Source organism: Pleurodeles waltl, chromosome 12, assembly GCF_031143425.1.
Source record: "Pleurodeles waltl isolate 20211129_DDA chromosome 12, aPleWal1.hap1.20221129, whole genome shotgun sequence".
NCBI lineage: Eukaryota > Metazoa > Chordata > Amphibia > Caudata > Salamandridae > Pleurodeles > Pleurodeles waltl.
The window spans coordinates 56185367-56467150 of NC_090451.1; the positions used below are offsets into that span (position 1 = coordinate 56185367).

General features: G+C 43.4%; 1 protein-coding gene across 2 annotated transcripts; it reads left to right on the forward strand.

Moving 5' to 3' along the window:
- The first annotated feature begins 36498 nt into the window (after positions 1-36498).
- On the forward strand, positions 36499-229831 carry CRTC1 (CREB regulated transcription coactivator 1). 2 transcript variants are annotated; one of them, XM_069215548.1, is made up of 14 exons: positions 36499-36675; positions 98419-98535; positions 106964-107101; positions 110698-110759; positions 143769-143863; positions 146103-146188; positions 150511-150554; positions 160083-160303; positions 175229-175362; positions 175711-175959; positions 188039-188140; positions 208998-209084; positions 225218-225398; positions 227453-229831. In XM_069215548.1, the coding sequence occupies exons 1-14, from the start codon at positions 36550-36552 to the stop codon at positions 227662-227664; spliced, it is 1854 nt and encodes a 617-aa protein (XP_069071649.1). In that variant the 5' UTR covers positions 36499-36549; the 3' UTR covers positions 227665-229831. The 2 variants fall into 2 exon arrangements, with proteins under 2 accessions (XP_069071649.1, XP_069071650.1); XM_069215549.1 differs by lacking the exon at positions 188039-188140 and having other exon boundaries at positions 175711-175950.
- Positions 229832-281784: the final 51953 nt, after the last annotated feature.

Here is a 281784-nt window from a genome sequence, read left to right on the forward strand (position 1 = left end):
ACGCTGCTGTCCCTCTGAATACTGCTGTTAATGGATATCACTCATGCCAGTACCCTGCGTCTTCAGGCCATCATGCACAATGTCGCCATCCACTGGTGATCCAGCTGTCAGTCCTTCTGCTGCTGCATGACCCCAGGCTTGGTTGCAGCAGGCAAATCCCACAATGTTTGAAGCATAAAGCCTTTGAGAGCAGGTCAACTTCAAGGGTAAGGGACGAGGGATTTCCTTCAGCAGCCTCGGGCTCCGAGCACGGTTCCCTCAGCAGACAAAAGATCTAAACACTCCCCTAGGTTGCTAGCTGTTCCTTCCATCTTTTTGCGAGAGATCATCAGCATCTGTTCGGGTGGAGGAACATGAGCTCATCACTGGCTGGTGGTGCAGTTGCTGTCCACCAGGTGGAGCTAAAGGATCCTAGTGTGAGGAGGCAGCAGGCTGGGCGTGCTCACACCTTCCCACATACAGGGTCTTTGCCCAGGTCTCTGTGTTGTTAAACTCATATCTCTGTCTCACCCGCAGCAGTATCTTGTGCCGCAAACGCTCACCATACCAAGATGTCATCTCATTTTTGCACGGCTTCAGCCCCTTCACCAACATGTCTGACAACATTATCTACCACAATTAATTTCTGGTGCAGCATTGACAAATTTACATTTTAGCACCTTTAGCCAACCCTCTTTAATTCGGAGAACAAGGCATGTGGCCCAGGCATGTGTCTGTGGTTTTACAAATATATTTAACTTGAGGCTCTCAAACAGAAACTGTCTTTATAGTTGTAATTTGCAATATTGGCACTTTCCTGTCACAGCAGAGTTTAGCCATTTCAAGAATAGATTGAAAGGACAGACTGAAAGAAAATATTAATCAACCCCTTGTATAGTATTTTAAATGATAGAAAATACCACAGTAAAAAAGAGATGTACTCCTCACCTGGACCACAATATCTGTTCCACCCTAATGGGTGCACTGAACATACCTCACTATTAATAAATAATTACATTGTCGAGAAATACGTACATGTTTATGTTACACTTTAACCCATAGTGCATATGCTCCTAGAAAAACCTGAACCTTAAACAACAGACAGTGCAATTAAGGTGTAACCCGTGTATAATACCATCATCCCCTGTATCTTTCCTACATGCCACAGTACTTTGCACTGGGTCTGCTCACTAGGCAGCACGGGGACGACAGATAATGCCTATGGAAAAATATCAAAAGATCATGAGTGTCCACAAGGATTGATGAAGGTGAACATTTGGAGTTTTTTCAACTCAACCTTTGCTAAATGTTTTATTACATCAACAAAGGAAGAAGATATGGTTAGTGACGAAGTCAACCTGGGGGCCTGACTTCGATTCTAGCTCAGAACTTGACTGAAAACTGTGCAGTTCTGAGCAAATCACTTAGGGGGTCATTATGACCCCTGCAATCAGTGATAATGTGGCAGTAGTACCGCCAACAGGCTGGCGGTACATACCGCCACATTATGACATTGGCGGGTTGGCTGAAGCTAACCCACCAATATACCACACCGACTGCCATGGCGGTAGCAGCCGCTGAGCCGGAGATAACAATCTCCAAACCGGTGGCCGCTACTGTACCACCGGCGGCATTTTGGCCTTGCCTACCACCATGGTTTTCGTGGCGTTCGTAACGCCGCCAAAACCATGGCAGTAGGCCCTATCAGTGACAGGGAATTCCTTCCCTGTCACTGGTATGAGGCCCAGAAACCTAAATCTACATTTCACAGTTGACTTTAAAAGACAGAAGATCCCACAAACTCTCTGGGCGGCCCATCACAGAATGTCTCTACTTGTTATCAGATATTATGAAATAGGAACACTGAGGTGGTTACCCCTTCAGCGTCTACCCTTCTGAGCCCTTGTATCTCCCCTAGGAAAACACAGATCTTCTGCAACCATTTAGAAATGTAACTAATCTGTTCACTGGTCTCCACTGCCCCTGCTACATACCACCAGCTCTACAGTGGTCTGTTAACTGGACACTGACATTTTGTCTTAGTGACAAGTTTTTTACCACCCTGAAATCACTGTTCTGTCAATTGAAATTCAAAGCTCACTTTTGTCTGTTGAAAGTTTGGGTTGCAAGATTTTCTCAGTTACCCCATTGAGCCCCTGACCTGCTCTGTCTTGCTAGCAGGGCTTCTGAGAAACTAGGCTCAAAATCCCACAGCACATTTATTGTGTTTATAAAGTTCTTTCTGGTGGCTGTACTCATTCAGTAATATTGTTTGTAGAGCAGGACTAAAACACCAAGGTCTACAGAGATTGCTGAAGACTTCTAATCACAGATTAATCTGATGGCATTGTCCCTAGGCTCCTTACATGTTGCGTGCTTTGGTCCTACACGGTGCTAAGAACTTCTGGGAGTTCATGCTGTCCAAATTTGTTTATGCTTTGTTTCTCCAGGCCATTTTTTGTTTGAGAGTGTCTCACGTAACAAACAGTATCTGAGTTCCAAACTTACTTCCACCTTCTGAAGTAATCCTTGAATGGTTGCACTATATTCTCTGCACAGTCAAGGATGCCTCAGTAGTAGCCAACTAGAGTGCAAAAGTACCAGAGGCCACGAGGCACCAATGGTGAACACAAACCATTAATCACAAAGTGTTCCTGAACCATCAAGCCGTCCTCGTCTCCTGTCACCCCTTCAAAGTTCATGCCAGAAAACAAAAAACGTTATGTAAAGAGAAGTCCTGCAAATGTTACTTACTTTCTCTCCATCTCGCTCTAGGATTGGTGGGTCTTTCCTGGCTCCTGCATCTGGAACGGATACTCACCACAGAAGTTTGCAAGCCGTGCTGTCTCCTGAAGGGCAACTCAGTTATCCCAACATTAAAACCAGGGGTGAAAACCCAGCCTCACAGTGTGCTTCATTGTCCCAGTTGGATTATTGTGGCATATGATGGCAAATAACATGATTACAGTGACTTGCAGCAGATCATTCACCCATATGTTGGCACTGACTGTTTCCAGGTCAAACAATGAATGCTCTCCAACTGCATCCTTCTACAGCAGTGGTCTTCAAACGTTTTAATTCTGCCCATGTTAAAAAAATCACCAGCCCCCTCCAAATATTTCACAATTGCTCTATGAAGTTGCCAGTGTTTAAATATGTCTAAACTTATTTAAACATTGTAGTTAAGTGCTGTTACTGTAGAAAATGCAGTCAAGGACATGATCCAAACATACTTATTCTAGTGTGGCAGGCCTTACTAACATGTAAAGGTATGCACAATGGGGGTGAGGTGGGTGTTTTGAAAAGTATTCGGACCCCTTCCCTTTAGACACATACTCCCAACTTGGATATAAATGACAAAACATGTTAGCACAGCTACAGTGCTGCACAAGGTATAACCAACTACAGCCATCAGTAAAGCACACACAGCTACAGTGCTGCACAAGGTATAACCAACTACAGCCATCAGTAAAGCACACACAGCTACAGCGCTGCACAAGGTATAACCAACTACAGCCATCAGTAAAGCCTGCATAACTACAGTGATGCACAAAGTATAACCAACTACAGCCATCAGTAAAGCACACACAACTACAGTGATGCACAAAGTATAACCAGCTACAGCCATCAGTAAAGCACACACAGCTACAGTGCTGCACAAGGTATAACCAACTACAGCCATCAGTAAAGCCTGCATAACTACAGTGCTGCACACAGTATAAACAACTACAGCCATCAGTAAAGCACACACAACTACAGCGCTGCACAAAGTATAACCAACTACAGCCATCAGTAAAGCACACACAGCTACAGCGCTGCACAAAGTATAAACAACTACAGCCATCAGTAAAGCACACACAACTACAGCGCTGCACACAGTATAACCAACTACAGCCATCAGTAAAGCACACACAGCTACAGTGCTGCACAAAGTATAACCAACTACAGCCATCAGTAAAGCACACACAACTACAGCGCTGCACACAGTATAACCAACTACAGCCATCAGTAAAGCACACACAACTACAGCGCTGCACACAGTATAACCAACTACGGCCATCAGTAAAGCACACACAGCTACAGCGTTGCACAAAGTATAACCAGCTACAGCCATCAATACAGCACACACAGCTACAGTGCTGCACACAGTATAACCAACTGCAGCCATCAGTAAAGCACACACAACTACAGTGCTGCACAAAGTATAACCAACTACAGCCATCAGTAAAGTACACACAGCCACAGAACTGCACAAAGCATAACCAACTACAGCCATCAGTAAAGCACACACAACTACAGCGCTGCACAAAGTATAACCAACTACAGCCATAAGTAAAGCACACACAACTACAGCGCTGCACAGTATAACCAACTGCAGCCATCAGTAAAGCACACACAACTACAGTGCTGCACACAGTATAACCAACTACAGCCATCAGTAAAGCACACACAGCTACAGCACTGCACAAAGTATAACCAGCTACAGCCATCAATACAGCACACACAGAGACAGTGCTGCACACAGTATAACCAACTACAGCCATCAGTAAAGCACACACAACTACAGTGCTGCACAAAGTATAACCAACTACAGCCATCAGTAAAGCACACACAACTACAGCGCTGCACAAAGCATAACCAACTACAGCCATCAGTAAAGCACACACAACTACAGCGCTGCACACAGTATAACCAACTGCAGCCATCAGTAAAGCACACACAACTACAGTGCTGCACACAGTATAACCAACTACAGCCATCAGTAAAGCACACACAGCTACAGCACTGCACAAAGTATAACCAGCTACAGCCATCAATACAGCACACACAGTTACAGTGCTGCACACAGTATAACCAACTACAGCCATCAGTAAAGCACACACAACTACAGTGCTGCACAAAGTATAACCAACTACAGCCATCAGTAAAGCACACACAACTACAGCGCTGCACAAAGCATAACCAACTACAGCCATCAGTAAAGCACACACAACTACAGCGCTGCACACAGTATAATCAACTACAGCCATCAGTAAAGCACGCACAGCTACAGTGCTGCACAAAGTATAACCAACACAGTCATCAGTAAAGCACACACAACTACAGCGCTGCATAAGGTATAACCTACTACAGCCATCAGTAAAGCACACACAACTACAGTGCTGCACACAGTATAACCAACTACAGCCATCAGTAAAGCACACACAGCTCAAGCGCTGCACAAAGTATAACTAGCTAGAGCCATCAATACAGCACACACAGCTACAGTGCTGCACACAGTATAACCAACTACAGCCATCAGTAAAGCACACACAACTACAGTGCTGCACAAAGTATAACCAACTACAGCCACCAGTAAAGCACACACAACTACAGCGCTGCACACAGTATAACCAACTATAGCTATCAGTAAAGCACACACAACTACAGCGCTGCACACAGTACAACCAACTACAGCCATCAGTAAAGCACGCACAGCTACAGTGCTGCACAAAGTATAACCAACACAGTCATCAGTAAAGCTCACACAACTACAGTGCTACACAAGGTATAACCAACTACAGCCATCAGTAAAGCACACACAACTACAGCGCTGCACACAGTATAACCAACTGCAGTCATCAGTAAAGCACACACAGCTACAGAGCTGCACAAAGTATAACCAGCTACAGCCATCAATACAGCACACACAGCTACAGTGCTGCACACAGAATAACCAACTACAGCCATCAGTAAAGCACACACAACTATAGTGCTGCACAAAGTATAACCAACTACAGCCATCAGTAAAGCACACACAACTACAGTGCTGCACACAGTATAACAAACTACAGCCATCAGTAAAGCACACACAACTACAGCGCTGCACAAAGTATAACCAACTACAGCCATCAGTAAAGCACACACAGCTACAGTGCTGCACAAAGTATAACCAACTACAGCCATCAGTAAAGCACACACAGCTACAGCGCTGCACAAAGTATAACCAACTACAGCCACCAGTAAAGCACACACAACTACAGCGCTGCACACAGTATAACCAACTACAGCCATCAGTAAAGCACGCACAGCTACAGTGCTGCACAAAGTATAACCAACACAGTCATCAGTAAAGCACACACAACTACAGTGCTGCATAAGGTATAACCAACTACAGCCATCAGTAAAGCACACACAACTACAGTGCTGCACACAGTATAAACAACTACAGCCATCAGTAAAGCACACACAGCTACAGCGCTGCACAAAGTATAACCAGCTACAGCCATCAATACAGCACACACAGCTACAGTGCTGCACACAGTATAACCAACTACAGCCATCAGTAAAACACACACAACTACAGTGCTGCACAAAGTATAACCAACTACAGCCACCAGTAAAGCACACACAACTACAGCGCTGCACACAGTATAACCAACTATAGCCATCAGTAAAGCACACACAACTACAGCGCTGCACACAGTATAACCAACTACAGCCATCAGTAAAGCACGCACAGCTACAGTGCTGCACAAAGTATAACCAACACAGTCATCAGTAAAGCACACACAACTACAGTGCTGCACAAGGTATAACCAACTACAGCCATCAGTAAAGCACACACAACTACAGCACTGCACACAGTATAACCAACAACAGCCATCAGTAAAGCACACACAGCTACAGCGCTGCACAAAGTATAACCAGCTACAGCCATCCATACAGCACACACAGCTACAGTGCTGCACACAGTATAACCAACTACAGCCATCAGTAAAGCACACACAACTACAGTGCTGCACAAAGTATAACCAGCTACAGCCATCAATACAGCACACACAGCTACAGTGCTGCACACAGTATAACCAACTACAGCCATCAGTAAAGCACACACAACTACAGCGCTGCACAAAGTATAACCAGCTACAGCCATCAAAACAGCACACACATCTACAGTGCTGCACACAGTATAACCAACTACAGCCATCAGTAAAGCACACACAACTACAGTGCTGCACAAAGTATATTCAACTACAGCCATCAGTAAAGCACACACAGCTACAGTGCTGCACAAAGTATAACCAACTACAGCCATCAGTAAAGCACACACAGCTACAGCGCTGCACAAAGTATAACCAACTACAGCCACCAGTAAAGCACACACAACTACAGCGCTGCACACAGTATAACCAACTACAGCCATCAGTAAAGCACGCACAACTACAGCGCTGCACACAGTATAACCAACTACAGCCATCAGTAAAGCATGCACAACTACAGTGTGGCACAAAGTATAACCAACTACAGCCATCAGTAAAGCACACACAACTACAGTGTTGCACAAAGTATAACCGACTACTGCCATCAGTAAAGCATGCACAACTAGAGTGCGGCACACAGTATAACCAACTACAGCCATCAGTAAAGCACACACAGCTACAGCGCTGCAGAAAGTATAACCAACCACAGCCATTAGTAAAGCACACACAACTGGAGTGTTGCACAAAGTATAACCAACTATAACCATCAGTAAAGCATGCACAACTACAGTGCAGCACACAGTATAACCAACTACAGCCATCAGTAAAGCACACACAACTACAGTGCTGCACAAAGTATAACCAACTACAGCCACCAGTAAAGCACACACAACTACAGCGCTGCACACAGTATAACCAACTATAGCTATCAGTAAAGCACACACAACTACAGCGCTGCACACAGTACAACCAACTACAGCCATCAGTAAAGCACGCACAGCTACAGTGCTGCACAAAGTATAACCAACACAGTCATCAGTAAAGCTCACACAACTACAGTGCTACACAAGGTATAACCAACTACAGCCATCAGTAAAGCACACACAACTACAGCGCTGCACACAGTATAACCAACTGCAGTCATCAGTAAAGCACACACAGCTACAGAGCTGCACAAAGTATAACCAGCTACAGCCATCAATACAGCACACACAGCTACAGTGCTGCACACAGAATAACCAACTACAGCCATCAGTAAAGCACACACAACTATAGTGCTGCACAAAGTATAACCAACTACAGCCATCAGTAAAGCACACACAACTACAGTGCTGCACACAGTATAACAAACTACAGCCATCAGTAAAGCACACACAACTACAGCGCTGCACAAAGTATAACCAACTACAGCCATCAGTAAAGCACACACAGCTACAGTGCTGCACAAAGTATAACCAACTACAGCCATCAGTAAAGCACACACAGCTACAGCGCTGCACAAAGTATAACCAACTACAGCCACCAGTAAAGCACACACAACTACAGCGCTGCACACAGTATAACCAACTACAGCCATCAGTAAAGCACGCACAGCTACAGTGCTGCACAAAGTATAACCAACACAGTCATCAGTAAAGCACACACAACTACAGTGCTGCATAAGGTATAACCAACTACAGCCATCAGTAAAGCACACACAACTACAGTGCTGCACACAGTATAAACAACTACAGCCATCAGTAAAGCACACACAGCTACAGCGCTGCACAAAGTATAACCAGCTACAGCCATCAATACAGCACACACAGCTACAGTGCTGCACACAGTATAACCAACTACAGCCATCAGTAAAACACACACAACTACAGTGCTGCACAAAGTATAACCAACTACAGCCACCAGTAAAGCACACACAACTACAGCGCTGCACACAGTATAACCAACTATAGCCATCAGTAAAGCACACACAACTACAGCGCTGCACACAGTATAACCAACTACAGCCATCAGTAAAGCACGCACAGCTACAGTGCTGCACAAAGTATAACCAACACAGTCATCAGTAAAGCACACACAACTACAGTGCTGCACAAGGTATAACCAACTACAGCCATCAGTAAAGCACACACAACTACAGCACTGCACACAGTATAACCAACAACAGCCATCAGTAAAGCACACACAGCTACAGCGCTGCACAAAGTATAACCAGCTACAGCCATCCATACAGCACACACAGCTACAGTGCTGCACACAGTATAACCAACTACAGCCATCAGTAAAGCACACACAACTACAGTGCTGCACAAAGTATAACCAGCTACAGCCATCAATACAGCACACACAGCTACAGTGCTGCACACAGTATAACCAACTACAGCCATCAGTAAAGCACACACAACTACAGCGCTGCACAAAGTATAACCAGCTACAGCCATCAAAACAGCACACACATCTACAGTGCTGCACACAGTATAACCAACTACAGCCATCAGTAAAGCACACACAACTACAGTGCTGCACAAAGTATATTCAACTACAGCCATCAGTAAAGCACACACAGCTACAGTGCTGCACAAAGTATAACCAACTACAGCCATCAGTAAAGCACACACAGCTACAGCGCTGCACAAAGTATAACCAACTACAGCCACCAGTAAAGCACACACAACTACAGCGCTGCACACAGTATAACCAACTACAGCCATCAGTAAAGCACGCACAACTACAGCGCTGCACACAGTATAACCAACTACAGCCATCAGTAAAGCATGCACAACTACAGTGTGGCACAAAGTATAACCAACTACAGCCATCAGTAAAGCACACACAACTACAGTGTTGCACAAAGTATAACCGACTACTGCCATCAGTAAAGCATGCACAACTAGAGTGCGGCACACAGTATAACCAACTACAGCCATCAGTAAAGCACACACAGCTACAGCGCTGCAGAAAGTATAACCAACCACAGCCATTAGTAAAGCACACACAACTGGAGTGTTGCACAAAGTATAACCAACTATAACCATCAGTAAAGCATGCACAACTACAGTGCAGCACAAAGTATAACCAACTACAGCCATTAGTAAAGCACACACAACTAGAGTGTTGCACAAAGTATAACCAACTATAACCATCAGTAAAGCATGCACAACTAGAGTGCGGCACACAGTATAACCAACTACAGCCATCAGTAAAGCACACACAGCTACAGCGCTGCAGAAAGTATAACCAACCACAGCAATTAGTAAAGCACACACAACTAGAGTGTTGCACAAAGTATAACCAACTATAACCATCAGTAAAGCATGCACAACTACAGTGCGGCACAAAGTATAACCAACTACAGCCATTAGTAAAGCACACACAACTAGAGGGTTGCACAAAGTATAACCAACTATAACCATCAGTAAAGCATGCACAACTACAGTGCGGCACAAAGTATAACCAACTACAGCCATCAGTAAAGCACACACAACTACAGTGCTGCACAAAGTTTAACCAACTACAGCCATCAGCAAAGCACACACAACTACAGTGCTTTACAAAGTATAACCAACTACAGCCATCAGTAAAGCACACACAGCTACAGTGCTGCACAAAGTATAACCAACCACAGCCATTAGTAAAGCATGCAAAACTACAGTGCGGCACACAGTATAACCAACTACAGCCATCCGTAAAGCACACACAGCTACAGCGCTGCACAAAGTATAACCAACTACAGTCATTAGTAAAGTATGCACAAATACAGCGCTGCACAAAGTATAATCAACTACAGCCATCAGTAAAGCGCACACAACTACAGTGCTGCACAAAGTATAACCAATTGCAGCCATCAGTAAAGCATGCACAACTACAGTGTTGCACAAAGTATAACCAACTATAGCCATCAGTAAAGCATGCACAACTAGAGTGCTTCACAAAGTATAACCAGCTACTGCCATCAGTAAAGCATGCACAAATACTGTGCTGCACAAAGTATAACCAACTACAGCCATCAGTAAAGCATGCACAACTACTGTGCTGAACAAAGTATAACCAACTACAGACATCAGTAAAGCGTACACAACTACAGTGCTGCACAAAGTATAACCAATTACAGCCATCAGTAAAGCATGCAACCACGGTGCTGCACAAAGTATAACCAACCACAGCCATCAGTAAAGCACACACAACTACAGTGCTGCACAAAGTATAACCAACTACAGCAATCGGTAAAGCACGCACAGCTACAGTGCTTCACAAAGTATAACCAGCTACTGCCATCAGTAAAGCATGTACAACTACTGTGCTGCACAAAGTATAACCGACTACTGCCATCAGTAAAGCATGCACAACTACAGTGCTGCACAAAGTATAACCAACTGCTGCCATCAGTAAAGCACGCACAACTACAGTGCGGCACACAGTATAACCAACTACAGCCATCAGTAAAGCACACACAGCTACAGCGCTGCACAAAGCATAACCAACCACAGCCATTAGTAAAGCACACACAACTAGAGTGTTGCACAAAGTATAACCAACTATAACCATCAGTAAAGCATGCACAACTACAGTGCGGCACAAAGTATAACCAACTACAGCCATCAGGAAAGCACACACAACTACAGTGTTGCACAAAGTTTACCCGACTACAGCCATCAGTAAAGCACACACAACTACAGTGCTTCACAAAGTATAACCAACTACAGCCATCAGTAAAGCACACACAGCTACAGTGCTGCACAAAGTATAACCAACCACAGCCATTAGTAAAGTATGCAAAACTACAGTGCGGCACACAGTATAAGCAACTACAGCCATCCGTAAAGCACACACAGCTACAGTGCTGCACAAAGTAAAACCAATTGCAGCCATCAGTAAAGCATGCACAACTACAGCGCTGCACAAAGTATAACCAACTACAGCCATCAGTAAAGCACACACAGCTACAGCGCTGCACAAAGTATAACCAGCTACTGCCATCAGTAAAGCATGCACAACTACAGTGTTGCACAAAGTATAACCAACTATAGCCATCAGTAAAGCATGCACAACTAGAGTGCTTCACAAAGTATAACCAGCTACTGCCATCAGTAAAGCATGCACAACTACTGTGCTGCACAATGTATAACCAACTACAGCCATCAGTAAAGCATGCACAACTACTGTGCTGCACAAAGTATAACCAACTACAGACATCAGTAAAGCGTACACAACTACAGTGCTGCACAAAGTATAACCAACTACAGACATCAGTAAAGTGTACACAACTACAGTGCTGCACAAAGTATAACCAATTACAGCCATCAGTAAAGCATGCACAACTACGGTGCTGCACAAAGTATAACCAACCACAGCCATCAGTAAAGCACACACAACTACAGTGCTGCACAAAGTATAACCAACTACAGCAATCGGTAAAGCACGCACAGCTACAGTGCTTCACAAAGTATAACCAGCTACTGCCATCAGTAAAGCATGTACAACTACTGTGCTGTACAAAGTATACAAAGTATCACCAACTACAGCCATCAGTAAAGCATGCACAACTACAGTGCTGCACAAAGTATAACCAACCACAGCCATTAGTAAAGCACACACAACTACAGTGTTGTACAACGTATAACCAACTACAGCCATCAGTAAAGCACACACAACTACAGTGCTGCACAAAGCACAACCAACTACAGCCATCAGTAAAACACCCTCAACTACAGTGCTGCACATAGTATAACCAACACACTCATCAGTAAAGCACACACAGCTACAGTGCTGCACATAGTATAACCAACACAGTCATCAGTAAAGCACACACAACTACAGTGCTGCACAAAGTATAACCAGCTACAGCCATCACAAAATCACACACAACTACAGTGTTGCACAAAGTATAACCAACACAGTCATCAGTAAAGCACACACAACTACAGTGCTGCACAAAGTATAACCAACTACAGCCATCAATAAAGCACACACAACTGCAGTGCAGCACAAAGTATAACCAACTAAAGCCATCAGTAAAGCACACACAATTACAGTGCTGCACAAAGTATAACCAACCACAGCCATTAGTAAAGCACACACAACTACAGTGCTGCACAAAGCATAACCAATTACTGTCACTCACCTACATTATTTTTTCAGGATGTGCAGCTGCTGGCCTCTCTATAGGACGTGTAAGTATCCCATCTGTATATACTTAACTATAGTCATTTGCACAGTATATTCAAGTAAAGTAATCTGTGATTCGAACTCAGTTACTCCCATCCATACACCATAACCAACCAAAGCCATATTTTCAGCAGGTCAAGCTTCAACCATTCAACCAGCATGCTCAGCTACAGCCATCTCTAGAGTGTGCAATCTACATCTGTCTGTTGCACCGTGTTCAACATCAGCCATCCTGACATCCTGTGCAGTTGCAGCTACGCATCATCATCACCAAGGACAGCATGATCAACTGCAGGTACACATGAAGCATGTGCAACCAGGCTGGTGATAAAGTATTGCCATCTACAGCCATCCATGCAGTTTGTGCCACTGATCACACCTGAAAAGCATGATCAGCTACAGCCAACTGTTGAGTATGTCAAGTCACTACAGCTCACACAGCAGAAGCAACAACTGACATTCATCCAACATACCCAACTATGCCATCTACAGCCAACTAGAGCATCCCTTAGTACATCCATCTGTTGAGTATGTCAAGTCAGTACAACTCACACAGCAGAAGCAACGACTGATGTACATCCAACATGCTCAACCAACTACAGCCATCTACAGCCAACTGCAGCATTCCTAATGCAGCCATCTGTTGAGTATGTCAAGTCACTACAACTCACACAGCAGAAGCAATGACTGACGTACATCCAACATGCTCAACCAACTACAGCCATCTACAGCCAACTGCAGCATTCCTAATACAGCCATCTGTTGAGTATGTCAAGTCACTACAACTCACACAGCAGAAGCAACGACTGACGTACATCCAACAGGCTCAACCAACCACAGCCAGCTACAGCCAACTGCAGCATTCCTTAATACAGCCATCTGTTGAGTATGACAAGTCACTATAATTCACACAGCAGAAGCAACGACTGTCGTACATCCAACATACCCAACTACAGCCATCTACAGCCAACTACAGCATTCCTTAGTACAGCCATCTGATGAGTATGTCAAGTCACTATAATTCACACAGTAGAAGCAACGACTAACGTACATCCAACATGCCCAACTACAGCCATCTACAGCCAACTGCAGTACTCCTAATACAGCCATCTGTTGAGTATGTCAAGTCACAACAACTCACACAGCAGAAGCAATGACTGACGTACATCCAACATGCTCAACCAACTACAGCCATCTACAGCCTACCACAGCATTCATTACTACAACCATCTGTTGAGTATGTCAAGTCACTATAATTCACACAGCAGAAGCAACGACTGACGTACATCCAACATGCCCAACTACAGCCATCTACAGCCAACTACAGCATTCCTTAGTTCAGCCATCTGTTGAGTATGTCAAGTCACTATAATTCCATCAGCAGAAGCAACGACTAACGTACATCCAACATGCCCAACTACAGCCATCTGCAGTACTCCTAATACAGCCATCTGTTGAGTGTGTCAAGTCACTACAACTCACACAGCAGAAGCAATGACTGACGTACATCCAACATGCTCAACCAACTACAGCCATCTACAGCCAACTGCAGCATTCCTAATACAGCCATCTGTTGAGTATGTCAAGTCACTGCAACTCACACAGCAGAAGCAATGACTGATGCACATTCAACATGCTCAACCAACTACAGCCATCTACAGCCAACTTCAGCATTCCTTCGTATAACCATCTGTTGAGTATGTCGTCACTACAACTCACACAGCAGAAGCAACAACTGACATACATCCAACATACCCAACTATGCCATCCACAGCCAACTACAGCATTCCTTAGTACAGCCATCTGTTGAGTATGTCAAGTCACTACAATTCACACAGCAGAAGCAACGACTGACGTACATCCAACATGCAGAACTACAGCCATCTACAGCCAACTGCAGCATTCCTAATACAGCCATCTGTTGAGTATGTCAAGTCACTACAACTCACACAGCAGAAGCAACAGCTGATGTACATCCAACATGCTCAACCAACTACAGCCATCTACAGCTAACTGCAGCATTCCTAATACAGCCATCTGTTGAGTATGTCAAGTCACTACAACTCACACAGCAGAAGCAACAGCTGATGTACATCCAACATGCTCAACCAACTACAGCCATCTACAGCTAACTGCAGCATTCCTAATACAGCCGTCTGTAAGTATGTCAAGTAACAGTAATTCACATACCATAAACAATGAGTGACACATGTCCAGCATTCCCAGCTACAGCCGTCTACAGCTGACTACAGCCATCTGTACAGCAAACCTAGTACAGCCCTCTGTTGAGCGTCAACTTACAACAGCCATCTGTACCACATCACAACTAGAGGTACCAATACAGAACATTCAGCTTCAGCCCTCCATGCAGCATGCCCAAGTAAAGCCATACATACAGCATGTCCAACCAGTCATCCTTACAGCTTGTTCAATTTCTGGTATTCCAACAGCAAGCCCACATGCAGCCACTCATACAGCATGTACTGAAAATACATCTAAGGTTATTGTTTGTTCCAGTTATCTATACAGCAATCTAAAAATGACAAACTACAGTGATTAATAAAGTCCAACTAGACAGGTATAACAGCATGTCCAACTTGACATTTCATAAAGCATGTTCAGTTTCAGCCCAGTGCTCCATTTCCTTTCAGGCTGCCCCCGCCCCCTTCACTCCACTGGTTGTTGTGTGCTTTACCTGCTGGCAATGGCAGAAGCTGTGTAATCACTGCAGGCCTCTACTTGGAGATAAATGAATAAAGTCATGTTTTCTGTTGCTAAAAGAATAACAGCAGTTCTGCTTTCCTTGATGCTGCTTCATAAATAAGTCATGCTAAGGGTACTTCTCTGAAACTAATACATGGCACTCAATTTATTCCAGTCTCAAGAGCAGTCTCTTTTGTGGTGATTCTGTAAAAAACAAGTGTTTGTGGAAAGGGTCGTTCACAAGGGACATTGTTAGCAGAATTGTGTTTGAAAATATGTGCAAAGGAGATGAGCTGCTGCATGGCATCTCCCTCAACTTGAATCTTAACCAAGAAAACACACACAAAAAAACAAAGTTGTGAGAAGCACATATGTGGTGCCATTGCTTGCGATACATGGTGTTCTGAGAGGCTAATTTACCCCTTCCCCCCCTTCGTGGCTGGAAATGGTGTTATTTTTAATATCACTTGGCATTTGTGTAGCACACAATCGGCCATCAGAATGGCATCACAGGGCTTTTGAAAGATCAGGGGTTGACTTTTCCAGTGTGCTTCTGAGTTTTCCATCACAGCGCAGAGTCTGATGCAGACTGTGGGGATTTGTGGACAGTGGCATGTGAGAATGTTCCTCTGCCTGGTGGTTGTGTCACCACTGATGTTCTGTGAGTTTGATGGGTGAGGCCAGCACTGAATATCATGTGAGGACTTTCTTGGTTTGTTTACATATACGTAGATAGGTGGTGGGAGTAAGTGCGCTGGGTGCTTTAATTACCAGTTCATGGCATATTTGTGGCTTTGTTGGGTGTCTCTTCAGAGTTGTATATCATTGCCTTTGATCCTATGTGGGGCAGACCACCCTGCAGCCCTGTCTGTCCCCCTATAAATTAAGCCTGCCTACCCTATACTTGGGTTCCCGCAGCTCAGCACCGGACCAGTAAAGCGGCCACCTGTTTGGGCCATTTCAGGCCATGCGCGGTCTCAGGGCAGGACACTCTGCCCAGTCCAAAGTCCAGCAGGGGACACAAAGGCACAAGCTACGAACTCAGGAGGTAAACAATTAGGTCCTTCCTACAACCTGTCTGCTATTGACTGTAATATTTAAATAAGCAACATCATCCCACCCTTAAGAACCCACTAAACCACCTGCTCCACAACCCCATGACTGACTGCTACAGCCAGCAGTATCACCTACTCACAGGAGTCGCTACTTTTTATGTTGTGGTCTCTACTTAAAATGAAGGCAATAGCTCACTCTAGATATCTTCACAATAGTGCCTTCATTCCTATCTGCATTGCATTTTTGGCATAAAGAAAATGCTTAAATTAAACCTGTTTTATCCTTTGCATGGCTAAACCGCATCTACACTATGTAATTATTTTTTTACCACTGTCTCAACTGTGTCTCACTACCACATTTACCACCGTGTCATGTCCCATAATGTTTTCTCACCTTCTGCTGTGGCTTCCACTCCCCAAACCCCAGGCCTCCATGGCCTACCACACAACCCAGAGCCACATACCACATATCATCAACTCCCATAAAGCACATCCAGCCACACCCTTTGTCTACACACAGCAATGGGGGCATAAAGCAAACATAAATGGCTTTATCCACCCACAGATGCTAAACGAAAAACAAACCACTGAGCTATCACACGTAACCTCTAATGCTCTTTCTGTTTGACTCTGCAAGTGCTTGCTCAATTTGCAACAAAACTTCTTTCTTTACTGAACACTGTGACGTGCACAAACTTTTATAACACTTCACAACCTCCTCTCGCTGAAAGGTGGATTGATTTCAAGGAGCTACATGTGCAGCTCGCGAAACTGCTCTTGTTACCTTCTGACCTTCACTCCATACCAACTATAGACTAGAAGAAGTGGACCACCCTGCAACAATTCGCAGACAACTACCTCTCCACCAACCACCCTACCACATTCTTTTGGTTATCACTCCATATTGGTCACCAGCCCATTCACAGCAAACATAATCACCACCAACCACACCCTTGCTGTGGCTGGCCACCTCTTTGGAGAGCTCAGCACTATCTTAGATAAACTTGCACCCTTTGCTCCTACTGTACCTTCTTGTCCTAAATCAACCAGATGCACAAAACTTAACTTCAACACGCCCTGTGTTCACGACTTCTCTCCTTCAGTATTTAACCTACACACACTTCTCCCCAACACATCACCAACGGATGCCGCTTGATCTCATTTTTAATGCACTTTTGTCTGTGAGAATCCAACCCAGCCACTGTAAAGAGAAGTGACAATAGGATGTGTGACCTAGGTTGAGAGGTGGCCAATATTCTTCCCAATTATGTACTCAACCAGAAATTAGTGGCCTCTGTTTACATTATGGCCCATGGCCCTCTGGATGCACCCCAACTGCCTTTTCTTCATGCATCCTCATTCCATCCTCTTCCATCTCAGCATCCTCATTGCATCCTCTTCCATCTCATTACCTAAACCCTTCCAGAAACCGTCTCCAGATCTCCACATATATGCCTTTTTTCCTTCCCATCAGCCACCTCCCCAATTAACCCATCTTCAAGTTTGTCTTTCAGCCCCCTCCTTCCACTCAACTCCTCTACATGTCCAGTCTTCTGTATATGCCCCCTAATTCCTGTTCTCCCCATCTTCACTTCGTCGGCTCCCAACCTCCCTCCCTCCAAAAGGTTGGCACTACATCCAGTACCCATAATAAATAGAATAATATGAAGTTTTGAGGCTGCCTTATGTGTGACTTTGAAAACAATGGCTATTACTGATTTATTGCTGCTTTCAGACAAGCTGGCAAGATGATTTAGTAAGGTAAACACTCACCACTGCAAAGGTTTGAAAGCCAGCAAGGCTAAATAAGCCTTCAATCTTTCAGAGGTCGCTAGAATAAGTAGCATAAAATCGGTTATTTAAAGTACTTATAGACAGGAAACACTGGAATTAAGTGCTATCTTAAAAACAAATCATTGCTGTTTTAAAGCAGTGCTACCGTTTTTATAGATAAAGCCTAGAAAGTCAAAAATTAAAAAATGTTGAGAGTCAAATAATGTCAACATAATTCTGGTAAAATCACAAAGCAGACAATGAAGAACATCTGTAATCTTCAGAGACCTACTACTGCAAGACTGAACAAAGATCACATATATGCAGAAATTGGAGTTGCTGCAAAAAAGTCATGATGGAAATTCTCAAATCAGTCTTAGCTGCTGGTAATTCCTCCTGGAAGCCTCCTTATCTTTACCCTTTGAGTCTGCATGCTTCATTACAGGCATGAGCTAAACCTATACAAACCCTCTGAAAAGTGCTCTGTCCAGGCTGATCTGCAAAGATTCATCTGCTCTGACCTGGAAAACAAGGAACCCGATACATGTTTCGACCTTGTTGGACTTCTTCAGGGAGGTGCAGTTTTAATCGCTATGCACAAGCACGGCACTGGCACATTCTTCTCCATCAAAGACCTGTTCAGTTAGACATCAAGAATTGGATTAATGCAAAAACAATAAAAGGTTTGTACAACAGGGATTTCCCCTGGATAGGATGCCCCTACATTATTTTAGCCTGCCATTGCAGATGGAGGCCAACCATGTACAGCTCACTCTTGCCTTAAACAATAGTGTGTTTTGATTTGTTGGCTTCATCATTGAGGCGCAGCTTCAGTCCCTTCTCAGCCAAACATTTCAGAGGCCAAGGTGGGCCAGAGGCCAAAACGTTTGGGTGGGCTATCTTGTAATTAGGAAGATGCTTAATCTAAGGAAGTGAAACCGTAGTATTTGGTGCCACCTAACAGTTCTGTGGCATTAGCTGCAGTAAAGAACATTAGTAAAAACATCTTGTAATAGAGAGTGGGGCCCGAAAATAGGATCTGGGGCAAAGACCCTAGCTGTCCTCCCCTTGTATCGACCATGGGCCTAGCATGATTGAGACCCACAGCTTGGTAAACCCTTCCCACTTTGAGAGAAACTCCCAGGTTGCAAAACATTGATACATAGTGAAACTTCAATCACTGCTTTAACAAGCAGTGTGCAAAGTCATGAAGCCCGGCAGTTCTGAATTTCACATTTTTTAAGAATGTTTGGCAACTTCAATCTGTACAGAGTTTGCCTATTTCTTTTTGTTTAAAAAACATAGTGAAAAGCTGGGCGAAAGATGACCAGCACTGGTGTCATGCAGGGCCAAGAGCCCAGGCCACTTTTCTGGTTTTTTGATGGTGGCCATGCATCTGTCTCCTGGTTCCACTGCTGGAGGTCCCAGGGCAGAATTTCTAGGAGTCGAAAAGTGAGAAGATACGACCAAGCTTCACGCATTGGGACAGATTTACAAGAAAGTGGTGCATTATTCCCAATGCACCAATTTTCTTTCATGCCCATACTGCCACCTAACAACACCATGGTTGTGCCGAATTTACAATACGGTGCACCATGGCGCACGTTAGGACAATAGCATCAACATTTTTTATGCTATTGTGGCGCTTTGCTGCGCTAGCGTCAAAAATGTTGACGCTACTGCAGCAAAGTACAAGGAGGCCCATTAATTACAACCGGTGCGTCACTTTAATGCCTGCATTGAGCAGGAGGTAAATATTACGCCAAAAATGACACAGTGTCTGGCCTCCATACATTATGCCTGACGCAGGCATAAAGTGGCGTGAGGTGTCGCAAAGTGGCACAATGCATGCATTGCGCCACTTGTTAATATGGCGTGGTGAACATTGTCTCCTTGAGGCACATTAGCATAAAAAAAAATATGCTAATTTGGTGCAAGGAGGCGCTAAGGCCTTGTACATCGGGCCTGTTGTTTCCAGGCTGTCATTCAGATGACAGCAGAAAAGCACAAAGTCCTGCAGCCTGATTTTTCATACATGTTGGGCAGGACATCCACTGGTAGGGAACAAAAGAAGTTCAGCTGCACCAGCCTTGTGCAAATTCTGGAAATAGCATCATCTGCAAAGGCTGAAATACCTCAAAGATGCCCGATGATGCCCGAAGATGCCCCTTGGAATTCCACTTTGAGGCATTCCATTCCAGCAAATCTTTTTCGTCTCAACAATACTTGCATCCATGGATAACTGAGCACTTTAGACTTTATTGTGTTAAACGTAACATAATTCTGCACTTTTCCTCTACTCCCTGCTGCATGTTATTCAGACCAATTATTCATTTGGACAATTAACATATTTAGATTTTTTAATCCTATTTTTCCAGGAGGCACGTCTAATTACCTTGCACCTTATTACCATTTTGAAAACATTGCTGACAACAATTAGCTTTACTTCCCTTGAAATATCAAGAATTAAATAGACTTAATCGCTTTCTCGGTTCCAGCAGCTCCCAAGGGCCTATTAATTTAGAACAACTCAGTGACTGGAAAACCTTTTCTGAATTCCATTTTCTCATTCGAAAATATACACATTTATATTTTCACATGAGAAAATCATCAATGCAGGTGCAAAGGGACTTGCCATCCTATTTTTTCTCTAAATGGAAGATACTTCTCCATGTAGAGAAATCTCTTTTCATGTGCCACACCATTTTGGTAGTGATCTACTCCACCCCTACCCCTCATCCCCGTAAGCAATTTACTCCTGTTTTGATAGGAGTAAATAAAGGACCTTTCCCTAGATGTGGAAGGAATGGTTAAGGAGCTTGTAATAGATGTGCAGATGGAAAAGACCAGTTGCCTTTCTTACATTTTTTACACTTCTTCATCTCCTGTCTGGTGATTTCATGGCTGCTTCTCTGCCAAGGGAAACTGGAGACGTGAATGTTAGAAATGGGGTCTCTTGGCAGTGATTTGCACCCTGTCCAAGTAGGGACCAGCAGTCTAGTCAGGTTAAGTGAGTCACACAGCTATGATAACCCCTGCTCACCCCCTTGGTAGCTTGGCTCAAGCAGTCAGGCTAACCTCAGAGCCAATCTGTAAAGGATTTGTACACACACACCCACAGTAATACAGTGAAAACACCACAAAAGTACTCCACACCAGCTTAGAAAAATAGCCAATATTTATCTGAATAAAACAAGACCAAAACGCCAAACATCCAGCATACACAAGTAAAAATATCACGTTTAAACTTTTAAATGAGTCTTAATTCTTTGGAATCAAGGGTTGTATCCTTTTAAGACACAGTACCTGGGATGCGTAAAAAAACAATGACGATGCGAGCCACAAAGGAGGTGATGTGTCGGAAAAGCAAATGATGCATCAGCTCCTTACTGCGCAGAGGAGGCGATGTGTCAATTCTTTCCTCGCAGGTGAGGTGGTGTGTCAATTCATTCCGCGGAGGGAAGGCAATGCTTTGGTTCCTTACTGCGAGGTGGGTTGATCAGAAAATGATGCCCAGATACAATGTGTAGAAAATCCAGATGCGCTGTGTTGATGGATCCAAGCTGAAGCAGGCGTTGCGTAGTTTTTTCTGCCGCGAGACTGGCGCTGCATCGATTCTTCAGCCTCTGGTCAGACACTGCAATGATTTTTCTCCCATGGCGCCCCGATGCATAGATTTTCTTTTTCAGGTCACCAGCTTCCGCTTCCAAGGGCCCAGGGACTGGATTTGGCACCACTTGTCAAGTAACGAATCTTAGCAACAAAAAAACAGGCACTTGTAGATGAAGTCTTTGATGTTTCTGAGACTTCTTAACAGGAGGCAAGCTCAGTTCAAGCCCTTGGAGAAAAATGGAAAGCAGGATGTAGAAAGCAAAGTCTAGTCCTTTCAATCCCAGGAGAGAAGCAGCAAGCAGCAGGCCAGCACAGCAAAGCAACAGGCACAGTGGCAGTTTCCCCTACAACATCCAGCTCTTCTTCCTGGCAGAATGTCCTCAGTCCAGAAGGATTCTAAATTTGTGAGGTCAGAGGTCCAGGACTTATACCCCTTTCTGCCTTTGAAGTAAGCAAACTTCAAAGGGAAGTCTTTGTAGTGCACAAAATTGCACAAGACCCTGCCTTTACCCCCCTGGACCAATGCTCACTCCAAGGGGTTGGGGACTGCTTTGTGTAAGGACAGGCACAGCCCCATTCAGGTGCAAGTGTCAGCTCCACCCACCACTTTAGCCCAGGAAGACCCATCAGGATATGCAGGGCACACCTCAGCTCCATTTGTGTGACTGTCTAGAGTGCATTCCCAAATAGCCCAACTGTCATCCTGACCCAGACGTGTATTCCACAGTCAGGCAGAGGCACAAAATGGTTAAGCAAGAAAATGCCCACTTTCTAAAAGTGGCATTTTCAAATACCAATTTCACCAAATTATATATTTTTAAATTGTGAATTCAGAGACCCCAAACTCCATATCTCTATCTGCCCCCAATGGGAAATTATACTTTAAAGATATTTCAAGGCAATCCCCATATTACCTATGGGAGAGATATTCCTTGCAATAGTGAAAACTGAATTTAGCAATATTTCACTATCAGGACATGTAAAACACACTAGTACATATCCTACCTTTTTAATACACTGCACCCTGCCCATGGGGCTGCCTTGGGCCTACCTTCGGAGTGACTTACATGTTATAAAAGGGAAGGTTTGGGCCTAGCAAGTGGGTGCACTTGCCAGGTCGAAATGGCAGTTTAAGACTGCAGACACTGCAGTGGAAGGTCTGAGACATATTTACAAGGCTACTCATGTAGGTAGCACAATCAGCACTGCAGGCCCACTAGTAGCATTCGATTTATAGGCTTTGGGCACATATAATGCACTTTACTAGGGACATACTAGTAAATCAAATATCCAATCATGGGGAAACTAATCACCAGTACAATTTAGACAGAGAGCACTTACACTTTAGCACTGGTCGGCAGTGATAAAGTGCCCAGAGTCCTAAAACCAGCAAAAACAAAATGCAGCACACAGTCAAAAGCAGGAGGTCAGAGGGAAAAATTCGAGGATAACCCTGCAAACAAGGTCATTTCCAACAGTGACCTCGTCAGCCCGGAAGGCAGGGGTGCCGTGGTGATGGCTTTGTAGATACAGTTGGTTTTGAACACGTTGTGGGCTAGAAAGGGGAACCCTTGGATTCACCCTGTTGACATTGCTGTCCCGTAGACTCTAGCTGGTGAGTTGCATTAGGAATGCAGTATTTCCAACTTTACAAACATAGCTAGATTGTTCACGCCTCTAAATTAGAATTCTATAATGTCTATTGATTTCTGCATGTTGGACGCAGCTCAGAACATCAGTCGTTCCAAAGTTTCTTCCTCCCCATTCCCTTCGTCCCTATTTCCACAGGGCCTTATTCCAAGGGGTTTTGTTGTTAATATAAGTATAAGATCCTAGGCTTCAGGGGTGACTTGGACGTATCTGCTAGGACTTCAATTCTATTTTAGGTTGTCACATCAATAAATGATTAGGACCCCTTTGCCTCATTTGATATGCTTCTGCGGTGTTTTCAAGTTATGAGTTTTACTCTAACACTTTTGTGATGTTCAAAGGTCAGGTGATGTCATTTCCTCTGATCTCCGTCGGCGGCCTAAGGCCATGTGAGGACACTTGCACTTCCTCTTTAAGTCATGGCATGTTTGTTTGTGTTAAAATTGTTAGGGTACATCACGGTCAGGTTTGACTGTGGAGCAACGTTAATTACAAACTTCAGGAACCTTGGTTAGGGGGGCACTGGGAGATTTCAGTTTAGCATAAATGGTTCCCAACAGGGTACAAGATATTCAATTGGGTTACAAGCTGAAAACAATTGCTCATTGTCCTTCCAGTACTCAAAGAGCTTCACCGGTTACCGGTACCACAAATAAAGTCCAAGCAATTGTATTCAGTCCCGAAAATGTGAAATGGATTTGGACCAAATTGCTTACAGAAACAAACACCCCATTAATTCCTAATCAAAATTTTTGATTATTCGGAGCAAATTTGATCATATGAAGAAAATTCAATCCAAAAACTCACACCTGCTGAAAGATTCTTAGGTCATGGGTGCACAACTGTGGGAGTTACAATACCCAGACCTGCCGAACCAGCCAACCAACCTGACCTCCTGAAAAAACCTGAAGTCAACACTTTTCATAGAGGCATTCTCCTCACTCCCAGATGCCAACAAGACCACTGCTGGCCCATTGTACAAAGGGCAGTCCAATCACCATGAGGCCCAGCTTTGAAAAAACAAAAACCTCCTCTCTTCTTTTGTTCTTTTCTACAGCTGCCAACATCCCAGAGAAGTATGGGCAAGACAATCTAGATTTCTTGAAGCACACTAGGGCTGTGTAGCCAGGTGCCAAAACACCCGACTATTGACTATGGCGGCCTCCGGGCCGCCCGGTACCCCGGGGGCACCGCAGGACCGGAACAAGAGGACACTTCTTTCGGGAATCTGGATTTCCGGATTCCCGTAACGAAAAATGCAGCAGGATGTCCGCAGCAGGAGGAGAGGGATGCGGAAGCAGAGGAGCCGAGAGGAGAGGACGATGCGATGCGTTAGTGGGGAAAGAGGAGAGAGAGAGAAGGAGGAAGGGGCTGGAGGAGGGAGAAAGCGGAAGAGAAGGGACTCAGTAAAAAATAATTGGCAGGTTTTGCCCTAGAAGTACTCATATATATATATTTTTTTCCTTTTCTTTGCTATTCTTTTGGTTTATTTGAAGGATAAGAAATTGTTTGCTAGTGTTTTTTTTTTCTATCTTCCTCCCACGGGAACTCACACTTACCTTTATGGCACGGATGATGTATCTTTAACGTGTCCGTTAGAGAGATTTTGTTCACTAAGGTGGTTGTGCTATCGGGACTAAAACACCCCTTTCTCCCCAATTCCTTACTAGTTCACCACTCCTCTTCCTATCCTCACACCATACTAAAACAGTCCTAGAGACAAAGTACAGAGTTACGACTTACCTTACGTTCTTTCCTTTCCCGGCTTCCCTGACGACGCCATTCCACTGCGAGATCGCCGGCAAACCTCCAGAAGACCTGAAATAGAGAAGAGGAAGAAAGAGTGACTTCATAGAGAGAGAGAGAGTGAGCGAGAGAAAGAGAGACTCAAGGACTGATGTAAATTGTGAAACATCAATAAAATATACATCTTTTCCAAACCTACAACACCTAGTTGACTCGTATGTCCTTACCGCTACGCCCACCGCCACAGGCTGCAATGTAGCTTCTGGTCACAAACCAGCACTTATAGGAAAAGGAATAAAAGAAATATCTTAGAAGTAGTTAATAAAACCATCTACATGCCCTATGTGCCTAACTTTGCTTTAGGGATGCATGTCAGAATACCAATCACGAAAACATCATCTGACATATCTGGTCCTAAAGATTGTATATACAAATATAATCCTATTAGGTGTAGATTTTCTTTTATTAACTCTATATAAGTTTGATATGTTTTAGAACACTATAGTTACCGATATTCTAACTAAGATATCCTGGTACAAAATCCTGCATGAGTTTTTGTAATACACTTTAAAGTGCTATAATGCTATAGAAGAGGTTCTCAAAAGTACATTTGCACAGTAGGGAGTTTACTCCTTGCAGATGTGTAAGTTCATTGTTCCTACCTGCACGTTATGTTTCAAAAAGGTGTGTGATTGGGCAGGGCAAAGTCTGGTTCTGCACAGGAGTACAGCACAGCTAGCCTTCCTTGCATAAAAGAAGTACCCTCATAGCAAACCCTTTAGCTGCACTGGCCATCACTGAGCTAAGTGGGGGGCCGACGGAGCCCTTCTCACATCTGCCAGCCCCTGGACCTTCATCCTCAGGGTTGCTGGAGTACCTTTGTGTGCGCAGACCTCTAAGTGCCTGCCAAGGGTAATGCCACTGCTTCTGTTGCCTCTTCTAATGAAGTGCTTTGCATTGAGTGGCATGCGCCTGCTCTCATGTCCCGCATGAGTGCTTGTGGGTGGGGTCCACCACGCAAGAAGGAGACGTGTTGGTCTACCTTGTGCATCACAACTACTCCTCTTGCACTCCAGCTCCTTTCTTGCTCTAGGGAAGGCAGCTCCTAGACAGAGGGGACACTAAACCTAAACCAAAGAAATGGTTTATGCTATTGTCCCAATTAGTTTCAGGCAGAAACTAATAGCAAAGTGTTTATTATTCATTTCACATGTTATCTTCAGTCTTCAAAGGTGAGAGTGAGTAGTTTTGTTCAGTAGAGCTCTCAGGGTCACTCTTGTGTGTGCTACCTTTGTTTGTTTCTTTGAGGGTGAGTTTGTGAGGACTATCACTGGGGCAGCATATTCCAATCTATAATGGCCATAACTCAAGGGACCTTACTCGTTTGCGGTAACCCTGGGCCTGATTTAGATTTTGGCAGATGGATTACTTTGTCACAATGGTGACGCATAGCCTGTCTGCCAATATATAAATCCCATAGGATAAAATGGGATTTATATTTCGGCGGACGGGCTATTTATCACCATTGTGATGAAGTAACCCATCCACCAAAATCTAAATCAGGCCCTTTGTCTGAAAGAGAATAAGCAAGAACTGTAACTACATGGTGTGGGAAAGCACCCTTTTTGGCATGGTTGTCCCCACACTTTTGTTTGGTTTCTGAGGTGGCATCGATGGTTAGTGCACTGGGTCCCTGCTAACCAGGTCCCCAGTGCCGGATCTCTTCCCCCAAAACTGCACAGTTGTACTGCACAATTGGCACACACTTTACACCGAGTGTAAGTCCCTAGTAAATGGTACCCCTGGTACCTAGGGCTTGGGGTACTAAGGAAGGTCCCTGAGGGCTGCAGCACCAGTTGTGCCACCCCGAGGGACCCCTCACCAAACCCACACAGTGCTGCCATCACAGACTGTGTGTGATGGTGCAGGCTAAAGGGAAAACACGGCCTCTCACACACCCTTGTACGGCTGGACCCCTATCACTGCATGTACCAGGTGTACATCAACCTTAAAGCAGGGTGCATCAGGGCACATGTGAGGGCATAAATGCACAAACTGATATGCCCCTGCTATGTCTCTTTTGACTCTGAGACATAGTAAGCGAACAGGGAAGCCATTTTAAATGCATGTGCTGGACACTTGTCATTACGAGTTCCCCAGCTACATGGTGGCTTCTCTGAACCCTGGGATGTTTGGTATCAAACATCTCAGAATAATAAACCCTCACTAAATCCAGTAAGGGATTTATTAATAAATGCACACAGAGGGCACCTTAGAGGTGTCCCCTGAAAACCTACCAGCTACCAGATGGTGGAGATGACCGACCCACTTGTCCCGACCCCACTTTTGGCGGCAGCACAAGTCAGACAATTAGTTAAATTAGGAGGAGTGCCCACTTCATGCCAGTCCCACCCCTAAGGTGGAAGAGCTGAAGTGGACACTACTTTTTAAATTCCTCATCTTGTTTGGAAGGAATTTGGCCACTAGGGTTAGGATTATGGGCACTTCCCGGCTGAAGTGGTCATAGAAAGGATATATTCTCCCTAAAGGTCAGCACTCCATTGGCTACCGCCTGGCACTTCCAGTAACGCTACTAAATTGAGTATTTAGGTGGCACCCCTAAAATCTAGAACTCAGATCCTGACAACCTTAGAAGACGAAGACAAAGAAGAGTTACACCCGCGGAAAAGGAAAAGAAAACGCAGCTGACTACTCTGTACTGCCTGATGACCTCAAAGAACTCTTTAAAAGAAGCCAACTCGTCCTACCTTCAACAAAGACTCATATCTCCTGTGAGCAGCGGACCTACTCTGCAAAAAGAAACTTCAGGGAAAAGACTCTGCAGCTGCTGGAACCCCAAAGACCCGACACCTGAAGTGACCACTGCACCCGACGTCCTTGCAGCCTGTTTGTCACGAGGTCCAACTCCCTTAGAGAACCATTGGGCACCAGATGCCTTGCTGCACCCCTGTATCCGGCCGCCCCAGTACTGCCCGGTGTGATCTGTTGGTGTGGTTCTGATCAGTGGCCAGTACTTACTTTTTCTTCCTGAGTTCAACCTTGTAAGTCGCTATTAACCCTGTGTTTGTCGAATATTGTTTTCCTCCATAGGATAACATTGACAGAACTCTGAAAATTGCACGCAGTGTTGATTTATGAAAATACATGTTGTTAATGCTTAAAAGTCTACTTACCTGATTACAAGGTTCTTGGGTTTGAAACATATATAAAAATATTTTTTATTTTTCAAAATTGGTCTCGGATTTATTCCTTGAATGCGTGTTTTATTTATTGCCTCTGTGAGTACAACAAATGCTTAGCACTTCCCTCTGATAAGCCTATCTGCTTGCACACGCTACCACAAAATAGAACATTACTCATATCTACTTTTGCCTCTGCAAACCAATTGGGAATCCGCTGGACTCTCTGCACAGTGTACTTCATTTTAGTGCACCATATAGAGAGCCCGCTTCCTACACAGGATGTGCTAATAAGTACGTAAAATATTGCCTACAATTGCAAGTTAAGCAGAGGTGGAGAATATAGTTGTGATCAATGGAAATTCAGTTTCCAGCACGATTCGTAATAACTACATAGCGTTGTAATTTCAGTAAAATCCGCTTAGCCAGCATGCATTAAAACAAATGTGTCCGATCAATACACCATTTAGCTTTGAACTCTATAAACATCACTGAGAAAATGAAATGCAATCCAAAACGTGCTGTGCTAGCAATGAATGAGCAGGCAACCTTGCAAGCCAGAAAGAATACCCAGATTATTTTGAGGACAAAAAACCTTTATGGAAATTGAGGTGCCTTAAAAGAAGTGTAGAAGCTCTGCTTTGTAAGAAGCTAAAACACAAGAGGCCAAAGCTATAAGTGGAAGCCTCAAATTATTGGACATGTTAATAGCTTTTAAGAATTTGTTTTGTTAAACACAACAAATTATTAAGAACTTGAATGTGAACAAAGTAACTTAATTATCTGTAGCAACGCTGTGCTTACACTATGTTTTACTTAAAGGACATCAAAGTGCTTTACAATAGGAGCATAAAGCAGTAAAGCATCTAGAAGGGAAATGTAGCAAATATTCTAGAAATACAAGAGAGCGAGCGTGCAGGACATGCTCAAGGATACTAGGAACTGTAGCAAAAATTCAAGAGCAAGGCATTAAAGGAACTGTAGCAAGTAGTCAAGAGCAAGGCATTCAAGGAACTGTGGCAAATAGTCAAGAATAAGGCATTCAAGGAACTGAAGCAAAAATTCAAGAGAAAGCATTAAAGGAATTATAGCAAATAGTAAAGTGCAAGGCATTCAATGAACTGTAGCTAGTAGTCAAGAGCAAGACATTAAAGGAACTGTAGCACAAATTCAAGAGCAAGGCATTAAATTAACTGTAGCTAGTAGTCAAGAGCAAGGCATTCAAGGAACTGTAGCAAGTAGTCAAGAGCAAGGCATTCAAGGAACTGTAGCACATATTCAGGAGCAAGGCAATCAAGGAACTGTAGCAAGTAGTCAAGGGCAAGGCATTCAAGGAACTGTAGCAAATATTCAGGAGCAAGGCATTCAATGAACTGTAGCAAATAGTCAAGAGCAGTTAATTCAAGGAACTGTAGCAAATATTCAGGAGCAATCCATTCAAGGAATGGTAGCAAATAGTCAAGAGCAAGGCATTCAAGGAACTGTAGCAAATAATCAGGAGCAAGGCATTCAAGGAACTGTAGCAAATATTCAGGAGCAAGGCATTCAAGGAACTGTAGCAAATAGTCAAGAGCAAGACATTCAAGAAACTGTAGCAAAAATTCAAGAGAAGCTGTTAAAGGAATTGTAGCAAATAGTAAAGTGCAAGGCATTCAATGAACTGTAGCAAGTAGTCAAGAGCGAGGCATTCAATTAACTGTAGTAAATAGTCAGGAGCAAGGTATTCAAGAAACTGTCGTAAATAGTCAAGAACAAGGCATTCAAGGAATTGTAGCAAATATTCAGGAGCAAGGCATTCAAGGAACTGTAGCAAGTAGTCAAGAGCAAGACATTAAAGGAACTGTTGCAAATAGTCAAGAGCAAGGCATTCAAGAAACTGTAGTAAATAGTCAAGAACAAAGCATTGAAGGAATTGTAGCAAATATTCAGGAGCAAGGCATTTAAGGAACTGTAGCAAATATTCAAGACTTAGCCATTCAAGTAAATATAGCAGATATTCAGGAGCAAGACAGTCAATGAAATGTGGCATATATTCAAGAGCAAGGCAGTCAAAGAAACTCAATGCTGCAAGAAGAAACACAGAGAAAGGCAACGTAAACAAGGAAAAAATGCGAAGAGACTGGGAAGCAAGTAAACAAGCTATGACAGAAAGAAAATGAATATGCAAGGGAAACAAATTTAAAAGACACCAGCCCTGGGTTGCACCTGACAGTAGAAAAAATGCGGATGTGTGAGAAACGCAAAAGCAGTGCAGAGCTGGGATAATTCTGCATCAAGCTGCACTGGAACAGGAAACAGGCCCTGCGGAAGGGAGCCGGGAACTGGTCAAGAAAACAGGCAACAAGAGATCCCGTACATCAAAGTTCTATCTTCAATGCACATGGAAGGGTCTCCAGGCAATGGGAGTGGCAGTTCCAGGTAGCAGAAAGCCCAGGGCAGTGTCACATGTCTGAGCTGCACAAGACTAGTCACAAGTGTGTACAATATCCCGCCTCTCACAAGTCCTGGAGGAGAGGATCCAGTGCTGAGGCACAATAGGGCTACTTCCATTGAAAGTACTGCACAGCTGATGCAGTGCATTTTGGGATCAGTAGTCCATGGAAGCAAATATATGTTTTCCAATGCGTTCAAGACTGAAATGCGAAGCTTGCAGGAGTCATTCAGGGTCTTTGGATGAGTTTTAGAGGTGATTTCAAGTCTGCAGTTTGTCCATGTACAGCACCCCCTAGAAGTGGCATGATTAAATCGTAATAGGTATCTCTTGTAATCTACATGGAGCTGATCTGATGAACCTAGCAGAGCTGGTTTGAAATCAGTCAAATGCTGATGGTGCATTGCCTCAGTACTTACCTGCTGCCAGCCCTTAGACTGTTGTTACACAACTCCAGCATAACCTCGCGTATGCGAATCATGGTTGCAGATGCTCCATAAGACCAGGACAGCATATTTCGCAATCTTCAATTAACTTCTGAGCTTCCATCCATCACTTAGACAGAATACCCACACACAGCTCCCCTATCTTTTGCCATAGAATTCACCGAGTATGCTCCTCCAGTCCTATGTTACCGCGTGGACCATGCATCCAAGAACCATAGTGTGGTCCACAGATAATATAACTTCTAAGGTCTTCCCCTGGGCGCCACTTGCCTGTCCTAGATTTTCTCCTTAGCACATATGTATGTGTCCACACTCATGGCCGAGGCCACAACTCAAGCAAGTGTGCAGAGTATGTGGAGGCTTAAGGGACCCTGCCCCCTGGTATAATTCACTGCAGACCACTCAGAAAATAATGAAGGGCAGCTTGGCAGACACTCATTCTGGCTGCTGAGGACAAGTTTAGCTGGTTTATCAGACAGTGACCTCTTAAGGTCTGCAAGGAAATAACTACATTCCATGATTTGTATTCAGTTTTTGACCAATTACTCATGGCAAGGCTACATATTTTCCCTGGAGGAGGTGAGGGGGCAGAGAGCAGAAGCCAAGGCAATTAAGGGAAGGATGTGCCTTATAAAGGTTACCAGCTGATGCCTGGAGGCAACATCCCCTCATCCTGTGTCTGTGAGTCCAGCAAGGCTCCAGTGGGCATGCGCAAGCAAGCTGAGGCAACGTTACCATTTATTCCAATGTTCAAGCTAAATTGCTACTTTAACAGTCTTGTTCCAAACCGCATTGTGTAGCGAATTTGCACATCAAATATAGCAAAATAACTCCCTTTTTGTGCAAGTGGGCCCTGTTCAGTTTCCCCAACCAGCCCAAAGGACCGTAATTCAAGCCCTTATCTTATTGAAGTTAGACTATGACAATGTGCTTTATTTAGGTATAAGTATGGCTTCAATCCAACTCTACAGCTGGTTCAGAATTCAGCCGCTGGACTTCTGTATCGGCTGCCAAAATATGCTACGGTCTTCCAACATTTCCACGAGCTTCATTGGTTTACGGTTACAAAGAGCATCTAATTCAAAGCCATGTGCTACATGCGCAAAGCTGAAGCTGGGTTGGGCCCGTGGTAGATCCAGGACATGCTGCTGCCTTACCAGCCCACACGGATGCTGAGATCAGGCTTGTGAAGAAGGTACATCCAGGGGCCCAAGACCGTGCAACGCTCTCCCAGAGCCTCTAAGACATTGCACTTCCCTTGCATTCATTTGAAGGTCCGAAGGCCTGGCTCCTCCAGGCTGCTGCGTTACACCACCCTACCTTCGAGCTGTTAGCTCTTGAGCTTTACAAGATTATAAATAAATAAATACATAAATAAAAGAGAGAATTTCACACTTCCAAAAGCATGATCTCTCCAACGCTGAATGTAAGAAATAATACACTCAATTGATATTTCCTCCAAATATTTAATTTTAACTGAATCAGGAGAGCCCACGCTGGCGAACGCAGGATAAATAGCGCAGTTTCATGAAGATTTACTGGAATGTTCTGACAGATATCATTAGGCAGCAAATCGTAACATTTTGTGTCGCCCTGCTTGGTCCCTCATATTACTTGTAGTTTGCACTGCTTAGGGCCCGACCGATGGACAAGCATGGCCCAGTACGGGGTCCATCAAACAACGGCCTATGTAGAATCAGGCGGGCCATCATCTTTCTCTCTGCGTGACCTACCGACTCCGGTGTCAGAATGCTTACGTAACGAACCTGGAGGGGGGCCCCTGCACAGTACAGACAGCCTCCCCCCCCACAGTACAGACAGCCCCCCCCCCCCTCCGGACTCACGCAGGAGCTCTCAGGCCAGGGCACTGTGCTGAGGGCCCCCCTGGTGCTCGGGCCCCCTCCCGCACTACAAGGGTTGCGGGGGCCTTTGTTACGCCAGTGATGCTTACTCCATTGGGCCAGCAGAGTAGGGGCTAATGGATAAAGGACACTAGACTTCCCGCTCCATTTAAAGTGGAATACGATCTGCAGTCTTTGTTTTCTGACCTTCACCACCAGGATTAAGCTTGCTGTACCCAACAGAAAAACAACAAATAATAATATAAAGCTAATCATATACCCTAGAAGAAATCTCTCAGGGAGTGGGGGTCATTTTTTTTTTTCAATTACGAACTCCCACTTTGGGAGTTTGTTTTTGAAAACAAAAAAGTTTGGTGCATGGCGGCCTGGAAGACTGTGGCTGGCACCAACCTTGCAGTGTCTTCAGAGGAAGATCTGTGACAGCGGTTCCTCTGAAGGCGCAGAGACCACAGCATAGTTGGCATTGATCTCTAGACATGAGGGGTGATGGGCTGCGAGACTGCGGGCCACCTGTCCAACAATAACTCGGGGGTGTTTGTGTGTTCAGCCAATAGCACTTTGAATGCCCGGGTTTTGAGCCCATTCTCACCATGATAAAAGCAAAACTAACTTTCCTGGAATTAACATGACAGAAAACCAGGACTAACTGAAGGGGTCACAGAAGACCATGACATGCAGCCATGTGGCAGATAATGGGTGTTCTTGGCTACTACAAAACAGTAAACAACCGTCTTATTGGGGAAAACATTTCACTGGAGCTACCTAATGAGGCTCGTCCATTCAGGTTCTCTCATTGCCTGTCTTTTAATGTGAAATGTGCACTTGCAAATGTGCAGCAACTGAGCACAAGCTTAAAATAACATGATGCTCTTCAGAGGTACGACGGAAACCTAAAGATGCCCTTCTCAGAAATGAGGAATAGTGGGACTGGTTAATTTACATCAGAGGGTTGCAAAACTGTGTGCAGAGGTTGCAAGTGAACAGCTTACAAACAACAACATGCATAAGCATATAGGATTACTGGCCATACCGATTGTGATGATTTGGATGACGTCAGTTCTGGTGATGTCATGTTGATCAAATGTCACGCCTTATTGCTCTGTCCTTCTGGAAAATTTGGAAGTTGGCCTGCCTGGGCTCAAAGCCCATTTATTCTTCATTGCACTGATAGCACTCGGCTCCTTATGCAGATCAAAGTCCAGGGAGACGTGTAGGTGTAGAGACGCAGGCTTCTTGCCATCGTGCCACTAAACCAATAGTCCACAAATGAGCTTGGAGAACAGGCTGTGACCACTGTTTTAATCAAGTATCCTTTATTTAGCCATCACTTCACAAATTAGCTTATAATTAAAATGTGTGACATTTCAATCTGACCGTCAACAATATATTAAAGGCTCTTGTTCCCATTACCGAAAAGTTAGTGAAAAAGTCATAAGTCCATCCACAACCATGACAAATTTAGAAGCGCCAAATGGCCCATGATACAGTTCTTCATGGATCACTGAAAATCCTTGTGTTCTGCTTCAGAAAATGAAACAACGACCTGCTATATCTAAGCCAAAGTGAGATTCCGAGGTACTAATCACACCAAAGAAAGCAGCATGGCGTGTTGTAGTTTCAGTTTGAATATTCAAAGAAAGGTGTCAATTTTTGTGTTCTAATTGGACTGTAGATTTTATAAGTATTCTGGAACTTGCTGATCTGATTTTTTACAGCTTACTTCTGTACGTTTCCTTCAAATTCGAATATAATTGCACACTCAGACTGAAGCTCCTTTGCATTTATACTTCCCGTTTCCCCCACTATACTTTTAAAACAATATTGCTGTTCTTCTTAAAAGTACTGTTAAGGTATTATTGCCATGTTGACTAATGCAATTGTCACTGTTCAGTGGGTTGTAACAAGTGTATTTTATTACAAAGTCCATACCCACACTATATTCCAGAATATTGTAGGCAATATGGTCGGAAATTTAAGTGGGCAGTTTGCAACTTGTATTTGGAATTCAGACAGCTTTATTTAAACATGTTATTATTTTTTTCTGTTTTAATGTGTTTGATTTATTTTTTGATAGTATTTTAAAGCCAGATTTTCCAGTTTAGGTGGTCATTTTTAATTGTTGTACATAGTCACATTTTAATGGGGGTCTTGTTTTAGACTGTTTACATTTGTTACAGGATATTTGTAAGCTGCTTGCAGTATGGAAATGTGATTTATTTATTTTGAATGATTCCTATTATTTGAGAGCGATTAAGGCTAATTTATTGGCTAGCATAACTGCACATATGGAATTTAAGCCAATAGTAGTGTGACGCAATAATGTTTTAATAGTTTGAATCATTTTATTTGAAATATGTAAACTCTTTCTATATTATTTCTAAGGCATTTACATTGTGTTATTTGTATTGTGGCAGTGTGTTGCTAATACATTCCTACATGGCAGAAATTTACGAAACACATACTAAATATAATAAGCTTGTTAACGTTTATGTAAATTAACACATTGCAAAAGTGGTAAGTATTATAATTAAAATAAATATTAGCCAAACAGGCTGTAATGTGTTAAAGTATTTCTGTATTATTTCTAAGGCGTTTACATTGTGTAAATACCATTTGTGCAGTATATTGTTTATACGTTGTTACCTTGAAAAAGAAGTTACAAAACACAAACTGGATATTTACAACAATGTACTCAAAGCAAGATATTATGGAACAGAGAGACATACCATAATTAATATACATATTAAAAAAACACCTTCTATAATATGTAACAGTTAAAATCCAGATGAAAAAAGTAATATTGTACAAAATGTGTTATATGTTAACTTTGTTACATTCATTAATAAAAGTATGAAAGCATTCCAGGAAATCAGAAAAGAAAGGATCGAAATAATATAACAAACAGTAAAGAGAACAGAAGAAAAGGGATTGTGGAAATCCCCCAAATAAGTATATTTGTATGAAGTTCACGTCAATGAATCATTATCCTATTGGATTGCCATGTTGTAGCATTGGCTCATGGACCTGCCACGCCGCCCCCTAGCGGCAGAGCCGTGAACCCGCACTCTCCGATCAGCACCACACGGGTCGCGAGGCAGCTCGCAGCACGCCGTCCATTGACGCGCTGACGTCACCGCGCCGGAGGGAGGCGGCGGCGGAGGAGGAGGAGGAGGTGAAGCGGAGAAAGATGGCGACTTCAAACAACCCTCGCAAATTCAGCGAGAAGATTGCGCTGCACAATCAGAAGCAGGCGGAGGAGACGGCGGCCTTCGAGGAGGTGATGAAGGACCTGAGCATCACCCGGGCAGCGCGGGTAAGGCCTCCGCGCCGGGGGCGGGGCTCCAGGGAGGGCGGGGGTCCAGCCGGGAGGGGAGGGGATGCTGCAGCTGGCAGCCTCTGGTCCCCTGTCCCCTCAACCGGGGCATCAGAAGCAGCCCGGGGCTGCGCAGCTCGGCCGGGGCTAGGCCTCCTTGGTGAGAGAGCGGCCAGCCGTGGCTCAGCCACGCAGAGGAGCGTTAATGATGGAAATGGTGCCCCAAAATATTCTGACAGCCAGAGTCCAAGATGGGTGTGTGTGGTCAAAAGATGCACCCAGCACAAGAGCTGCGACCTCCGAATCACTGGTGTCCGGTGCCAGCTGGAGGCTGGGAATAAATGAAGACAGTCCCTTAAAAATTGGGACTGTGTAACTCCCCATCCCACTGGAAACAAAACTATATTCCGTGAAGTGCATTCAGGGGAGAAGGCGATGTGTGGTTAATGTGGATGGCAATACATTTTATTGCCACCCCTCTTGAACATTTCAGTTTAGTGTCTGCAAATAAATGAGGGCTTTTGTTGAAATCCTTAAATGTGGCTGCACCCTGGTGGCTTGTGTTGTGGTGGCCGCCACCCCCCTCTTGGAAGCAGTAAATGTTATGACACTGGCTCTTATGTCTCCAGTGTGATTGCTTCATCCTTCCACGATGCTGCCCCTGCACACAACTACTTGTGCAGTGGAAGGCAGGACTCACGACAAACATAGATGCCCACCAAAATAGTAAAATGATGTGCGATTTTTAGGAACATGCTATAATAGTGGACACCCTTTAATTATATAAAAATATCTCGAACTCCCTGAAAAGCAAGCAAAGTAAAATAATATTGATTAAATGGCACATACAACGCAGCCAGCCCGAGGAAAAGCAGCTCTAGTTTTTTTTCCGGGATCGTGTTTAGGGTCACATTTCTGCAGTTTCTCCGAAACATTGTGGTTTCGTTCTTGGAAATGTGAATTGATCCTCATTAAAATGAATGCAGAGCCCTGTTCAGTTGAGGGAAACTGTGGACTCTGTAACCCCAGGCGGTTTAGCCTGCTGGGCTGTCTTCCTCTTGTCCATAATTTTCTGTGAAAATTGTTTGCTTAGTATTGACAGCGCGGCTGTGTTTGAAATACTGCTCCCGACCCGTATGAATGGGGTTTTAGAAGCAGGCGCCCTGAAGTGCCCCCTGTGCCCAGAAGCGCCTCTGGAAGGGGCCGCGCGGCGCTTGGCAGGCAGAGCGCGGGTCTCCCGGCATTGGCAGTTCAATGTAAACAATAACACATGAATCAGCCGGTCCCTGCTGCAGCCGTAGTAGAGCCCGCGTGAGTGACGTGGCCCTCACGCAGGCTTCGGCGAGCAGGAGGGGTGACTTTTTTTACACAAGATTTCCACTACTGCTTACAGGTTTTCGGTTCGTAACCGCAATGCCGTCTCCCAAAATACCATTGGGGTTATCCTTAACAAGGAAAAACAAAAGACTTGGAAAGAATTAAGAGCTGAGACTTTTCTTTTTTTAGCAAGCCCACGTAAAATAAAAAATGCAAACATCCTGTGTGACGTGTAGGTCTCGTTAGAAAAGACACACGTGGTCCAGCAAGCCAATGTACACAGTTACGAACCGAAAACCGAACACCTGTAAGCAGTAGTGGAAAACTTCTGTGTTGTAACAAAATGCCCCTGTTGGTAATTTCATTAGCCATTCTTGATTTAACCCTGTCTGATTTTTTCCGTCCTCTCAAAATCTTCTTCAGCTGTGTAAATGTATGTATTTTTTATAATCACTAGAATGATGGTTACTTTTTTGCGCGTGACTCATGTTTTTTTTAAAAAGATCTATTTGTCTGTAGCCAGGTGGCTGTGAATTAGCAAACATCACTTATTTTGTGCCTCTTTATTCAGGTTTGGTCTAGCTCTGTATTATCCATTGGCTTGGACTCTAGGCGCTGTTGTTGACTGAAATTATTTGCAAGTGGTGACTTCGGCTCCATAATACAGTTATTCTTTAAGGAATAAACTTGCAACAGTACCTGTATGTTTTAACCTTAGGCAGTTAATGTTTGGACACCAGTTTTCTCTTTGGGGCAGTATGTTTTATGTAGATCCGGCGTTTGAAAGAACACAAGCCATGTTTCGTGTCCAGGTAACTCTGAACTTTTGAGATGGGTGTAGATTTAGGGAGTATGAAAGCTACTTCGCTTTTCTGAACCTGATATATTTTTCTGTGCCCAATGCCAACTATCACTTGCCCACAGAGCGCATCCACATACATTGAAATTCTGAGATATTTGCAATGGTAAATGGTCTTTTCCGGGGGGTGATGTGGACTTGAGTGATTTGTGGTCTATGGCCTACTGCCACCTTTGACACTTGACCTAGCAACGTTATGATTCTGACCATGTATTTTTCTTGTAGCGTTCATTGTAAATGAGTGTATCGTGCACATCATGTACCCGATTCTACCTGAGTTACCCTCGCCGTGTTCTCCTACCTCCGTCCAGTTATATCCCATCTCCAGTCTGTCAGTGGGACCCCTCAAACTCTCCACTTCTTATCCGAGAGGCTCCAGTAATAATTTTTTTTTGTTTGTTTGTAAAGCACTGTGCTGCTTCATGAAGCTGTGTCAGTAATAAGGGGGACTTTAAACCAAAAGGCATGCCCTTGGTTTCCTTTTCCTTATTTTGTATTTGTCAAATATGAGAACCAGAGATTGGACCTGTTCACCAGTAACATTTGGCCTTGTCTGTGCTCAAAATTTGAATATCTTTTTATGAGGGACAGGAAATATTAAGGACATACTTTTTAGGAAAACTTTCAGTCAAAATTGTAAGGTGTTGACGGACTCCCATCTGTCCTGAATCCACCCACCTCATATCTTCTCTAGATGGACCAGCTGGACGAAATATGCCAAATACCAGACAGACCAACAACTTCCTGTATGCTTGCGTTGCAGATCAGCTGTTTGTTTCCAGCATCCGCATGTCCCGAGGTACCACAATCAATCAATCATTTAACCATGGAACTGACACTTAGACAACTATACGATTCATTACAGATCTGTGGCCGCATATTCCTCAACCCCCTCAGATTTACCGAAGATGACACATAAAAAAATCCTAAAATAATACTAAAGTGACTCCTGGTGCTCTGCGAAAAGACCATTCAGCAGGTAATCACGCTAATGTTTTTCCAAAGTGGAGCTAAAGATTGGTGTGATTGTTTTTAGTGGCCTTAAGAGACAACAGTTTAGAGTTGATGCTGAGAAGGCACTGCTACAAATCTCCATTCTTTGTATATAATTCTGAAAAGTGTCTTTTATGATCGAAAAATGACAACATGGTTGCTCTGCTTGTCCCAAACCTGTTTCACCGACACTCATCAATGCCTTCTCCTTGCCTTTGATAAGCGTTTCATATACTTTTGCATTGGCATCTGGTGAACCATTTCAAAGCAAATGAAAGATGAGTCTTTAGACAACCTTGTTGCTAATGTTTGAAAATTGGTAAATCAGTTATTTTGGTTCATCCTTGCTTTATGGGTCAAAATGCAAGGGAATGCAGTAATGCGACTGGGAAAGTGTTAATACATGAAAAGACCAAGTCAGTGCTATTCAGTCTGCTGTTTACTGAGGAATTGTACTTTCTGTTCAGTCTGAGCTAAAAAATGATCACCGACTTTTCAAGTGAGTTGGGGCGCTTTGTTTTGTCCCTTTTGCCTTAGGGCCACAAGAAACCCATGTACACACCCATTTCAAAGCTCAGACGTGGATACTTCATGATTGGGATCAAATGGGTAAACTGGTAATGGAGCATAGGTGTGTGCCTTAGGTCATGGTGTGTTTTAGGGAGCTGGAATTCTGTGTGTGTGTGTGTACATTACAGATGTTTGGGTTTCCTGAAACCCAGTGGGCTTCCACATTTAGGCCCTCATTACGACAGGTCACGGTGGCGGTCTGACTGCCACATTACGACCGCGGCAGTAGACAGTGAAGTTTGTGACGTGCTGGTGCACCCTATGCACTGCAGCGTTGCTGCTGGCTCTTACGAGCCGGCAGCAGTGCTGTAGGGTGTTTCCCGCCGACCCAGTGGGAAATTCGTAATGGGGCATGCAGTAAGGTGGCTGCACTGGTGGCAACCTACCCTTCGGGATTTCAGCAAACAGACTTTTCCGTCTGTCAAAGTCATAATGACCCCCCTTAGTGTGTATTTTTTTTTTTTTTATATATATTAAGAAACTACAAATTTTTCATGGCAGTTTTCAATATGCAAAATGAGTGAATGTGTTTGTCTTAGAGGGATCTGATTTTTAATTAAAAAGCTGCCTTTCAAGGGTATAGTAGAGAAAAAAAGTGAATTGATTATTTTGATAATTCACTCTCTCTCATATCAGTCCTCTGACACACTCTCTCTCACTCACTCTCTTACCTTCTCTTTCACACTTTCATACACAATCGCAACTCTCCTCTAGACTTTGCTCTTGCTCCACCTCGTGTACCTCCCACTCTTACCCATGTTCACACTGGGGAAGATACCCTATTTTCCTGTCTCCTTTCATATGCCCCTCTGTTCTCATAGACCATATATCTACATCTAAGAATTCTGTAGATGCTTCGATTATATTCTGGAAAGCTACATCTTGAGAGGCGTAGCGTAGGGAAGGATTCGAGATCCCCTTAAGGCATTCCTTCAGTTGTAGACTCGGTGTGATGCATGTTTGGACTCCCATGGCAACCAGAAGTGCTGAAGCAGATTTCAACCAATGATCTGTTCAATGTAAAACGGATTGGTGCAGTTTTATATACCAGGATCACTACTGTAATTGTCAACGACAAGGAGCTAAAGATGCTCTCTACGCGTTATTCTACAGAGGAGCAAACCCGCTTTGTGCTGTGAAATGATATGTGATCATATTTGGCTCCCTTTTGTTCAGGTTTTACTATTAAGTGATTGTCCAGCAGTAATATATGTGGATTTTAGTGGGCAGTGTAAACTCAGGCCCTTAGATTCGCCTATCTAGACTCCATAATCTATAGACATGGCCACCTGAATTATGCAATTGAGCAGAAGAACTGGTTGCCGTGTAATTATAGGTTTGCCTCAGTTGTCATTTAATCCATCTGCTGCATCAAGTCCGGATTTTAACAAATGTTTTTTTAAGCTGGTGGATTGAAGTCACTAAAACCACTGCACAGTGAATGCAGCACATTGCTAGCCACTTTGGAAAAGGGCTTTATTCAGATCGTGATAATATCCCCAGTTGATGGATTGGTGAAGTCTGATGTTTGAAATGTTAGTGCCAGCTTGGGAGATGCTTAATAAATATCTAATGTACATTCCAATACTGTACTGCAGGGCTGCTTTGTAATGGAAAGAGGTGCTTTCAGGGGCTGTCTAGTGTGAACACCGAGTAAGCCCAAAATTGTACACCGGATTTACAACATACGTGGGTGTGCAGAGTAAAGGACGCATCTTTTATTACAAAAGTATATCTCTGGGTTTCCTAGTGAATGCATGGTTATGTTTTCAAATAAGGTGCTGTTCTTGAGGTAGAAAAGCCAGTAACAATATATGCAATCCTTTCCCTTCGCTTTCATGGAGCCCCGAAGTCGAGATCTGCCGAATGTGTTCTTTCTTTAAAGATCTTTGCATTTTCTAGAGAGCGTGGTCTCTATTTTTTTTATCAGCATGCATTTAAATGTCAAAGCACAAACATAATTCCTCAGAATCAGTTGTACAATTTTAATATCATAATATGCTGCAAAATTGTCCTTTTCTTGAGCATAATGTAGTGATCCCTGCCACAGAATCTCGCCCTCTTTAGCTGCTTAATTCCCCTAGCCCATCAAAAAGGCGTTGTTGTAGGTTTTTCTCCAGTGTGATGCTCAAGCAATGATGAACATTTTGTTTATATATGTATAGTTGTTTAAATGGTTATCCTTTTTGCAATTTGTGATAGTAGTAGAACAAGTCAATGTGAAGTCGAGCTTTTACAATAATAAACTGAGCTCTGCTGTAGTTGGTTACACAAAGAATGTCATACACACTGTAGTTTCCGTTTTCTACTTCAACCAGCGTCAACATGTCTAAAATGTGTTGATAGGAGATGCAAGTTCCTATTAAGGCCGGGTGGGCTTGCTCAAAGGCAGTATGGTCAGCGTTTAGATGCCTAGTTAATTGTACAACATATATTCCTTAGTATAGAGAGTCTGTGTAGAGTTAACACTAAGGGGGTCATTCTGACCCTGGCGGCCGGTGACCGCCAGGGTCACCGACCACGGGAGCACCGCCAACAGGCTGGCGGTGCTCCCGAGGGCATTCTGACCGCGGCGGTTCAGCCGCGGCCAGAAAGGGTAAACCGGCGGTCTCCCGCCGGTTTACCACTGCCCTTGTGAATCCTCCATGGCTGCGGAGCGTGCTCCGCAGCCATGGGGATTCTGACACCCCCTACTGCCATCCTGTTCCTGGCGGGTCTCCCGCCAGGAACAGGATGGCGGTAGGGGGTGCCGAGGGGCCCCCGTAAGAGGGCCCCGCAAAGTATTTCAGTGTCTGCTAAGCAGACACTGAAATACGCGACGGGTGCAACTGCACCCGTCGCACCCCTGCAACTACGCCGGCTCAATTCTGAGCCGGCGTCCTCGTTGCAGGGGCATTTCCTCTGGGCCGGCGGGTGCTCTTTTGGAGAGCGCCCGCCGGCCCAGAGGAAATGTCTGAATGGCCGCCGCGGTCTTTTGACCGCAGTGCGGTCATTCAGCGGCGGTACCTTGGCGGACGGCCTCCGCCGTCCGCCAAGGTCAAAATGACCCCCTAAATGCCTTTAGCTTGTCTGATATTTAAAGTCTGCATTGGCTTCACTTAGGTAGTGCGGAGACCATAGAGCCCTTGTGAGCCTTTTGCTGCAAGCAAAGTCAAATATTTGTGATGCATACTTTTTGTCCTCCCTTGAACCTTTCCACTGCTCACCTGTAGGCAGGTCGAGTTATCTTGTTTTGTGCTGACCTTGATACCAAAGGCAACCACATGGGCTTTCTGGGATAGGGGTGACTACTCCATGTGGAGCATATATAATGTGCTTCATACTCTTGATGAGGTGATGAAGCGCTCTGATTTTCATTAGGTTTCTTCTGGACGCCTTTCTGAGTGCTCTGTGAAATGGCTGTTTGTTGCTGTTTACCTCTCTGGCAGAGGTAGGTGGGATTTGAATATCCTGAAAATATTTAGTGGCCTTTGTCTCTAAGGATCAACATTAGGGATACCTGCATAAATTAATCTTGGTAGCTAACATTCTTGTTCTTGTGGTGCTAGATTTGTAACTCTAGATGCCAAGCAGAACATCCAAGATGGTATTCTTCCTTCAAAAAGTACCAAGCATTGATAATGCCAGTAGGTCTGGCTTTAAAGGCATATTGGATGGCAATGTCACGCACAGCAATGAAAATATATTTGTGTTGAATCAAATAACTGTAATATAATATAGGTGTTGGCTAAAAGGTCAGGTGGCATGTGCACTGACAGGCCAGACCTAAAAGTTCATGTAGGTTAAAGACCGCCCCCCCCTTCCACATATGCTACTAAAACAGCATAAACTATGTACTTACCAAAGACACTTTCAAAAGCATTATAATATCCAATGACCCCCTGATAGGACAGATAAAATGATCAGTCTCATTGGAGGACAAGCGCTTTTTTGGGGAAGCACTCAACTTCTGCCCAATCAAAACATGTACTCCTGGCTCCCTACGTGTGGGCGGAGCCAAAGTTCCACTCCTGGTGTATTCACTGTCAAAACCAATGCAAAATGCACCACTGAGTATTGAAAAGAAACTATTAACAGTGTTGTCAAAATCTGAGGACTCTGCAAAGGCCAAGAGCAATTTCCACAATGGGATGAGAGCAGTCACTGACTGGATGGAAGCCAGCTGCCTCAAACTCAACTCGGACAAGACAGATCCTCGTAATCGGCTCCACCCCTTCCACCTGGAACGATTCCTGGTGACCCACTGCACTGGCAAACGACCACGCACACAACCTGGGCATCATCCGGGACTCCTCTCTATCCCTGACCCACCAAGTCAATGACGTCTCATCATGCTTCTACGCCCTCCAACTCCTGCGGAAGATATTCAAGTTTCTTCCCTCCAACACGAGGAAGACAGTCACCCATGCACTAGTCACTAGCAAACTGGACTACGGCAACGCACTCTATGCTTGCATCACCAAGAAACTCCAGTCAAGACTACAAAGATTCTAGAATGCAGCAGCCAGACTAATCCTGGACATCCCCCGGCACAGTCACATCTCCTCCCACCTAAGAGACCTACACTGGCTGCCAGTCAACAAGCTCATCACATACAAACTCCTGATCCACACCAACAAGGCACTGCGCAACATAGGTCCGGCATACCTCAACCACCGCCTTGCTTTTTACGTACCCAACGGACATCTCCGTTCTTCCCAGCTCGCCCTTGCAGCCGTCCCCAGATCCAGAAAAGCACAGCCGGAGGATGATCCTTCTCTTATCTAGCAGCCCAGACATGGAACACGCTACCTCTGAAGCTCAGGCAGACCACATCACTGAAGCAGTTCAGAAAGCACCTCTAGACCTGGTTCTTCGACTGAGCAGCACGCCCACAAACGGCGCTTTGAGACCCTATGGGTGATGAGCCGCACTTTACATATCTCTGATTGATTGGGTGTACATTGTATGCAACAGTTGTCATAGAAGAGACTATTTCCTAATAATGCACTCATACTTCATACTGTGGTGACAACTTTTACATATAGCCCATCTTCTGAAGCAAAACAAGTACACTTATATAGGTTAGTACCTGGTGCACACACTCTTCCATGCGATGTACACATTTTCATGCTGACACAATTCTGTCTAATTATTCAAGGCTGTTTAGAAAAGTTAGTATCTACTGTGTAGAAACTTCGGTTGGAAACTTTTTCATTGGAGCCAAAATGTTGTGTGGAACATAATGAAAATAAGTGAACTTTGCAAATAGAGCTGCTCTTCAGTGCAAACATTCATAACATGTTCTATACTTCTACACAGCTATGTACAAAATTACATAGAATTTTATATGGTAGTTACTCACCACTATGTAAACTGTAAAGCACACTCTTTGGATGATGCCATCAGTGATGTCAGAGAACTTCTAGGTAATGTCATATGAGAGGTCATAAGCAGTGGATGGCAGGGGAGCACGATATAGCTAGTACTGCTAATTGTAACTGGTGAATTCCTATGGATTGTGTTTTTTATTTTAAAGTTCAAAACGTTAACGTTGTCATTGAAAAAGTCACTTAACTATAACGTTAATTCAACCTTTGTTTTTTTCAGTGTGTGTGTGTGTGTGTGTGTGTGTATGTATATGTGTATATATATATATATATATATATATATATATATATATATATATATATATATATATGCTTTTTTAAAAATAAAAAGGTAAATCACTACAAAACATCACCCATAGAGATGTTTATATAGATTACAAAGACAATCCGATCCCCATCATCAAAGAGCCATAGCATATTGTCCTTTTACAACCTCACAAAAACAATCCAGAATATCCACACTATTTGCCCCATATTTTCTCATGCTTCTTGGGACAGCCCCTGGCCATGTATATAGGGCTCCTGGTGCGCATACCAATCAACACATCTTTGCCATACCACCCGGTGGGTGGCGGGTGGTCTGGAAATTTCCAATTCCACGCAATATCGTGCTTAGCAACCAGTGAAGCTACTTATATAAAATTCTGCTCAGAGTGGGATTCCCCAACACCCTCCAGAAAGCCCAGGAGTGCCTCCCTGGGACCTAATTCAATCTGATGCCCCCAAACCGCCGACATTTCCCGACTTAATGGAGAGTGCTCCTTCTTATACAGAGAGCAAAATAGTGCCCTTTCTTTTAGTAGTTTTGAATGTTCTCAGCTTAAGCCTTTTAGTATATTTAAAAAAATGCTGACTTCATTCTTGGCTTCATAATCAATGGTTTATAGCTCAGGGAATGTTTGAAGTGTATCTTAGTATGTATGACAAGTGTGTGTGTATATATATATATACACACACACTGTTTATTTTTGCCGTTGGTATGCTTCATCTCCAGTATTAGTACATTTTTCTATCTGGATTGTAGGGCTGGGAGTTAGAATTTGAGATTTCACATTTGCTTGCTACTATCCAAGATGACTCTCGGTGCTGTGTATAATAAAACAGTCGTCACTGTTGAGTCCAATGCACAGCAATTCTCTTTGGTGTCGTGTAGTAGTTAACAAGATAAGAAAGGACGTTATTTCATTATGTTCTTGTAGCATAAATGACCTTTTCATAAAAAGACTCGCCAGATGTGCCATTCATTACACTGAACCCTATAGCACCGTGCAGGCACCCTGCTTCTCATTATATGTGTAATTTAAGGCTATTTTGAGTTGCATAGCACAGCAGAAATGAACACCTGCTTGTCCATTTTGTTTGGGCTATCAATTCACTCCCCATTCTTTGTCCTTGCCCAATACATTCTATTTAAATGGCCCTCTTCAATGAAATCATGGACTTTGTGTTCATTGGTCCAGCCCTCCATGACGGGAAGTGTGTTTTTGTATTACCTCGTCGGTTGGCAGTCTTCACATATACCACTTGCTGCACATTTTTTCTTTTTTTGCCCAGTTTTTATTCGAGACTTATGAATTTCATAGGACTAAACGTTGAGTGTCTCTCCTTTCAGAGAAGCGTAGCTGCATTGTTCAGTTTTACCATAAGCTGAAGTATTGTACAGTGCGTTCTTTTTAAAACGTCATTGGTGTATGGAATACAATGAAAAGGCATTGGCAAAGCCAGTAGTATGAGTTTTCATTTTGATCCAAGACTTAAATAAAAAAAAAAAACTCCAGTGGATTAAAGGATTAATCTCTGTACACAAAGCAACTAATGATTATATTTATATATATATATATATATATATATATTTTGATGGTTCACTGTACTTCTGAGATGAAAAATGTCCCCTGTGTATTCCAGTGCAAGCATTCCAAAAGATGTGGAGTAATGCAACAGCCGATAGTATGACATCCCAAGCGAGTTAAGATGGCCTGTGAAGGGAGGAGACCATCAAAGGAAAGATAAAGATGGTCCTGGAAAGTAAATAAGATTTATGCAGCTACAACAGGTGAGGAAGTATAGACAGCAAAGTACACAAAGAGATTGGATCCTCACATAAAGCAAACATGATGGTTCTTGTTCAATAGGTTGGCTTAAAGGTTGTAATGCGGGTAAAGAAATCTACAGACACTATTGGAAGGTGGATATAGTCTGTCATTTGAAGCTCCAGAGCACTGTATCTACTTTCAGTGGTTTTGTACGTATGTTAATCTTGTTACAGGTTGACACTGGTGTAGGTGAGTCACGCTTTTTTCTTCAGTTGGATATTGTTGCTGTAAGTTTATATTAGTGATTTGATGGCACATTTGATGGATGAAAATCTATAATTATAGGTTAGTCATTACCATGTATATTCCATTCAGTCAGTTTGCTGCAAGTGCTACCTATATCCGACTGGCCCTGGCCCTGCTCAAAAAGTAACAGTTCAGACCAAACTGCTTAGCTTTGTCTCTTCTAAATGGGAATACAGCTCCGCCACAAACATGTTTTGACCTTGTTGATCTTTGTCAGTAAATTGGAGGTCTAGACGCAGCCAAGGTTCATGGCCATGGCAGTGAGTATCCACTCTTTTCAAAGTGACTTAACTTCATCAGTACAAAACAGTTCACTGTAAATGCTTGAAGCTCTTGTACTCAAGAATTTTCACAAAGTTCCATGAACATTTTCTAAAATAGTTTTTTCTTCTTTTGTGAAATGTGGTTTTCCATAAACGCGTGATTTTTTTGTTTTTTGTTTTTTTAAAAATAAAACGTCTTGCAAGATAAAGCAGGAGACGAGACTGATTCAAGCAGGAACTGTCTCTCTGCAAGACATTTTCTGTCCAAATCCGTCTCCTGCTCATTTCTCTTGTGACTTTTTTTTTTTCTCCAGGAGAGTAAGATCTTGGATGGTAAAGTTTTATGTGAAACTCGGAGAAATTACATAAATTTATTGTAACACGAAATTTGTGAATGTTTTTAATCAGTTCAATTAATAGTTCACCCATGCTTAGTAATTGCTCTTGCTTTTATCTGTCTGTGCCATGGGTCAAGTTTAGTTTGGGGAATTTAAATCTGTTATTGCATTCTTTTCTTAATTTTTGCGTTGGATTTCTTTGCATGGGTTTAATGTCTAGTGCATTCCATCCAGTACAAAAATGTGAAACCTTAGAAGTTCTTTATTTTTTATTTTTGGCTCTTCTTGGAGATGGTGTAGGCAGCGTGGTGAAGGAAAGAAACAATCTAGTTTTTTTTTTTCTTAAAGTTGTTAGGATATTATAAATCATTATTTTATCAAGAAAAGGCCAAAAGGCCTTTGTTCAAGATTTTCCTCTATTTTTTGCCTATAAATGATCTCCACTAGAAGTATTGAGGTTCACTCCAGATATAAGCTCAGCTACTTCTTACAAAAAGAGGAGCCTCCAAGTCAACTTTATTTAGGGCTTTGTCCTTTATGGATAACGATATGGATTGTTTCATACTCAACCATCTTATGATTTTTTTTTTTTGGCTTTGAATTTTTTTACACTAGTTTAATTGTTTTTGACCAAACAAATGTTTTGTAATTAAATCAGTAATAGATTTATTGGCTGCTTTTAAACCACTCTTGGTTTCAGTTTGCTTCACCTATAGCCATAAATATACATATGAAAATAATTTACCCTATTCACATAACTTCTGCCTCCAGAGCCATATTTTGATGTCATGTTGGAAGAAATTGAAATTTAGTCATACTAGGGTTGGTGTTATGTAAAAAGATGCAGGGAAAACACATTCCGCTTAGTAGTAAAATGCAGGTATCACAACCAAGCACAATTGTACTCCTTACACACATGAGAGTTTGTGTTGCAGGGGATCTCTCTTTTAGGCAGCTCTTTTCAAACACAAATTGAGATGAACTCAAGAAATGAATAATTTCAGCATCTTTGACGTCCTGTGGTAATTTATTATATTTGGCCTTTTATAGCATTGCTAATGTATACTTGTGCAACCAGGGTGGGATAAGAAGGAACTTCAACACGTACAAATTGTAAACCCGTGCACGTACCAAAACTAGACAGGATGGTGTAGAGCATGCACACTGCTTGCAGCGTGTTATAGATGACTTGTCAACACAGCATATTAAGTCGACTGTCTGTATGTCATCGGATGATGGAAGCATGTAAGGGCTGTAGATCAGGGCTATATTGATTTTTGAACTCTCATCTCTGGTGGCTTCACTGGGATCACTGCTGTGTGATGTTTATCTTGAATTATGGTTTTAATACTTACCCTCTTCTGTTTTGGGCAGTGGTCGTGTGAGATGGTGTCCCTGTGTGACCTGGCCAGGGATATTTTTACTTAACGTAAGACCAGATTTCCTTTTCTGTATCACTCTGGTGTTGCAAGATGAATCCTGCCAACATTACCTTTTTTAATAAAAATAATTAGCCTGATGAAAAATAAACAAAAAAACTTGAAACTGTTTGCATTATCCGTGCACTTTCACTAAATGTGTAGATCCATAATTCCAAGTATTTTCTTGGATTTTGTTCTCCGTTTTGGTTTTAAATTGTTTGTGATTTAATTTATCTTCAAATTGTGTAGCAAACATGGTCATTTTGCTACTTTTTTGTGTTATTTTTAAAAGTAGTGTGAGACAAGCACCTCTTATCTTTTGTAGAATGTGAGACCAGGTGAATTGAGAGAGCCAACGTTTTCCCGCTATCTCCTATAATGTGTCAGATACTTGGGCTTAAGATGTTTAACCGTCCATCTGTTATACTCTTGCAAGCATTTTTGGGTCTGTTCTTCTGTAGTCCGCTGACTTACAATCAATAGTTGTAAAGTATTGTTATCACATTTGTATAGTGTTTTGTGCCTGGGCGAGGTGTGGAAGCGCATTAGCAGAGGGTCACTACCCCGCACAGTAGGGAAGTGCTTGGTTGAAAGAGTACTGGCCTTAAAATAAAGCGGATGTGGGAAGTGAGTGACCAGTGTGGTTCTTTGATCTTGTTTTGGTTCACTACAGCTAGCCATGTATTAGGAGGAAGGGAGAGTGCATGCTTTTGCCATTTGTTTATTCTTGATACTGCCTTATGTGGTCTCTTTAAACCCACTCATGAGCTATAGAGGAGTAGCCCACAGTATGCACTGAATGGAAGCAGTGATGTTAGGGTCGACAATATCCCTAAGAGGATCTGAGCGACCAGCAGGCTAAAGCTGAACACACTCATTCATGGTAGATGAGTTCAGATAGTGTATTACTTTCACTTGGTAAAGTTTGCTAGGGTATTTGTGTCTGTAAACTCCCTGGAGGAAGAGGCCAGAGGCCCAGCGGCGAGAGTTTTATTCACCAGCTGATCTCGGGAATCCACCCCCTTAGGACTGGATTATCCTGGAGGTGGATCCAGGAGAGAGGCTGCTGACAAAGTGCTCTGTTAAGATTACTCCTGATCGATAGAAGCATGCCATACAGGAGTGCACTTGGCCAGAGTAAACCTCTAACAGTTATACCAGTAAAACGCAGATTACGATATCGTTTTTTAATCAAGCCTCATTACTTCATGTTTTACAGCACAGAGTAGGAAGCAGTTTTTGAAAAGCACATTTGCTCTCTAGATGTCGGCCCTCGTAAGTCTGCAGCAGTTATTAAATCATTTGTTAAAAATGCAGCAGCTTCCTTCGAGTTCCGCCTTTATCACCGAAGGACCACTTCACAAGACTTGAATTGCTTTCAAACTCAGAAGTTCTTTGAGTGGAGTTAGCCTCTTGTAGCTAAGCCTTTCCATATAAACACAGTCTGGTGCTGGCTTTCACAGATTATCATAGCCATGCCTATGTCTTAAAGGTATTATAAACAAGATGCCAACTTGGGCACACCTTGTCTTCCAATTAATGTTGTCGCCCCATGTGGGACATTGGAAGTGAAACTATGAAACCCTTTTGAAGTCTTCAGCCTCCACAGTTTGCATGGGTCCTCACCCAAGATATTTGTAGTGCTTCATAATTCATGTGTGTAGCTTCGTAGTGCTGTAAATAATATGTATGATTATTTCCCAGTTCTGGTTACTGACCTGTGAGCAAGGGAAGGTGAAGCTGCCGTTGCCAGGATTTGAACTGCTGATCACTGCCGATGTCAATCAGCCATTAAATTTGTAAATCGTGGCTTATCACCCCCCAGGGAGGAGGAGGGGTGGGGCATCCAGGCACTGAGGGTTGTCTCTGTGAGGCAGTATGTTCTCCTCAAAGATCCATGTCTTGAACATTTTCCAGAAGTCGAGGAGGGTGTCTGAGGTGCATAGGTGGGTGGGTGGCGTTCCAGATCTTGGCATCGAGGTAGGAGAAGGAGTGCACGACGCTTCGTCGAACCCTTAGGACATGTGCAAGGGTGGGAGATTTTGAACGGAGTCCCCTGGTTGTCTGGTGGAAGGAGAGTCTGTGATTGATAAGATAGGGTCCCATGTTGTGGAGGGCTTTGCATGTGATAATGAGAACCTTGAATTTGCACCTCTTGTGCGCAGGAAACCAGTGGAGGCCTATGAGGTGGGGGGTGATGTGGGTTCTTCTGGGGAAGTCCATGACTAGGCTTGCTGCTGCAGTCTGGATAGTTTAAAGACGGTGGAGAAGCTGGGTGGGGAGTCCAACGTAGAGGGCATATTTCTGTAGTCTGCTGGTGATGATGGCTTGGGTGATCGTCTTTCAGGTTTCAATGGGGATCCAGCTGAAGCTGGAGGAGGCCACTGCGTTTATCTGCTGGTTGAAGGTGAGTTAGCTGTCTATGATGATGCTGAGATTGCGGGTGTGGTCATTTGGGGTTGAGGATTGTCTGAGCATGGCGGGGCCACCAGGAGTCGTCCCAAGGGGAAAGGGTTGCTTCTGAAGATGATCTCCTCGTTTTTTTCAGTGTTCATTTTTAAGCAATTGGATTTCATCCATTTGGCGACGTGTGTCATGGCATTGCTGAAGTTGTCTCTGGGGGTGGCATGGTCTTCAGAAAGTGAGAGTATGAATTGGATGTCGTCAGCGTATGAGATAAGTCAAGTCCATGGGAATGGACAGTCATGGCCAATCTTGGCCAACGACGTCACATAGATGTTGAAAAGGGTGGGGGTGTGAGAGGATCCCTGTGGGACGCCGCATATGTTGCTTTTTAGGTTATGAGGAGACAGGTGGAAGGCGGACCGTCTGGGTGCGGCCTGTGATGAAGGCATGGATCCATTTACGGGTGTTGCTTTGGATCCCGACGTGGTGGAGTCTGAAGGTGAGGGTGTAGTAGGAGATAGTGTTGAGCGTGGCAGAGAGGTCTTGGAGGATCACAGCCGCCTTCTTTCCATGGTCGAGGATGGACTTGATGTCTGTTGCGGCAATAAGTGCGGTCTCTGTGCTGTAGTTGGAGCGTAAACCGCATTGGGAGGAGTCTAGTAGGTTGTGTCTCTCCAGGTGTTCGAGAGCTGCTTGGTGATGTTTTTTTCTGGGACCTTGGCTGGGAGGGGGAATGGAGAGATTGGGGTGGTAATTTTTGAGTTTGCTGGGGTCAGCAGAAGGTTTCTTCAGGAGCGGCTTGAACTTTGCTTGTTTCAATGCCTCAGGGATGGTGGCAGTCCTGATGGATGTGTTGAGGGTGGGAGAGAGGATGCTGCTGATTTCCTTCTGGCCCAGGTTGAAGATGTAATGTAGGCATGGGTTGTGGGTGAGCTGGAGTGGGTCGAAGTCATGAGGGCGGCTATTTCCTGGATGGATAGCGGCTTCCAGTTGGTGATGAGGTGGCAGGGGGAGCTCTCAGACGGAGTCAGTAGGTTTTCTATGCTGTTAGGTTGAGGGTGATTTTTTTCTTTTTTTTTTCTTTCTGTAGTTGGCTGTGATTTTTGTGCTCAAAGTAGTCTGCTACTGAGTCACAAAGGGTCTGGGTGGGTTGGATTGTGTTTTCGGCTGCTGGGTAGGAAAATTCTTTAAATTTTTTTAGGGTGGTCGATGCTTTACTCGATGCGATTGAGTAGGGAGCGTTTTTTATTTTTTGTGTTTTTTTTTTGCTTTGAACGTCTTTGATGGCAGTGCTGTCTGCGAGGTCCCTGCTACTACACCAGTGTCTTTCTAGCTTTTTTCATTCTCTAGAGTGTGGGTAGTTTGGGTGTGAACCACCTTGCGGGCTTGCTGTATCTGCTGTCAGTGGATCTCCTGGTGGGGGCAACTTTGTTGGCGCTGTTGAGGATCCATTTAGATAGATTGCCGGCATCTTGTTCGAGGTTGCTGGAGAGGATTGGTTTGCTGGAATGCAGGACGGTGGTCCATTGGGTCTCTCCATGCCCCATCAGCGGAGAGGGGGAGGTGGGAGTGTGGTGGACCTCTCTGGTCTGCTGGTTATGGCGAAGTGTACCAGGTGGTGGTCAGTCCATGTGAGCTCCGTTGTGTGGGAGAACTTTTTTCTATGGCTGTGAAGATGGGTCCAGGGCATAACCCGAGGTGTATGTGGGGGTGGTGACCAGTTGTTTGATTCCGATGTTGCTTAGGTTGTCCAGGAGATTAATGTTGTGGTTGCTAGGGTCGTCTAGATAGAAATTCAGATCTAAGAATATGTAGTCTGTCAAGTTGATTGCTTTTAGGGGAGGGGGGCAATTAGATCAGCGATGACCTTGCAGAAGGTGGGGCGAGGCCCTGGTGGGTGGGGGTGGGGGGGGGGGGGTCAATACACAAGAGTTCCCCTGATTGTTGTTCTGGTGCCGATTTGGATTAGGAAGTTTAAATGGTCCATGAGGTGGGATGCCTGTTCTTTGAAGTTAGTGCACAAGAGGTTGTCCTTTTATTCATTATGGCCGTCTTTGTGGATCAGTTTGTATCCTTGCAGGGTGGTGCTGGTGATGTCTGGGGCAGAGGTTGGTGTGAGCATCAGGTCCGGTCTGAGAGTGGATACGGTGCCCCATATTTCTGTGGTGTGTTTGCAGAGGAATCTTGCATTTAGCAGTAGGCATCGAAGTTGTTTCTTGGGCTTTGGGGCAGAGGTGTGGGAATGGTGTGAGTCTCCGTGTTGCAGTTGAAGTGGCATTGAAGACAGGTGAAGGGTCTGACTGTGGTCGGGGGGGTGGGAGAGAGGGGGGTGCAGAGGGGTTTGAGAGATGCAGCAGTTGTTTTTCTGGTTCCTGGTGGCCAGGGCCCGGAGTTTGGTGGCAAAGTATCAGCGGATAGTGGGAGAGCCAGGGTTCCTGGTGCTGAGCGCAGTCCGGGCTGGACGAGGGCAGGTGGGGTTGCCTTCGACATGCCAGTGGCATGCCCACTGAACAGTCTCACAGCGACCACCATTAAGTAGTTCCTGAGGTGGGAGGAGCGTGGTGGGGGAGGGCTGATGGCAAAAAGGCGATGAGGGTGGCAGCAGGGGCCTGTTCGCGGCAGGAGCAGGTGAACAACAGGGGCCACACAGGAATGGGGGGAGGGGGTTTACGTCTGGGGAGAACTAGGTTTGTTCTGTTGTGAAGTGTTAAAGTAGGTAGTCTTTGTGCTAAAGAACAAAAATTGTTAGGTCGTAAAGTTTTGTTACAGACAATACCAAAACGTACAGTGGGCTCTGGGCATGCCCATTGGTTGGGCTTTCTTGTCCGTGTTGCTTGCTTGCTTCTTAGATGGCATTACTTCCTCTTCTTGTGTTTGTTCCTCACCTGGAGCATATCTTCTTTATCACCACTGTTTACATTCAGTGATCTACTCTTTTTTCTTTGTTCAACATTTGGTGCACATAAATGTTTTTCTTGCTCTCTCCCCTGTGTTCCTTCAACCCTGAAATTGCCCTCTGCCCATGCGCACTTTGTTGCTGTCCCCTAGCTCTTCTTTGACTTTTCCACCACTTCTCCATCCTGTGCACCCACGCTCTTTCCTTGTTGTCCTCCCATTCCATAGGATTTTTCTCACATTTGTCTTATTTCTTTTTTCACCAAGGTCCTTTACTCCCCCACCGCTACTGTGCCTCTGGGCTCCTGCACCGCTCACTCCTTCATCTGTCCACCCACTCATCTCCACACCCCTTTCTGTTTTTTTTTTTTTTTTTTTTTTCTTTCTCTTCCTTTAATTTCCTCGTTCAAGATGGGCGCCCGCCAAATTGGATGGTGAAGAAAGTGAGCCTTTGTGATGACAAAGGCTGCAGAGCTTTGTGGTTCTTGCATGCATATGCATCATAGTAATTTGTTTGTTTAGCATCAACAATAGATATATTTTTGCCGATACCGAACACCATTGGCAATGCCAAATAGGTTTGAAAGCGCAGGATCTGTTGGTTTTACCAGTGCTTGTTAAAACGTTTTCTCACATTGAAATGCGGGGGTCTAATGCATTGTTTTAACAAGAATCATGCCATGGTTTGTCCTATTGACCATACGTAAAAGGTTGGCTCTACGTGCACTGTGCGGTAAGCACGGCATACATATCCTGCGTTATGGCTTTCACCGCATGAAGCATCCTTTAGCTTTGCATTGGGTATACTCATCAAAGATGCGCACACATGGAAGCTGTTTTGTTTTCTCTGGTATTGAGGTGGCCCACAAATTGTAGAGTTGTGGACTACCGTTTGGTGTCAGTCCCAGAGACAGGAAGGGGGCATGGAAAATAACTTAATGACACGAAAAATCACTTCTTCTGCTGTTGTCTGTTGGAAGGTGTGTACTCCGTTGGTTCTTCCTTCAGTATTGGATGGAGTTGCACCTGGTGCCACTGAGGTATGGTCACCATGAGCTGGCTACTGTGCACAGCTCTTGATTATGACCACCCATCTTGAAAGGGTATCCAATGAAAGAGCTTTGCTCCCCTCATTGAGCCAGTGCTAGTTGGGCATCCCGAACTGGCTCGCATTAACTGCTTCACAGTTGCAAAAACAGCTTGTCGAGTTATATTTCGGGACTTCTAACTTAACAGAGAAACCCCTTCTGTTCCACTGCTTCATCCTCACTCTAGACCAGTGGTCTCCAAACTTCTTAATGCCGCGCCCCCCCAGTTGAAAAATAAAAATCATTGCCCCCCCCTCAGAATTTTTCACAATTATTTATTAAAGATAGCAATGTTTAAATATGTCTAGACCTATATAAACATTGCAGTTAAGTAATGTTACATTTTTAAAAATGCAATAACATGCTTCTGCTTAAAACAAAGGCCTGCTATCTGTATAATGCTGCTTTTGGCCATAGTCTGGCGCCAACCGGGATCTCTTGAGGCCCCCCAGTTTGAAGACCTCTGCTCTAGACCATACTGCCAACATCCTTACAGACCAAGGACTATTACAGGCAGCAAGATGTTTTGTCCTCCACCTTCCTGGTTTGCAGTTGAGTTCATGGGCTTTCCTCTGTTCTTCAACTGGGTGAGGGAAGCTTAAACTGCGGCATACTATATCTCCTCTGTGTGATTGAGGAAATCTTTCTGTGGTGGTCTGTGCTGTGTATATGTGTGACAAACATCACTGGTGTTGATGGCATCTTAACTCTCCGGTTAGTGAGGTAGCAAACTCTGTTCGTGAAGCAATAACAGATCTGTGACATGGGTGAGGGATGCTGGGATTGCTGAGCATGTGTGTCTGTGGGTCATTAAACTGATACTGCTTGCTGGGACTAGTCTCAGTGAATGAGTCTGGCATTGCTGCGTCCCATGCTGTACTGTTACCATGTGAGTAGTGAACCGAAAGGCACTATATGTATTCGACCTGTGCAGCTAGACAGGGAAGCTTTTGCTGTTGCAGGCCATTTTTTGCCAGGGTTTAATGACGATTAGCAAACAGGTTTCTCTATACAGACACCCAAACTGTAGGGTTGTCAAGTGTTTCTTTCACCTGGTTTGCCAGCAGGGTGGTTGATGCTTTTGAGAGAATATGAACAATAATTTTTTAGGTTGAGCATAGCGGCGCTGCTTTCTGACGTGTTGGTAGGTATCTGGGCTTTTAACAACACCCACATCACACCCATCACTATCACTCGTTCATGGGATTGCCCTTCAAAAATCCCTTATTTGTGTTGGTAAATGCTTTACATTTGTCCCCCCCCCCCTTGGGGCGGTCTAGTTACCGCCTTGGACATCGCCCCTGTTACATTGCTAATTGCACTTTTGAGGATACGTTTGTCTGTGAGCAAACTTCTTTTTCCTTTTGTGTGCTGCTTCACGCTGATGCCGTGGCGATTTGATTTGGCTTGCTTATGGTATGTAAAACTGTTTTGCTTCTCATTTTCAATTTATGTGGCAAGAAAAGTCCGAGTAATAGCTATAACTCGAACAAATACAAGACCCATTGTATTGCAAATGCTTGTTTGAGTTCTTCCTATTGAGTTTCATTGGAATTCCCTGATAAACGTATTTATCATTAACAAAAGTATTGGAATTCTCTGGTGAGCTCTAGGTTAATGGCATCCACTGGTAGCTTTTGATGCCCGCAGCTTCCTCTACTCTTAGCTTTCATAGACTTTGTCCCAGAATTTTCCTCCTGATAATCTCTATTATTTTATTTATTGTCATACCTTGGACTAAGATCAAGAAATGCTGCAGCTCATCAAAGTAAAAGCATGGCATGCTGGCTGAACATTGGGTACAGAGCAGCATTGACTATACACATTTGAGATAAAAAGGGGAGGCAGGTAGGGTGGGCGACGATACGCAAGCAGCTTACATTGGATGGGGGGCAGTATCCACATGCATTGGGGCTCATGTAGTAATGGATGTCTACCTCCAGGTTCACCTGGGGAAAATTATAGCAGGTTCATGCAGGCTTGAAAATGTTAGCCTTCCATAGACCCCTTGGGTTTGACACATGAAGTGACCCATTTCACTGAAGGATGCCTCGAAGTTTAGCATCCTTCCAAGTGTACCTTGAGCACTAAGTCTCCAAACCTGGACTCTGTAAATAATACTCTGACACATAAAAATGCACAGCTGAAGAAACGAAGCTTAGATTTTCCATTTCTTTTCAGGCAGGAATGATTGCCGACCAAGTTGTTCTTATTTCACAGCGCTCCATTGCCTTGGTTTATTGTTTCATGGTTTCATTTTTTTCTTTTGTGCAGTAAGTTGTACATTGCAAAGCAGGATATGCAGTGATTGCTTTCATGCTCACTCTTTTTATTGAAAGGAACATTGGAAAAGAAGTCTGCATAACCGTAAAATGCCCCGCTCCGTGGATGGATGAACTGAAGTTGTAGTTCATAATCACTAGTTCATGTTTGGTGAAGAATGAAACGAAAATTAAAAACATTAAAGTATTGCCCACCATCTCTGGCACTGAAGTATACATTTTAGATGATTGCCCACATGCGATCAGGCAAAATGCTGTCTTTCGCAGAGCCAGTGCGTGCAGTGGGCTGACTCATTGCCTCATGCCGTATGGTGTTGTGTGCAGAAGAAAAACGTGAATGACACCTGACAGATGAGTGGATGGAAAGGTCTGTCCAAATGTCTCTTAACTATGTATTTTTGTTAGAAGTTGTTTTGAAAAACCCGAGGTTTGACAACATCTTTTACTGCTCAAAACCCCAAACTATTGGTTTGATCAATGCTTCCGGCTTAGTTCTGGCCTAGAGACAGCTTTAGCCGAAATTGTTGGTTTGATCAATGCTCCAGGTTTAGTTCTGGCCTAGACAGCTTTTGCTAAAGTTGTAAATACTACGGTAAAGACACCAGTAAGAGCCAGCCTAATGTAACCGTGCAGAGATAAAGCATTAAAGAGTACTGTGCATGCACCGCTAGAAGGGCACATTTGTGTACCGTGTCCAGCTCTCAAGGGCTATTTTTCAAAATATCTGAATTTTGAGTCTTTGCGTAGACTACTGCGACTACCACCTCTGCATATTCTGTTTCATCAGGGTTCTTGTTGAGTGTTGTGACCAGTGCTGCATATCTTTTCAGGGGTCTGGGACGCTCAGTTGGGTTTGCGCTCTAGTTTCTTCGGCCGCTGCAGGGTCGGTGAAACAGAATTCCTGCACAGCATCCCTCAGGCAAAATCTGTGTTGTGGGGGCTTAAGAGGGCAACCCACCCCCGCAGCAACGTGCTGATATACTTATTTGCATCAGCTTTCGCTGAGATGCATTCCTAAGTTCACTATTTTTCCTTGGTTTAGGCAGAAGGCAGTACCTCGGTCTGTCTTTGCTAGCTGCCCTCTGATGCATTCTAATCTGTCTTCTTTTTTTTTTTTTTTTTTTTTTACCCTTTTGGTGCAGAGTGCCGTCCCTGCCAAAAGTAAGAGGACCTCTTCTGGACATTATAACACTACCATACGCAGCCTTTAACAGAGATGTTTTGGTGTGGTGGGGTAGGAATGTCTGAAGGCAGAGCAGGAACTATTGGAAAGCATTGCTCTTTCAATCACACGGAGAGATGTTCCCTTGAGAGATGCTGTTCTGTTCCTCTGAAATCTCACAGTATAGTAGATGCTTATACAAGAGGCGTTTGAACTGCAGCACACCTGCTTGGCACGGCTAAATTCAATTTATTATTTGATATTGCTCTGGGCAGCTTTGCCTTGAGTCCCAAACAGTGCTGTCTTTGTTACTAGCCACATAGCAGAGGCCGCATTGGATCCCTTTCTGACTTGACTTAAGATTTCAAATAATATAGTGGAAAGAGTAGACATTACCAAAAGCAAGGTTTTTAACCCTGTAATACCAAATTGTCCTTTTTTCTGCTCTCTGATCTCGCCTCCTTCGACCTCCGTCTCTTTGCTCTTCTTCTTGCTACGAATGTAATGCTCCACCAACCAAGAACCTTTGCCCTAAATTATAGCATCAAAAGCACAGAAGCAGGTTTTATTCATATAGGGCATATGGGTGATTTTTAAGCCCAAAATTCTGCACCAAAGGCTGGTATCATGTGATGTTTTTTTAGATACTTTTATAGTTTGGTGTATGTACACATTGTAGTCATGTCTGTTAGGACTAAAATTTATAAAAATATTTAACTTGAAATTAAAAACAGAATTTAGCTTAAGGGAGTGATGCTGAAGAAATAAATCAGTTTAGCTAGACCCGTTTGATACAGCAAATTGATTTATAAATGCAATAATAGTGTTGGGGAGGTATTTACTCACCTCCTGGGCTTGGTTGGTTATTAGTCTGTGATCATGATGGTCACTATAGTGACATTAGGTTTTTATGTATATAGATTAAAGTCTGTTGGCAAAGACCTATACAGAAATAAGTGATTTATATTGCAGGGTCATGTACCTCTTATCAGTGCTTCTCTAATTAATAAAAATGGAGGAAGGGGATTCTTGACAATTTACCTAAGGTGTACAGTTTGGTGCGGGAGGTGGGACAGTCAATTTAAGTGGCAGGAAAAAGGGTAAGCAGGAGTAATTTGGGGCAGCTATAATTACACTGGATAGTGGGTGGGGGAGTGAGTATTGAGGAGAGGACTGGAGATGGATAACTATGAGGGATTGACCCATCAGCTGTTACCAAGTAAGGCCGAAGATGATAAACCAGAGCGTGCCCAAGATATGGCAACCAACATTTGCTAGAGTGTGGTGTTGTGTATTTTAGGTTTACACTTCACAACATATTCCTTTTAAATGAAAAAGGTGTTACAGGGGAGCTGGTAGAAGGAAAAAAGAAATCTAATTTTGAACTCTTTTTGATGCTGGGTGTTGAGGAGGAAGGAGAATCACACTAGAGGCATTGTCTTTTATTTATGCAATACAACAATTCTGCATTCTAAAATTACAAATACAGTTGTAAATCATTTTTTCAATGTTGAGATATATATATATATTTTTTTATATATATATATATAAACATTTGGCAACTTGATTGTAGTTCCTTGTAATTAGCCTTGACATTTGATGATTTAGCTCTGATCCGTTGACATCATTTTGTGAAGAAATGTGGCGTTTTTTTTGACTGATACTACTCCAGATATGTAAATCTTTTAATATAGTGCAATATTGTATGTCGCAAACAGTAGGACAGATTTGTAACCATTCCTCATTAACCTCTGAACGTAACCACCCCGTCTACAATAATCATCCCTTACCATATTTGAGTGCCGCGAACATCACTTTTCATCGAAGGACTTACTTGCTGTCAAGACGGGTCAAGAGAAATTTGGAGTTTGAGCCTGGTGAGGGATGGAACAGCCAAGGCTAGGGCATATATAAATGTGGGTAGTTAGGGTTGGCACTGTGGCAGAAGGATTTTTCAGTAGGGGGGTTGAGGGAGAACACCAAGTTTTCTTCTCAGCTACAAGAAACGCACTGCTGCCAGGTGAGTAGTGATGTTGATTGGGGGGTGGGGAGTGGTGGTAATATGTGGGTCAAAGAGGAGGTCTAATGCTTACAGAAAAGAAGTTACATAAGGATAAAGAGTGAGGGGTATGTGAGCCATGCGAGTTGAACACAACCTGGAAAGTTGGTCAGCGTGAGAAGAAAGCAACAACAAGGCAGGTAAGTAGTGTATTAAAAGGAGTAATGACAAACGACTGAAGAATGATGGAGCTAATAAGGGAACGTGGTAGAGTACAGTGGATGTCTGTTAGAATCGGATTAGGAAATGAGTGAAAATGTGATGTTATCTGGGATTGATTAATATAGATAATAGCACCTCAGCCATCAGTGGTCTGGGAAGAGGTTGCTGAACGGTTGCTGCTGCAGGAAAGTGAGGTGGTATGGGTTCAGGCTGGTTTTGAAGAGTAGCAGAGAGCACTGGTAGGTTGGCACAGTGTCCTGTGTTGCATAGGCTCGAGGGCAGCTGCTTGACAAGGAGTGGAAGAGATTTGTAGAATTTGCTGCTTGTAGGCCCTTAGAGGATTTGATAGAATGGCTACCAGTGGGGCAGAGTTAAAGTGTGGTGCAGCATTGGGTGAGGGCAGTGTGCTCAGCACCCACAGTTCTACAGATGTTGGAGGAGAATGATATGAACAGCCAGCTTATACGTTCAATAAAAAGCACAGGCATTGCGGACTGCTCAGCACAGAGCGGATGTGGAAAAGTGCCTGAGTTCGGAAGAGCTGAATGTTCCTTGCTGGTGATGGAGACACGTGCAATAGGAAGGGAGCAGGCTCAAGGCCTGCAGTAAAGGATGCTGACCCTCTGGGACATAGGAAATTACCGAAGAGAAAAGGCAGGAGTAGAGAAGTAATTATGTATTGATTAGTACTGCCCTGGAGCAGCAGCTTTGTGGGGAACGCGGATTATGGAGAAAGCTCCATGGGAAGTAGGAGCATTTTGTGTTGTGGTCTCCCGTCTGGTTTGTTGTCCCTCATTCAGTGCTTCACACTATTACACCTTTCTTGCAGAAGTGGGCCACTGTCCCATTTGAAGGAGGATGCACAACAGATCTGGAGCGTGTGAGCGCATCAGTGGTGGGGGGTTGGGGTGGAATATGGCATAGAAGTGTGAGTGTTACATAGAGGCCTCTGTGACCCTCTAGAAACCTAGAAGAGCACACATGCTCTGGGTGTAATTGTCAGAGTGGGGGGTGATAGTGCATCATTTTGAGAAGACTGATTTCTTGTGGCCAAGACATAGTGAGGGGGTTGTGTTGCACTAAAACATAGACTCTGGAAACAACGTCAAGTTCTGTGTTGTGTAATAATAGATCATTTCTCCTCACAAGCACACCTATGTTTCAGTTACACGGCTTACACCGAAAAATAATCTTGATTTTTTTTTTTTTTTAAGTTCTTTATTGGGATCTGAACAAGCAAGGCAACATATAAAGCATATCTAAATGACACCCGGTATTATCCGCCTAGTCTGTATTCTTCTCTGTGCCCCAATAATAAACCCATAACATGCCAAGTAATAGGAAGTTAGTGGTCAACAGCTATCAGTAGCATAAGAGGTTATGTACAACTTGAGTAACAAAACCCTCTTCCGCACCCCCCCAAGCTTCCACCCGCTAGCTAACCCGTACCTTTAGGAGAAATGCCGCGTGCATCCGTAGATCACTGGTATATTAACTGAACATGGGGTAACCACCACCGCAGCCGCCTTGGGTAGCTTGATAGACATTTGAAGGATGGCCCTCCTGCGCACTTTGTCCATGTGTTTTTTCGAAAATGGGCAGCGTACAGAGCTGCATACCAGTGAAAGAAACAATCCAAATCCTGTGACCAGGTGTGTAGCCCTAGGGGTGACTTTTTAAAACCTTACAATTTAACGTGTGGTTTGTGCTGACATGTTGCACCAGAGAGCATTGGAATAGATTCAGTTCAATTTACTGAGTATTATAAAAGCAGAATCAAAGCGACCCCCAAATACAAGGACTTTGCTTTTCTTTTGAATGCAAAAAAACATGAAACGCATATTGCAAGCTTTCCAGTACTGGACGAACAATAGTTAACTACCAAAATAATAGACATCAGAGTAAATCAAAATAATGTAATGGTGAGAAAATCCAACTGCATGGAGGGGGGACTGCGCAATGTGAGTGCGACCCATGCCTGAGAAATGTTCAGCTTAATCAGTAGATCACGTTCACTAAAACATGAGCTTCCCTCAGTCCTGTAATGGTGATGACCATTTCAGTTGCGCTGCCATAAATGGTAATTGCTGCAAGAGCCAAAGGGTTAATTCCCGAAGGATGCAATGGTGTAGGTCCAGGGAAGTATGCCCCCCTCCCCCCCTTCCAAGCCCTTTAGCAGAAAACTTTGTCCTGCTCAAACAGCTTGCAGGTTTTATACCAGTGATTGGTATTTCTGCATATTCCCATCAGGATGTGTGTCCAAAACAGTAGTTGCTCACAGTGTAATCATCTCTTACTGTTGGCCAGATATCCCCAGCTGTTCCTTTTATTGATATGTCCCATGGTTCCTGTTACACTTATCATTAATTACTGCTAATAGTGGTGGTTGACATTTCTTTCTCGGTAAGTGAAATACTTTACAGTGTGGATGGTATGGTCATGGATGATTATTTTGCGTGAAAGACCCCCTTTTACCGTTTATTAGATATTTTTTAAACAATATTTTCTTTTTTTATGGCTACCACAGTTTCCATATAAGTTATTATACAACCTGATTAGGCATCCTGTCTTGTGGTCGGAATCTGTGAAGGTGGGTTTGAGTCAGTTCCAATGCAGACTGGAATAAGCGATTTCAACTCCAAGAAGTTTAACCCAAACCCTTCAGCATCATGCAGATTGGGTGGGTTACATTGTTGAAAAGATGGGTCCATCGGATTCAATTAATTCTTCATTTATTCGAAATTGAGTTCAATTTGAATTTGTCAAAATCAGGATAGCATTTACAGACCATTGGTCTAGCAATTGTACCCATAGGGAGGCTGCTTACTGACTACTGTATGTCCAGTGTTAGTTTTCTTCTTAAACCCTTTATTTGTACTATGTCTGGATACTTTAAACTGGCAAAAGGCACGTTTTGGCAAAAAAGATATGATGGCATTGTTGCGACTGGCAGATTGTTTGCAGCATGATGAGCTATTAATACAAAGCAAAATGCTAACCATAAAATCCATGTTCTCAGCAAGATCTGAAATGGTAGGGGAATGCAATGCTACCCGTGATTTATTTTTAAAAGTATAATTTTGGAAATCCAGTGGTATTTCAATGTGCTATCTAACACTGGGTACATCATGCATTTTTAAATGACTTAAAATCGTTCCCTCTTTTTATTACATACCAGAATGGAGGCGGCCAGTGCTACTGAACTGAGGGAAACCAAGAAACTGGATTATGGTTCCTTGGAAAAGGTTGAATGAGTTGAAGATGCTGGAGCATTGAGCTCTTGTTCAGAACTGAGCACAGACTAAAACCAACCTTAACAAACTGCTGCATGCACTATCGAGAGGCATTCTGATATGAAGCCCTCCGTTTACACCACAAATTGTGAAATGGTGTCTTTCCCTGCTGTATTTTTCCAGCAATTATTTTCTGATGCTGGAGGGTCTCTTTCTCTCAAGACTACATGTTGTGCAAGCATCATCCTTTTGCATGGCTGTTGCTAGTTACACAAGTGTTGAAATGTACCACTATATATTCAGTAGTACTGTTTTAATGATTCGACAAGCTGCTACTAAATTGGATTGTTATTATTAGAAATGGGGTTCCTTGTTGGCTGGGGTGTGCACCTCAGCCAAGCAGAACCCACCACTCTAGTCAGGGCAAGGGAGTTACACACCTAAGATAACCCCTGCTCACCCCATTGGTAGCTTGGCAATAGCAGTCAGGCCTATCCCAGAGACAATATGTAAAGCGTTTGTACAACATGCACAACCCAGTGACACAATAAATAAACCACAAAGAAAACTCTCTACAACAAGTTATATATTAAAAAAAAAAAATTTTGTAGTGCATAAAACATCATTAGACCGAAAACGACATAAACCAGTAATATCCTACTAAGCAAGTAGTTGTCAGATCATCATCATTATGAATACAAAAATCGGGGAAAAACATTTCCCTATTGCATGTGCACAATAAACAATATAGAAAAACCATTATTGCACATCTCATGTGGTTTCCTAAAACAGTATTTTGTACATACATCAATCTCAGAGCCCCAAAACAAAAATGCAGCAGATAATTAATAACATATCTTCAGTGATATCTGTATCATATGTTACCAGCACAGCCCCCTAGGCCTAGTGCATCGGCACCCCTATTGCGAGAGGCAGTAGCTAGAATGGCTCCCATCCACACAGTGGCTCCTGCGCAAGCCAGTACAGTACTCGTCAAATAATCCCAGCTGGATCGGGGACCTCTGTCGAGGGTCGCCACCCCGTCCTGCGGTTCATACCGTGAGGGCCCCGCCTAATAGCGAAAGCCGCCACACTGTGAGGGAGGATTCAAGCTCCTTTCTACTCCGGAGACCCAGAACAGTCCATGTGAACAATCCTTGCACAACAGTGGCCTGTACGGACAGAGAGGGACCTTGGGTCACTCATGCGTAGGAAAAGGCCCTAGACAACTGCCCGCGTCCTTGCAGTGCAGCTGTTACCTTAAGGGCGCCTTAATCCTGGGACTGGATGCATGCAGCACAGCTCTCGTGCTCAGAAGGCAAAGCCACGGACCTTCGCTGAGGCCGGGCTCGGGGGTGATTCTGTTCACCATAAAGCACAGCGAGGCCTCACTCCAGGGATCCTCAGTAGGAGTGAGTGCCTGCTTGTGCCTCGGGGGCACCCGAGGGAAGACTGCTGGTGGCCACTGCTGCGGTCTCTTGGTCCTCCTGACTGTTTCTCACCGAGGGGAAGGGGTTGCGGGGGGGGGGCTCATAAGCACGAGGAAGATCAGGTGCGCTACACTCGCGCTGGCGTTGACAAAGAAAGACTTTACACACAGCGCTCACTACGTTCTTGTGCTATGATGAGGGGAAGCGCTCTTCATGTGCTGACGCTGAGAATGGGGCTCGTCCCCCATGCTATCACAGGGAAAGCGGAGATAAGGTGGCACACCACCAAGCCCCCGGAGAGAACTGAGGAATGCCAGGTAGGGGCAAGCAGCAGGCCAGCACATCCGGGTCCCTGCAGCTGAAGTGGCAGTCCTTCTTGTGATTCAGTGGGGCACAGATCAGCCCAATGGCAGTTCCTTACAGCATAACAGCCCCCCTTCAGCAGCATCTGGTTCCTGTTCCTAGCAGTGTCTAAAAAATTAGGGGGCTACAGCTTCTCTACTTATACTCAGAAATGCCGTTGTTCAGGGGGTGACTTCATAAGAGTCCTTTCAAGTGAAGCACAGCAACCTTTCAACCCAGCCATGTCACCAGACATCAGTAGGGGGTGATTAGTCCATTGTGTGAAGGCAGGACATAGCCTATTAACATGTAAAGTGTGAACAACCCTCCCTCTCTCCTGCCCAGGAAGACTATCAGTAGGTGGATACCTCTTCTGTAACACCCAGCCCCTCCTGTGTGATGGCTGTCTGGAATGTATGCGCCAAGTGGAACTGTCATTATGCCCTAGATATGGATTAGAGTCTGACTGCAAAGTACTAGAGTTGTAAGTACAGAGAAATGCCCACTTTATAAAAGTGTAATTTCTACACTAGTAATAAAATATTCACCTACACCAATAAGGTACCATTCCAAACATACTAAACATGCCCACGCTGCTCCTCATAGATCAGAAATTACCACTTATGACATATGCAAGGGCATTTCCTAATGCAAACCTATGAGAGAGGCAACACTTGCTGCAGTGAGGAACTAAATAGGCTGTTTAATACTACTACGACATGCCATGCAATAAGTCACATGTCCAACCTCTTACTTACACAGCACCCAGCCCATAGGGCTACCTGGGGCCTACCTTAGGAGTGAACTATATGTAGTAAAAGGGCAGTTCCAGGCCTGGCAAGTGAATTTAGATGCCAAGCCAGTGTGGCAGTAAACTGCACAAACAGGCCCTGCAGTGGCAGGCCTGAGACAGGACTGAAATGCTACTTCTGTGGGTGGCACAAGGTGCAATGCTTGCCCACTAGTAGCATTTAATTTACAGGCCCTGGGTATAAGGGATACCACTGTACAAGGGACTTACAGGTAAATTAAATGTGCCAATCAGGTTTAAGCCAATCATACCAAGTTTAGAAGGGAGAGCACATGCACTTTAGCACTGGTCAGCAGTGATAAAGTACCCAGAGTCTCTAAGCCAACAAAAAGAGGTCAGTAAAACTGGAGGAGGAAGGCTAAAGGTTTGGTGATGACCCTGCAAAGAGGGCCAGGTCCAACAGTTAATTCTTCAGAATTCTTCCATTACAAACGAATGGCAGCCAGCGAACCTTTCCCACACATTTCAAATCATCCTCTCGATTAATGTCTCCTTGATACCATCTTGGTTTTTGTTGTTGTATTGAGAAGGCCCTTTGTTTTAACCAGAATACCCTCATTGACCGCTCAAAGAATTTTTTTAACACTCCTGCGAAATGTGTGGGTTAACTGAATTAATATCTTGGATTTTAGTAATAAATGGAGATTGTTGGCCAAAACACCTTCTGATGTGTAAGTACAGCATGTTTTAAAATTGGTAGTCTGGTCTATTCAGTTTATCTGACAGAATATTACAATTTTGGACTAATTGACTGTCGGGCAGAAAACATAATTATGAGAAAATGCTTTGGAATTTGTCCTTTAATTGCTTACAGCGTGAATCGTTAGGTGTTATTTATTCTATCCCTTACATGAAAAGTTGTAAAACTGAAAATCACTATTCAGGGGGCTTATGGAAAAGGAACAAACAGCTCTCATCGTGTTTCAAAGTTAAGTGATTTGGATAGTAGAAACTTCTTGGGAAAAGTATTCTTCTTTTTTTTTATTTTTTATTTTTAATTCCCATCTTAAACACTTTAAGGCTTTCCTAAAGTATCTTTTTAGGATTTGTATGAATAAATGTTAAGTTGATAAACTGGCATCAATCTGTAGAATTACCATAAGGTGGCAAGTGATCTATATGCGGTGAGCGCATGCTGAGCGGTGGTGGTATTAATCTCAGCCGGTTACTGAAGCAGAGGGTTCTGTAGGGATTTGTGTGTGAGCAGGAAACTGGTGCAAATTATAAGAGCAAATAAATCACCAAAGCTGGAGTGGATTTATGTTTGGCAATGTTTGCTTCTGTTCTTTAGTGATTGAGTGTAGTGGAGGTTAGATTCCAAGGTGTGCGTGCTGAAGGGTGAGATTTAACCTGGAGAGTGCTTAGCTTCTGCTCTTCTGTTTATTGGTCAAAACCTGGTGGTCGTGAATACAAGGTGTATTTTAATCGAATTAGTGTCGCCATTATTGAGCATGTGATTGAATATGAAGAAGAATTTTAGGGTTAGGAGAAAGCACCCAAAATACACACTCTATGTACATTCACATAGCTTTTTTTTAATGACTCCAGAATCTGTACCTGAGACCTACACAAGGTCTTCAATTGCTAAATTGTATAATAGGTTTTCCTGTGCGTTGACATTATGCATTTTCAAATTCTTTGTAGCAAAGATTCGGCCTTGCCTAGTTCATAGGCCACTGCTGATAATAGTTTTATCCTCTCAATGCATATTAAAAGCATAACTGAGCCTTGGGTGTGTACTTTCTCTCTGTAAACACAGGCCCTTCTCTTTTTCCCTTCCTTGCTTTAAGGTGATGGTATTACTTTTCACATGTTCCCAGACACCCCATGTAATGTTTGCTTCACCTAAGTCTTAGAGCTTTTTCGCCCAACCGGCTCTACGCGTTTCTTAAACACCTCTTTGAGCCACTGGAATCGGATCCACCTTTTAACTCCTATATTGTGACCGGAAATCACTGGCATGTCTACACTTAACTGTTTATAGGAGTCTTGTTTTTAAATTAAAAGCAAGTTACCCGGATGGCAGTCATACAGTATGAAAGCACAAGCAAGCCACTAATTGCTTGGTTTCCTCTTAATGTTAATAATATTAAGACTGCTTATTGTATTAACTATGCTGATGACTGCAGCCACCGAGCTGTTTTCTTTGCAGATGCATTTTACCACTCTGATATGCATGCATGGCCAGCAGTCTTGACACATGCTTTGGGCTGAGTGTGTTGTGACATGTGGCTCTACATGCATTATGACACCTGGCTGTTATTTTTATTTAACCTTTTTAACATGGTGGATGCCCATGTTGTAAGAATAAGCTAAATTATAAAAAAGTGAAAAACAATTGCCCTTAACTCAGTGTGAGAAAGTAGCCTCTTTCTAGCCTTGTTACCCCCACTTTTGGCCTGTTTGTGAGTGTATGTCAGGGTGTTTTCACTGTCTCACTGGGATCCTGCTAGCCAGGGCCCAGTGCTCATAGTGAAAACCCTATGTTTTCAGTATGTTTGTTATGTGTCACTGGGACCCTGCTAGTCAGGACCCCAGTGCTCATAAGTTTGTGGCCTATATGTATGTGTTCCCTGTGTGGTGCCTAACTGTCTCACTGAGGCTCTGCTAACCAGAACCTCAGTGGTTATGCTCTCTCATTTTCTCTCAAATTGTCACTAACAGGCTAGTGACCATATTTTACCAATTTACATTGGCTTACTGGAACACCCTTATAATTCCCTAGTATATGGTACTGAGGTACCCAGGGTATTGGAGTTCCAGGAGATCCCTATGGGCTGCAGCATTTCTTTTGCCACCCATAGGGAGCTCTGACAATTCTTACACAGGCCTGCCACTGCAGCCTGAGTGAAATAACGTCCACGTTATTTCACAGCCATTTTACACTGCACTTAAGTAACTTATAAGTCACCTATATGTCTAACCTTTACCTGGTAAAGGTTAGGTGCAAAGTTACTTAGTGTGAGGGCACCCTGGCACTAGACAAGGTGCCCCCACATTGTTCAGAGCCAATTCCCTGAACTTTGTGAGTGCGGGGACACCATTATACGCGTGCACTACATATAGGTCACTACCTATATGTAGCTTCACAATGGTAACTCCGAATATGGCCATGTAACATGTCTATGATCATGGAATTGCCCCCTCTATGCCATCCTGGCATAGTTGGCACAATCCCATGATCCCAGTGGTCTGTAGCACAGACCCTGGTACTGCCAAACTGCCCTTCCTGGGGTTTCACTGCAGCTGCTGCTGCTGCCAACCCCTCAGACAGGCATCTGCCCTCCTGGGGTCCAGCCAGGCCTGGCCCAGGATGGCAGAACAAAGAACTTCCTCTGAGAGAGGGTGTGACACCCTCTCCCTTTGGAAAATGGTGTGAAGGCAGGGGAGGAGTAGCCTCCCCCAGCCTCTGGAAATGCTTTGTTGGGCACAGATGTGCCCAATTCTGCATAAGCCAGTCTACACCGGTTCAGGGGACCCCTTAGCCCTGCTCTGGCGCGAAACTGGACAAAGGAAAGGGGAGTGACCTCTCCCCTGACCTGCACCTCCCCTGGGAGGTGTCCAGAGCTCCTCCAGTGTGCTCCAGACCTCTGCCATCTTGGAAACAGAGGTGCTGCTGGCACACTGGAGTGCTCTGAGTGGCCAGTGCCACCAGGTGACGTCAGAGACTCCTTCTGATAGGCTCCTTCAGGTGTTAGTAGCCTATCCTCTCTCCTAGGTAGCCAAACCCTCTTTTCTGGCTATTTAGGGTCTCTGTCTCTGGGGAAACTTTAGATAACGAATGCAAGAGCTCATCCGAGTTCCTCTGCATCTCTCTCTTCACCTTCTGCCAAGGAATCGACTGCTGACCGCGCTGGAAGCCTGCAAACCTGCAACATAGTAGCAAAGACGACTACTGCAACTCTGTAACGCTGATCCTGCCGCCTTCTCGACTGTTTTCCTGCTTGTGCATGCTGTGGGGGTAGTCTGCCTCCTCTCTGCACCAGAAGCTCTGAAGAAATCTCCTGTGGGTCGACGGAATCTTCCCCCTGCAACCGCAGGCACCAAAAAGCTGCATTACCGGTCCCTTGGGTCTCCTCTCAGCACGACGAGCGAGGTCCCTCGAATCCAGCGACTCTGTCCAAGTGACCCCCACAGTCCAGTGACTCTTCAGTCCAAGTTTGGTGGAGGTAAGTCCTTGCCTCACCTCGCTGGGCTGCATTGCTGGGAACCGCGACTTTTGCAGCTACTCCGGCCCCTGTGCACTTCCGGCGGAAATCCTTTGTGCACAGCCAAGCCTGGGTCCACGGCACTCTAACCTGCATTGCACGACTTTCTAAGTTGGTCTCCGGCGACGTGGGACTCCTTTGTGCTACTTCGGGTGAGCACCGTTTCACGCATCCTCGTAGTGCCTGTTTCTGGCACTTCTCCGGGTGCTACCTGCTGCTGAGAGGGCTCCTTGTCTTGCTCGACGTCCCCTCTCTCTCCTGGTCCAATTTGCGACCTCCTGGTCCCTCCAGGGCCACAGCAGCGTCCAAAAACGCTAACCGCACGATTTGCAGCTAGCAAGGCTTGTTGGCGTTCTTTCGGCGGGAAAACACTTCTGCACGACTCTCCACGGCGAGAGGGATCCGTCCACCAAAGGGGAAGTCTCTAGCCCTTTTCGTTCCTGCAGAAACCTCGGCTTCTTCTGTCCAGTAGAAGCTTCTTTGCACCCGCAGCTGGCATTTCCTGGGCATTTGCCCATCTCAGACTTGCTTGTGACTTTTGGACTTGGTCCCCTTGTTCCACAGGTACCCTAGATTGGAAATCCACAGTTGTTGGTTTGTGTCTTTCCTGCCTTATTCCTCTAACACGACTTCTTTGTCCTTAGGGGAACTTTAGTGCACTTTGCACTCACTTTTCAGGGTCTTGGGGAGGGTTATTTTTCTAACTCTCACTATTTTCTAATAGTCCCAGCGACCCTCTACAAGGTCACATAGGTTTGGGGTCCATTTGTGGTTCGCATTCCACTTTTGGAGTATATGGTTTGTGTTGCCCCTATCCCTATGTTTCCCCATTGCATCCTATTGTAACTATACATTGTTTGCACTGTTTTCTAAGACTATACTGCATATTTTTGCTATTGTGTATATATATCTTGTGTATATTTCCTATCCTCTCACTGAGGGTACACTCTAAGATACTTTGGCATATTGTCATAAAAATAAAGTACCTAGTATAACTGTGTATTGTGTTTTCTTATGATATTGTGCATATGACACTAAGTGGTACTGTAGTAGCTTCACACGTCTCCTAGTTCAGCCTAAGCTGCTCTGCTAAGCTACCATTATCTATCAGCCTAAGCTGCTAGACACCCTATACACTAATAAGGGATAACTGGGCCTGGTGCAAGGTGCAAGTACCCCTTGGTACTCACTACAAGCCAGTCCAGCCTCCTACACTCAGCAAAAAAAAAAAAAATATATATATATATATCTATATTAACGGAGCAAACAAGATAGGGAGCATCGTGGGTTTGTGCAAAGAGCACATGTATTGAAGGACAGAGGAAAAGACAGGGAGAACAAGGAGACTCATGCATTTTGATGAAATGCTGACTACAATATGTACAGGTTTGCAGTGGGAGGAGAAGACTTATGCACCCAGAATACGTTTTAAGGCAGAAATGCCCCCGGGCAAGGAAAAACACAATGTTACAGAGAATCTTTTGAAACAGTAGCAGACAACTGAGATGGACAACAGAGCCATCCAAGTATGAGCAAGGGGCTGACCCAAAGCCCGTTCTTAGTGTGTGTTTGATATTGGAAATAATAGGTCTTCCTACATCTGTCAGTACCTAAAAGCTATTAAATCAAAATAATGTAAAGCGTTGGGTGGAAGGGAAGCCTTTTTGTTAAATTTTTTTTAAAATTTGTGTTCTGGGGGATAGGGGGAATTGTGTATTTAATAAGGAGTTCGAACAAATACTGTACTTAGTTCCAGAATGTGGTTTAAGAGACTATGCACACAATGTTAAAAGGAGGGGGAGTGGAACAGGAGAGAGGCACACACCAGGACAAGATGTTGCAGTGCCCTCATAAAGGAATACATGTAATTTGGACACTTGTGGGTCTGTCTTTCGGTTCCCCCATTCTTCCATTATGGGTTAGTGCTTCCTGAAGGATGATTTATATATGTGCTAGGAATAAGCCCACCCTTAAATGATGGATGACTGTACAGAATTTGGGTGCCTAGAGAGAGTGTCTTGCTAATAATGAGGGCCAAGCCTCTGGCTTTGCCTAGGTTTGTTTGTAAAGCCTTGTTAAAAAAAAAACAAAAAAAAAAAAAAAAAATTGCAAATACTGGAAGAAAAGCAACCACGTATCTTAAATGTCTTGAATCGGAACATTTAATTCAGTATCCTCAATCTTTATACACTAAATGCTAGGTACTTCTAATGTGAGAAACTGAACAGGATTTAAAAAGTCTCTTGTATGTGATCCAGCCTAAAAATTGAACACAGCGGTAGATACTTAAAAGAACGGCTAAATAAGGAAATGTCAGAATTTAAAAGATAATGCGTGCCAAAGCATAATGTACTTTCTAAAGGATGTCATAAATGCTCTGGCCATCTGGTGCTCTGTAGCAACCTGGGGGCTCAGACTTGCAGCAACCATCCAAACCAACTTAATAAAGCCTCCTTTTTTCAAACACTGGCAAAATATGCCTGTTCTTGTGCTTTTGTGAGCAGCTTGGGTCGAGTTGGACAATAAGAATCAAGTAAAATAGATTGATAAGAAAGTCAAGCAGTGATGTGCAATATAGTGATTCCAAGCCCATGCTTAGTATTTGTATTGTACACTATAGGTCTTCAACAACAGACGGCCAATACCTGTCTGTAGTGCAGGTCTAAAAAAGAGGGAAACCATGATGGCCCTTGGGTGATCCGACACTGTTTGGTTTCAGAGTAAAGAATTGAAAAAGGTTATACTGAGATGCTTTGACCAGACGAATGGAAAGGATTTGGGCTCATGCGGCATTCTGTGATCCAGGCTTTTCTGATGGAACAGTTTGAGGCAATTATTTGAAGTTTGAAAATTATCAAGACTAGCCCCTTCAAACACTTTATCCACGGAATGAAGGTTATCTGGAAGATGGAAGACAGAGTAGAGGCTGTCTGTTACTGTAGTTTGTTTTCATGAGTGGTATTCATCATCGTCCTGGCCCAAGAGCTGCAGTGCTGAAAGCTCATGCCATTATTCTTTGAGTGGTAGCAGGCTGAAGTGGTGTTCAAGGGGCTGGTAATAAATTAAAAAGCATGGGTTCCTAGTGACATTAGGATGTATATATCTGTTTATGCTATTCATCAAGCAGCGCATGGCCATAGTGTGACCATTTGAATTGATATCCATTATCATTTACTCTAGGATATGGTTGAAGAAACTATAAAAGTAGTGAATTCTCTGGACGGGCAACTGCATGGAGCTCTTCGTCACCACCTGCAGGTTAAGATGTTGTTAAATCATAGGGATAACTTTGGCAAATTTCATGAAATATGGCAGCCAATCCACTAATGTATGTCAGTCCTAAATTGTGGAATAATTGAAGCACCCTTCCACCTGAGGCTTCCATATCCAAGTGATTTGAAAAGATGTAATGGAACATCTGCTTTCCGTCCCTGCTCTCTACTTCCTCTTTTAAGGCACGCTCGACCCTGCTGTAATCCCTTTGTGGGCTTTTAACCATGCCCACCGTATGCCCATCATTTTTGTTGGTTCATGGGCTTGCCTTTTAAAAATCGCTTGATTTTTATTTGTGAAAGGCATGCATACTTAATGCCTTTTCCAGTGTTTAGCCCTCCTCGAGCGCACCGGCAACTGCTGAACCATACAAGGCTCCATGTTTTCAGCATGGTTTCTGGACTTCTTTTTATTTTTATTTCTCAATCTGCACGATCTCACTGCTCATTTGCCAATATGTTTGACTGCGAGTGAACTTCTGTTTCATTTTGTGTGCTCCTTCACGCTCATGGCGTGGCACTTTAAAAGAGCTCACTTATGTAAAACTGTATTACTTTTCATTTGCCTTTTATGTGGCAATAAAAATCCAGTTAGGACTGTACAACGTTAATAGATGGAAGTCCAGCAAATGCGACATTGTAAATGCTAGTTGGACTATGGAGTGCAAGTGTCCCTTTCTTCCCTTTCATCTCCTGCTTTCCCCTCTCATTTGCTGTTGTCCTTGAGCGACTCCCACCCCCAATAGCAAGATAGCACACAAGTCAGTTGTGTCAAAAGTAAGTATAGGAAATTCCCTCCCTGTCTTTCTGCAACCACTACAGTTTTAAAAACGTTGTTTTATCACAATTTAAATGTACTGCCCCAATGTTTCACTTTCTGCCCTACAAGCCTGCCATTATGTCAAATCAACTGTGCTTTTGAACAATGATCTGTGTTCACTAAACTTACTATTTTCCTTCTGACTTTGTTTTTTTATCACCTTAGATTGTTATTTTATTTACATTAGCCTGATGGTTATGTGCAGTTGTATTGACACACCATTTACTGGTTTCCCTGTTCAGTCCATGCACCCCCCCCCCCCCCCCCACACACACACAATTTTCTTGCTTTTGTTAAGCTCTGAATTTCACTGAGAAAACGGTTAGATGTTTCATTTTCTACATATCCAAATCATGGTCTGCAAATAAAACCCCCATTGTTCCTTCTGCGTGCTTGTCACTCCGTTAAATCTCAGATGTGTACTTTTCTTTACGATAATGTATGTAAAAGCATACTGGCTTGTAAAAAGCCCTTTAGATGAATGTTTTGTGTGGGTTTCAGATAAACCTCATACGATGGAAAACACAATCACTTAGCCGGCTGATTTATTTTCTGCAGTTGTGTCTTGTCTAATGCTGTGACCATGGTAATTCAGTACTAAATTACCAGATTTTGGTAACGTATTTGTTTACAGGGACAGGTGTCTGTGAGGTTAGGTTACTCTTCTCCCTTAGTACTGGTTTGTACGAGGTGTCTCAATTTATTGCAAAAGAAGCACAGTTTTCTGAGATTTCACCTATGGATTGTGGTATTACCTTGCAATTTGCCTTTTCTCAAAGAGTTCCGTTTGTAATTCCTAAATTCTTGTCCTTTTTCCGGGGACATTTTCTGCCAAGTTAAACCTGGTGAATGTGCCCACGAAAACAGCTGAGGAGATTCTGCTTATATTGTGACTACATGTAAAATTACTGCACAAAATCATGATTCTGTCATGATCTCCGTTTTCTGCCCATATTGAGAATTACCAGTAGTTTGGAACGAGGGATTACTTAGCAAGTGTCTTCTTTTCCTCCTTTAAATCCACTCCATCTCTGAACAACTAAAATCGCATTTTGAGATTTCAATGTAATTGAATGTCCTTACAATTAATATTAGCGTCATAGTATATTTTTTTCATTCATTATTACTGTCGAGTCAAGATAATTCTACTTGTACTCCGTTGTAAATAAGTGAACGCTGAAGGTTCTGCGTTTAGGGCGCCCCCTTCGCTCATTCGGGGTGCATCAAAACCAGAAAAAACATATGTTAAGAAGAGAATACATTTTCATGACCTTCAAGTTGTCAGTCTTGTGATGATGTGATTGTCGCTCTTTTAGTAAAACATTGTTGGGTACCTTAATAAAATAACACTTGATTGAATGCTTGGATTTGTGAATCACCTTAGGGGGATGAGCTGCCATGAACCTTGCTTATGGTGACTGCTTTGAATTCTTGTAAACCCATTCTCCCTTATTTTCAAATTTAAATCCCGAGAATTCAGGAATGCCATCGAGGTGGTAATTTTATCGAACCAATAGCGTTTGACTGATATTGTACTTCAGCAGTTCTGTAGCAAGTCCTCCTACTGAAGAGGCCGCCCATCACCTCCAGGGGACAGGAGAGGTGACTCGGTTGTTTGTGGCTGGCAGAGTTCTGTTTATGGACTGCCCTGTGTGGGGAGGCTGCTGCTGTGAAGCATGCAGTTCACAGGGCTTCTAGAAAGGCCTTGTGATAAATGTGTAGCACTTCTTAAGCACATAGTTCAGGGAAGAGGAGTAAGAGATGCCATGGCGTTAACCGTGTGCTTACCAGAGACAGGGACTACTCCGCTCAGTGCGTGGGTGATCCCAGAGTGGCCTCTGTGGAAGGAGTTGGGTGGCGCACACATGGTATTGGGAGGTGCTCCAAACGGGTTGCTGTTCGTACGCATGGAGTGATGCAGGGAAAGGTGACAGCGATAGGTTTGTATTATCTGGTGTGACCTGTGTGTTCTACGGTTACCTACCTCTGTGGCAAACTAAGACCGCTCGCTGGTGATACGCCTGGACCTGGACCTTATGTGCACTGAACTATCGTGGCGCATTGTCACAGGGCTAATAACTGTGGCACATGTTTCAGAGCTGTGAAAATGTTTAAATGTTGCAGAAAAGGCAAAGTGTCTTACAAGCTCATTAATTATTATGCGAAGGCTGTATTTTACAATTTTCAGTGCCGTTACATTGATGGACGCTACATCTCTTCCTCTACAACGTGTGACTTTACTAGGCCTGGGCGAAATTTTAATTATGACTAAGTAATGGGGTAATTTTGGTAATTTCGCATTACCCTTGATGCTGAATTACAGAAATGTATGCAATTACCGCAGTTCACATAATTGAGTAATTTGGCACAACAATCCTACCGCATGTGCAAAGGAACAACTAAATTAGCCTGTGCGAATGGCTGCTATGAAGTGCTATTTTCTCAGTGCAGGATGCATTCTTGCATCCATTTGGGATGGAAGGGTGCATTTAGCACTAAGAAAATAACGCTAGTTGCTGGGTTGTGCTCCTCTCCTAATGCTGCGTAATATTGCTGTAATTTGCGTACTCTACAGCCAGTTACATGAGTTACATCCCCTCATTACTTTGTCAGGGGGTGGGAGTTGCTTTTTAAAAGAATTATCCATACCCTTTTTAAGTCAATCCTTACCAGTCTCTTTATTTTACTTCCCTTTGAAGACGTAATGTCCCACAACTTAGAGGAGGTGATGTAGTAGTGTCCAGCCATATAAGTAAAGCAGTGTTAACATAACCCCAGGCTGTCCTTTTGTAGATCGAATTAGAAGCAATTACTTTTACTAGTACTTAGATTGCAAGGAGCATCCATGTTAAAAAAAAAAAAAAAAAAATAGTCTGTTCTATAGAGGTAATTTTCAAAGTACATGTTTTAATTATCAAAGTGCCTGCTTTTCTGTGTGCCAGTTCTGCAAACGTTGCACTGTTCTTTTTTTTCAACTGGATTTTTGAAGAAGAAAAAAAATATTGTGTGTATATGTGTATATATCTCTATATATATATATATATATATATATATATATATATATATATGTATATATATATATAATTTTTTTTATTTTTTTTTGTGCCAGCAGCATCCCCATGTCTGTAAATGTGTTTTCTGAGATTATATGATAGTGCAGAAGTTGAAATCAGGAATTTGTCTCCAGCTAAAAGCTTACTACAGATGTTCATTGTGGACGTTTGACAAGCGGGTAGTGAGTGGTTAGGACCAATATGTTTGTCCATTCCTCACAAACTAAAGTTGGGAATGAAGGGCCAGATGGGAGCAAAGAGCAAGTTGATTGAAGGTGTTGGTTGAGTAGAGCCAAATGGGCTACAGCCTAGGGCATTGGTGCTTAACCTGTGGTCCATCTGCGACACCTGTTCATGGGGTCAGTGACTGTGTGAAAATGAAATATTAGCTGATTAATAATGTATATGTAAATTCTTTTTTAAATGTAAAATTTAAGACATTCTGTAAATGTAAAGGGATTTGAAATTGGAGGCTAAAAATTATGTTGGTGTCCTTTACTTGGTTCTTGGGAGCAGTGCAAGTACAGGCAACAGAATATAGTATGGGCACAAGGTGACAACTTGGAACATCGACATAAAGAAAGCATGCATTAAGAGCAAAAACAGTGATATTCTTAGTCTAGCATGTCACTGTGTCTTGTAGAAATAAAACCCGAATTTAGAAAAGCTTTGAACTTCCCATTAAAGTTTTGATTTTACAATGTGAGATTGTGAATTAAATAAGATCTATTGCCATTTCTGAATTTATTTGATGTGTTCTCGTTTGTGTGTGTGTGTGTTTTTTGTAGGTATTTGAGGTTCAAATAGTAGAAATTTCTTAAGCTGGGGATAGCCAGCTTCCAGTAATGACTCACTCAGGGTCCCTGGATTCCAGTCTTCATTCATTGCTGGCCTACAGAAGTAAAAAAGTTAAGAATCTCTGTCCTCTGGTATAAACCAAACATGGAGAATTTTTCTGTTTCTCCTCTAAAAACGCAATATTGCACTTTCCTTTTTTAAAATAAAATTTGCCATATTATTTGCTAAATTGAATGACTGCTGAAATTGACAAGATTTTTACAGTGAGAGAGTGGTGCAGAAAGTCCTTAATTTGTGCCATCCTACAATTGAAAATGTACTAGATCATCGTTCCTGCATATTAACTAGGGCCTGGATAATCCTGTTCTAGTGATGTACTGTGATGCTTACTTCGGGGCAGGTGACTCCACAAAATAGCAAATAAAATAAGTGACACTCCCCCTGAAGGCTCTAGTTCGGTAACCTCAAGCGTTTAGAATCGCAGACATGTAGAATGCAGTCTGGCATGAGGCATGTTGGGATAATGGCTGGAAGGGATTTCCTGTTTCCTTGGAAAGCAACCAGTGTGTTATTTTTAGCCTGTCAGTTCTAGGAAAGAAAAATCTAAATTCAGCAAGATAACCACGTATGGCAAGGTTCTTGTGAATGTACTGTTTAAAAAAAAAAAAAAAGTTCTTGCTCAGACGATTCTCTGAAACGTCTTAATTTTCTCAGTTTAAGCTGCCAGGATTTTTCGCAAACAAACTTGTCAATGTTGTTAATCAAAACCTTTTTCTGTAGACATATCACTTAACATGCTGCAATTGAAAACATCACTGGTGAAGTTGCTTGTCACATTTGCAAAGTAACAACTCTTCTGCATTACCACTTTCAGCCACCTGTTTTTAGCAGCTAAAAAATGAGCTGCAACTTAATCATAAATATTGATGCATTCTTTGATTAAGAGGCTCTATGTTGAAAAGGCTTTCGTTTGACATGGATAAGGCAATGGGTGGGGAGTCGTTGAGATTTGCTCTTTTCAAAACAAAAATCTAACCAGGTTTTCTTGCTATGTCCGCATCAAATAGAGCTTAAAGTCTACTTACTGGAAAAGGACTCCAGATCAATGCTACCCATTTTTAGGGTTGAGCCTGCGTTGCATGCGCTTGTGCATGCGTATGGCAGCGAGACGCTTTAGTTATTAGAAAAGGGCTGGGAGCCCTGTCGACATCACGTCAGTGTTAACCATTGGTTCGTGGGCTTGACTATTAAAATCCGCTTGCTTTCATTAGTCGAAGGCATGGTCACGTCATGCCTTTTCCGGTGGCTAGCCCTCCTCGAGCGCATCGACCAAGTACAGAAAACTTGCAAGGCTCTCTGTTTTCTGTCCAGCTCATGGACTACTTTTTTTCTCTATTTTACTAGCGCGATTTCGCTTGGCAGAAGTCGAGCGCTTTACACAGTTAATTTCACTTTTTCGGGTTAGGTACATAAAAGCACTTTTGCCAATAGATGAAAAGTCGGGTTAGGAGTTTACAACGCGATCAGCTCTTACATGAGCAAACGCGAGACCCGTTGCATTGCAAATGCTTGTTGTTTCTGTAATTTAAACACAAGCTTGGTCTCAGATTTGCATGTGCAATTTTATAAGTATATTTTATAAGAATGGTCCACCTTTCCAATCATATGTTTTTTTAACTAAACATCCTTCTCATGTCTGCCCTCTTTCCTCCCTGTTCCTTCTCTCTTCCCCCTCCTGCCTCACTCATATTCATATACTTCCTCCATTTTTCTTTCCTGGCTCATGTTTTAAAACCTCTTCTTTCTCTTCCTTTCTCCCACCCCCCATTATCCCATATCTCCTAATTTGCGTACTGTCCATCTCCCACCAAACCAAGAAGCCAAAGGTTCTGTGTTTAAATCTCTGAGTGGGTGACCTGTAATCTGCCAGCAGCAGCAGCAGCTGCTGCAGGGCAGGCTGCTCCCACCCCCAATAGTTCATAGCTCTGTCGCCTTGTCTCACTTAAAGGGCTTACCAATTCATAGCTAGAGCCATGGAGAGGAGTAGATCTCTTTCAAAAATGTATAACTTGAGTAGGAGAGTGTGCAATAACCTATGATAATATTTGTAGTTTCTTCTTATCAGGCTGTCAGTTTCTACACCCAAAGAATAAATAACGACTTGGCGAGATGTCCTTCTGAGGTCATTAGAAAGACAAGCATTTTTCTGCAGATTCGTGTCTTGTGCATGATTGAAATATGTTGTGTGGCACAGTTTTTGCTGTAGTTTGTAATGGTGCTACTTAGTTATTTTTGCGTTTCACAATCATCACTTATAATGATTCTAATAACTAGTGAAAGGCATGGCTTTCAAAGTAAGGTCATGCTTGAAAATGAGGAGACCAGTTATAAAATTACACAATATTGGTTTAGTTGTAGTACAAATTGAAAAAAGACTCTATTGTTATAATAGTGATAACTTTATTCAGGCAAATTCCTCGATATTGAGTTGAGTAGAGCCACACATCAAAGAAACATGGGAATTGCAGCATGATTTATGTCCATTTCCAATTTTAGGTTGCATGTCTACAGTTGTTCATCTGATTTGTTCCTTGTTTTCTAGTCTTGCCCCATTCTGTGAGCTTGAGTCAAAATGTGTAAAAGGCTGGTCCAGGTTGATCAACATTTTAGAAAAGGTAAACAGCAGTCAGACAAAATCAGAATCCTTTTTTGATAATAAACTACTGTTCTCAACAAAAAACAAATCTGTTGTTAATAGATTTACTTGCAGATAGTGCATTCTTTACCTACAAACAGTTGCTACATTCTATCCTGATCTTTTTTGAGGATGCAGTTCTTGTATGTAACTCAACACGCACAGCTCGTAACTGATATTACTTTGTCCCCTGGTTTGATCCCGTAACCTAACCATATGCACTCTTGGTCAGTGATTAGGGATTGTAAAAGTATTACATTTTGGCCTTCACTTTCTGCTGATCTTTGCATCAGTCGTATAAAAGGAAATAAACGTTGAGCAGATAGTTTCCTATAGCATTGAGGGCTGTACAGAAAGTACATGGTGTGCAGTAAATGATTGATGTGCCTAAAGACTACCACTGTGTTTGAGACTGATTTAAAAAACAAAAATCTAGTTACTTTACCTTAATAGGTGACTGCTCCCATGTGCCTATTTTGTAAGATCTGGATCTGCCTGAGGGAACCTCACATCACCTCCAGACGTTTTTGCATTTGGTAACATGGTTGTGACAATGTGCATCCGATGTAAAGATTTTGACTTTAAGGCTGGGTGACTGATGTATCATGTGCATTTGATGAGGGTTTGTCTTCTGATTCTTGAAGATGACTGACCTTCCACCGAGTTTATGTTTCTAGTTAATCTGGTGTTCACCAAAGCAAATTGAATTGGCAAAGCGTTGGGATGGGCAGCTGCACACACTATGCTTTGACTGTGTTCTAAGTTGTGTCCTAAATACAGAAAAGCAGTTACATGGGTGCTCTTATTTTAGGAGACAGGTTAATGCCCAATTTTATAACTTGAGTCTCTAAAGCATGTGCTGAACCCTAGTAAAACTGTTCGTTAAAGCAAATTAATCTAGTGTAAGAGGTTTGACTGAATGTGTACAGTTATATCATACTTTTCAGCATCTATAGCTGTTTTTACTTTTAAATTGCACCTTTTGCTGTAGGAAATGTATTGTTTTAAGTTTAAATATTATTCCATTTGCAGTTGGTTAACCTTATCTAGCATTTAATTCGGGGATTAAGGACTCAAGGTGTATGAGAGTATCACCTTGCTGCACTTACGATGTTGCTGTGCCATGAAGGAAAGCGTGAGGGCTCCAGCTTGTCTAAATTTGGGAGACAACAATGTGGCGCTCCGTCAGGTGGTACCAATGGGCTGCACCTTGCATTGGTCAGAGTCTTCTCTAATAACTAAGCTCGAAAATTGAACGTCAAAGGGGATTGTGGTAGAGTTCTCTTTCCAGATCGGAGGCATACTAATTAAATGTGCTATGCTCCTTGCCTTTCTAGAGCTTCTGCCTGTTCTTTTCGACTGACAACAATTCCAGGTGCATCTATTTCACTTCTTGTTTGCATTTGTTTTATTTATTCAGTGTGTTTTTGTTTGTCCATATTCATTTTGTGTAGTGAACGCGCTCTCTGTTCTCAATGTGAAGAGCACCGCCATAACTTCACCCTCATCCCTGAACCCTTGTTTGACAAAGCTCTCTTAAAAGTTGTGGTAGAGTGCCCACTCGAGCCCACCTTTGTTGACATAGGCAGCTTTTTGTTACCTTCTGACTGAGGTTCTGGATGCCTGCTTTCTCACCTGGGGGAGATTTCTCCGCACGCTCACCTTTTCAGTTCTTTCTTCTGCTACCCCATTGCACGTTGAATAGGTCGTGCCATTCATCTTTGTATAGAGTCCAACAGAGCCGCAAACACTGCCGAAGGACTCTTTCCTTGCTTTCTCTGTTTCTACAGACACTGACAAAATATATTCATTTTGTCTTTATTTCCCTGGGCGTGCCCTCTGGATTTCTTAGGACCATGGTTGCTACATTCTAAACGATAGACAGCCTTGGTTATTTGTTCATAGCTCTCAAACCTATATTTTATATAGATGATTACTCATGTTGCACCTCATCGTGTTTCTGTTGTACACATTCCTGCCCAGAAAAACTCTTCTCACAGTAGACATGTTATTATTGCTCTCATGCAAGACTCGAAAGTTGTCTGTAGTCTTGGGCATGATTTCAGATTTAAATTAAGGTCCTACATCTTCCAATGTAATAGTATTTCTTTATATGTGTGTTATTTCCAAACGTTACATCATTTCTTAGGCTTTTCTTCCTACTGTGTTCTCAGGCTATTGTAGTTTGGTTGCTGATGCCAAAGATTAGTGTGTGCATGTAAAGGTGTTAGGGTGTTTTTATATCGTTCTTGCAACAGTTTATGCTTCACTTCTATATGTGATGTGATTCATGACATTAATTTCTTTTTTTGTTGAGTGGCATCCGTGCCCTGAACTGAAAAGTGAGAGTCCTGGGAGAGGTTTCTAAGGATATAAATGTGTTTTAACTCCATTGCGGGTATGGATCATAGTTAGTTAGAATTTCAGCCCTTAAGAATAGCTGAGCATGTTTTCCAGCTTGGGGTGGATAGTCTGTTTCTCCTCCGTGTTGCCGAAAGGTAAAAACTATGCAGAAGTTTCGTGTTGAAACCTACTAGTCATTACCAGTTTTGTAAATATTGCTTTGCATAATCCAGCTTTTACTTGCCCCAGCCTGACTCCTCCTTCCACGGAAGGTCTTCGCCCTACCCATTTGTAATTCTGCCTTTTCTCTGTGCATATACTTCTGAAGTCCTCCTGGAAGTTTTTGTTCAATAACTTACCTTTTTTCCGGTCTACTGTTACACCTATGTTGTTAAACTTAAGCATAACTATATATATTTTTTTGTTACCACTATGCTATCACCGAGTAGTTCATCCTCCCCTTGTTAAGCATATTGCTAGTTTCCTGTTTTTTTTTTTTTTATTCGGTATTACCAACGTGGAGCGTGGTGACCTTCAACATGACTGTACAGACAATCCGAAGGAGGAGTCTGAGCTCAGACATCTCTAGCCTCTTGAACCTTTGTACAGGTGAATAGATTGTGGATGATGGAGCTCACTGCCCTCCATAGCAGTCACTGCCTCCTGTCCTGCAAGGTTTTGTTGTGTTCACTGACTTCCTGCTAAGTGTTGTCAATGTCGGAATGTACACCTGCCACAGTGATCTGTGCGTTGAGCCGAGACCACTTAACAAGGAATGTTGTCCTGCTCGTGGTGGAACGTTCTGGCACCTTATACCTCTTAACTAAAGGGAAACCACACTACATACATATCTAATCATGGAGAGTTCCTGTTAGAGGATTGCTCTATGATGTCCATTGAAACAAACCACATCCTTGCACTCAGTCACTGGCTGCCTTTCTCGCTAAGCTAGGGGTGTGCACTATCCTACAGGGCCCTGACAAAGAGAGGGTGATTCAAACCACTGTCTCCTTAGGGCCCCACAGGTGTGCAGTCTAACTCTTGTCTACGGATGAGTCTAAACACCTGTCTATTTGAATGCGGTACTGAGTCTGCAGATGCAGGTTTAAGACGCTGAACGGTGAGTCCATTCCACACTTCTCATCATGCCCGTCACAAGTGTAGAGATGCCTGAGAGTTTCAATCCTGCGCTGTATACTGAGATGCCTTTATTCCATGCAGGGCAGCTTTATCGTCATACAGCATCTGCAACATTGTGAGGACCAGAGTGGATTCTTTCATCTTTCCTTTTGATGTCTAGTTCGTTGTTTTTTGTGGTTCTTGTTAATTTGCCTCATCTTGTTACACCTCTGTTTATAGTTAATTTTCCTAAATTCGTGTTTAATTGGTTGTGCTCAATGATTCTACCAGTGGTGGCATTAGTTAGCATCACTGATGTCAACAGTGACCGTTTTTAGGTCGAGCGCGCAATTGCTTTGACCTGTTGTCAGTATTGTGGGCTTTTAACCAAGCCCATCTCACACCCTTCACTTTCATTCGTTCCTGGGCTTGACTTTCAAAAATCCCTCTTGTCATTGGTAAATGCTTTGTTTGCCCCGCCTTGAGGCTGTTTTTGTCACACCTTGCAGACTGCCTCAGTTATGTGGATTATTGTATTCCGCATGGGCAAACAATTTTTTTTTTTTTTTGTGTCCTTTTGTCTCTAACCTTCGTGCTTCATGACGACCATGGTGCTCACGGCGCAAACAGTCACAACAGCGCAAACTCGATTGGCGGTATTGGAGCACTGGTCACATTGTTCACAGTTACCTAATTGAAGCCATTTCTTGTGGCTCTACCCTAAAACACTTGAAATTGGTAAATGCTTTATGTAAAGCAGAAATCCTGAAAGCGAAAGTGGCTCTCCCGGCACAGTGGGAGAGCTGATACTACAATATTCATTGCACTCGGGAAAATTAGACCCATAATGCTTTGCAAGCATTCTTTTTCACAATATTTTTGCCCATAACTCAGCCTGTGGTGGTCCTAGGACAATAGGACCACCACCAAAATGTTCAGCATGACATGCACTTTCTGTTTAGGCCATCTCTGGGTCCCCCAAAATAATAACCCCTCCCAACATTCAATCCCGCTGTTTTACAGCTGGAACTTTTGTTTTACTGCTGGGAGTAGTTTGTGTTTTAAGGGGCTTAAAATCGCAGGAGGCCTGCTAGTCCTGAAAATATATAATGCACTATGCCCTCAAGGGGCTAGATATATGGTTGCATTGTATTACTTTCTGCTATTCTGTTTTCATGTGCTTAAGCCTTCTAGGGGCTAACTATATGTTTACATGACAATGTTTCTTACAAATGATATTTCTATTGTGATGTCCTCTGGGGGCTGTTCTGAGCATTACAGTCTACATACTACAATATTTGCTGTGCGCCGTCACTCCCATAGTGCTTTGCAGGGCATTCTTTTACAAAACATTTTTGCTCATAACCTGTGGTGGTCCTAGGACAATGGGACCACCCTCAAAACGTTCACCACAACCTGCTCTTTCTGTCTAGATCGACCCTGGGTCCCCACACTAGGTTAGTGTGTATCCCAAAATAATACCCCCTCCCACCATTCAGTGTCCTTTTAACCTCTCTCATGGCTGTAACACTTGTTTTACAGCTGAGAGTAATTTGCGTTTTAAGGGTCTTGTTTGTAATATCATTGCAGTAGGCATGCTAGCCCTGTAAATGTGCAATACACTATCCCCTCTAGGGGCTAAATATATGGTTACACTGCATTACTTTTGGTAATTTTCTTTTCATGTGGTTATGTCCTCTAGTGGCTAACTATATGGTTACATGACCATGTTTTTTTTTTCAAACGCTATTTTCATGTGGTGTCCTCTAGGGGCTGTTCTGAGCATTACAGTCTAAGACCAAATGTTTATTTCTGATAAAGGTTTTTATTGGGTGTATATGATAATTGTATATTTGTTATTATTCTCTCCTTATTGCACTTATAACCATGATTCAGGCCAACTTAACATCCTTATTACACTATGACTGTTTAAACACTCTTGATATATTTGGGTGACCCTTCTAGTTTATTTGTCTTGTTACTCTGTAGCTGTCTTGTGTCTTCTTTTTTGGGAATTGAGCTAGCCAGCCAGCAACTCTGATGGGGCGGTGGTGAAAGTGGTATTCTATTGGAATTAGCATGGCAGATTTAAATCAGGATGCTAAATGGCAACATTTAAATTTTTAGCTGCAGCTAGAGGAAAAAGGTAAATGGAAGTTCTTTAGTTACATGCAGGGCCACTGGAATTATTTGGCAGGAAAAGACCAAATTATGAGGCAGGGTTGACCAATTTATGTGGCAAGAAAAGTCCAGTTATTAATTTACAACGCCAGTAGCTCCAACTCAAGCATATGAGAAACTCATTGTATTACAAATGCATGTTTCAGAGGTATCCTTTTCTCCCACTAGTAAAATTAGCTGATCGTTCAGGAGTGGCTGTGATGTTGGACATTGACCTTTGTTTCATAGTTTTTGTTAGTTTCTGTGCTAGTCCAAACAACTTTTTTTTTTTTTCCTAAAGTGCATTAAGAATTTACTTTTATTCATTTTACACCCCCCTCACAGTGTTTGCAGTGCAGCTCTACTTCTACAACAAAAGAAAATCAAATCTTCTTTTGATAATCTGTCACTTTGGTTTCTCATATTGTTTGCTTACTGCCACCCTGAAAACTAGAATTCAAATGGGCAGAAGGTCAGAGTCACAGGTAGGATGGGTTTGAGGGAATGGAGAAGTTCGATTTTCAACACAAATTGGATTATTTACTTGAATTAGTCCCATTTTCTGATAGGCACTCTTTAGTTCCAAAACCACAAACTAGGAACTACAGCTTTTTGAAGAGGTGGTACGCCTACAGGTTAATTTGAATAGATCATTTTTGCTTAACTTAACACTCTCCTACTCCGACATGACTGCCCTAGTAAATACAGCTCCCTGCCAATGGGCAAAAAAAGAACTCCCTTATCTGTGCTTTAAAATCACCCCCAAAATGTCTTTGTTTCAGGCAAACTACCCTCCACTTTTACTCAATTTAAAAGAGGATCTTAAGCAATGGACCCCTTTATACATGTCATGGTTCGGTAGAATACATGTCATTAAGATGACGGTTTTACTGAAATTTCTCTTACCTTTTCCAGAGCCTCCCTATTGCTCAGGAATTCCTATCAGAGGTGCTTATTATACTCCCATGCTTTATATGGCAAAATAAACGGACGCAATTGCCTTAAAAAATACTACGACAGCTAAAAGGAAAGGGGGGCGTAGTTCTACCAGATCTACTATACTATAAATCAGCCCAGTTACGGGTTACTCGGAATAGTCGCAACGCCAATCAGATAAACACTGGCTCCACATGGACAGGGCAGTAGCGGGGAGAGTCACTTGGGATGTATTATGGAAACCGAAAGCAACCCATCCCCAGAATGCATACTTAAGCACTCCCACAAGAACAACTCTTAAGCTTTGGGATGAAGTGAACACATCAGCTAAATGGACAACCTTCCCATCACCTTTTATGTCGATCCATTTTAACACGGCGTTTACCCCCCACCCCACTCACCCGGTCCCTTTTGATGCCTGGAGGGAGTGAGGATGCCTTACCGTGTCTGACCTTATCCATAACCGGGATATACTGACCTTTGAACACTTAACAGGACTATCACCTCCCAAGTTCAGAGCACGTTCACTACTTACAGTTGAGACATTGGGTATTACAGCCAGAACTCCGCAAAGCAGCCACTAGGCAACTTACCCCAACAGAGAATTTTGCAAGGAGACAGCAGGGGCCTCTAGTGCGACATCTTCTTTCTATACTCCCGATATGTTGCCTTTTGGGAACATAATTTAGGACACGATACAACGGACGCACCATGGGAAACGTTATGGAGAGAGCTACTGAAACACAACCACGCCCTGGCATAAGAGAGGCGCATTACAAGATAGTATATGATTGGTATTTATACCCCACAAAGCTAAAAAAGATATTACTTAATACCTCAGATCTTTGTTTGTGGGGATGTGGACTTTTAGGAGATTTCCACCATATATGGTGGGATAGCCCTGTGATACGACCTTTTTGGTCTGAAATCTTGGCACACATTAAGTCCATATTGAGTTACCCAATCCCAGATGCCCCAAAATGTGTGCTTCTAGGTCTCAGGGATAAGTCTTTGAAATACCAATCTAAAAGTGACAATGATCTGTCAATATTTCTGGGGGCGGCCACAATAGCAATTGCTGCTGCCTGGAAGAAAAAAAGAGGCACCAGCCATGACGCAATGGCATGCAAGATTGTGGCGCGCACTGATAATGGAAAGGTTGGCCAACATTTTCCGGGATGGCTTCAAAAATGTTTAATACTCATGGGGCCCCGTTGGTGGCCTGTCTCTTCCGCCAATTCCCCCCTCCCGCCCCCCCCCCCCCAAAAAAATGCAGGCGATGCACTTGCTCCACATTAGAGATAAGGTAATACATTCACCGAATATGGATCAGAGAACTGACTTGTTACGTCACCTGCTTGATTGTTCATGAAATTCTTTTTTTTTTTTCTTAACTAGGTTTGTTTGAATGGATACGCAGGCCGGCGTTGTTATAGCTCTGTCAAGTACGCATTTTAGAGTATAGGAGATATGGGTTGTTTATGAAACTCTGAATAAGTTTATAGCACTCCATTGAAATACCATGTAACACCTGTATGAAGGCTGTACAATGGTTTGTAATTGGGGGAACAAAGAAAAAACTTATAAAAAAAACTTTGACCAAAAAAACCCCACAAACTAGTTAAGGGGCTTAGCTAAAGCCAGTGACGGTCTTGTTAAATCATTTACATTGTATTTGTAGCACCTAAGAGGATGGCATATCTGGAGCTTGTGTAAGAGTAGCAGACGTAATACGTTAATGCTGGGACTCTTGTATTCTCAGTGTTGTTTATTCTAGGCAGCCTTTCTGCCTCACCTGCTTGTTTACAGAGTGAGAGTTGCATGAATTAGGGCTCCTCTTTATTTATCTTTGGGTGTAGTTTTGGAGAGTGTTGCCATGCCAGCCAGAGCGGAAACACCTGTGATTGTTGGAATGAGCTAACGCTAAGTGAGGAGATAGTTAATTGAGAAGTGGGGCATCAGGCTGACACGATGGGAGCCAGGAGTTTAGCAGAGGGCATAAAAGGTAGGAAGCTGCAATTTTGTACAGGTAGTCTGATGGATTCTTGTCTTCAAGAAGGCTCAGGAACGATTCACATTTTGAGTGTCTTGGCCTTTTCTCAAGGTGTATCCTGAGAGAGATATTACATGCCTTGGACCACAATTGAGTTTCTGGGACCCATGCTCTCTTTCCTCAGGAGAAATGCTACTGGATAAGAGGTGGACGCTGGGGTAAATCATACCCCTGATGAAATTACATGTTATTGGAGAATGTCTAGTGGAAAAGCAGAGGGGAGGGGGGACTGATCACTTTACAATTGTCAGGCCCTTGAAATAAAATAAAAAAAAGTACAAAAACAAATAACATGGGGAAAGTGATGGGGAACATCAGGAAAATGAATGATTTAAAAGGGAGCATGATGTGGAGTAATACGTGGTGAAGGAGAGCAAGGAAACATATGTACTCTCAATGAGACACCGAATATATAATGCCCAGTGGAAGAATACAACTCGTCTAATACTGTCTCGTCCATGAGTATTTAGTTTCACAAAATCTAGAATAGCAAGGAAAGTTATCAAATCGATAGCAGTCAACTGGTATAGGCAACAAAGCCATCCAATCACCAACATCCACTGGTCTCGGCACCTGGTGTCCGGTAGAGGATTACCTGCACTGACTGAAATGTTACCATTTGGCAACAAAGTGAGACTTTAGTGTTGTGGCACCACTGGGTCAGGCCCCATCAATCCCGACCTTGGGACGTCAGATGGAGAAAGGGGTTCCTGAGGATACCACTGACAGACTCCAGGCTGCATTGTCTTTAACGTGTATCTGCATCTTCTGATGTGGATTAGGAGCAACGGTTGGAGGAAGAGAGCTAGAGGATCAGCACAGGATCCAACTAGGCAGAGCTGAGTCACGAAAGTCTGGGCCAAACTTGATGATGGGCATATCTCACGAGACGGGCTTCTTCTGGGAGTGTTAACCGAGGCAAAATCGGCATGCTCCATCTGAGGGTTGCAATCGTAATCACCCTTCAGCTTCTTTACTCTTGTGAGGCCAGAACTTTATAACTAATATGTCGCCCCAGATTCAAGAAACCCAGTGTGTCTGCACGGCTTGGTTACACTTGGCCATCTTTAAAGGAGCAGTTATCTAGTAGTGTTGGCGGTGAAGTTCATTTTCTCCATGTTTTTGGTAGGCTTCTATCTAAGAATCCTCTGGATGTGTTCTCTCCCTTTGTGTTTACACTTTTCTGCAGTGCTGTCTTCAGTTGCTCTGTAGAAAACTCGAAAGTACATAGGTAGAGCCCCCGTTTCGCCTGCAGCAGTTTTGATCAGAAAACATTTTCTTTTATTCCGGTTAGCTTCCTAGTTTTTCCGCTTGCCACAAGATAAGGGAGGTAATGAAGGAATCGACGCAGACCACTGAACTTATGATTTTATATTTGCTTTTAAAACAATGACCGACTGCTACATACAGCTACTGAATTAATTACCTTGATCTAAATGAAAAACAGTAAACGGAAAGCTTTGGGTAGTTTTTTCTTTATAAACAACTTTAATCTTAATAATTGAAGAATGTATTTAATCTAGGTGAACCTATTTACAGCACAATATCTGATCATTTCTGAGTGTACTTTTACTGTTATCTAAACATGCTTGAAATGCACTTTTAATGAAACATGCAAACATAATAATTGTAGGTTAAGGCAATTGAATGATTCCCTTTAGTGTACTTTGTTTAGGAGTGTGTTATGTGAACCAACAGAAGACCATTTCCACTTTGCAATGGGCAGTAACGCGTGGTGCCACTTCACATTACCTAACTCATTACCAGCGTGACTTGATATGACGACATAATATTAAAACTTTGCATCAACTTTGACCACTGGACAATCTACCACCATTACCCCCCAGATTCAGTTATGCCCAATAAGCAGCCATCCATAAAATACTCTCACCACCAACAATACACATTCCCATGGCCCCCTCGCTCTCCACCCCCATGAAGCATCTCATATGCTCTATTTTGCGTGTTCTCTATCAGTTAGTCAGATCTTTGAGGATTTCTTCACCTTACCAGGTTCACAACATCTGCAACTTTGCTTCGTTCTCGGGCTGTCTTCCAAAACACATCATTTTCTTTGTGACACCGAATCCTCTCCATCTGGATAAAAGATAAGACTGACTACTGTGCAGAACTGTTCGTGGATAATTCTTTTAAGAATTCACTCTTAAGGGCTTCGATTTTCTTAGAAAAATAGGTCTGTCCACTTTGTTTAAAATCAACCATCCCACAAAAGGAAACAGGTACATAGAACTTTAGCGGCCAGTAACCTCCATTTCAGTAAGTTTAAAAAATGTCCTATACGTCAGTGTGGGATTTCGCAATGCCACACGTAATTCTCCATATCATTTCCACGAATCTGAGGTTAGTCCAGCATGTACCTTCGTATGTGTCCGTTCAGGTGTAAGCACTTTCTAAATTGTATTTTAGACCACTATTGAGGGCGTGTACCTACTGAATTTTTATGGCTGATCTTTTTAAGCAATTGTTCTGCATTATTCAGCTCCCATTACAAACTATTAACAAACAGTCCTTACTTTCGTCAGGGAACAGCAGGGCGCAGTATTACATCTCTCTTTGTTTGAACATAGAGCGCTACTTACTCGCCTGTTTGTTTTATTCAGGTTTTGACATCATTGAACTTTTTCTTTCTATTTTCGGAGGTGGCTTAGTTAGGTGTGTCTGCTGTACATTGCAGAAGTTATTCATAGCTGCCCTTTGTTATTGGTGGCTGGGCAGTCTTAGTTTATGCTGCTGGTTGTTACACTTTCAGCTTCTTTTGCCAGTGTGTGGGCCGCGTCACTAACGCATTAAATTGATTTCCGCCTTTTGCCTTCATTTCTCTTTTTTTTTTTTTTTTTTTTTTAAACATGATGTCCATGGATTCCATAACCTATGTTCTTCATTTCTTATAAAGTTTTTTTACAATTGGCTTCTCTTTCAGAACAAAAAATCACCTAGCTGTACCCCACAATGTGCAACCCAAAAGGGGTTGAAATAGGGTTCTGAAAATAAAACACCAAACTTGGTACCTGCGCTCACTTTAGGAATATACTCTTCACAGCATAATCATAACTGAAGGACAAGACTGAGAAAAATAACAAATATGTTCAGAAATGCATACTGAGCCACAGATTAGGAAAACGATTACCCAAACATTACATCTGGTCACAAGAGGATGCACCCAGCGTTCAGCGCCACTTGGCTGAATGGGGAGCAGCTTGAAGTTTCTGATTCATCTTTGCCATCTGACCAACATTTGGCACTTGTTAGCGAGGGTAGGTCTCCAATACATCAACGTTCTCTATGGCTGAGCCTTGCTGTCTAGTTTGAATGCTAGTGCCGAGGTGAAATGGTGTAAAGGGGATGCGCTTTTTACCCTCTAGAAAAAGACTTTCTGGCCTCGTTTTTACTTTGCCCTTGCAGAGCACATGCAGCATGCTTGAGAAATATCCAAATGGAATATGCTGGTGCAAACAGAGGAGCCCTAGGCCTCGCCTACCAGACCGCGCACGATAACTGGTTGGAAACGGGCTTACTAAGGAGAGGCCTGGCTTTTACCATTGTGTTAGCTTTATTGTAACTGTCTTTTTACAGCTTTCCTTGTCCATCTTGTGTTCGTTCTTCTGCTGCGTTGCCTCTTTACTCTCCTCCTGATTTGTCTGACTAGTGTCCTTCCACTGCTCCCTTTTAGGGAAATACTTTTTTCTTTTTCATTAAGCGCTGCATGAGAGTGCATGTGTTTGCTAGCTCTGTCCCTGCTCGCAGTTTCTCTTGTGTGCGTCTCCCTGCTGCCCAGTGCTCCATGTTGTTGTCTTAAAAAAATAAACAGGCCATCTAGGCCAGAAAATACAGGATGAAAAAGATTTCTCAAGCAAACCTACATTAACAAACACTTTCCCTTCTTCATTTGTGTTTGTTTCCACAAAGCAAAGTTATTTAACCAAAAGCACACCAGTATAAGTATCGCAGTGGTGTTTATTTTAACACTGTCCCAGCAAATGATGAAAATGAAAGGACTGATGGAGATGGAAATGATGATTGAAGGGCTGTTAGTGGTGTCATAAGGACCCTACATGAAACATTACATTCATGGTATATTGACTTGTATAGATGACAATATTGATGACTGTCCCTTAATGTTTTGCGCAAGGTGTACTTTATGAGGGAACTCGTTTAGGTTTTCACAGCATCGGCTGTAGCAGGCACCTTGTGGGATGCTTTTATTAAAACGTTTCCTGTCTTGCTTGAAAGCCCTTAATCAATAGGAAATGAATAGAGCCATATAATTTCTTGGTAACTTTCATTTATCTGAATATGGAGCTCCTTGATGCTAACATTCCTCTCTTAGGAAGGCACTTGCTTCGGAGTGTAATCGACGTCTAAAGTGTGTGCTGCACTAAAATGAATCTTAATGGAGAAATCAAGTGTAAGATTTTAGTTGTGAAATTAGAATCGCATTTTTAGGGACCAGTTGTGTTGCAGTAATTCCACTTGATTTGAAACAATTCATGTCTAGTACTTAGGCTTTTTTTTTATGGCCTGTTTGGTAACCTGTGATTTGGTGAACATTGCCTGTGGTTTCCTAATTAGCAAAGGTAGTTCTGCCACCTCGAGTCACTGTTCCTGCACCTTCCTTAAGTGTGTGAAGCACTATCTTGACTGTAGCATTACCCAGATGAATATAAATGATCTTACTGGGTATGACTAGCCCATAGCTTTTCACCACTTTGTAGATCTTCACTAGACCATTTCTAGTATTCTTAAATGTAACTGATGGTACAGTTGTCCTGTTTCCACGCACACCTAGTAAAATACAATGGTGGACTGCTGGCTAATGGGGCGACTTGGTTGATACTCTAGGAGAGACAGGAGAAGATTCTGAAGAGAAGTGGTGAAGCGCTTTCCCAGAGAACGTAAACAGATTAGGCATTGCAGTGGATGTGAGAACATAGGTGTACCCTAGACTAAAGAAGAATGTAGTATGTTGTACTATGAGTAAGAGAAAGCCTTAAGTCTTATTATTTAATTACTCAGGGCAGGGTTTTCCATTGTGTGTCCTGAAGGGCCAGATCCATGCCAGATTTTTAAGATAACTACATTTATCTAAATGTGGATATGCAAAAAATCTGGCATGGATCCAGCCCTCAGGGAGTGACATTGGAGAACCCAGATTTAGAGCATTTTATAGGCCACTATTTCTCCTCATGGCCACTTCGATTTGGAGACTAACCTCTGATCAGTTCCATGGGTGACTTGTTTTCTCTTCTGAAATCACTTACTCCAATTGTGCCTGTGTGGTTTACCTTTTTCAGCCATTTCAGAGTGGCGGGGATCCAAATATTGGGTCTGGAGCCTTAGGTGGAGCGAGTGACCTCTATCACTTTTGTGTATTCCAGGTACAGGGTGGCTTCCAGGTGGTTCCATGAATTTGCAGTATTTTTTGTGGACTCAAAGAGAAGGCTTGTGTTTAGTTTGAGTCAGAAGGTGTTGGATCGTATAATGGAACGGTAAAATTAGAGGGGTGTCTTGGCAACATTACATGTTGACATTTGTATTTTGAATGAGATTTAAGAATGAGGTGTTTATCCTCGTTCGGGAATTCTGAAAATAGTTTAGTGCCCTCAGAACAAGTTAACAAAAAGCTGGACCCCGCAGAGCGTGTGAAAGAAAACCAGTACCTGGAGGTGGGAGTGGGGAGTGTGCGGGGAGGCATGAAGAGGTTGGGATCATTTGTTTTGTTGTCTACCAGACTGTTACTCCATGATCACGCTATGCCTCTGTGCTCTGAATACAACATAGTCAGTTAACCTTCTGAGAACACCTTTTGTGCATATATTTTTCTCCTCCTATCTAAAGATCGCTAATTGGTTGCACAATCCATGTGGAGAAATATGTTAAGTTGACAGCGCTGCTTGACGTTGAGCTTTTCTTGGTAGTACACTACGTGAGTCATCGGTTTCCTGATTTGTGTTTTGGCATGAGGACAGCGGGTGCCTATAGATGTATTTTCTTAGCTTTGGGTTAGAGTCTGATGAATACAAAGCAGTCTTGTGACTGCAAAGATGTATATGAACTGAAAATGACCCGAAATCTCCTAGGTAGATGAAAATATTGCACAGTTTGAGCAAGTTGATTCAATAAATCTCACGCCTGTTCCGCAAATACATGTTTCACTGTCAGACCTTTACCTTTTAAATAAATCAATTCCTTACTGGATACAGTAAGTTCACAGAGCACTTGAGAATGCTAAGGTAACTTACCAATTGATGATTTACTCATCACAAGGAGAAATTTATTAAATTAATTTTTGCATGTGAGTAAGGAAAGTAACTGGTGGATTTGCTTTAGAAAGGCAACTTTAAAGGGAAAGGACAAGTCTGTGTTCTTTAGAGTGAGAGGCTGTTTATACACTCCGCCTGATAGATCTTTAGACTAGCGGCCACTGGTTGTACACCTCCACATCAGAGTGTGTCACAAATACTAAAACGGGATAATTAGGTTTTTGGATTATAAATGTAATCATTAGCAATCACATTGGGTGAGAAATCAATCCATAAGGGATATGGTATAGCGCACTGCAGAAAAAAGGAAAGATAAGTATATTACACTATTCTGAATCATTTTAAACGTTTTGTACACTATTCTCATCACATTGTGCAAATAGCGGAGCTTACAGCATTCAAAGTGTGTTTGTATTAAAAAAAAAAAAAAATAGCATTGCCGATGCACAGGTAGCAGAGTATGTGCTTTATGTTTTGAATCGACAAATAATTGATCTCTGCAGACACACCTATCACAATTTTACATTTCAGCAGGTTAAAAAAAAAAATAGCTGCACAAATGTTGAGTTAATTGATGATGGTTGTTTATTCTTTTTCTGTTATTTTTGAGTGAGTGTGGAGCTCTTCAGTTTGTGATGGTAATTATTTTTCCTTCCTTTGTTGTAGTTACAGTTGCAGAAGACGCAGTATTTGCAGTTGGGACAGAGCCGTGGGCAGTACTATGGAGGTTCCCTGCCGAACGTCAATCAGATCGGGACCAGCACTATCGACCTCCCTTTCCAGGTACCTTTGTCTCGCTGTTACTTGTAGGTCAGATTACAAATTCAGTAGAGAGGATCATGGCCATTGTCTTATACAGCATTTTACTGATGCTTTGCAATAACAGTGAAAAAGTATCCATTCCTAGTCACCTTAATGTTGTACCTGGTCACCATCAAGATTTAAAATAGTTCACTAAGTGACCTCATTTCCACATCTGTTCTGTGTGTGTCTATATATACACTGAGAAAACAAAGGTTACAGGGTAGTTATAGTTAAGTTTCTGAATTTACTTGTACAAAACCATAGAAATGCAGCTGTTATAATAAGAGTTCTTTCAAGTAGCTATAACTTTTGTCTCGACCGCCACTAGGTAATATGTATCTATATCTGTCTTATATTGTTTCGGTATTGATAACATGGCAGAGCACGTCAGCCAACTACTACATACTTGGCAGAAGCTTTATAATGTCTATTTTGTTTTGGTGAGTTAGATAAAGTAGAAAAATGACCATGAGAAGTCATGTGATTTTGGGGGGGGGGGGGTGTAAATACCACAAATGAGGAATCGGCAAGATAGTGCCTTCATAGGTGCAAACCTGTATTGTGGTGGTAGGCAATCATTTCCATTCAAATTCATTAAATTATTTATTCTTTGCTGTGGGAGTGCAGAACACATTTTAAATCAGGCAGAGTGAAATACAAATTTACATTTATTTTTATTCCCCCCCTTCCCCAAAAAGAACTACGGTGAACAAGCCTTGTATCTTGTGTTTTTTAAAACATTCAACCTTATTAGCATAGCTATTAAATAACAAAGGAAAAGAACCGTTCATGACAGCTTAAAAACACATTTACAGCTATAATTAGTCAACTGTTAACAAAAGATTAAACTTGCGACTATTTAAAAATCGTTCCAGTAAGGAAAAACACGCTGCAAAGAGTAAAATAAGTACTTGCCACTAGAACAGGTTATTAAAATGCAATCTCATGGCAACGGTCAGTAACTTTTCCTTATAGTGTCCAATCAAAAAGGGGCTTTACAACCCATTATTCTTAATTTGAATCTTAATCTTTGGTAATGAGCCATACACTGAACGAGGTTGATAGCTTCAGGCATCTGGAGTTTGTCCAGGGTTATTTGCTAGAGTAATAGCAGTTTTGAAAATGTTGAAATTGTGCATATTGTCATAGTCTGCTTTGTTTACTGTTTTTCTTGCCCCCAAATCCCGCTAATGTTACGGGCATCCTGTATGGCATTGTTGGGTTTGGCCACCTTGCTCGACCTCTGGTTGGCTGCTCTTGCTCTCTGTTGCTTCCTCAGTTTGCTAGGACTACTCACTCACACCCCTTCACTTTGCTTAGACTGTTCACTTGTCACCTCCCGCCTTGCTTGGACTCGGTGCTCTGCTTCTTGGGATGTTCGCGCTGCCTCTATTTGTCATTGCCCCCCTGAGCAGCTCCCTATGGTCCACGTAACTTAGTTGCGCTTTTTTCACTCCCCTACTTAAATCCCCTGCCGCAAACTTCTTTAGCTCTTTTTGCTCTCCCCCTCTCCTGCTATGGCTTTGTCCTGTTCCCTCTCCCACCCCTTCAACTCCCCCGATCTCCCCACAGTTATTCCTTCTGTCCTTGCCCTTTCCTCTACCTCATCCACTGTTTGGAGTGCCCCCATCTTGTTGCTCCTTCCTTCCCCAAATCCTTGACAATTTTTTTGCCCTTGCCTTGAATTGTTCCTTTCCTACCCTTATATTGATTGCTTCTTTCTCCTTCTTCTGCTGCCATGGCAACTCAGTCATCCTCCCTCCGCACAGTCACAATCTCAGTATTTCGCTAGTCACCTTGAGCCACATGTACTATCGCTACATTTTGCGAGTTCCTAATTGCAACTTACGACTCGCAATTAGGAACTCGCAAAACGTGATGTACAACAGTGTCTCAGACACTGTTTGCGATTCCCAAGTGGGTCGTAAGGGACCTGCCTCATCAATTTTCTTGAGGCAGGTTGCAATTTGCGTCTCAATGGGAATAGCCTGCACTCACAGGGATGGTGGCATACTGGGGTCAACAGACCACCATGTTTGTGATTGCTTTTCAAATAAAGCAATTTTTTTAAGTGCAGGCTGGGACCACTGACTGCTATTAAAAAATGTTGGAGCCCACATTCTCTAAGGGGAAGGGGTCTCTTGGGGACACCTTCCACAAATGGGTTACTACCTCCTTCACGGAGTCGATAAAAGATGAATGTTTTCCGACCACATTCCGGTTGCAAAACATTCATACATGCTCCTACGACTGGCTGTTAGGAAGGGACACCCTTAACACACCACTTCCTAATACTGACTCGCACACCCTATTTTGCAATTCAGTAATTGGTTACCAAATCTCAAAATAGGGTTGGTACATGTCAAAAGGCTATTTAGCGGTCGCAACCGGCCCAATTTGCCATTTGTGACCACTTAACTTTGGTACATGTGGGCCCTTGTTTTCTCCTGCCACTCTCGTCTATTTACACCATCCTGCCGGAGCTATTGCTAGGACAACTGATTTTCCTCTATGGAGAGACAGAGAGAGTGAGCGAAGAAGAAAAAAAAAACAATTTCATTGCTCCCTTGCCTGGGCTGCCCCCTTGCTTCCTTACCTGTCTCTTAAAATACTCAGGAAGTGAGCCATGAAAGAGTTTCACCCACCCTGCTTAAGCCACTTTAGAATGACGAGTGGGCCTTCATATCAACAGTGCTGGAAAGGTCTAAAATGAGCAGGAGCGGTCTTTATGCTTCTGTCATGAGAGGACAACATCAAACACACAAAGGTTTTGGGTCTACGTCATGAGACTGTGTTTGAAGCATCCTTCTGATTTAGGTCCATAATACTACAGGAGTGGAGGTAATTCTGCAACCGTTTGCTCGGCGTCCACCTTTTCCAACCATTTTACTAACTGTTGGGAGCCCTGCAGAGAGGCACACACTATTGGAGTACCTTCAGATCCTAGTCTAGGCCATTCCTGATGTGAAGGGGGAATAATCGTTCTTATAATCATTTACGGGTGCCCGTAATGCTTGGTGTAGGGACTGCTGGGAATAGAGAAAGACTCAAGTCGGTGGTTCAGCTGTTAAGCAGTCCAGGTTTCCAGCTGTTGGAGATGCTCTACTTTCTCCGCAACAGTATGGAGTAAAAAGTACATAAAGATTTGTTATGATCAGTGTGGCCTTCCAAAGGATGGGGGAGTTAATAGGTTTTGAAGCTTTTGTAATGTGATTAATATTTTACTTATTTTGCAAACAGGTTATCAGTGTTCTGACCCCTGGCTAGTTCAAGCCAGGGTTTGCGTCTAGAAGATTTGAGAAGAGACAAAGCATTTAGCTCAGCATTTGCATATTTAAATTACCAGTTAAATACTACAAGCGAGTCCCAGGTATGCCACCTACCCAGTAATTGAGTTATGTGCCTAAGTGGCATGCATCATTTTGTGCGTTTAGAGTATCATTTTGATGTAGTGCTAGTATAAGAAAAGAGTAAATGAATTCCAGCAGTGCCAAAAAGCATAGGAGTCGAAGAAAGAAATGTTAGGCTACAGATGCCTACTTCTCTTCCTTCCTTATCGGTCTCTTCAGCCACCTGAGCCAATGTAAGGGGAGGGTTGAAGGCTAATGGGTGTCACTGGTAACTTGTACCCACCAACAGAAGAGGGACATGCCTGGAAGAAACCTACTATCTTGTTTATGATCAGTAGTGAGGTCGCAAATACATTGTTTATAGATAATCAGGAAATTTGCATTTGATTTAAAAATAAAAAAATATATGATACGATTTCTTGCTAGAAGGACTGCAGGGTTGATGTTTTGCTGTGACGACCTGTAAACAAAAACATTCCTTTTCATGCATTTCCTGAAAGAGTTGGTACCCCAGTTGCCTCTCGGCGACTGGTCGAATACCTCAAAAAATGTTTCTCTGTGTTCCTCTAGACTTATTACTTTGAAATCGCGCCAGCCTTTAATCACTGCAGAGCCTGTGATGCTTGTTTTATAAATATTAGATTGCAGTGAGGATAATCTTCTAGAGTCCCAGAGTGTCTTTGTGACATGAACTCATTTGACACCTATAGTAAGATCATGGTTATATTTTCTAAACATGAAGATTGCTTGTTCTAGAGTGTCGTATGAAGTGCCAGAGAGCCGGTTGACAAATCATGAAAGGCAAGTAGCTCTTGCATGAGTCGCTGTTGCTAGAGCACGTTCCCTCTTGAAGATAACAAGCAGTGCCTTGGGCTGAGTTGTCAGTGAAAATAAGAAAGAAACCTCTTTGATTCGATGCGCTAAGCAGGTGCAGCCAAGTGTGTGGAGAATTTGGCTGGTGTACTTGAAGTGCTGCCTGCTTTATCTTCTGGATGTGTGCCCTTTGGAGGTAATGCGTATCTGTGATTTAATAAAGAAAGGATTGTGTCGATTTCTCTCCTTTATTCTGTAACCTTTTTGTTCTGCAAACTGGTATAATGTATTCTACTGAAAAAGAGCCGCAATACTAAAATGTGTTCTGTACATTTTGCTTCTCTTTACTACTTGCATCATAATGCCAAGAACAGATGCTGTTTGTCATGTCGTCCTTGGTGCTACTGTGCCTGGCAGATATTTTATGCGCCTCCGAACTTTCAGTTGTATTTGGAATTACCAGTGTTAGAAGGTGAAGATATGAGAGGGGCAGCAGGGAAGTGTTTAGAGAGCACAGTAAACGTTTGCTCCCATGGTTTGCACTTCCAGTGCACTTTCGTATTACAGAAAGGGATCTAGAAGCTTTCTTGACTCATAATTGCGTTACAGTATGTTTTGCACCCCCACAGTTTAAAGTATGTTCCCTTGTTTGCACAACAGTGTGGCCCAGTCATGAAAATAAGAGAATGTGTCTTTGTGCCAGGCGATGAGTGATCTATAATCTGGTGCACACTTAGTTCATTCAGCTTTCTTTTGCAATAGCAAGAAAATACCCAGGGACTCTTCTGTATTTAATAGGGAGTGGGGGTTCCTAAACAGCCCTCATCCCTGGCTACATACAGAATTCTTTAAAAACACTTCAGCAAGAGCCTTACTGCTGGTGTCATTGCAGCCATTTTCTGCATCCCCGTTTCTGTGGGGGCATCAAGAGGTGAATAAACCCCTCAATGGTCTCTGTGACTTCCTGCTGAGATGAATGTACTGGTGGTTTGATCTCCTGTAGTTCCCTTTTTCACTTTAACATTCTCAAAAACACTGAGTGCAGAGGCCCATGGTCCCAGTTGGCGTCTTTCACCAAAATAGGATGTACACCACAGTACAGTGGGCTGCGTTCCAGTTGGTGATCATGGCCCCATTTATTAACATATTTAGATGGAACTTCTTCGAGTTTTCGTACAAAGATGCATGCATCCTTGCGTCATTCTCAGCTTTTTATATTAGATAGAACAATATGTGTGCCACCATTGGTGAATCAGAAAATAGCCTCAGCCTGGATTTCTTAATGCGAATTACATACCATTGGTTCATCTGCCCAGTTGTTGGACTTTGATGTTAGGCTTTCTTTTCAAGCTTCAATTCTTTGAGATCCTTCAACCTAATGGTTTGATTTCTGCGGCCAGCTTTCCAAACACAGTTATGTAATGTGGCTTGTATCTCGCTCCCCATCACTTGTTTTCTAGTGGGTGTATTTCTCCGGTAACAACTCCGGTGAGTCTCCATTAACCTGACTTGGCATTTGCTTCATTAATAAATGTTTCTCTGTGTACCTTGATTTTTTTTTAATCCATCTGATTATGAGCTGTTGTACAGTAACAAGCATCTTTTCACATTTATGCCTTACCGGTAAAGTATTGCATTTCTGTCCTGACAGTATCTCTATTTGAAATACTGATGGTAATTAGGACCTCCAATTTTAGCAGTGCTGACCTTTTTACTTTAAGATCTTTAATAATGAAATGGGTTGAAGGTAAGCGGACGAATATTCTTTCTGCAGACCCAAAGATAGAAAGTGTGAAGCTCTCTAGTCAATAGAAACATCAGCTTAAGCAGGTATGAGCTGTTCTTTGTTTTGCTTCACATTGATAGTATTCTATTCCTTTCTTCATGTCCTCTGTGTCTTCTCTGCTTTTCTTAGTATTGGGCACTGTACAAACTGCAGTGTCATTGAATGAACTTCTCCACCTGGTAACTTTTTTCAGGAGCCAACTCCACACATCTGAAGTTGAAACAGAAGTGATCCCCAAATAGTTTTCCATTTGGATAACCAAAAATGTTTCTGGTCAACTACTGTGAACCAAAGTATGTAAATGTAAGCTATAAACCAGGGGCTCATTTTAGAAACTCAAATGTAAGATTAACAACACACTAGATGCCAGCATGTACTAGCACCTCACTGCCTGAGCTAACACCAGAGCACGATGACCAGTGGTAAGGATCCACAGGTGTGCAAAATGGTTTAGTCGCCCACACTATTACCCTCAATCATTTCCAGACATACATAATTAAAAATACATTGCCCATCAGTCATTGTACCTTGACCAGACTGCAACAATTGAAGACTTGTGAACACACATCTTTGACTCGCGCCCTCTCCCCAGCAGTTGCGTTGTCTTTGAATCTGCTTCACTGTCTCCTGTTGCAGGTGAACAAGCATAACCTGAGGAGTGCATCATAATCCCTAAACTCCCACCTTATGCCCATGAAATGTCCATCTCCTATTGATTAGCTCCTACAAAAAATGAAGATCTATCCGTTGATTCCAAAGTACTAAAGAACGTTATTTCTGTCATAACTATATCTACTGTATAAATTATGTTTTCACTGCTTGGACAGCTTGAGTGTTTAGAACAGCTAGAACATCTCATGCATCACCAGATACATTTATATCTAGTGAATCGTGTTCTAACGTGGACTATTGTTTATTTCCCGTCTGTTAAATTGAAAGAAACACGTCTCAGCCATGCAGATATTCCTGCACCTTGTGGTGGTCTCTTGTTCCTTAATACCTCAGCCACCATTCAAACACCAGTACTAGATAAATCGCTGCTCTGCCCTCCTTTTGATCCTCTTATCAGAGTCTTATAAAGATAACAACTTAAAATGTTTCAATTAAAAGAGAGGGTTAAGTTGCATCTGGCCACTGCTTTAATCTCTAACGTTCCTAAAGCCTGGTCAGGTAAGCTGTGTACTTGTGTCTATCACGGACTGTGTCAATGTTATTTTAGCCGCGTAGCACTCCGTACTCAAGCTGTCTGTTGCTATATGCTCTCTTAGTGTCCACACACTGGACACTGTGATGCATAATAAGTCACTCTGCAATTTTCTGAACGTGCTTTAAGGGCTGTAAATCCTTCTTACAACAAAGCTCAGTCTCCCGCAATCTCAAAAGCCCCATAGATATAATTTTGCTTGGTTCAAGCACAACCATGCACTGTGGAATAAACTGGATTCTAAAGCCACTAGGACATGGTCGTCATTTTCCCACTCTGATTGCAGTGTGCAGCATTCTAGCTACAGACTTGTATCCATGTTCCTCCAGGCAACAGTGACTCCTGATCACCATTGAGAGGGCTGCACAAGAACTTAAAGGTCAGAAGTGAGTCTTCCTGATGTCCTTTCAAGTCCATTTGTGGGTGCTAAATGGACCTCCAGCTGACTTTCATAGCACCCTTGCCTGATACTGCCTGTTCAGTTGTTCAGGAATGTTTTATTTCCCTGAGGGTCAACTAAGGTCCTTGATACATGAATCTGCTGGTGTCGTATTATAGAAAGATGAAACGTCAAGTGTGCAGGAGAGCCAGCTTCCTCAATCAAACCTACTTCTGCACCATCAGTTAGTTTCATCAGCCTAAGTATGCTAAAGCACAGGCTGACCATCTTGCACATGTAGGCTCACAAAGTCTGGTATGTCTTAATTTTTTGTGAACTGCATTTGCGCTTTGCCTTTCATGGGGATCTTCCAGTTTTGTATTAGTTATTATGAGCTCATGTATCAATTTAGAGGTAAGAAAGGGAGCAGAAAAGTAAGGTCACATTCCAGGTTTTGGCCAGGCTTATCCAAACTTCTCCATTTTATTAAACATTTGTTGAAATGCCACAAATTCAATAATCTAAGTTGTAGCTCTGTTTTGGTGTTTTCTGATGTTTAAATAAATTCCATCATTCTAAAGTGAATTGTACAGTTCCACAGACTTCCTTTAAAGTGCTTTAGAAACCTGATTCAACATGTTTTAATCATTAAAATAGTCCATGTATACCTAGGTACACACAGTACTTATGACATGTGCCAAATGGTATCAGTTGTCTAGTTGCAATCGCTTATATGCATACGTACTCAATACTTCCCTTCAAGTATGTTCAGTTGACCATAGACTCTGCTGCAGTGGTCAGTTTTGTCATTTCTGTGTGGTTTGACATATAATGAGATGTTTGGTCCTACTTATATCGTATTTTGTCTGCTCTAGACTCCTTTTCAGTCATCAGGGCTGGATACGAGTCGAACTACCCGGCACCATGGACTCGTGGACCGAGTGTATCGAGATCGAAACCGCCTTGGCTCACCCCACAGACGCCCACTGTCCGTGGATAAGCATGGTCGACAGATATCCTTTTTTAGTTTTTGTAAAGGAGTATCATGAACATCTTAAATTAAAATCTACAAAATACTGTCATCAGATGCATATTTTCTCTTGTGTGAATAGATTGAATTACAGTGGGTTGCTATGCTACATTTAAAAAATGAAATTTATACAATAAGCTGCCAAAATTATGGCTGTTGGTGTTTTTTCCACTTGTCACTAGATTTCTTTGTGTACATTTTCTTACTTTCTGTCACACATTAGTGCACTAGGTCTAATTTGTAAAGACACTGAAATGATAAAAGTGCTGCTTTTTTAGGCCTGTGCTTTGGCTGTGCAGCTGTCTTTCATTTGTATTGCTGACAATGTACAGAGTGGGTTTTGGGTCCACCTTGTTCAGCAACTTGCTTGGGGCTTTTCCAGTCATGCTGTGGCTCTGTTCAATTGGGTATTTCTCTCTTCCCTAAATCTGTTGTTTGTTTCAGTGTATGTTTGTGCCGGCATTGAATTACATGAGGGGTTACTATACAGTTGTGTCCCCCTCTGTCTGCTTGCACCAGTTCTGTCTTGTGTCCCTTGCTTTTTATGTGCCAACACTGTCTGCATTTTCCTTGAGTTGTTGACTTTGCAATGCCTGCTTTTTCCTTCCAGCTTTAGTCCTCTTTGTGAGCGAGACCACCTTCTTTCTTCATTTTTATCAGCCCTGATCCATTTGATATATTTTTTCTGTTTAATAATTGAATGCAAGAAAGTGTTGCACTTCCATGGCACTTTGACTAGAAATAGTACTTCAGCATTGTTTTATCTCTTTTTGCAGTTTCAGTTCTAAGGCACTTAAATTGCTTGATACCTCTCTGGGGGAGGAAAGGGGTCACAAAAGTGAAAACTATTTTAGCTACGATAACTGTTTGTTTGTTCCTATACGGAAGAACCTAATGCAGATTCTGTATCTGTTTTTTCTAATTCACGCATAAAAACATTGCCCTGGTTGATGGATCCATGTAATGTCCGGTTTGCAAATGTATCCTATGCCTGATTTCACACCTGACAGTTTTAACAAGAACTATTTGCTCTGTTTATTTGGTGCATTTAATAAATGCTGTTGCAGTGTTGACTCAAGTTACTAAAGTAGACTAGTGTAAAGTCAACTCAAATAAAGTTGTTGGCCGTCCGGTCTTTTGAGAATTGAGTCAGCATACACAGAAAACATTCTATTTATAGAAAATGTTCTGAAAAGGTTCTGCCAGCCCTACTATCAGTTTGTATGCCCCTGACAATTGCTTTTTAACCACTTGTTTTTAATTTGGAGTAGACATAATGTGATTTTCTTTTCTTTTTTTTTTTCTTTTTTTTTTTTTTAACAATTGATCATTTAAAACTGTATGTATTAGTCTCAAACTTGTCAGACAATTTGCCCCTATCCCAAATTTAATTTTGGCTAAGAACAAATTTGGCAAGCAGAGAAGCAAGAGTTAATGCTTTGCTACAGTATTAATGAATTGCACTCTGTGGTGTGTGTGTGTGTGGGGGGGGAGGGGGTTATTCAGTTGGCACAGATTTCATGCTCTCTGCATGTGGGGTGGGGTGGACGTGACATGGCTAATCACTGTTCCAGAGAAAGAGGTAGGGGCTCCACCGTTTGGAATCCATAGTCCTGTAGTTGAGCAGCCTGATGTGTAACCCAGAGATATTTAGCCTAAGGTTGGTTCTAGAAATAAACTTCAAATCCCCAGTGTTGTTCTTTTTAGGCCTGGTGTTGTCTACAGACAGCTTCTAGTTGTCTGTTGTTGCAAGACACCTTCTAGACCTTACCAAAAACTCAGAGCTTTAGTGCCAGCCCATTGCTTATCATTGATTGTCTTTTTCGTCGCTTTCATTTGTTTGTTTTTTAATCAGTGGCTTTCTTTACTCTTCCTGTGTTTGTCCCTGCCCTGGAGCATAGCTTCTTAGCCATCCTTTTGATTGGATGACTTGTATCCTTCCACTACTCAGACTCTGGGAACTGCTTTTTTTTCTTTTTTCATTCAGCAGTCCATGAGTCCATATGTTTTCTTTATATAGTTCTCGTCTGATTCCCCACGTCCCAGGTTCCCATCCCCTGCTGTCAGTGTTGCTCCCCACCCTGGTGGCGTAACACAGCACCCCACAACCCCTGCGGTGCGGGGTGGGGGCCGAGGTCCGGGGGGTCCCTTCAGCACAGTAGCATGGCCTGAGAGCTACTTTCTTAGTCCAGGAGGGGGAGGTCCATCTATGTACTTTGCAGGGGGGAATCCCTCAGTTTTTGTTACGCCACTGCCCCACCCCTCCCAGCTTGTCTTTAAAAGTACAGCACCAAGTAAGTTTTTGCCCAGCTGTGACTCATGAGCAGACTTTAAGGATTTTTATTTTATCTCCTGTATTCCACATATTGCATAGAATCACAGGTTTTGACACATAGATGTTTTAATTGTTAAAAATATTTTAAAACAACATTTTTGTATAATTTTAAAAAGAATAATACACTAATTTCCCCTATACTTTCCCATAGGATCATCTCTGCCACCTATATTTGAAAAGTTTGCTCTTGTAAATTCAGTCTGATGTCTTCGCCTCACTCCTACTCCCCTATCAGGGGAAGAATTGGGATATGCAAGTCCACACTCGGGGTAAATCCGCATTCTGAAATGGTGAATAGCACAAAGATATAGATTTTTACGTAGGTGCAAGAGTAGTTATACTTAAGATTACATTTATACTTGTAAATTTACATTTGTCTGTAGACCTCCAAGAATTTGTGGTGCAGTCTTGTGTTTCCATTATTTGTTTCTATGAAGGCTATCTTTGATTGTCTCAGTAGCAGCAGAGACGGTCTGTACGAGATTTTCCGTACACCATGAAAAGTCTTTCTTCAAATTATACTTCTTGCTTTCCTGAGATCTGTCTTTGATATTCCTGATCATTGCCTCCAGCACGCTGAGAGAGCTTGGCATTATTGACAGGCATTGTTGTAATTTCTCATATTTGTTGGACTGTGGAATGAGCTACATAACATTGTCTTTGTCCCTGTCCATCAAAGAAGTCACAGGATTTGACAACACACATGTTCTGGTCCCTGAGATTGAAGAAGTGTTGTTCCCTCCTTGGCCCTGCAGTAGGCAGAGTCCCACTTAACACATCATTGTCTCCCATCTGTTCAGAGCAAATGAGAATGGGACGCCAATCAGCAGAAACTGGTTCCATAGAAGGAAGAATGAGTGGAAATTAATGCTCGTAACATTTAAACAATATGTAATGAAAATGTGATGCTGCAGCATGTTCGTGAACTGCAATTTATTGGAGAAACAAAGCATCACCTACTAAAACTAGTAAAAGTTAAAGGGTGACAACTTGTTGTTTTTTAATAACTGTTTAGATTTGTGGAATGACTGAAGTTGAAATAATCTGTAAGATTGTCAAGAGGCTACGTAATATTAGCAACCAGAATCCTGGTCTGTTGCTACAGTGTCCCTCAAGGCGAATATAAGCAATATTGTGTTCTTTTTTTAAGATGAATTTGATGTTTATGGTAAAATAAAATTTGCATCCGTTTGAGTATCCGGATCTTCAAGGATTCAGTTATTTTCCTTACATCAACATGTCACGTCGACAGCTGTCCCTATGGTACTGTGTACCTGTCTCCTCCGCCGGATACCAGCTGGAGAAGGTGAGTACAGGTAGCTTATTTTTTTTCTTTTTATGTGAATTTGCAATAGCTTTCTGCATAACATTTGTATGACCCTTTGTGAAAGGGCAGTTTTGCTTGTGAGTTCATACTTCCTTTAGAGCACTATTGATTGGAAAACACTTGTTAGGTGGTTCTTTTACAGTGGGATTGACCTGGCTTGTGTTGTGTTGTGTTGTGCAGTTTACCTAACTAAGCCTGTCTTTAGAAAGTATCCCTGTGAAATCTTCCTTGTTACGAACACCAATGTTGGGTACTCTTTATTTTACATCTGAAAAGGATGATCTCACAATTAAGCAACTCTTGCTGTTTGGCTCACTTTGATGTTTTAGTTATGTTAATGGGAATGCATGCAGTTCACTATACACTGAGATGCAGTCTCTAAATGCATGGACTTTATTTCTAGCATGGTTCCAGTGCACATGTCTGGGCATACCTGTCAATTTGAAGTATACAAAAAAGTGATGGATGGAATTGTCACAATACTCCTAGCCATTGGTAATTACTATGGTCCGTATCTCGACCACTGGTCTTTTGCACACCGTACCACCTCAGATTGGACTGAGCCATATGCAACTTAGTCTTGATCCTACACCCATAGTAACAGTCCAGCCTGTCTTGCTGATCCAGGTTCAACCTGAAACGGAGCACAAGCACTTCAAGAGAGGTTTTTCACCTTTTTATTAGGGTTCATCAGTCAGGTAAAGCTTGGTTCAAGTGGATCAGTGTGCACGGGGGCCCACATCTGGGCATACCTGTCCCACTAAGGGCATCAGATGGAAGTATTTTTTTTTAAAGTGATGGACTTGTGGCAGATGTGGAAACATTCAAGAGAAGAGTCCTGTAACCCCAGGTAGGCGGAAACGGCAAATCCTGTCTAACGGGTTTAGTATGGCAAATAACGCTCACATTGAGGAGGATGTGTGTTGCCTTCACAAGTAACTGATGTCGTATGTGAATCTTCATATTCAGCATAGACACTAGAAGGAAATGCATCCCAGCTCTCACTAGATTTCTCCAGCCTTCCCTCCTATGCCTCTGAAAGGTGCCTAGTCATGGGAGAAAAGGCTTGGGGAGTGATGGGTACCAATAGCCTTTTTTCGCTAGATAGAATATCCTCCTCAAGGCTTTAGCTTCACCAGTAACACAACCAGCAAACAAACTGTACTGCCTTCACAACACATTAGGAGACTGATGACAAATAAAGACCATCTACATAGCATCACACTTCTACATTTGGTGAATTAGAGGGCTGAAACTAGTCAGTGAAGATTTGATTGCTTCTCTGATTCTTTTTTTTTCTCCATCGTTTCTGGTCAACTCCATTCCAAGTTGTTAATTACCCATCAATGGAGGACCATGGTTCAAGGCTCTGTAGGGAACTTCTGAATATTTAATGACGTTTTCTTTAGTTTTTTTTGTTTTTTTTTCAGTGCATCCTCAACAAGTCAAGGCACAGTAGGTTGTCCTGATCACCCCATTGTGACAGACCAACCCTATTTTTCATATCACATCTTTCGGGACTGTGGACCATGATCCAGCCGGTAGCTCAGGAACGAAACCGGACTTAGTCCCCTTCACTCAATTGCTTTTGTTTAAAGCCTTAATTATGAGCAAGAAGCAAAAAGGCACAAAAACATGTATGAGGACAACAAAGCAGCCATGCAAGTGACCGGGGAACTTTCTACTAGACGGCAATGGAGAAGTTGGTGGTTTTATTTTTACTGCTCCCCACTTGATATACAAATAACTCCCCATCTTTTCTCTTTCATGTATTACCTTGCTGGTGCATGAACTCCAGTTGATTTTGGTAAAAACTGTTTGGAAATGTTTATGGCTTGCATCAACTTGTCTGAGAACATTTTAGATGTCCCCAAAAAAGCCTTAAGACAGCAAGAGAATCATATGCACTTTTCCCTTTCCTAGGTTTGTACCATGTGTTCAGTGGGATACTTTCAATAGGTAGATCTCTTAAGCCTCCGTTTCTATCTTAGAGACTTCTAGCTGCAGATTCCTTACCTTGGCATCTGCTTCAAATCCGTAATTTTTTTGCTGAACAGTACCCTGTGCGTGCTGTCCAGTGGCGTCGTTGGCATCGTTGGAGCGGTCTGTGACGTCACGGTCTTCTATATAGGCACCACCCCGGCTCCTGTACGTCAGTTCTTTTCCTTCCGCGCCGGTTAAGCTCAGATCCGGGAAGAGCTACCCTTTTTCTTCGACTTTGTCTTTTTTTTTGTTGGATTGTTTGAGATGTCTTCGAGAGACAGGATTCAAACCGTGTGGTGCATGTCATCGCACCATGTCGGTCACGGATCCACACCAAGTGTGTCTCTGGTGTCAGGCGACCCTCTGCCTAGCCCAGGTGGTGGCTACCCGAGGAACCCCCCCTGTGCCTGCCTGCATCGTTGAAGAGACCCCCGGGTCTCCCCATTGCCTTCTATACAAAACCCAATGCCTGTTTGCACTCTGCACCCGGCCGCCCCTGTGCCGCTGAGGGTGTACTGTCTGTGCCTGCTTGTGTCCCCCATCCCCCCAGGGCCCTACAAAACCCCCCTGGTCTGCCCCCCCGAGGACGCGGGTACTTACCTGCTGGCAGACTGGAACCGGGGCACTCCTGTTCTCCATTAAAGCCTATGTGTTTTGGGCACCTCTTTTGACCTCTGCACCTGACCGGTCCTGAGGTGCTGGTGTGGTAACTTTGGGGTTGCCTTGAACCCCCAACGGTGGGCTACCTTGGACCCAACTTTGAACCATGTAAGTGTTTTACTTACCTGTGAACTTAACTTTTACTTACCTCCCCCAGGAACTGTTGATTTTTGCACTGAGTCCACTTTTAAAATAGCTTATTGACATTTTTATCAAAACTGTACATGCTATTGTGATTATTCAAAGTTCCTAGAATACCTGAGTGAAATACCTTTCATTTGAAGTATTATTTGTAAATCTTGAACCTGTGGTTCTTAAAATAAACTAAGAAAATATATTTTTCTATATAAAAACCTATTGGCCTGGAATTGTCTTTGAGTGTGTGTTCCTCATTTATTGCCTGTGTGTGTACAACAAATGCTTAACTCCACCCTCTGATAAGCCTACTGCTTGACCACACTACCACAAAATAGAGCATTAGAATTATCTCTTTTTGCCACTATATTACCTCTAAGGGGAATCCTTGGACTCTGTGCACACTATTTCTTACTTTGAAATAGTATATACAGAGCCAACTTCCTACACCTAGTTTTCTGTAATTCATTTGTTGTAGATACACACCAATCACATTCAAATCAGTCCCTGCCTATGTAATATGTAGTCATTCCAGGAAACAGCCACTCTGCTCGACAACCTCTCCAACGTCGGCCTCAAACAACTCATCACGACACCAACCCTACTGCTCGACCAGACTACCACAAAATAGAGCATTAGAATTCTCTTTTTGCCGCTATCTTACCTCTAAGGGGAACCCTTGGACTCTGTGCACACTGCTTCTTACTTTGAAATAGTACATACAGAGCCAACTTCCTCCAGTCGCGAGTGGAGTTTAGGCCTTCTGTACGCCTTTCTGCCCATACCACTTCTGCCCAGAGTTACCAAGAACAACCGGGCCTAAGGAATTCTAGTGGCTCCGGATTGGGCACAAAGAATCTGGTATCCAGAGCTTCTCGAAATGAGCATCAGTCCTCCAGTCAGGTTGCCTCTTCGGGAGGATCTCCTGTCGCAGCAGCAGGGGAAGGTTCTTCACCCGAACCTGTTAACTATGCTGCTTCATGCTTTGAGATTAAGCCGCGACAGTTAATGGTGTATGACCTCCCTCCTGAGGTCTGTGATGTCATTCTGGCAGCCAGGCATCCCTCTAGTAAGTCGATTTACGCCTGCCGTTGGAAATGTTTTGTATCATATTGTTCAGAGAGGTCTATTGCTCCTCTTTCTTCTTCTCTTTCTGATATCCTTCTGTTCTCACACTTGCCCAACAGGGTTCCTCCTTAGGCACTCTTAAGGGCTATCTTTCTGCCTTATCAGCTTTTCTTCACTTACCCGATCTATAAGTCTCCCATTGTAGGGGCGTGACCGTCCTGCAAATGGCCACCACCTTGTGAGGCTCTGCCGGACAGGAGCCTATATTCGGCATTTATCCTACCAGGGCCAGCTGCCCGGTGCTGGCTGGGACTGCCTCCCTGTGCGGGGAGACGACTGGCTATGGCAGAGACTGGGGGGGTAGAGGGGGGGGGGGCTGATGGCTGCCTTGCGAGAGCGGTGGTCGGCGCGTGGAACATGGAGGCAGTGTTGGGTCTGGTGCCCGCCTCACTGGTTTTGCGCGGGAACCATCTTGGATTGTGGCGCTCCCACAGCTGGTGGTGCTGCGCGGTGCCCCCTCCCCTCCCCTCATTCCATAGCCTGGCTCTTGGCTCTGCGGCTTTCTGGCAGTGCCGCGTGAGCCCTGAATGGTGGATGCCCTACAGGGCCTAGTCTGCGGGTAAGTCGGCCTGCGGATACTGGTGTTGGTGTGCCTAGCTTCCTCTTGGGGTTAGGGAAGGCGGGGGGGGAACACGCTGGTTCTCCGAAGAGGCGCTTGAGTCCTGGTGCTGTGGGGTCGCGGTTGGATGGCAGCCCCCCCTGACTTCTTAGACGTGACCTGGTGGTCTTCTTTGGTGCCTTGGTAGTGGGATTACTGTTGAGGACTACTGGGGGGGGGGGGGGGGGGTTGAAGAGGAAAGCGGATCAGAAGCAACTCAAACTGACGTTTGAGGGCAAAAAGAAAAGTAGCCAAGTTGGCAGGTCGTCGGACGACCTGCCCCAAGAGGAGGACACTCAATCGCCCTCTGTGAAAGCTATTTTCGTAGACCTTAAACATTACCTGGCTAGCATAGATGGGGAAATTGGACCATCTGACTGAACGAATGGATCACCTAAGGGAGAGGGTGGATGGCCATGCCACCCGTCTTGAACATGTGGAGTCTCGCACAATGGATTTGGAAGATAGCCGCCACGATGATGGAGAAAAGCTACTGCAGATGGATTGCGTATTAGAGCTCATCTGTAATAAGAACAAGGATTTCGAGGCCCGGTCCCGCCGCAATACTGTTCACATTTTGGGTCTGCCGGAGTCGAGGGCTGTGGGACGACTGGAGGACTATGTGGAGACTATACTTGCAACACTTTTCTCTGGCGGGCGCTCTCGGGTGCTGGTGGTGGTGCGAGCCCACCGGTGGCTTGAAGCTATTTGCTGTTTGGGTTGTTGGTGCTATTCTTCTTTTCCCTTCTCTCTCTTTCCCCTTCCTTAGCAGCTGTTGCTTTATGTAGGGTGGCTTGGGACGGCATGCGTTTGGGTGGCTGTTGGGATGATAAATACAAGCGAGGCGGCTCTTAGGTGCCTCACCTGGAATGTCAGGGGGCTGAATGATGGACCATGCAGCGCAATGCGATTGATGTATGTATGCTGCAGAAGACTCACTTGGTTGAGGGGACGAAAGCGAGGTTGAAGACTGGCTGGATTGGTGAGAGTTACTTGGCGATGTACTCTGGCTATGTGCGAGGTGTGGTGATTTTGATTGGAAAGGGACAGCCATGGCGCAGAGGTAGGGTGCTAGTGGACCCGCGAGGTCGATATGTCATGCTGAGGGGCACTTTGTGTGTTAGGCCAATCTGCTTGATATCCATCTGTAGGGAAATGCCTTCCTTGGCCTGGTTACCCCCTAACTTTTTGCCTTTTGTTGATGCTAGTTATGATTGAAAGTGTGCTGGGATCCTGCTAACCAGGCCCCAGCACCAGTGTTCTTTCCCTAAACTTGACCTTTGTTCCCACAATTGGCACAGCCCTGGCACACAGATAAGTCCCTTGTAACTTGTACCCCGGGTACTAAGGGCCCTGTGGCCAGGGAAGGTCCCTAAGGGCTGCAGCATGTATTATGCCACCCTGGTGTATTTTGTGTGCCTGTGGCCCCCCTCCCCCAGTGCTCTACAAATCCTAGTCTGCTCCCTGAGGACGCAGGTACTTAACCTGCTAGCAGACTGGAACTGGAGCACCCCTGTTCTCCATAGGCGCCTATGATAATTGGGCCCTCCTTTGATCTCTGCACCTGACCGGCCCTGTGTTGCTGGTGCGGTGGCTTTGGGGTTGCTAGGGAAGCGCTGACCTGCTATGAGGAGGTCGTGGTTCGTGAGGTGTGCCTCCAGAGCAAAGAGGCTAAGGCGCGGCGCTATTGTGAAGGTGAGCGGGCTGGAAAGACATTAGCGGCCATGCTTTCTAAGCCGTGGACTGGGAATTATATCGTAGAACGGATTGACTCGGCGGGAAAGCTTTGGCAGAGGTTCAGCATGTCATGTCTGACTTTTACTCAGACCTATATGCTGAGCGACTGGGAGTGAGTGTATCAGATGATGTTAATTACTTTGAGGAGATTAGCTTGCTTTCGCTTGAACTCCCACAGACCGTATCTTGACGCTCCTTTCTCGGTGGAGGCTGTGGTTCAGGCTATACACAGTTTACCAAGTGATAAGGCCCTGGAACTGGATGGCTTGACGCCTGCCTTCTATGAGGAGTATGCAGCTATCCTAGATCTGCGCCTTCTTGAGGTTTACGCCGAAGCGCTTGAGGGTGCCATCCTTCCGGCTTCGTTGCGGGAGGCTCTCATAGTGACTGTTTTAAAACCCGGGACGGACCCCAGCAGTTGCGACTCTTATGAGCCACTTTCGCTTATCAATATAGACAAAAAGTTCTTGGCAAAACTCATTGCGGTACGTTTGCAGCCCCTGCTTCCATCCTTGGTACTACCGCACCAATATGGCTTTGTGCCGGGGTGTTCGACATTGTATAATTTTCGTACCTTTTTTGCGATTTCTCATATGATCGGGCCTGAGGATCGCGCAGCGGCGGTCTTTCTAGGGGCGTTCTACTCACTGGCTTGGTCATACATGTTCGCCCTACTAGCTAGAGTGGGGCTTAGCTCTAGATTTATTCAACTGATCCGTCTGCTGTACTCCAAGCAGACTGCTCGATTGAGAATCAACCGGATGTTGTTGAATTATTTTCCGATTGCTAGAGGCACTTGTCAGTCGCCCCCTCCCACCACTACTTTTTGTGGTGGCGATGGAACCCCTTGCAGTGTGCCTGCAACAGCACCATAATCATGGGGGGGTGGTGTTCCAACAGCACCCTTGTAAGGAAATGCCTCCTTGGCATGGTTTTAGCAACACAAAAGGATGATGGACGCAGTGTTGAACCTTTTCAAACACCCACCCCCAGTCACAGATCTGGGTTTAATGCATTTTTCTTTTGCTCACCATGCCACCCCAGTTTGGACCCAGCCATATGCAAATCAGTCTTGACCCTGTTCCCCATGGGAACAGTCCAGCCCGAACTGCCATGCCAGGTCCTCCCTGGACTGGAAACAAGCATCCTAAGACCGGTTTCAGGGTATCAACCTTCATCAGCTAGGCTAGCTTGAATCCAGTGGCACAGTGAGCAAGGGACCCACGTCTGGGCATATGACTGGGTCCAAACTGGAATGGCATGGTGAGCAAAAAAACTGATGGATTAAACCCAGATCTGTGACTTGGGACGAATATTTGATTTGTTCTACATTCCGTCCATCAACTGTTCTTTTTGCATTTGTTGCCCCAAGTGGGAAGGGTATGCCCAGACGTGGGTCCCGTGCTCACTATGCCACCAGATTCAAGCTAGCCTGGCTGAAGAGGGGTGATACCCCGAAACTGGTCCCAGGATGCTTGTTTCTGGCCCAGGGAGGACCTGGTCTGGCAGTTCGGGCTGGACTGTTCCCATGGGGAACAGGGTCAAGACTGATTTGCATATGACTGGGTCCAAACTGGAATGGCATGGTGAGCATAAAAAACTGATGGATTAAACCCAGATCTGTGACTGGGGGTGAATGTTTGATTTGTTCTACATTCCGTCCATCAACTGTTCTCTTTGCCTTGGCATGGTTACCCCCTGACTTTTTGCCTTTTGCTGATGCCAAGTTATGATTGAAAGTGTGCTGGGACCCAGTGTGCTGGGACCCTGCTAACCAGGCCCCAGCACCAGTGTTCTTTCCCTAAACTGTACCTTTGTTCCCACAATTGGCACAGTACTGGCACCCAGATAAGTCCCTTGTAAATTGTACCCCTGGTACCAAGGGCCCTGATGTCAGGGTAGGTCTCTGAGGGCTGCAGCATGTCTTATGCCACCCTGGGGGCCCCTCACTCAGCACATGCACACTGCCTCACAGGGAGAAAATGACTAAGTCGACATGGCATTCCCCTCAGAGTGCAATGCCTACCTCACACTGCCCGTGGCATAGGTAAGTTACTCCTCTAGCAGGCCTTACAGCCCTAAGGCAGGGTGCACTATCCCACAGGTGAGGGCATATGTGCATGAGCACTATGCCCCTACAGTGTCTAAGCAAAACCTTAGACGTTGTAAGTGCAGGTTAGCCATAAAGAGTATATGCTCTGGGAGTTTGTCAAACACAAACTCCACAGTTCCATAATGGCTACTCTGAAATCTGGGAAGTTTGGTATCAAACTTCTCAGCGCAATAAATGCACACTGATGCCAGTGTGGGATTTATTGTAAAATGCACCCAGAGGGCATCTTAGAGATGCCCCCTGAATACCACTCCGACTCCTAGTGCTAGGCTGACCAGTTTCTGCCAGCCTGCCACAACCAGACTAGTTTCTGGCCACATGGGGAGAGTGCTTTTGTCACTTTGTGGCCAGGAACAAAGCCTGTACTGGGTGGAGGTGCTTCTCACCTCCCCCTGCAGGAACTGTAACACCTGGCGGTGAGCCTCAAAGGCTCATGCCTTTTTGTTGCAGCACCCCAGGGCATCCCAGCTAGTGGAGATGCCCGCCCCTCCGGCCACTGCCCCCACTTTTGGCGGCAAGGCAGGATAGGATAATGAGAAAAACAAGGAGGAGTCACCCACCGGTCAGGACAGGCCCTAAGGTGTCCTGAGCTAAGGTGACCCCTGCCTTTAGAAATCCTCCATCTTGAGTTTGGAGGATTCCACCCAATAGGATTAGGGATGTGCCCGCCTCCCCTCAGGGAGGAGGCACAAAGAGGGTGTAGCCACCCTCAAGGGCAGTAGCCATTGGCTACTGCCCTCCTGACCTAAACACACCCCTGTATTTAGGGGTGACCCAAAACCCAGGAAATCAGATTCCTGCAACCTGCACAAAGAAGGACTGCTGACCTGAAAGCCCTGCAGCGACGACGGAGACGATAACTGATTTGGCCCCAGCCCTACCAGCCTGTCTACAGACTCAAAGAACCTGCACATCGACACATCTAACCGGGGCCAGCGACTCAGAGGTCTCAGAGGACTGCCCTGAACCGAAGGACCAAGAAACTCCAGAGAACAGTGGCACTGTTCACCAACAGCAACATTTTTGCAACTTTGAAACAACTTCTAAAGAACTCACTCTTCCAGCTGGAAGCGTGAGACTTCACACACTGCACCCGATGCCCCCGGCTCGAGCTTCAGAGAACCAACACTGCAGAGAGGACTCCCAGGCGACTGCGACCTCGTGAATAACCTGAGACAGCCCCCTCATCCCCCCCCGCAACCCCACAGCAATGCCTGCAGAGAGGATCCAGAGGCTCCCACTGACCGCGACTGCCTGGAACAAAGAATCTGACGCCTGGACCAAGCACTGCACAAGCAGCCCCCAGGCCCGAAAGGAACCCACCTCCAGTGCAGGAATGACCATCAGGCGGCCCTCTGCCTAGCCCAGTCGGTGGCTGGCCCAAGAAGCTCCCCTGTGCCCTGCCTGCATCGCCTAAGTGACCCCCGGGTCCCTTTATTGCTTTCTGTAGCAAACCCGATGCCAACTATGCACACTGCACCCTGCCGCCCATGTGCCGCTGAGGGTGTATTTTGTGTGCATGTTTGTGTCACCCCCCAGTGCTGTACAAACCCCCCTCCTAAACATGATAAAAGCCTGATTCTTTAGCTCTTGTTCTAACTCCTTTTTCCTACCTTTCTGTATATCCTGAAGAAGAAAGCAAGCTTTCTGTATCTTCATTTGTTTTAAATTGACATACAAATGCTGCTTTGTGGTTGCATCCAAGACACTCCAAGTGTGTTCCAGGAAATAAGAGCAGCTTTCAGACAGTCACTTCAAACTGAGTGTTGTGCATGAAGCAGATACCTGGAAGCACCCTTCTTCCCCTTCCCATGACTTGGTGTTGCACATGAAGCAGATGTAGGAAAGTACCATCTTGCCTGGCATGTTACCCCCATATTTCACTGTATATATGTTGTTTTAGTGTATGTGTCACTGGGACCCTGCCAGCCAGGGCCCCAGTGCTCATAAGTGTGCCCTGTATATGTTCCCTGTGTAATGACTAACTGTCTCACTGAGGCTCTGCTAACCAGAACCTCAGTGGTTATGCTCTCTCTGCTTTCCAAATTGTCACTAACAGGCTGGTGACCAATTTCACCAATTCACATTGGCATACTGGAACACCCTTATAATTCCCTAGTATATGGTACTGAGGTACCCAGGGTATTGGGGTTCCAGGAGGTCCCTATGGGCTGCAGCATTTCTTTTGCCACCCATAGGGAGATCTGACAATTCTTACACAGGCCTGCCAGTGCAGCCTGAGTGAAATGACGTCCACGTTATTTCACAGCCATTTACCACTGCACTTAAGTAACTTATAAGTCACCTATATGTCTAACCTTAACCTGGTGAAGGTTGGATGCAAAGTTACTTAGTGTGTGGGCACCCTGGCACTAGCCAAGGTGCCCCCACATTGTTCAGGGCAAATTCCCAGGACTTTGTGAGTGTAGGGACACCATTACATGTGTGCACTACATATAGGTCACTACCTATATGTCGCGTCACAATGGTAATTCCGAAAATGGCCATGTAACATGTCTAAGATCATGGAATTGTCACCCCAATGCCATTCTGGCATTGGGGAGACAATTCCATGATCCCCCGGATCTCTAGCACAGAACCCGGGTACTGCCAAACTGCCTTTGCGGGGTCTCCACTGCAGCTGCTGCTGCTGACAACCCCTCAGACAGGTTTCTGCCCTCCTGGGGTCCAGGCAGCCCTGGCCCAGGAAGGCAGAACAAAGGATTTCCTCTGAGAGAGGGTGTGACACCCTCTCCATTTGGAAATAGGTGTGATGGCTGGGGAGGAGTAGCCTCCCCCTGCCTCTGGAAATGCTTTGATGGGCACAGATGCTGCCCATCTCTGCATAAGCCAGTCTACACCGGTTTAGGGATCCCTCAGCCCTGCTCTGGCGCGAAACTGGACAAAGGAAAGGGGAGTGACCACTCCCCTGACCTGTGCCCCAGACCTCTGCCATCTTGGAAATAGAGGTGTTGCTGGCACACTGGACTGCTCTGAGTGGCCAGTGCCATCAGGTGACGTCAGAGACTCCTTCTGATAGGCTCTTACCTGTGTTGCTAGCCTATCCTCCTTCCTAGGTAGCCAAACCTCCTATTCTGGCTATTTAGGGTCTCTGCTTTGGGGAATTCTTCAGATACCAAATGCAAGAGCTCACCAGAGTTCCTCTGCATCTCCCTCTTCTCCTTCTGCCAAAGGATCGACCGCTGACTGCTCAGGACGCCTGCAAAACCGCAACAAAGTAGCAAAGACGACTACTGCAACCTTGTATCGCTTCATACTGCCGGCTTTCTCGCCTGTTTCCTGGTGGTGCATGCTCTGGGGGTAGCCTGCCTCCTTCTTGCACCAGGAGCTCTGAAGAAATCTCCCGTGGGTCGACGGAATCTTCCACCTGCAACCGCAGGCACCAAAAGACTGCATCACTGGTCCTCTGGGTCCCCTCTCAGCACGACGAGCGTGGTCCCTGGAACTCAGCAACTCTGTCCAAGTGACTCCCACAGTCCAGTGACTCTTCAGTCCAAGTTTGGTGGAGGTAAGTCCTTGCCTCCCCACGCTAGACTGCATTGCTTGGTACCGCGTGATTTGCAGCTGCTCTGGCTCCTTTGCACTCTTCCAGTATTTCCTTCGTGCACAGCCAAGCCTGGGTCCCCGACACTCTAACCTGCAGTGCACAACCTTCTGAGTTGTCCTCTGGCGTCGTGGGACTCCCTTTTGTGACTTTGGGTGGACTCCGGTTCACTCCTCTTCTAAGTGCCTGTCCCGGTACTTCTGCGGGTGCTGCCTGCTTCTGTGAGGGCTCCCTGACTTGCTGGGCGCCCCCTCTGTCTCCTCATCCAAGTGGCGACATCCTGGTCCCTCCTGGGCCACAGCAGCATCCAAAAACCCTAACCGCGACCCTTGCAGCTAGCAAGGCTTGTTTGCGGTCTTTCTGCATGGGAACACCTCTGCAAGCTTCTTCACGACGTGGGTCATCCATCCTCCAAAGGGGAAGTTCCTAGTCCTCTTCGTTCTTGCAAAACACCAAGCTTCTTCCATCCGGTGGCAGCTCCTTTGCACCCTCAGCTGGCATTTCCTGGGCATCTGCCCACTCTCGACACTGTCGCAACTCTTGGACTTGGTCCCCTTGTTTCACAGGTACTCAGGTCTGGAAATCCACCGTTGTTGCTTTGCTGGTGTTGGTTTTCCTTGCAGAATCCCCCTAGCACGACTTCTATGCTCTCTGGGGGTTGTAGGTGCACTTTACACCTACCATACAGGGTCTTGGGGTGGGCTATTTTTCTAACCCTCACTGTTTTCTTACAGTCCCAGCGACCCTCTACAAGCTCACATAGGTTTGGGGTCCATTCGTGGTTCGCATTCCACTTTTGGAGTATGTGGTTTGTGTTGCCCCTATACCTATGTGCTCCTATTGCAATCTATAGTAACTTTACACTGCTTGCATTACTTCCTTTTGCTATTACTGCATATTTTTGGTATTGTGTACATATATCTTGTGTATATTTCTCATCCTCATACTGAGGGTACTCACTGAGATACTTTTGGCATATTGTCATAAAAATAAAGTACCTTTATTTTTAGTATATCTGTGTGTTGTGTTTTCTTATGATATTGTGCATATGACACCAGTGGTATAGTAGGAGCTTTGCATGTCTTCTAGTTCAGCCTAAGCTGCTCTGCCATAGCTACCTTCTATCAGCCTAAGCTGTTAGAAACACCTCTTCTACACTAATAAGGGATAACTGGACCTGGTACAGAGTGTAAGTACCCCCTGGTACCCACTACAAGCCAGGCCAGCCTCCTACAGCAGATACGTGGTATCACCCTTCCTTCCATGACTGAGGGTTGCGCATGAAACAGATACCTGGAATCACCCTTCTTCCCCTTTCTATGACTGAGGGTTGTGCCTGAAGCTTCCATGACTGAGGATTGTGCCTGAAGCAAATACTTGGAAGCACCCTTCTTCCCTTTCCCATGACTGGGTGTTGTGCAAAAGGCAGATACGTGGTATCACCCTTCCTTCCATGAGTGAGGGTTGTGCATGAAACAGATACTTGGAATCACCCTTCTTCCCCTTTCCATGAGTGAGGGTTGTGCATGAAGCTTCCATGACTGATGGTTGTGCATGAAGCAGATACCTGGAAGCATCCTTCTTCCCCTTTTCGTGACTGAGGGTTGTGTACGAAGCTTCCTTGACTGAGGAATGTGCATGCAGCAGGTACTTGGAAGCACCCTTCTTTCCATGACTGATGGTTGTGCATGAAGCAGATACCTGGAATCACCCTTCTTACCCTTTCTATGGCCCTGAGTTCCAGCCAGGTCCCAGATTGTTGTAGGATGCCTTGCTTGGTAGGATTGTAGGGGACTGGGATCTCAGCCTGTTTGCCTCGGTCTGTGTTGCTCATCAGCTTTGTGTCTGCCTGTTCTTGTGTCTTTCTGCAATCATGTTTTTTTTTGTTGTTTTTTTTAACGGCTGTGATATGGAAACTGGCTCCTTCTGAGACCAGTGTCTAGCTCCATCACTCTTATATCTTCTTTTGTTACTTTCTCCTTCTGAGAGTGCAGCATTGTGATGCAAGAGTGCGTAGAGGATGAGAACTGACTCTGTTCTGTCAAAAGGATTTAGTACTTCGAGAGCATGACGTAGGAAGCAGGGCACCAGAGCTCTGGGACCTGCGGCCTAGTCGTACTCCCATCTGTCCATCCTTCAAGGGGGGGGGGGGAACTGCTGGGGGTCACTCCCTGAACCCCTGACACTACAGAGCTTCTGCCTACTGCCCAGCGGCAGAAGAGAAAGAGACGACCTTGCTCCCGCCGGCGAATGACACCGACAAAGCTTAGCCCACCCACAGCGGCGTAAGTGCAGGAGGAATGGCGGAGAGTGGTAGCGGTGGTTGCGTCGATGGGTGTTTCCTCACTGAGCAATGTGTCTCTGGCCCGAGAGGCGAGCAGGGAACAAACCGATTCAGATGGCGAGTCTACAGCATCGGCCCACTCAAGTGTGGTCTTACCGGTGGTCACCCTAGGCACTGCAGATTAATTTATCTAGAAGGGCACCCGCGTACCCCAGAAGAACTAATCTAATGATCAATAATACTCCTTCTGTGAATATATATCACCTGTCAATACGAAGACAGTCACACTTTATCCCCCCACCAGCTGCACGGGCCTACATCTAACCTTGCTGCATATGGATCCTAAGGTGCAGATACAAGAAGAGGAGGGCGAAATGAGCGCTAAGGGTCCCTGGAGCCCACCGTTGCATAGAAACGGACCCAACACCCCCTCATAAACCATAGCCGGAACAATAGACAGCATGAGCATTTTTATTTTTTGGTTCTTTAACAGTTTGGGCGAGAACATCACACCTCTTGCCCTGGGGTCTGAGAGTTGGGGGCAATGTTATTTGTTTAATGCAAATTCTATAATGGGTTGCCTAGCATTATCACACACGCATACAGCTGAGAGATGGGTTGCCTCCTGGACAGGTGACGGATTCCTGCACTTGATATCTTATCATACACCATTCCTCCAATGGCCACCTCACTGAAGATTAAGATCCTAACTTGGAATGTTAGAGAGATGCGTTCCATGACTAAGCTGCATAAAGTATTTTCACACCTTACCAGGCGGGGAATCCATATAGCTCTGTTACAGGAGACACATCTAGATGCCACGGAGGGGCGGGCTCTTCAGCGGCGGTGGAGAGGCCAGGTATACTATACTACTTATTTGGCATATGCCAGGGGAACCTTAGTGTGGGCTATGCCAGGGGTCCTTACCAGCACACTACATCCATCATAGACCCTCTGGGGCGCTATACCATAGCTGTAGACAGATTGGACACCGGTACCACCTCGGTTGGAAGATCAGGCTTTCACAGACACTATTGGCACTAACTTTGAGACAAACCAGGGCTCGACCAACTCAAAACTGACAGAATGGGATGCATTTAAAGTAGTGATCAGAGGACGATGCATCTCGGCAGCTAAAAGGGAGTGCCGAGAGCTGCTCCACGAAATAACACAAGCCGAACAAGAATTACGTTCACTTGAGCAGAGGTGCCCAGATAACCCAGACCTGCGGACAGCACTCCTCACCGCCCGGGAAAACACAGTAGTGGCAATCGAGAGACTCTGTTGTTATGATTTGAAAGCCTATATTACATGTACACACTCGGAAGGGGACCATGCCAGTTCCTTACTGGCATGGCTGGCGAACCGGGCACGCAGGGGCTCGATTATAGTGGAACTGACGAACCTCACAGGTTACAGCATAAATACCCAGATTGCTATCAACAGGGAATTCTATACTTATTATGCTGATCTTTACAGAAGAAGGTACAGCCAACTGAGTGGGACATTAAAAATTTCTTATCACATTTTGTCCTCCCAACTATCTCGGAACAGGAGGCGATAGAGCTGGGGGCGGCAATCATGCTCACAGAAGTGAAAGAAGCTGTGGCTAGCATGGCGCGAAATATAACCCCGGGACCAGATGGGCTTCTGGTGGAGTTCTATTCAACATATATAACCAAGCTCGGCCCGAGGTTGGATGAGATGTAGGAGGAGGCCAAGAGGTGTGGTACACTGCCTACATCGGCCCGAGAGGCCCTGATTATCCATCTGCTGAAACAGAGGAAACCGTCCATAGACGTCATGTCTTATAGACCCCTATCGATTTTGTCAGTAGACTATAAAATATTAAGTAAAATATTAGCTATGCGCTTCTTACGGCATATGCCACATTTATATCATATAGACCAAGCCGGTTTTATCCCTGGGCACCACACATCCACTAATATACTGCAGCTTTTTTCTATCCTAGATAGTGATGCTTATGATAAACAGGAGGCAATGATTTTTGCTATTGATTTGGAAAAAGCCTTTGATAGTCTGGCATGGCAATATCTGCATAAGGTGCTTTGTAAATTCGGCCTAGGTGACCAGTTTTTTTTTATTTTTATTTTTTAAATATTTTTTATTGATTTTATATTTCAAAATATAATACAAATTGTTCAGTTTGCAATCACAGGATAAACCAATACAATAACTAATATCTAGGTCATTTAACAATCACCCCCCCCCCCCCCCCCCATTATGCACTTCACGGAACACTTCTAGTTTTACAGTATCATTTCTGGCTGCACCCTCTATGGGTTTATCCTTTATTATTTATTTTATATAGGCATTCGCTCATGACCAGTGTGGGCCTTGTTTTCCATGCATGAATTCCCTGGCTGCCTGATGAGGGCGCCATCCGGATTAGTGTATGCAGATAGCACCCCTGATTTCCTGCTCCTCACGTGTCGCTGGTACTGTGGTGGTGAAGGTTTGATAGACAATTATTACTAGAAAGATGGAAAGAAGTGATATACATGCGCTGTGGTGCCTGTGTGCCCTATGGGTTTTGTTTCCGTAGCGGGGGATGCAGGGGGATTTATGTTGTGGTTCTCACGAGTATATGTACCCCAATTCAAGGAGGCATCTCATCGTTTTTGGCCTCCAATTTTGTTACCAAATCCTCCCAGGTGGAGCATCCTGAGTGTTGTCGCCCTTCACGCACCATTCTTTTTAGTACCTGGTATTCAGTGCGAGCCCAACGTGTTATTAGAGAGTACCAGGATTTCAGATCGGGAGCTTTGGGGGCTTTCCAATGCATTGCTATTAATCTTTTGTACATTAAAAAGGCCAAGTCTATAAATTTGTGCAGGTGTCTCTGTTTTTTGGGTCTCTTTCTCAGCCCCAGCAGGCAGGACCCAGGGTCTGCTAACAGTGCAAGACCCGTTAGCCCAGATACCTCCCCTACCACCTCCGCCCAGACCGTTTGTATATTAGGGCAATCCCATACCATATGGTAGAAGGGGGCTGACGGTGTTTTGCATCTGGGGCATATTGGTACTGAATCAGGCAACATGCGCTTTATTCTGGCTGGGGAAAGATATGTTTGATGCGTGTAATTGAATTGGGTATATCTAAATCTGGGATTCCTTGACACACCTCTAATGTGAGACAAGGCCTTAGGCCAGTCTTTCAGTGGGATCGGGGTGGGGAGGACTGCATTCCATCTACCCCATGCCTTCCCTGCCTGTACCTCAGGCGTCTTGTTGAGGATTCTATATAAATTGGATATTATTTTTGTTTGATCACTGTGTTGTAGTAGCTGGTGGAGCACTGGGGAGGTCTCTGGTTCCGAAGTGCCTATTCCCCATATTTTTCTGATTTCGTGACATACGGCATGATATGTCAGGAACTGACCCGGATTTATCTCCGTAAGGGCCTGGAGAGCCTCGAACGTCATTAATTTGCCGTCTTCAAAGCAATCTCCTACTGTCTGTATTCCTGCTTCACTCCACAGCTTTACAGCTTGCATTCCTGCTGCAGTCCCCGCAAATAGATAATTTAGCGGTATGTTTGGGGAGTAAGGAAGCTTATCCGCTCCTTTTTGCACATATTTAGCCCAACACGCATGCACGGCTGCGAGCAAAGGGTTGACCAGTACCACTTTGGGGGGCTTAGACGTCAGCCAGTTTATGAGGGGGGTCCCATTCCGCCGAGGCTCTAGACTCATGGGCTCCGCTTGCTCTGGTCTGTGGATCCAATATTGGACCCACTGAAGTTGTGCAGCTGCATAGTATCTTTAAAAATTCGGAGTTTCCAGGCCACCATTGTCTAGCGGGCATTGCAATGTGGTTAGCGCCACTCGTGCTCTGCCACCTCCCCAGATGAGCCGCAGCAGTGCTGTATTTAAATTGCCCAAAAAACTTTTGGGAATGGTTATCGGCAGGGCCGCAAAGTAATATAAGAGCCTAGGTAGAATCAACATATTGGCAATCGCCACCTTACCGGGTGGCGAGAGCGGGAGCTTGTTCCAGAATTGTAGGGAGCCTTTAATGGAAGTTAGTGCCTTCCCCAGGTTCCCGTCTCTTAAGTCTTCTGTGGCATGATATATGTTTATCCCAAGATACTTAAATGTTGTCGGGCACCACTTTAGGTGCCCTACCTCTGGGGGGTCCTGATTGTTGGAGGCCCTTTCTGCCAGGGGGAACACACAGGACTTCTCCCAGTTTACCACAAGGCCAGACAGGCCTCCAAATTCAGCCAATAAAGATATTACAGGTGGAATAGCTGCACAACCATTCCTGATATATATCAAAGCATCATCTGCGTATAGTGAAATCGTGTGATATAACCCATTCCTAATAATTCCCAATTCGCGTTCCATGAGGCGTATTTTTGCCGCTAACGGTTCCATTGCTATGGCAAACAGTAGCGGGGATAGGGGACATCCCTGCCGTGTCCCCCTGGAGATCGGGAAACTATCAGAAATCACCCCGCCTGACTTCACCCTCGCACTTGGATTAGAATACAATGTCTGGACCCAGCGTATGTAGTTAGGGCCTATTCCCATATGGGCCATCGTGGCCATCAGGAAGTCCCATTCCAGCGTATCAAAGGCCTTTTCTTTGTCTAGTGAGAACACCATTTCCTCCTGTGCATTCTTGGGGGTGTCTCCTATTATACTCAGCAATCTGCGGATATTTAGGAAGGTGTTACGCTTTGGGATGAAGCCATTTTGATCTACATGGATCAATAAGTGCATGAGGGGAGCCAACCTATTTGCTAATATTTTGCAGTCCGTATTTAACAGCGATAGTGGTCTATAGGATTTAACATCCGTATGGTCTCGACCCTGTTTTAGGGAGTACCACTATCATAGCTTCCCTTTGAGATATATGTAAGCTTTCTTTAGTCCCCGCCTCTTGGAACACTCCTAGCAGATGGGATTTCAGGCTGGGTAAATAGGCTTTATAATACTCCGAGGGGAGGCCATCTGCACCCGGCGCTTTGTTCCTGGGCAGCTGTGCAAGGGCTAGTTCTATTTCTTCTATTGTTATGGGGGTTTCAATTCCATCTCTATCTGTTTGTGGTAGTTGGGGTAGGAGGGAGTCCGCCAGAAAAGCCTCAAGTTGTGTAGCTGTGCACGAGGTACGTTTAGTGTATAAGTTTGATTAGTAATTCCTAAACGTCTCGTTTATTTCTACTTGTGTAGTAGCCATCTCACACGCGCCCACCCGGATAGCACCTATTGGAGCTTGCTGTCTGTCTTCACGGAGTAGCCATGCTAGCATTCTACTTGATCTATCTCCTTCCGTTTGCAACCTAGTTAAGTAGTAGTTGTAGTCGTGGCAGCAGAGCCTGCTATCTGCCTCATTGTATTTTGAGCGCTTTTCTTTGAGGACAGTGCTAGAGATTTCCCCCAACGCTACCGCTTTTTCCGCAATCCTTAGCTCCTTCTCTAGTTTGCTAATTTCCGCCTGTAAAGAGCGTCTCACACCCCACATAGTGGACATGCATACTCCGCGTGCTACTACCTTGTGGGCATCCCATTCTATCGCCCGAGTTGTTGCAGTCATAGCGTTTATTTCCCAGTATTGGCCTATAGATTTCCCCAATATTGCGGAGAATGCTTGATCTCGTAGAGCCTCCGCCTGGAGTCTCCAAGTGGGAATTGCCTGACGTGTCCTGCCCCAATTCAGTGTTACTCTCAGAGGCGCATGATCCGAGACTGTCTTTGCTAGGTATTCAGATTCAGTGACCAGCGCCCCTATTTCGCGGGTACCCCATACTATGTCTATTCTAGTGTGGGTGTTATGTGGGACCGAATAAAATGAATATTTTTTTGCTCTGGATGGCCTAATCGCCATACGTCATGAAGTCCCATAACATTTGCCCATTCTTGCAGGGAACTTACGGGCTTCCTACTAGTTGGTGCGCTCGGGTGGGCACTGGTTCTGTCCATTGCTGCTGATGGGGTACTATTAAAATCCCCACCCCAGATAGTTAGGGGCATGGGGTGGGACAGCAACGTTGGGGTGAGAGTGGTAAGAAAGCCCATGATGCCACTATTTGGGGTGTATACCCCGACCACCGCCATTTGTCTGCCGTCTAGTCTGCCCTCCACCACTACGTACCTCCCTCCCTGGTCTATCTTGTGTGATGACATGAGGAATGGAACTCCTGCCGCTATCCAGATCAACACCCCTCTTGCAAAGGCCGAGCATGTTGTGCCTATCAACTGGCCTCCCCACTTCGTGCGCAAGTCGCGTAGGTCCCCCTCTAGCATGTGTGTCTCTTGCAAAATAGCGATATGCACTCCTAGTCTTTTAAGTCGAGCGTAAACTCTAGCCCGTTTGCTCAGCGCCCCGAGGCCCCTGATATTCCATGTTAATATAATATACTGGTTTTTCATATTTTTTGGGAAGACATCATATGGGGTCCTGGGGATGTGTTGCTGTGTTGTGGGTCTGGGCTTTAGTGGTGGCCCGCCTGGTCTCTACCTTTTTGTAGCTGAAATTTAAATATAGAGGGTGCAGGTCTATTTTTTGTGTATTAAGTAGTTCCGGTCCTTGCATTTCTACTAAACTGTTAATCCCCTCCCCCCTAGTTAAACCCCCTATACTACTAACAACTACAGTGAAACTACAAAACTTCAAAGTGTGTGAAATAGTTCTTATCCGGTTGGATTTGCATAGTGGGGTTCTCATATCGTACAGATGTGGCTCTTGTAAGGGGCTCACATCATGCCGCAGACTTAGTCTGCCAATATCGTCAGGTGCCCCCCCTTGGCATAAATCTGTTCCCTCTGGCCCCGCCCATCCGCTATGTACCGCCTTCTTATGCCCCCAATCACTTAGCTTAGCATTTATATCAAAGATGCAAATTGTTGAAGGCTCTTTGTCCCCACGTCTCGGCAGTGCCGCAAAGTCTCTGCAGATCTTCAAGTTACAGGCATCATCCCTGGTAGTCTCAGTGGGCCTGTACGAATAGTTTAAAGTTCGTCAGCGGTTCTTGGAGTGACCTTCGGCCCGCCTAGTTCTCCTTTTACTGTGGATGCGGAGCTGGCCGTGTCTGAATCCGATCCCAGCTCTGGAAGATCACTCGCAATTGTACTGCGACTTTGCATGTGTATTGGCGTCTCTTTTAGCACTTTTGCTCTTTCCTCTGCTGCTTGCCAGTCGTTGGGCTGGCCTCTGGTGCGCCGTTTGGATCTCTTCCTTGCAGCAGGTTTTTGCCATTTCTCGTCCCCCTTGTCGTCCTCCCGGGGATGTGCAAAGCCCTTGGCGTGGAGCCATGTCCAGGCATCTTCGGGGTTGGTGAATATATGGGTACGGTCCTCCATCACTACCCTTAGCTTGGCTGGAAAGAGCAAGGCATATTTTATGTTCTGTTCCCGTAAGCGTTGCTTGATTTTAACAAAAGAATTGTGTTGGTTCTGCACCTCTTGCGTAAAGTCTGGGTAAGCGTTAATGTTCGAGTCTTCATACTTGAACGGGCCCTTACTGCGGAATTGTTGCAATATTGCGTCTCGGTCTCTGTAGTTCAAAAACCTGGCAATCAATGGCCTGGGGGACTGGCCGGGGGCCGGAGGTCTGCCCGGGATTCTGTAAGCCCTTTCAATTGAGAAAAACTTGGATGGAGCCCCATTTAACACCTCCTTGATTAGCCACTGCTCTAGGGAAATTTCTGATTCCGGTTGACGCATACTTTCCGGAAAGCCCAGAAACCTCACGTTGTTTCGGCGTGCCCTACTCTCCATTTCCTCCGATCTTCTCCAAAGTATCTTCAGCTCCTCCTCCATGCGCTGAATCTGTTTTTGGGTTCCCTTGCACTATTGGAGTTAGGTCGGCAATTTCAGCTTCAGTTGTTTTCACTTTTTCGGCTAGGCTACGATGATCCACTCGTAATAGATTCAAGTCTTGCGCAACTGCATCGATTCTGCCTTCCAGAGATGACTTAGTGTCCAGTATTGCCTGCAATACTTTCTCGAACTGAGCAGAGTGCGCAAGAAGTGTGCTTTCCAGTGACTGTAGGGATGGGCCAGATAGTTGGTCGGTGGATGTTATCACTTGCGTGATTCGGTCTGGATTCTTGGTTGATTTGGCTCTGCCGGCCATTTTGGCTGTTCTGAGATTACCTCCCAATCTGCAGTGATTACACACTTTGAATCTTCCTGATTCGTTGTTTTAAACTTTTACTGAGTGGCCTGGGCATGGAGTGCACATCCGGCATTAAGAGCGTGAGATTGGCCAGCAAAGCAAATGGACATTTAGTCTTATTCAGGCTTATTGTGGCCTGGATATTCAATGACAAATGCTGCAGTCATTAATAAATTCAATGTTCCAGCTTTGAGTTCTAGTGGGGCTGTTTTCCGGGCCCACTGGAGTATGCAAAGGGTGTAAAAGCTGGGGGGGTGGGGGGGGGATCACTCACTTCCTCCTTTGTGATGGGATGGCTTTGTGCCAGAGGCTTCCTCAGATAGAGGGGAGAAATACTTGACGGCCGGGAGAGGCGACGACACTCGGGAGAGATCACGGGTCAGAGCGATCGCAGGGTGCCGCAGATAGGCTTTGTGCAGCTAGGGACAGTCGCGGCAGGGACCCACTGCAGGGGAGTCCAGGGCGGGCCACACGTCCGCGGTCCAACCCAGCCGTCCATTCTGCGCTGGTTGATTAGTCCGAGCTCACAGGAGCACGCGGTCCACATCAATCTTGCCCTCTTGCGTTAATGGAGTGGCGAGGTGAGGGGGGGGGTTGCCCGACGTTCCAGGAGTCTTTCCCCACAGCTTAGTTTTGGTGTCTCCCCCCCCCCCCCCCTCGCGGGTGCCCTCCTCACCTCGTTCCTTTGGCACTGCACCTGAACCCCCGCAGCTTGCTGGGCCGCCGCCGCTGTGCGTCTTCTTTGCCGGGCTGGAGTGCCCCTTCTTTGTTCTTCTGCGGCTTACACACGCGGCTACTGCCGCGGCGAAATTCAAGATGGCGCCCCAGCTCCTCAGGCCGGTACCGGCATCACGCGCCCCGGGGCGCCCAGCGAAATCTGTTGTGCGGTCCACTTCTGGCCGCAGCTCTATAGCCCCCCCGGCCACGAGCAGGCTTGCGCCAGGCAAGAGCGCGAGCGGGGCCGTAGTCGCAGCTCCTCCCTCTCAGCGCCTCACCTGGCGCAGACTCGCGAGTCTCAACCCCGCTTCGCCAGTGCACCGAGGGGCGCTCGCGGCCCAAATTGGATGCCCCAGTCTCCCCCCGGTCGGGCCGCTGTCCCGGCCGTCGATACCAGGCCGCGGGGGGGCGCCTTCCAGGATGTTTCGAGGTAGCCGGGAACGGAGCGCTCAAATCAAGCGACCGTCCCGGCCGCCATTTTGGCTCCTCCCCCCTAGGTGACCAGTTTATTGCATGGACTTGACTGCTCTATACTGCTTTGACGGCCTGGGTTCGCACAGGTACCACCATATTAGAGCGCTATAAGGTAGAGAGGGGGACCCGGCAAGGTTCCCCACTCTCGCCTTGCTTTTTGCTCTGGCTATCGAGCCGTTAGCCTGCATGGCTAGGAAGGGAAACGTCTACAGAGGGCTCACAGTGGCGCGTCACACACATTACATTGCACTCTAAGCCGACCATCATCTTCTCTTTTTAGGAAACCCAGGGGATGCATTACGTAGGGCACGACGACTGTTGGAGACGTTTGGCAGTGTATCCGGGCTTAGAGTTAATGGCATAAATCTAGCTTATTTCCTGTGCTGGAAGGCAGAACAGCTTCCCAAGATTTAATGATCTGACATGGGAACCAAGATGCATGACCTATTTAGGAGTCTGCGTTTATCATAACCGGCTAGATCTGCTAGAAGGGAACATAGAGCGGGCGATACGAGGACTTCGCAGTACAGTGACTTTCTGGGCATCCCTGCCACTGGCGGTAGCAGGGCGGGTTGCGCTCCTGGAATTGATAGCCTTACTCCGCTTACTGTACTTCTTCTCCACCCTGCCGTTGTGGATCCGGAGGGCATTCTTCAAGGAACTAAACTCAGTGGTGGTGGGATTTCTGTGGGGGGACTGGTAGATGGCGACTGTCACTCGCTGTGCTACAAAGACCACTTGCAGAGGGAGGGCTGGCCTTCTCCAATTTCGAGTCCTACTGCTTAGGACAGTTGCAGTGGTTGACCTGCTGGATGGCTTGCCGTATGATGCCTGACAGGGAGATCACCCCTTTCACCCCGGACTTATCATCGTTGGCCAGGGTGGTGCTACGATTAGGCCCCCGACTGATCCTAGCACTAATGAACTGAAGGTAGTGCACAAATGCTGGCTGTGCTATCTTTGTTGCTCAAAGAGTGGTACACCTTATGCACCAGACATTCCGTTACAATGTCTGTTGGTGCTACCACATGGAGGGGATTGGTGGAGACTGTTGAACTGGGAAGCGACCGGGGCGACATCCATGGGTAGTTTGTACAGAGCTAATGCTCGCCTACCGTTGAAGACTTGTGTAGTCATTATAATCTCCCCTCCCTCCCCAGGCCACTTTCTCTTATACAGCGCAGTCATCGAGGTGATTGTAGTGCACTTGCAGGTCGGTCAAACAGAGCCCCTCCCCCTCCCTTCTCGGAAATGTGGCAGTATCTGATGAGTGCCACGGGCATCTACAAAGCAGTGACCTGCCTTTACAAGAAAATACGGAAAACGCTATGCACACCGCTCACAACTCTCAAACGGAAATGGGAAATAGATTAGGCACGTCAATTGCGGATGAAGATTGGGAGGAAATCTTAACCCAGACTCCAAAAGCTTCAAGAAATGCTCTGTTCAAGCTTATAAACATATATGTCCTACAAAGAACATATCTGAAGCCAGGGAGACTTCGGAGACGTTTTGGGGAGTTAGAAGTAAGATGTCCAAGATGTGGAGATACAGAGGCAGAATTCCTTCACATGTTTTGGTCTTGCCCGAACATGCGGGAGTTCTGGGATGCTGTTATTAGCTCCATTACTGATGTACTAGACTGAGAGGTTCCCAACTACCCCAGATTCGGCTTGCTCGGGGATATAAACACACGGCCTGTCACAGTCTGATTGGTTAATCAGTTCGGAGATTTGGCCCTGCTACTGGCTAAAAGAGAAATAGCAATGAATTGGAAGAAGGTTCGGGCCCCCGGGGGGATCATGGAGAAGGGAGGTGCTGAGATGGGCACAGGCAGAAGAGACAGTGAGGTAGAGGGAAGCCAGGCGAGGTCAGGGGCTGATGGAGAGAGCAAGGGCCTGGAGTACCCTGGCATATGATTGGGACAAACTGTGGGACTCACCCAGGGATAAGATACCATCCCCTTAAGAAATATGAGATGACACCTACTACGTGTTCAGATGACTAAGCCCCCCTCACCTAACACCTATGCGGCGGTAAGAGAAGGCGGTAGGGGCAAAGGAATCCGACTGGGGGACACCCATCACAGTAATAGTCATTAGGAATACTGAAAAAACCGGAAACAGTTAGGCACACAAGGGGGGCAGCTACCTGCATGGGAGAACCACCCTTTAGCGGAGATACGATAATAACGACACACACTAAGACTGGAAATATGGAATGATACACATGGAAGTTAATTATAATGTAGAATACAGTACTATGTTTCATGTGCACTATCTATAACTATATAATTGATATGAGCACTGTTGTTTATAAAGGCATAAACAATTGCTATGAAATCACAAGTAGGAAGGGTGGTTCACCCAAAATGTATGCACTGTTATGTTTAAATACCAATAAATAATGTAAAAAAAAAAGGATTTAGTACTTCCTTTGTCAGGAGGACTCTGTACATAGTCAGGCTATATGAAAAGTTCTATGCAAAGACAGATTTGTGTTGAGCAGTTGATTACATTCATTTCAGTTTTTTTTTAAAGATGTGTTTAAAGATGTGTCAAACTGCGCAATTAAAAAGCTACTTGTACCTATACGAAGTGCATTAGCTGAAAATACACTTGGATATTATTAACAACATATAAAATTAACATAAAAATGGAGGAGCAGCCAAGATGATAAACTGATGAGCAACATATTGTATAAAATATTAATAACATTTAACAGTTAAAACTTAGCGTATTGAGTAAAACAAATATTGAATGTGCAAATTACATCAGTTTCGTAAATGTGAATACCCAATAATGCATAATTAGTGCAGGTGGGATATTTTACACAGGCTCTAAAGCAGTGTAAATTTGGTACTAGCACAAATAACAATGCAATAGGTATGAGGGTTCATACTGGAGACTCACAGGGGACAGGTAAGGTGATGTAGAGGAGAAGCGTAAACACGTGATTCAGTAAGGTTTAGATAAAATACCAAAATCCCAGAGTTTAAGCTGTTCTTGATGCTGATGTGCATGTTGGACTGTTTCCATGCACCTTCAGCAGCAGAGATGTGAGTTCATGGACCGTGAGGCAGGAGGAGAGCTGACTGTAATCTGGAAGTGAATGAGTTCCAGACTCTTGGTGCACATATGTTTCAAGTTGAGCTAGATGGATTTCCATGTTAAAGAAGTGATCCAGCAATCCTCATTACATCACAGTTCAAGAGATTTACTACTTTAATTTGAAAGTTAGATTGCCTGTACTTCTCAGAATTTGTGCCATACGTTTAATCGGAAAGTACCAGCACTTCAATCTCAAACAAGTACTCTGTGATAGCGAGTACCTGCACTTCTGCATTACCATCGCATTAATTGCTTTTGATCTTTCTAATATTGAGCACCCTATATCAGCGCAACCCCCACTCAAGTGGGCTTTATGCTTCCTTCCACTGAATGAACGTATATCTAGCCTTACTGGAGTTATTAAACACTATAGGCTGTTATCACTTTTGTTCATGTTGTTGGCTTAAAACTTTTTTAATGACCGTTAACCCATATTTGGAAAACATTAAAGTGTTACTTTGAAATGTGTTTGTAGGCTGAAGTCTAGTAACTGGCCCACCTATCCCTTTGCATATGTGGGTCCTTTTTGTGATCGTATTCTCTGTTCGAAGGAGTTGCCTGGTTTTCACTTTTCAATTTCCATAATTCCATTTCCTTAAGCAACAGAATCCAATCCTCCCTTAAGCCATCAAAATAGCGGTGATCTTGTGCCCTGCTTCTCCAGCATGGTGTCCGCCCAGATGCACATTTGTTGGTTGTATTTTATTTCCATTACTGTCAAGCCAGACCTCTAAAAAAATTTATTTATTGTAAAACTTTCAATCTGAAGACCAAGTGAAAATATTTAAAGTTGTTTGGCTTTTGTTTGTCTGGGAGAATGTCTAAATATGGCTCTTCTTTGCCATTTTTCTCTTTGTCTGGAGATTTTGTCAGTGACTTTCTTTTGACCAGTAGTTATTTTGGTGTTTTTCACATTTTCTTTCTTTCAATGTTAATAGAAGGTGTTGTGCTCAAATCTTTTCTTGTAGGGTGGCCTTTTAGTTTCTGTTGGAATACCTGCTTTGCTTCTATGTCAGTCTGTGTTTTATAAATAAGATTCATGTTTACTGTAACAATGATATGGCTACAACCAAAATCGTCCATTAGAGGGCCATGCAGATTTTGAATTCCATCTCCCTAATAAAATAAATGGGGGTGAAGCCATCATCTATAGCCTTGTCCAACTCTTCAAGGACTTCTACCCTAGCAGATGGTCACCATTTTAGGCCACAGAAAATGGTGGCGAGTGTGCAACTCTGCTTCATTGTCGAAGATTTTAGATGTGGAGATGGTGCACAGCAACAAGGTATCGCTTGCCATACGGAGGATGGTTAACATCAACCCTGGGGACATTCTACATCTTCTGTAGTTTCCATTTGGGGAGGAGTTAGCATGGAACCAGGTGTGTTGAATGTTTTATATACACATTCAAGCTGAGTCCCAAGGAGTTTGTTCATCGTAGGAGGAATACAAACTGGAAATCCTATGAGTAGGTGATTTCCTTAATTCAGTCCCTTCTCTTTTTAATGAGTCGTCTTTTACCTATTGTTTTTGTACTTTTAAACTACAAATGAAAAAGTAGCATCTGTCTATCGCCATAAGATTGGTTTGTGGTTATTTTGGATCCTTCCTATTATAGTTATGGCCCAGGAAGAGAATATGGTGGATTCCATAATCAGTAGTGTAACAAAACTTGAGGGTGCCCCAGTAGGAAGCTGGCCTGGTGTGTGGTGAGCACCTGTGGAGCTATAACCTTATACCACATCCAGGTATCCCCTACTAGTGAAGTGTAAGCAGTGCCTAGAAGCCATGCTCTCTAGCGGTAGCGGTAGCTGTGGATGTGCAGCCATAACTTATCTAGGAGACATGCAAAGCTCATTCAATACTGCCACAGTCACACAGCATTTACACACATGAAAGAACCACACCGTGTTACAAAAATTAAGGTTCTTTATTATGGTAACACAAGTATCAGAATATTATTAGGCAGTCCCCCCAACTGGAGGTAAGTAAACATACTATTATATACATATTAGCAATCAGTAAAGAGCAATAAAAGCAACAAGCATTGGCAAAGCATTATAAACCAATGTAGGCTCTAGAGAGGGCTAAACCTTATACTAAATAAGTGGAATGCGAGATACAGTCCACCACCCAAGGATATGGAATCCGTAGAGGGGAGCTGGAGAAAATAGGAACCCCAAGAGGTGAGTACCAGAGTGACCCCCCAGCAACCAGGATAGCAAAGGTAAGTAAGTACCTGGTGTTCCCCAAACCCAATGGGAGGACTTTGGTAAAGGTTTGTGCAAGACCCAAAAAAGGCTGGAAGAACCCAAAGGTAGATTCTGGCAGAAGAGGACCTGCAAAGGGCGGGGACCAACTCCAGTACATGATGAAATGTCTGGTTGTGGCAGGAGCCACTAACTTTGGATGCAGGACCAGGTTGATGGGGGATAAGGAAGACCAGCTGTGCAGCACTGGAGCTGAACAGGAGTCCCTGAAGTGATGCAGTTGGTGTCCTATGTCGGCTGTCGGGTTGCAGTGGGTCAGTGACGCAGGAAGGCCACCAACAAGCCTTGGCAAATGCAACCTAGGAAAAAAGTGTTGCAAGGCTGAGGAGGACCAGCAAGGGGACTTGACCTAAGGAGTGGAGTCCGTGGTGACCCTCAGCAGTCAGGAGAGTCACTAGAAGAGAAGGCAACCCACTGGCAGCAGGCACAGCAGTCGCCTTGAGGCCTACTCAGCACACCTGAAGAGAAGTCCCATGTCGCTGGAGCAGCAGAGAAGAGACTGCTTTGCAGGAAGAAGTGCTGGGGGCCGGGGCTACACGAAGCCTGAAGATCCCTTGGAGGAGGAGCAAAAAAGCCTTGGTAGCTGCAAGAGTCGCAGTGCACAGGGGTACTGTCCTGCAAGGAGAGGGCAAGGGCTTACCGTCTCTGAAGTTGGACAGCTGGCAGAGAGGACCAAGGGGGACCACTCCAGACCACCACCTGTGATGCAGGATCCACGCAGTTCTGGTGGAGTGCAGAACCACACAGATGTTCGTCGTTGCATTTAATGCCTGCCGATGCAGGAGAGTGACTCCTTCAATCCAAGGGAGAGTCCCTCTTACTTCTTGGTGCAGGCTGGAGTCTCGGTGATCTCAGAGGATGCACAGTCGGGGAAATGTTGCAGTTGCTGGAAGGAGAAAGAGAAACAATGTTGCACAGGGGAGACCTCAAATAGCCCAGGAAGGGGGGGGTTGGTCACCTAGCAGGTTGACCACCTTTCAGGAGCGGACTGTGATATCACCTATCTGACCTGGCCACTCAGATGCTCCTAGGGATCTCTGCCCACCTTGGATTCAAGATGGCAGAATTAAGTTGCCACCTGGAGAAGCTCTGGGCATAACCTGGAGTGGTGATGGACAGGGGAGTGGTCACTTCCCTTTTCTTTGTCCAGTTTCGTGCCAGAGCAGGGACCGGGGGGTCCCTGGAATGGTGCAAACCAGTTTATGCAAGGAGTGCACCAAATATGCTCTTCAAAGCATACCGGTGGTTTGGGGAGGTTACCCCTCCCAAGCCATGTAACACCTATTTTCAAGGGAGGGGGTGTTATCTTCCTCTCCCACAGGAAATCCTTTCTTCTGCCTTCCTCTGCCTGAGCTGGTAAAGCAGCAGGAGTGTAGAAACCTGTTTGAGGGGTGGCAGCAGTGTGCGCTGCCCAGAAAATCCCACAAGACTGGTAGGAGCAATGCTGGAGGTCTTCTAAGGAGCCCCCAGAGTGCATGGAATCATACAGCCAATACTGTCAACAGTATTGGGGTATGATTCCGACATGTTTGATACCAAACATGCCCAGGTTCGGAGTTACCGTTATGTAGTTGGACACAGGACCAATGTCCTGTACCCAGTACAGGGCTAAAATGGCTTCCCTGCAATTACTAACTCCATTGTAATGGAGCTGGAGTTCGTAGGGGCGCCTCTGCTCATGCAGGGGTGCCATCACACACAGGTACCTGCGCTCTGCCCTCTGGGCTAGGAGGGCCTACCGTAGGTGTGACGTATAGTGACCTGTAGTGAAAGGCTGCAATGGCAGGCCTGCAGACACATTTTGCATGGGCTCCAATCAATGGTGCAATACATGCTGCAACCCATGGGGAACCCCTGGTGCCCTAATGTCCTGGGTACCATATACTAGGGACTTGTATGGGGGCACCAGTATGCCGATTGTGGATTGTGCAAGGTCCTAAACAACCAAATTTAGAGGGAGAGAGCACAATCATTGGGGTCCTGGTTAGCAGGATCCCACTGAAAACTGTCAAAGCATACTCACAGCAGGCAAAAAGTGGGGTAACCATGCCAAAAAGAGGGTACTTTCCTACAGCACCCCTTGCAATAGTGCAACAAATCTGAATCTGTAGTCTTAAAGCAGTTGAACAGTGGCTTGTAATGATGTGACATTCTGAATTAATGTCTGTGGGGCGATCTAAAACAAAGTGATCTTTGTGCCCAGTCTAGGGCGAAAGCCTGATTGCGAAGTTCTCAGAAAATCTTTGCTTTCAAAGTGATAGGGGAACCAGCACACCAGATATTATCTGCTGATCTTGGATATGGCTGGTAGCAGACAGATCATTCTGTTATTTGTGTCTAGGTCTGCTTCAGAAATTGGTTTCTGAACAAAAAGCTTAACTGCCGGCTTTCAACTTTCAGAAACTGCTCCAGACAAAAACAAGGTATCCAGTAGGTTAGGCGCAGCTTAGACACCGCAAGAGCCAGAAATGTACAGCCTGACATATGGCAAATGTTACCAGGGGACCAGGCTGTTGGTAGCCTCCAAGAGTATTTGCTTTCCTTTCTATAAAAGCAGGAAAGGCTTCAGGCCTGGCGACCTCAACAGAGTGAGGAAGTTCTCCCACTCATACCTTGTACGTCCTTATAGATCACCATTTTTCCCCCAATAAAATAGAGGCCAACTTGGCACAAAAATGTGTGAGAATGGCTTCGAATTGTCAGTACATTTGAGAGAAGTCAATTCTTCACAGCCCCAAATAAGACAATAGCAGAGTTGAAGGCTTGAGAGAGATCCTTTTAAAAGACACAGGGACAAATTATCAGAGTTTTACCTATTGTGTGTATCAGAAAATGTTTTAGTACTTTTGGCCCACTGATTCTGAAGTTTAGGAAGCAGATATTCATGCAGGCTCTGATAGCAGTCTGGAACAATGACTAGCTGAGTTCCATGCTCCTTCAAGATTCCTACGTCTGTGTCCCCATCTGGGTGGACACAGGGCAAGGTCTTTGTTTTATGCCACCCAATCAGTACTACCTGTACAAGATACTGAGATTCAGTCTTCATTGCACCTCTTGAATTTTCACCAACCCCGAAATTGCCCTGAATGCTGCCGTTCTGTCAGAGCAGATGGCATTGGCACCCATACCTATGTCGTTGACTCATAAGAGCAGTGCTAAAGAAGATAAGGAGCCCAGCATAGCCTCAGCACCTGGGCCCTATTCAAGTTGGGAATATTTAGTATTTTTCCCACAAATCACCTCGTTCTCTCAGAAAAGATTCAGTTGATAGTTGTGATTCTAGATTCTGATCTGGAGCATTTGCTGTTCGACAGAGGGAACAGCTTTTCCAAGGTTGCGGCTCACTTTGTGTCCAAAGATATCAAGACAACAAGGTGGTTCTAGAAACCTCTAGAAATAGTCATCCTGCTTTGGGGTTGTTCATCAAGCTAAGATCCACTGACATTCTCTGCAGTTCCACTGTGCAGACCATTGTGGTTTCTGCTTGTGGGACTTACAGGCACACATCCCTGTCCATCCATCCTTTGTTCCGAACCAGGAATGGTTGCCACATGGCTCCGTTCTCTTGATGGAATACCTTGTTTAGCCATTCGCCTTGTCCCACCCAGTGCTCTTGGTCACCATTGACTTGACAGACTGTGGGGGGAGGGGACATTTTGGGGAACTCTTATTGTCCCTATGGTATAATATATCATGCATTATTTGTTAACCACACATTTTTGAAGGAGGACTTTTAGGCCATTGTTTTTTCTCACAGAGATTAAATTATTTGAAATTATTGACCTTGAGTACACATAAGAATATCGAATGGTTTAGTAATGGAATTTATCCTTCCTAATAACTCCATATTAAAGGCGGCGATGGATAGAGTTTTAAATATTGTAAAATAATTTAAAGACTTCTTGTCTTTGTGTAATATTTCAGTTCCCGGTAAGAAGATACAAGGTTCCTGCTGTCTAATTGCGTTTGATGTTGGTGGTTTGCACTGCCTTGGAGCATATTGGTAACTTGTCATTGATGAATTTGTGGTGTTTGGAAATCTATAAGGAAAATGTTTGTTTTCCCATCAGAACGAACTCAGATTCTGCCTTGCATCAAAGTACGATGACTCCTGCTCAACAGGAAGCTTTTTCTGGCGGCTCACAAGACATGCAGCAGAAACGAGGTACACCTGTACACAAGAAACCGCATATAATCATTCAATTGTGTGGAAACAGTAGCTGCAATTTTGATTTTTGAAGTTCTCACTGAAAGTTTTCATCCCGTTTTGTGTAATAAATGAATTATTTAATTTGATGTTGTGCTACTGTTGGGTTCTGAGCCCATATTTTGTGCAGTAGAATGAGTAGGTTGTCTTGCAGTGTAGGATCTAGGACCCTATATTGACATAAGATTTGGTGTCCACTCATTCTATCATAACCTCACCAAAATACATTTTCCCTTTGGCCAGTATGATTAGAAATGAGCAAACATTTCTTTCTGTGCGGTGGGCAAGTATGCAAGAGATCACCTTTTTAGCCGCAAGGCAAGGACTGTATGCAACATTGAATTTTTTTAAATAACATTTATCTGCCCTTACTGACTTTCTAACTATACCAATTAGGCTAATCATCTATGGTGAAGAAAAGTCTAGGAAGAAGGCTACTGAAGAAGGAAATAAATTTGATTTATACCCTAAAGGCCTTGCTTTCGGTTATTTTTACTTGTGGATAAGGGGTATATGTTTTTTATTTTAAGCATACAGCTGCTGTCCATATTGTCAGGCCAGTAAAATTAAGAGCGTAGAGGAAATTAAGAGGTTTGATCGTTGACTACAACATGTTGATTGATGCATGTGCACACTGGTCTAACTTCAGACAGTAAAATCAAAGGCTTTCTTACCAGTGTCAGGAGGCAGTCTGTTTCAGTGTTGGGTTTCCCTTCAGTTTTTTTTATGTGAGAGTTTTTCCATGAGGGGTAGAAAGGAACATATTCAAAGAACTCACAGGGTTTGGCCTGCGTCCATCTGATCACAAAGGTAGGCAGCTACTTCTGCTTTAGTGGCAGGAGCGTGTATGTCGACAGTGTTGCACCTCCTATAAGCAGCATTGTGGTCATGTTTTCACAGAGAATCAGGTTCCCGAATACTGAAGGTATTCATTCAGAATTTGCATTGGGAGCGGCACAAAGTTGGATGCTTTTGTTGATTAATGCTGATGCAAACCTGGTGGGGCGGTGGCAGGGACAGTGTGTTCTCCTTACGCTGTTCTGCAGCACTGTCTTCTCTGCTAATAGGAAAGCCAGATCTAGCGGAAATTCCCAGCCTCCAACCATCACCTGTGTGTGCTCCAAGTATAGCCAGTGAGCAGTAGCATGGGCTCACCTCCGGTTTAGGGAACACAACATTGGAAAAAACAAAGAAAGGCATAAACGAAGTGCATAGAATACATGGCACGTGATTTGGAGAAAAACTGTAAAACGGAGTAAGACCACACCCTGAGTGGTTTTTCACAGGCTATACAGAAACATGTTCAAGGCGCCTGGGTATTCAGCTGAGTTTTCAAAAAGTAATTAAAACTATTGGAGATGGGTTTCCTTGTGTGGAATAAAATATATCAACTGTCGCCCATTAGATTATTGGTATTTGCGACCTTCTTAAAGAGCAAAAATAAGGTGGTTTACCAATAAAACTCCTAATTCTTGCAGTGGTAGGAGTGCCTTATGTAAGGTAACGTACGTGTGTGTGTCCTTCTCTTAGGAACCTCAATGACCCTTTGCACGCACCTGCATTTATTTTTCATAAACTGTATGTGTGAGTTGGCTTGAAGACAGTAAGAGCTTCACTGATACAAATGTTGTGTTTGTGCCAGAGCATCTGAACCATGGAGTACTGTACATATAACATCAGTGTGTAGTGGTCTGTGCTAGCTTTACAAGGGATGTTTCCCAGGATTTGAGGAAGAGTGAGTGAGTTGGGAACATCTTGTTGTGACATACTAGTTCCAATTCTTTATAGTTAGCCCTTTGTGTTACACATATTCCCAGTTGTAGACATAGAGATAAAATAATTTGCTTGGATTCAGCAATGTTTTTCCCAAAGCTGCACGTAAAACCCGGGAGGCCTGTTTTTAAATCAGCATCTTATTTGCTAGACCATGTTTCTCCTTTGGTTTCTTATTTGTTTTCTTGGTCAGCAACTTGATTTTGAATGCTTTACTATTTCATACAATTGAAGTAAAAGGCTGTCTGTGATATATATGTTCAAATCTCTTAATGTGGTACAATAATCGCCAGTGTACTTAGTTAATTTGTGATATGAACGTTAGAGGGCATTGCATGTTATGAGGAGATTTACAAACATTTTCCAATCAAATTCAGTCAATGTTTCAAACATAATGTATGTGAATCTTGATTTTCTTTTTTAGTTTTGTTACTGTCACTGCCAGGAATGGATGAGACCACATCTGAAGGAGACAAGACTCTGAATAAACAGGGATGGGACACTAAAAAGGTAGATTTTGGTGCTCTTTGTGCTCTAGCCTGCTGTAATCCCTCTTAGAGCTTTTAACCACACCCACCACATGCCCATCATTTTCATGGGCTTGCCTTTTAAAAATTGCTTGATTTTATTTGTGAAAGGCATGCAACCATCATGCCTTTTCTGGTGTTTAGCCCTCCTTGAGCACACCGGCAAACTACTGAAAACATTAAAAGCTCTGTGTTTTGAGCATGTTTTCTGGACTACTTTTTCTTTTTATTACGTACGCAGCGCGATCTTGCTGCACATTTACCGATACGTTTGACTGCGAGCGAACATCTGTTTCATTTTGTGTGCTCCTTCATGCTCAAGGCATGGCACTTTAAATCGGCTCGCTTATGTAAAACTGCATTACTTTTCATTTTCATTCTAGGACTTCACTCCGCTAATAGCTCTAAGTTGAGCAAATGCGAGACCCATTGCATTGCAAATGCATGTTTTTGTTTGCTTTCTTTGTTGTACCCAGCTTAATGAGATGTGTGTGTCTGTCTGTGCACGCACATTTGTGAATGTGTGCCTGCTTGGTATGCAGAACATATAACAATGTTGTATTGTCACATAATGCAAATATTAGTGACAGTTTCTTTCTCAACCCGCTTTTACTGTCATGGATTTTCTTTGGAAGAGAATCTAAATCAATTTCTAATAGTAGAACGTCCTCCTATGATGACTTCTTACTTTTGTCTTTTTTTTTGTTAGAAACCTCCAGCAGGTCTTAATGATTGACCAATAGTAATAAGTTATAGAATGAAATGGAAACACGCTTTAGCTTTAGTGAAGGATTCCATGATTAGTGGGAAAGTGTTACAGCATCTTGACATCAAATTTTCTTATGTTTATATGTTCATTTCTATACTCTAAGTACCGTTTTATCTGTTGTGACAGACACAAAATTTTATAGTATACAGTTTGCTTTTCTGTTTCTAGGGATGTAAAGGCAGCAGAATGTTGGCCACACACTGACATTCATTTAAGGAACTGTACTTGTGAATTAAACCTCTAATTTATATTTTACCTCTGGCTATTGTCTTGTGATCTTGGTCTTATTGTTTGAGGTTTGGTTTTGGCCAGGACTTTTTGATTTAACTAAAGTTATAAATCTAATATACTTAAAGTAGAATTCTGTCAGCCCTCTTTATGCTTTGGATATTATTGTGCAATTCACAGTTTTCTTCCGCCTACCACAGCATACAGCCTGTGCAGTGGGTCTGCCCACTTCAGCCACTTGCTAACTTCATTTTTAATAGGAGGAACAGTGTACAGTTCTCTGGTTGAAGCTAATATCTGCTCATCCATTCTTCTATGATATTGAAACAGTGCTTAAGATTGAGATTTCCTCGTGAGAAGGGTCTACAACAGTATACCACTGGCATCTATATATTGTAACTTAGTGATTGAATCATGAAACATACAAAACATTTTTAACATAAAATGCTCTACTGACCCTGTTTATCAACGACCTAGTGGAGCTTATAATGGAACGAGCAACCCACACATAGCAAAAAACATTAGGAATAAGGACAGCTTTCAGTTGCTTACAGGAAGGCATAGATAAAGTGTAACGTCCCTAGACAACAAAGAGCCTGAGTGGCACGCTAGAAGATTTTGATGCTGTGACTGCTGATTATTAAATGATGATTAAATGGAATACATTTGACAGTCTTTTGCTGATGTTAGTGGTGCGTGTGTATGAAAGCACCTCCAATCCATACAGCCACCTTCGGGTCTAAACCTTTACATCTATGGCACAGTTATCTTAATGCTGCACTACACATCCCCATCTACAGGCCAAGGGGACTGCAGCATTATGAACCATTGTGGGCCTCATTATTAGTTTGGCTGGTGGTGGGAGCTGCCCACCAAAATCTTTGGGCCGGAAGGCCGCCACTGGCAATGTTGAGTTACATCGGGTGCCTGTAATCGCATTGGTATATATGAATGTTTTGTGACCAAATTACGGTTGAAAGCCATTTTTTGTTTACCGAAACCTTTAGAGTGCCATTCGCAAATAGGAAGGGGTCTCCATGGGACCCCATACTTGTTGTGAATGTTGATACAGATATATTTACACAGAAGGGGACCACTGCCTACTCTTAAAATATGAAACTTAAACGTTTCATTTTTTTCTTTTTAAACCCATCACATTTCCTTAAAGGAAAATGGACAGCATTTTAAAAACAAAATCATAAAAAAGATTGCTTTATTAAAAAGCAATCACAGACATAGTGGTCTGGTGACCCCAGCAGGACACCTTATCTGTAATGGCTGCACCTCCTAATGGGTCCCAGATTGCGACCTACTTCATTAATATTCATGAGGTAAAGCTGTTGCCACCCCATTAGGAATTACTATATCCAATTTCTAGGTTTTGTACATTAGGAACTGAGATGTACTAATTGTGATTCACAAAGATTCACAATTAGGAAATTGCAGTCTGTACATACGGGCCCTAGAGACTGTAGGCATGTGCAACACCATATACTATATAGTGCATCTGTGAAAATATACTACTGACCTGTAAAGTATCCAGGTGGTACAAATCTCGATCAATACCATTCAACATCCACACTCATGATCCGTATTTCATTGAAGTTATGTTCAATCCTGTTAAAATAACTTAAGTGTAATCACACTCAAACCACCAATCCACAAAATAATATAAGTGCTCTTGTCCATCTGGGGCATTCACCCTAAAACAAAGATATCACTTGTTCTGCATGTTTAAAAGTCTGGTGTGCACGTGCCAGTCTACACCACACGTCAGGTCTACAACAAAACAACCATTCCATTTAAAATATAGTAACATAAACATGGTTCCTCAAAGTAAATGCAGCTGCAAATTCAATCCCTACCTCTAATATCCGTACTGAGACAAATTGCCTTGTAGTACTGTGTAAGTGTGGCGTCCTGCACGGGTGCCATCTTGAGTCAGAGTTAAGTGTGCAATGATAGGTGACAGACTAACTGTTCTTAGTCCGATATCACTGCAAACGGAAATGATGAAAGGATTATTACAGACTTTAAAAAAAAACTCCATTATCTTAACCGCCATGTATTGTCCTGAGCTACCATACTATGCGGATCTTTCTGTTCATCAATAGCCTTTCAACAATGATGGAATAAATTGATGGAATGAAATGAATATAAATACAGTAATGATTGTGGCCATTTTTTTCTTTTTCTGCAAAGGTATTGTAGGTAATTGCGACCCCCGCGAGAACATGTGCATATTTAGAGATGTGGAAGGTGATTTACCTTTTGGGCCTCTAATAAGGGCCTCTTGAAGAAGTTGAGTCACCGCAAGGCATGGCTGGAAATCCCGACATGTTGCCCAACATGGTAGATCAAGTGGTCATGCTATCCATTATTAAAGGTTGCTGAACATTCCAGTGTGAAGAGCAGGATGGATAGCCATTTCTAAGTGGGTTGTCACTCTAGACTGACTGCAATGCTTGCAGTGTGCTGGTTGATGGCCGGTAAAGGAAACTTAGCAGTTGTTACATAATCACCTGCTGCTTCCTTACTGCCATCTTTTCATTGTGTTCAGTAGTTCTACTCAACTTCCAACAAGTTCCATGTTAAATTTACCTCTTCTCCTTAAGTGGAGAAATAATGTTTTTCTGTCCCTGGGTTGTCACAACATATTCACCTAATCTACATGGCCTAGTAGACATGCATCACCAGAGTTCAGTTTTAAAAGTATTAAAGAAGGAGTGATTCAGATGGCATGAAGACATAAGCATTGTAATTTTTATATTTATATCCAGGCGTTCCATATTTCCGTAGTATCTTCCTCCCACTTTACAGCTGTAGCTGTCTTTCCCCGTATTTTTGAAGTCATCGGACATGCTGGGAGTTGATTGTATTTGTGTGTCATGAAGCGTGACAACCATTTTAAAGATCAAAACAACTCTTATAGGTGTGACTGTGACCATATACTGAGGCAAATTAATTGGTTTCCATAATAGCTGTGTTTCATAAACTGTAGTCATAACTATAATTTTCAGAGATTTAGTCACACTTTTAAGGCTGGTAATGAAGAGATTAGTTTCTGTAAAACAGCAACGTTAATCTAAAGATTGATGTAGAAACATTCTTTTATGCGCATTTCATCTTGTTCATGTCATCTCAGATTATGAAACAAAATTGAATTCTTTATTTGGAGCATGTGTATGGTCTACGCTGAAGAGTTGAATGTCTGGTGCTGAGTTTTGTTACATTAGATAAAAGCTAATGCTAATATATGATGGATTTAACAAATCTGTAATTCATGATCTCACTCTCTTGTGTTGCAGACTGGGAGTTCAAGGCCAAAATCATGTGAAGTGCCCGGAATCAGGTATTGTTTGTATTTGAGTGTCAATTGTGAAAGATGTCACATATATCCAACAAGATACAAAATGCAAATAAGGATGAAGTCTCAAGTACAGTGTGATTTAGCCAGTGCTCAATTTGAGCCTGTGGTTACAAGCATAGTTTTTTTGTCAAAAATTTCACTTCAAATATTACATTGATATCAGTGATGTTATCAAAGATGTCACGAGTGATGTATTATGTGGGGTAATTAGCACTGCATGGTGAGGGCACGAGTTACAGTTATCTTAGGGCACGAGTTATAGTTATTTGAGATAACCATAAGTATAACTGATTAATTTCTATGGTTTGGTACGTTTAAAGTGTGAGCCTAACTATAGCGTCCCTGTAATCTTTGTTTTTTGGAGTGGATGTCTATGGCTTTTAATTTTCTTTCCTACCTAGAACATCCCTGTAACCTTTGTTTTTTTCATACAATTTCTATGTTCTTCTTTTTTTATATTTTTTAATGTAAAGTAATGTTCGATGGCATCTGTCGCTGTAGATACACATGGTATGCATTAGCTCGCCATCTGGTGTTGGGTCGGAGTGTTACAAGTTGTTTTTCTTCGAAGAAGTGTTTTCGAGTCACTGGACCGAGTGGCTCCTCCTTCTGTGCTCATTGCGCATGGGCGTCGACTCCATCTTCGATTGTTTTCTTTCCGCCATCGGGTTCGGACGTGTTCCTGTCGCTCCGAGTTTCGGAACGGAAAGATAGCTGAAAACGGAAGATTTTCGACGGTATCGTTGCGATCCGGTTCGAGATAAACACATACGACAACGCATTGAACATCGAAGCGCTTCGGTGCCCTTCGGGGTAGATTTCGGCACACCGTCGGGGCCTAGTCGGCCCGACCGCGTGGAGAACAACGCCGATGGAACGGACCCCGTTTCGATTCTGCCCTGAATGCCACAACAAATATCCTTATACGGACCAACACTCGGTCTGTAACCTGTGCCTGTCACCCGAGCACAGCGAAGAATCCTGTGAGGCCTGTCGGGCGTTCCGGTCCCGAAAAACTCTGCGCGACCGTCGAGCGAGAAGACTGCAGATGGCGTCCACGCCAAAAGAGCATCGACAGTTCGAGACAGAAGAGGAACAGGAGGAATCCTTTTCCATCCAGGATTCAGACTCCGACGAACTCGACCATCCAAAAACAGTGAGTAAGACGTCGAGATCAGAAATTAAAAAAGGCAAAAAGGCCCAGGGGACGCCACTGCCAACCGGCCATGGCTCAACCCAAATTCACGGTGACCAACAATCGGCACCGAAAAAGGCCCATTCAGTGTCGAGATCGTCCGACTCCGGTCGAGACACCGGCACGCAGCCTCCTCGGGACCGAGAGAGTGCTAAAGAGAAGCATCGACACCGAGAGTTCGGTGTCGACACGGATCGACGCCGAGACAGTGGCGCCGAAGATCATAGAGGCCAAGATTTTTCGGCACAAAAGAAGAGGAAGGTTACCTCGGAGCCGAAAAAACAAACAACAGGGTTTTCGGAGCCGAAAAAAGCACCAACAGACCCAGTTTCAGGCTCCTATACTGAAGAACTTTCTATGTCTTCACAAATGAAAAGACACAGATTCGAACAGGAACTGCAATCCACTGAAGTGGATCACACGCAGAAGCGTATCTTTATTCAGCAGGGGACAGGGAAGATCAGTACCCTTCCACCTGTCAAAAGAAAGAGAACACTTCAGTTTGTAGCACGAGAGGCTCCTCAGCAACAAACAGCAAAGACGGTAACACCTCCTCCCTCGCCTCCACCTGTAACTCCGGCTTCACCAACTTACACCCCGTCACATTCGCCAGCTCACACCGCCATGAGCCACGATGACCAAGATCAGGACGCGTGGGACTTGTACGATGCACCAGTGTCTGATAACAGCCCAGACACATACCCAACTAGGCCATCACCACCTGAGGACAGCACAGCCTATTCACAAGTGGTGGCTAGAGCAGCTCAGTTCCATAATGTGGAACTACACTCTGAACAAGTAGAGGATGACTTTTTATTTAACACCCTCTCCTCCACCCACAGCTCCTACCAGAGCCTGCCTATGCTCCCAGGCATGCTTCGCCATGCAAAGGAGATCTTCAAAGAGCCAGTCAAAAGCAGGGCAGTAACGCCTAGAGTGGACAAAAAATATAAGGCGCCTCCTACAGACCCTGTATTCATCACCTCTCAGCTGCCACTAGATTCTGTGGTGGTAGGGGCTGCCAGAAAACGGGCAAATTCACACACTTCTGGGGATGCACCTCCCCCAGATAAAGAAAGCAGAAAGTTTGATGCAGCCGGGAAGAGGGTCGCTGTCCAGGCAGCAAACCAGTGGCGCATCACAAACTCACAAGCGCTGCTAGCGCGATACGACAGTGCCCACTGGGATGAGATGCAGCATCTCATTGAACATCTCCCAAAAGATCTACAAAAAAGAGCAAAACAGGTTGTTGAAGAAGGTCAAAACATTTCCAACAATCAAATACGCTCCTCTATGGATGCAGCAGACACAGCCGCAAGGACCATTAATACGTCGGTTACCATCCGTAGGCACGCATGGCTCAGAACGTCTGGATTCAAGCCGGAAATTCAGCAGGCAGTACTTAACATGCCAGTAAACGAAAAAATGCTGTTCGGTCCGGAGGTCGACACAGCCATAGAAAAGCTCAAAAAGGACACTGCCAAGGCCATGGGCGCACTCTACTCCCCGCAGAGCAGAGGATCTTATACCACCTTCCGCAAAACACCTTTTAGAGGAGGGTTTCGGGGTCAGGCCACACAAGCCAGTACCTCACAGTCCGCACCGTCCACCTACCAGGGACAGTACAGGGGAGGCTTTCGGGGCCAGTATAGTGGAGGGCAATTCCCTAGGAATAGAGGAAGATTTCAAAGCCCCAAAACCACTACCAACAAGCAGTGACTCACACGTCACTCACCCCCCCCCCCACACAACACCAGTGGGGGGAAGGATAGGTCAATATTACGAAGCATGGGAGGAAATAACTACAGACACATGGGTCCTAGCAATTATCCAACATGGTTATTGCATAGAATTCCTGCAATTCCCTCCAGACATACCACCAAAATCACAAAATTTATCAAAACACCATTCACAGCTTCTAGAGATAGAAGTTCAAGCATTACTGCAAAAAAATGCAATAGAATTAGTACCAAGCACACAAATAAACACAGGAGTTTATTCACTGTACTTCTTGATACCAAAAAAGGACAAAACACTGAGACCAATTCTGGACCTCAGAGTAGTAAACACATTCATCAAATCAGACCACTTTCACATGGTCACACTACAAGAAGTGTTACCATTGCTCAAAAAACACAACTACATGACAACCCTAGACCTCAAAGACGCATATTTCCATATACCAATACATCAATCGCACAGAAAATATCTAAGGTTTGTATTCAAAGGAATACATTACCAATTCAAAGTATTGCCTTTCGGTTTAACAACCGCTCCAAGGGTATTCACAAAATGCCTAGCAGTAGTCGCTGCACACATCAGAAGGCAGCAAATACATGTATTCCCGTATCTAGACGACTGGCTAATCAAAACCAGTTCGCTCACACAATGCTCAAACCACACAAATCAAGTTATACAAACCCTCTACAAACTAGGGTTCACCGTCAACTTTGCAAAATCCAACATTCAGCCAAGCAAAGTACAGCAATATCTAGGGGCCATAATAGACACGACAAAAGGAGTAGCAACGCCAACTCCACAAAGAATTCACAATTTCAACAGAGTCATTCAACACATGTCTCCAAATCAAACAATACAAGCAAGAACAATACTACAGCTCCTAGGCATGATGTCCTCCTGCATAGCCATTGTCCCAAACGCAAGACTGCACATGAGGCCCTTACAACAATGCCTAGCCTCACAGTGGTCTCAAGCACAGGGTCACCTTCTAGATCTGGTGTTAATAGACCGCCAAACTTACCTCTCGCTTCTATGGTGGAACAGTATAAATTTAAACAAAGGGCGGCCTTTCCAAGACCCAGTGCCACAGTACGTAATAACAGATGCTTCCATGACAGGGTGGGGAGCACATCTCAATCAACACACCATAAGAGGACAATGGAACATACATCAAACAAAACTGCATATAAATCATCTAGAATTATTAGCAGTTTTTCAAGCACTAAAAGCTTTCCAACCAATCATAACCCACAAATACATCCTTGTCAAAACAGACAACATGACAACGATGTATTATCTAAACAAACAAGGAGGAACACATTCAACGCAGTTAAGCTTATTAGCTCAAAACATATGGAAGTGGGCAATCCACCATCAAATTCGCCTCATAGCACAGTTTATTCCAGGGATCCAGAATCAACTGGCAGACAATCTCTCTCGAGATCACCAACAAGTCCACGAATGGGAAATCCACCCACAAATTCTGAACACCTACTTCACACTCTGGGGAACACCTCAGATAGACTTATTTGCAACAAAAGAGAACGCAAAATGCCAAAACTTCGCGTCCAGATACCCACACAAGCAATCCCAAGGCAATGCCCTATGGATGAACTGGTCAGGAATATTTGCTTACGCTTTTCCTCCTCTCCCTCTCCTCCCTTATCTAGTGAACAAATTGAGTCAAAACAAACTCAAACTCATTTTAATAGCACCAACGTGGGCAAGACAACCCTGGTACACAACACTGCTAGATCTTTCTGTAGTACCCCACATCAAACTGCCGATCAAACCAGATCTGTTAACGCAACACAACCAACAGATCAGACACCCAGATCCAGCATCGCTGAATCTAGCAATCTGGCTCCTGAAATCCTAGAATTCGGACACTTACAACTTAGCCAAGAGTGTATGGAGGTCATAAAGCAGGCCAGAAGGCCATCCACTAGACACTGCTACGCAAGTAAGTGGAAAAGATTTGTTTGTTACTGCCATCATAATCAGATACAACCACTAGACGCAACTCCAAAACATATAATAAATTACTTGCTCCATTTACAAAAAGCAAGGCTAGCCTTCTCTTCTATTAAAATACACCTTGCAGCAATATCTGCATTCCTGCAGACTACCTATTCAACTTCCTTGTATAGGATACCAGTCATCAAAGCATTCATAGAAGGTCTTAAAAGAATTATACCACCAAGAACACCACCTGTTCCTTCATGGAACCTAAACGTGGTCCTAACAAGACTCATGGGCCCACCTTTCGAACCCATGCACTCTTGCGGAATACAATTCCTAACCTGGAAAGTTGCCTTTCTCATCGCCATTACATCTCTGAGAAGAGTAAGTGAAATTCAAGCGTTCACAACACAGGAACCTTTTATACAAATACATAAAAATAAGATCGTCCTACGACCTAATCCAAAATTTTTACCAAAAGTTATTTCACCGTTCCATCTAAATCAAACGGTAGAACTACCTGTTTTTTTCCCACAGCCAGATTCTGTGGCTGAAAGAGCACTACATACATTAGATGTCAAAAGAGCATTAATGTACTACATTGACAGAACAAAGAACATCAGAAAGACTAAACAGCTATTTATTGCATTCCAAAAACCTCATGCAGGTAACCCAATATCAAAACAAGGTATAGCCAGATGGATTGTTAAATGCATCCAAATCTGCTACCTTAAAGCAAAAAGACAACTGCCCATTACTCCCAGGGCACATTCAACCAGGAAAAAAGGTGCTTCAATGGCCTTTTTAGGAAACATCCCAATGCATGAAATATGTAAGGCATCCACATGGTCTACGCCTCACACATTCACCAAACACTACTGTATAGATGTGCTATCCGCACAACAAGCCGCAGTAGGTCAAGCTGTATTAAGAACTCTATTTCAGACAACTTCTACTCCTACAGGCTAATCCACCGCTTATGGGGAAATAACTGCTTACTAGTCTATGCATACCATGTGTATCTACAGCGACAGATGCCATCGAACTGAAAATGTCACTTACCCAGTGTACATCTGTTCGTGGCATCAGTCGCTGAGATTCACATGGGCCCACCCACCTCCCCGGAAGCCTGTAGCAGTTCAGAAGTTACCTTCAATTTTGTACATTTGTATATATATTATTTAAACCTTTAATAGGTACATACTTACACACTTCATTGCGCGGGCACTATTACTATAGTACAACTCCTACCTCACCCTCTGCGGGGAAAACAATCGAAGATGGAGTCGACGCCCATGCTCAATGAGCACAGAAGGAGGAGCCACTCGGTCCAGTGACTCGAAAACACTTCTTCGAAGAAAAACAACTTGTAACACTCCGACCCAACACCAGATGGCGAGCTAATGCATACCATGTGAATCTCAGCGACTGATGCCACGAACAGATGTACACTGGGTAAGTGACATTTTCATTTCATTACTATATGTTAATCCTGCCACCTACGTGCTCGACCTTTGACTGTTCGCAGTGGCGGTTGTCCGCAGAGACCCTGTCGGTAATTTGTGGCAAAAATGTTTTTTTTAAAGTGCTTTTTAGCCCTGGGCGGGGTCCCTCTAGTACCATCCATACCCTGGCCCCTTCTCTTTTTCTTTTCTGTTCCTTAACTTTTTTCTGGGACTCTACTAAAGCAGAGTTTCAACATGGGTACCAAAACTTACTTGTTGAAGTCCTGTCAGACAATCAGATCGCAGCCCGAAATCTGAAGGGGTCACAAATCATTTGCGTCCCTATATATTCAAATTTGGATTTTCTTTAATTTCTCTAAAACTACTGAACAGATTTACACCAAATAACACAAGCATTTGCAATGCAATGGGTCTCGCGTTTGCTCGAGTAAAAGCTATTAGCGTTGTAAGTTCCTAACTGGACTTTTCTTGCCACTTAAATTGAAAATGAAAAGTAAAACATTTGACACAAGAGCCCATTCAATGTGCCATGGCTACCATGAGCATGAGCTCGAATAATAGATACAAAAAGAAGTTTGCTCGCAGTCAAACGTATCGGCAATCGTGCAATTATCTATGTAACAGGGTCCGTGTCTGAGGCGGTAACAAAACCGCCCCAAGGCGGGACAAACATAAAGCATTTATCAGAGATAACAAAGGATTTTTGAAAGGTAAGCCGACGAACCAGTGAAAGTGATGGGCATGCAGTGGGTGTGGTTAAAAGTCCACAATTCCTACAACAGGTCAAAGCGCTTGCACACCCAACCTAAAAAGGGTGCTTTCTGGACCAAGAGCTACCTTTCTGACAAATTTGGTGTAATTCCGTCCTGTGGTTTATGCGCTATCGCTGTTCAAAATACCTCTTGAAAAAGGAATGGGGAAAAAGCCTTCAGCTCGGGCTAGGCGTCACAGGTGCAGACGTGCTTTTCAGTGTTCGGTTTTCTGTGGTCCGGTTTCGCATTTGTCTTGGGGTGCCTGCAAAATGCAGGGGAGCAGTTCTGCCGCTCTACAGGAGTTCCTGGGTCTTTATCGAAGGCATTCAGGCCTCCCTGGCTTTTGGAGGCACAGCAGCTTGCAGGATGAGTCGGCTTTGGTGCAAATCGACAGGAACAGCAGACAGGCTAGCAGGTTTGGGGCCCAAGTCAGGTGGTTCTTCCTTGGGCTTTGCCTTTGCTGCTCTTGGGTGACCTTCGTAGGTCAGCAGGAATCTGCTTTCCTGGTGCCAGGGCCTCCCCTAAATACTGAATTTAGGGGTGTTTCGGGGATTGTAGGGTAGTAGCCAATGGGCTACATACCCCTGGGGTCACTACAGCCACTATAACCCCCACCCACTATGTCCCAGAGTTCCTAAATCTGCCATCACCAACATGACAGGTTTCTAAATGTTATGTCCACAACGGGCCGCTCACTTTAGGGGTGGGACTGACCTGAGGAATGGAAACACCTCTCTGAATACAAAATTTCCCACCTTTCCCAGTGCCAAATGGGCCCTGAGGCAGTGGGGGGTCGGCATCTCTCCTCTGAGTGAAGCCAGATGTACCTACCAAGGGCAGTTTGCTACTTTGAAGCCCCAGGCCCAGGAATGCAGATTTGCAGATCAGGCTGTTGGGTGGGGTCCGTAGACATGCTGTGTTTGAGTGCCCCGAGATCAAAGGCTTTCACCTGGGGGTTGGGAGGGGGTGGGGTCAGACTCGTGTCACGTGGTGGCAGACTGGCTGAAACTGGTCAGTCCGCACACGGGTAGATAGGAGGTTTTTAGGGGACACCTCTAAGCTGCCCTCCGGATGCATGTATTAATAATTCCATCACTGTCATCATGAAGGGTTTATTAATAGGAGATGTTTGATACCAAACATCCCAATCTTCAGCAAAACCATCATGTACCTGGAGAACTCATAGTAACCAGTGTCCAGCACATGCACGTAAAATGGCTTCCCTGTTCACTCATTGTAATAATCAGCAGAGACATAGAAGGGGCATATCTGCTCTTGCAGGTATGTCCTCGCACATAATATATTGCACCATGCCTTAGGGCAGTAAGGCCTGCTGTACGGGTGAAGTAAATATATTGCATGCAGTGTTAGGGGACATGGCACAAGGGCTGTGTGCCATGTTGTTTTCACTTTTAGCTGCACAAAGACACAGCCTGCAATGGCAGTCTACATGAGCTAGGTGAGGGGTCCCTGAGGGTGGCATAATGCATGCTTCAGGCCTTGGGGTCCCTGTTTGGTACCCATGCCCTAGGTACCAGGGTTACCATTTACTAGGAACTTAAATGGGGGGCCAAAAGTATTCCCAGTTGAGGAACAACGGCACAGTTTTAGGGAAAGATCCGCCATGGGGGCCTGATTGGTAGGACCCTTGTCCACTTTCAGTCAGAATTGCATCAAATACCAGGCAAAAAGTGGGGGTAACCATCTCAAAAAGACACTTTACCACAGGGTCCCACCTACTTCCAATTGGATTCTAAACTGCCCCATCCCTACACTAGCATACAAACTGCAAATAATTAATATAATGTACAGCAGTGGCGTAAAGGAGAAAGCACAGTTCTTTGTAACAAAGTCAATACAAAATGGAACTTGAGTGCTGTGAGGAAATTGTCATCTGCAGGAAAGGTTGGATATTGTTTAACGATTATAACAGATGCTGTAGCTTTGTTGCAAATGTTTATTCCTGTGCAAATGTATTTTCCAGCTTAATTTAGGTCGTATTATCGTATTCTAGATTTTCGATTTTTAACTTCTAAAAGAGAAGTCAGTTGTTTGGTCTTTTCACTGCAACACGGTGTGCCAACATTCGTTGCAGCAGTACATCACAAACATGTGTCCCATCCCAAGATAGTACAGTTTCTTGTATACATTTTTGTTCACCAATTCAAAATAATTGTCTCCATTTTATCAGTTTAAATTTACAAATTTTAATTCACATAAGCCTTGTTTCCTCTTCAAGCAAATATTAGTGATCTATTAATCATGAAGAATGTATTTCAGATCATCAGTATTGTATATTTTATTAACGAATAAAGTTTGATGCATTAATCATGAAGACCTTATTTCACTTCATGAAATTAGTAACACGTTCACTTTCTTATTCTTTTGAATTAAGCATCTATCCATCATCTGAACAGGAAAACAACTCTTCCTTGGTTCCTGCTGCCCACAACACCGGTGGCTCCTTGCCTGACTTGACAAACATGCATTTCCCTTCTCCTCTACCAATCCCATTGGATCCTGAGGAAAATGCGTTCCCGTCTCTGAGTAGCTCAGGCAGCACCAGTAACCTTTCAACAACCATGACCCACATGGGGATCGGCACCGGCACTCAAGGTGATAAAAATACTTTTTTAATGTTGACAAATCTCTGTGTCGTTTAAGAGGCGTGCTTTTTTTGTTAAATATTTTTTATTGAATTATTCCAGCTTCCACTAGCACGGTCTTAAATTAGTGCATACTGTCTAATCAATAAAACAGAAAACTATGAGAGTAAATTAGTACATGCTTAAAGACTTTAGGATTTGACTGATGATGCAATCAATACATGTAAAAGACATTAGAACACATGTATACTTGAAGGAAGATTTGGGGAGCAATCGCCTGAGATTACTATTTTGGATATCATATCTATATTGTACATCATATAGCATAAAGTAAAGAATTAATGGAGAGATTAGAAAGAAAAAAAACGTAAGAAAGAAATCAGCTGTTTGGCTGACTGTGTGAACAAAGGTCAATATAGTGAGGTCACTTGGTGATTGTGTTTGTGATTTGTTTGTGATGTGTGTCTGAACTGTTGGAGAGTGAAAATCTTCTGTTTAGATATTTGTGCTCATTGCATAGAGTTTACTCGTGTGCTTCAGAGAATTGGTTGCGTTTTCACTCTGAAACATATTTTTGCCTTCTCTATGTAAAAGACAAAATTATATATTTCTGTACTCTGTGTACATACATGTCTATACCATATATATGAAGGTGCACAGAATGTATATGGTATTTATTATCGTTGCTCACTGAGGACGTGATTCTCAAGAGGTAAAGCCATAACACAAAGTCACGAAACTGCTGACCCTCGGGGTGTTGATAGCTTTGCTACTTTTCATTGTTTTTTTGCAATAAACAGGGATTGGAACAGTAACTTTGTGTGGGGTGTTGCTCCTGAGTTTTGAACAGGGAGTCAAAGCTATGATATCTATATGTATATAGTGCACAGTGGTGATACGCAGTGTGCCTTTGTGGTTAGGTCAGAGCTTCCATTGAAAAGCCATTATTTTGTTTTACTAACCACTGTGGTACCATTTGACAAATGTACAGTTAACTTTCCCAAAAAAAGTTTGTCCATTTATTGGTTTGGCATGCCAGGTTTTGAGCAGGTTTTTCAAATGGAAGTGAACATAAAAGGAGAGGCAGGGAGTTATCAAAGCATTGTTTCCCATTTTAAAATCCGTAGGAATCTTAGTTATTCACTACTGGGTGCTGAATGGCAACTTGACGTTAAACTAGAATGTTACTCAAGGAAGTGCCTTTGCCTGTGTTAGTGCCTGTGTTAGTGTTAGGAAAACTTTAGGTAGGCTTGAAATCATCCTGACTTAACAATGTTTTTTAATTATAACTTTGTGCTGATAGACAGTTTTGCACCACACTTGGCAGATTCTTAGCAGGTTTAATTTATATGTTTGTAATTGAACAGATTCATCATGGCAGGGTCATGGGGCACTCCTGAAATGGGTGTTCAGAAATGTTAATTTACTGATAACTATGGCATCATCAATGAATACATATGAAATTTGCTAAATATTTAGCATGTTTAGTCTTCTGTGGGTATGCCAAGTTTAGTAATAATCCAACATCATTTTTCTTTACTATTTATAGATAGCCCAGTACACACTTCTTCACAGCAAATATAGTGCTTTTTACGTTCTACAAATGGCAGTGGCATTTAAAATTGTAATCAATATGACTTGTGTTACAAGTCATTCACTTCTTGATTTTTCTTTCCTTATTGTCATATGGTACATTTAGTGCATTCTGTGGATGCTCTTTTTTTCAGATTTTACTTTTTGTACAATGATAAAAACAGGTGTTAGATGTAACCATACTTAGTTTCTTTCAGGAAGTTGCTGCTTGTAAGGGTGTCTCATAATGAACTTTCTTCAAAGTGTAACCTGAGATTTCACAACTATTGATAAGTTGCTCCGAATGCAGAATTTTACAGTGTATTCTAACAATTCTGTTGATCACATTACTGTTGCATATGCTAAACCCGGGAATCTCATCATTAGATTTGTGTTTTTCCTCCAAAGATCAGCTTATTTCAGGTTTTCCCATCTGTTCTTTTTTTTTTTTTTTTTTTTTTTTTTTTTTTTCTGTTTACGCTGCCTTCTTGGTACACACCCTTTCTAAAAAACATATTTGTCTTATCTAGTTTCTCATGTTAATATCTTTCCTCTGTACTAAAGTTTTTCTCACAGAACACCTCCCCATATAGGATGCTTCAGTTTAATTCTGGCAAGTGTTGAATTTTCCCATGTAGTAAACTATAACCTGCTCTGTATTCTGTGAAAACAATTTGTTTACCCCTGTCAACAGGAACCTCTGCAGCCCTACAACTAATGTTGGCTGTGTTGAAATACTGTACAGCCTTACAACTAATATTGCCTGTGTTCAAAACATTCAAATCATTCTTACTTGGACCCTGCACAAACTCAGTTGCTTATCTTTCTGTCCCTGGCTACGCCACAAAAAATATATTTGATAGAGACTTCTAGTTGCAGGTTACTTACTTTGGAATTTCCCCCAGGCATCAGAATGGATCCGGCGATTTTTCTTCAACATTATCCTTGCGCGGCATCAAGTGGCGTCAGTCGACTCCGCATCCGTCGTTGGCATCGTAGTCACCATGATGACGTTGGCATCGTAGTCACTGTGATGACTTCTGGGTCCTACATAGGCGCTCCCTCAGTGCAGTGACATCGGTTGTGTTCTTTCTGTGCCGCGCGCTAATCTGGAGATAGCTACCCTGATCGTTTTTGACCAATTGTAACACTTTTGTTGACTTTTTTTTGGTGCATCAAGGATGTCCTCAAAGACCGGGTGTCGTGCTCAGAGTTCCGGGCGATACACCCAAAGGCTTTGAGGGAGCGGTCCCTAAAGCCCATGGTGGCCCGGCGCTTGACTCCGCATTGCTCCTGGTGTTGCTCGAGAGGAAGGTCTCAAGACCATTCGTGGAGTCACCACCACTCGTCTTCTTCCAAGTCTTCTGGTCACTCGGGTAAGAAGAAGAAGTCGAAGAAGGCTAGCTATTCTTCAACTTCACCACGTCGCTTGGCTGATGTGACACAGGAGGAGCAACGATGCTCCAGGCTTCCGTCTGCGGGGCCTACTACTTGGTCTGTTACGTGCCTCTGAGAGTTTCCGGGAGCCGGAGTGACCCCCTTCCCAACTGAAAGACTTCCATGAGGGGATGCATCTCATATTTGGGCAGCTGCAGTGCCATCTGGGTCTGGGGGTTTGGTTGGGGTCCTTTCGGGTTCTGTGCCGGCAGCTTCAGCCTTGACCTCCGAGGGCCCCTCGGATAAGCTATGGGATCCGTGCTGATGCCGGTCGTGCCATTGCGACCTTCCCAGGCTAAGTCGTGGATGTTCTTGAAGTCGGTTGGGCGCACGATTGACGTGGACCCAATCCTAATTCCCGACGAGCTGAAACGACGTTGGCCGATGCCACTTTTGACTTCGATGGGGCCTACTCACCCAAGGTTGGATTTAGACTCTTTTTTTCCTATGGGTACAAATGCAAGGAGGGATTGGAGGGGTTGCTGGACTGTTATGAATATCTGCTAGATGATCCTAACATGGACTGGACACAGGAATAGGGCGGGGCCAGTGGTCTGGATACTTCTCCAGACGCTGGCATGCTTTCTCCTCCTACCGTGGCTACAGCAGAGGGATCCTCCTATTCAGTGGTTGTCAGTATGGCGGGTGAGGTCCTTGGCCTCAAACTTCCCACTGTAGCGGTCAGGACTATTCTCCTGAGGTGCTTCAGCTTCGGAACCTCTCCTCCCTTTCAATGAAGCCCTCACTGATGTCCTTCTGGGTCCAGACCCAGCACAGGGGCTCCTGTGAATAGGACAATCGCTCGCCGCCATCGACACAACCCTAAATTCCTGTCCCAACATCCCACACCCTAGATCCTTGTCATCCAGGCATCCTCATCATCTGGCTCATTTCCATCCGCTCCCCCGGATAGAGAATCAAACAGGCTGGACCAGCTTGGGAAGAAGATGTCTTCTTCCTCCAGTCTGGCGTTCGGCAAGTGAACACTGTATGCCTTTTGGGCCATTACACCCAGTCCTTGTGGGATAGTCGCGCAAGTCTTGCCTCTGATCCCGGAGGAGGCCAGGCTCTTGTCTCCCACGCTGTTGCTGATGGGAGAGATGCAGCGAAGTTCACTATTTGCTGTGGGCTGGACCCGACCGGCTCTCTGGGTAGATTGGTTGTGTCAACAGTGGCCTTGAGGCGCCACATCTGGTTGAGGACATCTGGTTTTTAGGGGGATGTCCAACCGACCCTTATGGACATGGCCTTTGATGGCACCTGTCTTTTCAGAGACAAGGCGGACTCAGCGCTTGAGAGGCTCAAGGAGTCCCAGATTACAGCTCGGTCCCTCAGCCTTTCAACTGGCCCTCGTCCCCAACAGTGCCCCTTTCGTGGCCACGGAAGAGGCTCCCTGTTGCGTCCCTTTCCCAGCCACCGTGCCACCCATGCTATTCAGCCCCTGCGTGGTCAGGGACGTGGAATCCCACAGGCTCGTGGGACCGGGAACCAGAGGTTTGCCCAGTCCACCCCCTCCCCTGCAGTAGCTGCCATGCCTTCCTAGTTCGTCTCCACCATCTCAGACAAGTTGCTGGCATGATTCGCCATCACTTTCCCCACTGGGAATTCATCACAACAGACAGGTGTGTTTTGCAGATCGTCTGAAGGGGCTACTCCCCTCCCCTTCGAGACTACCCCTCAAGCCATGAATCCATACTACAGCCGCCTACCGGAGGATCATCTGGTACTTCTCCGCGAGGAAGTTGCGGCTCTCTTGGCCAAGGGAGCCTTAGAAAGGGTCATTGTGCCAGAAGTAGGTTGTGGTTGTTATTCCTGCTACTTTCTGGTGTCCGAAAAGGACAAGGGCTTGCGTCTTATCCTAGACCTTCAGGCCCTCAATCTCTTCATCAAGAAGGAGAATTTCATAGAGGGTGCAGCCAGAAATGATACTGTAAAACTAGAAGTGTTCCGTGAAGTGCATAATGGGGGGGGGTGTGATTGTTAAATGACCTAGATATTAGTTATTGTATTGGTTTATCCTGTGATTGCAAACTGAACAATTTGTATAATATTTTGAAATATAAAATCAATAAAAAATATTTTTTTAAAAAGAGAATTTAAAAATGCACACTCTGGCTCAGATCCTGTCCGACTGGATGGTAGCGTGGGACTTGCAGGATGCTTATTTCCATATACCCGTCTTACCTGCCACAGACGCTACTTGTGATTCATGGTAGGTCACAAGCACTGTCAATTTACTGTGCTCCTAGGGATGCCAGTGGTTGCAGCTCATCTGTGCAGGTTAGGGGTTTCAATCTTCCACCTACCTCGACGACTGGCTCACACCCCAGAAACTCATCTCCCACTGTCAGAGTACGGCGAACCTTCTGCACATGCTGAGGTTCACTATGAACATGCCGAAGTCACACCTGACTCCCTCTCAGATGCTCCCTTTCATTGGAGCTGTTCTGGACACACTGCAGTTTCGGGCCTGTCCTCCAGAAAAGTGAGTCCAGGATATTCAGGCTATTATTCTGTTGTTTCAGCCTCTATCCTGGATTTCGGTGAGAATGACTGAGGCTGCTGGACCTCGTGGCCTCCTGCTAGTGACACATGCCAGATGGCATATGTGGGCTCTGCAGTGGGAAGTTCCAGTGGGCACAGCATCAGGGGAATCTCTCTGACATGGTCTAGATCTCGGAGGGAACTGCAAAAGCTCTGAAGTGGTGGCTTTCGAATCAGGATTGAGCCAGTGGCAGATACCTCTCCCTTCTCTAACCAGATCTTACAGTATTGACAGGCGCGTCACTCCTGGGATTAGGTGGCCACATGAGAGATGCAGAGATCAGAGGTCTCTGGTCTCCAGTGGAGTCTGGATTCCACATCAGTCTTTTAGAGCTCCAGGCGATCAGGCTTGCATTGAAAGCATTCTTTCCCTCTCTCAAAGGGAATGTGGTGCAGGTGTTCACGGACAACACTACCGCCATGTGGTACTGCATCAAACAGGGCAGAGTATGGTCCTGGACACTGTCAAGAGGCTCTGTGTCTATGGACGTGGCTGGCACATCAGGGTATTACCCTGGTGTTTGAACATCTGGCGGGCACTCTGAACGCCAGAGCAGACAAACTCAGCAGTCGATGCAAAGTCTATCATGAATGGCGTCTCCAGCCGGAGCTGGCATGAGGTCTCTTTCAGCAGTAGGGAGAGCCTTTGTTAGATTTGTTCACCTCTGCGGAGAACGCGCAATGTCATCTCTTTTGCGTGTTGAAGTTTCCAAGGCGGTACTCGCTCGGCGATGCTTTTCGTCTAGAGTGGAACTCAGTCCTCGTTTCCGCCTATACCACTTATTTCTAGAGTTCTGAAAAAGATCAAGAACGACCGGGCCAAAGTAATCCTTGTAGCTCCAGACTGGGCATGGAAAGTATGGTATCCAGAGCTACTGAGCATGGCCACAGATCCTCCAGTCAGACTGCCCCTTCTGGAGGATCTTCTGTTGCAGCAACAGGGAACGGTCCTCCACCCAAACCTGTCCAATCTTCGCCTTCATGCATGGAGCTTGAGCGGCGGGAGTTGACCGCTTTTGACCTTCTGTCTGAAGTCTCTGACGTTATCTTGGCAGCCAGGCGTCCCTCCACCAAAACGGTATACACATGTTGGCATAAATTTGTGGCATGGTGTACCAACAAGTCTGATTCCCCCCCCCCCGTCTGCTCCCCTCTCTGAGGTTCTTTTGTTCATCCTTTCCTTAGCCCAGCAGGGCTCTGCTTTGGGCACCCTTAAAGGTTATTTATCGGCTATCTCAGCTTTTCTTAGAATGCCAGACCAACCTTCTCTTTTTTTAAGTCTCCTATTGTTGGTAGAATCCTTAAGGGACTCACCCATTTGTTTCCTCCCACTGCGTTTATCAAGCCCCACTGGGACCTCAATCTTGTCCTCACTTACTTAGTTTATGCTCCTTTTGAGCCTCTACATAACTTTCCTTTGGGACTCCTTACTCCCAAAACTGTATGTTCGGTGGCATGTGTAGCTGCAGATACACATGCTGTGCATAGTCCGCCGTCTGGTGTTGGGTCGGAGTGTTACAAGTTGTTTTTCTTCGAAGAAGTCTTTTCGAGTCACGAGACCGAGGGACTCCTCCCACTTCGGTTCCATTGTGCATGGGCGTCGACTCCATCTTAGATTGTTTTTTTTCCGCCATCGGGTTCGGACGTGTTCCTTTTCGCTCCGTGTTTCGGGTCGGAAAGTTAGTCAGAATCAACGGAAAATTTGTCGGTATTGTTTCGTTCGGTATCGGGATAGTTAGGGCAAATCGACACCGAGCCTTAAAGAGCTCCGGTAGCCCTTCGGGGTATTTTCGATCCCCCGTCGGGGCCTGGTCGGCCCGACCGCGTGCAACATCGAGACTGATGGAACGGACCCCGTTCCGATTCTGTCCTAAATGCCACAGTAAATATCCTTATACAGACCAACATTTGGTCTGTAACTTGTGCCTGTCCCCCGAGCACAAGGAAGAGTCGTGTGAGGCCTGTCGCGCGTTTCGGTTGAGAAAAACGCTCAGGGACCGAAGAGCCAGGAGGTTGCAGATGGCTTCCACGCCGACAGGACAACAAGGGTTCGAGGAGGAGGAAGAAGAAGAAACTTTCTCCATCCGCGAATCGGATTCCGAGGAATTCGACGTCGACGAGCAACCAACCGTGTGTAAGACGTCGAAAGAAAGATCACATGAGAAAACAGACAAAGCCCAGGGGACGCCACTGCCAACAGGGCATGGCATAACCCATAAAGTAGGTGACCGTCCATCGGCACCGAAAAAGGGCGAGCTGGTGCCGAAGTCGTCGACTCAGGTCGAGACACAGGCACGGAACACTCTCGGGACCGAGAGAGTGGTGCAGAAAAGGCTCAACACCGAAACAGCGGCACCGAAGCTACTCGACACAGAGACAGCGGCACCGAAGCTGCTCGGCACAGAGATAGCGGCACCGAAGATGGTCGGCACCGAGAGGCCAAGACACCGAAAAAGAGAAAGATCTCGTCGGAGCCGAAAACAACTAAAGACACGGTTTCGGTGCCAAAACACCTGGCAACCGAACCAAAAACCAGTTCCTACTCAGAGGAACAATCACTGTCCTCCCAACTAAAAAGATACAGATTTGAGGAGGAATTACAAACTACAGAGGTAGATCACACACAACAGCGGATCTTTATCCAAAGGGGTACAGGGAAAATCAGCACTCTTCCCCCAATCAGAAGGAAAAGGAAACTTGACTTCCAGCAACAAGACAAGCCACCACAAGCAAAGGTGGTAAAGAGGGCAACTCCACCACCCTCTCCACCACAGTCAACTCATGTATCACCGCCACAGACTCCACCACAATCACCAGCTCATACCACCATGAGCCAGGATGATCAGGCAGCATGGGACCTATATGATGCTCCAGTATCGGACAATAGTCCAAAGTCGTACCCAACTAAACCCTCACCACCTGAGGACAGTACAGCATATGCACAGGTGGTAGCTAGGGCAGCCGAATTTCATAATGTATCTCTACATGCGGAGCCTATTGAGGATGACTTCCTCTTTAACACCCTGTCCTACACCCACAGCCCTTATCAAAGCCTTCCCATGCTCCCGGGAATGCTAAGGCACGCTAAACAGATTTTCAAGGAGCCTGTTAAAAGCAGAGCAATAACTCCAAGGGTGGAGAAAAAAATACAAGGCACCGCCCACAGACCCTGCTTTTATTACATCACAACTGACACCAGATTCAGTAGTCGTAGGAGCAGCTCGTAAAAGAGCCAACTCGCAGACATCAGGCGACGCACCACCTCCGGACAAGGAGAGCCGCAAGTTTGATGCAGCTGGGAAAAGGGTTGCAGCACAAGCTGCAAATCAGTGGCGCATCGCCAACTCGCAAGCACTCCTAGCGCGATACGACAGGGCCCATTGGGACGAGATGCAACATCTCATCGAGCACCTCCCCAAAGAATTCCAGAAACGAGCAAAACAAGTGGTTGAAGAGGGGCAAAATATCTCCAACAACCAAATACGTTCTTCTATGGATGCAGCAGATACAGCTGCAAGAACAATAAATACTGCTGTGACAATAAGGAGGCACGCATGGCTGCGCACATCTGGCTTCAAACCTGAGATACAACAGGCAGTGCTCATTATACCGTTCAATGAACAGCAATTGTTTGGCCCAGAAGTGGACACTGCAATTGAAAAATTAAAGAAGGACACTGACACAGCCAAAGCCATGGGCGCACTCTATTCCCCGCAGGGCAGAGGCACATTTTGCACATTTCGCAAAACAACTTTCAGAGGAGGGTTTCGAGGTCAAGCCACAGAAGCCAGCACCTCACAAACAAGACCACCTACCTACCAGGGACAATATCAAAGGGGTGGCTTTCGAGGCCAATACAGAGGGGGCCAATTCCCAAGAAACCGGGGAAAGTTTCAGGGTCCCCAAACCCCTCAAAATAAACAGTGACTCACAAGTCACACAACCCCTTCACACAACACCAGTGGGGGGAAGACTAAGCCAGTTCCACAAATCATGGGAGGAAATAACAACAGACACTTGGGTCTTAGCAATTATCCAACATGGTTATTGCATAGAATTTCTCCAACTCCCTCCAAACGTCCCACCGAAAACACACAATATGCCAAAACAGCATATAGACCTTCTAGGACTAGAAGTTCAAGCATTACTGCAAAAAGACGCAATAGAATTAGTACCAACAACACAAAAGAACACAGGAGTTTACTCACTGTACTTTCTAATACCGAAAAAGGACAAAAGTCTGAGACCAATATTAGATCTCAGAACACTAAACACCTACATCAAATCAGACCACTTTCACATGGTCACGTTACAAGACGTAATACCACTACTGAAACAGCAAGACTACATGACAACGTTAGATCTAAAAGACGCGTATTTCCATATACCGATACATCCCTCGCACAGGAAATACCTAAGGTTCGTATTCAAAGGAATACATTACCAATTCAAAGTGTTGCCATTCGGAATAACAACAGCACCAAGAGTCTTTACAAAATGTCTAGCAGTAGTAGCTGCACATATCAGGAGGCAGCAAATACACGTGGTCCCGTACCTAGACGATTGGTTAATCAAAACCAACTCGCTAACAAAGTGTTCACACCACACAGATTATGTTATACAAACCCTTTACAAACTGGGTTTCTCCATCAACTATGAAACTGTATTACTTGTTGCCATCACCTCTGCTTGCAGAGCGAGTGAGCTTCAGGCTCTTTCTTCAGAACCCCCATTTTTGTCTGTACACCCTGACAAAGTGGTGCTATATACAAGGGCTTCCTTCCTTCCCAAAGTAGTTACACCTTTTCATGTAGGCCAATCCATCACTTTGCCTACTTTTTACGCACCTCCACATACTTCCCATTAAGAGGAGAGACTCCACCATCTGGATCCAAAAAGAGCATTGGCGTCCTACCTCAATTGTACCAAAGATTTCCGGATAGACCATCAACTCTTTGTTGGATATGTGGGTGCGAAAAAAGGAAGGCTGTGCAAAAGCATACCATCTCACAATAGGTACTACTTTGCATCATAATATGATTATTCTTTGGCAAAGAAGCAACTCCCTGTGGGCTCGCGCGCTCACTCCACCAGAGCAACTGCTGCTACCACAGCATTAGCGTGCAGAGTTCCAGTCCTGGATATCTGCCAGGCTGCAGCGGGGGCATCTCTGCAAACGCTCACTAAACATTACTGCCTGGACAATCAGGTCTGCAGAGACAGCTAGTTTGATGGTTCGGTCCTGCAGGGCTTTTTAGTATGATCTTAGTTCGCAGCCCACCACCAAGGATGGTATTATTTGGGTATCTATTTTAAGGTAAGGAATCTGCAACTAGAAGTCTCTATGAGATGAACAAGGTACTTATCTTCTGTAACGATTTATGTGGTAGAGACATATTCTAGTTTCAGACTCCTTACCGACCCACCCATCCTGCCCTCTTGTGAATTGATTTCTAGGTACAGAGGTTCCCTTTTCAGGGCCTTGGCTTTCTAGTGCACCATTTTCAGTGTTTCATGGCTCCGCACTTTGGCGTGGAAAATTTTGAAAAACTGACGTCGAGGTGGTACCTATGTGTGACCATGACGCCAATGACGGATGTGGAGTCGACCGATGCCACCTGACAAAGCACAAGGGTACTGCTCAACGAAAAATCTCTGGGTCCAGTCTGACACCTGGGGGAAATTCTAAAGTAAGGAATCTGCAACTAGAATATGTCTCTACCAGATAAATTGTTACTGAAGGTAAGTAACTTGTTCATCTTACCCAAAGTACAATGTATGGCACATAGTTAAATCATTTCTGTGCGCCTGCTCCTCCCCAGACGATGAATACATTTACATAGCTGGGAGCGAAACAGGTCGTGCACAGTTTGGGTTTCTTGTTCACCTCATACAGGGTTGTACACAGCATCCTGTAGCTAACTCGTACAGTGTGTTTGTACTTCTGGATGTTGTCATTAGTGATATCAGGTGTTATCACTGGTGTCATTAAACTTATCTGTAAAGTCATAAGCAGTGCATGATGAAGGGCGTGAGTGAAGTTTAGTTTAAAATTTCGCCTCTGGACAGTGGGGATTGGCTGCAGAGCCTCACTCACTGCATGCCCTGCAACTAACCACCTCCGTATGTGACCTTCATTTGTGTGCAGCAGGGTTGATCGCAAAGCATGGCTCCAGTCATGTCCGCCCCCTACCCTCGGTTGACTGCAAACCCATATAGTGCACAGACTTTTGCTGTGCACAAATGGATTGGCCGCAGAGCTTTGACTGCAGTCAGACCCCTTTTTCCATCCTACCTTCTGCCTCCAAACCCAACATGTGACCATTGCCCAAGCTCAGCGCTAATGCACTAAATACATTTTTCTTTAACAAGATTTGGAATTCCTATGATGGATTTGTGAATCTTGAGAGCCAGGGCGTTCAAGGATTCAAAAATCCAGTGTAGGATTCATAACTCCTATGATAAAATCTTTAATTTAAAAAATAAAAATAAATAAAAAAGTTTACTGCCAGGGATATTCTTTTAAGGTACCACATACGGAATCATCATATATTTACCTTGCCCCACATTTTCCTTTTTACATTTATTTATTTTTTTAACTCCTCCCAGGATTGTGCTCAGAACACAATGTTTGGTAATAGCGGCAACACGTTTTTCTGTGATGACCAGTCATTCACATCACTACAGCTTTGCAAATCTGCAGCAGGATTTCCAAATCTACAATTGACGACGGGAGAAGAAGCTCCCCATGTCGCATAATGTGCTTTTATTTTTCTGATTGGATTTGTGAATGTGCAAAAAATACATGAATTACCAATCCAGATAGCTCTAAAATTCAACCTCTTAATTCCTAAAATGAAACACTCTTTAAATGCTGATTTCTCAAACTGCAGTGCGGATTTGTACTAAACCAAATTAAGGCACTTCCTTGAATAAACTTCTGTTTACATGCCAAGTTTGGTATAATTCTGCATTGCGGCACTGGGAAATGAAACTTTGGGAAAATAAACACAAGTTAAAAACATCAGTTTACGAAAGAGCAAAACATTAAAATCCTTTCAGATTATTATTTCATGACAATCAATTTTTCTCAACGATTGCAAAAAGTATCCTAAACCCACAATTACATCTAAAAAGTGAATACTTCACTAAAATTTGCAAGAAAGCTGTAATAAGACCATTATTTTATCAATTCCGGTTCTTAGTTACAAAAAGGACAGTCAATCAGTACTTGCATATTGGTGCATGTTCTTTGGGAAGTGCATATACAGTATCCTTTGTTTTCCCTGATTTTTTTTTTTCAGCCAAAATTGGGATAGTCTTGAAGGGATTAATACTTATTCTGATTTTCAAAATTTGTGAACAAATAAAGAATCTGGGAGATAATAAAGATATGGGTGCATATCTTAACTGCCCTTTGGCTTGATGGTTTTTTAGCTAATTAATCGTTTCCAATAGAACTATCAAAGAACCTCAGCGGATAAAATATACTTTGAGTTTTCGTAAATTTGTCATGAGAACCAAAGCCCATTTGAATTTTTTCCGTTGGACTTTCCTCCAACATATGTATGGCATCCATTCAAGGCCATCTAACCAAATAAGATTATTTAAACATTTTCGAAAACATATTTTTGTCATATATGTCCAAGAGATTAAATTTACATCTAATGGTCTGCATCATAGATCCTTTTGAGAGATTTAAAAATCTTTTGATACACACATTTTCCAATGGGTCTAAGATATCCCCTTTATTTATACATAATATTTCAGATACATAAAGTCCTATATTAGCATTTTGTGCAAAAAGGCCATTAAAAGTGGTTGTAGATGCTAGTCACCCAGGAAGCCCACCTGTAATAAAGCCCTGGATCTTATATTCTTCAGATGTCCATTCCATATTCAACTTGGTATTGAAGTACGTCCCCAAATACTTACAGGACCTAACTTCTATTTTTGTATTATTATACCAATTGAAATTTGGTACTTCCCCCCCCAAAAAAAATTAGGACCTTTGTCTTTTCTAAATTACCTCGGATGGTTTAATGCACAGTATACTGATAGTGCATCCATCTAAAATGCATATGCATTAAAAAGGCTCACAGCACATACTTGAAAAGTGAACATATAATCACACAGTATTAGGAAGACAAGAAGTAAAATGTTCCAATATAACCGATCAGCCATACCTAGAAAGTGAACACAGTCACTTAAGAGTAAACCTTGCTATGCTTCTTGCATGGCTAAGGTTCTGTTAAGGCAAGAGAATTCCACGTTCAAGCACTTGCAAAAGCAAACGAGATAACATTTATGTACATAATACATATTCTTCATTGTACACACACATACTCACTTAGTTGTTAGGGTCGAGCCTGCGTTGCATGCGCTCGCGCATGCGTATCACAGCGAGACGCTTTAGGGTTTAGAAAAGGGCTCGGAGCCCTGTCGACATCACGTCAGTGTTTTTCATTGGTTCGTGGGCTTGCCTAATAAAATCTGCTTGCTTTTATTAGTCGAAGGCATGCATACGTCATGCCTTTTCCGGTGGCTAGCCTTCCTCGAGCTCATCGACCAAGTACAGAAAACACGCGAGGCTCGGTGTTTTCTGTCCGGCTCATGGACTACTTTTCCTCTAATTTACTAGCACGATTTCGCTTGGCAGAAGTCGAGCGCTTTACATAGTTAATTGCACTTTTTCGGGTTACGTGCATAAATGCACTTTTGCCGATAGGTGAAAAAGTTGGGTTAGGAGTTTACAACACTATCAGCTCTAACATGAGCAAACGCGAGACACATTGCATTGCAAATGCTTGTTTAATAACTGGTGCCATTTAATGAATCAGCATTACTTTCCCCAAAAAAAAAAAAAAAGTACATCCACTTCCTGCAGACTTTAGTCTGGAGCTTTGGAACATCCTATAGCACTGAATACTGCAGGATTGTCACATACTGCACTGCTTGGCACATCAGGCATAGTTCCCGGATGTGCTCTGAAAGGTAAGCAGTCCTCAAAGGTTCAGTATACTGGAGACTGCTCCATTTCCTTTGGCCAGAGCATACAAGGCGGAAACTCTTCAAACAATACGATAGGACTTCTTAAGTGCCATTTATACAGTTTTATTTCAGTCTCTGTACCACAAGCCGCACCCTCTGTACTACATGTTTTTATAGTCTCTCACCCCATTTAATCAGTATAAAAATTCAACAGGATCTTTGACTTTGACATCATGTTCCATCAGACTCTGTGTAAAGCATTTGAGCGACTGATAAGCAAAGTTAAACAGTTAGAATTTTAGATTACTGTGCTATCCTTTTTTATTTTATTGTCTTCCATCATATAGTCAAATAACACTATTTTGTTTGGTTATGCCCCTCTTTCTTGTAGGAATCACAACAACACAAGGCACGATTACAGGATCATCACAGCACCGGCAAACATCAGTCAGTCCGCTTTCTTTGAATTCAGACTCAAGAAGGCCACAATCTCAGCAGATGTCTCCTTTGTCAGCAATTACCCAGGTAAGAAGTTCCTGACAATGCTGGCATGCCATACAGTTAAACATTGCTTAAAAGTTTCAGGTGTCTTATGCTCAAGTCAATGTCTAAGAGTAGCTGTGATGTGCAATCCTTATTGTACCACTTGTGTCTTTTTGCTACCTGAGGGGTACGTGGGAAGAGTAAGCCCAGACATAGGAGCCAAACGTGCTGTGTTATAGAGACTGTCTTTATCTATATCTTTCTGAGAATGATCAACTAGTCAGACGCGCCTGGAGTTGCATGGACAGGACAGTCTGTGCTCTGAATTAATTGACATTTTTCATTTCTTGTGTACAGATGTTGCCATGATATTTTTTTCTTGCTTCTAAGGCTGTGGCAATGGATGCTCTGTCGCTGGAGCAACAGCTTCCGCCATACACTTTTTTTACTCAGACAACATCACCGACCCAGACGTCAAGTGGAATGCCTCAGAATGCATCATTAATGCAGAATTCTGGTTTGCAGCGTGGGACACAACTTCCTCCACTCTCTGTCACAATATCATCCTCAATTCCGCAATCCCCTCCTGGAAGTCAGGCGCAACCTTCAATGTCCATAGACATTACCTCGGTAAGTCTGGCCCCACACTTGTTGAAAAACAACACATATTTAAGTTTTGCCAGTTTGTAAACTTTATGGAAACATTAATTTTAATTCCTTATATGGGTCTGCAGCTGTTCAGTGACACTGCAATTAAAACACTCTTTAGCGAATAATCTGGTATATTTTGAATTGTGTGTATTCGTGATGCAAGGTGTAATGATGTGGTTCAGTCGGAGAAGTGATAGAATTACATTTTTAGATCACTGAAGCCTGCAATTCATGAACTCAATATACAGACTTTGAGATCATACATGTGGAATGTTGCACAGAGCTTGAGCAAACACTTGATGTGAAAATGTTTCTTGATCAGATCAGATTGAGTGTACTGTTTATAGCATTTTCAGATGTACTTTCTGGTTTTGAGTGATTGCAGTTGTGTGCAATCAGTCTGCTGAAGCAAAGTACTTTATTGACCTGTAAGTTTTGTTTTTTTGTTTTGCTTCCTTTTTTTCCAAAAAGGATTCCATTTTATTGCCTATTCAGGAAGACTGAAGAAGATTTAAACTGTCTCTAATATGAACGGTGTTGACTTGAGAAAATCTGTTCTTAGACCAATACTGTCATGAGAATTTAGGTATAGTTTATTGTTAAAACCAGTGTCTAATGTAAGTCATAATGGCCACTGCATAACGTTGCCCTTTAGTTTTGTTTGGAATTGCCTTTGGACAAAAACTGTTAAGTCTGGAATTGGCATTCAATATCGCTCAACAAATGTGTTTGCAGTCAAGGTAAAATACATCCTGTTTTAGGCTATTTTTTATTCTGTGGTACAAAATGCATTGATTTTATAATTTGACTTTTACATATTTTTCTTTTAGAAATGTAGTTGTCAGAGGCTGCATAGGTTTCACATTATTTACTGCTTTCTGAACATTTAAAAATGTGGCTTTTAAAGAAATGTTAGCACCACTTTATGCAGTTTTTTTGAGCTTACATAAAGTATGTTCACCTTTTAAGTGAGCACTAAAGTATCTGAGCAGCCGTCACCATTGGATTTTTGAGTTTTGCAATTAAGTTGGTGTTACACATTCTGAAACTACTCTAGTGAAAATTTGAAGCTTGCAAAACATCTCCCCAACGTCAGTGGAGCTTTTCTGCTGTGCATTGACCAGATAGCTTCTACACGTGTTCCTTGGCATGTTCTTCGTAATGAGTTTTCATTATTGTCATTCCTGTCAAAATTAGAATAAGCTTATTACATAGTTTTATACTATTCTGTGCTTTAGCCTTCTTTCCTAGTAGGCACTGTGCACCACTTCACCACTTCAGTGTTTTCCAAAAGGTGACTTTGACATGGCTTTTATAAAATGTTGTGGTTTGGTACTTGATTCCTCTCTTCCCTACAGTCTCTGTAGACAATAGAACCACTGGGACATTCCTTACTTTTGGGCTTAAAGCCAATTTATAAGATCCTGTACCAGATTCCTGATCTTACTTCAGCTCCAGCCATCCTTTAAGGATGAATCCCTTTATGGTCCCTTCCATAGCATGTGTATCTTTTCCGCTGACCAGTTAAGCACCGGCCTTGAAACACTAATATTTTATTTTGTTTGTTTTTGTTGCCATGTCTCTGCTGTCACCTTTTTTAGTTTGCTTTGTTCTTCAGTGTCCTGTTTTTCTTTTTTGAAGGACCTCATAAGCAGTTGAATGCTATGTAGTTTTGCTTCAGGGGCTAGGTTGTCTGTGAGAAATCTAACTCCAATTGGCTTTCACTGAGCCTGGTTCTATGTGCTTTTGAACTATGAACTGCTTCCTTAGATGTCGACACCACTGGATTTGGTGGGGGTGGGAGGTTCCCCAAATAAAATGGCCTAAATATGTGTGTACTTTGTCTTGGCATGCTGGGGGGGGGGATACATTGTTACAGTGGGATGGTATTGGCTGTTGAGGGCCCCAAGCAGAATGTCCCTTGGTGGTCTGCTGTGTATGTGAATGCCTTTGCACCATTTGCATTGTTGTACAGTAGCTGGTGTGCATGAAAGGTACTGTTACTGAGAGATAAAAAGAAGGCTGTGCATAAACCTAAGGATGTAGATTTTAGTGAATTTGCACTAAATAGTTTTACAAAGAATTACTAGTGCCCCAGCACATCATCGGTTGTGGTGTAGTTACGCTAGTGTGCTAAAGTGCTAAATTGTAACCACGCACAGCTGTATCCTGTCCGCATCTTATTTTTTTTTTCACTGTAAGTTACCTGGAAAGACCATATTTTTTTCTGCTTCTGAGGAGAAAGACTGGGGGCAGTGTGGACAGTGATAAGTACTAGTTCCTCTCTTGGCATAGCTAACTAATATTTAGTCATTGATACAAGCTATAAATTCATGCCTGAGAGAGGTAGACTGGCAACATCTCAGTTAAGTCCCACGAAGTGCTGAGAACAGTTGTTTCTGTGCCATCCTATCCTTCGAGTTGGGATGCAATAGGAAATATGTTTTCAATACCACTAGTCCCTAAGCTGTGTCACCAAACACCTGCATGCTTACATCATTTAATGTAGAGAGTGTGATAGACCGAGCCACAAATCCTGAAAGGTTCTTTTAATGATGTTTTGTCCCTCATTTCCCGTTAGGTTTTTTTTGCAGGTACCTTGATAGATTCCAAAAAGCACTTTTGTGCAGGTACTGCAGCTTATGTGAACATTCCTAATTAATACCCTTTTCTCTTTCAAAAGCATCAATTAAACACGATTTTCAGGCTCACTTTACCTTCCAGTAGAGTATTGGTATTTAAATACTTTCCTGACTTCTCAGCTGAAAGATAATTATGTTATAGTGATCATCTTTGTCAGATGAGTTAACAATACTCTATCTTTTCATCTACAGAGCTATATCTTCACTTTGTGGAAACAAGTTTCTAACAGCAGTTCACCACAATCAGAAAATAATTACTACTATAATTGAGAGTGCACACACAAACACACTAGCTTTAACTGGGGCTATCACAGCATCTTGACTGTTGCATCCAACAGTCCGATACCACTCACGAGGGAGTGTGGGCTGTCACGGTTTCACACGGACCTCGGTACAGTACATTTGTAAACAATGACGAAACAAAGATGTTGCCCGATTTGGGGAACTGGGGCTTTGGTTTCGTACTGCTACCAGGAAGGTGAGGCGTCCGTTATTTATTACTAGGCAGGAGAGGGGATGGTCGGTTCCTTACGGTTGCAGAGAAGGTGACGAGATGTTGGTTGCACAGCGTAGGTTCCTTACGGCAAGGCAGGGGTTGATGAATCCCGCAGGTCAAGATGCAAGGTGTCGACTTTGCAGTGTCACGATCACACCACAAGGCCACAGGTGCTGCAGCGGAGTCTGGCACTTGGGACTCACGCTATGACGGGACTTCGGAGGTGCTGCGCCGGCGTTGGGCCTGTTTTGCAGGTCCTAATCCTTGCTCTCAGCAGGGACCACAACTCCAATGCGGTCAGCGGCGCAGAGTCCGAACGGTGATGGTTCCGAAGTCACTCTAGAGTCGATGTGCTTAGTTTCTTCTGAATTGCACCAGAGCGCACTTCCAAGGGCTCAGGAACTGGATTTGGCACCACCTGGCAAGCCTAGACTCTCAGCAGGAGAGCACAGGCACTGGCAGGTGAAGTCTTTGATGTCCCTGAGACTTCTTAACAGGAGGCAAGCTCAGTTCAAGCCTTTGCTTTCTACATCCTTCTTTCCAAGGTTATCCAAAGCCCAGTCCTTTTCCTCCCAGGACAGAAGCAGCAAGCAGCACGCCAGCACAACAAAACAGGCAGAGTAGCAGTCCTTCCTACAGCATCCAGCTGTTCTTCCTGGCAGAATGCCCTCAGTCCAGAAGTGTTCTAACTATGTGGTGTCAGAGGTCCAGTACTTTTACCGATTTCTGAATTTGAAGGAGGTAAACTTCAAAGAGAGGTCCCTGTACTGCTCAAGACCCAGCCTTTCTCTGCCCTGGCCCCAGGCTGCTAGGAGACTGCTTTGTGTTACTACAGGCACAGCTCTGTTCAGGTGCAGGTATCAGCTCCTCCCACCACTCTAGCTCAGGAAGACCCATCAGGAAATGCAGGGGACACCTCCAGCTCCCTTTGTGTGACTGTCTAGAGTGGATTCACAAAAAGCCCAACTGTCATCCTGACCCAGACGTGTATTCCACAGAGAGCCAGAGGCACAGAGTGGTTAAGCAAGAAAATGCCCACTTGCTAAAAGTGAAATTTTCAAACCTAGAATTCAAAAACCACCTTGACATATATATATATATATATATATATATATATATATATATATATATATATATACTCCCAATGGGAAAGGTATTTCAAGGCAATTCCTAATGTTAGCCTCTGAAAGAGACAGGTCTTGCAGTAGTAAAAACCAATGAGTTTAGCAATATTTCACTATCAGAACATGTAAACACACCAGTACATTTCCTACCTTTTAAATGTGCTGCACCCTGCCTATGGGGCTTCCTTGGGCCTACTTTAGGGGTGACTTACAAGTAGTAAAAGGGAAGGTTTGGGCGCCCTTGCCAGGTCGAAATGGCAGTTTAAAATTGCACAAACAAACGCTGCAGTGGCATGTCTGATACCTATTTATACAGGGCTGCTCATGTGGGTGTCAGAATCAGTGCTGCAGGCCCCGGGTGCACATGGTACACTAGGTACACTATACTGGGGACTTACCAGTAAATCAAGTATGCCAATCATGAATAAGCCAATCACCGATACAATTCAGATGGAGAGCACTTGCACTCCAGTACTGGTCAGCAGTGGTAGAGTACCCAGAGCACTAAATCCAGCAAACACAGGTCAGACAAAATAGGAGGAGGAAGGCAAGACGTTTGGGGATAACCCTGCAGAAACTGCCAGGTCCACAGTATATTGCTAGTTTCTCTATTTTGTGCAAACTAGCACCGAAATACTCACTGTTTGCTAGCATATCTTTGTAATATTTTCTCTGTGTGCCTATTTGAAGTTGGTGAAGTGTCAGAGGCTTCTCTGTTTCAAATAATAGCAAACAGGTTACATGATGCTGACAAGCACAATCTTAGTGTGAAGTGTAACATGTCTCCAATAATTCAGTACATTTATTCTCCTCAGTACAAATCCATAGATGTGGCGGGTGGGACACTCAAATGACAGGGTGGTTTATCTAAGCATTTCATTTTCAGTTCCACCGATAGCCTCCAGCCATCTCATATCTTACTATATTTGTGCAAGTATTCCCTGGCACAATATACTGGTACCTCTAGAGCCTTACAGTTATCCATTCACCTCATCTAGACCTAGGGGTTCCACTCGAGGAGTTCATGTTAGGCCACCTCTGAGCAATGGCCCTTTTTTGGCTACATTGATATCGATGTGAAGAAGTGCTTCTGCGGATCTTTTGATATCTGAGAGAATGGTAAGTAGCACCTTCTGAGGGAGTGAATTCACCTGTCAGCCCAGTGCATCTCACAAGCTTGAGCGACTCATTTAGAAAACAACCAAAGCTTCTGGCTTTGCCACACTATGTAGGAGTTCTCTACCTCTCAAGTACATTTTGGAAGTATCTCACCAAACTTAACATATCTTCTTCCGGGTTAAATAAGTTCTATGCAAGTTCAGCCTGAGTTGAGCTGCAGTTACATCCTCATGCAGGGATATAAGAACACTTATGCAGTTTTTGTCTGATAGTAAACCCGAGTCTGGCTTCCAAGTAGATTAGGGAAGGAATTTTGTGCATTAATCACTATGGAGTGCTATAGTGGCATTCTATATTGTATCTACCCTTTCCCCTTATAGTCTCTTTTGAGGTAGTGGGAATGAGAATGGGATCAACATGTGGCTATCAAATGTTCTGCATATCTATTGCCTATTTAGTTATACCCATTCTCAGTCCCTTGCCTAGTTACATGTCCTTGAACCTCAGTATTTAGAAGTATCTGGAGGAGAAGCATAGTGCTCTTTGTGTGATCGATCATAGGATGATTACATTTATAAGACGTAGTTTGTGATGGATAATTCTAACTTCATGTTTGTCATTTTGGAATATCCACTGGCACCAGGCTAGGTCCTCAGAATTTTTCAACAGTGCTTCCGTACACTGGTTTGGCCTGGAACACTCAATTTATGTGCTTGTTCTGCTTTCCTCCTTATCTCGTATCAGAGCTTAAAGAACATATCTGGAATGCACTTCTGAGTTCAAAGAAGACCTTTATTGTTGTTAATTCTTCCCCACCCACAAGTTCTTGAGAGACAAATTAATAGATTTCAAGCACACGTTCAAATGAGTAAAAGTATTGCAGCAATGAAAACAAAATATATCACAGTACTTCTCAGTTGCAATGTACACAGCAGGTTATATATATATATAATGCAAAGCAAAACAAATACTTCACCGTGTGAGAAACTATTTACAGCTTCATCTTTCTGGGGTCTGCAAGTTGATAACTCCGGTCAACTGCGAGAAAGAGATTATCTACCCACACAGGAGACTGGCAACTGGCACCAAGTTCCAGCCCGAAGTCAAGCAGATTCGAATCTAAATCTCTGAAGCCCCGAGTCATCCTTACAAAAGCGTGCCCCCTCCTCTCAGACTCGGGAAAACTACGCAAGCCTTTGGAGACTGGCCAGATCTCCTAGACTTCTCCTCTTCCCAAGCCTGATCAGAAAGGAAAACACCAAATGTACTCTCTTATCAGGTCTAGTCTGGTGTGAAGAAAACATCTTAGTTCATCTTGTGCAAAAACACAGCTTGGAAAAATACAACTTGGATTCTCAACGGCAATGTCTAACTCCACGTTAAAGGCAATAGGCAGCTATCCTAAATATCAAATGTAATGTCTAATGTCCTGTCAAAGCCAATAGGCAGCTGAACTGAATACAAAATGTAATGTCTAATATCATGTCAAAGCCAATAGGCAGCTGAGCTGAATACAGCTAATATCATGTCAAAGCCAATAGGCAGCTAAGCTGAATACAGCATGTCAAAGCCAATAGGCAGAATACAGAAAGTAATAGCTAATGCAATGTCAAAGCCAATAGGCGGCTAGGCTGAACAAAACATATAATGTGCTACTGGTGAACATTAAGCAACTAATATGCGCAGTGGTGAAACACAAAGTTATTGGTCAAACACCATTAATAGCATCACAGTGCTTCCCTTTGACCTGACCCCGGTCCCTTGGGTGTTCACTAAAGTGAAGGTGGTCACTGCCCATCTTTGGAAGTCTGGAGTGCAAGAATTCCTGTACCTCGACGATTGGCCTCAGTCAGTCCTAGGCAAACCTCCGTACGATGGACTGATCCACCTTGCTGAGTCTATGAATGCCAAAGTGGATGACCTAAGCAGGCATCATCTAGTGGATTATGAGTGATATCTTCATCCCAAGGTGGCACAGGACGGCTTTGAACAGTGGGGTACACCCTGGCTAGCTCTGTTGACCACCGTTGAACACAGCGTCAGCACTTCTGTCTGCTGCCATTTTCCCAAAAGCTCGTGTAGGAGACCCATTTGGCCATAAGTCACCAGTTGTGATGCAGTCTGTACAAGGTTTGGCTTACATTTCCTCTCAATTTGTTATGCCTCAATGGGACCTCAATTTTGTCTTGATATTTTTCATATACTTGCCCTTCAAGTATATGTACATCTGTTGTCTAAGGTTCTTAACGCGGAAACTGTCTTCCTCATTGAATGTACGTTAGAATGCCGTGTAATTGCAGGTATTTTCAATGCAACAGCCTTACATCACCTTTTTCTGTGGACAGATTGGTGCTGAGAACCCAAGCAGTATTCTTGCCAGAGATTGTGATACGCTCCACGTTGTCCTGTCGGTCGCACTTCCAGCTCCATCATCTTGACCCCAAGAGCACTAAGCTTTTTTTTATTTGTATTTTTTTTATTATTATTATTATTGCAAAAAGGACCATTGCTTGTGTGGTAAGCTCTGTGGTATTCTCTGGTGAAAGGAAGACAAGGCAGTTCAGAAGAGTGTAGCCCTCTGCATAAAAATTGTTATTGTACTGGCCAAGAAGCAGCCCTGCGAATGTCTGTAGGCTCACTCCACCAGGACCAGGGCTGCTACAAAGGCATTGATGAGAGAAGTGACTGTTCGAGACATCTGCCAGGCTGCGACATATGCTTTGGTGCATACCTTCACGAAGCACTACTGTTTCGACAGCCGATGTTCTGGAATGCAGCCCAAAGTAATTGTCTGTAGTTGAAATTAATTCATGTATCCAACCCATCACTTTTTAGTTTACTTTACAGCGACAGAGCGAGCACGATAGGTATGCCCAGACGTTGTCCTTTGGTCACTGTCCAACCAACCTACACCCAACTTAAAAACCCCAACCAGGGTGAAACTAGTCTTCGGTTGCTGATGGTTCAGTCTTTAGAAGACCTGGCAGTTCGAGCTGGGTTGCTTCTATTAGGGGACGGTCAAGGCTGATCTGCATATGACTTTGTCCAGACTAAGGTGACATAGTGTGCAAAATAACGATGGACTGTGATGTTAAGTATATTTTCATAGTTCCTAATCACCTGTGAGGGTATTGTATTACCTAGCAGGTGTGTGGTGCCGGTCTCAAGGAGCCTTACTAGAAGAGCCAGGTCTTCAGCTTCATGGTGTATTCAAGAATTTATGAGGACACTTTAATGTGGTGTGGGAGTCGTTCCACACTTTTGGAGCTTTAGGAGCATTGTATGACCAAGCATGCCCTCCTGCTCTGCTTTTAGGTATGCGTGGTATGTGTGTAAGTGACCATCCGGCTGAGTGAATGTGGTCCCAAGAGGTTATGAGTGACTGAGATTAATCATGCATCCCACCTATCTCCTTTTTGTATACTTCACTTGAAAGCCTAATCCACCTGCTTGGTTCTGCCAGGTTGTCTGTTTTGTGTTCTCTGGCAAGACCATCCACCTTTAGGAGGTACTGCTGCAGTAACTTATAAAGCTGAGGGATCTGTTGTTGGAATTACCTATCAGAACAAGTTAACTATCTTTGGTACCACTCTCTGCTGGATAGTCTATTCAATTCAAGTTTCCAAACACCTTTCCCGACTCCCCATCTACAGAGTGGCCTCTTTAATTCCTAAAAAAGGCTTGAGTTAGAAGTCCAGCACACTGTCTCTAGCAATTTGTTCATGCTCCATATTTGAGGGCACAGAAGGTGAAAGACAAAAAACTGACTTAAGTTTTCACAGGTGCCACTTATATGTGGTTGATAGTTCCACACAGTATTGTAAAAGAGTATTGCTGAGAATTCCTGAGATCCAGTCTCACACCTGGGGATATTTTAAGTCTGAGGCATCTGAGTCAATAACTGCATCCACCAGGAAGATTGTTACCAAATGTAAGTAATTTGTTCTTCAGGGTTTTTTTCGGTTGCACCCATACATGACACTAGATTCGACTGTCTGGTCATAAAATTAATTCTGTGGTCCACATATTATATAGGTATTACAGGTAAGTAATTTTCTAATTATCTTGACTCACTCTGTCTAGCAGAATTCTTATGTCTAACTTTATCTGTGACAGTGTTTTGATGTGTGTCGTAGTAAGCTGGACTAAGCCCCTTACCATATTTCTCATTCCATCCTTACTGCTTCCGTTCCAAGGGCTTTGAAGACCAGGTAGATGAGCTATGTTAAAGCCAATTTCATGTCATTATTTGTACCATTCTATTTCATTTTTACATACTTTTGATATTAGGAACACAGAAGGCAATGTGAGGCATTTCAATCCAATCTTTTTGTTCACACTGTAAATCTGTATTCATGCAGAAGTCGATTTAGATTTTCTCCATTAAGTTAGCGTACAGTTCATGTTATCCATATGGCGTTAATTAGCCTAAAGGGGAGTTTTAATGGTGTAGTGAGTAATGAAAAAAGAATGTCACCTGTTTATTAAAAGGCAAATTCAATTACCAGCCAAAGGCCCAAGATTTTCTTTTCTGTTGTTGTAGCAGTTGGCATTTGTGACACCTTTTAATATCATTCAAGAGCCTTCATTACCTATAAGCAGTTCTTAGGCTTGGCAATCACATGTCATGGGGTAAGGCACTTTAACTATGTCTCTTCACTTGTCACCTGCATGAGACTCAACTCTTGAACTGTTTGTATTGTAGAAATATAACCTTTTAGGGCCCCCTTTGTAAAAGCCTTCCATGTTTCCTGCGTTATCAAAATTTAAGTCGCAAGTTAGTACGGTATCATAAGGCTGGAAATTGTTGAGATGCACATCTAGAAGGTCATTTTTATTTGTGTTTAACTTAGGTTCAGGAAAAAAAATATGTTTGGACAGAAATTTTGGCTCACTTTTCTCACATGGGTTATGAGGACCAAATAAGCATTGTAACTATTTTCTGCATCTGCGTGTGAATGAAAACATTTCCTCATGATTTGTTTGAAGTGCCTCTATACATTTTCATGTGAAAACAATGAAAGTAATTATTTTTCAAACCACCTATACATTTTATTATAAAATATACACTGATGTCTTTGGCACATTGATGTTTATTTTCTGGTTTAGCCCATTGAAGATAATTGTCTGTGTTTTTGGAAAATAAATTTCTTCTGAAAATGGGCATTGGTAGTGCACACTTAATAGGTGTATGATCATTGTTAGTTTTAGGCTGTTGTCGTATAAGGGCAGTTCCATCATTTATCCTTAAGGAGTTGAGTGAGAGAATCTGTACTCTGAAGATATATTAATATCATGTGAAACAAATCTCAAAACATATGGTTTCCTTTGACTTCAAATCTAGTACTCTGCCACCAATATTTATTACACTTGTGAAGCAGCTAGGGCACAATACAACAAACAATTCCAACATACAGGAAGTCACCCGCAGTACATTTTCATGAATAAAAAAAGATTTAAAAAATGTGTGTTACATAAATATATATACGCACACCCGCACTTATTTATATTTTAAAGTAGACATTGTGCAAAAATAGCCTTTGTTGGTTAATGCATATTTTTGATAAGTTTACAGTCAGTTTGAAATTTATGAACCTTTCACCAGCCTTATAAACAAAACTTAGATAGTTGCCTTTTTCTGCCCTGTTCCAACATGTTTAATTTGCCACTAGAACTAAAAATGTGTATTAATACATTTGACTGCTCTTATTGTGAAAAGTTGACTTTCCTATGTAAAGTGCCTAATTGAGTACACTGTGTTGGGAAGAAGGGGGTCCATGACACAGAGTGTTTCTTTAAATGTGTTTTTAGAAGGTGTCTTTTGAATCTACACAGATGTAATGCACTGTGGTATGTTTTGAGTAGGATCGCAGAAAGATTACTTTTGGCTGCATTGCTTGCATTTGCTGTTTCAGGCCAGCAATTTCCTGAATTTGGCCATCCTGTGGAGGTCACCCTGCTATTATTTGAAGTTATTTGGTTGATTGCATATTTGTTGTATGGCTTTGAGATTTGCAGTATATAAGTGATTGCCAAAACAATATAATATAAATGGTTACAGATGCAACAGTTTTCAATTTAGTATAGAAGAAAAATATATTTTAGCATGGATCTATGAATTATTCTATGTAGGCCAAAAGTGTGAGGCTGTATCATTTCAAAAGACATTTTTGAACATACAATTACTTTTACACGGAAAATAGTGGAAAGGATGTTAGATTAAATTGATTTATTTTTGGACTCGTGTTACTCCAAATTGTTCGGAACGTTTACGTAAAACCAATAACCAAGAAATAAAATTACAATTTAGGAAGCTTCTTCTATTAGGAGAACATTTTTACTTTGAAGGATACAATCAGACTACGCTAAAAATCCAATAGTTAATTACATGTGTGTTAGAACGTTTTGTCCTGGCTTATATGGCATACTATTCTAAGAAAAGTGAATTATTTGCACCTTAAATTTAAATTTCAAAACCAAAATATTTTCATTAAAAATAAAACGGCAGTGCGCCACCATTCATGCCTAGATTACATTTGAGAATTTAAACTTGCGTGTGTTTGGGGTTGATATATGCCTTACTTGGCATTTTAGGGTTTTGATACTACCGAGCTATAGACCATTATGTGGTTAGTTGATAAGGTGTCCTGCAATCCCACTATGTTTAATTCTGTGTTATTCTGTAGGCTTCACTCCAGCAGTACCGCAGTAATGCTGGATCCCCAGCCAACCAGTCTCCCACTTCTCCTGTCTCCAATCAAGGCTTCTCTCCTGGCAGCTCCCCTCAAGTAAGGGTCTCTGTGATTTCACAGGCCTTGCTTTTGTTTTCACTCATGTAGCTGAGTCTTGCCATTGCCGACCCATGGTTTCCCACTGTATCTGTATGTGCATCATGAATCACTGAACGTCTCATCTTGTTTGTGGTTTCATACAGCTGTAAGTGATTGATTCAGGCCATTTTTGGGTAGTAATCCTATTTACATGGACGTTCACCCAATCCTTGAAAGCTTTTATCAGCGAAGATCCACACAGGCCACATTCTGCCTACAAATATTCTACATCAAATCACAAGTTAGTTGAATAGTGCCCCAGTTTGAAAGATCAAATACTTCCTGTTTGTTCTTTGAGTCTATAAGTCATACGTTTTATAATAATTGTCATTGAGCTTCTAATGTGCAGTTTATTAAAGGCATTCTGAAATTCTAGTTAAGTGAACCACCCAATCACCATTTAGCATCTTATTTATATTGCCTGTTGCCTGAGATAAAGAAGCCTTTGAAAACACCCAGCACTTGTCCATTAGATGGCAGACCACATACCCTACTGCCCAGCATGAATCTAGCACTACTGTAAACGATTGCATCATGCCAAAGGCCATCATTTTTGTAATTGAAAGCAATGGAGCAGTGCTGAACCCCATCTGCTCCCATGTCATTCCAATATGCATAAATCATTGGATGATTTTGGAGACAGGTGTGCTTTCCTCTTTCGGGTGTAATTTTATCTCTGCCCAACAGACATAATCACTGGGGATTACATTTCAACCAAGACATAAAACCTCAGTCGTAGGACCTCATGCAGAATAAATCATCCTTCACTGACTTTGGTTGTTGTAGAGTTTGGATTTTAATAAATGGATTTATTTTGCCTTGGTGTTGCATTTTAAATTCACTCATAAAACTAACCTGCTTACATTAAGTACAAGCACCTTGAAAGCCTACGGAATTAAAGGTGTTTACATTTGATGCTGTGCATTCCTCGAAAATATATCTACTTTGAATTTTGTAATGAAAATCTGTAGTTAGTCTCACACTTCCTACAAACGAAAATAAAATTGAAAATACAGAAGATTTTAGAGACATTCATCTCATTTACCTTTATGGCAGAATCCACACCATTCAACCCTATTTTCCCAGTATAAAAAGACTTCACAAGAGGTGAAACATACTTTTGAACTAAAGCCTAGCTTTGTAAATTCCTGCAGAATATATATTTTTGAATTCTACTTGAAAATCTATTATAGAAACAGCTTACCATATAAAATTGAATGCATTGCAGAAAGCCATTTCTGTTTCAAACTTGTGAATACGTTTTGACATCCACTCAGTCTTTAAATCTCTTCTCATTACACCACAAAGCAGGCTCTGGGTAACCTGCAGGCACAAGCTGAGAATTATTTTGCTGTTCACACATTTCACATAAAACCTGAGGGCTGCACAATTGTGTCCTGTAATTCAGTATTTGCCAGTAAAGATATAAATCATTATTACTGATTACTCATCCCACCTTCCTTTTACTATTGCCATGTTGAAAAATCATATGAGGGTGCAATAAAGTTATTTTGGTAGACAAGGTTATCATTATTAGACATGGAATCCACTCAAGGCTCTGCTTTATCACTGCAGATAATAAAAGAGAAACAGACTTGCTTTTAGAATCCGTCTGCTAATATAGTAACACATACCTATAAGGAGAGTTATGTCCATCATTTTTCAGATAAAGCTTGATATTGTTTTTTTCTTTACTCTCTTACTCCCTTAATAATTTTGCCTGGACCAATGGCTTCCCGATTGTTTATAGATAATTTCAGACAAAACAGCCTTTCTGAATTGCTACCAACCATCATTTCCCCTAAGCAGGTTTTACTTCATAGCTGGTATTCATTGCTATTATTTCTATATATGTAGTCTTTTATTTTATGGGTGTGATTTCAAATACCCTACTGCACACTTTTTATGTAGGTTGGGTTTACTCTGTTTAATGGATAAAAACTTTGTAACAGCAGGGGTGTGGAATTTAATAAAATATCTACTTGTCCATGGGACAGGTTGCTTCTTAAATCTGTTTGTCCTGTAAAAAAAATCTACTTGTGCCTTTGGTGTCATGTACTGCGGCAACAAATTATGTCAGCAATCTCCTTATTTAAGAGCTCTGATAATTGCCTCCCTGAATATGCCAGGGCTAATACTTTAGTTGGGGTGAATACTAGCAATTTCAAGCCCTACTATAGTAATTTCATAATTTTTTTTGCCACCTTTCCGTAGATCTACATACTGGGGCTAGAAGAAGCAGTAAGCAATAGTTCCAGGGCTGGGATGCCTTTGAGTCTGTGCAAACTGACTAACTTGTATGTTTTAAGGATTTTCATCAGCTCTTCTCTAATCTTTTCCCATACTGAGAAAAGATTGGAAATGTATGCCTGACAAGAGCAGACGTAGAAGTTCTTCCATGGTGGGGCGGGGGGGAAGTGGTTGGAGGGAAAGTGAACTTGTAAAGACTTTCTATTGAGCAAATCTACACATGCATATTGGCTCTTGATAAGATGCAGTTTGTGAATATTTTCAAGGAGTACAATTTCCTGGTCTATTTCTGTAAATTCTTGTGAATTCATGAATTCCACTAATTCAAGGGCATACCATTGGTTCACTTTTGCGACTTTCTGTAAGAATTGGGCCCCTGATTAGATATGGCGTTAACCAAGGCATTTTGTTTTTATTATAATTCTATTTATCCCTCTGTCAGCAGGCTTTACCATGAGTGATAACATTTTGCTCTTCCACAAGGAGCATATTGGCGCATATAGTAGTTTTGTTCAGTGCCAGGAACTACTGTGGCAATGTGTTCTTTTTGAGACCAAAAACCTTTTCTTGCTTTTTGCCAAAGTTTGTTACAATGTTTAGGGCCTGGCAGCTCCCACAACAAGTGTTACAAAAACCATGTCAAAACAAGACACGCATTAACAAAACCAAAAGACTGACAACCAATGTTGGATTGGTTGGCTTTGCCAGTGCCTGTTTATTTTCCTATATCCCACAATCTTGTTGAAAATGTTTCACCGATTTTCCATTATGAATATTTTTTGGAAATACTAGCATACATCAACTCGTTTTACTAAATGATGCTTCAAAGAAATAGAACCTAAACTTTTCACAGTAATTTAGCAAAACTTTTTCTTATACTTGCATTTTTTCTAGACATTTTATTTTGAAAGCAAAGAGTCATCCATCTTGCTTACAAGCTTCTGCAAACATTTACATCTAATCGGAGAGCATTCTGGGAGCATTATTCGTAGCCTCACGTTGTTAAACTTTTCAAACGTGTGTACAGCTTTTTTAACTGGAGCCACTGTCAGTAGTATAGACCTTACAACGTTTATCTAGAGTGCTCAGTCTAATAATAAAGGCTTTTCGTTAATGAACCATAAATACAAGTTTGAAGAGCATTAACATATGGACACCAATTTTACCTCAACTACAGACAGTTCTCTTCCCTGTAAACTGCCATCCAAGGGGTTTGTGCTCCAAGGGGTTGGACCTACTTGTCCCAAGGACAAAATAAACATTAAAACTTGTCCTTAACCCCAAACAGTATGTCCTAGCGGTTGGGCTATAGGAATTCCACACCCTGCAACAGGTGTGCTTCCTCTAGTACAGCCATGTTTTCACTTTTGCTATCACGTGGCTATAAAAAACATAAAAAGATTGAATTTAAAAGGAAAGCTGTGTTTCTCTTGGAAGTAATTTCAGGAGAATGTTTTTAACAAATTATTGAACTAGGCCCAGAGGTTGTGGTAAGAAGTGTCTGTGGCTGCTAACTACATTATTTTCAACAAGATTTTCAAAACTCTGAAAGGCATGCATATTTCCCAAAGAGATCCTCACTCTGATTTCCTCCTTGGTATTTAGCAGAGACAAATCTACTGCTCTTCATTGAGCTAATCAGTTTCCAGGCCTTTATTACTTAAAGATGTACCTCCCTTTGTCAAGTTTGACTGGTTGTTCTGCAGTTTAAAGTTTAAAGAGGGCGCTCTAGTGGATGATATAATCAGTTTTTACATTTCTGATGTAAAGGCAGTTGTATGGCATCAACCTAGCTAACGGGTAGAGGATAGAGCATAAGGAAATGTGGGTGTGAGCCAAGAGTTAATGTCAAAAGGCAGTTTGTGCATCTTCAGAGAACCCTTTTTGCCCCTCCAGCTTCATTGGTATCTGCACATAAGAGGTTAGAAGAGAACACTTTTCAGTTGGTCTTGAAATGGAGGTGGAGATGTGCCTGTTAAATTCTGCTGGAATTCCGTTTTCCCAGTGCCTAGCATAAAAAGGCCTGATTACTTGTGTTCTCTGTTTTGCAGCGGATGCTGCAAGCCTTGAAAGTGATCAGAGCAGCTTGTGGATGCTAATGGAGGTGTCTGAACCCTGATGCATGTCAAATGTTCAGAGACCTTTTAAAGAGTCATAATGCTACTTGGGAAAGGCTCTTCCGTGTTAACAGATGGTTCTGTGGGATGAGAACAAGAAGGTTAATGTCGTAGATGAATTTTCCATTGTGATATATTCCTAGAGTAGAGTTCATAAATGTTTCCTGTATGTTTCTATATTCGTTTTAATTGATCTTTGGTTTGCCTTTTCTTTACTTTGTGTAAATTCCAATCTTTAAAGTTGGGTTGAGTGGTAAATTAGCTGTCAAGCTTCCGAGGTCATGATAGGTAAGGTGAGTTTAATAAATCTAGTTTACACTGTTACCATGTGTTATCACAGTTTCATCTGTTAATTCTCTCAAGGAGTTAAAACTGTTTGTGCTCTAGAGCTCAATAGGGTTGAAATTGTGTAATGCTAACCCATTCACTATATGAGAAGCCATGCAAGTCCAACAGGTGCATCAAGCTACCTGGCTTAACATTCCTTGTTGAAATAGTTTGAGTGAACCACATTTTGATTTGTATAATAATGTTTAGACAAGTCTGTTTGTTTTTGCTGGAGTCACTGAGCGAGTTCTATTGGCTTTTGTGAAAGGCTTATATCCCTCTTACAGAACCAAGAAAATTGAGCAGAAGGTCTTTTCCACAGGGGTGCTAGAACATATGAAACTCAACCTAAGCCCACAATGCCCAAGTGCATGTTGTCACCCATCCTCCTATTCTTTTTTTTACTGCCATTGGGTTTCACGCATGGCCCTTAGCTCTGAATCACTGATTGCTGAGGAAGTGATAGACTCCAATGATGTGGGAATTAAAAAAACTAAAAGGGACGTGATTATCAATGACCAGAGCAGATGTTGGAGGAAAATGACAAAAACCTGAGACATTCAAAGAAACAACATTCATGTCAAAAAGCTGCTGGCTTGCAGTAGGCCTGAGCCAGAAGTTTCAAACCTGAAGCCCCCCTGAAACTCACAAAAACACAGAGCGTTCAGAAGTCGAGGAGAACTCTAAACAGAAGAGCCTCCCAGATCAAAGCCAACAGACAGCAGGGAAATGCCTGACCCTCTGAATTGATTCCAAAAGGAGGTTCAGCTTGGAGGAAGGAAAAAGATCAGATAGAGAAGTCTTTGAAAAAGAAGGCCTGTTGATGTCAAACAAGAGAAAGGAAAAACATTGGCTCAGGGCTGAAATGGCAGATATAGTTCTGAGAAAGAAACAGTTTGATGAATCAGTGAAGTGCATTAGGATCTTCACAAAGACTTTAGAGAGCAAAGAAGCTGAAGGAACCCACAGAGAGTTAGACTGCCCAGAAACTCCAGAATTGTATTAGGAAGGGCTGGAAGATCTTTGAGGAGGATAAGCAGCATGATCAACCCATGAAAGTCATCACAGGGAGAGTTAAATATATAGCATGACCAGGAATCTGCCTCACCATAGAGAAAACGTGACTCTTAACCCTTACGACCATCACCCTGGCTTAACACTGTGATCACAAAGAATGTAAACTTGTATGGAGGCAGCTAGAGGAAGAACAAACAGAGACATGTTTTCTGCTAAAACACTTCTACAGAAGAACAACCAGGTTTTATCCATGTTTCCTAATGTACTAGAACTGTGGAACTAGGCATCCAAACAAACAGCATTGTCTACTGCACTCTCACCAATGATGAAAATAAAATTTAAAAAACACGCTTACCATGATAATGTGTAAATTAGGAGCCACACACTGGCTCATTCCATCTTGGTTATGTTATGTTTTGTGTATTTGTAAAGCATCCTCTTCCTGCAAGGGTATCCTGTTGCTGAGCAGGTGTGTTTCGCCTAGCCTAGACCTGTCTATGGTAGTTTGGCTACTTGAAAAGCAGGTTGTTGGGAAGCAGAGTTGTCTGGGTGATTAGTGGAAGGAGATGCAGGTGTTCAGGTAGGTGGGGGCCTATCTTTTGTACTGCCTTGAATCTGTGTGTGAGAAGTTTGAGATGAGTGCTCTTGTGTATCTGGCCAAGTGGAACTCCATGGGATTTGATGTGAGTTCTTTGTGGGAGGTTGAGGATGAATCTGGCTGCTAAGTTCTGGATTGGGTGCAGTCTTCTGATGAGGTCATTCATGATCCAGATGTAGAGGGTGTTCCTGTAGTCAAACTTGCTGGTGACTCGGATGTGAGTTACTGTTTTCAGTGTGATGCATTGGAAGCGTTGACTTGTGCGGTCATGTCCAGTTTGCTGTCGATGATACAGAGGTTCTTGATGTAGGTGCTCGTTGTGGGTCCAAGTTCATCTGGCCACCGGTTGAAGCCGCAGGGTCAGGTGTTCTTGTCAAAGATCACAACTTCTGTCTTGTCAGTGTTAATCTTGAGACAGTTTGTTTTTATCCAGTTAGCGATTTTGGTTATGTAGGTGATAAACGTATGTTCGATGGCATGTGTAGCTGCAGATACACATGTTGTGCATAGCCCGCCATCTGGTGTTGGGTCGGAGTGTTACAAGTTGTTTTTCTTCGAAGAAGTCTTTCGAGTCACGAGACCGAGGGACGACTCCTCCTTTGCTTCCATTGCGCATGGGCGTCGACTCCATCTTCGATTGTTTTCTTTCCGCCATCGGGTTCGGACGTGTTCCTTTTCGGTCCGGGTTCGGAACGGAAAGATAGTTAGAAATTCGGAAAATTACGTCGGTATTGTTGCTTTCGGGATCGGATTAGATAGGATCGACATCGAATCGTGAAGAGCTCCGGTAGCCCTTCGGGGTAATTTCGATCCCCCGTCTGGGCCTGGTCGGCCCGACCGCGTGTAACATCGAGGCTGATGGAACGGACCCCGTTCCGATTCTGCCCTAAATGCCACAACAAATACCCATATACAGACCAACATTTGGTCTGTAACCTGTGCCTGTCGCCCGAGCACAAGGAAGAAACTTGTGAGGCCTGTTGTGCGTTTCGATCCCGAAAAACGCTCCGTGACCGGCGAGCCAGAAGATTACAGATGGCGTCCACGCCGACAGGACACCGAGAGTTCGAGTAACAAGGAGAAGAAGAGGAAGCCTTCTCTATCCATGAATCGGACTCGGAGGAATTCGACGTCCACGAAACAGTGAGTAAGACGTCGAAGCCAACACACAAGAAAACAGACAAGGCCCAGGGGTCGCCACTGCCAACAGGCCATGGCTCAACCCATAAAGTCGGTGACCGCCCATCGCCACCGGAAAAGGCCGAACTAGTGCCGAGATCGTCCGACTCGGTCGAGACACAGGCACGCAGCAATCTCGGGACCGAGAAAGTGCTGCCGACAAAGATCGACGCCGAGACATCGGAGCCGAAGCTGCTCGACGCAGAGACAGCTGCACCGAGGAGGATCGACGCCGAGAAGTTTCGACTCCAAAAAAGAGAAAAGTCGCCTCGGAGCCGAAAACGAGTAAGGACATAGTTTCGGTGCCGAAACGACCGGCAACCGAGCCAACAACCAGCTCATATTCAGAGGAGCAATCACTGTCCTCTCAATTGCGCAAACATAGATTCGAGGAAGAGTTACAGTCCACTGAAGTAGACCACACTCAAAAGCGGATCTTTATACAGAGTGGAACAGGGAAGATCAGCACCCTTCCCCCTATTAGGAGAAAAAGGAGACTTGAGTTCCAAATACAGGAACAAGCACCACAAACAAAAGTGGTGAAGAAGGTAACTCCGCCACCCTCTCCTCCACCTGTAACTTTCATATCACCGGCACAGACTCCGTCACACTCACCGGCTCACACCACCGTGAGCCAAGATGACCAGGACGCTTGGGACCTATACGACGCCCCAGTGTCAGACAACAGTCCGGAGGCGTATCCTACCAAGCCCTCACCACCAGAGGACAGCACAGCGTATTCACAGGTGGTAGCTAGGGCAGCAGAGTTCCATAACGTGTCGCTACACTCGGAACCTGTCGAGGATGACTTCCTTTTCAACACCCTCTCCTACACCCATAGCACCTACCAGAGCCTGCCTATGCTCCCAGGAATGCTAAGGCACGCAAAGCAAATCTTCAAAGAGCCTGTCAAGAGTAGAGCAATAACACCAAGGGTGGAAAAGAAATACAAAGCACCGCCCACAGACCCTGCTTTCATCACCTCACAACTCCCACCAGATTCGGTTGTAGTAGGGGCAGCTCGCAAGAGAGCCAACTCTCACACGTCAGGCCATGCACCACCTCCGGATAAAGAAAGCCGCAAGTTTGACGCAGCCGGAAAAAGGGTCGCAGTACAAGCTGCAAACCAGTGGCGCATCGCTAACTCTCAAGCGCTCCTAGCGCGATATGATAGAGCCCATTGGGACGAGATGCAGCACCTCATCGAGCATCTACCCAAGGATTTACAAAAAAGGGCGAAATAGGTGGTTGAGGAGGGACAAAACATCTCCAATAACCAAATACGCTCCTCTATGGATGCAGCTGACACAGCTGCAAGAACAATTAACACAGCAGTAACCATAAGAAGGCACGCGTGGTTACGAACATCTGGCTTTAAACCGGAGATACAGCAAGCGGTGCTCAATATGCCATTCAATGAGCAACAATTGTTCGGACCTGAAGTGGACACGGCAATTGAGAAGCTAAAAAAGGACACTGACACTGCCAAGGCCATGGGCGCACTCTATTCCCCGCAGGGCAGAGGCACTTTAGGCACCTTCCGCAAAACAACCTTCAGAGGGGGGTTTCGGGGTCAGGCCACACAAGCCAGTACCTCACATTCAACACCGTCTACCTACCAGGGACAGTACCAAAGGGGAGGCTTTCGGGGCCAGTACAGAGGAGGACAATTCCCTAGAAACAGGGGAAAATTTTAAAGCCCAAAAACACCTGCAACCAAACAGTGACTCACAGGTCACTCATCCCCTCCACACAACACCAGTGGGGGGAAGAATAAGTCAGTATTACCAATCTTGGGAGGAAATACCAACAGACACTTGGGTCTTAGCAATTATCCAACATGGTTATTGCATAGAATTTCTCCAAATCCCTCCAAATATACCACCAAAAACACAGAATATATCAAAACAGCATTCAGACCTTCTGGAAATAGAAGTTCAAGCATTACTGCAAAAGAACGCAATAGAACTGGTACCAGGTACACAAACACAGGAGTTTACTCACTGTACTTTCTAATACCAAAAAAGGACAAAACACTGAGACCAATCCTAGATCTCAGAACACTAAACACCTACATCAAATCAGAACACTTTCACATGGTCACGCTACAAGAAGTGTTACCATTGCTAAAGCAACAAGACTACATGACAACCTTAGATCTCAAAGACGCATATTTCCACATACCGGTACATCCCTCGCACAGGAAATACCTAAGGTTCGTATTCAAAGGAATACATTACCAATTCAAAGTATTGCCGTTCGGTATAACAACCGCACCAAGAGTCTTTACAAAATGCCTAGCAGTAGTAGCTGCACACATCAGAAGGCAGCAAATACACGTATTTCCGTATCTAGACGATTGGCTGATCAAGACCAACTCACTGACAAAGTGTTCACACCACACAGATCAGGTCATACAAACCCTCTACAAACTCGGTTTCTCCGTCAACTATGCGAAATCACGCATTCTGCCGTGCAAAGTACAGCAATACCTAGGAGCAACAATAGACACAACAAGGGGAATAGCCACTCCAAGTCCACAAAGGGTTCAAAATTTCCAAAACGTTATACAAACCATGTATCCAACACAAAAAATACAGGCAAAGACGGTATTACAACTCCTAGGCATGATGTCCTCATGCATAGCCATTGTCCCGAATGCAAGACTGCACATGAGGCCCTTACAACAGTGCCTAGCATCACAATGGTCACAAGCACAGGGTCACCTTCTAGATCTGGTGTTGATAGACTGCCAAACATACATCTCGCTTCTATGGTGGAACAGTATAAATTTAAACAAAGGGCGGCCTTTCCAAGACCCAGTGCCACAATACGTGATAACAGATGCTTCCATGACAGGGTGGGGAGCACACCTCAATCAACACAGCATCCAAGGACAATGGGACGTACATCAAACAAAGCTGCATATAAATCACCTCGAACTGCTAGCAGTTTTCCTAGCGTTAAAAGCATTCCAACCCATCATAACCCACAAGTACATTCTTGTCAAAACAGACAACATGACAACAATGTATTATCTAAACAAACAGGGGGGGACACACTCGACACAGCTGTGCCTCCTGGCACAAAAAATATGGCAATGGGCAATTCACAACCACATTCGCCTAATAGCACAGTTTATTCCAGGGATCCAGAATCAACTTGCAGACAATCTCTCTCGAGATCACCAACAGGTCCACGAATGGGAAATTCACCCCCAAATTCTAAACACTTACTTCAAAATTTGGGGAACACCTCAAATAGACTTATTTGCAACAAAGGAGAACGCAAAATGCCAAAACTTCGCATCCAGATAACCACACAGGCAGTCCCAAGGCAATGCCCTATGGATGAACTGGTCAGGGATATTTGCGTACGCTTTTCCCCCTCTCCCTCTCCTTCCATATCTAGTAAACAAATTGAGTCAAAACAAACTCAAACTCATACTGATAGCACCAACATGGGCGAGGCAACCATGGTACACAACACTGCTAGACCTATCAGTAGTACCCCACGTCAAGTTACCCAACAGGCCAGATCTGCTAACACAACACAAACAACAGATCAGGCATCCAAACCCAGCATCGCTGAATCTAGCAATCTGGCTCCTGAAATCCTAGAATTCGGACACTTAAACCTCACCCAAGAATGTATAGAAGTCCTAAAGCAAGCTAGAAGACCATCCACTAGACACTGCTATGCAAGCAAATGGAAAAGGTTTGTTTGCTACTGCCATAATAATCAAATTCAACCATTACATGCATCTCCAAAGGATGTAGTGGGTTACTTACTACACTTAAAAAAATCAAACCTGGCCTTCTCTTCCATTAAAATACACCTCGCAGCAATATCTGCATACCTGCAGATTACCCATTCAACTTCACTATTTAGGATACCTGTCATTAAAGCGTTTATGGAAGGCCTCAAAAGAATTATACCACCAAGGACACCACCCGTTCCTTCATGGAACCTCAACATCGTCTTAACGAGACTCATGGGTCCACCTTTTGAACCCATGCATTCTTGCGAAATACAATTCCTAACCTGGAAAGTTGCATTTCTCATCGCCATCACATCTCTAAGAAGAGTAAGTGAAATTCAGGCGTTTACAATACAAGAACCTTATATCCAAATACACAAAAATAAGGTAGTCCTAAGAACCAATCCAAAATTTCTACCAAAGGTTATTTCACCGTTCCACTTAAATCAAACGGTAGAACTACCAGTGTTCTTCCCACAGCCAGACTCGGTAGCTGAAAGGGCACTACATACATTAGACATCAGAAGAGCACTAATGTACTACATTGACAGAACAAAACAAATCAGAAAAACAAAACAACTGTTTATTGCATTCCAAAAACCTAATACAGGAAACCCAATATCAAAACAGGGTATAGCCAGATGGATAGTTAAATGCATCCAAATCTGCTACCTTAAAGCCAAAAGGGAGCTGCCCATTACACCAAGGGCACACTCAACCCGAAAGAAACGCGCTAGCATGGCCTTCCTAGGGAATATTCCAATGCACGAGATGTGTAAGGCAGCCACATGGTCTATGCCTCACACATTTACTAAGCACTACTGTGTAGACGTGCTATCCGCACAACAAGCCACAGTAGGTCAAGCCGTACTAAGAACTCTATTTCAGACTACTTCCACTCCTACAGGCTGAGCCACCGCTTTTGGGGAGATAACTGCTTACTAGTCTATGCACAACATGTGTATCTGCAGCTACACATGCCATCGAACTGAAAATGTCACTTACCCAGTGTACATCTGTTCGTGACATTAGTCGCTGCAGATTCACATATGCCCCCCCGCCTCCCCGGGAGCCTGTAGCCGTTTGGAAGTTATCTTCAACTTTGTACATTTTGTAAATATATTACTTAAACCTTAACTGGTACATACTTATTCACTCCATTGCATGGGCACTATTACTACCACACACAACTCCTACCTCACCCTCTGCGGGGAAAACAATCTAAGATGGAGTCGACGCCCATGCGCAATGGAAGCAAAGGAGGAGGAGTCCCTCGGTCTCGTGACTCGAAAGACTTCTTCGAAGAAAAACAACTTGTAACACTCCGACCCAACACCAGATGGCGGGCTATGCACAACATGTGAATCTGCAGCGACTAATGCCACGAACAGATGTACACTGGGTAAGTGACATTTTCATGCTTGTGTTCAGGGTCTTGTCTGAGAGGGAGAATATGAGTTGAGTGTTGTCACCGTAGGAGATGATGCTGATGTTGTGAGGGATCATGTATTCTTTGAAGAGGGTGGGGCAGAGTGTTTAACTTTGAGGCACTCCTAACACGAGTTTAGTTTGTGGGTTTCCAAAGATTAAAGGTGCCAGGCTTAGAGCTTGTGATCTTCCACTTAATAAGCAAAAGATCCAGTGGAGAGCGTATCCATGGAAGCTAATCTCATGCATATGCCTGACGAAAATTGGGCGTGAGATCTTATCAAATACGGTAGGATGGGCCAGGAAAACGGGGGCTGCTTTGTCTCCTCTGTCGAGGATCATGCAGATGTGGTCTATGGCGGAGATAAGTGCTGTTTCTGTTCTGTGTTTTGGCCTAATTCAAAATTCACTGGATCTAGGAGCTGGTGATCGCTGAGGTGGTCGATGAGGCTTTGGTTGATTAGGTTCTGTAAGACATTTTCTGAGTATGGTGGAAGGGAAATGCGTCTGTAGTTGGAAACGGTGTCTGGGTCGGCAAATGGTTTCTTGAGCGGCAGCAGGACAGTGGCATGTTTCCAGGTGTCCAGCAGTGTGACTTTGTCGATGGAGACATGAGGATGGATGCTAGTGCTTCACTGGTCGGTAGGAGTCCTTTGGTGAAGGCATGGTAGGGATCAGATGGAGCCTCCCCCCCATGGATGGTCCTCATGGTAGCATTGGTTTTGACAGATGGTGGGCCGCAAGGTTAGGGTGTGTTCTTCGGCTGTGATGGGAAGTTGAGTTGTGACGTCCAGTTGAGATTTCAAGTTGCCATGTATTAAGGTGATTTTGTTACTGAAGAATTTCAAGAGCTTGTTGCAAATGTCTTGCGACAAGGTGATGTTGCTACAGGCGGCCAGAGCCGTGGGTAAATCTCTGATGATGGCGAAGATTTTGTTGCTGCTGTTAGTGCCAGCATTAATTGGGATCTGCAAGAACTTTGCTTTCAGAGTTCCATATCTGCTGGCTCTAGCATGTATCTGTGGAGTCTTGACTTGATCTCCATTTATGCTTCAGTTGATTGCAGTGGCCTTTCTTTAGCTTGAGTTCTTTTGTGTACCAACTGGCCTCTGGTCAGGCGATTGCAGTTGGCATGTATTTGAGGCAAGGCAGGGTGCCGGCACTTGCGGTAATCCAACTGTTGACGTTCTTGATGGCTTTTGGCAAGTTGTTGGTGTGCACTGGCCAAAGCCCACTTTTCTTCTGTGAGGCTTTTCCAGCTGCGGCGGACGAGTCCAGTGGTAGTGGGTGTGTGGTTGTACAGAACAGGTATACAGAAACTGAAGAGGGTGTGGTCTGTCCTAGTCATAATTGTTGGCTTGTTGTCTGTGATGTTGCTGATTGAGAAGAAATTCAGGCTTAATAGTCGTCCAGCAGTGTAGTTGGTTTCTGGAATGTGCTGAATCAAAGAGTAGTAGAGCCAATCTGCCACACTTTTGGTAATAAAGAAACCAATGTGTTTGCAGCGTTTGTACAAGCAAAATGACAGATTCACGTCCAAGTGTTGCATCACCTATTCTTTTAGAATGTTCTGTTAGCAGAATGGTCAGGGATATTTGTTTATGCCTTTTCACAAATCTTTTTACCTGCAGGTTGTGGAGATATCTTTTGATATTCACAGAAATCTGTCACTGTAAATGTGAAAATCTGCATAGCGTAGAATTTCATGCATTATACTTCATTGTTGTTTTTTGTTTACTTTCCACAAGTCAATAAATCTACATTAATAACTGTTGTGGGTGGGCGTACATTAGTTGATATTTTTATTTCCTTATCTTTCTTAAACCTTGAAAACATTTTCTGAGTGGAGAAATACCTCTATCTTCCCCACCTGTGAATTATGGGTTCTTCTTACCCATTTAATCTCTGTAAATAATGCTTTGGAATAAGACTAATTTATTTTGCAAGCTTGATTTGTGTTTAGAGGATGGTAGTTTTCAAGTAAAATGTTGATTAATGAGTAACGCCTTCATAGTTAAGACTTCTTGGGTGTTTAAAGCATTTTGCATGGCCATCCTTTGTCGCTACCATGACCTCCCCCTTTCTCACCCCAACATAATACTTGTTTAAATGATTTTTTTCTCTATTCATGCATAGAAAAGGCATACTTATTTGTCAACATGCAAGTCATGTTATTTTTCTTTGTAAACGTACAACTGGTTACTCCCTTTTAATCACAATTTAAACAAAGCGGTGATAAAACCATTAGCCTCAGACAGTGTCTAAATCCTGTTGAAGAGAATATTGGAGATGATGCAAACATGCCTGATGTTTATCTTTAGCTGCCTTGACTTTATATAATCAATGTGCACATCATCAGTAATGGAAAGGATAGCATAGTGATTTTTTTTATTTCATTGAGCATCTGTGCTGAAAGATGCTAAAGCACCTACTAGTTACCACTTACGTCCTTGATCCCTCAAATTTCCCATAGAATGAACTTCAGATCCTCGGAGATATTTTAATGTTTGGTCTCTTTGATATCAGAAGCTCCTTCTTGGTGCAAAATGTACTTGGTTTTTAGTGTTAAATTCCCCAACAGTAGGAGCCTCTTTTGATTACTGGGCTATAATCTTGCAACCAGGAAGCCTAACAACTTCAGTGTTAGTACTTTGGAAATAAACTATATAATGATTTTAAATATTGTTTTACTAACACTATAGATGTTTATCACTTTTTGCTACTTTTTGCTATTAAATCACATTATCAGTAGACTTCTCTCTTGTCTTAGACTGCTCCTTTATATTCTGAATTGCTGACTTTGTGTTATGTAATTATTATTTTATAGTGTGTTTTTGAATGTGATGCCCTGGTTCTGTGACCTTACTTTTTTCAATAATAAACTAATATCGTTTTTTACTAGTCCCTAGAGCTGGAGTTATTTATGGTCTTTGGTGTTTCATCATTAATAAAAGGTACAAAAAACTAATGAAATGTTCATCTACGGCATTACAATGCGTTATGTATATATAATTATGATCTATATCTGTTAGGTACAGATTCATTTACCAGTATTAATGGTAATGTCCACCTTTGGTTTAAACGTGGTGCTTAAATTGTAAAGCAAATTCTTAATGACTATTTTGTAGTCCTTGAATTTCTGCAAATGTCCTCAAATTGTCTTTCTTGCAGGTAGAATACCTAATGTCCTTCCACTTTATCCATTTCCTTCACTTTCTGTGCCAAACATATTTAATCAAATGTTTTTTAATATTATTTAATTGTCATTGGGTTAATACTTTATTGACAGTAGGTTTAACATTTTCCAGTGCTAGAAAAACGAAATCCATCAGCCAGTACTCCACATTTGGTTTTCCTGAAATGAGACCTCTTACTCCCATTTTATACACTGAGCCTTAATCCATAGCTAGAATGATGGCCATGTCTGGACTTTTACTGGGCTTAGTCAACGTGTTCATTTTGAAGACCTCTTCCTTCATTATTACCTTAGCTTCCAGATGTTTTAATCATCTGCAGATGCTTTATTTCCCAGCACTTTAGTTATTTTGCAATGTGTTACATGAATTATTAAAGAACGCTGAGTGTTTCTGTGAGCCAGGTCATCAAATAATCCTTTTGACAACGTATTATTTTAAACAGAAATGTGTTGGATCTGCACTGAGGACCTTGATCAGTCTTTAACCCAAATATTGAATGCTCCTAAAGTAACAGTTCTAAGGCATTTTCATTATTTGACCCTTCATCAGATCTATTTACCATATTAAAACTCTTCAGGTGGCAGATTAAAATTACATTATCATGTATTCCGCTCCGAAAGATCATGTCCCGTTTTACACAGAGCTTAGTGGTCATTTCAACAAAAATTATTAGAATATACGCATCTTTCTCCTTGAGCAAGTTGTTTATTCTGTGCTTGACTTAAAGATTAAATACAATTGTTTATTTACCATTTAGTTACATGCCTGTTTCAGGTTTGGATATAGGAGAAAGTGCATGTAGTCCAGTTTTTCAGGATCATCTTGCTTTGGAACAATTTACAGGGAAACTGGCATCAATTGAATAAATTAGTTGATTCGCTGTTTTATTCCTTGGCAGTTTCCTTATTAAATATCATCATTTATGATTTACTTTTAAAATGTAGAAATGCACTTCTGTATAGTTACTTTTTTCTAATCTAAAAGGGAGTCGTTATCTGTGTGTGTTCGATGTGTTCAATCTCAATCTGCATGCTGAGAAATGACTTTGATCACGCTCATAATTGTGTATGTTTGGCGATACTTAGCTGTGGTTGTCCTCTTTTTACGTCGAGCCTAGGCAGTGCGCATGAGCTGTCTCTAGCCATGTTGTAATTTACATCTGTGGACTTGCACCACGCCCATTACTTTCATTCATTCCTTGGCCTGCCTTTCCAAATCACTTTGATTTCGTAGGTAAATACTTTACATTGGCACCGCCTTGGAGACTGACCCTATTACATGGATTATTGCACAATCACCCCAACTTTTTTCTTTTGCTTCGCGATGCGTGGCCGTATGTTGTCTCCCTTATTTTGGACATGCCGCTGTTTCTTTGTAGTGTCTGTGCACAAAGGCTGCAAGCTGGGAGGGGGGGATTTATAAATGTATTTTTTTAGGTTCATATAGCGTAAACTCTATCGGAGGAGCACTTTAAATGCGTATGTGAAGTTTCATATAGCGAAACTCCGTCTGAGGAGCGCTTTACATGACTACCACCTAATGTACAAGTTTAGCAGTTGAAAAATATAGAAACTGGAGCATTAAAAACAGAAAAAAACACAGAAATCCTCAAAGTGACTGTCCAGCACAGCAGGGAGAGCCAATACTACAATATCTACTGCACTCTGGGAAACTCGCCCCATAATGCTTTGCAGGGCATTTATTTTTTTAAACATTTGTGCCCATAACTCAGCCTATGGTGGTCCTATGACAATGGGATCACCACCAAACCGTTCAGAGCGAGATGCTCTTTGTCACCTCTGAGTCCCCCACACTAGGCTCAGGGAGGACCTCAAAATAGCAACCTCTCCCATCGTTCAATGTTTTTTAAAGGTGGGAGTAGTTTGTTTTTTAAGGGCCTTATTTGTAATAGTATTGCAGTAGTCTTGCTAGGCCTGAAACTGTGTAAGGCACTGCTTCCTCTAGGGGCTACATATATGGTTACACTGCATTACTTTGTCATTCTGTTTTCATGTCGTTAGGCCCTTTAGGGGCTGACTATATGGTTACATGACCATGTTTCTTACAAATGCTATTTTTATTATGAGGTCCTCTACGGGCTGTTCTGAGAATTAGTCAAGATACTACAATATTCACTGCACTCGGAAACACGCCCCATAATGCTCTGCTGGGCATTCCTTTTGCAAAACATTTTTGCCCATAACTCACTGCGCGAAGTGCTTTCTTTCTTTCTAGATCATCTCCGGGTCCCCACACTAGGTTTTAAGGGGAGTGGGGGAGGAGAGGAGGAAAAGGGGGGAGGAGTGGGGACTCCAAAATAATATTTAAAAAAAATATAATAGATAATGGCAATATTTTCATTTTTTGCTGCAGAGAGAGGAAGAATGTAAATGGAAGTACTTTCGTTATATGCAGGGCCACTGGATTTATGTGGCAGAGAGGACCAAATTATGCTGCAGGGTTGACCAATTTATGTGGCAACAAAAGTCCAATAACAACGCCAATAGCTTTAACTCAAACAAATGTGAGACCTATTGCATTGTAGATGTTTGTTTTATATTGTATGCCAGCAACCCTGTACTGATTGTCTTTCTTGGATATGTGTAATAGTTCTACAATTAGCGATAAGTTGAAGTGTTATAGAGATATCAGTAGTGCAGGAGGCAGGGATTAGTAAAAAGCAAATAAAGAAGTGACAGATTAACCACGGTCCTCCCATCAAAACTTTTCCCACCCTAATTAACCACGGTCCTCCGATCAAACCCTTTCCCACCCCGATCTTTACTTTAAGACAGGCACAGTGAAGACCAAAAGGGATCACTGCAAATAAAACACTTTATCCTTCCCTTGTGATTATGTGTCATGACTGTAGCTGTATTTTTCTATGTTTCTTGAAACAAAGAGGTAGCCATGTGAGGAATCTGCATTTTCTAGAACGACAAAGGGCTCTAACTTGGGGCAACTCTTTTTCCATATTACGCTCCTTATGCTAACTAGGTCAGAATGTCTGCTCACAGGCAGAAGAAAGTGTTGTATGGTGGGAGATCGTACTTGCATTTATATATCGCTTACTACCCCTGATTAGGCAGTGAAGTGTTTTACGCTGGGCAGCACCGTGCACCAGAAACCGTTAGTACATTATTATATGTTATTGTTGGTTTCTGGTATGAGTTTTGGGTGCTGAAGCTAACCGTTCCATGTATTCACTATAGTTTCTCTGTGGAGGATTAAATTAATAGAAATTAGGTGTTGTCTTTGGGAGGGTAGTACAGATGTTGGCTGGAGGTAATAGATGAACTTTGGAAGTTAGGTGTAGTTAGGTTGCAGAGGTATGACTTTCAAAATACAAAAGGTTGTGATCTTTGAAATGAGTTGTTAATAAATTACAGAAATACATTAATAGCGATTAAGGCAGCTATCAAAATGACCTGGACAAGCTTGTACCCAGAGCAAAAACACTTGAAGTAGGGAAAGAAAAAAGAGGGTCAATGCTCTTCTAACATCTGGTAAACTCTTGCATCCCCAATGACAATCTGCAACCCTTCCTCATGACATCCTGACACGAGAGTAACCCTACAGAACACCCAATGACCATACAGACTCTGGGTGTCCCTCTCTGCTTCTAGTGACATTTCCAGCTCACCAATATTAGTGAAACACCACATCCCAAGCCCGATCAGTGATTCTTGCTACCTACAGATCCTTATGGGACTGGAAGTGATTCACTTGAACTCCCTAAACCCTCCAGCCAATTCACCTGCACATCTTTAAAGGTGCCCCCTCCCCCACCAGGACTAACCCATTGCATGATATATAACTACTGCACATTTGCACCCGCCCCTCCTCTCAACAGGTCTCTCCCCTTTCTTTACTTAGTTCCACCCCCCATGATCTTCCTGGGTTTATATTGAAGAGCCCGCCCTGTTTGATTCTCCTCGGTCTGATGTGTGGTGCAGCTCTAGATCATGAACATCTGTCTCCCCCATGGCGGAGTGCAGTGAAAGACATTTATGGTGCACCTATTTTCCTCAGGCACAGGCCAAGCCCCCCCAGGCCTTGTTTGGGAAGTTTGTTTGTTTTGTATTATAAAAAATAAATGCAAATAGTCACGTACCTTACATTTTACGAAGGATGAATAGTCATTGCTAGTGTGACTAACGGTGTGTGGTGTGTTCACCATGTTGCGCCCTCTGGATCCAAGAAAAACACCTGGAGCAGTATTATAATCGTAAATTAGAGCAACAATCAATGTTGGCTGAATCTAGATCTGTGATTTCATATGCTTGTTTGTGCTTCACCTGTACTGTCACAGTGCACTACAGTTTTGTTCATGTCCAACATTTCCAGCGTCCTTGTCTCATCACAAATGCTGTTGAAGCATTACATTGACTCAGACTAATATTTTTAACAAATAAATTTGTTTTAGTGATCTGCATAATGTGGGCTTTGTTACAGATGCTCCACGTAGGAAGGCTTTATCACTGAAAAACGTACTGCGGCAGCCTATGAACTTCAGTGCATTGAGGTGGCAAAGATAAACCTTGAACTTGCAGTGGTTGCTCCTTTGGGAAGGAACCAGGTGGCAGCCAAGCAGATCTTATCCCTGGCAGGAGCAGACTGCGTGGGCCACTTACATTTCACTTGTAATACTTAATTACTTGTCTCCCTTTAGATTTAGGAAAACTGCACTATTTAAGGCTGTTATACATTTACTGACTTTTAAAATTAAAAAAAATGGTGTCAATGTGTTTGGGTTTTCCCCAGGTCTATGAATATTGTCACATATTAAATATATCTCCTATTTGTGTTTCTTCGGTTTTCTCATCTAATTAGAAGACCCTTTTTACTGTATGTTTATTGCTGGCTTAGCAGCAGACCCTCAATCCTGAACCCGATCTCTGTTCTTGTGTGCACTCAGCAGAGCCTTTTGTTTTGTTTTTAGCATTCTTCGATCCTTGGGAGTGTTTTTGGTGATTCGTACTATGACCAGCAGATGTCAGCGCGGCAGACGAATGCTCTCTCCCACCAGGTGAGTAGTGGAGAATTGATGGTGCGCTACAGGCGTCTCTGTGGTAACTAGAAGGTGGCACACAGCCTTGCTTACCATTTAAGGGAAACCTATTTGTTTTTCATGTTTTTGTCACTCTTCCTGCTCATTTCTCTTCATAATCCTGGAATTTAGATAATGTGGCCAAGTGTTTAAAAAATTAACTACTACTTCCAGGGACAACATGAATTGCACCTTTCTCTCTTACAAATCTACTTGCCTGCTGTGTTGCATCCAGAAAACGTATATCTATTGAAAACCAAATGTTTGTCGCCCAAAATAACTGGCTGGGCAGCTATTTCAAATGTCTTTTTCAAACTAGACTGACATGGGGAGATGTAGCAAATCCAGCTCCCACGTTCAGTCCCTCTACCTGTTTTCAGATAGGTTCTGGATCCTACTGTTCCCATCCTGGCACCTTCTACTGCTTTGCAGACTGCTTTTGAGTAATGCTCTTCCAAACTAACTGCATCCTGCTTTATAGTGAGGTTGCACATTCTACTTCTACTTTCGGGCAGTACTATCCTTTGCAAACAGCTTCCATATGCTGTCGCAGGCTACACATCCCTTTCATTCTTCTCACATAAATAGCCTTTTAGGCGTGAGGGTAAATGGGTTATATTACTCATAATTTCAGTAACATGTTATTTCAAAATTATTTCACATGTGGAGTGGTACACACATTTTTATTTAAACATGTTATCAGATGATTGAATGTTATATGACATTTCTGGTCATTACCCCATAAAACCTTTCAGTAGCTTAATGAGATGATATATCCATCCTTTTTTGAGGAAGGTGATGAGTTTTTTGTTTTTTTGTTTGTGTAATGTGTGGTATGGTCTCTGCTGTAATAAAACTAAGCTTCTTGGCGTCCATAGTTGATTACATTATCGAAAAGGTTTAACCATAGGGTAGGAAGCCACTTCACATATGTATTTAGGATGACTTTTGACAACTGAATACCATAATATGTAGAGTATCGGAGGCAATCAGGAGAGACTGAGGACGGATGAGCAGAGAGAAGGAGAGAGACGACTCTAAGAGGATTCTCTGAGTTTTGTAAGCGTTTTCCATGGTTTCATATTTTTGTGGGTCGAGGGAAATTTATCTCATAAATATTTTCTCTTTAGTCACTAGTTATTTAACAACACAGTGACAGCAGTAATGTGTGTTACCAATTTAAAGGGGATTCTGTTCATGATTGCAGTAAGCAGGGCCACTCGAGCACCTTCCTTCGAAGGATAGTTGTGCTGTTGAAATAAGTTAAAAACATTTAGCATTGTATGTCTGAGTTACTTGTTACCATATGCTCTGTTAGCTTTGCATTACAGTGGCATTTATTTTTGATTGATGTATACTAAGTAACACAGGTTAAATGTGTTGACAGATGAATCATCTTCAAACCTAAAATTGCTATTGCAATTGAAGATTTGTCCTACCTTTGACCCAGTAGGCGCAATTTTGAAGGAAAGAGGTTAAGTGTTAAATAGGTTGGATCACGTGGCAAAGTCTCATTTATGTAAATTTGGCTTGGGTATAAATAAAGCTTTCCAGGAATGCACATTATTCCCTTTAACATGTCTGGCTGGCAGCCTGTAATCTAGCTTTAAGCCCAACACATTAGTCCTCCAAACCTGCCTCCTCTAATTTGTTGTTTTAAAAATAGAGACCGTCCCTCCGCAAGCAGCATCCTATCATGTCTGTGTCCCTTGAGTAGAAAAGGTTTAACAGATTCGGTTGGGAGAATATGACTTAACTTTTCCTCCATTTCTTTGGTTGAGCATATTCCAATAGTTAGGACAGTGCTATGCTGTTGCTGTCACTGGAAGTGGTATTTCTCCTCGGATCAGTTTGAAACATGCAGTGATGGAAAGCAACAGATTTGTTTAGGTGGTTTTATTGGTATGTAAAGCATTTTTCATTCAAAATAATGTCTTATATACTGCACCATAAAATGAAATTGTTGCACACGTTGATTGGAACCGTTCTCCATATCCAAGCTGAAGTTGGCACCACTGGTGGCAGACTGCATCCAGAATTTTTCATATTAATTGATGCAGTAACATTGTGCTCCATGGTGATGTCATGGAGCAATGTAATGTCTCCACTTCTGCTTGCTGATATCAGTACTTTTCCTCTCGTGCCCTTTGAGCTGGGGCTGGGAAACACCGGGGTCTTCAGGGAAACATCTGCCAATCCAAATGAAACACCAAACTTTTCCGAACCCTTCTGTTGTATGGAAAATGCAGTGTTCCAATCCATGGTCAAAATCAAAGAGATGCAATCTCAAAATCAATCCCTCCAGGTGCCAAGTGAAGATATACCGAGGTGTAAGTTAAAACAACCCCAAAAGCACTTCACAAGGGACGCTACCCTTGTGTCACCTGTATTCTATGTAATCTCGAATCCAGGCCACCTTCAGATGCGGGGTGAACCGTTACAAAGGCCCAAAGCCAGCTCTTTCATCCTGTCGAGAAACAGAAGGGGTCATCTTTTGTTCAGAGACTTCACGCCTCATAGACCCACCTGGGCCCCCAAGACCTCTTCCGCCACTGGGCTTTCCCCAGCACAAACTACCTCCTTTGCACCATCCCTCATACCCCACACCTCTACTCCTGCACTACAGGTTTGCCAGTTTTAGCTGCTGTATTGCCGACTTTGACTCTCATGGCACCTACCCCTGGTGCCTGTTTCTGAACCAGTGTCAGCCTATGTCTCATTATCAGATTACGAAGACTCAGCCCCATCTTTGGTTTATCCCCTTGATGCCATTAATATTAGAGAAGAGGCCTTGTTTAGATCGAATTCTGATGCAGTTTACTGACCTCAAAATGTTTTGCGTCACCTGGGTGATGAGGATTTGGATAATTTACTCCCCCGTCTTTACAGTGATGCTGGCTTGTATTAAGATCCGCAGAATGCCAGCGTGCTGGATATTTCCACTGACTGAGAACTAGACTTCCCATGAGGGCTCACCAACATAGGAGAGTGCCTCTTTTGCAGGAGTAGTTCACAGAGTAGAAGTATTTTTGGATCTGCCTACTATAGAGGCAGGTCTACCTTTGGAAATCTTGCAGCCGTAGCCTGTTATTTCAGAGCATTTGCTGCCCTTTAAAGAGTCTTTGACCGAAACATTGATGGTGACCTTTTGTAAGCCGAATTAGGCTCCCCCCGTAAGCCGTCCTATGGTTAGGTGTTCCTGCCCCTTCCCTGGAGACCTACTGCTTCTGACCCATCACCCAGCTCCTGAGAGCTTGGTGGATTGGGCATCCACCAGCAAACTGAATTCTAATGTCTTCGCTAGTGTGCCACCAGACAAGGATTAAAAGCTCATTAGAGCATTCAGGAAAAATATTTTCATCTGCCACATTGGCTCAGAGGCCCCTGATCGGCACGTTCCTTGTGGAACATGTCTAGCAAAATCTTGCTAGACGTCCTTAACTAATTCATCAGTGCCTTTGTCCAGGCAATCCAAGACAGACAGGACAGAGCCAGGTATGTTTTGAGGGCTGGCATGGACACAACAGACTGTATGGGTCAAGCCATGGCATCAGTGTAGCGACCAGGCACAATGCTTGGATGAGCACCACAGAATTTTCCAGTGATGTACAACTATCCCTTATGAATCTGCCAGTTGACCACTCCAATCTCTGTGGTCGAAAGGTAGACTCTGCATTGGAGTGCTTCAAGTACAGCAATGCTACAGCTCTTTTTTGGGTTTGGCATCACTGGCCCATCAAATCACCAATAAGTGAACATTTGAGGATCCTCTCTGGGTCTAGTCTGTCACTAGAGACAGCCATTACTACTAGTACAGCAGCCAGTAGAACCCTTTCACGAAGGTGCTTGATTTCTGTTCTCGTGGACATTCACAGCTTGAAGGGGGCAGATTTAGTTTCTACAAATCTGGCTGGTGTACAGTTACCTCAGATGAATGGGTTTTGCAGGTTGTTCAGGATGGTTACACCCTCCCTTTTGCAGCAGTTTCTCTTCATGCCCCACGTGTGTTCAGCATGCAGAAGGACATGCCTCCATACCTGCCTTGAAAGTTTACTTTCTAATGGCCAAATAGCCCATTGAAAGGGTTTGGAGTGGTAGATAAGGACCAAGAATTAAAGCTGATATTTTTTGATGCCCAGAAGAGACAAAGGGCTCTTCAGTTTATGAACACCTTCCTTCAAAATGACAAGCTGAAGATGTTGACTTTGGGACAGGTTTTTTCTGCCCTGGATCCACTATTCTGGATGGTGCTCTTGGACTTGCAGAAATGCTAACTTTTATGTGCTCAACCTCTAGCCCCACAGGCACTTCCTTCGGTTCATGGTGGCTTTGGAACACTTCCTAGTTACTGCCCTACCCTTCATGCTCACCTTAGGTGTTTATGAAAGTGATGGCAGTGGTTGTTGCCCATCTTCACAGGTCAGTGACGCATGTATTTCTGTACTTCAGCAACTGGCTGCTGATGGAGGCCTTGCCACATTCACCCATGGGCCCCCTACAGACAACTTACAACCTTCTTTCATTCCTGGGTTATCTGTCAGAGTTGAAATCCCACTTGCAGCCGATTCAGAGGATTCCATTCATTGGGGTCATCCTGGACACAACCGATCAGTGAGTCTGGGACAGTCAGGCTGTGATCCTTATGACTCAGAACCACTCCTAGGTTCCAGTAAGAATAGTTCTGGGCCTGGCCTTGTGCCTCACCTGGAAGAGGTGGAGATTAGAGAGTTTCCTTGTCTGACTGAACAGAAGCACCACATCCACTTGGTAGACTTTGATGCTTTTCAGTAGGTTTCGAAGGGTTTCCTGCATTCCATCAAAGGGAATTCGGTACAGGTCTTAATAGACAACACAACAGCCATGTGATACTTCAAAAAGCAGCGCGGTGTGGGGTTGTGGGTCCTGTGTCAGGAGGCGCGGCGACTCTGGAAGTAGTTGAACCTCCAAGGGATTTCGCTGATGGCCAGCAATATAGTGGGCTTACTGAATGCCACAGCAGACCGGTTTAGCAGATGTCATATGGTAGACTACAAATATCATTTTCATCCGGAGGTGGGGTCAGGTCTTCGTCTGGTGGGTCTTGGCTTGCCTTGTCACTGCTGAGCAAACAAACAATGTTGCAACTACTAGCTTCTGGCGTTTCCTTCAAAAGGCTCCCCAGGAGACACATTCTGCCTGCAGTGGGGGACTCTGATCTTCTGTACATCATCCTACATCTGCTATTCCTGCTCCAAGGTCTGAAGATGATCAGGAAAGTCCGGTCGGTACTCTAATATACTGAGCCAGGGATCTAAGAAGACCCAAAGTTAGATGTTGGACTCGGTTTCATTTGGAATATGTCTTAGCCAATCCATTTCCGAGGGCATGGAAGGGTTTGCAGAAAAACTGACAGTGTGTGAAGGAGTTACCTCTATAAGGCTCCATGTATTCACCTTTGTGCCAGTGTGATGTTGCAGAGGAGCCAGATGGTGCCACCTATTGGCATGCAGGAGCAATTTGAAAATCTAGGAATCCGGTCAGGTGCCTGGGAAAATTCTAACTTTTTAGATATCCATAATTAGCTAGTGGATTCACCAGGAAAAGCATTACCAAAAGTTAACTTGTTCGTAGACCATGTACAGTAGTTTAATTGATTAAGGGCTTGATTACGATCTTGGAGGATGTGATACTCTGTCAACACAATGGATATCCCGTCCACTGTATTACAAGTTCCATTATATTCTGTGGAACTTGAAATACAGGGGGTGGGATATCTGTCATGTTTGTGACGGAGTATCCCATCCGCCAAGATCGTAATCGGGCCCTAATTTTCTCTCCACTTGACTGCACTTTTGACTTTGTTGATACTTTGTTTATTTCAACATAATCACATTTTCATTAACTATGAAACTTTCTTCATATTTTGAACTACAAGGTTTACATTGTATGTTACTACTTAACGTTGGTATTACTGCATGGCTGCATCTCATATTAATGTAGGAATACTAAAGGCAAACTACATCCAGGTCTCCCGAGTATTGCATACACTGTTGGAGCATTGTTTTTCTTTGGTTGAGCTCAATGTTATAATGTAGTGAGACTGCAACTTTAGATAATTCAAACTCTTAAATCTCTAAGGTCACAATACTGGCCCCTTAAAAGTCGAACGCATGTCGACTGAATACATATGGATAAGTACAAATGGATACCAGCAGATAGAAAATTATGAAACTAGTTCTTTTGAGCACTGACAAGGATGCAACATGTATCAGTAGAGACTACATCTCCGATTTTTGTTCTGTTGAAGCCTTGAAACTACTTATTTTGAATGAAAATTTGGTTTACGAACCATTAACAATATTACAACAATAAATGTAAGTATCTTGCTTGGAGCTGGAGATCAGACCTTGTTAATCAACAATAAACATTAGTATCTCTGCCTTTCCTTTCCACATCTGTCCTGTTGCCGCAGTATTTGAACAGTGATTCTACAGTGCTGCTAATTCTTTTTCTGCACTCTCCGTCACTTCCCAAGTTAGTTGCAGTCTCTGTGTCCTAAGATCAACAATGGGTTGCTGAACTCTTAATGAACAGCTGCAAGGGCCATCTTTTGCCTTTATTTAATTAAGTGGGATCAGGACCTCCAAGAAGTAAAACATGGTCTGCATTGACCACATCAAGATTCCCTAGAAATTCCTAGCCCCGACAGAGTCTCCTGATTTTAAGGAGACCAGTGTGGTTCTTGAAGTAGAGTTTGCACCAGAGGTCAATACGAATGCACACTGTCAAGAACCAGTAGGACTCTGCCACCCTCTGATTCGCTGATTACATTGCAGGTATTTCATTAAGGCAAGTGAGTGCCTTGTAAGGAAAACTATTGGTGCCTTGGCCCATAGAAAGTAGGCATGGTCTTGATGAGCTAGCTGAATTTGTATTGTGGTAACTGGAGTACCTGCTGATTTGAACCAACAATGTGTTTACTTTCATAGACCTCTTAAAGCTGATTTATATAATAAATGTGGTGCTTGGGGTGGCGCTTTCCATTTGACCTCTCAACCTCTTGTTCAGTACAGAATTGGGGTATGAAGGAATGACTTGGTTTCCTCTGGAATTATGAGCAACCTTCACAAATCTGTCATTTATAAACTTTCCAAAGTTCTGTTGAAGGTTTCTGCACGAGGAATACTAGACAATTTTATTTTCCACGCTTATTTTACAGGTAAGTAGTGCCATATCCTTGAGAACATTTTCAGATACTTTACTGGGGGAGGGAGGAAATTATTTTTCGTTTTATATAATTGCACCTTTTCATTATTTTACTATCACCCACTGAAGTTGTTCACATTTTAGTTTCATACTTATCAGGTAGATGTAGGTGAAGATACAATTTTAATCTTAAACTTACTATTTTCAGCTTGATTGGTTATACGCTGTCTGGAATTTCAGGAGGTTGCAACCAGCACTTTTAATGTTGTTGAGTGAAACAACTGAAATGGCCCATGAAAAGCTGAGCCTAGGACTCCGCTCTGCTCACCTACTAGTACCAGTGAATGGCAGATTACACTGCTTAACCATAAATATATGCTTCATGCCATGTAATCAAATCACTTAAAGGAAACTATGTTAATTAACCCCCTCCTACTTTGCCTGGAAAATGGGCTGTGATTTAGGTACCCATCTGTCTCTAACTTCAAATGACTTGCTAATTAATAACTCCTCTACTTGTGTCTTTTGTGTTGGTGTGTTGGCCGCATGTTGTCTAATAAAGAGTTCGATGATGGCCAACTTTTCAAGCAGCAGAGCTTAAATTCTTTCTCTTCCGCCACTGTGCACTAATGGTTTTATAAAAATGTATTTCATCACAAGTTTTGCGATGTTATTTAAGCTGGAAATATGTCAGTGAATATTACCGTAGCTGGACAAGGGAAGATGCTATTAACTATGCCTTGACTGTTCATAAACTGATACAGCAGTTTTATCATCTTTTTCTACTCTGTGTAACTTCTGAAAATATTTGTATCTGAATTTTCAGAATCAAATAGTCCAGTCCCTTTGAAATGATTAACTTTTTTAACTTACTGTATTTCAGTTTTAACTTAATCCGGGCAGACTTTAATGTTTAATTCTTGTTGATCATTCTCCTACAGGTCCTATTCTTTGTTGTTGAAACAATGTTTGACAGATCTGCATTAGAAATTTCCTGAAAGAGACTTGAAGTGAACTGTATTTTAAAGTTGGTGTAACATTTATCTGTGGTAAAAGCAATGCTGTGACAAACCAATTTGTGGATGGTTTTTGCACTATATTGTATTTTGACACAAACTGGTCATGTCCCTGGTTTTGTGGCAGTTACTGTATTGCTGTTATCATGTATTGTTGGACTAGGAGTTCCCATGGCCGCAATTATTAGACATGTGTAAAGTACCTTTTCTATTTAAGGAGCCCATCTTCAATACATCCTTTTCAGTGACACGTATTTTGTCTGTCACTGAAGGTCACAATCCAGTCATGCTTGAACTTTGCTAATTTTGTGGTTACCACACATGGGGCACATTTGAAGTCTGTCTTCTAACCCGTTAGGTGAATTGACAGCCATTAGCAAAATGTTTTGATGCATGGCAGTATTTGTTTTTCAAAAGCCTTCTTGAAACCTCTCCTTTAGGTCTAATGTTACTCCTTTTCGGTATGTCTTCTGTCTTACCCATTGTCACCTAGGCACCCCAACCTGCCCTCCAACGTAGAAATACACCCTCTTTTGCTTAGTGAAATGTGCCATAGGCTCAAAGATTGACAATCTACTAGAATGTTGTGGTGTTCTACAATTTATTGTTTAATTTCAGCCCTTACTGCTTCCAGGTAATCTGCCTGATGGTTGGGCCGGTTGTATGGAACTGCAGAGATTGAAAAGCAGATCTACAGAGTTATTGGGAATGATTGTTTAACGTTTTCTAACTAAACTTTCTGTAGTATTCTCTGGGTCTGTGGATATTATTTGGTATTGCAATTGATTGCTGTTGCACATTCAGTGCTTCTGCTCATCCAGTGCATCCACAACTCCAAATGTACGCATAACAAACATCTAGTTTTTTTTCCTAGCAGATATTTTATTTTTGAGCATTGGATTAGCACAGTGTTGTTAACCATGCTGAACAACAGATGTGATGAATGAAGCCATTTTTGCAGCAACAACTTAATTCACTTAAAAACGCAATTCCGTTTTAAAAACAACCTGTCCGTGTATGGTTTACAGTTCTCTTTTTCTAAAAATCAAGAGAAGTCCTCTGCGGGTGATGTACATCTAGTTGATTGTGAAACAATGTGTACACCAATTCATACATGTGTTAAAAGAACGTTTTAGTTTACTCTGTTCCTTCCATGTTGGACCTCACTAATTTTTTCAAAAATAGTGCAAAGAAGTAGTCAAATCAGTTAGGAGGCAGAGTGATGTGAAAAAAGCACCCCAGGTTTTGGTTTCTCTGCTATTCACATTTCTGCACATTAGTGTAATTATTATGAAAACCACTTAAAAGTATTTTAAGTACTTGGAAGCAGTTTGCCTCTCTTTAAGTGACAACATTTACTTAAGACACTTATTGACACTCAGTCATTGAGTTACTGCCTGCCTCTAGAAAATGAAGGATGTTTTGTTAAAACGTACATGTGTTGTATAGACTGCTCTTGAACATTATGCCTACCCATACGCTTGTGGGACTTTGGCGTTGTAGTAAATAAATCTGAGACAAGTTTGAATGCTCTGTTGCTCTAGCAATATTTGCTTTGGCAGAAGAGGGCTTCTTTAATGGTGTGAAACCAGTTGACACTTGGTTGGACTTCTCCAGTTGAAAAAACTAGGAAACCTGTGTGGTTTATATCTAAGGTGCTAAATGGTAGGAGTCCAGTTTCTTCGCATCTTATGTCTTTTGAACCACATAATTGTGATTTTAAGCAAGGATGAAACTTGGAATTGAGTCACATTTCCTCATAAGTGTGTGCGTGTGTGTATGTTCGATGGCATGTGTAGCTGCAGATACACATGCTGTGCATTATCCTGCCATCTAGTGTTGGGCTCGGAGTGTTACAAGTTGTTTTTCTTCTAAGAAGTCTTTTCGAGTCACGAGACTGAGGGACTCCTCCCTTCTGGCTCCATTGCGCATGGGCGTCGACTCCATCTTAGATTGCTTTCTTTCCGCCATCGGGTTCGGACGTGTTCCTCTTCGCTCCATATTTCGGTTCGTAAAAGTTAGTTAGCTATCGGAAAATTCAACGGTATTGTTTGTGCTCGGTACCGGGTTAGTGCTAGCACATCGACACCAAAGAAAGAAGCGCTCCGGCGGCCTTTCGGGGCTTCCACTCCTCGGCGTGGCCTGGTCGGCCCGACTGCGTCCATCTTCAAACCTCATGGACCGGACCCCCTTCCGCTTCCGCCCCAACTGCCACGCAAAGTATCCTTATACAGACCAACACTTGGTCTGTAATCTGTGTTTGTCTCCCGAACACAAAGAGGATACTTGCGAGGCCTGTTGGGCATTTCGATCCAAGAAAACACTGCAAGATCGAAGAGCTCGAAGACTCCAGATGGCGTCGACACCGGCCGGGCACATAGACGTCGAAGAAGAGGAGAGATTCTCCATTCGAGATTCGGACTCGGACGTGTCCGAGAGTGAGCAGCCGAAGACGCAACAGACCGTGAGTAAACCAGCCCCGGCAAAAACTCACACCAAAATAATGAAGGCAAAGGGGATGCCACCGCCAACAGGCCATGGCTTAACCCGCAAACACAGTGACCAAACATCGGCGCCAAAAAAGGCCTCCCAGCAACCGAAGACATCCGACCAAACTCGGCACCAAGAGTTCGGCACCCCGAAAGTCAAGAAGGTTTCCTCAGAGCCGAAAAAGACTGTCGAAAAATTTTTGTTGCCGAAACAAGGCTCCTATACAGAAGAACAAGGCCTTTCAACACAATTACAAGGTCACAGATTTGAACAATAACTGGGCATGGGAGAGCCAGACCATACCCAGAGGAGGCTACATATACAAAAAGACACTCTTCCTCCAATAAAGATGAAGCGCAAGCTCGCATTCCAAGAAACGGAAATGCAGCCAAAAGCGAAAGTGGCTAAAGAAAAGACACCACCACGGTTCTCGCCACAGCAATCACCAGCACATTCGCCACATCTGTCCCCGGTAGCAACACCCCCAATGATGCAGTCACCAACACACACAGGGATGAGCCAAGATGACCCGGATGCATGGGATTTGTATGATGCACCGGTCTCAGACAATAGTCCTGATTGCTACCCGGCAAGGCCGTCACCACCTGAGGACAGCACTGCATACATGCGGTGGTTTCAAGGGCAGCTACATTCCATAATGTAGCATTGCATGCAGAGCCCATAGAGGATGACTTTTTGTTCAACACCCTGTCATCTACTCACAGCCAATACCAAAGCTTGCCAATGCTGCCAGGCATGGTAAAACACGCCAGACAGGTGTTTCAGGACCCAGTAAAAGGCAGAGCCATCACGCCTAGGGTGGAGAAGAAATATAGACCTCCCCCTACTGACCCTGTATATATCACACAACAGTTAACTCCTGATTCGGTGGTAGTAGGAGCAGCCCGGAAAAGGGCAAACTCCCAAACTTCTGGAGACGCACCACCGCCCGACAAGGAAAGTCAGAAATTCGATGCAGCAGGCAAGAGGGTGGCAGCACAGGCAGCCAATCAATGGTGAATTGCCAATTCTCAAGTTCTACTGGCACGATACAACAGGGCACATTGGGATGAAATGCAACATCTCATTCAACACCTTCCCAAAGAGTTCCAGAAACGTGCCCAACAGGTTGTTGAGGAGGGCCAAACTATCTCCAACAACCAAATAAGGTCAGCTATGGACTCAGCAGATACGCCGGCAAGGACAGTAAACACGGCGGTAACCATTTGGAGACACGCATGGCTACGGACCTCCGGATTCAAGCCAGAAATTCAGCAGGCTGTGCTGAATATGCCTTTCATTGAACAACAATTATTTCGGCCGGAGGTGGATACGGCTATAGAAAAACTGAAAAAAGACACGGACACGGCCAAAGCCATGGGCGCGCTCTACTCCCCACATAGCAGAGGCACTTTTAGGAAGCCGCACTTTAAAGGGGGGTTTCGTGCCCAAACCACAGAGCCTTCCACCTCACAAGTCAGACCCACATATCAGGGCCAGTATCAGAGAGGAGGTTTTCGAGGACAAAGTAGGGGTGGACAGTTCCCTAAACCAAGAGGGAAATTCCAGAGCCCAAAAACCCCACAAACTAAACAGTGACTTCAATGTCACAAACCCCCACCACACAACACCAGTGGGGGGGGGAGACTTACAGAATATTACCACAACTGGGAACACATAACTACGGACGCATGGGTCCTATCCATTTCCAACATGGTTATTGCATAGAATTCCTACATTTGCCACCAGATGTGCCTCCAAGAGCACACAACATGTCCAAACAACACTTAGACCTGTTACAACTAGAAGTCCAAGCATTGTTACAAAAAGAAGCAATAGAACTAGTACCCAACCATCAAAAAGGAGCAGGTGTATACTCCCTGTATTTCCTAATTCCAAAGAAAGACAAAACACTGAGACCCATATTAGACCTCAGAACACTGAATCTTTACATCAGATCAGATGACTTTCACATGGTGACACTTCAAGACGTGATTCCCTTGCTCAAACAGGACTACATGCCAACATTAGATCTCAAGGATGCTTATTTCCACATACCCATACATCCTTCACAAAGGGAATACTTAAGGTTTGTAATCCAAGACGTGCATTACCTATTCAAAGTGTTACCATTCGGCATAACAACAGCCCCAAGAGTATTCACAAAATGCCTTTCAGTAGTAGCCGCTCACATCAGGAGACAGCACATGCACGTATTCCCTTACTTAGACGATTGGTTAATAAAAACCAGCACTCAGCAACAGTGTCTTCTACACACAAAATGCGTCATAGAAACCCTACACAAACTAGGGTTGTCTCTAAACTACCAAAAATCACATCTACAACCGTGTCAAATACAACAATACTTACGAGCAACAATCAACACACAAAAGGGGATTGCCACTCCAAGTCCACAAAGGGTACAAGCCTTCCAAAATGTAATATTAAACATGTACCCAAACCAACACTATCAAGTGAGGTTTGTAATGAAACTCCTAGGCATGATGTCTTCATGCATAGTCATTGTCCCAAGCGCAAGACTACACATGCGGCCCTTACAACAGTGCCTAGCAACACAATGGACACAAGCACAGGGTCAACTTCAAGATCTAGTGTTGATAGACCGCCAAACACACTTCTCGCTTCAATGGTGGAATCCTATAAATTTAAACCAAGGGCGGCCATTCCAAGACCCTGTGCCTCAATACGTGATCACAACAGATGCTTCCATGATGGGGTGGGAAGCACACCTCAAACAGCACAGTATACAGGGACAATGGGACATTCAACAAAGGCAACTGCATATAAATCATTTAGAACTGTTAGCAGTGTTTCTAGCATTGAAAGCATTTCAAACCGCTATTAGCCCACAAACACATTCTTGTCAAAACAGACAACATGACAACAATGTATTACCTAAACAAACAAGGAGGGACACACTCATCACAACTGTGTCTCTTAGCACAAAAGATTTGGCATTGGGCGATTCACAACCACATTCGCCTAATAGCACAGTACATCCCAGGGATTCAAAACCAGTTGGCCGACAATCTCAGTCGAGATCACCAACAAACACACGAATGGGAAATTCATCCCCAGATACTACAAACTTACTTTCTACGCTGGGGAACACCAGAAATAGACCTATTCGCAACAAAAGAAAACACAAAATGCCAAAACGTCGCGTCCAGCTATCCACACCCTCAGTCCAAGTGCAATGCGTTATGGATGAGTTGGTCAGGGATATTTGCTTACGCTTTTTCCCCCTCTCCCACTCCTTCCTTATCTGGTAAACAAATTGAGTAAAAACAAACTCAAACTAATACTAATAGCACCAACCTGGGCCCGTCAGCCATGGTATACAACACTACTGGACCTGTCAGTAGTACCTCTTATCAAACTACCAAACAGACCAGATCTGTTAACTCAACACAAACAGCAGATTAGACACCCGAATCCAGCATCGCTCAATCTAACAATCTGGCTCCTGAAGTCTTAGAATTTGGACATTTAGACCTTACACAAGAATGTATGGAGGTCATTAAACAAGCTAGAAAACCTACTACAAGACATTGTTACGCAAACAAATGGAAAAGATTTGTTTATTACTGCCATAAGAATCAAATTCAACCACTACATGCTTCCGCCAAAAACATTGTAGGCTACTTATTACACTTACAAAAATCTAAACTAGCATTTTCTTCTATTAAAATACATCTCACAGCAATATCTGCCTATCTGCAGATTACACATTCAACATCACTCTTTAGAATCCCAGTCATCAAAGCATTTATGGAGGGTTTAAAAAGAATCATACCCCGAGAACACCACTGGTTATCTCGTGGAAGCTCAATATGGTATTAACACGACTCATGGGTCCACCATTTGAACCCATGCACTCTTGTGAGATGCAATACTTAACCTGGAAAGTAGCCTTCCTAATAGCTATCACATCTCTTAGAAGAGTAAGTGAAATACAAGCATTTACTACACAAGAACCCTTTATACAAATACAGAAACATAAAGTGGTTCTCCGTACAAATCCCAAATTCTTACCAAAAGTTATATCACCGTTCCAGCTAAACCAAACAGTGGAACTCCCAGTCTTTTTTCCACAACCAGACTCAGTAGCTGAAAGAGCCTTACATACGTTGGACATTAAAAGAGCACTAATGTATTACATTGATAGAACAAAACAGTTTTGCAAAACAAAACAATTGTTTGTAGCCTTCCAAAAACCTCATGCAGGAAATCCAATATCCAAACAAGGCATTGCCAGATGGATAGTGAAATGTATTCAGACCTGCTATATTAAAGCAAAAAGAGATCTACCTATTACGCCAAAGGCGCACTCCACTAGGAAGAAAGGCGCCACAATGGCCTTTCTAGGAAATATACCTATGACAGAAATCTGTAAGGCAGCCACATGGTCTACGCCTCATACAGTCACAAAACATTACTGTTTAGATGTGTTAACAACACAACAAGCCACAGTAGGACAGCCTGTATTACGAACATTATTTCAGACAACTTCAGCTCCTACAGGCTAAGCCACCACTTTTGGAGAGATAACTGCTTACTAGTCTATGCACAGCATGTGTATCTGCAGCTACACATGCCATCGAACGGAAAATGTCACTTAACCAGTGTACATCTGTTCGTGGCATGAGACGCTGCAGATTCACATGCGCCCTCCCGCCTCCCCGGGAGCCTGTAGCAGTTAAAAGTTGATGAAACTTGTACATTTGTAAATATATACTATTTTTATACACATTATGTACATACATACTTACTCCATTGCATGGGCACCTTTACTATATACACAACTCCTACCTCACCCTCTGCGGGGAAAACAATCTAAGATGGAGTCGACGCCCATGCGCAATGGAGCCGAAAGGGAGGAGTCCCTCAGTCTCGTGACTCGAAAAGACTTCTTCGAAGAAAAACAACTTGTAACACTCCGAGCCCAACACTAGATGGCAGCATAATGCACAGCATGTGAATCTGCAGCGTCTCATGCCACGAACAGATGTACACTGGGTAAGTGACATTTTCCATATATATATATATATATATATATATATATATAGAGAGAGAGAGAGAGAGAGAGAGAGAGAGAGAGAGAGAGAGAGAGAGAGAGAGAGAGAGAGAGAGAGAGAGAGAGAGAGAGAGAGAGAGAGAGAGAGAGAGAGAGAGAGAGAGAGAGAGAGAGAGAGAGAGAGAGAGAGAGAGAGAGATATTGATTGATTTTCTATGAAGATAGTATGTGTTTTCTGAAAAGCCATTAGTATTAGGCTGTGTATGGGAGGAAATTCAAGCATCCGCGGTGAAGCCCTTTACAAATAAATGTTTTGGTAAGTGACTTTATTTTAAAAGTAGTTTAGACTTTGGTTAATGGATGTATTCTATGTTGATCTGCAGCTTGAACAGTTTAATATGATAGAAAACGCCATCAGCTCCAACAGCCTGTACAGTCCGTGTTCAACACTGAACTACTCCCAAGCAGCCATGATGGGACTTACTGGCAGTCATGGTAGTTTACAGGACTCTCACCAGCTGAATTACTCGAGTCATGGAAACATCCCTAATATTATTCTCACAGGTAAGGGGTGTGTCAAATGCTTGTGCTGAAAAGATTTTTTCTAGAAGGACTTGCTGGCAGTTGTATTATGCAATATTGATTTTGGGATGCCCTCATTGTGTATGTATGCCCAACTCAAATAAGTATTTTTATCAGGGCTTCCAGGAGGTTCTATTTTGCAATATTGATTAGAGCTTTCAATTTTCAGGAGGTACTGCGTGCGTGTGAAAGTATGTATGCTCAACCCAGATACATATACATTTTATTATTCTACCTCAGTTGTTAATGAATTATGTAGTCATCCACCAAGGATTTGGGCTAACATCAAATCGAAAGTGCTTGCTTCTGTTCTATAAAATAGCACAGTTTAATATATTTGCATATATTACTCAATATTGATGGGCTGCTGTACATTAGCATTTTCCTTTTTCATTTCCTTTTAATAAAGATTAGAGGAGCCTAGTATTGTTTCAGTTTATGCTTGTGCTAGTGAAAGTATTTCTTCTGTTTTGTTAAGTTAAAATAACTGCATGTAGAAAGAATGTGTTTTAGAAAGCCTGCAAATGTTTATCATTACATCTTTTGTTGAGTAGCATGCTTAAATGCCTCATTTTAATCTTTTCATCATTAATGTTCATTTTTATAAACATCAAAAGTCAAGTATTTATTTTCGAGTGCTGTTCAACAACAGTCCTTGGTATCGACTGGTATTTTATCTAACATATCTAAAGTTGCTTGACCTAATTGTGTCAGTATACATAAATTATGACCGTGCTTCCTGTATCCTATGCTTTGATCAGCTATATTTTCGTATTGTGAATGTTTGAATTTTTTGCACACAAAGCCTGATTCACATAAATGTTTGTGGTTTAATTGGAACTTAGTTTCACAGAAATCTGCAATTATGAACAATTCTATATCATGATTATTAGATTAAGAAACTGTGGAATTTTAGGATTGTACATTTCACCTATATATTTATTTCCTACTATTTTTGTGATATGCTATTTCCATTATTTGGCTCCTAACTTTATGGGTATTTTCTTCTAATTCATGAATTCTGTTGGTTTTCCTTTCTTTAATGTAACTTTGCAATCTTTTTCTTAAAGCGTTTTTTCAAACATATTACAAATAATTGATATTTTGTATCATTTAATATGTATTAACTGCATACGTTAGTTTAAGAGCATTCAGTTTTGTTTATCTGCAAAGTGACCATGAACAAGGTTTGAACAATCAAATAAGTTGCTTTTCCTAATTGCATTGGAACACTGGTTATCTTTCTAGACAGGCAGCTGATCTGTCACCTTTACGTGGTGTGTAATACACCAAAGTATTTAAATACTTGTTCAGTTTTCATGAGTGATTAATTTGAGCAAGAATGTTGCAGTGTACAAATCCACCACACGTTTTCTAACAGAGATTGCAAACATTTATGGTTTCTATTCAGACCAAGGTATTAAAGGTACATTTGGGCATTTTATTGTCCTTGTGTGTCAGTATTGTTGTTGATCTATCTATTTAGGCTACAGGTTCGTTTTTAAACATACTTAAGGTTCCACCTACTTGGAATCCTTTGTACTCTCGTGTGAAAGTAAAAAATGTGTCTTTCCTTGTTTTCATTACCTTTAGGAGTAACTACACTTTTTTTAACTTAACAAAATACTTCCATTAGCCCATTTCCATCATAGGGCGGAATTAGCGAGAACTGTGTGTGTGTGTGTGTCCATGTTGGGCGATTTCAGTATACTCTGGCCTCCCCAAAACACTAATTGACTTTATACATGCTTTTAATTCTTAGCACCTAGAATGTTGAAGTGGGAGAGATCCCTGCTGTTACAGAGAAAGAATCGCATATGTGATTGGCCTGACAGAGTGTTTGTTTACATACTCTGTAAAAACCATAGTAATTTTTCCAAGCATGGTGTTATGTATATTTTTTCAAATCAGAGAATGTAATTGGTGTTCCGTTTAAATATTTTAGCATTATAGTTACAAATGTGTGGCATAATAAATTGAGTATTTACTTTTAATAAAACAAATTCTTAACTTTTCTTCTTTTTTGTGCTATATAGTGACTGGGGAGTCTCCTCCGAGCTTATCAAAGGAACTGACAAATAGTTTGGCAGGAGTTGGCGACGTCAGTTTTGATTCCGATTCTCAGTTTCCTCTGGATGAACTTAAAATTGACCCTTTAACCTTGGATGGGCTGCACATGCTTAATGACCCAGACATGGTCCTGACAGACCCTGCCACAGAAGATACTTTCCGAATGGACCGACTGTAAAAGTTACACCTTGAGCCTACAAAAGAAATTCAAACCTTTGCCCAGTTGAACTGATTATCCAAGTTGGTCAGTCACGGCAGATCCAGACTGCTGCTGCAAGCAAACGCTCTGTTAAGTACAATGAGCAACAGCTGCTTGTTCAAAGCTTGCAATGCTCCAAATTCCCATTTGCTCCATATTTTAGCTCATGGCAGTTTAACAAGGAATTGTTCATCGTAAAACTTCCCTCGCCCATCAGAGGCCCAGCTTACAGTTACCAGTTTATTCAGCATCAAGGCAGTTTAGCCTTCTCAAGACAGCAGTGATTAACAGCTGAGGGAAGTACTGCCAACTCTCTTGTGAAAGGCCATCCATTGGCAGTTGAATGTAAACAGTTGAAACCCTCCAAAGCAATGAATCGACTGTACCAACAAACATTTTGGACTACATCTCAAAAGTTTAAAACAAATACTGAGGTCCCTCAATCAGAGTTCAAAAATGAATTTAATTTGAAAGCCAGTTTAACATGTAGCATTTGCTTTGTGTTCAATATGCTGGTTACCTGGGTTTGTTTTCAGAATAGTTTTCCAGGTTGTTGTCTTACATTGGCTGTTTCCTGTAATCATGTGCTTGAAGTTCATAAAAACCATTTGGCAAGCATTAACCGCAGCACTTGGTGGGATTTCTAGTGCTCTAGTTTTCAAATGCAAAATAAATAATATTCTAAGAGCAAATTTTATATTTCCGAGCAAAGAAACACTTCTCTAATTTATTACTTGGTGAAAATGAAGGAGCAAGTGGAAAATTGAGAAATTTAAGCATCTGCATTTCATCTGTGGACAAGAACAAGAATGTGTACGCCATCTCTAATAGAGAAGAGGCCACCTAATGAGGGGGCATAACTGACCCAGCATAACGTGGACAATTTTATGCCCATTTGTATAATTTCTGATTGATTATAAATAGTTCTCATATTCTTATGCACTCTTATTTAAGGTTTTTATTTAAATATTTCACTATTTGTGATGTATCCTACATGGAACCAATTGAGATGCTCTTTTTCATATTTTTTTCCATGTGTAATAACTGGAAATGTAAACAAAGGCGTTGAAGAAAGACACAGAAAAATGTTACCATTCATCTTGAAAGGAAGTGTCAGTCTAGGAAAATTGTGCAGGATGATGACTACATTTTAATCTTTATTTTTTTACTGACCATGTGCTCTTATAAAGTCACACTGTAACATACTCTGCTTTTTGTTTCACTATTTACCTTGCAGTTGGGGAGATGTGGGCTGTGAGGTTTCTACATACGTTTGGTAGCCATTATTCATGTTTTTGTAGCCATATTGTGGCCTACATTCTTTATGACCTAAAAATATCTCCCCTCTGGTCTTTTTAAAGCACACGCAAGTAGTTTAAATGGACAAACCATACAAGACCTGCATATTTTTCTTCTTTTGGTAGTTAACATTGTACCTATCATTTCCTTATGGTAACTGGACAACACATTTTTCTCAGTCTACCCTTTATGAATGATTGCCAAGTTCATTACCAAACATATTTAAATTGCAGAAGGAGGCCTAGCAGTAGCTTAATATAAGTAGTCAAAGTAATCAAATGGCAAACCACACATAATTGGGCTCTTCCTTGCAACTAAAATGTGCTGTACTTGGAGATGTCAGCGTTTCCTCTTAGTTTGATTGCCTTGATGTGCACGAATGAACATACCATAAATACATTGACAAAATTTAGCTCTTGAAAATGCCAAAGCTAGTGTTCATTAAATACACTGTACAAATATATAGTTAAATTGATTTTAAAAAAATCCCTGATTGTTCTAGTTATTCTGGCAATATGGAGATGTGCTAAATTTATTGAAACAAATGCACTTTCGGCTGCAAATCCAGACCTTTATGGGCTATAAAACACTATGCAATGGATGTTATAATTTCTTCACTGGATCCCAAATATTTGATTGAGTCTTAAACTTAGAAATATGTGTTGTAATCAGTGTTTTAATTTGCCTCCATCCGCACTCTTTGAATAACAATTTTAATTGTTTTTTAGTATGTTGCTAAAAGGAAGGAAACCAAAATTGTTAGAGTGAAAGTATTGTCCTTCATAATTTGTTTGATCGATTTTCATTGTCTCGATTCAAAAGTATGAATGTCATTTGCAATCTTTTACGTTTTGCCAAGTTCATATCTAACATTGCATTAAAATTATTAATGTGTGATATTTTACATACATTGATGTACAAAATATGTCAGCAATGTGGAATACAGAAACAGAGCAACTTTAGGTGTTTTCTGATTGTATGTTCCGGTCTAAAGTTTATACTGTTTATGGCACAGGTTTTATTTTACATGAATTGGGTGTTCTACCGTGATGTTCTTTTCTATCTATGTTTAAGTGATGGGGTTTGTCGTTGACTGAATTAAAAAAAAAAAAAAAAAAATACTTAGACATCTAGGGATCATACCTTATGAAGATGGTGCACCTCAAGAATGCTTTTCTCAGTGTACCTGGAGGTCCAGCCAGACTCCAGTGTCCAAGTGACCTCACCAAAAGAATGCATTAAGAAAGAAAGTACTCCTTTTTATGTCAGTTCCATTGTATACCAAAGCAGACGGTTAACATCTAATCATCCATTGCTCATCTCTGAAACTAATGACTATATCTGAAACTTTTTTTCACTGTATATAATTAATCATTCCTGAAGTTTAAAAATCTTAAAATGGTAACCATGTGAATCTGGGATCAATTTAAAGTTTACTTAAAGATGTTCTGAGTTAAAGAATCTATTGTCTTTATTGGAGCCCAATAGCTCCCTATGGGAATGATCTGCAGCAAATCTGTGTGAAAGCAAACTATGATATTTGCCAAGCTTCCTAACGTACAATAATTCAGCTACATCCAATAGGGCTTGGGTAAACCATGATGTTGTGATTTACAAGGGCTAGTGCTACCCTCTTTAAGACAACTGTGTATAGTGGTCTGCAAAGTATGGATGAGCATCCCATTTTTGGAGGTGTGGTGTTGAAATTTGGTCAGTTTTCACTGCCTCTGGCCTTTTCTTTACTGGATTACGAATCTTGTCAACAAATTCAAGTCTCCTGTTCTTATAAAAGCTAGTGGAAATTAAGAGGATTTATGAGAAAATGCATCTGTTACACAATATTTTTTCTCCTAGTCTTCCATATGTTTGAAACTGTGATATTTTCTGTCCCTTTTTACTGCACTGTTTTTAACACTCACTCTTTCATAAATGTATTAGCACCAGTAAAGATTATAGCCCAGATCTTTAAAAAAAAAAAAAAAGGCTGTGGATTCCCAGTTGCTAGAAGACGTCTATATTGTAGGTCAAACAAACAGCACACTTGGGACTTACAAATACTATGATGAACTTTGCATTTTGAAACATTTTGCTACAATAGAGAAGGACAATAAACAAGTGACCTAAACGTGTGCGCTATGGTATAATCTGACATATTATTCACATAGATTAAATAGAATTCGAAATTTCATTGTAACCATTGCCATTCCTTTTACAATCGTTGCCATGCCTATTACAGAAATTGAACATAGTAGTTTTTGTTTCTTCCTAACAAAATGATAGAGTAATTTTGAAATGTTTTATACTTCAAAATGACGTTAAACAATAGAGACAAGGGTGATTTTGTTTTAGTGAACTTCATTTGATTGCCTTTTTATATATATTGAAAACCCTTAAAACATTACTCAGTTTTATTTTGCTTGATGTTGAAACACTGTAGTTAAGTGTAATATATTTCCTTTGTACCTATTGTACACCCTTTTCTAGTGGATTGCAAGGATATGTATCAGTAGTTTGACAGTTATCCACAGCGCTGCGGTCAAAAAGCTCCAGGGTAGTGTGTATTAAATCTCAGCTTGAAAAGAACCTTCATGTTCACACCCTCATTTACATCAAGACTAAATTCAAGACTCATTAGGGTAGTCTCCAAACTGCATAATATTGGATTACAGAGAGTCAGATCTTTACAGACATTCAACATACTTTCTTCTTGTTTTGGGTACATTGTTTTAGTATCAGTTGCAGTTCATTCTTTAATGTGAACCACAGGAGTTTTTGGAATTTAACTTATGCATTGCAGTGAATAGATTTCAGACTTTTTTTCTTTTTTTTTTTATTCTTTACCCTTTATCATTTTCTATAGGCCAACATTTGCTGCAGGGCAATGTATTTGAAACACCCGTGCCATTCCTAGAGCACATTAGCAAGATAATGCAGACAGTGGAGACCAGATTTCACTAAGTCTGTTTTTTGTGGATGGGATGAATTGATGAGATCAGTTGTTATAAATGGAGAATGATCAGAGAGTAGAGTATTTGTTTGGAAATGTGGTGTTCTTCAGATGTTGACATTGCTTAAAGAGATTTGCACTGTGTTGTGTTCACATAGAAATGATTTTCCTTTCCTGAGTTAATTTAATACTGGCAATATCATCCACTGGACATTGTGCTAATGTTCTGGGTAAAAAGATTCTCGATTATATGCTTTTCATCTTTGAGAGTTATATATCCTACTTATCAGTCTAGTAACTTGTGGCTGGTATTTGGTTACCAACATGTTTTTTTCCAAGAACACCTGACTAACATTTGCTGCCAAAATAAAATTGAACCATAGATAGTTGATCCATTGAACCACATGATATATTGTCGGTTGGTCTCCTTGGAAATTGTGTGTGGTTCAGAAAAATTACATTTCTTGCCCCTCTATTCACAAGTGAAACATGACCTCAAAGTAGTATCCTCTCTTAGCAGGGTGGTGATTCAGACGTGCTCTCTGAGTGAATGAAGAAACCATTAATAATCTCCATGGGTTGTGGATACAGTTCAATTGCAGTCAAGGATTCTTATTTTTTAAATAAATACACTTTTGGAAAGGAATGTTTGTCTAACATTTGATCTGACTCAAAGTAAGAGTCACATGTTATTTTCACTGGAAAGTACATATTCTTTACTGCTTTTTAGTTCATTGCGACTTTCCAGAAGACGTTTGTAAATAAACTGATCTCTGTTTTCCCTATTGATAATATTAAGCTACCTAAGCCCTAAGAACACTATACTTCAATAGGGAATTAATCGTTGTTTTTAACCTTGTTAATCCTTTTTGTGTTTTGATGACTTTCTGCATCATTTTTTTGTAAGTTACATACTGATATCCTGAGTAGAAAATATCTTTTACTACTGTTGATTATGTGGATCGACCATGACTCACAAGAGGGGAAAGTCTTAAGTTTGTCGTGGTGCTAAAGTCTTAAGTTTGTCGTCTGGCCCTTCCCTTCCTTCTACAATGATAATAACTTCCATATTAATCGCTGCTCGTCTGCATGTATGGTTAATGCCAAGTGTACTTTTGTGAGCATTAGGCAATCAGAGTATAATCTTGTTGCATAGTCCCATCATGTGAAGCTGTGACTTTATAGCAGGTGATCTAGGATAAGAAGTTGTAATGGCAAAAACATGAGTTGTTTCCTTTGTGCTGTTGTACTAAATTAGTCTTCTTTTCTCACTCACTTTCTCCAACAGTGTGTTCTAATGTGGCCCATGGTTATTTTCACTGAGGTATATATGACTGCCATGCCTATAGAACCTATTTTGAGGAAGCCAGCTGTTTTAAATAAATCTAAATTGATTGAACATTACTCAGACATGTCAACAGACAAACACCAGTTTGAGTTATATTCAGTATATCATATTGAGAAACCTTTCTTTACTTCAATAGAACTCAAAGTAATTACCATTTGTAAACTCATCATGTCACACTCAATTGCTTACCCTACTATTCAAGTAAATTTCTTTTGGTCTAGTCCATTGTGTAATGTTTTGAATAAGATAAAAAGTGCATAGAAAGAAGTTCTAATATTAATAACTGCTAGGTCTTGTCTTGTAACTACAGTTTTTAAACAGAAGTAGACTTATGTTAAGTGTGATTGAGAGCCAGAGACTGATCTAAATTCAATCCCAATCGATTGGGCACATAATTTAAAAGTGCCTCAAATCTAGGTGGGCAGACATGTCTGATTACCTAATTACATTGCAGAGCTTGGATGTAACTGCATTTTACATAAAGAGTACCATTTTTGCATTAATAGCACGCTGTCCATTGATATAACATACCCATTTCTCCTTTAATATTAATGAAGATGTCTGCAACATGATGTTTTCAGTAATGCTTTAAGTGTTGATGCCTGTGTTATTGATCTGTATAATTTTTCAATATATCTTTCTAGCAATATCTTTATTTGGCCCTTCAGATTGGACCTGAAAATCTAGTAGAGGCAGGAAGTCAGCTGCCTCTTTCTCTAACTTTATCTTGTCTTTTTAAAACTCCAGCCTTTCAATTGAGCATATCTCAGTTATCTACACAATTTCAAATAGTTTCACGTTTGGGTTGGCTGCAGTTCTGCCATGCTACTATGAGGGCATAATCTTGGCCACCATCCCTTTTTTTCCAGCCACCATGGATCTGTCTATTAAAAGAAATTGTGATAATGTGGTTTCATAATTAGAAGTTGATGTGCTATAATTCATTTTAGTGCATAAGTTTATCTGTATTCCATTTTAGATAATGTAACTCTTAAACCATATCTTTAACAAAGTGCTAAGTTATAAATTCTTTCACCAGGGTTATTTACTTTACAGATCCTCAATGGATTAAATCCAAAATGTGTTGATAGTCGATCATTACGAATACTCTCTATTCCTCGACCTTTTCACCTCCATATTGGGGATTACAGGTATGTTAGTTTAATTAGTTTAATGTAAACAAAATAAGATTACAACACCCAATAATGACTTGGAGGGAGATGGTCACCTTAGTTTATAGTTATTACTGTGTAAGCTTTTAAATCTGCGCTCGCATGAAAATGTCTGCTGGTTTGCTATGCTCTCATGTTTACACCACCCTTAAGCACAGGAACTTTGTGCTGTGCTTTTGCTCTATGAATGGACTATGTCGTGCTTTCCTTAACCCTGTGGGTCCCGTCTATTCAGATGAGTCTCAAAAAGACAACCTATTTTTCTGCCACAAGGCTTATTTTTATCAAATCTGCACATGAGAAACGTTCTTCTTGGCTGCCTTCTTCTGATAATCTACTGCTCCTTTCCATTTGTCAGTATTTAGTTTACCGTAATTCTGCATTAAAACCTCTTTTTGATATTTTGTATGTAAAGCCCTTTGCATACTTTAAATAAACAGTATCAATTCACCTCTCATACACTCTCATAGATTTGTAATTTCTAGCACCTTACCAATTTCCACAAAAAAGTTGCTAACACACCTGGAATGTATTTTAATCTAGATTATTTTGTTAGTCTGGAATACAGACCCTGTTCCTCAGTATCACTATTGAGAGGCATTTACAGCTTTCAGAAATTCACTTTGACGTACCAAACTTAGTGAACTGAAGTAAATGTACTTTACCTTATGCTTGTTCTGGTTTTCACAATGCAGTGCTGCAGTACATCTTTACCTCTTCATCACCCCTCCTTCTTGTAAAACTATTGACTTGCAGAGTTCATATAGCTTTCTTCGATAAAACAGACCCATTTGTAACACTAATTTTGGATTCTAACCAAAGTGTGTTTTTTTTGGGGGGGTGGGGGGTTGTTTCTCCTCTTCTCTCATAATTCCGAATTCCTATTTGGTGACTATTTTGATACTTGGTGCCAATTTTTTTGTGTGATATAACTTGTAGAGTTAATGAACAACAAATACATTTCTCTTAAATACTTAAAGTTCTTTTAAAGTTGACAACAATATTTTTTAAACTGTACCCTTTTAAAAAAACTATTTATATGTTTTAAGTATCTGTGCCTATTTAGATATATTCACCATCCATAGTTACAGCAAGATGTTTGTCTGGTAGACGCCATCAGAGATCTTTGTCTTCTGTGGTTCATAATGAGCTGTAAATAAATTATTTTGACAGAGTACCTGTCATGTTTATTTACTTTACGTGCTACTTCAGTGATGTTTTTACAAATATGCAGGAGAGAAGATTGCTGTGGTTGTTATGCTTTCCTTTATTAAAATCACTATCTTTGTCTAAATCATGTTATAGACATGTGGGGTTAAATGAGGGCATCTTTGTCTCTGATCTGTAACTTTATTTTAAGCTGTGGCCTTTGCCCTGTTTTCTTTTGGTTGCCTTTGTTTCCACTCTTATAAATATTATTGCCTCAACAATTTTTAGGTTGAGCGCCCAAGCGTGTTGTAATCTATCTATGGGCTTTTAACCACGCCCACTGCACACCCATCACTATCACTTATTCATGGGCTTGCCTTTAAAAAATCCTTTATCATTGATAAATGCTTTACGTTTGTCCTTCCTTGCAGCAGTTGTGTGACCGCCTTGGCCATCGACCCTGTTACATGGATAATTGCACGTTTGCCGATATGTTTGACTGCGAACTAACTTGTTTTTCCTTTTGTGTCTCTCCTTCGCGCTCATGTTCATGGTGGCCGTGGCGCTTTGAATCGGCTTGCTTATGTCAACTGTTTTACTTTTCAATTTATGGCAAGAAAAGTCCAGTTAGAAATTTACAACACTAATAGCTCTAGCTCGAACAAATGCAAGACCCATTACATTGCAAATGCTTGTTTTTCGATTAGCTAATCTTATTGTGACTTGACAAACACCACCTTTACTAAAAATATTTATGGAAACACTATCATGGTTGAAATACTGGTCAGATACAAATCCTAATCGAGAGCTCCTTCTGTTCACTTATACCATACTACCAAAAAGGTTTACTATATATAGTCTGCTTTTGTTACTCATCAAATTTAAGTGTTTTTTCTGATATCAGTCACGTTTATATTTTTTCAAACAAGTATATTTTAGTTTTTCATAGACTACTTAAAACAGCAGTCAAAGAACACATAAATAATCATAAACAAGGATATATAATATTTTCTGGAGCATAAACTACATCTAAAAAACAACTTTTCCCCAATAATAAAATGGCATCTTGGATAAACCATAAGTCCAATTTAGTAAGAGATGGACTGTGGAATGTTTGCCTGGCTGTGCGCATGAGCATATTCTCAAATGAACTCCAACCAATTTCCTGAAAGCTAGTTCATGCCTACCTTGGTTAACTCATCCAGCACAGCAGGTCATTCCATATGAGGGTGATCAGGACATTCATATTTATTTCTATTGACTATTGAACAGATGCTTAGGCATATTGAGAAAGCACATTTGCCAAACTTGCGCACTTTTAAATAAAGACTAAATAAGCGCTCTCCCTGTGTACTTGACGGTTGTAAGAAATAAGTCATAACTTATGCTTCTCTCCACTTGATGCCCAGGCAATAAGTTATTTGTCTTTAAATGTGTGACTTTGATACATAGTATATTGTTTACCAGTAGTTAAACTTTCTTCTACACTACAGCAACATCCACAAAAACATGGTGAATGGTCCATCGCCCAATTTGAAATGTATAGGGTCTCTGTACACTCTAAAGAGGGTGGATGGGACAGCCATCCTTTTTGGCAGATGTCTTGCATTTGCCAAATTCTAATGCCCCTAGTAAGTCTCCAAACTCAACAGTCTAGTTTTCGTCCTATGCAGAGTTTACTGTTTGAACAGAGCATACACACTAATTTCCTGTCTGCCATCTTCATATTAGGTTAGCTCATATTCTACAGAAGCCAATTAATTTTATCAGTAGGTTTCACTCAGAGTGGTTAATTTATGATGGATTCTTTCGGCTTTCAAATGCATTAAGTTGGAAATTGTGCCATTATTTTGAATTGTCTTGCAGGTTTAAGAATATAACTCGCTCGATTATAAGATGGGCTTTTTACTTAGAGTATAGATTTTGAATTGGGCAGACAGGCAAAGGACCAGTTTCCTTTCAAACACACTGTGATCTTAATTAAGTTGATCCTTCCCTCTGCACTTAAACTACTGAACTATAAATTAGAAGTTGTGCTTTTCTACACTAAGTGCTATGCAACAATGCAAAATGCAGCAAAAAATGTAGATTATTCATGGCAAGTAAGTGTTCTGATGTTTTGATGGTTTTAAGTGGGCTGCATTGCTTTCATTTATTGTAAATGATTGTTTATAACCAGTATCGTTACTTGCAATGAGCGTTGTTTTGTATGCAGTTCCACGTTCCTTTGTGCCTAAATCGGTATTTTATCTCCACTATGAGGAGAAGTTTACTAGTGTTACATATAGCTAAATTTTGTATGGTGCTTTGTGTAACAGGCTCTGCAAGTAGAAATAATCAGTGTTGATGCAAGATAAAGACTATTATTTTAGCATGCGTGTGTTATTATTTTAGTCCTTTTCTGCTTTTTCTTCCCTTGTTCTTTGCCATTTCATCAGCAAACATTTCTGTAGCTTCAAGATCAGTGTACATCTGGAGTGTAGGTATTCTATTACACTTCATTAAATTTGGAAACTTGTATAAAGGTTTAAAAATATTTTTAGCACATCCTTTTATCTCATACCTTTTAATACATTGCACCATGTTTAGTACGCCAATTTTAAAATATATATTAATTGCATTCCGAGACCGAATAAGAGACTGTTTTAAACCAAGCTACAAAGCTGCTCCTTTGGCGTGTTCTTTCTTGCAACACTGTAGTCTTATCTATTTCCAAAACATATATTTGAGGGCAGTTGATTGTGTTGTTGTTTGAACACCACAAAATAATGATAGCCATGTGTTGGGTTTCGAAATAAGGCAAAAAGAAAACAAGATGTGTTTTATACATATTGATTTCTTCTATTTGCAAACCAGTGTAGAGGGCTAACTAATTACATTCAGAATACGATGTACAAATTATGTGTTAAATCCTGCAACGAGGAAAAGGCTTCACAATATACTTTGTGTTTTACCAATATTTTAGTTATCCCCTTTCATAAATATATAAAGTGTATTTGAATTATTGATGGACAAAGAAATATTCTTGTCCTTATTTAACGTGTTGTTTACCCTAACACTAAGGCCATTTGTCATGAAGAATATATGTGACCTTGTGTATGAGCATGTACAGGTGCCACTTCTGTCTTCTGATCCAGGGATTTTAATGTCAAAATAGGATATTTTGCAAGGCCTTCATTTCTAAGTGTAGGGTATATCATGGTATTTTGGGGCAACATAACTGCTGTAAATCATGCTTGGCGAGATTTCCAGAGCAGAAAGATTGAAAAATGTAGTTTTCATAATCTCTATTGCAAGCTAAAGAGGCCCAGAAAACACACTGATTGCCATTTATGAGGAGTCATAATCTTTAGTCCAAGTACATCCAAAGTTTGCTGTTCTTATTAAAAGAACAAATGTGATCCAACAACTGAGTTAATTGAACTACAAGAATTGCTGGATTTGGGTGCTGGAATAAAGAAAGCGCACAGTGTTTCCAACTGGTAAATAATGAATACATTGTTCAGTATCTAGTACTGCATTAAGAATACTGTCATAATGGAAGTAATTTTTAAAGAGAAAATGAATAGGTATCGGATAGGAATTATCTTTGAACCACAGTTGCCATTGCCTATTTATATCCCACTCCATGGCCTTGAAATGCTACTTAACGGGGTGTAATAATTCTGTTTTTCTGAAGGACATTGCAGGGTCTCCAAAACTGCTTATAAAGATGTCCTTGTTTTTAATGGTACATGGCTATCACAGATGACTTAATTGCTGCATAAACATAAGACAGAGGAGTAAATGTGTTTGCGACTATATGTTTTACGTTTTTAAAATATGTGATTTTTATATAAAATGGTCTAACTAGACTAGGCTTTGTTTTTATAATGTGAAGAGAAAGTCATCTCACAAAAGTGCTAGTTATAAAATGGTTTCTCTGTAAGAATGTAACCGAACCACAGAAAAAGTAGTTTAACAGTTGAGGTTTGTCATATTTGACAGTGTTTTCAACCGCATCCTTGTGCTGAACTGTTGTTTACATGGTGTAAAAACGTTTTCAATTTTGTGAAAGTCCTGGGTGCAAGCCTTGCACAGTATTACATAATAAAGAATTATTAGTTTTCAGTGTTGCTATGATCTGACCCTACAGGTTTAATCATTTCAGTTATGGGGATGCCTATGAGAGATGTGCATTCTCAGGTCACTGGAGGGAACTATACTAATACATTTTAATTAAATGTAATAACTTACTGTCTATAAAATGTTTTCAACATACATATATGGAATCAAATAATGTGTTCCGATAACCATTAATGTAATTTGTTTTTGCAAGATCGAAAAATTCCTTGTTTTGATGCACCTATAATAGGTTAGTGTGTTTTTTTTTTTTTTTTTTTTTCCTAGTGAAATGGGCAAAACCTACAACAAGTGACACTACATAGAGATGTAAATTGTCAACATGAATCATGTGGTTTGTAACAAACTTCTGTGGTGCAAGCTGATGATTTCCATACTCTGCCCCATAGTTCTTTTCCTTGTGTTTTTCCCCACTCTGATTTGCCCTTTATGTTAAGTATTTCATTGGTTTATGGATCTCCTAAACATAGCATTGCTCTAAGTGCTTGAGCACATGTCCGGCTTTAGACTGGTTTGTAAAACGGATGATTTATTTTTTATTTAAGTTAAGTCACTTAATTACACAAATCAGAAGTACACTTTTGTTATTGCTACAAAACGTTGTGTGCAGATATACCTTTACGTCTGTACCAGTTACATGTTTTAACTTGTATGTATATTCAGAGTTTCATTTGTGAAATCCTTGGTCATAATTTAAAATAATGTTGAAGTAATAGCTGCTAAAATATGCAGTTTAATTGTGAAGCACATTGTTTTGTGATTTTTGTTGTTGGTGCCAGTGTAAAAATGCAGATATTGTACTGCTCCCCTGTCTTGCTTGCCTTACTATTTTTTTTATTTTTTTTTGTTTCTGTAGTGAAATAGGTACATATCTGACATTCTGTTTCGAATATCAAGGCCAGAGAATTTGTTTTAATACTTGAGTTACATGCAGTGTATGTTTTCATTCATGTGTAAATATCATTTTTCAATTAAATGTAGTTTGAATAATTTCACACACAAACGTGTTTTAGTGATTTGTAAATGCATATTCTATATCAAAGAAAGACTACCCACTTGCACACAATTTGATGTAATAAGATAGGTTTTAAAACGTTTCCAACAAATTGTGTAGCCCTTAGCACACTTTTTTTCTGCTACAAGACTCATCAAATAGATTTTAAAGGAATATAGAGTCAGTTTATACCTAAAAATAAACAGATAATGTGATCATAGCCTTTCATCTGTACCATATTATTGTTTAATTTATCATTGGATTTTCGGATTTCCCTTATGTTCGGCGTTCCCAACTGAAAAGGTTGATGTCACATTTTGTCTGACCATACAAAATTACTTATCCATAAGTGTTAACCAAAAACAAGACTTGTTTAATTTGTTAATACTTGGCAAAATAATCGGAGCATAAAGTACTGTAATACACATGTGTTCAGTACTGTTGTTTAAATCAAGAAATTAAGGATTTAGTATGTGCAGCACTGTATATGTGGGATGAAGAAAAAAAATATTTATATTGTACATTAATAGCAATTACTGCATTTCCACTGAAGAGGTTTCCCACAGGTGTGACCTTAAGCTGTGCATGACATGCAGCATGCAAAGAGACTGGTGGTAGCATAGAATGATTTGCTTTACTACCAGTTGTGCATGTTATAAATTGCTAACAGTACTTGGTTGTACAAAAGCACTTACTGTATTGAAAAAAAAACCTTTACTATGTGAGAGGTGGCCTTGCTTTTGTTTGTCAAAATAAATTTGCAGCATTTGTGTAAGATGTAGTTCTTGCCTTGAAATAAATTTAAAAACATGCTTGTACAATAGCCCCGGTAGTGAAATGATTCCCTGATTAGGCTGCAAAATATTGCTAAGTTCTGGAGGAACCAGAAATTTAAATGCCACTTAATATACAAAGATGTTGTAAGTGAATTTTTTTTTCAAACAAAGTATATTTCTGTAGGAAATATATTGATACGTTTGACCCAGGACTAAAATATCCCAAATTTACCCTCGGGAAAACATACTTAAGAATGATCTGCTATACATATAAAATTTTATGCAAGAATGAGCATTTTCAGTTTAGCCACTGAGCTCCTGTCACTGTGACATTGATGTGAAAGAGCGTTAAGGATTTATTACATGTACATGTTTTTTTGTTGTTTTTTTTTAAAAGAAAAGAAAAAAATATTTGTAGTGTTCTTTGTATTTTAGTTTCATATTTATATAATGTAGTGTAGGCATGGATTGCATGTCAGTTTTCTATGCGGGCACGAAGACATTACTATTCCTGTGTATTATAAGTCATTTTTACCTTTTTAAAAATCATGTGAAATATATATATATTGCAAAACAAACACTATATTAAGTACTATATGCATTTGTGTGTTTTATTTATTTAAGATTTTAATTTCAGGGAAGGAGATTGGGAGGGTTGTTGATTCTAACTGTGGTGTGTCCTGCCTTATATGTGGGTTTAAAAGATTTATCCCTAATAAAAATAAATAAAAATAAAGGGGAGTGATATATGTGGACTTATTTATTTCACTTTGAAGATATTTACCTAATATAGATAGTGTCAGTGAAGAAAAAGGTTATTGTAGGGTTTACAGAAGTCCATGCCAGTGAAACCTGTAAAAATGGTGTGAATACGAAGCTGTTGTGTCTTACAGCCTAATTATTCAAGGCCTTTTGCAAGTTTCTCAGATTTAAAATGTGTTAATTTTACATAAGCATCTTGAATTTGATAAATATTCCCTAATGCTTTCCAGAAGGTATTAAGTGGTGATAATTGATCATCGTCCGGTCTCTGGTAACTATGGCATTCCAGTAAGCTTTTGTACTGCTGAGCATACTGGAGTTTTATATTTATTCATAAAAGAAATAATACTGCAATTAGTAAATATAGCAAAGTGTATTGAACATTGTACTTAGACTGGGCAGATCATCCATATAAGCAACTTGATGCAAATTTAATATTGAAAAAACAATATAATATGTAAAGTTATCTATAATGTATATCTAAAGCAGTTAATGAGGGTACAAAAATGAAGAAATAAAAATATCAGTTATATTGATAAGATCCTAAATAAGTCCATTGTAACACCCCCCCTTCCAAAAAAATAAAACAGGCGAATAGGCCATTAAGAAAATATATGCTTTACAAAAATGGTAGTAACACAGTAAACTAAGCAATAATTAAGATTATGCCTTGAAGGTAAAATAATCAGGTAATAAAAAAAAAAAAAACTAGCTGGGAGTGGGATGACATTGTGAAAGTAGCCTACCCAACTAAAATGGTAATCCTAAATATAGAACCTAATATAATTTCTTCCAAATTGGTTATGATATGAATCAGTGCATCGGACAGTAGCAATAAATGTTACATTGCACTGTGGATTATGCAACTTAACTAAATAGCTAACAGATGCTCACCTTGTATTCATTCTTTAGCAATATTTCAAATAGCAATGTTTCTATATTTCAAACTTTTGTTTTTGTCTCCCACTACATGCATGCTCTAGTCTGTGTATAATATACATTGTCCAGCATTCACAAGTGCTTTGTTGACCATGGTTCTAGTCTGCTATGATATGACTGTTCATCTTGCTTGATGGGCAAACCTGGATTACCCTGATTTGTAGAATGTCTTAATGTTTGACCAAACCGATGTTTAATGCCTCAGTTGAATAGCATATGCTTGATGCCCTTATATGTGATTGACATGTCTAGCAAGCGGATGTCTCAGTTTTTAACTGAAGTGAGCTAGGGGTAAAGGAGACCATGTCAGAAGGAATTGGAATCACTGATTTATGTGAGCAAACAGTGACAGTTTCAGTTTTCTCAACTTTAATTTGTTCATATGTTGTCATACACTATAGTGTTGGTTTCTTCTCAGTCAAGAATCCTTGAGTTTCAACTTCCGACCCTGTCAGGTTAGCTCACATGAGCTGAATTCAGTGCTATGACTTATCGGCAATCCTGCATTATCACAGTATTCAAAGTCCTGACATACACATATTGAACTGAGCAAACCTGTGTCAGTTTGTCTATTCTTATGGCTAATGATATTATGATGAAGGCTGATGTCTTAAAATTTATAAAAATATAAATTCATATATTGATTAAGCCACTTGATAATTTTGCTCTCTTTGAACAAATGTAACATATTCCTGAGAAAGAGAATTGTGTAGATGGAGAAAGACCAAACAATTTGAGAAGAAACATCTAGTCACAGTCATCCCAAAACTGGCATAAGAAATGTTTTAATGGGAAGGTAGGAGTTTTTTAAATTCAGTTTAGGTCACTTATAGTCCATACTATAGGCCTCATTTCGAGTTTAGCAGAAAGGAAAGGCTGTCCGCCAAACTCCCAACAGGGTGGCCGCCTTCATGGCAACCACTCCGCTGGAGTTAAGAGTTTCCCGCTAGGTTGGTTGGAGGAAACCTCAGTTTCTGCCCGCTGGCCTAGCGGGATACAGGCCACAGCATTGTCTCTGGTTCGTAATCGAGCAGACGGCAATCCTGTAGCCTGCAGGGTGCACTAGCAACCTCGTAATGTTCATGGTCTGCTTTACCATTTTATTTTTTATCAGCCAGCCCAAACAGAGTGTTAGGATGGGGCAGGGCCTGCTGAGTGGCAGGAAGAAGTGGTAGGCTGCCTGTGCACTCAAGTTTAAAGTGCACATCTCCCTCTGGCTGGCTTGCGACAGCCAGCCAGCCAGACATGCGCACTTTAAACATCTCTAACCCAGCTGTCTTAAGACAGCTGAGATGAGACAGTGCTTAATTTGTAAATAAAAACGAGCCGGTGCACAAAGCCCTCCTCGTAAACACGCGGCTGCTGCAATTAAATGTGCAAACACAGAATAATGAGGCAGCGGAATACAGAAGTCATCTCGGGCCTCCTCAATCTTTACAGCCCCTCCGTGCCCCTTCAGCTCACTTCGGCAGCTCTCTGCTCTCTCCCTTTGTGAAGCCTTTTTGTTTTTCTCTTCCTCCATCTTTCCCAAATGTGTCTTTTGCTCGCAATAAATGCTTGAGGCAGAAAAATAAGGGCCGGCCGTCAAAAATAAGTGCTGGTGCTCCGCACCGCAAACAACAAGCATAAATTAAGCACCAAGTTGAGAGCAAGCACAGGCCTCCAGTGCACTCAGGAGCACCGAGAGAGGCCGCTCCCTCCAATCATGGTGCTTCTCTCATCCTGGTTAACAGCATGAGAGCAGCACCAGTATTGGTTAAGGTAGTTGGTTGGGGCCTGTGCTGAACACCGGACTGGAGCAGGGAGGAGGACGTGTTGTGCAAGTAAGGTAAGTAAATTTGTATTTTACTTGTGGCACGCTATAATGCTTGCACCCCCACCCAAATTTGCCTGCCCCACCACTCTCCGTAAATGCCAGCCTCCACTGTAACATCCATTTACTTTCATTTGGCTATTCTGGAGAAGCTATGAGCTGATAGGTGAAAAAAGATTTCACCTAAACTCCTTTGTATTTGGGTTCTTTTGTAAAATGGCAGTTACATCTCAGTTTGCTCTAATAATCATTATCTCATGATTTAGACAGGTCTCAAATACTTTTAACAGTTTTTTGTGTTTGATGTTTTAGGTTTGTTTCCATCAGAGGTAAAAACAAATACCAGATTTTACTGCTTTCTTCTGGAATTTTTACGAGCCTGGGTTTATAAATACAGGCTGGCAGGTGGTAGCCCTACCTGTAGAGGAGATAAGGTTATTAGCACAGCTCCCCACCACACACATATGCTCAACTTAAGGAATACTGCAGAAGTATTAGCAGCCTCTCACCTGAATGGGTTCGCTTCTACCTCCCTGCAGCCTCTGCTAATTGAGCTGCCAATAAATAGTTGCTCATGCTTTTGGTTAAAAAAAACCTAATCAGACCAAGTTTTTTTTATTTTAAATATATACACGTTTTAATGTTTCTGTGGCTGATTGGGCTTGCTTTCACCAAAAACAAGGGTAGAAGCCTAGAGACCAGTTGTGTACAGGCAGCTTGATTCCCCATTTGCCCCATTGCGAATGTTGGAATCTGGCAGTCCCAGCCAGCTAAGGGAGTGCTCTGACCATCTCCCAGCATTCTAGCCCAAGTGCTAATGTGGGTAATCCCAAAGCCTGAAAGAAATGGATAACCCCTATTCCTAAACTCAGTTTTATTTTTGGGCCATTTCAAAAATATATAGCTTTCTGTTTTACCATTTTTTTTTTGTTACACTTAATCTGTTTTCTCTAGGTATTGTGGAATCTCCAATATATGGGGAAAAAGTGCAAACATTTGGCCTGGATTTTATTTGTGGAAGAAAGTTATGAGGAATCAAACGTTTACTGCCCCAAGTAGTAAAGGAAAAAAAGGCTCAGCACTTGGGGGTGGGGAGAAGGGGGAGTTGATAGCGACTTATAAAAGAGATGTGAGTTTGATGTTGGCAGAATTTGAACCTATGGTACTATCTGTATTCCAAAGATTTGTCTTCAAACCTAAAGATTAAGCATCTAGTTCAAAATATCTTGATCTTGGCATCACAAATCTTAACACTGGCACAAAGTCATGGGTGAAATGTTTGAATTGATCTTGGCCATCATTAATTATGCTTGGATACAATCCAATTCATTTGTCTTGGTGTTTTATTACAGGTTGGGATCAACCAAATACAAATCAGTCTTGGCACACCCAAAAGAATCAGTCCAGCCGTGCTAGAGCACTACCTTCTATACAGCAGCACAAGTAACACCACATATGTTGCCGCCTTATTAGATCTTTTCATTTAGGTGTACCTTGCATCTTATGGGACATTGAGCAAAGGGGCCCATGTCTAGGCTTTATCAATAAGGGCTACTCAATGACAACAAAGAACAGTGAAATGCCTGAATTTATCTAAGCCACTGGTAGCTACTATGGGCTGAATTCCAGGGCATTGAAGTTTATTTAGTTTTGGTGTGCGACTGTTGACTGAGACCAGTCACTCCAAATGGAACAGTCTAGGATAAATGGCAAGGCTGCATGAGAGCACGTCTCCTGAATCCCAAAAAGGCAAATCAAGTCATATTGGGTATCACCAGTGAAGTGCAGCTTTAGTCATATGGCACAGCTAGCTATAAAAAAAAAAACACACCTGGGCATATGTGCCACACTTTGAGGTGCACATTGACTACAACAAAAAGTCATGGATGCAATGCTTTCATTATTCCTCATTACTTGTAATTTCTCTAGGGGTTTACCAACTGTAGGAAAGTGCTCTCTCTCTTTGCATGGTTACCCCCCATTTTCTGACTGTTGTCATTATGTTTGACTGTGTTTACTGGGTTCCTGCTAACCAGGACCTCAGTAACTTTGCTCTCGCCTCCAAATTGTACCTTTTTCTCCCCACAATTGGCATACTGCCCCCCCCCGTGTAAGACCTTAGTATATGGTAACTAGGTACACAGGGAATTGAGGTTCCAGGGGATCCCTATTGGCTGCAGCAGTTATTCTGCCACCCATAGGGAGCCCATGCAAAGGGTTCTGCAGGCCTGCCATTGCAGTCTTCGTGAACCGGTTGCACGCACCCTGGTTCACGACAGGTCACTGCACCAAGTCACTGTAAGCACCCCTATGGTAGGCCCCCTCAGCCCAGAGGGCAGGGTGCAGGTACCTGTGTGAGGGGGCATCCCTGCACTAGCAGGGTTGTCCCCACAAACTACAGCCCCATTTTACTGGACTTTGTGAAGGCAGGGACACCATTTTATATATGTACTGGACATAGGTCACTACCTATCTCCAGCTACATAATAGTAACTCTGAACCTGGGCATGTTTGGTATCAAACAAGTCGGATCATACCCCAATGCTGTTGCAAGAATTGGAAGTATGATTCCATACCCTCTGGGGGCTCCTTAGAGGACCCCAGCATTGCTACCACCAGTCTTGCAGGGCTTTCTGGGCAGCCCTGCTGCTGCCACCCTTCAGACAGGTTTCTGCTCTCCTGTGCTTGATCTGATCAAGCCCAGGAAGGCAGAACAAAGGATGTCCTTTGGGGGAGGTAGGTAACACCCTCCCCCTTTGGAAAGAGGTGTGACTGGCTTGGGAGGGGTAGCCTACCCAAGCCACTGGAAATGCTTTGAAGGGCACATTTGGTGCCCTCCTTGCATAAACCAGTCTACACCAGTTAAGGGACCCCCAGTCCCTGCTGTGTCACGAAACTGGACAATGGAAAGGGGAATGACCACTCCCCTGTCCAGCACCACCCCCAGGGTGGTGCTCAGAGCTCCTCCAAAGGGTCCCTGGGTTCTGCCATCTTGACGCCAAGGTTGGCAGGAACCTCTGGGAGCATCTGAGTGGCCAGGCAGGTGATGTTAGAGGCACCCTCTGATAGGTTGGTACCTGGTTAGGCAACCAAGCCCCCTCTTTGGGCTATTTAGGGTCTTCCTCTGGGGTGGGTCCTCAGATTCGGCTTGCAAGATTCCAGCAGGACTCCTCTGCAACCTCTATTTAGACTTCTGGCCTCACGAACCGCGACTGGACCCTCCAGAAACCAACAAGCTGCAGATCCACGAGGAAGACTCTTCTGCAACATTGTATCCGGAACTCTTGCCAGCTTTGTAACATTTCCCCAGCTGTGCATTCTCAGCAGGCTGCAACTCTTCAGCCTGCCCAAGAAGAAGAAGAAGAAGAAGGTGGAATCTTCCTTGGGGTGAAAGCATCATTCCCCTGTAACTACAGGTATATGGCTGCATCGACAACCGGCTGCATGGATCTCACCTCATCCTGAGTGGTGTGGGTCCCGCATCACAGGTGGTGGTCCGGAGAGTCTCCCTTGCTCCTCTCTACCAACTGTCACACTTTAGTGGTGGTAAGGCCTTTCCACTCCACACAAGACAGTACCCTCGTGCACTGCGTCCTTTGCAGTTGCCAAGGCTTGTTTGCTTTACCTCCAAGTGGAACTTCAGGCGACATGTAGCTCCAGCCACCAGCACTCGCTCCTGCAACAATTGGGCCTCTGCGTGGTCCAGCAGTGACATGGGAGCAACTTCTGTGGTGCTGTGTGTGCTGCTTCTGTGACTTCTGTGTCTGTCGTGTGGGACTTCTGAGGGTGCTGCCTCTCCTCCTGTGGGTCTTCTGCAATGCGGAGGGTCCCTTGTGACTCCCCTCCTGGGTAGAGTCCTCCTGGGCCTTGCTGGTCCACCTCTTTTCCTCCAGCCGCAAATTTGCCTTTGCCAAGGCTTGTTAGTGGAAATCCTTCACCGACACCCATCTGCAATCCAGCTTCCATCGTGGGACAACTTTTGCACACATCAGGAACTCTTCTCCAGCTTCGGTGCTGATCTGTCTTCCTTCTTAATCGACAAACTCCAAAAGGTACCTCTAGGTGGGTAGTATTTCCTACTCCTTCTGGATTCTACAGACACTTCTGGACTTGGTCCCCTCTCTCCACAGGTTTCCATCTTCTGTTTCCCACCAATGGTTCCTTGCAGGCTGTTCTGGGTGTCTTCATTTTCTTCTTTTTATCGTTTGGGGTGATTTGGTGCCGAGGGGGAAATCCAATGTTTTACTCCTTCATTCCTGGTCGCTGGGGGGTACTGATTACTTGTGTGGTTTCTTAGTACTCCCAGCTCCCGTCTACACGATTTACATACCTAGGTGGGGGCCCTGTGTTTGCATTCCATTTTCTTAGTATATGGTTTGGACTCCCCCTAGGCTACTATTGCATATTGCTATTTTACACTGTTTTCTAACCTTTTTATGCCTCTTACTGTTTTTTGTGTGTGTGTGTGTGTGTGTATATATATATATATATATATATGTTCGATGGCATGTGTAGCTGCAGATACATATGCTGTGCATTATCCTGCCATCTAGTGTTGGGCTCGGAGTGTTACAAGTTGTTTTTCTTCGAAGAAGTCTTTTCGAGTCACGAGACCGAGGGACTCCTCCCCTTTCGGCTCCATTGCGCATGGGCGTCGACTCCATATTAGATTGTTTTTTTTCCGCCATCGGGTTCGGACGTGTTCCTCTTCGCTCCGTATTTCGGTTTGGAAAAGTTAGTTAATAAACGGAAAATTCGATGGTATTGTTTGCGATCGGTATCGGGTTAGACATAGCACATCGACACCGAAGAAAAGAAGAGCTCCGGCAGCCCTGCGGGGCTTCCACTCCTCGACGGGGCCTGGTCGGCCCGACCGCGTGCATCTTCAAGGCTCATAGAACGGACCCCATTCCGCTTCTGCCCCAAATGCCACGCTAAATATCCTTATACAGACCAACATTTGGTCTGTAATCTGTGTTTGTCCCCACGAACACAAAGAGGATACGTGTGAGGCCTGTCGGGCATTTCGGTCGAAAAAGACGCTGCGCGACCGGAGAGCTCAAAGGCTTCAAATGGCGTTGACACCGACCGGACACCCCAACGTCGAAGAGGAGGAGACATTCTCCATCCCAGATTCGGACTCCGACGAGCCCGAGAGTGAGCAGCCGACGAGGCAACAAACCGTGAGTAAACCAGCCCCAGCCAAAACTCGCTCAAAAATCATGAAGGCCCAGGGGACGCCACCGCCGACAGGCCATGGCTTTACCCGAAAGCATGGTGACCACGCATCGGCACTGAAAAAGGGCACACAGCAGCCGAAGACATCCGACTCCGGTCGAGATACCGGCTCAGAATATACTCGGCACCGAGATACCGGCTCCGACCAAACTTGGCACCGAGAGATCGGCACCCCGAAATCAAAAAAGGTTTCTTCGGAGCCTAAAACGACTGCTGAGAAGGTTTCGGTGCCGAAACACCCAGCCTCGGAGCCGAAACAAAGCTCCTATACGGAAGAACAGGGCCTTTCCTCACAACTACAAGGCCACAAGTTTGTACAAGAACTGGAGATGGGAGAGCCAGATCATAAACAGAGAAGGCTCCATATACAAAAGGACACGGGGAAAATAAGAACTCTTCTCCCAATTAAAATGAAGCGGAAACTCGCATTCCATGAAACGGAAATGCAGCCCAAAGCAAAGGTGGCTAAAGAAAAAACACCACCACAGTTTTCTCCACAGCCATCACCACCACCCTCACCACATCTGTCCCCAATAGCAACACCCCCAATGATGCAGTCACCAGCGCACACAGGCATGAGCCAAGATGACCCAAATGCATGGGATCTATACAATGCACCAGTCTCTGATAATAGTCCAGACTGTTACCCAGCAAGGCCATCACCACCAGAGGACAGTACTGCTTATATGCAGGTGGTTTCCAGGGCAGCTACTTTCCATAACGTAGCATTACATTCAGAACCTATAGAAGATGATTTTCTATTCAATACCCTGTCATCAACACCTAGCCAATACCAAAGCTTGCCAATGTTACCAGGCATGTTAAAACACGCCAAACAGGTGTTTCAAGACCCCGTGAAGAGCAGAGCCATCACACCTAGGGTGGAGAAGAAATATAAACCTCCCCCTACGGACCCTGTTTACATTACGCAACAACTAACTCCTGATTCAGTAGTAGTAGGAGCAGCCCGGAAAAGGGCAAACTCACAAACTTCTGGGGACGCACCACCACCCGACAAAGAAAGTCGGAAATTCGATGCAGCAGGCAAAAGGGTGGCTGCACAGGCAGCCAATCAATGGCGAATTGCCAATTCGCAAGCTCTACTGGCAAGATATGACAGGGCACATTGGGACGAAATGCAACATTTCATTGAATACCTTCCCAAAGAGTTTCAGAAGCGTGCTCAACAGGTTGTAGAGGAGGGCCAAAGTATCTCCAACAACCAAATAAGATCGCTATGGACTCAGCAGACACAGCCGCAAGAACAGTAAACACGGCGGTCACCATTCGGAGACACGCATGGCTACGCACCTCCGGATTTAAGCCAGAGATCCAGCAGGCTGTGCTGAATATGCCTTTTAACGGACAACAATTGTTTGGCCCGGAGGTGGCTACAGCTATAGATAAACTAAAGAAAGACACTGACACGGCCAAAGCCATGGGTGCGCTCTACTCCCCACAGAGCAGAGGCACTTTTAGGAAGCCACACTTTAGAGGGGGGTTTCGGGCCCAAGCCACAGAACCTTCCACCTCACAGGCCAGACCCACATACCAGAGCCAATACCAAAGAGGAGGTTTTCGGGGACAATATAGGGGTGGACAGTTCCCTAAACCAAGAGGGAAATACCAAAGCTCAAAAACCTCACAAATTAAACAGTGACTCCAACGTCACAAACCCCCAACACACAACACCTGTGGGGGGGAGACTCACAGATTATTACCAAAATTGTCAAGACATAACTACGGACTCGTGGGTCCTAGCCATTATCCAACATGGTTATTGCATAGAATTCCGACAATTACCACCAAATGTGCCTCCAAGAGCACACAACATGTCCAAACAACACTTAGATCTGTTACAAATAGAAGTCCAAGCATTGTTACAAAAAGAAGCAATAGAACTAGTACCCAACCATCAAAGAGGAACAGGTGTTTACTCCCTGTATTTCCTAATTCAAAAAAAGGACAAAACACTGAGACCCATATTAGACCTCAGAACACTAAATCTTTACATCAAATCATATCACTTTTACATGGTGACATTTCAAGACGTGATTCCCTTGCTCAAACAACAGGGCTACATGTCAACATTAGATCTCAAGGATGCTTACTTCCACATACCCATACATCCTTCCCACAGGAAATACTTAAGGTTTGTAATCCAAGGCGTGCATTACCAATTCAAAGTGTTACTGTTTGGGATAACAACAGCACCAAGAGTGTTCACAAAATGCCTTGCAGTAGTAGCTGCTCATATCAGGAGGCAGCATATGCACGTATTCCCTTACTTAGACGATTGGCTAATAAAAACCAGCACTCAACAACAGTGTCTTCTACACACAAAATACGTTATAGAAACCCTTCACAAACTAGGGTTCTCTATAAATTACCAAAAATCACACCTACAACCGTGTCAAATACAACAATACTTAGGAGCAACAATCAACACACAGAAAGGGATTGCCACTCCAAGTCCACAAAGGGTACAAGCATTCCAAAATGTAATACAAAACATGCACCCAAAACAACACTATGAAGTGAGGTTTGTGATGAAACTTCTAGGCATGATGTCTTCATGCATAGCCATTGTCCCAAGCGCAAGACTATATATGCGGCCCTTACAACAGTGCCTAGCAACACAATGGACACAAGCACAGGGTCAACTTCAAGATCTAGTGTTGATAGACCGCCAAACACACTCCTCCCTTCAGTGGTGGAATCCTATAATTTTAAACCAAGGGCGGCCATTCCAAGACCCTGTGCCTCAATCCGTGATCACAACAGATGCTTCGATGGTAGGGTGGGGAGCACACCTCAACCAGCACAGCATACAGGGACAATGGGACGCTCAACAAAGCCAACTTCATATAAATCATCTAGAACTGCTAGCAGTGTTTCTAGCAATAAAAGCATTTCAACCGTTAATAGCCCACAAACACATTCTTGTCAAAACAGACAACATGACGACAATGTATTACCTAAACAAACAGGGAGGGACACACTCATCACAGCTGTGTCTCTTAGAACATAAGATTTGGCATTGGGCGATTCACAATCACATTCGCCTAATAGCACAGTACATTCCAGGAATTCAAAACCAGTTAGCCAACAATCTCAGTCGAGATCATCAACAAACCCACGAATGGGAAATTCATCCCCAGATACTACAAACTTACTTTCAAAGCTGGGGAACACCACAAATAGACCTATTCGCAACAAAAGAAAATGCAAAATGCCAAAACTTTGCGTCCAGGTATCCACACCTCACTCCAAGGGCAATGCGTTATGGATGAGTTGGTCAGGGATATTTGCTTACGCTTTCCCCCCCCCCCCTCCCTCTCCTTCCATATCTAGTAAACAAATTGAGTCAAAACAAACTCAAACTAATACTAGTAGCACCAACTTGGGCTCGCCAGCCCTGGTACACAACACTATTAGATCTGTCAGTAGTACCTCATATCAAACTACCAAACAGACCAGATCTGTTAACTCAACACAACAGATCAGACACCCGAATCCAGCATCGCTCAATCTAGCAATCTGGCTCCTGAAGTCTTAGAATTTGGACATTTAGACCTTACACAAGAATGTATGGAGGTCATTAAACAAGCTAGGAAACCTACTACAAGACATTGTTACGCAAATAAATGGAAAAGATTTGTTTATTACTGCCATGATAATCAAATTCAACCACTACATGCGTCCGCAAAAAACATTGTAAGCTACTTATTACACTTACAAAAATCGAAGCTAGCTTTTTCCTCCATTAAAATATATCTCACAGCAATATCTGCCTATCTGCAGATTACACATTCAACATCACTCTTTAGAATCCCAGTCATCAAAGCATTTATGGAGGGTCTAAAGAGAATCATACCCCGAGAACACCACCAGTTCCCTCATGGAACCTCAATATTGTATTAACACGACTCATGGGTCCACCATTTGAACCCATGCACTCTTGTGAGATGCAATACTTAACCTGGAAAGTAGCCTTCCTAATAGCTATCACATCTCTTAGAAGAGTAAGTGAAATACAAGCATTTACTATACAAAAACCCTTTATACAAATACATAAACATAAAGTGGTTCTACGCACAAATCCCAAATTTTTACCAAACGTTATATCATTGTTCCACCTAAACCAAACAGTGGAACTCCCAGTCTTTTTTCCACAACCAGACTCGGTAGCCGAAAGAGCATTACATACATTAGACATCAAAAGGGCACTAATGTATTACATTGATAGGACAAAACAATTTCGCAAGACAAAACAATTGTTTGTAGCCTTCCAAAAACCTCATGCAGGAAATCCAATATCCAAACAAGGCATTGCCAGGTGGATAGTGAAATGTATCCAAACTTGCTATGTTAAAGCAAAGAGAGACCTGCCTATTACGCCAAAGGCACACTCCACTAGAAAGAAAAGCGCCACAATGGCCTTTCTTGGAAATATACCTATGACAGAAATCTGTAAGGCAGCCACATGGTCTACGCCTCATACATTTACAAAACATTACTGTGTAGATGTGTTAACAACACAACTAGCCACAGTAGGACAGGCAGTATTACGAACATTATTTCAAAGAACTTCAACTCCTACAGGCTAAACCACCGCTTTTGGGGAGATAACTGCTTACTAGTCTATGCACAGCATGTGTATCTGCAGCTACACATGCCATCGAACGGAAAATGTCACTTACCCAGTGTACATCTGTTCGTGGCATGAGACGCTGCAGATTCACATGCGCCCTCCCGCCTCCCCGGGAGCCTGTAGCCGTTATAAGTTGATAAAAATTGTATATTATATGTTAATAAACTTGTACATTTGTAAATATATATCACTTTTAGACACATTATGTACATACATACTTACTCCATTGCATGGGCACCTTTACTATATACACAACTCCTACCTCACCCTCTGCGGGGAAAAACAATCTAAGATAGTCGACGCCCATGGGCAATGGAGCCGAAAGGGGAGGAGTCCCTCGGTCTCGTGACTCAAAGACTTCTTCGAAGAAAAACAACTTGTAACACTCCGAGCCCAACCCTAGATGGCAGGATAATGCACAGCATGTGAATCTACAGCATCTCATGCCATGAACAGATGTACACTGGGTAAGTGACATTTTCCATATATATATATATATATATATATATATAATATGTTTGATGGCATGTGTAGCTGCAGATACACATGCTATGAATATCCATTCCGACATCTAGTGTTAGGCTTGGAATGTTACAAGGAGTCTTTTCGGAGTCACGGGATCGAGTGCCTCCTCTTCTCGGTTCCATTGAGCATGGGCATCGACTCCATTATTATATTGTTTTCTTTCCGCCGTCGGGTTCGGACATGTTTCCTCTCGCTCAGAGATTTCTATTCAGAAAACTTTAGAAAACCTTCCTTTTTGTCGGTGTTGTTTTGATCTCGTTCTCCATCTAACATCGAACCACTAGTACCATCGGAAACTCATTTTTGTTCGCCCTTTGGGCCTACGGCATGGAAAGCATGATGGATCGGACTCCATTCCGATTCTGCCCTCGGTGCCACGCGAAATACCCCTATACAGACCAGCACTTGGTTTGTAACTTGTCCCTTTCTCCAGACCATCGGGAGGAAAACTGTGAGGTCTGTCTGGAGATCGCAGAGCCCGAAGACTCAAAATGGCGTTGAAAAGCATTGAACAGCTCAACATCACTGAAGAAGAGCAGGCGCAGACAGCAGTCGCCATCCGAGAGACAGATTCCAAACAGGAATCCGAAGACGACAGACCCATCACAGATGGCCAGCATGTGAGTACGTCTGCCCCTACACCCCTGCACAAAAAACATTCTAAAGCCTTGGGTACACCATTGCTGGAAGACCATGGTTCAGCCCGGAAAAAGACTGTCAGCGACCGACCTTTGGGATCGGTGCCAAAAAAGGCCACTCCTCTGTCCACTTCGGAATCAGTTAAAGGGCTCCATTTTGGACTCCAGCAGGAAACCCCAAGTTTTGGAGTCGAAAATTCGAAAGTGGGCTTCAGAGCCGAGACCTTCCACAACATTTTCAGTACCGAAAAAACAACAAACTTTGGAACCGAAGAAGACATCCTATACAAAGGAGCAAGGACTTTCCAAGAAATTAAGAGAAAGTCATAAAACCTCTGAGGAAGAGTCAGGCATTGAGCCCATTCTACAAATTATGGATGAGACATAATCTAGAATATACATCCATAAAGAGGAAGGATTGTTACTGCACCTCCTTTAAAAACAAAAAGTAAGCTGGCTTTCCAAGAGGAACTGGACACTGTACAGCCCCCAGCAAAGATGCAAAAGGAGAAGCCAATACCTCCTCATTCTCCACAACTATGTCTCCCCCCGCACCAGCCCTCCAACAATGCCTTTTCCAAAACAAATTTTTTTATTCACAAGAAGACATAGTAGACCCATGGGATCTTAATGACCCTGAGCCCATCCCAGATAATGACCCAGATACGTACCCATCCATACCATCTCCACCAGAGGATACCACAGTATACAACCAGGGCTGCAGCTTATCACGGGGTAACAATGCATTCAGAGCCATTGGAAGAAATATTTAATACGTTATCTTCAACACATTCTAGGTACCAGTGCCACCCAATGTTACCAAGGATGGTAAAACACGCAGTCCACATTTTTAGTGAGCCTGTGAAATCTAGAATCATCACACCTAGAATAGAAAAGAAATATAAGCTTGCACCCTCTGACCCAAACCATATTATTCATCAGGTGCTTCCAGATTCAGTGGTGGTTAGTGCAGCACGAAGAGGGCAAATAGCCAGTCTTCAGCAGATGCACCTCCTCCTGATAAAGAGAGCAGAAAATTTGACGCTGCAGGAAAACAAGTTGCTTCCCAGGCAGCAAATCAATGGAGAATTGCTAATTCACAAGCACTGCTAGCCCACTATGATAGAGCCCATTGGGATGAGGTGCAGGATATTAAACCGCATCTCCCAAAAGAACACCAAAAGCGGGCACAACAAGTGATAGAGGAAGGGAAAGCCATTAGTAACAATCAAATAAGATCTGCCCTTGATGCTGCTGATACAGCTGCAAGGAGTGTTAACGCAGCCATCACAGTCAGAAGACATGCATGGCTAGGCGCCTCTGCTTTTAAACCAAAAATTCAACAGGCTGTGCTTAACATGCCTTTTGATAAAAAGCTCCTCTTTGGCCCAGAAGTGGGCACCACAATTGAGAAATGAAGAAAAGACTCGGCTACAGCAAAAGAAATGGGTGCTTTGTACACCACACCATATAGGGGGTCGTTTCACAGACCTCAGTTTCGAGGAGGTTTTAAAGCACAATCCTCCGAGGCTTCTACCTCACAAACAAAGCAACTATATCAAACCCAGTATCAAAAAGGTGGGTTTAGAGGAACATATAGAGGCCAATACTCTAGAAATAGAGGTAAATTCCAAACCTCTAAACAACCAACAACACAAAGCAGTGACTTCCTCCCCTCCCTTCCACTCCACACATCTCCTGTTGGGGGAAGACTACAGCAGTTCCACTCTCATTGGCAAAATATCACCACAGACAACTGGGTATTATCAATTATCCGCAATGGCTATTGCCTAGAATTGATAAACACCCCTCCAAATATTCCACCAAGATATCACAAGTTATCCCTGGAACATACAGTTCTGTTACAACAAAGGGTTCAATCTCTACTACTCAAACAAGCAATAGAAGTAGTTTCACAGTCCCAACAAGGAACAGGGATATACTCACTATACGTCCTAATTCCCCAAAAAGATGGTACCCTCAGGTCAATATTGGACCTCAGGCCCCTCACTTTTTACCTCTTGTCAGAACATTTTTACATGGTAACTCTGCAAGATGTTATTCCACTGCTACAAAAACAAGATTTTATGACTGCTCTAGACCTCAAAGATGCGTATTTCCATATACCCATCCACCCAGCTCACAGAAAATACCTCAGGTTTGTCATACAAGGAAAACACTACCAGTTCAAAGTGGTACCTTTTGGCATAACAACAGCCAGCTCCAAGGGTGTTCACAAAGTGTCTAGCGGTAGTAGCAGCATACTTAAGAAGACAACACATCCATGTCTTTCCATATCTAGACGATTGGCTAATAAAATCAAACAATCGTACACAATGCCGAAAACAAAAATGTTACATGATAGAAACTCTGCACACACAAACACACACTCGGATTTTCTATAAACTACCAAAAGTCACACCTTCAACCAGCACAAGTACAACCGTATCTAGGTGCTATCCTAAATACTCAACTAGCTCTAGTGTATCCAAATATCCAAAGGACACAAGCTTTCTAAAATCTAATTTCACTCATACAGCCAAATCAACAGTATACTGTAAAATGTATCATGAAGACCTTAGGAATGATGGCATCTTCCATAGCAATAGTCTCACATGTAAGATTAAACATGAGGCCCTTACAACAGTGCCTTGCACAACAATAGTCAAAGGTACACGGTCAACTTCTAGATCTAGTGTTGATGGACCGCCAAACACATATGTCACCTCAATGGTGGAATCACAGCAGTTTAATGAAGGGGCGGTCGTTTTAAGACCCTGTGCCTCAGACCATGATTACAACAGATGCATCAATGATTGGCTGGGGAGTTCACCTCAACAATCACACCATTCAAGGGCAATGGGATGTCAAACAGAAACAGCTACACATAAACCACTTAGAATTATTAGCTGTATTCCTTGCACTTCAACCTCTTCTCAAACAGAAGAATGTTCTCATAAAGACAGACAACATGACAACCATGTATTATCGCAACAAACAAAGAGGGACACATTAATTTCAACTGTCCCTTCTAGCCCAAATAATTTGGAAATGTGCAATTCACAATCAAATTCACCTAATAGCACAGTACATTCCAGGAATAGACAATCAGTTGGCAGATGTCCTCAGCAGAAATCATCAACAAGCACACAAATGGGAGATTCACCCCCAAGTACTTCAAAAGTACTTTCAAAGATGGGGAACACCGGACATAGATCTATTCGCAACAAGCGAAAACACAAAATGACAAACCTGCACATCCAGACACCCACATCCCCTGTCAAAGGGCAATGCTCTATGGATCAATTGGACAGGGATATTTGCTTATGCTTTTCCCACCTCTTTCACTCGTTCCATTTCTGGTCAACAAGTTGTGTCAAACGTCACTCGACATGATACTCATAGCACCAACATGGACACGTCAGCCTTGGTACACAACACTACTAGACCTATCTGTAGTACCTCACTCCAAACAGACCAGATTTGTTAACAAAAAACAAAGGTCAAATCAGACATCCAAACCCTTATGCTCTCAATCTAGCGATTTGGCTCCTGAAGTCATAGACTTTGGATACTTAACCCCTTAGCTGCTGGGCCTTTTCCCCCCCCCAGTGCTGAGCCCTTTTTTGGCTATTTGGGGTAGTTCGCGCTTAGGGCTTCATAACTTTTTGTCCACATAAGCTAACCAAGCCAAATTTGCGTCCTTTTTTTCCAACATCCTAGGGATTCTAATGGTACCCAGAGTTGGTGGTTTCCCCTGGAGGAGACCAAGAAAATAGCCAAAATACAGTGAAAATTTAGTTTTTTCCAAAAACATGGGAAAAAAGGGCTGCCGAAGAAGGCTTGTGTTTTTTTCCCTGAAAACGCCATCAACAAAGGGTTTCTGGTGCTGAAATCACTATCTTCCCACCTTTCAGGAACGGGCAGACTTGAATCAGAAAACCAAATTTTTCAACACAAATTTGGCATTTTACTGGGACATACCCCATTTCTACTATATTTGGTGCTTTCAGCCTCCTTCCAGTTAGTGACAGGAATGGGTGTGAAACCAATGCTGGATCCCGGAATGCTAAACATTTATGAAAACTAGACAAAATTCTGAATTCAGCAAGGGGTCATTTGTGTAGATCCTACAAGGTTTTCCTACAGAAAATAACAGCTGAAATAAAAAAATATTGAAATTGAGCTGAAAACAACAGCCATTTTTCTTTGTTTTACTCTGTAACTTTTTCCTGCGATGTCAGATTTCTGAAAGCAATATACCGTTTTGTCTGCTGGACTCTTCTGGTTGCGGGGATATAAAGGGCTTGTAGGTTCATAAAGAACCCTAGGTACCCAGAGCCAATAAATGAGCTGCACCCTGCAGTTGGTTTTCATTCTATACTGGGTATACAGCAATTAATTTGCTGAAATATGAAGAGTGAAAAAGAGGTATCAAGAAAACCTTTGCATTTCCAAAATGGGATCAAGATAAGGTTTTGAGGAGCAGTGGTTATTTGCACATCGCTGAATTCCGAGGTGCCCATACTAGCATGTGAATTGCAGGGCATTTCTCAAATAGACGTCTTTTTTACACACTCTCTTATATTTGGAAGGAAAAAATGTAGAGAAAGATAAGGGGCAATAACACTGGTTTTGCTATTCTGTGTTCCCCCAAGTCTCCCGATAAAAATGATACCTCACTTGTGTGGGTAGGCCTAGTGCCCGCGACAGGAAATGCCCCAAAACACAACATGGACACATCCTATTTTTTTTTATAGAAAACACAGCTGTTTTTTCCAAAGTGCCTACCTGTAGATTTTGGCCTCTAGCTCAGCCGGCACATAGGAAAACCTACCAAACCTGTGCATTTCTGAAAACTAGAGACCTAGGGGAATCCAAGGAGGGGTGACTTGCGGGGCTCGGACCAGGTTCTGTTACCCAGAATCCTTTGCAAACCTCAAAAAGTGGCTAAAAAAACAAGTTTTCCTCACATTTCGGTGACAGAAAGTTCTGGAATCTGAGAGGAGCCACAAATTTCCTTCCACCCGGCGTTCCCCCAAGTCTCCCGATAAAAATGATACCTCACTTGTGTGGGTAGGCCTAGCGCCCGCGACAGGAAACGCCCCAAAGCGCAACGTGGACACATCCAAATTTTTGGAAGAAAACAGAGGAGTTTTTTGAGAAGTGCCTACCTGTAGATTTTGGCCTCTAGCTCAGCCGGCACCTAGGGAAACCTACCAAACCTGTGCATTTCTGAAAACTAGAGACCTAGGGGAATCCAAGGAGGGGTGACTCACGGGGCTCGGACCAGGTTCTGTTACCCAGAATCCTTTGCAAACCTCAAAAAGTGGCTAAAAAAACAAGTTTTCCTCACATTTCGGTGACAGAAAGTTCTGGAATCTGAGAGGAGCCACAAATTTCCTTCCACCCGGCGTTCCCCCAAGTCTCCCGATAAAAATGATACCTTACTTGTGTGGGTAGGCCTAGTGCCCGCGACAGGAAACGCCCCAAAGCGCAACGTGGACACATCCAAATTTTTGGAAGAAAACAGAGGTGTTTTTTGAGAAGTGCCTACCTGTAGATTTTGGCCTCTAGCTCAGCCGGCACCTAGGGAAACCTACCAAACCTGTGCATTTCTGAAAACTAGAGACCTAGGGGAATCCAAGGAGGGGTGACTCGCGGGGCTCGGACCAGGTTCTGTTACCCAGAATCCATTGCAAACCTCAAAAAGTGGCTAAAAAAAACAAGTTTTCCTCACATTTCGGTGACAGAAAGTTCTGGAATCTGAGAGGAGCCACAAATTTCCTTCCACCCGGCGTTCCCCTAAGTCTCCCGATAAAAATGATACCTCACTTGTGTGGGTAGGCCTAGCGCCCGCGACAGGAAACGCCCCAAAGCGCAACGTGGACACATCCAAATTTTTGGAAGAAAACAGAGGTGTTTTTTGAGAAGTGCCTACCTGTAGATTTTGGCCTCTAGCTCAGCCGGCACCTAGGGAAACCTACCAAACCTGTGCATTTCTGAAAACTAGAGACCTAGGGGAATCCAAGGAGGGGTGACTTGCGGGGCTCGGACCAGGTTCTGTTACCCAGAATCCTTTGCAAACCTCAAAAAGTGGCTAAAAAAACAAGTTTTCCTCACATTTCGGTGACAGAAAGTTATGGAATCTGAGAGGAGCCACAAATTTCCTTCCACCCGGCGTTCCCCTAAGTCTCCCGATAAAAATGATACCTCACTTGTGTGGGTAGGCCTAGCGCCCGCAACAGGAAATGCCCCAAAACAGAACGTGGACACATCACATTTTTTCATAGAAAACAGTGCCTACCTGTGGAATTTGGCCTCTAGCTCAGCCGGCACCTGGGGAAACCTAGCAAACCAGCACATTTTTGAAAACTAGAAACCCAGGGGAATCCAAGATGAGGTGACTTGTGGGGCTCGGACCAGGTTCTGTTACCCAGAATCCTTTGCAAACCTCAAAATGTGGCTAAAATACCACGTTTTCCTCACATTTCGGTGACAGAAAGTTCTGGAATCTGAGAGGAGCCACAAATTTCCTTCCACCCAGCGTTCCCCCAAGTCTCCCGATAAATATGATACCTCACTTGTGTGGTTAGGCTTGGTGCCTGCGACAGGAATAGATCACACAACGGTCAATGTTGGTCCTTACGTGAGGCAGCTGTTGACCCTGGGGTGATCCATTCCTGACACAGGCACTAGGTGTAGGCACTCAAGTGGGGTAGTGTTTTTATCAGGACAGGTGAGGAGTCACTGGGTGGTAGGAATGTTGTGGATCCCAGCATATTCCTGTAGTTTGTGTGACAGAAATGCGAGAAAAATAGAGGGTTTTTTCAACATTTCAGCTTTGCAGGGTATTCTGGGTAAGACAACTTTGGGGAATCCACACAAGTCACACCTCTGTGGACTCCCCCGAATGTCTAGTTTCCAGAAATGTTTGGGTTTAGTGTGTTTCTCTATATGGCCGCCGAATCCAGGACCAAAAACACAGGTGCCTGCCTTACAAAACCAGTTTGTTTTGCCATAGACAATTTTGATGTCTCCACAATATGATTTGGGTGGTGGAATTTGGGGCTGAACTAAATTGGTGAGCTCCCAAGAGAGCACTCTCTCTCTGCTTGCCGCCGCATTCACCTGCTCTCTGGGTTGGCCTAACCCACTATTACCCAGTTGCACGAACAGCTTGCGAAGGGACAGCAGGACTGTCCTCATCACCTCCCTCATAATGTACTGGAAGAGGAGTTTTCGAATGGGACTCCTCTGACTGAAAAATCACTCCCAGAGTCTGCGCCATTGTCCTATCCCTCAGATGCTGTCTCAGTATCTGATGTCTCAGTCTCTGATCCTATGTCAGAGCGGTCCTCTATAACCCAAGTGCAGGCAGCAGTCATCCATCAAGATGCCATCTCTGCTATTGGCTAAACTGTTGCTCTAAAACACTAGCCTACATAGACAGTCACAAAATCGATGGTGTGTGTGAGATACGTGCAACAGTAGAGGCCACCTTACCTGCGCTTCTTCCCTCAATCAGCACGTACTTTCAAGACACTCAAAAAACACCTTGTCACATACCATTCGTCACAGTCTTTAGCACCTCCTGCGCCCAGTCCAACAATCATTATTGGTGCTCCCACTCCCTCCTCCTCGGATTCCCTCATTACCACCCAGCAAAAGTGCCCTTCATCTCTCCATAGACTTTACTAATGTACTCAGCTATTTACATAAAATACAGATGTGCTCTTTACAGTAGGCATATAAACCTTCTGCGCTTCTTTATGGCACTAAAACTGCCACTAGACAAGTCGGACCCTTTTCCCCCCAGGGAAACCACACACATATTGACAAAAGTGATGTATATATGACAGCCAACCACCTGAAACTCAACTCAAGCAAAACCGAAATAATCCTTTTTGGCCCACACAAAAACACCTGGGACCCCCCATGGTGGCCCACCACGCTAGGCCCTGCACCCACCCCCGCCAACTACGCACGCAACCTCAGCATCATCCTAGACTCCTCCCTCTCTATGACCCAACAAATCAACGCTCTTACCTCCTCATGCTTCAACAAACTCCGTATACTGAAAAACATTCAAATGGATCCCCACAGAGACCAGAAAAACTGTCACTCACGCACTCATCAGCAGCAGGCTTGATTACGGAAACGCCCTCTACGCCTGCACCACTCTAAAACTCAAGTGCAAACTACACGCATCCAGAACTCAGCAGCACGACTCATCCTCGACCTCCGCCGACACGAACACATCTCTCCACACCTCAAATCCCTCCACTGGCTCCCCATTGACAAAAGGATCACCTTCAAGATCCTCGCACACAAATCACTCCACAACACAGGCCCTGCCTACCTCAACGAGAGTCACCTTCCACACCCCCACACGAAACGTCCGCTCAGCTGACCTCTCTCTCGCCTCTGTCCCCCGCATCAAACACACCACCACCGGGGGCAGATCCTTCTCCTACATTGCACCCAAAACCTGGAACGCACTCACAACCCACATTCGCAAGACCCAAAACCTACTTCTTTTCAGGAAGGGCCTCAAAACCTGGCTTTTTGAACAGTGAACCTCCTAGCCCCTTTCCCTCCCCCTGTCCCCCCCCCCCCCGCAGCGCCTTGAGACCCTCACAGGTGAGTAGCGCGCTTTATAAATCTCTTTGATACAGATCTACCTATATATATATATATATATATATATATATATCTCTACATAGATATATCTATAGATATATCCATGTACCTAGATATATCTATCTATATAGATATATATATATATATATAGATATATACATATATATTTTTTTTAGTTGCTGTATGGTTTCCTTGGGGGCCAAAATGGCCCCCAGGGAAACCCTACAACATCTAAAAAAAAAATTGCCCCCCCAGGGGGTCACCCTGCCCACGGGCGACCCCCTGTCATTTCATTTTTTTTTTATTTAAAAAAAAAAAAAAAAAAAAAATCCCCTGGGGGGGCACCTACCTTTTTTTTAATAAAAAAAATTATGCCGGGGGGGGGGGGCGGCCCGTTTTCCGGGGGGGCCGCCCCCCAAAAGTGAAATCCCTGGTGTCTAGTGGGGTTTCCTGGCCCCCGATCGCAGCTGTGCTGCGATCGGGGGCCAGGAAACCGTTTCAGAAGGCCTCGTAAGAAAGGGGAGACTCTCCTTTTCAAAATGTTTCCTGGCCCCCCCGATCGCAGCTGTGCTGCGATCGGGGGAGCCAGGAAACCTGAAAGTGTTTCCTGGCCCCCGATCGCAGCACAGCTGCGACCGGGGGCCAGGAAACACTTTCAGGAAGGCCTCGTAAGAAAGGGGAGTGTCTCCCCTTTCTTACGAGGCCTTCCTGAAAGTGTTTCCTGGCCCCCGATCGCAGCACAGCTGCGACCGGGGGCCAGGAAACACTTTCAGGAAGGCCTCGTAAGAAAGGGGAGACTCTCCCCTTTCTTACGAGGCCTTCCCGAACGTGTAAAAGGCCGTTTTCCCCATGAAAGCAGGAAGCGGCCGCAAGGCTGCTTCCTGCTTTCATGGGGAAAACACCTTTGCAACGTCAGCGCGCCTCGCGGCGCGCTGACGTCACAAAGGGGGGGGGGGTGGGGGGCGGGGGGAGACACGGTAGCTTCCGTGTCTCCTGGGGGTAGTAAAAAAATCCTCGGGCGCGACGCACCCGAGGATTTATTAATGCCCTTCCTGGTGTCGGCCACTGGTCGTGACCCGCACCAGGGAGGGTGTGTGGGCGTCGGCCAGTGGCCGACGCCCGCACTCAAGCGGTTAAATTTTTAATCTGAATGTATGAAAGTCCTTAAACAAGCACGAAACCCCACTACTAGACAGTGTTACTCAAACAAGTGGAAGAGATTTGTCTACTAAGACTACAGATCCACTTGCAGCATCTATACAAGATATTGTATGTTATTTACTTCATTTGCAGAAATCAAATTTAGCTTTTTCCTCCATAAAAATACACCTTACTGCAATATCTGCATTCTTACAAACTGTTCAACATACTTCTTTATTCAGAGTTCCTATTATCAAAGCCTTCATGGAGGGATTAAAACGCATCATTCCACCCAGAACACCACCAGTTCCATCATGGAATTTAAATATTGTACCTACAAGACTTATGGGATCACCTTTTCAACCCATGCACTCTTGCCAAATTCAATTTTTTACATGGAAGGATTCCTTCCTTCTGGCTATTATTTCTTTAAGAAGAATTAGTGAAATACAAGCATTCACTCTTGAAGAACCATTTTGTTTTCGAAGTACACAAATATAAGGTTGGGCAAGGACAATTCCACAATTTCTACCAAAAGTAGTATCTCCTTTTCACATCAATCAAACAGTGGAATTGCCAGTCTTCTTTCCACAACCAGATTCTGTGGCAGAAAGAGCTCTTCATACCTTAGATCTAAAAAGAGCTCTTATGTACTATATAGACAGAACTAAACAGTTTAGGAAAACAAAGCAACTTTTTGTTGCTTTCCAACAACCACATACAGGCAATCCTAGATCAAAAGAAGGTTTAGCAAGATATATTGTTAGATGTATACAAACATGTTATGTCAAAGCAAAAAGACAACTTTTAATCACTCCTAAAGCACATTCTACAAGAAAGAAGGGTGTAACAATGGCTTTTTGTTTTTTAGAACATACCAGTGGTTGATAATATGTAAAGCACCTACATGGTCAATCCCTCATACATTTACTAAACACTATTGTGTTGATGTTTTCTCACAACAACAAGCCACTGTAGGACAAGCTGTCTTAGGAACATTATTTCAAACAACTTCAACTTCTACGGGCTAGCAACCGCTTTTTGGGAGGACTAACTGCTTTTTAGTCTATGCATAGCATGTGTATCTGCAGCTACACACACCATTGAACAGAAAATGTCACTTACCCAGTGTACATCTGTTCGTGGCATGTAGTGCTGCAGATTCACATGCACCCTCCCTCCTTCCCAGAAGCCTGTAGTCGTTTAATTTACTAACATTTGAACATATGTATATACATTTACATTTGCATGGACATCTTTTTTTTTCTATTATATACTCTCACTCCTTTCTTCACCCTCTGCAGGAAAACAATCTAACAATGGAGTTGATGCCCATGCGCAATGGAACCGAGAGGAGGAGTCACTTGATCCCGTGACTCCAAAAAGACTTCTTCGAAGAAAAACAACTTGTAATACTCTGAGCCCAACACTAGATGTCAGAATGGATATGCATATCATGTGAATCTGCAGCACTACATGCCACGAACAGATGTACACCGGGTAAGTGACATTTTCCACACACACACACACATATATATATATATATATATTTTTTTTTTTTTTTTTCTTCACAGTATTCACATGGGGGATACAGTGGATCCTTGGAATCTATACGACCCAGATCCTATTCCTGATAATGACCCTGATTTATAGACCTCTAAGCCTTCTCCACCAGAGGACACTACTGCATACATGCAGGTTGTTTCCAGGGTAGCTGCTTACCATGGGGTGCTTATGCACACTGAACCCCTACCGGAGTATTTCCTGTTTAACACTCTATCCTCCACCCACTCTAGATATCAGTGCCTTCCTATGTTACCTGGAATGGTCAAACATGCAGATCTAATTTTTTAGTGAGCCAGTCAAAGCTTGAGTAATTACTCAGCGTATTGACAAAAAATACAAAATTGTTTCTACAGACCCTGATTACATCACACACCAAGTTCCTCCAGATTCAGTGGTAGTGAGTGGGGATAGAAAGAGGGCTAATAGCCAATCCTCAGGGGATGCTCTTCCCCCTGATAAGGAGAGTAGGAAATTTGATGCTGCTGGCAAGGGAGTGGCCACACAGGCGGCCAACCAATGGTGAATTGCAAATTTGCAAGCCCTGCTAGCCAGATACGATAGAGCCCATTGGGACGAGATGCAAGTAGTCCTACATCAGCTCCCAAAGGAACATCAGAAAAGGGCACAGCAGGTTGTAGAAGAGGGGTAGGCCATAAGCAATAATCAAATAAGGTCTGCCCTTGATGCTGCAGATACAGCAGCCAGAAGTGGAAATACTGCCATTACTATAAGAAGGCATGCATGGCTACGTTCTTCTGGTTTTAAACCAGAAATCCAGCAGGCAGTACTTAACATGCCTTTTGACAAAAAACATTTGTTTGGTCCTGAGGTCGATAGGACCATAGATAAACTGAGGAAAGGCTCAGATACTGCCAAAGCAATGGGAGCATTATACATAACACCAGATAGAGGCTCCTTTCGCAGGCAACAATTTATGGGAGGATTCAAACCACAATCCTCCGATGCTTCTACCTCCCAGGCAAAGCAGGGAAAACAGCTGCAACAATACCAAGGAGGGGGAGTTAGGGGGGGTCTTATAGAGGCCAATATTTTTGAAACAGAGGCAAGTTCCAAACCTCAAAACAAGCCACTACACCATCTAAACAGTGACTTATTTATCATCTCTCAACCCCACACATCTCCTGTGGGGGGGGGAGGGTCTACAGCAATTCCACTCTCATTGGCAAAACATCACCACAGACCATTGGGTGTTGCCAATTGTCCGCAATGGCTATTGCCTAGAATTGATTTCTACTCCTCCAAACATTCCCCCACGTTACCACAGATTGTCCCCAGAACACAATGTTCTGTTTAAACAAGAAGTACAATCGCTACTATAAAAACAAGCAATAGAATTGGTCCCACATTCTCAACAAGGAACAGAAGTATACTCGCTATACTTCCTTATACCCAAAAAGGATGGCACTCTCAGGCCCATCCTAGACCTCAGAGCTCTAAATCTATATATCCTGTCGGACCACTTTCACATGGTAACTCTGCAGGACGGTATTCTACTACAAAAACAAGATTACATGACTGCTTTAGACCTCAAAGATGTGTATTTCCATATACCTATCCATCCAGCTCACATGAAATACCTCAGGTTCGTCATAACAGGAAAACATTATCAGTTCAAAGTTCTACCGTTCGGCAGAACAACAGCTCCAAGAGTTCACAAAATGTCTAGTAGTAGTAGCAGCTTACCTAAGAAGGCAACACATACATGTCTTTCCATATCTAGACGATTGGCTAATAAAATCAAGCAAATTTATACAATGCCAACAACTCACTCAATACGTAATAGAGACCCTACATACACGAGGGTTCACTCTCAATTACCAAAAATCTCACCTTCAACCAGCACAAGTACACCCTTACCTAGGTGCTATTTTAAATACGCAAAAAGCCCTAGCATATCCAAATACACAAAGGATACAGGCTTTCCAAAATTTCATACCAAAAATACAGCCAAATCAACAATTCACTAAAGGGGATATTTACACTTTTTCCCGCACAACTGCGCCAACCCAGTTGTGCATCAAAAATTTCACCGCCGGCTAGCCCCATTCCAACGCGCCATGCGGGCGCCTTATTTATGGAATGACGTTAGCCGGCGCTGCGGACTGGTCTGAGTAAAAAAAAAAGACTCACACCAGACAGCGCCGGCGTATGGGAAAATGGGGGTTGTGCGTCAAAAAATGGTGCACGTCAGGTCTGAGGCAAAAATCAGGCCTCAAACCGGACTTGCGCCATTATTTTTATACGCACAATCCCCATTGACATGACTCCTGTCTTCGCAAAGACAGGAGTCATGCCCCCTTGCCCAATGGCCATGCCCAGGGGACTTATGTCCCCTGGGCATGGTCATTGGGCATAGTGGCATGTAGGGGGTCCCAAATCCGGCCCCCCTATGCCACTTAAAAAAACAAAATGTAAAAAAATACGTACCTGAACTTACCTTTAGTTCCTTGGGATGGGTCCCCCATCCATGGGTGGGCGAGGGTGGCAGGGGGTGTCCCTGGGGGCAGGGGAGGGCACCTCTGGACTCCTTCTGAGCCCACAGATCCCTTAACACCTGCCCTGACCCAGGCATTAAAAAACAGTGCACATAAGGCTGTGCGCCGTTTTTTAAGGCCCACCCCCTCCTGTGCGTCAAAATGACGCTGGGGTATAAATAAGGCGCACAGGCCTTAAAGTAATTTTTGGGAAGGGAACGCCTACCTTGCATCTCATTAACTCAAGGCAGTTTCCCGCTTCCAAAAAATGACGCACATGGTGGAATTTTGACGTCCGCGGGGTCGAGCGTCAAAGTTTAAATATGGGGCAGTGTTTGCGCCGAATGTGCGTCAAAATATTTGACGCACATTCGGCACAAACAGAGTATAAATATTCCCCTAAGATTTATCATGAGAATTCTAGAAATGATGGCATCTTGCATAGCAATAGTACCACATGCAAGACTCAATATCACAACAATGTCTCTCACAACAATGGTCTCAGGCACAGGGTCAATTGCAAGATCTAGTGTTGTTGGACAGCCAAACGCACACGTCCCTTCAATGGTGGAATCTCAACAATTTAATGAAGGGGAGGTCATTTCAAGACTCTGTGCCTCAGACCACATTAACAACAGATGCATCAATGATGGGTTGGGGAGCTCATCTCAGCAACTTTACCATTCAAGGCTAATAGGATTCGAAACAGAGAAATGTTCACATAAACCATTTAGAATTATTAGCTGTGTTCCTTGCCATAAAAGCAGTTCAACCCCTTCTCAAACACAAGATTGTTCTGATAAAAACAGACAATATGACGACCCTGTATTACCTGAAAAAACAAGGCGGGACACATTCATCTCAACTGTCCCTCTTAGCCCAGACAATATGGAAATGGGCAATTCACAATCACATTCATCTATTAGCAGAATATGTTCCAGAAATACACAATCAGCTGGCGGATCTCCTAAGCAGGAACCACCAACAGACACACGAATGGGAGATTCATTTTCAGGTACTTCAAAAGTACTTTCAAAAGTGGGGAACACCAGAAATAGACTTATTTGTAACAAGCAAAAACGCAAAATGCCAAAACTTTGCATCCAGACACCCACATCCACTGCCTACACTTCACTGAGAGAGGCTACCTGAACCTGGTATAAGGTGTAAGTACCATAGGTATCCACCACACACACACCAGGCCAGCTTCCTAATCCAACCTAGTGTAAGGAAATGCCTCCTTGGCATGGCTACCCACTGACTTTTTGCCTTTGCTGATGCTAAGTTATGATTTGAAAGAGTGCTGGGAACCTGCTAACCAGGCCCCAGCACTAGTGTTCTTTCCCTAAACTGTACCTTTGTCTCCACAATTGGCACAGCCCTGGCACTCGGGTAAGTCCCTTGTAACTGGTACCCCTGGTACCAAGGGCCCTGATGCCAGGGAAGGTCTCTAAGGGCTGCATCATGTCTTATGCCACCCTAGTTACCCCTCACTCAGCACATACACACTGCTTGCAAGCGTGTGTGTGCTGGTGGGGAGAAAATGACTAAATCGACATGGCACTCCCCTCAGAGTGCCATGCCAACCTCATACTGCCTGTGGCATAGGTAAGTCACCCCTCTAGCAGGCCTTACAGCCCTAAGGCAGGGTGCACTATACCACAGGTGAGGGCATATGTGCATGAGCACTATGCCCCTACAGTGTCTAAGCAAAACCTTAGACATTGTAAGTGCAGGGTAGCCATAAGAGTGTATGGTCTGGGAGTCTGTCAAACACGAACTCCACAGCACCATAAGGGCTACACTGAAAACTGGGATGTTTGGTATCAAACTTCTCAGCACAATAAATGCACACTGATGCCAGTGTGCACTTTATTGTAAAATACACCCAGAGGGCATCTTAGAGATGCCCCCTAAAAACATACCCGACTTCCAGTGTGGGCTGACTAGTTTTTGCCAGCCTGCCACACACCAGACATGTTGCTGGCCACATGGGGAGAGTGCCTTTGTCACTCTGTGGCCAGGAACAAAGCCTGTACTGGGCGGAGGTGCTTCTCACCTCCCCCTGCAGCAACTGTAACACCTGGCGGTGAGCCTCAAAGGCTCACCCCCTTTGTTACAGTGCCACAGGGCATCCCAGCTAGTGGAGATGCCTGCCCCTCCGGCCACTGCCCCCACTTTTGGCAGCAAGGCTGGAGGAGATAATGAGAAAAACAAGGAGGAGTCACCCCCCAGTCAGGACAGCCCCTAAGGTGTCCTGAGCTGAGGTGACTCTTACTTTTAGAAATCCTCCATCTTGTAGAAGGAGGATTCCCCCAATAGGATTAGGGATGTGCCCCCCTCCCCACAGGGAGGAGGCACTAAGAGGGTGTAGCCACCCTCAAGGACAGTAGCCATTGGTACTGCCCTCCCAGACCTAAACACACCCCTAAATTCAGTATTTAGGGGCTCCCAGAACCGAGGAAGATAGATGCCTGCAACCTAAAGAAGAAGGACTGCTGACCTGAAGCCCTGCAGTGAAGACGTAGAGGACAACTGACTTGGCCCTAGCCCCACCGGCCTGTCTCCCTACTTCGAAGAAAACTGCAACAGCGACGCATCCAACAGGGTCCAACGACCTCTGAAGCCTCAGAGGACTACCCTGCATCTAAAGGACCAAGAAGCTCCTGAGAACAGCGGTCCTGTTCAACAAACTGCAACTTTCTGCAACAAAGAAGCAACTTTTAAAGACCACGCGTTTCCTGCCGGAAGCGTGAGACTTTCCACTCTGCATCCGACGCCCCCGGCTCGACCTGCAGAAAACTAACACTACAGGGAGGACTCCACGGCAACTGCAAGCCCGTGAGTAGCCAGAGTTGACCCCCCTGAAGCCCCACAACGACGCCTGCAGAGGAAATCCAGAGGCCCCCCCTGACCGCGACTGCCTGTAACAAGGAACCCGACGCCTGGAACCAGCACTGCACCCGCAGCCCCCAGGACCTGAAGGAACCGAACTCCAGTGCAGGAGCGACCCCCAGGTGACCCTGTGCCTAGCCCAGGTGGTGGCTACCTGAGGAGCCCCCCCCCCCCCCCCCCGGTGCCTGCCTGCATCGTTGAAGAGACCCCCGGGTCTCCCCATTGATTCCTGTCTGAAACCTGATGCCTGTTTGCACTCTGCACCCGGCCGCCCCTGTGCTGCTGAGGGTGTACTTTCTGTGCCTGCTTGTGTCCCCCCCCCGGTGCCCTACAAAACCCCCCTGGTCTGCCCTCCGAGGACACGGGTACTTACCTGCTGGCAGACTGGAACCGGGACACCCCTATTTCCATTGAAGCCTATGTGTTTTGGGCACCACTTTGTTCTGTGCACCTGACCGGCCCTGAGCTGCTGGTGTGGAACTTTGGGGTTGCCTTGAACCCCCAATGGTGGGCTACCTTGGACCTAACTTTGAACCCTGTAAGTGTTTTACTTACCTGTGAACTTAACATTTACTTACCTCCCCCAGGAACTGTTGATTTTTGCACTGTCCACTTTTAAAATAGCTTATTGTCATTTTTGTCAAAACTGTACATGCTATTGTGATTATTCAAAGTTCCTAGAATACCTGAGTGAAATACCTTTCATTTGAAGTATTATTTGTAAATCTTGAACCTGTGGTTCTTAAAATAAACTAAGAAAATATATTTTTCTATATAAAAAATACCTATTGGCCTGGAGTAAGTCTTTGAGTGTGTGTTCCTCATTTATTGCCTGTGTGTGTACAACAAATGCTTAACACTACCCTCTGATAAGCCTACTGCTCGACCACACTACCACAAAATAGAGCATTAGAATTATCTCTTTTTGCCACTATCTTACCTCTAAGGGGAATCCTTGGACTCTGTGCACACTATTTCTTACTTTGAAATAGTATATACAGATCCAACTTCCTACACCTAGTTTTCTGTAATTCGTTTGATGTAGATACACACCAATCACATTCAAATCAATCCCTGCCTATGTAATATGTAGTCATTCCAGGAAACAGCCACTCTGCTCGACAATCTCTCCAACCTCGGCCTTAAACAGCTCGTCACGACACCAACCCACTCCGCAGGACACACACTAGACCCTATTTTCTCTGCCAGCAATCACGTCTCTTCCAGCCATACCACCGAACTCAACTGGACAGACCACCGCTGCATCCACTTCTCCTTCAAGAAACCCACAACACGCCACCACCGACAACGGATTCCCCCACTGCCATTGGAACAAGGTCACTGAAGACCAACTTATCGCGACCCTCTCCCAGAACCCACCCATCAACAGCACCGACACTGAGGCAGCTGCTCGCAACTTCAGGCAATGGGTCAACACCTGTGCCAATACTCTTGCCCCAATCAAGAATCCCTCCAACAGACAGAAAGGCCTTCTGGTTTACCGCCGACCTCCATGAATCTAAGCAAAGCTGCCAAAGACTCAAAAGAAAGTGGCGCCAAGATCAGACACTGTACAACCTCACAGCCTTCAAAACCGCCACCTGCAGACACCACCAGCTCCTCCGAGCCGCTAAGAGAACCACCTTCAAAGACCTAATCAACAACGCACACAGCCACAAGGAGCTCTTCAAAGTTGTGAAGGAACTCTCCAACCCCAGCTCCAATGCCAACGACATCCTGCCATCCCAAGACCTCTGCGACTCCCTAGCCTCCTACTTCCACCGCAAGATTGCAGACATCCACGACCGCTCATCACCCCCGGCAACCACCAATCAATCAATCATTGGATTTATAAAGCGCACTACGTACCCGTGAGGGTTTCAAGGCGCTGGGTGGGGGTGGGGAGGGGAGCTGGTGTTACTGGTCGAAGAGCCATGTCTTGAGGAGTCTTCTGAAGGTGAGTAGGTCTTGAGTGGCTGTGGCGGGGTACGTTGAGGATCAGTTGGGCGGAGGCGTTTTGGAGGTGTAGTACGTCTTTTGCTTGGATGCCTGTGTAGAGTGCGTTGCCATAGTCCAGCCTGCTGCTGACTAGGGCCTGTGCCACTGTTCTTGTTTCTGTCGGGATCCATTTGTAGATTCTGCGGAGCATGCGGAGTGTGTTTTAGCAGGTGGAGGAAACTGCGTTGATCTGTTTAGACAAGGTGAGGGAGGAGTCGAGGATGAAGCCCAGGTTGTGAGCGTGGTCGGTCAGTGGGGTTCCTAGTGCTGTGAGCCACCAGGAGTCGTCTTAGGCAGAGGGGATGGATCCGAGGATGAGGACCTCCGTCTTGTCCGAGTTCAGTTTCAGACGGCTGTTTCTCATCCATTCGGCGATGGATTTTATTCCCTCGTGGGGGTTGGTTTTTGCGGTGCGCGGGTCTTTGGTGAGTGAGAGGATGAGCTGGGTGTCGTCGGCGTAGGTGAGAATGTTGAGGTTGTGTTGTCGGGCCACTTGTGCGAGGGGGGCCATGTAGATGTTGAACAGTGTCAGGCTGAGGGATGAGCCTTGGGGGACGCCGCAGATGATGTTGGTGGCTTCGGAGCAGAAGGGGGGGAGGCGGACTCTCTGGGTTCTGCTGGAGAGGAATGAGATGATCCAGTTGAGGGCTTTTCCTTGAATTCCGGTTTTGTGGAGGCGTGATTCCAGGGTGCGGTGGCAGACTGTGTCGAAGGCAGCAGATAGGTCCAGGAGGATGAGGGCTGATGTTTCGCCGTTGTCCATTTGGCGTCTGATGTCGTCTGTGGCGGCGAGAAGGGTGGTTTCGGTGCTGTGGTTTCGTCTGAAGCCGGACTGGGAGGGGTCTAGGATGCCGTTGTCTTCGAGGTGGCTGGTTAGTTGTGTGTTGACGATTTTTTCAATCACCTTTGCTGGAAAGGGGAGCAGGGAGATGGGTCGGAAGTTCTTGAGGTCGTTGGGGTCTGCTTTGGGCTTCTTGAGGAGGGCGCGGATTTCGGCATGTTTCCATTTTTCAGGGAATGTCGCTGTTTCGAAGGAGATGTTGATGACCTTCCGTAGTTGGGGGGGTGATGGTGGAGTCGGCTTTGCTGTATACGTGGTGGGAGCAGGGGTCTGACGGAGATCCTGAGTGGATGGAGTTCATGAACTCGCGTGTCTCTGTGTCGTTTACGTTGGTCCAGGAGGTCAGGTGGTTTGCACAGGTGGAGTGTTTGGGGGTGGGGTCTGGCGTGGGAGTGGCGTTAAAACTGTCGTGGATGTCGGTGATCTTCCGGTGGGAGAAGGTGGACAGTGTGTTGCAGAGTTCTTGGGATGGAGGGATGTCGTTGATGTTGGCGCTGGGGTTGGAGAGTTCTTTCACGATGCTGAAGAGCTCTTTGCTGTCGTGTGTGTTGTTGTCCAGGCGGTCTTTGAAGTGGGATCGTTTGGCTTGTCTGATGAGTTGGTGGTGCTTGCGGGTGGCGTCCTTGTGGGCTGAGAGGCTGGCAGGTGTGCGTTTGAGGAGCCATTCCTTTTTTTAGCTTCCGACAGTCGCGTTTGGAATTTAGGAGCTCATCGGTGAACCAGGCGGCTTTTCTTCTGGCTTGGTTGTCAGTGGGTTTTTTGAGTGGTGCGAGGGTGTTGGCGCAGGCGTTGATCCACAGATTCACCTCTGACCAACCTCCTGCACCCCCGTCAACGACACCATCGAAATCATGAACACCATCCACTCCTGCTTTCCATCTGACCCCTGCCCTCACCACAACCTCAACAAAGCAAGCTCTGTCATCGCACCCCAAGTATGGAAGATCATCAACAGCTCCGAGTCCGCCACCTTCCCAGAGAGCTGGAAACACGCCGAGATCAACACCCTCCTCAAAAAAACCAAGGCGGACCCAAAGGACCTCAAGAACTTCTGGACTATCTCCTTGCTCGCCTTCCTGGCAAAAGTCATTGAGAAGACTGTCAACAGACAACTAATCCACTTCCTCGAGGAGAACTGCACTCTGGACCCTTCCCAATACGGATTCTGCAGCAACCACAGAAACAAAACTGCCCTTATTGCCGACACCGACAACATCAGAACCATACTGGAGAGCTGCCCTCATCCTCCTGGACCTCTCGGCCACGATTGACACGGTCTGCCACCACACCCTACGCTCACGCCTCAGCAATGCTGGAATCCGCGACAGAGCCCTGGACTGGGTCACCACCTTTCTCACCGGCAGAACCCAGAGAGTCCTCCTCCCCCATTACGCTCTGAGGCCACCAAAATCATCTGCGCCGTACCTCAGGGTTCGTCCCTCAGCCCGACAATCTTCAACGTCTGCAAGGCCCCGCTCGCTAACATCGCCCAATCCCACAACCTCAACATCATCTCATACACCGACGACACCCAGCTGATCTTCACCCTCACCAAGGGCTCTGCCAAGATCTACCTCCACGAAGGAATGAAGGCCATCGCCGAATGGATGAAGAGCAGCTGCCTCAAATTCAATTCCGACAAGACGGACGTCCCCATCTCCGGCTCCACCCGCTCAGCATGGGGTGACTCCTGGTGGCCTGCCACTCTCGGAACCACTCTGACTCCCACGGACCACGCATGCAACCTAGGATTCTTCTTGGACCCCTCACTATCCATGACCCAGTACGTCAATGCCATCTCCTCCTCCAACACCCTTGCATGTTCTGAAAGATCTACAAATAGATCCCCACCGAAACCAGAAGAACAGTCACCAAAGCCCTCGTAAGCAGCAAACTGGACTACGGCAATGCCCTGTACGCAGGAACCATGACCAAACTCCGAAAGAGGCTGCAACGCATTCAGAATGCCTCTGCATGCCTCATCCTAGACATCCCCCACCACTGCCACATCACAGACCACCTGAAAAACCTGCACTGGCTTCCAGTCAACAAGAGAATCACCTTCAAACTCCTCATCCACGCTCACAAAGCACTGCACAACACCGGACCAGAATACCTCAACAGAAGACTCTCCTTCTACACCCCCACCTGGCATCTCCGCTCCACTGACCTCACCCTCACAACCGTCCCATGCATTCGCAGAATTACAACCGGCGGTAGCTCATTCTCGCACCTTGCTGCCAAAACGTGGAACACTCTTCCCACCCACCTGTGCTAGACCAAAGACCTCCTTACCTTCAGGAAACTTCTCAAGACCTGGCTGTCCGAGCAGTAGCAGCACCTCCACCGCACACCCCCGCCTCTACCTGCAGAGGATGACTGTTCATCTCTAGCTAACTAAAAAGGGTGAATGCTCATCTTCCTCTACCCGCAGTGGAGAAAAGGAATGCTCATCTCCAGCTAACTACAAAGGACGAATGCTCATCTACATCTAACTGCAGATAAGGAATGCTCCTTTTCCTCCACTTGTAGAGGAAAAATGCTAATCTCCTGGACAAGGAAGAAAGTCCATCTGCAGCCCCATGCACAAAAAAATGAATGCTTAAATACCTTTTAACTGCAGAGGAAGAATTTCTCATTTTTAAAAGTGCAGAGGATGCTTAGGTTGCATAGTTTCAAAGACAAAGCTAGGATGGACTTCTGATTGTTAAATAAATGTCAGTTCCCCCCTTTAGTAGGACCCCAGATTTCGAGGTAAGTTCTTCTTTGAAGACCAACAAGTAGGTGTATCACACAGGAGAATTTAGTCCCCTCCTTCAAACGTCCTCTCTCAAACCCTCCTAAATTGATGTGCCTCGATACTGCACTATTCGCCCCCAGGCAGCCTCTTCCACCTACCAACACCTGGTAGTGTGCACTTAAAGTAAGGTTAGGACATCGGCTATTGCAAGGTGTCTATAATGCCAATCATCATGTGGAACTTGCATCAATTAAGTGAGAGTTTGCTCTAGGAAGTCTCACAGAGTGTTAGATTTCTCTACGAAGTTGTGCTCGCACACAATGAGTCAGAAGGTGCTTCAAGATTGAGGTTTTTCCCCATAAAACATTTTTTCCTTGGTGAAATATGCGCGTGGTTCACAAGGAGTCATAGATAAAATTTCTAGATAGGGAATGCAGGTAGGCTTCGACCTGGCGTGGACATTATGTGGGCCAGCGAGTACGTGTCCAGATGTCAGGCCTGAGAAGTACATGGTCACTGTGTATGCTGTGTCCTGATTGGCTAAGTGTACCCAACATGTGGCATTTAACTTTACGGTGTTTTGGGAATGCATGTGCCCCTCTGGTGACTGTGCTTTATTAGGGCCGGCCTTGTAGTGTTGCTGCCTATCTGTGGGATCTGATCTAAGCTTGTGTGTTTGTCTGTTGGCTCTTACCCCACCTGTTACCTGTAAGTCATCTACCTTCAGGCCTGGGCCGCAGAGCCTGCCTGACCAAGTACCCATGTGCTGGGGTTGACAGATAGTTTGTGACGGGGGAATCCAACAATGGCAATGTGACTTTGTGTGTGAATATGTATTGTTTGTGTATAAAGTGTCTTGTGTGCATTAATCAGATATCAACATGACTCAAGATGCCTATCTTATATTCGGTGGAAATAATTGTTATCTTATAAGGCTTTTGGGTGCCATTTTTATTTTCCTACTGTGTTTATTAGGTCTGCCTCGACAGTGCAAATGTCTTGAAGACATATTGATACCAGATGTCTAACATAGAGACTGAGTGGGCTTCGGCTCCGCCCAGAGGAATTGTACCCTCTCCCTTCATGCTATTGGCTATTTCATGTATCGTTTTACCTATCAAGAAGTGCTTTACTTGGAATGCATCAAGGCATATTTTACATCTGAATTCTACCCCCCATTCGTCAGTATGCTCCATTGTCATGTTGTTTGTCATATTCAAATCTGCCTATTTTATTCATTCTACCCAGAAAACAATCGTTTTTTTGCTGCTATTGTTTGTGCCAGTATTGGCAGAGGCAGGCTTTCATGTGACAAATATGTGACAACACGTGTAAACAGCATTTGAGAATGCTTGTTTTCACAAGTAAGGCATATGAAAGCCAGACCTTTTTGTTCTGCCAATGCTTCTTTTGTTTTAGCATTTATAGTTTTCCTATTAAAGTTTTGGCATTACATAGCACTGAAACGTGACAGGCTATCTCAACTTTCACGAATGCAGTACATATTTACACTGACATTTGCACCATTTCATCAGGCCTAAAGTAACATTTGCACAGACTGATGTTTTCGAGCCAGCTGACTGGTTGCTCTACACCAATGGGAATTTGGATTAAATACCTTCTAATTACACGATAAAATAATTTTTAAGGGCCTCTCTAGACAAAAGGGTCCTAGCTACCATTTGTGCACCTGGTGCAGTAGAACCACCTGGGGGTGGGGGGGCGAGGGGGGAATTTTCATTGCTTGCAACACTGCCTATGGCATCCTTATTACGCTATTGCCAGAAAAGCCTTGTTCTTGAGCAAAAACCTGTTTCCGTGGCACCACAAGCAAGAAGCACCCCTTCCCCCACCCCACCCCCACTGCCCTCCAACCACCCCCTTCCCCGTGCTGGAGTTGTATGCAACTGAGTCAGACAGGCTAGGGATAAACCACTGGAATTGAAATTCTGCATCAGACGTGGAATAAAGCATTGGCGTTGGAATGGCGCACTTCTATTGCCTGCTGTGGCATAAACCAGTGGAGCTGGAATGACGTGCTTCTGCATCAGAAGTGGATGCAACCATTGGGGTTTGAATGAAGTGGTGCTGCCCCAAAAGTAAAGCATTGGTAATCTGAATAGGCCTGGGGTTGGCTACTGCCTTTTGGCTTTGTTAATGATTTTTTTTTGTATTCGTTTTTGTAAAACTGTATGTTTCAGGAGACGCTGGCCCCTTCCCAATGTGAAAAAAAAGAAAATTACACTTTGGCTAAAATCAAAAATATGTTTTGGAGCCTCACAAAGCTACATTTGCATAGTAGCGCCTGGTGGTGAAGGGAACCGCTTTGCATGAATGTGCTCTTTTCTGAAAGAAGAGAACGCTGTCACTCACTGTGAAGTTAGCCAATATCTGAAGTGGTCCGACCCATTGCCTTGCCTTGTATGCTGTAGTGGGTGGATGAAAAATGTGAATGACACAACAACAGACCAATGGATGAAGAGAGCAGGCTCAAACCTCCTATGGCTAAGTATATTATACCTAGAATCTTAGCAAAACTATATGTCTTGGCTACAGTAAGACGTAATGAAGCTGAAATGAACCGTTGGCTTTGGAATGGTGAAACGCTGCATCATTAGTGAAATCCACCAGCAAATACAGGCTGATGCTGTTGCAGTCTCAGAAGTGGACTGAAACATTGGCATGGAGATAGTGCACCAATGTGTCTGAAGTGGAGTCAACCATTGGTGTTGGCACCACAGGTGGAATGTAGCGCTGGCGGAATGATGCAGTGCTGCCAGCCTTGGCATTAACGACTGGGTTTGCGATGAAGTGTTTTAGATCAGAACTGTAATGAACTATTTGAGACGACGCACCGCTGCGGCTGAAGTGAAATGAAGCCCTGGAATTGCACGGGTTGGGCCCAGAATTATTAAGCTTTTGCATGTCCTTGCGTCGTCCAAGTTGACGCATGAACAATGCAGAGGCGTCGGTAACATCTACAAAGCCACACAAGGGGTTATTGCCATCTTGTGTGGCTTTGTAGAGAAATGCAACAACGCAGCAGCTTCGGATGTGTTACGGGAGGTTTCAAGCTGTAATGTGTTCCTTTGGTGGTGCATTGGCGTTCACGTACATTCACCCATGGATTTTTGTGTATTCCCAGATTTACTAAAGCTGGTAAATCTGGGAATGAGTCAAAATGCTCCGCCTTCCCCAGTGAGCCATAATGAGGAGAAATCTTTTTATTTCTCCTCGTTACTTAATCATACCCATCACGCACAGAAAGAGGAAAATGCCTCTAAGGATTGTTTTTTCACCGGGCAGAAACTCGGGCACTCTTGCACGATGGTGCCTGCATTGATGCTGCGCAGCAAGCGGTGCGTCGCCATATCTTTGTACATATGGAGCATTTCTACTCTCTCC

Bases quoted from the DNA above. Each gene is read 5' to 3' on its own strand.
- CRTC1 (XM_069215548.1), top strand. From the start codon at position 36,550: ATGGCGACTTCAAACAACCCTCGCAAATTCAGCGAGAAGATTGCGCTG. The intron at 146,189-150,510 runs GTAGATTTTGGT...CTTGTGTTGCAG, and splicing joins AGGGATGGGACACTAAAAAG to ACTGGGAGTTCAAGGCCAAA. The intron at 225,399-227,452 runs GTAAGGGGTGTG...TGTGCTATATAG, and splicing joins CCCTAATATTATTCTCACAG to TGACTGGGGAGTCTCCTCCG.